Source organism: Amblyraja radiata, chromosome 17 (assembly GCF_010909765.2).
Source record: "Amblyraja radiata isolate CabotCenter1 chromosome 17, sAmbRad1.1.pri, whole genome shotgun sequence".
Taxonomy (NCBI): Eukaryota; Metazoa; Chordata; class Chondrichthyes; order Rajiformes; family Rajidae; genus Amblyraja; species Amblyraja radiata.
In genome coordinates, this window is record NC_045972.1 from 19,733,342 (window position 1) to 20,021,699 (window position 288,358).

Genomic DNA, 288,358 nt, shown 5'->3' on the forward strand with positions numbered 1-288,358 from the left:
GCCAAACCAACATTTTATAAAGCTGCAACATGACTTCCTAACTTGTATACTCCATACCCTGAACCATGAAGGTAAGCATAGCCCTCGCCTTCTGTAGCACTGTTTCTACTTGTGTGGCTATTCCAGGGAGCTATGGATTTGCACTCCGAGGTAGCTCTGCAAATCAATGCTATTAGAAAATCTTGCCATTAACTTTGTCTCCTTCAGCAGAACACAAAATGCTGGAGGAACTCTGTGGGTCAGGCAGAGTCTCAAGGGAATGGATAGATTATATTTTGTGTCAGGACCCTTCTTCAGATCTGAAGAAATATCATGACCTGAGATGCTGCCTGACCCAGAGATCTTCCAGCACTTTGTTTTATGCTCAAGATTCCAGCATCCACATTCTCTTGAGTCTCCACTTTCTCCTTACATTTGACATCCCTAAAGAGCAACGCCTCACACTTGCCCAGATTAAACTGCAGCTGCCATTTCTCAGTCGATGTCTATAACTGATCAATATCCTGCTGTATCCTTCGTCAATTTTCTTTAACGGGCACAACATTGTCTATTTATGTGTGGTTTGCAAACTTACTAACCAACCTAACGATATTTTTTGTCCCACTGAGCCACTGATTACTCCCGCACTTTGTGTCTATCTTTGGTATAAACCAGCATCTGCTGTTCTATATTTCTACATTTTCGTCCAAATCATTTATATTTATCACAAACAACAGAGGTCCCAACACTGATCTCTGTGTAACATCAATAGTCATAGACCTTCAGCCAGAATGACACTCTTCCACCACCACCCTCTGTCTTCCATAGGTAAGAAAGTTCTGAATCCAAACTACCAAGTTACTATGGATCCAATGCAATGGGTCGGAAGAAGGGTTTTGATCCAAAATGTCACCTATTCCTTTTCTCCAGAGATGCTGTCTGACCCATTAAGTTACTCCAGCATTTTGTGTCTATCCTTGATACATCTTAATCTTCTGGATCAACTTACCAGAGTAACATGGTATATTTTGGAAAATCAGCCAGTCCAGATCCACAGAATTCCTGAAGCATTAACAGAGGTTTAATATAGTAACTTTTCAGATCCCCTCAGCCAGCTTGTTCTTTGCACATTGCTGAGATACTCAGCCTGGGCCGACTGTGCTCTGGAGTTTGACTGTCTAAACCCACTCTCCCTCCAACCGCAGACCCAGTAGGGTCTCGACCCAAAAAGTCACCTCACCATATTCTCCAGAGGTGGTGCGGCGGTAGAGTCCCGGGTTTGATCCTGACTATGGGTGCTGTCTATACGGAGTTTGCACGTTCTCTCCGTGACCGCGTGGGTTTTCTCCGGGTGCTCCGGTTTCCACCCAGACTCCAAAGATGTACAGGTTTGTCGGTTAATTGGCTTGGTATGAATATAAAATCGTCCCTAGTGTGTGTAGGGTAGTGTTAATGTGCGGGGCTCACTGGCCAGTGAGGACTCAGTGGGCCGAAGGGCCTGTTTCCACACTGTATCTTTGAACTAAACTAAACTAAACTCCAAAGACGTACAGATTTGTCGGTTAATTGGCTTCGGTAAAGATTGTAAATTGTCCCTAGTGTGTGATGGTGTTAGTGTATGGGGATCACTGGTCGGCATGGACTAGCTGGGCCAAAGGGCCTGTATCTGTGCTGTATCTCTAAAACTAAAACTAAAAAGCTGGAGTAACTCAGCGGGACAGGCAACAGACAGGAGCAAAGGAATGGGTGACATTTCGGGTCGAGACCCTTCTTCAGTCGGAAACTAAAAAGATGCTGCCTGACCCGCTGAGTTACTCCAGCATTTGGTGTTCTACACAAGATTCCAGCATCTGTGTTTCCTTGTGCTACTGCATTACATTTCCTGCCCTTTATTCTCACTCCATGTTCATGTTTGGTTTATGATTGGCAACTCTACCGGCCTCTCCTTACCCAGTGTGCCATGTTAACTTGTCACGTGGACCCAGACCACCACAGACATAATCGTATTTATCAGCCCATTGTTGCCTTGTGAATTGTAAACTGTCCTTCGAACAGGTTCTGCAGTATTTTCTTGAGCAGGACCTTTTTTAAATCTCAGAAAAACATATATTTCTGTTTGACCACTTGGGAATCAGGAAGACAATTCCGACTGAAGAAGGGTCTCAACCCGAAATGTCACCCATTCCTTCGCTCCTGTCTGCTGCCTGTCCCGCTGAGTTACTCCAGCTTTTTTTGTCTATCTTCGATTTAAACCAGCATCTGCAGTTCTACACACCAGCAGAAAAAGTTTCTCCAGATCTATCCAATTAAAACTTTTTGGAGGTTTGCACCATTATTAATAGGACATTGAGGGACTGTAGAGGCTGCAAAGAAGATTTATGAGTCGCAGATAGTGGGACAGGGATTTAAGGCGGCTAAAAAGCATGGGTGATGCTTTCCTTTGTTAGTCGAGATTGAAATGTAATAGCGTGGAGATGTTGCAAAAACCGTATGCAAAACTACATAGACCACAACTCGAGCATCCTGCACAGTTTGGGTCACTAAGTTACAATAACGTTTTTGTGTAAGAAGGAACTGCACATGCTGATTTACATCGAAGATAGACACAAAATGCTGGAGTAACTCAGCGGGACAGGCAGCATCTCTGGAGAGAAGGAATGGGTGATGAGTCTGAAGAAGGGCCTCAACCCTAAACATCAACCATTCCTTCTCTCCCAAGATGCAGTCTGTCCCGCTGAGTTACTCCAGCATTTTGTGTCTATCTTCACAATAATGTTTTGATTGATTGATTCACAGGTACAGCATGGGTACAGGCCCTTCAGCCCACCGAGCCCATGCTGATCGTCATTCACCCATTCACACTAGTTTTACGTGAATGGGCGTATCCACTCTCTGCATACTGTAGGCAATTTACAGAGGTCAATTAATCTACAAATCCTCATGGCTTTGGGGTATGGAGCGCCCGGAGGAACCCCACGCAGTCACAGGGTGAATGCGCAAACTCTACACAGACAGCACCCGAGGTCAGGATCGAACTTGTGTCTCTGGCACTGCGAGGCAGCAGCTTACACCTACGACACTGATTCTCACAATGGGACTACACTGGAGAGGGTGCAAAGAAGATGTATATCAATGCAGCCAGCACTAGAAAATGTTAACGCTGAGGAAAGATGGGACAGGCTAAAGTTATTTTCCAATGTCTCTCTCCATGCAATATCTCTGAACTAAAAGTTTAGTTTAGTTTATTTATCGTCAAGTGCAGTGAAAAACATTTTTGTTGCGTGCTAACCAATCACTGGAAAGTCAAGTGTACAGATACATGATTAAAAGAATTATGTGAATACCATTTAGTGCAAGATAAAGTCCAGTAAACTCTGATCAAAGATAGTCCAAAGGTCTCCAATGAGGTAGATAGTAGCTCAGGACTGTTCTCTGGTTGTTGGTTGGATGGTTCAGTTGCCTGATAACAGTTGGGAAGAAACTGTCCCTGAATCTGCAGGTGTGCATTGTCACGCTTCTGCATATTTTGCCTGATGGGAGAGGAGTGCGACTTGTCTGTGATCATGCTGCTGGCCTGGCTGGGGCAGCATGAGGTGTAAATGGATTCAGTGGAAGACAGGTTGATTTGTGTGATGGTCTGGGCTAATCATCGAGTGATGCAGCGTGGAAACAGGCCCTTCGGCCCAACGCCCATACCGGCCAACATGTCCCAACTGCACTAGTCCCACCTGCAATCGTTTAGTGCATATCCCTCCAAACCTGTCCTATCCATGTACTGGTCTAACTGTCTAACCGGCCTCAACTACCTCCTCTGGCACTTTGGCCCAGACACCCACCACCCTTCACGGCTGCGTCCACAATTCTCTGCAATTTCTTGTGGTCTTGGATGGAGCATCACTCAGACCAGGCTGTGAAACATCCCGATAAAATGCTTCCTGCTGTGCATCTGCAGAGCTGACCAAATGGCCTGCCAGATTGCTGTATAGGGTGATGCTCCACACAGACATGCACAGGATGCAGTCGGCAGTGGGAGAGCTTTTCATCTCCCGCCCACCAGCCCATCTGACGTCTCATTTCCTTCTCACCAGCGGAGCTGGGGGACCTCCCAGGAGAGCAGCGGCTTGCACGGCCACATGGAGCGAGTCAGTGGAACGTCTTGGCAGCACCCGTGGAAATGGAAAGTCAAGCAGGACCGGCGTAATTAAAGGACGCGATCCACCCATCCCTCTGCTCAGGCTGCACAGACTTAGCTTGCTTCAGTCAGCTCCCTCTCAATCACACATTCTCAAACCATCGGGGGCAGATTCCCAGACACCATCCTCAGATCAATCCTTGTTAACAATGCGTAGTTCTTTAAGCTGTGACGTGGGAACACTTGCTGTAAGTAGAAACAAAGAACTGCTGATGCTGGTTTATACCAAAGATGGTCACAAAGTGCTGGAGTGACTCAGCGGCTCAGGCAGCATCTCTGGAGGAAAAGGATAGTTAACGTTTCAGGTCCGGACCCTTCTTCAGAATCTGAAGAATCTCAGGTCTGAAGAAGTGCCTCTGCTTTAAAAAATACCCAATGAATTGACCTCCACAGCTATCTCTGGCTGAGGAAATTCCTCCTCATCTTCTTTCTAAAGATAGGTCCTTTTATTCTGAGGATGTTCCCACTGGTCCTAGACTCTCCCAAAAGTGAAAACATCCTCTCTACATCCACTCTACCAAGACCTTTCACTATTCGGTAAGTTTGAATGAGATGCCCACTCATCCTTCTAAACGCCAGCGAATACAGGCCCAGAGCTGTCAAATGTTCATCCCATGTTAACCCAATCGTCTCCGGGATCATTTTGTGTAAACCTTCTCTGGACCCCTTCCAATGCGAGCATATCACTCCTTGGCTATGTGGCCAAACTGCTCACATAAGTCCAAATTAAACTGCATTTGCGTGGGTGTCGGGAGATGATATCAGAGAATCAACAGAGGCTTCCCCCCGGCAACCTCAGTCCACGTCACTGAAACAGACTTACCTGGTTACTGGCGTATGTCGGCCTTGCTCTAAAAATGGGCCGTCAAGTTTAGTTTCAGTTTTAGAAATACAGCATGTAAACAGGCCCTTCACCAACACCGACCATCGATTACCAGCTAACATTCGTTCTACATTATCCCACTTTCTCATCCACTCGCAACGCGCTAGGGGCAATGTTATAGAGGGCCAATTAGCCCGCACACCTTTGCGACGTGGCAGGAGACCGGAGCACCTGGGGGAGACCCACGTGGTCACAGGGAGTTATGTGCAAGCTCCACACAGACGGCAACCGAGGTCAGGATCGAATCCGTATCTCCGATGCAGTAAGGCAGCAGCTCTACCCGGTGCACCACTGTGCCACCCAAAGTGCCCACACAGTGAATGCGTTTTGTTAGTTGTGCATTGAAACATTCTCAAAGGAACATGAAAGCCACAATATAAGCACACGTCTCATGTTAACAATATAACCGGCAGGGTTTGGATGGAGAGGGTTGCCAGCTGAAGTCACTGTGCGTAAATGAGGCTTAAATGGATTATAGTTGGTTAGATACAGAAACTAGAATCCTGCTCTCCAATCACCACAAACTGCCAGTTATTCTATTATTCACATTGTAAACTTTATGAGGTAGTTGTGCTCAGATTAGAGCGTGTGACTGCACCCTGTGGGGATTGGTGCCTTATGGTTTTATTCCAATGATACACACTTCGAAGCACCATAAGATTATCCAACATAAAGATCATCCAACAAATGTTTCTTAATGCATTGTGCATCATTACAAGTGCCAAAATGACAATGAATCCACAATTTGTATTCCATTACTACCACAGTATTTTTGGATAGAGTGCATGTGGACAGGATGGTTCCATTGGTGGAATAGTCTAGGACCAGAGGCCAGAGCCTCAGAAAAAAAACATGGACCTTTAGAAAGGAGATGAGAAGGGACTTCTTTAGTCAGAGGGTGGTGAATCTGTGGAATTCATTGCCTCAGACGGCTATGGAGGCCAAGTCATTGGATATTTTTAAGGCAGTGATTGACAGATTCTTGATTAGTAATGGCATCAGGAGAATGGCATTGAGGGGGAAAGATAAATCAGCCATGATTGAATGGTGGAGTAGACTTGATGGGCCGAATGGCCTAATTCTGGTCCTATCACCTACGAACTATGAAATCAGCTCCTTACTGGACTGTAGTTGCAAAAGTGCTTGGGGCTGTTTTCTATTTCATAGTCGTTCAAGCAAGAATAGTTGAGGAATTGAGTATAAGGATCAGGAAGTCTTGTTGCAACTTTAGAATTCTTGGGCTCGGCCGCATATGGAACATTGTGTGCAGTTCTGGTCGCCCCATTACAGGAAGGATGTGGAGGCTTTGGAGAGAGTGCAGAAGAGGTTTCCCAGGATGGTGCCTAGATCGAGGGTGTTTGACAATAAGGAGAGATTGATGTGTTCTCTGTAGTGTCGAAGGTTGAGGGGAAACCTGAGAGAAGTATATAAAATGATGAGAGGTCTGAATAGGGTTGACAGAAAAAAATTTCCCCCACGGTGGAAAATTCAAAGACTACAAAGCATAGCACTAAGATCAGAGGGACAAAGTTTAAAGGAGATGTGTGGGGTGAATCTTTTGGAATGTGCTGCTAAGGGTGGTGATGAAAGCAGATATGATGATGATTTGAGGATTTTAGATAGGCATATGGATATGCAGGGAATGGAGGGAGGGGAAATTAACTTGGAATTACGTTTGCCATAGACGTTCCTGCTCTCTACTGTTCTACATTCTAGGTTCTATCAGAACCTTAATGTGATTATCTACTAATACGTCCGAGAATGAGAGGAATAGATTGGGTGGACACACAGAGTCTCTTGCCCAGAGTAGGGGAACCAGAGGGCTGAGGTTTTGGGTGATGGGGGGAAAGATTTTATAGAAATCTGAGCGGTAACCTTTTCACACAAAGGGCAGTGGGTGTATGGAACATTATTGCAATGTTTAAGAAGCAATTAGAACAGGATATGGGCCAAACGCAGGCAAGTGGAACTAGTGTAGATAGGAGATGTTGGTCGGTGTGGGGAAGTTGGGCCAAAGGGCCTGTTTCTACACTGTATGACTATAATTAGGGATTCCATAATCTAAACACGGCCCCAACAACCAATTTTTATTTGTTTGTGAGTGCATTTGTGACGTGCATCTGTCCTTGTATGTGTCTGTCAGTACATCTGTTCATCTGGGTCTCTCTATCTATGACTATCTTTGCAGTTGTGTACACATTCCCACACACAGCTTCAGCCAGAATCACAAGAGAACAGACGGAGACTGGAATTTCCATACGATTTACTGGAATCGGCTTATTCATAGCAAAGTGGCACCAATCCTGCTGGGATCAACTCACTCAAGCAAGCAGCACTGTACTTCCAACAATTTTTGGGAGACGCTTGAGACGCCTGTTCTTGGTTAAAAGAGGCATCAGCGAATGTTCTAAATAATGCAAGTCACTGCAAAAAAGGAAAACAGATTAGCCAACAATGTTTGAGTGATGGGTGAGGGAAACTGATCGATTGACTTGACTTTAGATGTTAGACTTCAGAGATACAGCGCGGAAATAGGCCCTTCAGCTCACTGTGTCCGCGCCGACCAGCGATCACCCCATACACTGGCACTATCCTACACACTAGGGACACTTTATAAATTTACAGGAGCCGATTAACCTAAAAATCTGTATGTCTTTGGAGTGTGGAAGGAAACCGGAGCACCCGGAGAAAACCCACGCAGTCACAGGGAGAACGTACCAACTCCGAACAGACAGCACCCGTAGTCAGGATCAAACCCGGGTCGCTGGCATGGATTGATATTTTTGATTGAAAGGTTTTTTTATTGATTGATGGATGCAGCATGGAAACAGGCCCTTCTGCCCACCAAGTCCATGCCGACCGTCAATCACCTGTTGACACTAGTTCTGTTATTTATCCTATGATTTATTCACATCCATTCCCTAGCTAAACAACAACTGCATGCATACCGACTACAGCTATTACCTCCTCTCCACTGTGGTGGTGGGTAAATGGAATGAGCTGCCAGAGGAGGTAGTTGAGACAAGTGCTATAACATTTAAAAGGCATTTGGACAGGTACATGGATAGGAAAGGTTGAGAGGGATATGGACCAAACCCGGGCAGGCGGGACTTCCGTAGTTGGGCATCTTTGATCGGCATTGGGCAAGGGCTGTATGACTCTCTGACACCACCCCTGCTTTCAGAGCACCTCAACCTGTTTCACCACATCCTTACGTATTTGATGCGCTCTCTGTTTGCCTGATAAAATGTTTTTTTTTCTGAGCAGTTCACTTTCTCAATGTTTTATTTCCTCCCGAGTTCATAAGTTACAGGAGTAGAATTAGGCCATTCGGCCCATCGAGTCCGCACCGCCATTCAATCATGGTTGATCTTTGCCGCTTAATCCCATTTTCCTGCCTTCTCCCCATAACCCTTGACACACGTCTCTGCCTTAAAAATATCTGCTGACTTGTTCTCCACAGCCCTCTGTGGCAATGAGTTCCCCATTTAACTACCCTCTGGCTAAAGAAGCTCCTCCTCACCTCCTTTCCAAAAGAGTGCCATTTAATCCTAAACCTATGACCTCTGGTCCTGGACTCTCCCACCCGGGGAAGCATCCTTTCCACATCCACTCTATCTATGCTTTTCATTATTCTGTAAGTTTCAATGAGGTGCCCCCTCTACATTCTAAACTCCAGCGATATGCTGTCAAACGCTCATCATATGCTAAGCCACTCATTCCTGGAATCATTCTTGTAAACCAGCTTTGGGTCATCTCCAGAGCCAGCACATCCTTCCTCAGATATTGGGCCCAAATTTACTCACAGTACTCCAAATGCGGCCTGACCAGCGCCTTATAGAGCCTCAGCATTACATCCCTGTTTTGTATTCCAGTCCTCTTGAAATAAATGCTAGCATTGAATTTGCCTTCCTTACTACCGAGTCCAAATGTCTCTTTGTGTCTTGTGCATAAATACTTCTAAAATAAAAATTTATTTGAGGAATTTGAGTTTCCATTAGAAGTAACGAGCAAAAGGTGCCAGAAATCCAGTGAAGGGCCAGAGATGAACAAAGAGCGCTAAAGGAAGGATTGTTGGCTCTGACCCAGGGGACTCCCAGGCCAGACCTGTGGGACCCAACAAAAATAAACAGCTCCAGCAAAACACTTCTGTCCTGTCTTAGGGGTTGGGGAAGAGTCACAGAGCCATGGAAGGAATGTACAAGGCTGCAGTGTTATTATTGGTCTCCATTCAATGCCATTATACATTGGGGGCCCTACAGCTCTGACAGTGGTCGTTGCACAAAGGTTTGGGCTGCGAACGTCCACCACTCTATAGGGTCTGACTGGCGTCTGCAATGATAAGGGAGAAAGAGAGAGAGGAAGAGAGATAGAGAGAGAAAGAGAAAGAAAGAGTAAAAGAGAGAAAAAAAGAGAGAAATGAGAAAATGAGTGAGATAGAGAGAAAGGACAAAGAAAGAAAGAGAATGAGAAAGAGAATGAGAAATAGAGAGAGAAAGAAAGAAAGAAAGAAAGAAAGAAAGAGTAAAAGAGAGAGAAAGAGAAAGAAAAGATAAAGAAAGAAAGAAAAGGGGCACAAAGAGAGAGTGAGAAATAGAGAGAGAGAATGAGAGAAAGAAAGAGAGAGAGGGGAAGAAAATAACCCCACAGAAATTCTCAACAGATGCATGAAAGCTTGTCAGCATTCCTGTAAGGTAAAGTGAGGTCACGCGGGCAGGAAGACAATATAAAGACTATTTGGGCTCCCTCAGCCAGATGTGTTTTAATAAGGCAGCTGCCCTCCAAGTTAATAAGGTCAGGTTCTGGCTCCAGAAAGACGAGCAAACAAGCGGGGCCTTGGCTGAAGTACAGTACTGACTTGGCACTGCTGCCTGGCTTCCTGAATTATTCCAGCTTCGGAGAGGAGAACGCTCCCCTTGCTCCATGCTTTTATTAGAAGTTTCCCTCATAGGCAAAAAAAAGGGGAATTAAAAGGAAAAAAAAAATCAAAACTCATGCTAATTTTAGCTCGGCAATTCATCCTCCGCATGTGTGGGAGGCTGAGATGGCAGCAAAATTCTACAAGGCCATTAATCCATGACTGATGTCTGTGTGTGTGTGTGTTTGTCAGTGTGTTTGTCAATGTATTTTTGTGATTGTGTGTTAGTGTGTGTGTCAGTGTGTGTGTGTGTGTTTGTGTCTGTGTGAGTTTGTGTGTGCCAGCTTGTGGATGTGTGTATATGTGTGTATGCATACATAACGCACACACACGCACATGCATACACACACATATATATAATATATATTACACACATATGTATATATACGCTGGGTTCGATCCCAACCTCAGGTCCTGTCTGTGCAGAGTTTGCACATTCTCCCTGTGACCATGCAGGTTTCCACCGAGTGCTCTAGTTTCATCCCACATCCCAAAGATGTACGGGCTTGTCATAAGTTCACAGGTCATAGGAGATGAATTAGGCCATTCGGCCCATCGAGTCTACTCTGCCATTCCATCATGGCTGATCTATCTTTCCCTCTTCCCCCGCCTTCTCCCCGTATCGCTTGATACCCTTACTAACCAAGAACCTGTTAATCTTCACCTTAAAAATACCTAATGACGGCCTCCACGGCCATCTGTGGAAATGATTTCCTCAGATTCACCACCCTCTGACTAACGAAATTCCTCCTCATCTCCTTTCTAAAGGTACGTCCTTTTATGCCGGGGCTCTACCCTCTGGTCCTAGGCTCTCCCACCAGCGGAAAATTGCCACTGGCATGCAATAGAGTGGATGCAAAAGTGGGATAACATAGAACTAGTGTGAACGGGTGATCGATGGTCGGTGTGGACTTGGCAGGCCGAACGGCCTGTTTCCATGCTTTATCTCCAAACTGAACTCCCCCACCCCCCCACCCACTTCACCAGCACCAAGACCAAATCCAACGGCGTGCATCAGGTTGATAAGAGCCGGGCTTTCGGGGAGGGAAAGGAGAGCAGCCGAGAAATCAATGAAACATTTTTCTGGCAAGGACGGCCTCTGAATGCTGGACGCGAGCCCAGCCCTGTACCGAATTTAAACAAACTCCTGTCGCAACCATCTGCTCGACTTAAATAAATCAAACAGTCTGTTGAGCGGGTGGGTGATCAAGTTTCCATCTGTGCAGCAGCCTGCCCGCCCGCCTGGAGCCTACACTTGCAATGAGCAGCCAAATGTCCTGGCAGCCTGCGATCCCTCTCCCCACTGCCTCCCGCCCCCTCCCTCTCTTCTCTCTCCAGGTCTCTCGGTCACTTCCTCAAATTCCTTCAGGAAAACCAAACACCCGCTGTGGAAGCTAGAAGCAGGCTGTTATTTTCACAGTTCACTGCAAATTGGGAGGGTGGGGGATGGAGCAAAATTACCTCCCACCCCATTCCTCCCCAGGTTCTTATTGCCAGTGGATGTTGGATGGGAGGGGGGGGGCGATTTGGGGGGGGGGGGGGGGTTATGAGTAGGATTGATGGTATGAAAACCTGTGTGGAATTTCAGGTCTGTTATTTATTGAAAATAAAATACAAGAGGGAAACTAATCAAAGTGACTAATGTTTAAATTCACAGTCATGCAGTGTGGAAACAGGCCCTTCGGCCCAAGTTGCCCACACTAACAAACATGTCCCATCTACACATCCCACTTGCTGTGTTGGGTCCATATCCCTCCAAATAAACCTGTCCTATCATTTAAAAAAATGCATTAACAGTTTTAAAAGGCCAACCTGGGTTTTTCAATGATTCAATTCAATGATTGAATGGTTCAATTATACTTTATTGTCACACGTACTGAGGTACAATGAAATTCTTAGTTTTTGCATACAATACGATAATATCATACAGCAGACGTCACCTAGGCAAGTACACAAAAAGTCGCCACGTTCCTGGCACCGATGATGTGGTTAACGTGTCACGGTGTGAAAAAAAAAACAGAAGCACGTCTGCTCTCACCCAACCACCCAATCCTTTTGGTGATGTTAGCCAATGCTAGCAAGCTGGGTAACTACCAGGTCTTGGAGATTCACAACTTCTACATGCAGCAGATGAACAAGCCAGCTTCCTTCGTTGAAGGTGAATATGAAGGCATGTCTCCCTTCTCCCCCTTCCCTCTCTCCTGCTTGCACACGATCTCCTCGTTGCCATGTTGAGGTTTAGTGTTAGCCCAAGGCTGCCATACAGTCATACAACACGGATACAGGCCATTTGGCCCAACTCCTCCATGCCAACCCAAACGTCCCCATCTAAGCTAGTCCCATCTGCCTCTGTTTGGCCCACATCCTTCCAAACCATTCCCATCCATGTACCTGTCCAAGTGGTGTTTAAATGTTGTTAAAGTACCTGCCTTGACTACCTGCTCGTTCCATACACCCACAACCCTATATGTGAAAAAGTTGCATCTCAGGTTCCTATTAAATCTTTCCCAGCTCTTCCATCTATTCCCGAAATCCCCAGCATACAATAGACAATGGATGTTGTCCTCGACAACATTCTGAATACACACTGATCCAAAGCTCAACTGCTACCTTGCCAGAGATGGTCTTACACACACCTTTATGTCACTTTTATACTGATAATGACTCAGGAGACCATGGTTCTGCACATCCCCTCCTTAGAACACGACAATGAAATGTTACATCAGCATAGGCCCATTAATGCAACACACAATATACAATAATTGATAAGATAATAATTTGAAATATTTGATAACCATACCATAATAGTGCTTTTAATGTCTTTTAATTTTTACTGTTTTTAGTCCTTCGTTTTACGGTTTTTAATGGTTTGTAATAACTTTTTGTCCATGAGTTCTCATGTACAGCACTTTGTGGCAACTGCGGTTGTTTAAAGTGCTTTATAAATAAAGTTTATTATTATTATTATTATTATTATTATAAACAAAAGTAGATGCAGTGAAAATACTGGAGTCCAGTAGCATCTGTGTTGAAGGACACAGGGTTTATCTTTCAGATCAATGACCACAACTCGATGAAAGATTGTTGAACCGAATCATCCACTTTTGTTTCTCTCCATGGATGCTGCCTGACCGGCTGAGTATCTTCAGTATTTTCTGTTTTTATTTCAGATTTCCAACATAGGATTTAGGAACAGGGCTATTGGCCCACAATAGCTGCCCCGAACATGATAAGCAAAATAAACTAATCTTATCTGCCTGCACATGATCCATATCCCTCCATATTCATGTGCCTATCCAAAAGTCTTTTAAGTGCTACGGTCATATCTGCCTTCACCACCACCTGCACTAGCACATTCCAGGCACCCATCACCTTCTGTGTAAAAGAAACTTGCCCTGTAAATCTTCTTTAAACTTGACCCCTTTCACTTTAAAGCTATGCCCTCCAGTCTTTGAGATTTCCACCCTGGGAAAAAAAGCTTCTGATATACATATCAGTCAGACATAAAATGCTGGTGGAACTCAGCGAGTCAGGCAGCATCTCTGGAGAAAAGGAATAGGTGCCATTTTGGGTCAGAACCCTTCTTCAGGAGTCTGAAGAAGGGTTCTGACCCAAAACATCACTTATTCCTTTTCTCCAGAGATGCTGCTTGACCTGCTGGGTTACACCAGCATTTTGTGTCTATCTTTAATGTAAACCGGCATCTGCAGTTCCTTCCTACTCTATATATTAGTCACACACACATATTATACATATATATATATATATGTATATGTATGTGTATGTATAGGAAGGAACTGCAGATGCTGGTTTAAATCGTAGACAGACACAAAAAGCTGGAGTAACTCAATGGGAATGTATATATTTGTATATATTTATATATTATATAGATATAAATATAGATGTATATATATATATACACATTTTATATATCTATATACTATTAAAAGTCTTGACTTGTTTGTCTGTCTGTCTGTGATCTCAGGAGCTATGGCAAAACGATACACAGTAGCGCTGAAATTTTTGCAGAATCTTACTCGGTGTTTTCCGTCGTCGGTCTTGTCAGGTTTCCTTCAGATTAGATGTTATATTTTCACATTATTGTTATTAAGGTTTAAAAAAGGCAACTTTAACAAGATTTTTACTGTTAAAATCCTTCCTGCCAGCTTCCAACAAACTTTGATACAAAATTGCAATACAGGAACACTGTGCTTCCAGCAACTTTTCACCTGAATGGGATATCACAGTCCTCCCACCAGACATTTGCAACAATGTTGCTATCATACAACACTTACTCCAGCTCCTGGCAGGACAGGAGGGGGAGGGTGAATTGGTATTGCAATTGGGGAAGTGCAATTGGAATTTTTTTTAAAGTCCAGTGCTGGGGGAGGCAGGGGAGTGCTGAAATCTCACGTTCGGCCTAAGGGTTGAGTTGGGGGAACCACGCCTCCCATGGGGGCTACGGGTTAGTGGTGCAATATTGCGTTGGGGAACGGGTTGCGTTGGGGGACCAGGCCTCCCGTGTGTCAGGGACCCAACGAGTACCAGTTGGTCTAGTATATATATAAATATGTGTATATGTGCGTGTACGAATGTGTATGTATGTATGTATCTGTATATATATATATGTTTATTTATTGTGTGTGTATGTATATATATATACACACGCACATATAAACACATAAACTTCCATCAAGTATCCCTTTTTGCTATTCTATTTTTCTTTCGCTGCCTGGAGAGTTTCCAGCATTCTCTGTTTATTCCAGACTTCCTGCAGTATGTTGCATTTACACCTCCATCCCTGAACTTAAACGCCAGCCAGAGATTTTCCTGCCTTCTCTCACCTTCCCACTAAGTGTCAACTCATCACCCATTCTCCCACAGAGCCTTCAGAGACTCCCCCCTCTGTGCTAACGGCAGCTTACAAACACGATAGCTGGCCGGACCAATAAAGAAAGATCAGTTCGCTGGCTCCAATGTCTTATTTTTAGTTTGATTGTCACGCTAATTTACACAGACTGCAACATGATACGGTGACGTTTACTTCCATGACCAGCTCAAAACAGGGCAGGCTCCAGACTGGAGCAGTTAATGTCTGGATGAGTAGTAGTCACCTGAGAGAGGCAAGAAAGAATTTTCCAAAGTACTTTTCCAAGATTAACCCTGCATTTCTATCTGGACTTCTGCCACGTGATTACATGACTCTCGGAGGCTAGAGTTTGGGTCTGATAGTCAAGCCTTCCTGGTGCGGGGCTGCCTTGATGGACCTCCTGCATAGCAGTTCATTGCTTTCATGTAATTACCCACGTGAACATTTTCCCGCTCATTCCCACAATGACAGCTTCAGTCGAGGTTTTGGAAAGGAGCGCAATTTATGAGGTGCATGACCATTAAAACTAAATGACCATTACGTAAAACAAAAAATTACCAGCAAGAATAGACTTTCTCAGGGCAAGAGGCTCTGTGTTTACCCAATCTATTCCACTCGTGATTTTGTACGCCTCTATAAGATCACCCCTCATCCGCCTGCGCTCCAAATAATAGAGTCCTAACCTGCTCAACCTCAGGCCCTCGAGCCCTGGCAAGATCCTCGTAAACCTTCTCTGCACCGTTTCTAGCAGGATTCTACCTGTTCTTCTAAAGGGCCTGTCCCACTTGGGCTTCATTTGCGCTTCACGCAGATGGCGAGCGAAGATTTTGTACATCCCAAAATCCTGGGGTGCCGCGCGCGACCGTGCGTCACTGCCTACGTCACCACGCGCACGTAATGCGCACCATGCACACATCACGTGCGTCATGACGCGTAAATGATGTCGCGTAAATTACGCGCAAATTACGCGCAAATGAAGCCCAGGTGGGACGTAATGTCTAGACACAAGGAATTGTTGATGCTGGAATCTTGCGAGGAACTCAAAGTGCTGAAGTAACTCAGCGGGGTTACTCTGGAGAACACGGACAGTTGAGTTGAGGGTATGTGCTCTGGAGACCTGCAGTCTGAAGAAGGGTCCTGCCCCCAGGACGTCGCCTGTCCATGTCCACCACAGATGCTGCTTGACCTGTTGAGTTTCTCCAGTGTTTTATGGTCTACTACTTAATGTCCAACTCATCTACTAACCTCAATCGTACACCAGGCAAGATTCCAGTCTTGCGGCCTTTCCAAGACAGTGCACAGTTGAATCATGGATACGTTTTAGTTTTAGTTTTAGAGATACAGCGCGGAAACAGGCTCTTTGGCCAACCGAGTCCACACCGACCAGCAATCCCCGCACACTAACATTATCCGACACACACTTGGGACAATTTACACTTATACCAAGCCAATTAACCTACAAACCTGTACGTCTGTGGAGTTTGGGAGGAAACTGAAGATGTCGGAGAAAACCCACATGGTCACGGGGAGAATGTACAAACTCCGTACAGGCAGCACCCGTAGTCGGGATCGAACCCGGGTCTCCGGCACTGCAAGGGCTGTAAGGCAGCAACTCTACCGCTGTGCCACCGTGCCGTCCTTGTTTTGGACTCTGCAGTCACGCTTCAACCCCAGATCCAAATTTGCTGTCAATTGAGCCAAGTTGACACTGGCCACTTCTGAAGAGGGGCTGACTGACCTTTTGTAAGACGAGGCTGAATACAGTACCACTGTAATAGCAAATAAAATGAGTGTACATGACCACATTGAAAAATCCCACAGCGGTTTCTCATAGCACAAGAAAGCAAAACGCTGTGGATGGAGACACAAGTAACTGCAGATGCTGGAATCTTCAGCATAACACAAAGTGCTGGAGGAACTCAACGAGTCAAGCAGTATCTGCGGAGGGAATGTTCAGGTGATGTTTTGGGTCGGGTCCCTTCTATTGTGGCCAGTCACTGTGGTCATGACGCGACTGGATTTTCAGTAAAAAACTCAATGGTTTACCAATGCCCTTGGGAAAGGAAGTTTTTCATCTTTGTCTACTTTAGTTTAGTTTACTTTAATTTAGTTTGGTTTAGTTTAGTTTTAGTGATACAGTGTAGAAACAGACCCTCGACCCACCGAGTCCTTGCCGACTAACAATTACCCCCCGTACAATTGTTCTATCCTCAACTCTAGTGACAATTGACAGTAGCCAATTAATCTACAGACCTGCACGTCTTCAGAATGAAGGAGGAAACCGGAGAAACCCAGGGAGAATGTGCAAACTCCATATTGACAGCGCCCGTAGTCAGGATCGAACCCGGGTCCCTAAGGCAGTAACTCTACCGCTGCATTACTGTGCCGCCCTATTGTTCCCAGCACTACTGCTGCTTCACAGGCTGGGAACTCCTTTATGTATTTAGTTCAGTCTTCTGACCCCCAGAGTTTCTCCAGCACTTTGTGGCAATCCTGAGATGCTGCATGTCTGAATCTCCCGGATGCCAAACGCTTCAACTCCCCTTCCCATTCCCATACTGACCTTTCTGTCCTGGGCCTCCTCCAGAGTCAACGTGAGGCCCAACACAAATTGGAGGAACAGCACCTCATATTTCGCTTGGGCAGTCTGCAACCCAGCAGTACGAATATTGATTTCTCTAATTTCAAACAACCCTTGCATTCCCTCTCTCTCTCTCCATCCAGCATTTTGTGTCTATCATCGGTGTAAACCAGCATCTGCAGTTCCTTCCTATACAGAATTCCAACGCAAGTTGATTGAGCTGAAAAGCTTCTCTATCTACAGATGCAGCTTGACGACCTGAGCATTTCCAGATTTCTGTATTTATTTCTAACCTCATGGCTGGGACCCGTCAAATTATTTGGAGATAAGTACTTGCTCCGTCTTTGTGGATCAAGAACACATGTTTGCTCTGAAACAAGTTAAACTCTCATTATACTGTGCCAATTGATGGGCTTCCAAATAGTTTTGTTATAATGAAGTAATTCAGTATGTTCTTAACTATGCAGCGTTAACCAAACTATTCTGGGATCCTAATTTCCACTGGTTCCTAATTTCCACAGGCTCCGGAATGTTGAATTATGGTGTCATTTCCCATAATTTTAGAGATACAGCAAGGAAACAGGCCCTTCGGCCCACCGGGTCCGTGCCGACCAGCGATCATCCACACACTAGTTCTATCCTACACACTATGGACAATTTTACAGAAGCCAATTCACCTACAAACCTGCGCGGTTTTGGAGTGTGGGAGGAAGGGAGACCGTACAAACTACAGCACCCGTATCAGGATTGAGCCCGGGTCACAGGCACTGCAAGGCAGCAATTCTACCGCTGCGCCACTAAACTAAACTAATGTAACATCATCTGACTCCGACCCAAAACATCACCTATCCATTCCCTCCCCGGTTGCTGCCCGAGTTCCTCCAGCTCTGTATGTTTTAACCTCTTCTGGACAGTTCATCTGAATAAAAGCTCTAGTCCTTGACTTTGTTTCCGCTAGGCCTGACCATTCCAAGCGAAGAACATTTGCAGCACCATCTGAATATTCTGAAACCAAATACTGAGGGGAAAAAATTGTCGTGCCAGGTTTAATAAACAAATTAATTTGCATGATCATCTAAAAGGTCACAAACCAAATAATTCAAAGAAGTGCAAATCTTCTTCACTTCTTCACCCCTACCCTCTTTCACTTCCAGTGCCAACCATTCCACTGATGGCTGCCTAGCCTTTCTGCTCGGCTCTTGAATGGAAACCTCTTGCCCCTGTCTCCTTCAAAGCTGCCCCTGGGCCAAACTTTTGGCCTCCTATGTTAATGCCTCCTAACATGGAGTGGTGTCAGGTCTTGTTTGAGGAAGCACCGCGATATTGACCCACGTTAGAGGCTCGACGTAAACGCGTGCTGTCGTCAGGCTTCAGACCTCATTAGCTGTGCCAGACCCACAGACCAAATCAAGAGAGAAAGTCGGCTCTGAACACCTGGTGGATCACTAACCCCCACCGCCAGCTGCCCAAACCCTTGTGGATCACTTGACATGTTCAAGCTCTATAATGGTATCACTGTTGCAATCAGTGTAATGTACTGGCACTCCCATCCAGACTGCTACCACCTGCTAGAAGCAAAAATAACTTGTATAGGGAGGGCAGCTATAGCATGGTCTCTGTGCTAGGTGTGTAGCTGATCGTTACAGCCATGCCTGCTTCTCTTGTATAACATTCAGCTCGGATGAAATAATGCGGGCAATGCAGACAATTACCCATCAAAAGGTGCAAGGCTGTATTTCCTGGGGATATATAAAGGTGGCACAGCCCTTATTTCCATGGGGCAACACAGTGGCGCAGTGGTAGAGTTGCTGCCTCACAGCGCCAGAGGCCCGGGTTTGATCCTGTCTATAGATGCTGTCTGTACTGAGTTTGTACGTTCTCCTCGTGACTGCGTGGATATTCACCGGGTGCTCCGGTTTCCTCCCACATTCCAAAGACGTACGGGTTTATGGGTTTAAGAAGGAACTGCAGAAGCTGGTAAATTGAAGGTAGACAAAAGTGCTGGAGAAACTCAGCGGGTGAGTCAGCATCTTTGGAGCTAAGGAAATAGGCAACGCTTTGGGGCCGAAACCCTTCTTCAGACTGAACTGCCCTCTGTAAATTGCCCCGATTGTGTGGGAAGTGTGTGAGAAAGTGGGATAACAATCTGGCAGTGAGTCACATGTGGAGACATTAGGGCAGGGGGACAGGGAGACAGAAGAGTCAGTTTGTACGCACACCTTAAACGGGGGAGAATCAGTAAAGGTAAGGTGGAGATTCCAGAGCTCAGGAGCCCCAGCATCAAGAGAAACTATTGAAAACAGTGAAGATCTACAAGGTGGATGTACTCGGAAGCACTAGACAGCAGCAGGTCGAGTGCAAGCCTTCCCTTCCTCCATCAACTCTTTACAATTGTTTAGGAAGGAGCTGCAGAGGCTGGTTTACACCAAAGGTAGATACAAAATCCTGGAGTAACTCAGCGAGGCAGGCAACATCTCTGGACAGAAGGAATGGGTGGTGTCTGAAGAAGGGTTTCGACCCGCAATGTCACCCAATCCTTCTCTCCAGAGATGCTGCCTGTCCCGCTGAGTTACTCCAGCCTTTTGTGCCTATTTTCTTTATAATTGTTTATTCGAATACAATTTAAACTATCTTTCCGGTATTGTTTCCGTACTTGGGATTCCCTGCCAAGTGTAAAATAATATTTTAGACATGAGGAACCGCAGATGCTGCTTTATAATCTGGAGTAACTCAGCGGGTCAGACAGCATCTCTGGAGGACATGAATAGGCAATGTTTCGGGTCGAGACCCTTTTCAAAATGTCGCCGATCCAGGACAGACACAAAGTGCTGGAGTAACTCAGCGGGTCAGGATCAGAGACGCTGTCTGACCCACTGAGTTACTCCAGCACTTTGTGTCTATCTTTGGTATAAACCAGCATCTGCAGTTTTTTGTTTCTACCTGAGTTAAGGCTTTGGGTAAAAGAATATACTTGTGGAACAAAACCTAAAATAGTTCAATTCTTGGAGCTTATTTAAAAGTTGCGTCATATATCAGCACCAAGTAGATTTACTCAGCTCTTTAATTACAAGGCAATTAGAAAGGACAGTGGGCTATTTTTTTCAATCGGTATGCACTTTGAATGAAATGGAAATGGAATTGGAATTCCTGCTCTCCGAGGAATAAAGTCCGAATGAAAGAAGCAAGTAATACAACAATAAGTCTAATCTCAGCACCTGGGTGGAATTCCTCTTGAATGTATTAAACAACGCTCAAGCCAGCTGAAGAACACATGGAGTACATTTGATCCAGAAAAGTTGGCTGCCAGTCAGATTGCAATCCAGAGTTGCTGGACACTAATTAGGCTTCCACTGTTTGTGGATGGGCTTGTTTCAGTCTGCTTATAGATGAACAAGTATGTGAAGGTTTTAACGGAAAACTCAGCCACTCTATTTGAGGGGATAGAAGTTGGCAAAATAATGAACGAGAGCAGCTTGAGAGGAAATAAAAGATTTGAAAGGCAAGTTCCTTGAGCATTAATTTTTGAATGGGGAAAAGTTAAATAGGAAATGCAGCAGATTGATTGTTTGGAAGTGGTGAGACACATTTCTCCAAGTATGGAAAGCGTTCGTTTGTGTTAGGAAATGCAATTAGAGAGGGAAGTGCTTGGTCACAGAGGTTTGGTGGACAATAAGGACAAGCGGACTTCTTCCCCGTTTTCTTTCCACTGTGGATCCCAGGGGAATTCCATGCAGGGGCGGAAGTAGTTTCCACAGGATGTTAGTTTTGTTTGACCGGAAGCAGATTTCCCCATTGGAAGCCACTGGGATTGACCCGATCACAGCCGTGTGGGAGAGGGTGTGGCTGGAGATGTTATGTTGCAGCTGCACACGACTAGGGAGAGGCCGCATTTGGAGCACAGGTCCACCACCGATTTCCCGGCACCCTTGTTTTCCAGAGCCTTTCTGGATTATCTGTTTTTTCGGACCAACGGAGGTCAGGTGATAAGGAAATGACAATACACCCCCGGCCCGCTAGCAACACCCATCCCATTTATCTAAAGCACCACGGAGTGCCAGAAACCTATAAAAACAGCAGCAGGAGAGAGGGGCTCGCTGGTGCATCTTGCCAGTCGGGAGTGGGGTCGGAAGCCTGGGCTCTAAACGGTTGAGGAGCCGGTGGGAGCCGGGGATGGGTCGGCAGATCATTCCATTCATATTCAGTTTACAAGCCCTCTATCACGACTCAGGGAATTTCAACTGAGTTCTTGTAATTTTATCGGGAATATAGGGATGGGATTGGGCGGGGGACTATCAGATGCCGGAAAATTGATGTCCAACGTGTATTGTGTTCAGTTTTGGTCACCAAGTTACAAGTATTAAGGTGGAAAGAGCACAAAGAAGATTTTTGGAAGACGTTCCCAGGACTTGAGGGCCTGAGCTATAGGGAGAGGTTTGGCAAGCTAGGACTTTATTCCCTGGAGCACATGAGGATGAGGGGTGATCTTATGGAGGTGTATAAGATCATGATGGGGAATAGATAGAGCAGATGCGCAGAATCTTTTACCCAGAGTAGGGGAAACAAGAACTAAGGGACATCGGTTTAAGGTGAGAGGAGAAAGATTTAATATGAACTGAGGGGAGGCTGTTTCACACAGAGAGTCCACAAGTTCAAAGAGCAGAATTATGCCATTTTGCCCATCATGTCTACTCCGCCATTCAATCACGGATGATTTATCTCTCCCTCTCAACCCCATCCTCCTGTCTTCTCCCCATAACCCTGACATCCCTTACTAATCAAAGATTTGTCAACCTCTGCTTTAAAAATCCCCAATGACTTGGTCTCCACAGCTATCTGTGGTAATGAATTCCACAAATTCACCATCTCCTGAATAATGAAATTCCTTCTCATCACCTTGATAAAAATATGTCCTTTTATTCTGGAGCTATGGCCTCTAGTCCTATACTCTCCCACCAGTGGAAACAACCTCTCCACATTCACTCCATCCAGGCCTTTCACTTTTCGGTAAGTTTCAATGAGTTCCCAATCGTGGATTCATTGGTGATCATTTTCCAATATTCTATAGATTCTGGATCAGATCCTGTGGATTGGAGGGTAGCTAATGTTATCCCACTTTTAAAGAAAGGAGGGAGAGAGAAAGCAGGGAATTATAGACCAGTTAGCCTGACACCAGTGGTGGGGAAGATGCTGGAGTTGATTATTAAAGATGTAATAGCGGGGCATTTGGATAGCAGTAACAGGATGAATTTACGAAGGAGAAATCATACTTGACTAATCTTCTGGAATTTTTTGATGATGTAACAAGTAAAAAGGACAAGGGAGAGCCAGTTGATGTAGTGTATCTGGACTTTCAGAAAGCCTTTGATAAGGTCCCACACAGGAAATTACTGGGCAAAATTAGAGCACATGGCATTGAGGGTAGGGTATTGACATGGATAGAAAATTGGTTGGCATACAGGAAACAAAGAGTAGGAATTAACGGGTCCCTTTCAGAATGGCAGGCAGTGACTATTGGGGTGCCGCAAGGCTCGTTGCTGGGAGCGCAGCTATTTACAATATACATTAATGATTTAGATGAAGGAATTAAAAGTAACATTAGCAAATTTGCAGATGACACAAAGCTGGGTGGCAGTGTGAACTGTGAGGAGGATGCTATGAGGAAGCAGGGTGACTTGGACAGGTTGGGAGAGTGGGCAGATGCATAGCAGATGCAATATAATGTGGATATATGTGAGGTTATCCACTTTGGTGGCAAGAACAGAAAGGCAGGTTATTACCTGAATGGTGTCAGGTTAGAAAAAGGGAAAGTACAATGAGACCTGGGTATCCTTGTACATGAGTCACTGAAAGTAAGAACCATGCAGGTACAGCAGGCAGTGAAGAAAGCTAATGGTATGTTCGCCTTCATAACGAGAAGAGTTGAGTATAGGAGCAAAGAGGTCCTTCTGCAGTTGTACAGGGCCCTAGGGAGACCACACCTGGAGTATTGTGTGCAGTTTTGGTCTCCTAATTTGAGGTAGGACATTCTTGCCATTGAGGGAGTGCAGCGTAGGTTCACGAGGTTAATTCCCAGGATGGAGGGACTGTCATATGATGAAAGAATGGAGCGACTGAGCTTGTATTCACTGGAATTTAGAAGGATGAGAGGATATCTTATTGAACCATATAAAGTTATTAAGGGATTTGACACGCTAGATGCAGGAAACATGTTCCCGGTGTTGGGAGAGTTCCAAACCAGGGGCCACAGTTTAAGAATAAGGGGTAGGCCATTTAGAACTGAGATGAGGAAAAACCTTTTCACCCTTGAGAGCTGTGCATTTGTGGAGTTCTCTGCCTCAGAAGGCAGTGGAGGCCGATTCACTGGATGCATTCAAAAGAGAGTTAGATAGAACTCTTAGGGCTAGCAGAATCAAGGGATATGGGGAGAAGGCAGGAACGAGGTACTGATTGAGGATGATCAACCATGATCACATTGAATGGCGGTGCTGGCTCGAAGGGCCAAATGGCCTACTCCTACACCTATTGTCTATGTATCTATGTCCCCTCTCTCATCTTTCTTATCTCCAGCGAGTGCAGGACCAGTGCCGTCAAACGCGCATGATAAGTTAACCCAATCATTGCTGGTCACACGACCTACCTTGTAACATCCTGTACTGAACCTGAATTCCACCAACTTGACTGTGTGGTCATTAAATAATCTAATCTAATCTAATCTATGAGTTCAACAGCATCAAAACATGTAACTTATTCTTAAGATATCACCTGCTATATTACTGATGATTAGTTTAGAGACCGGACTGTGGTATGTTCAAAAACAATAGGAGGGACACATTCCTGTGTGGCCAAAATATTAACCATCAAAAAAATGTATAAGTGGTATCTGATTCACATCTTCCCAGTATGATGTTTGACTTGATTTGCCCCCATTGCCTGGCTGCCCATAGAAATGACCCTTGGATTTTGCAGTGATTTTACTCTTAGAAAAGCAGGACAAAGAGTCACTCATGCAAACTGGCAAGACAGGGATTTGGAACGGAAGTTAGCAAGTTCCTTCCGTAAACACTGGCTTTCACTGGACAGAAGAAAGTGGTCACTTCTCCTCCTGTGACCTGCTCTAGATGTTTACCACAACAATCCAAAATTAATCCTTCAGCCCTGCACTCCCCTGCTGCGAGCACTCGGATCCATCTCTTCTTCACACATCTGAGCTCTTTTCCTTAAGGTGAGAGGGGCAAAGTTTAATGGAGATGGGGGTTTTTTTTCACACAGGGGGCATGGAGCGCGCTGTAGGGGTGGTGGTGGAGACGGGGGGCCTGTTTAGTGTTGAAGGGGCTTTTAGATAGTGACATGGGTATACAGGGATTGAAGGGATATTGATCTTGTGCAGGCAGATGAGGTTAGTTCATGTGTAGGAACGAACCGCAGATGTTGGTTTACACCGAAGATGGACACACAATGCTGGAGTAACTCAGCGGGTCAGGCAGCATCTTTTCACCAGGAAAGATGGAGAAAAGATGGAGTTACGCCAGCATCGTGCATCTATCTGAACAACTATTTTCACTGCGCGTCTGCATGTGACATTAAAGCAGCATTGAACCGCTGGAATATTTGCAAGGTACGCAGTTCCTCTTCTGTAGCCTGTGCTAGCCATGAGCATGCTGAGCGTGAAGGGAACTGGCTACACAGATTATTTATTTGGGTTCAGGCTACAATCCTAACCAAATAAGAAAGCAAGTCATCCATACCCTTTTCAAATTTTATAAGAAAAGGCGAATAACTCATTAGTACAAAAAACAGAAAATAAACCTCCATTCGTCAGTCCAATCTTGGGAATAGTGTCATGCTCAGAATCACAAAGGCCCCTGCCAATAAATTCCTCAAGCAGTTGGAATTCTGCGGTAAAGCTGACACCATCTTGTGAGCACAAGTATTTGAATGCTAGCCTTTACAAGCAGATTTTATGAGGGGGAACGCAACCCCCAGGGACCCACCCAAGTGTATGTAAAGTGACAGTGGCTGGCTACGTTCATGATCAAGAATCAATCTGATCGTTCCATGGGGAATTCTCCAGTACTGGCGAAGATGATTGGACCCACATCTGATCTCTGGTCTACTTTGGAGGTTTGCCGACCTCAGCAAGGACACCAAATCAGGACAATTCCTCCAAACTTATATTCAATCCTGACTGCTGGTGCTGTCTGTACGGTGTTTGTACGTTCTCCCCGTGACCGCGTGGGTTTGGCATCATGAGCTGAAGGGCCTGTTCCTATGCTGTACTGTTCTACGTTCTATTCAAGATAGCAAAGATGCCGTCCTTTAAAGCAGATGAGCATTCAAGGGTTCAAAGCCTGAAATTGCTTCCCCCCAAGCCCACCTGCCCTTGTTATGTATTTTCTCAATTACAATCTTAAGCAACGAGTTTTCGCTTGCAAATAATCAACATCATTTCATTATTTTTCCTTTTGGATTTCTGCCCTCCTTTCGTCCCCAGATTACACCCTCTGGTCCAACAAAGGATTAAAAGACAGAGCCATTACCACTGCACCCTTTGATATACCAATGACCTCGGAGTTAACACATATTTTACAGCACCCTTGTTAACAGAACAGCTGTATAAAAGCACTCATGCCCCTCACTAGAACATGGTTCCTGTACAATTTCCAAGCACAGCATTTTAAGGAAGGTCAACAGTACTAAGACGTGAGCCAACACATAATGACCCTTTCATTGGCTTCACACCTGGGGAGTCCATAGAAGAAAAATTATTCTCACGCCAATTCAGGAGAGACAGATGAAGCTGTGATAATACTTTTGCCCAACAACCCCCTTCAACAGCTAACTGGCCTTGACAAATGTTGTGCTATGGTTCTGGCACCTCCACTAGCTGAGGGAAACCACATTATTCCATGTTTTTTCCCTGTATAATTGCTTTTCGGTAATGGTTTTATTCAACACATGCAAGGATTTAACTTTGATCATGTAGGTTCAACTAGGAATTTTGACTGGTGAACCTTCTCATTCCCTCTCTCTGAACATTTCACTTCCCCAAGTCACTTTACTCCTGCAATGCAAGATACAAGATGTCGGAGCAGGAGAGAGTCTCTTGGCCCTTGGGCCTGTTCTACTATTCATTAAGAATAATTTTAGGCCTTGTTTCTCGATACCCTCGGCCTCTCCACAGGCCAAAAATCTCTCCCCCTCAGCCTTTGATTCATTCCCCTCAGCTCTCTGGGGTAGAGAATTCCAAAGATTCAGGATTCCTCATAGAACAGTACAGGGATGGCACGGTGGCTCAACGGTCGAGTGCCAGAGACCTGGGTTCGATCCTGACTATGGGTGGTGTCTGTACGCTGTTTGTACGTTCTCCCCGTAACATGCGTGGGTTTTCTCCGGGTGCTCTGGCTTCCTCCCACACTCCAAAGACGTTCAGGCTTGTAGGTTAATTGGCTTGGAAAAATTGTAATTTGTCCCTCGTGCGTATAGGATAGTGTTAGTGTGCAGGGATCGCTGGTTGGTGCGAACTCGGTGGGCCGAAGGGCCTGTTTCCACTCTGTATCTCCAAACTAAACTAAAAGCACAGCACAAGAACAGGCCCTTTGGCCCACAATGTCTGAATTGGCTCCTGTAGATTGTAAATTGTCCTCAGTGTACAGGGTGATCGCTGGTCGGCACGGACTCGGTGGGCCGACGGGCCTATTCCGCGTTGAATCTCCAAAGTCTAAACAGAGCACATACGATGATGGTACTTGCCCCACTGTAGCCCACCTTGGAGCAGCCTTGTGTGGAAAGCCAGAGAATGCTGTCATCTCATGCATGGCAATACGTTTTGCCTCCAACAGCAACACATGGAAATGCTAATAATTCAAATAGTTTCTTCTCTGCAAACCCTGCTGTTTTCTCTTCGCCACAACTTCCCTGTTATGTTGGCAACAGGCTGGCCTGTCAGGAACTGCATGGAGTTCCCAATAAATAAATTAAACCACAAAATGTGTTGGAAGGACTTCTCTCCTCCCCGGCCCTGCAGAAATAGCAGCCGTCGCCTGCAGTGAGGAGACGGCATAAAGCCCCGCGGCCGGCAGGAAACGCAAAACAGTCAGGGACTCTCTGCTCCGCAGGAGATGGCTGAGAGTGTGATCTAGTGCAGCCCTTCAAAACAATAACAAACAAAATAAGAACCTAAGGAAAAGAATTAGGAGGAAGCCATTCAGCCCCTCAAGACTGTTCCACCATTCAAAATGATCAGGACCGAGGTTGGGCAGCACGGTGGCGCAGCATTAGAGTGCCAGAGACCCAGGTTCGATCCTGACTACGGGTGCTGTATGGAGTTTATACGTTCTCCCTGTGGCCACATGGGTTTTCTCCGGGTGCTCCGGGTTCTTCCCACACTCCAAAAACGTACAAGTTTGTAGAATAATCGGTTTCGGTAGTATTGTAAATTGCCCTCAGTGTTTAGGATGGTGCTAGTGTATATGGGGTGTTCACTCGGACACGGTGGCCAAAAGGCCCCTTTCCACGCTGCATCTCTAAAGTTTAAGGTCTAAAGTTTCCCGCCCCATGTTCTCCAGAGACCTGCTGCATTGTGCCTGATATCATGACTTATCTTATGCCTCAATTTCATTTCCATGTCCTAGTCCCCTACACTAGGGCTTGATGGGTGAATTGGAAGTAGAATTTCCATATCGTTTGGTGGAGGTGGGGGGTACGGGATGTAAAAACTAGGGATCTTAAAGCAGGGAATCGTGGAGAAATTACTTTACCCAGAAGAATGTTTAAGAAAGAACTGCAGATGCTGGAAAAATCGATGGTAGACAAAAATGCTGGAGAAACTCAGCGGTTGAGGCAGCATCTATGGAGCGAAGGAATAGGCGACGTTTCAGGTCGAGACCTTTCTTCAGACTGATGTGGGGGGGGGGGGGACTGCCCTCTCCCCCACTCCAATACAATAAAACTTACTTATAATTGTGCTTATCTGAATTGTACGCAAAACAAAAAATGTCACCACATCCAGCTACATGTGACATTAAAGCACGATTGAGTCATTAACCTTGTCAGCTGAATGGTGTGTTCTCTGTCATAAATCCTCTATAACTGCTGATCTCCTTAACCCCTGGAACTACCTGCTGGGGGTTTATAGGCGCAAAAACAACTCCAGCAGGATTTTAAGCACAAGACCGCAGGAAATTGCAGAGAATTGTGGACATTGCTCAGGCCATCACACAAACCAACCTCCTTTCCATTCACTTCTTCTGCACTTCACGTTGCCGCGGCAAGAGTCTCACACTGACCGATCACTCCCTCTTTTCCCCTCTCCCATCAGGCAAGAGGTACATAAGTGTGAAAATGCACACCTTCAGATTCGGGGGCAGTTTCTTCACAGCTGTTATCAGGCAACCAAACCATCCTATCAACAACTAGAGAGTGGTCCTAGGCTACTAATTACCTCATTGTAGACCCTCGGACTATCTTTAATTGGTCTGTACACTCTGGGTGGCTCAATTGTAATCATGTATAGTTTTTCCACGGACTGGTTAGCACACAACAAAATGCTGGAGTATTCAAAAGGGAACTGCAGATGCTGGAATATCGAAGGTACACAAAATTGCTGGAGGAACTCAGCGGGTGCAGCAGCATCTATGGAGCGAAGGAAATGGGCGACGTTTCGGGCCGAAACCCTTCTTCAGACTGCTGGAGTAACTCAGCGGGCCAGGCAGCATCGCTGGAGAGAAGGAATGGATGATGTTTCGGGTCGAGACTCTTTTTCAGACCCTTCTGGTCTCGACTCAAATCATCACCCAGGAGGCCATTTGACCCATTGAATATTTGCCAGCTCAGTGCAGTCCTGTCCCCTGCTGTTTCCCAGTAACTTATTCTCTATCACATACCCATCAAGTGTCCTCTGATTCTCCTACCATTTATCTTCCTTCAGGGGAAATCAACAGCAACCAATTAACCTTTGAACCAGATGTACAAACAAAAAACTGCAGATGCTGGTTTGTACCAACGATATTGGAGTAACTTAGCGGGTCAGGCAGCAGGCTCTTTCAAACTCGCACAAGGGTTCTGACCCAAAACGTCACCCATTCTGTTTCTTCAGCGATGCTGCCTGTCCCGCTGAGTTACTCCAGCATTTTGTGTCTATCTTTCATTTAAACCAGCATCTGCAGTCCCTTCCTACACAAAAAGCTTTTCTCTGTACCTCAGTACACGTGACAATAAACAAAACTAATAACTAACTGTCATCTCCCTGAACATTTGGCAAGTGGAGTCTATAAACTAGTTCAAGCCTTTTTTAAGTTTCAATGGCTTTAGTGATACAGCATGGAAACAGGCCCTTCGGCCCAGTGAGTCCACGCTGACCAGTGATCACCCTGTGTACTAGCACTACACTATTCACTAGGGACAATTTACAATCTACAGAAGCCAATTAACCTACAAAGTTGTACGTCTTTGGAGTATGGGGGGAAACCGGAGTACCTGGAGAGAACCCACACGGTCACAGGGAGGACGTACAAACTCCATACAGACAGCACCCTTAGTCAGGATCAAACCCAAGTCTCTGGTGGTGTAATTCTGCAACTCTACCACTGCGCCACAGTGTCGCCCCATGGAAATCAAGCCATGTTGGACCTAGGCTCATCAGCGCCTGCTCCAAGTGTTAGGAATTGTGTAAAATAACTTACAACAGTTCATACAAAACATTCAAAGGCACATCCCAGGACTGTTATCAAACAAAGTTTGATGCCGCACATCATAACGAGACACATTTGTAGGGAGTTTCCTCATTAAAGGCTGGCACTCTCTCTCTCTCTTCCTTTCATGGCCGCATGACTTAATGGAACTTCCGGTCCCAATTTCATTTTCCTAATTCAGTTCAGTCATCTGACGGCTTCTGGAAATTGCCGAGAAATTCCGAATATACCCGGGGCATTGTGGAAAAGATTTATTTCCAACAATTTTCTGCTTCATTTTTTTGCCATCCCCTACTCCAAAAAACAAAATAATATATGCACTTTATCCAGCCAGTCACCACCTTGTCTTTTTCTTTAACAAAACTAGGATTGCTTTCTCTGGAACATCAGGGGTTGAGGGGAGGCCTTGCTGGATGTAGATAAAATTACGAGAAACAGAGATAAGATAGACAATCAGAACCCTTTCTCCAGGGTGGAAATGTCAAAGACCAGAGGGCATGCGGGTGTCAGAGGTTATGGGGAGAAGGCAGGAGAATGGGGTTAGGAGGAAGAGATATGATTGAATGGTGGAGTAGACTGGATGGGCCGATTCTGTGCTGCTCTATGTTCTATGTTCTTCACGGTCATGTAGATTTTATGCTTTGTGCGTTGTCCAAGTCTTTGCGCTCGTGATTGTACCGGTACCTCACTGTACTTATGTCTGTAATAACAAACTCGCCTTGACTTCTTAAAGCACAAAGGAGATGTGGTGGGTGCCTCAAAGTCGAGGAATGCCAGTTCGAATCTAACCTCTACTGCTATCAGTGCGGAGTTTGCACGTCCTCTTTGTGATCATGTTGGTCATGCCCGGATGCTCCAGTTTTCTCCCATATCCCAAAGACATGCTAGTTCAAAGATTGACACAAGGCGCTGGAGTAACACAGAGGGTCTGGCAGCATCGCTGAAGAAACAGAATGGGTGACATTTTGGGTCAGAACCCTTGTGCGAGTTTGAAAGAGCCTGCTGCCTGACCCGCTAAGTTACTCCAATATCGTTGGTACAAACCAGCATCTGCAGTTTTTTGTTTGTACATCTGGTTCAAAGGTTAATTGGTTGCTGTTGATTTCCCCTGAAGGAAGATAAATGGTAGGAGAATCAGAGGACACTTGATGGGTATGTGATAGAGAATAAGTTACTGGGAAACAGCAGGGGACAGGACTGCACTGAGCTGGCAAATATTCAATGGGTCAAATGGCCTCCTGTGTCATAATAAAATATGAAGGCACATGGCCAAAATATATTCATGAAGCTAAACTAAATATAGTACCTGAAAGGTCAGGTTTACAGTTTAGGTCTTTGAAAGAGTTTAGAGAAACAGCACGGAAACAGACCCTTTGGCCCACTGAGTCCGCGCTGACCAGCGATCACCCCTGTACACTAGCACTATCCTACACACTGGGGACAATTTATAATCTTTACCAAAGCCAATTAACCTACAAACCTGTACGTCTTTGGAGTGTGGGGAAACCAGAGCGCCCGGTGAAAACTCACGCCGTCACAGGGAGAACGTACAAACTCCATACAGACAGCACCTGTAGTTAGGATCGAACCCGGGTCCCTGGCGCTGTAAGGCAGCAATTCTACCGCTGCACCACTGTGCCATCCTGATCAATAGAAGCACAGCCACCAACACTGGATGTGGATCATGTGCAGGCAGATGAGATTAGCTTCATTGGCATCATGTTCGGCATAGACATTGTGGGCCGAAGGGCCTGCTCCTGTGCTGTACGGTTCCACATTCTACATTCACTGGAACATTGGACGTGGTTTGGGTGCATGACAGGAATCAGGAATCGTCATTTAAAAACAAATCCCAATTGTCTTCAGATCATGGAAGCTTTTAACATTAGACAGCTTTTCCCACATGTCAGCAGAGATAACAAGATTTGCTCTTTGGCTGTTAATATTAGAAACCTGTGTGATGAACCAATGTCAGCTGTACAGCAGTCTACAGCTGTGAATAGCCCCCCCCCCCCCCCCCCCCCCCCCAGCTGGGCTCCCTCCCAAGGGCTCAATTCTCCAAAGCTCTCAAAGCAGAATGTCTAATTCGCTACTGTAGATGACATTTAAAAAGCAGCAACTTTAGTGGGGATGGAGAGGTGGGGGGGAAGGGAAGGCAGCCAAACTGAGTGGCTGCACCCCGTCAGCGTGGAAACAGGCCCTAGGTATCACCTGGTCCAGGCCGACCTGTTCACAATAGTTCTATGTCAGCCCACTTTTTCACCCGCTCCCTACACGCTAGGGGCAATTTACAATTAACCTCCACACCCGCATGTCTTTGGGACGGGGGAGAGAAACCAGAGCCCCCAGAGAAAATCTTCATGGCCAGAAGAGAAAGCGATCATCTACCTTATGTACAACCTTCAGCGAAAGAGCGGGAGAGAACTGTGCCTACACACGAGCACTTACATACAAAAATGCCTCTGGTAAGTAAACACTTAGTAAATAGTTCTATGTTATCCCACTACCCACACATTAGGGACAATTTTGCAGAGGCCAATTGACATACAAACCAGCATGTCTTTGGGATGTCGGAGGAAACCGGAACAAACCCTCGAGGTCACATGGAGAACATGCAAACTCCACACAGATATCACCCCAAGTTCAGGCTTGAACCCGGGTCTCGGGTGCCATGAGACAGCAGCTGAACTACCGTGCGCCAGCTATGTCGGTGGTTTTATCTTACCATTAGGATTTATTGCCAAGGGATAGATGGTATGTGTGCAGTTTCTCTTGGATGGGATCCAGCTTGCTGTGAAATGGTGATACTCCTGGCAGTACCCAACCCCCAGGTTATTATGAAGCATTTTGCCAAGCAAAACTCCAGAAGGTGCATTCTACAGGGAATAGAATCAACTAGAGTTCCTCTCGCACTTTGTTCAAAAGTTCCAGCATCCACAAGTCTCTTGTGTCTCCATGGTGCTCTGCCAACTTTCCAAAAGATGCACAAAATACTCTTGAAACAGTCACTTTTGTGCAAAGTTGATTTTCACACAGTTAAAAGGCAGGAATCTTATTGAAATTTAGACAGTGTCTCGGTCAAACTGTTTTATTTTGTCTCATATCCGGTCTAGTTTTAAAGTAAGGTGGTAGCTTTTTTTAATGATTTAATCCTTTTAATTGTTATTTGCAATACCACAGAAGGCAATGTTAGTGTGGTACACTCTGTATCAATAGACAATAGGTGCAGGAGTAGGCCATTCGGCCCTTCGAGCCAGCACCGCCATTCAATGTGATCATGGTTGATCATCCACAATCAGTACCTCGTTCCTGCCTTCTCCCCACATCCCTTGACTCCGCTTTAAGAGCTCTATCTAACTCTATCTTGAAAGCATCCAGAGAATCGGCCTCCACTGCCTTCTGAGGCAGAGAATTCCACAGATTCACAACTCTCTGGGTGAAATTTTTTTCCCACATGTCTGTTCTAAATGGCGCACCCCTTATTCTTAAACTGTGGCCCCTGGTTCTGGACTCCCTCAACATCGGGAACATGTTTCCTCCCTCTAGCATGTCCAATCCCTTAATAATCTTATATGTTTCAATAAGATTCCCTCCCACCCTCCCTCTCTCCTCCTTCCTTTTTTCTCGCTCCCTCCCTCTCTCACTCCCTCCCTCCTTCTCCCTCTCTCCCTCCCCTCTCCATCCTCTCCCTCTCTCCACCCCTCCCAACCACCGTTCTGTAAAATTAAGGCCAATCCCAATGTAACTGCAATCCCACTGGTAACCTTTCACCACTAGGCTTATCCAGAATTCTACCACTGCCTGAAAAATAATCAAAGGCTCAACTTCCACCGAGAAAGAGAATTCAAAAGACTCATTGTTATACGAAAATTTTCCCGAACAGTCTGTGACCCATAGCGCTGTGGCCATAGCGTTATGTGAAAAGCCCATAGCGCTATTTTAAAGCCCAAGCCGACAGCTCTTTGTTTAAATTCCCACACGTTAAACTGACAGCACTCTGTTTAAACCTGGAGCGGGACAGGCAGCGACTCGAGGGAAAGAATGGGTGACGTTTCTGGTCGGGACCCTTCTACAGACTCTCATCGGTGAGAGTACTTGTGAGTGTCTGAAGAAGGGTTACGACCCGAAATGTCACACATTCCTTCTCTCCTGAGTCGCTGCCTGTCCCGCTGAGTTGCTCCAGCTTTTTGTGTCTATCTTCAATTTCAGAGTTAAAAACACAGCATGCTAGATGAATGGTTGTGCGCATGTGCAGGGGAAAGGATGTGCTGGCCGTAGCAGTGCGCATGTGCAAGGCGGCCTGCTGTGCCGGCGGATGAGGAGCGAGCGGAGAGCGGAGACCCGGCGGCCCGGACACGGATACGGATGGCGGGCGGAGACGGAGAGTGACAGAGATAGAGAGGGGGACCGCTCAGAGTTGCTTGCCAAGCCGGGCAAAATGGGACGGCTGTTAGGTTGCCCGATGGCATTTTAGGTCGCCATTGGCAACCGGGCAACCGCTAATTTCGAGCCTTGGTTTGGGGGCCTGCAGATAACTCCAATTAAGGTATTTTTACCCTTACAATTCCTCAGTTCTATCCATACTGACTCTACATCTCCTGATTCTATGTCACCCCTCGCAAGGGACTGAATTTCATTCCTTACCAACAGGGCAACCCCACCCCCTCTACCCACCTGTCTGTCTTTTCGAAAGGATGTAAACCCCTGAAGATTCAGTTCCCAACCCTGGTCCACTTGCAGCCATGCCTCTGTCACGACATCAAACTTGCCAATCTCTAATTGAGCCTCGAGCTCATCCACTTTATTTCTTATACTTCGCGCATTCATATACAACACTTTAACTTTGGTATTCACCTCCCCTCTCCCACTATTGGCCCTGACCTTACTCTCTTATCCCTTCTCGAACTTTCCTTCCTATTAATTCGGGAGTCTTTTGTAACTTTTCCTGTACTCAATTCCCCTGTAACTTCATCTTTATACTCCCAATTTGTCAACCCCTCCCCCCTGCTATTTAGTTTAAACGCACATGTGTAGCACTAGCAAACCTGCCTGCCAGAACCAGTTAAGGTGTAACTCATCCCTTTTGTACAGGTCACCCCTACCCCAGAAGAGAACCCAGTGGTCTATAAATCTAAATCCCTGCTCCCTGCACTAGCCACACATTCAGATCCCCTATCTCCATGTTCCTTCCCTCACTAGCATGAGGTACTGGAAGCAATCCAGAGATAACCACCCTAGAAGTCCTGCTTTTCAGTCTTCCTCCTAACTCTCCAAACTCACGTTGCCGAACCTCCTTCCTCTTCTTCCCGACATCGTTTGTGCCCACATGCACAACTACTTCCGGCTGTTCACCTTACCTCTCGAGGATGTTCTGAAGTCGGTCTGAGACATCTTGAACCCCAACACCAGGGAGGCAACAGACCATCCTCGAGTCTCTCCTGCCGCCACAGAATCTCCTGTCCGCAGCTCGAACAATGGAGTCACCCACCACTATGGTTTTGCCCAACGTCGGTCTCGCCGGTCGAGTCGCATCGCTAGGATTGGAGCCACCTACCTGTCCGCCGCTCAGACTGATTCGATGTCACCCTTTGATCCTTAAATTTTAAGACTTTAGAGATACAGCGCGGAAACAGGCCCTTCGGCCAACCAGCGATTACCCCGGATACCAATACCATCCTACACACTAGGGACAATTTTTTTTAAACAAATTACCGCAGCCAATAAATCCAATAAACCCTCTATGTGGGAGCGAACTGGAGCACCCGGAGAAAACCCACGCAGTCACAGGGAGAATGTACAAACTCCGTACAGACAGCACCTGTAGTCAGGATTGAACCTGGGTCTCTGGCTCTGTAAGGCAGCAACTCTACCGCTGCGTCATTGTTCATCCCCATCATCTGGCCGTCTGAGTTATTCCCACAGAAGCATAATCACTGTACTTGATTAATGAGGTGAAACCTGTTTCATTTCCCAGTCCAGGCATCTCTTACCAGCTGAACTATAAAAACAAACCCTTTGAAGATTACAGTGGATGCTCAACATCCTCGAAATACCAACCAATATTTTTTTAGTGTGAATTTGTAGTGTGGAGGATTATATGGCAGTAGCTTCGATCCTTCAGTTGATCGGTGTATAATTTTTATTAAGGGTTTACTTGGATGAGATGGTGGGATAACATAGAACTAGTATGAACGGGTGATCGATGTTTGGCTTGGACCAGGTAGGCCAAAAGGCCTGTTTCCATGCAATATCTCAAGAGTCAAGTGTTTTGTTGTCATAGGCCCCAAACAGAACAATTATATTTTTACCTACAGCAGCACAACAGAGTATGCTAACATAGTACTCTGTAAACAATATAATAAGCAAAAACAGTTCAGTATATATACATGCTTTTTCACACACACACACACACAATTTATGTGTATTTGTACGCATATGCGTGCATATATATATATATATACACACACACACACACATATATATATACAGTCCTTACTTTAGCATATATATATGTATGTGTGTGTGTATATATATATATATAGACATTATTAGACAAACGCATATACATACACGCATATACATACGCACTATATATATGTGTGCGTGTGTATATGCGTATGTAAATATAAGTGCATATGTGTGTATATATGCGTGTATGTATATATATATGTAGATATGTATATATATATATGTGTGTGTGCGTGCATGCGTGTGCGTGCGTGTGCGTGTGTGCATTAGCGTGTGTGTGTGTGTGTGCATTAGCGTGTGTGTGTGTGTGCGTGTGTGTGCATTAGCGTGTGTGTGTGTATATATGCATAACCACCAAATTAGACACCTCCAAAATCCACAGCACTTCTCCAATTGCTCAGGTTGGATAGAGCACTGTCACTAACACCAAACAGGCCTGGTTACTTCTTGCTTCAGTGTTCCCATTAATCTCTGGAGTAGAATAGTGCCTTCATACAAGTTACAGCCAGTCTGATTTCACTGCACGTGCTCAGTTGCCTCTGTGTGATAGCATTTCACATGCACAAAGAGCAGATATTTTATTCACAGCCATCAGCTCCCACCCAAGCAGCCCAAAGTTTGAAGCCAACATCAATGTTGAACATAGACCTGTGCAGCACAGAAGAAGGTCCTTCGGCCCACAATGTCCATGCCGAACATGGTGTCAAGTTGAACTAAACTCCTCTGCCAACACACAATCCATATTCCTCCATTCCCTGCATATACATATACCTATTTAAAAGCCTCTGACATGTCAACATTATATCTGCCTTCACCACCACCCCTGGCAGCATGTTCAAGGTACCATTCACCATTCTGTGTAAAAATGTTTGTCCTGCACATCTCATTTAAATCTTTCCCCTCTCATCTTAAACCCACAACCTCTGGTTCTTGATTCTCCTACTCTGGGTAAAAGACTGTGCATTTACCTCGTCTAGTCCCCTCATGGTGTTTTACACCTCTATAACATCATTCCTCAGCTTCCTGCGCTCCAAGGAATAAAACCTTAGCCTGCACCAGGATCTCCCTCTAGAACAGGCCCTCAAGTCCTGGCAACATCCTTGTATATCGTCTCAGCACTTATCTTTATAGCATAATGACGTCCTTCCTTTAGCATAGAAACATAGAAAATAGGTGCGGGAGGAGGCCATTCGGCCCTTTGAGCCAGCACTGCCATTCATTGTGATCATGGCTGATCGTCCCCAATCGATAACCCGTAAACCCATCAATAACATGTTGATCAATGTGGAACACAGTGCAGTTTTGCAGCTTCACCAATGCCTTGTCCAGGTGCAACATCTGTATGTGGAATCCAGAAAGCAAATCAAGGGGTAAACATTCAGTGCATATTTAACCCAAGCTCACAAGGATAGAGAAACACACAACACAATAGACTGGTCACCCAAGGAGATGCAAACTCCTGGCCCAGCATCAGAAGCTTCGATGACGTGACCAAATAAAAATGGCAGTCTAAATATAGGCCCAGCTCAAGCCAACACAAGCCGTTCCTTTGATCTTTTCAGCAGATGTTTGATAATTTTAGATGGAACAAAAAATTGGACTCCAGCCCAGATGATAGGGGAACAGTCACGCAAGTGCACTTTCATCCTTAGCTTTCCCAGCCACAGAGTCATACAGCGTGGAAAAGGCCCCCTCGCCCAACTTGCCCACGCCAACCAAGATGCCCCATCTATACTAGTCCCACCTGCCTGCCTTTGGACCATGTCAAGAGTGTTTTTTTGTCCTATGTCCTGAATTGGAACAATAAATTTCTTGCTTGCAGCAGCACAACCAAAATGTAAGCTTAGTCCCGGGAAACATTTAGTGTAGGAAGGAACTGCAGATGCTGATTTAAACTAAAGATAGACACAAAATGCTGGACTCAGTGGGACAGACAGCATCTCTGGAGAGAAGGAATGGGTAACGTTTTGGGTTGAGGCCCTTCTTCAGACAGCATAACTTCTTTATCCTATCCCAGGAAGGTTCAGATTAGTCTAGGTTAGTTTATTGTCACGTGTACTGAGGTTCACATCTACGAGCCTTGTCACTAAAAGTCTCTTCAAGGTTATTGTGCCTATGTTCACCTCTTCCTTTATTTACCATCAGTGGCATTTTACAGTTGATCAGAGCATCCTTCGTGAATAAGCAGCTGGCTGCTCCACCAGTGTAGTTATCTCATCGACGCATATATAAATTCCTAACTCTGAAAATTCACAAGTTGTATGTGCTTGATTAGAGATATCTCTGCTGGTATAGCATCTGCCTCACAGCGCCAGAGGTCCAGCTTCAATGCTGGCCTCGAGTGCTGTCTGTGTGGAGTGCGCACGTTCTCCATGTGACTGCATGGGTTTCCACCCGGCGCTCCTGTTTCCTCCCACATACATAAGATGTGCGGGTTTGGAGGTTAATTGGTGTCTGTTTAAAAAAAAAAGTCCCTAAAGTGTAGGGAGTGGATGAGAAAGTTGGATAACATAGAACAAGTATGAATGAGTGATCAATGGTCAGTGTGGACTCAATGGGCCGAAGGGCCTGCTACTAAGCTGTATCTCTGCACAATTAAAAAATGGATACTTGGAGGGGTACACAACCTAAAACTGATCTGGATCCAAATGGATTAACCTGAGGTGATAGAAAGTTATCTGCACTGCATCTCTAAAGGTCACATCTGAAAATAGTCAAGGTGACCTCAGTGTGATTCAGAGGAATAGTTCTGTGCAAACCACTTGGCACAGCTCAGGTAGGGTGAAAGTGGGTAGAAGAGAACTGCAGATGCCGATTTATACCAAAGGTGGACACAAAGCGCTGCAGTCACTCTGCAGGTCAGGCAGCATCCCTGGAGAACATGGAGAGGTGACATTTCGGAATGATGCAACATTTTAAGGTAGGGTCAGGAAAGCTTCAATCTGCTGCAGAATGCTAGTTCAAGTCAAACCCAGCAAGGTCTTCCATGCCCTAACATATCTAATGAGCAAACACATCCATCAAAACAACAGGGCACAGGTCTGAAGAAGGGTCTCGACCCGAAACGTCACCCATTCCTTCTCTCCAGAGTTACTGCCTGTCCCGCTGAGTTACTCCAGCATTTTGTGTCCACCATCAAAACAACAGGATCATTTCCCAGTGGCATCGGAAAGAAGATTTTAAGTGCAGCCTTTAAAGCAGATGAATGAAAGAAGATTGAAAGTGCCCATCACCAGAAACAGTAACAGCTTCATCCCCTCTGTCATCAGCCTTCTGGACTGTCCTTACAGAAGATAGGGCATTGTCCAATTCACCTCTACCCTATTGCGGATATCGGACTTCATCTAATATTTGTCCAATATTGGATAGCGCGCAAAGCAAAGCTTTTCACCGTACCTTGGTACACGTGACAATAATAAACCTAAAAACAAACCTTGGCGCATGCCAACTTGCTTGACATAATTACAATGTAGGAGGCTCTTTGGCCAATCGAGTCCATGCCAACTCTCAATGGTTCAATGGTGCTTTAAATGTCCATGAGCAAACATAGAATGAAATTATTTTCTTACAGTCCAGTACAGTATTCTCATACACAAGCACAACCTCGATTAGCAAGTGTACAGAAATCATCCGTATTTGGCACTATTTTCACCACGTTTTGGCACTATTTTCAAAGTCATGTCTGCGATCTAGTCCTTTTGAGTGGTGCCCGATCCAGGCAAGCCCCATGCCGCTGCACGCCTCCACCCATCGCCTTCCTTAGATGTGATGTCCCTCTCCTCGCCCGATCACCTCTGTGCCCCGGGGGTGTCTCCCGCAGCTGATTTTGATTGACCAGACCCCGGTTCCCTCTCCTACCGGTTCCTTGCCTGCCACGTCCTACATCCTCACCGGCTTCATCCTCCCAGTCTCCGGGGGATGAGCAGGGGCAGCTGGGCAACCTGCTCACTGCAGGGCCAGGGTCCGCCGGGTCCACCGTTCGGCCGCGGGGGGGACGAGTATGGTGCGGCTCACCAATCTCATTCCGCACCACCCGATCTCAACTTTACTATCCTGACACCTCAGCCATCAACTACGGAAAGAATCCTTACAACAGCTAATTAACCGACCAACCACCAAGGATGTGGGAGGTAACGAGGGAGAGCAAGGTCAAAGGGAGAATGTGAAACATCCACAAGGTCACCACTACGGGTCAGGATCAAACCCAAATCACTGGAGTTGATGGAGCGACACTACTCGGTGCCACACTGGACCACCCAGGCAGGAATAGACCATATACCTCCTTCAATAAGATCACAGTTGATCTATTCTTAGCCTCCACTCCAATTTCTTCCTGGGTTCGATCCTGACTATGGACTGCTGTCTGTAAGGAGTTTGTACGTTCTCCTGGTGACCGCCTGGGTTTTTTCCAGATGCTCCGGTTTCCTCCAATGTTCCAAAGATGAGCAGGTTAATTACCATCTGCAAATAGTCTGGTATTGAACTAGTATATCGGTAGTAGCTGGTTAGCCCAGACTCAGTGGGCCGAAGGGCCTGTTTCCACGCTGTATCGCTAAACAAAACTGAGTGCTGGAGTAACTCAACGGGTCAGGCAGCATCTCCAGAGAACACAGAGAATATTTTTGGTTGAGACCCTTCCTCAGACCGACTGTGGGGATGGGTGGGAAGAAAGCTGGAAGAGAGGAGGGACAGGATAAAGCATGGCAGGTAATAAGTGAATACAGCCGAGGGGGGGGGGGGGGGAGTTTGATAGGCAGATAGATGGGCAAAGGCGAGGGGTGAACAGACAGAAGGTGCAAGACAAAAGCATCGAAGAGCTGCGAGTTCTTGGATTTGATACCTCAGCTAAAACGCAGCTCTCCCCCAGTACTTCTCCAGGGCCAGGAAGCGAGCGGGTAAGATCATCTCTGACCCCTCTCACCCTGGCCACAAACTCTTTGAATCACTTCCCTCTGGAAGGCGACTCCGGACTATCAAAGCTGCCACAGCCATACATAAAAACAGCCTTTTTCCACGAGTAGTAGCTCTACTCAATAACTAAAAATCTGTAGCCTCCTTTTGCACTGGTATTTTATTTAATTCACATGTTGAATTGATAATTATTAATGTTTAATGTTTTATGTATCATTCCTAACTGTCACTGTCTGTCATGTTGTCACTTGCGGGCGGAGCACCAAGGCAAATTCCTTGTATGTGAATACTTGGCCAATAAACTTATTCATTCATTTGCAAAGACTTAACCAGTAAGATCTCAGATCTGGGAACTGAACAAGGAACTACGGTTCGTGAGGTACAAGTGCAACCATAGAGCTACATCTGACACTCATTAATCATGTAAAATAAAGTCAGATACAGTTACTCAATATGTATCATTCACTTGTGAGCTTAATATACTCAAAATCACATGCCTTGCCAAAACGCTATCCTGGTGAACAGTGCCCGTGTACATATTATATTCCCCACGGTGATATCCTGCCATTATATATATCATAAATGTCTACCTTCTGAAAACAAATACTCGATATTAAGCAAAAAACTCTCCCAACGGCCTAACTGAAAACTGAAAAATTGTTTTTAATTTCCGCGCCACAAATAAATGTCAGCGTTGCAGAAATTACATTTTCATTCATTTTGCTTTAAGACGGCTGGATGCGGCTTTCAAACTCTTGAATGGATCACGGATCATTTACATTTGTTTGCGGGGTGCGCTGATCCGTGGTGAGATGGGGATGAGCAAAAATGGAGAGATTAACAGTGTGGGTAAAAGATTGCAAGAAGGAAACTGTAGTTCATGTAGAAAAATAATTAAAACCTGAACCAGTCTGTAATTGTTAATACTGATTTTGATTTTAGTTTAGTTTAGTTTAGAGTCACAGTGTTGAAGTATCCCTTCGGCCCACCGAGCCTGTGCCAACCGGCGATCTATGTACACTAACACTATCCTACACACTAGGGACAACTTTTTTTTTTTACAGAAGCCCATTAACCTACAAACCTGGAGTGTGGGTGGAAGGCGGAGCACCCGGAGATCGCCCACGTGGGTTTCTGGCGCTGTAAGGCAGCAACTCTACCGCTGCGCCACTGTGCCACCCGATTGTGTAGGAATTTACAGACAAACTGTTGATCAGAGAGTCATAGAGCATGGAAACAGGCCCTTCGGCCCAACTTGTCCATGCTGACCAAGATGCCCTATCCAAGTTAGTCCCATCTGCCTGCGTTTGGCCGATATCCCTCTAAACCTTTGATATCTGTATACCTGTCCTTTAAATGTTGTTATCAGCATCATTTGAATGAAGTTTTTACAATAATGGAAAGTACCTCATTTTCTAGAATAAAATCATCAAATACCCTGAATGGAAATAATAGTAACCAAAAAAACACTTAAATCCCTGTTTACATTTACAACTCCTTACCACACATGTATGTATATCACATGTAGGGATATCACAACACGCATGTATATTACAGCTGTCCCCAGAATGTGCATGGAAGCATAATTGAACCAAATATTTGAACGATTAATTTATTGTGCTGGCAATTTGCAAAGATAAGGTATGTTTTGAATCTAATGCTTGTGGTTTCTCATGCAGTTTTTCTTCTCCCTGTTCTCTTCACACCTCCTCTCCATCTACCACCCCACATCACAGTTGCTGACAGGCTTGGCACGTTACGTCATGTGAAAGCCAGGAGTTCCTGACGGCAATGGTTGAATGCAGACAGAGATTATCCCTGAGACTAAGTACGCTGCAAAAGCTCTCGCCCTCCATCACCCCGCCCGGCACACATTCCAAAAAAGTCCCCAAACTAATCTGGACAGATTCACTCCCGACTTCTATGAACTCCAGCCGAAAAGGTCCAGTTACAGAGAAGTACCACCACTGTCCTGTCGATCGCGTCTTTCCTGGGCCATTTTCCCCTGTGTGTTAGTGCGGCCACAGCCAGAACACTCTCCAGTGCAGAGACACAAAGAGCTGGAGTAACTCAGCGGGTCAGACAGCATCGCTGGAGAAAAGGAGTAGGTGACGTTTTGGGTCGAGATCCTTCTTCAGAGTCTCGACCCAAAACGTCACCTATTCCCTTTCTCCAGAGATGCTGTCTGACCCGCTGAGTTACTCCAGCTTTTTGTCTCTATCTTCGGTTTAAACCAGCGTTTGCAGTTCCTTCCTTCACCACTACAGTACAAATCCAGTTCCATGCATACACTGAAAACCACCATGAGGAGCAATTGGATGCATAAATTAAAATCAAATAAACAAAAGTATAATTCACCGATTCAAGCAATCCAGCCCATCCCTCCTTCATCTGTATCCCTCCCTGTCTTTACATCTCACTCCCTATTTCATCTTTTCATCTCCTTTTCATCTTTAGCACTTTGTCACAGGGAGAGGATGATTTCATATGAAGTACTTCTGAAGACACACCTGTTGGAAATGTTCAGTTTAGTTTACTGTCATGTGTGTCGAGGTACAGTGAAAAGCTTTTTGTTGCGTGCTAACCAGTCAGCGGAACGACTGTACATGATTACAATCGAGCCGTCCACAGTGGCAGCTAATCTGTGCACAGCAAGCTCCTACAGATAGCAATGTGATAATGACTGGATAATCCGGATACGTGGAGCCACTGGGCCTGTTCTCCATGGAGTAGAGAAGATTGAAAGCGGATCTCGTAATGGATTTAAAATCGGGAAAGGTCTGGACTTGAATTGCCAATGCATTGCGGGCTACAAATTAATTGCTGGTACATGGGATTAGTAATACATAGGACTCATGGTGAGCCAAAGGGCCTGTTGCTATGTGAACGACTCTATAGCTGGGATAAAAAATTTCCGAGCCTCCTTGTGAAGCACCAGCACCCACCTCAGCCACAGAATCCAAAAGGCAAATAAAGAGACAAAGTGCTGGAGTAACTCAGCGGGTCAGGCAGCATCTCTGGGGAACATGGATAGACGATATTTTGGAACTTTAGACTTTAAGACTTTAGACATACAGCGTGTAAACAGGCCATTCGGCCCATCGAGTCTGCGCCACCAGCAATCACCCCGTATACCAGCACTATCCTACACACTGTGGATAATTTACAATCTTTACCAAAGTCGATTAACCTGCAAACCTCTACGTCTTTCGTGTGTGGGAGGAAACCTGAGCACCCCGGAGAAAACTCCATATAGGCAGCACCCATAGTCAGGATCGCACCCGGGTCTCTGGCGCTATGATGCAGCAACTCTATCGCTGCGCCACTGTGCCGCACACAAAGGTGGGGACCCTTCTTCAGATTTGACCATGGACCAAAGACAAAATCTACTGAAACATCGACAGATCTCTGTGGATGATCGGTTGCTGAGAGGGATCAAATGCTTTGCTCTTGAAAAGTAAGCATGTACACAAAGGAACAAATGCTCTTTTTCAGTGCTGTTGCCATTCAAAGAGTCCATTGAGTATAGAAATTGGGAGGTACACAAAAAAGATGGAGAAACTCAGCGGGTGCAGCAGCATCTATGGAGCGAAGGAAATAGGCAATGTTTCAGGCCAAAACCCTTCTTCAGACTGATAGGGGGTGGCGGGGAGAAGGAAGGAAAAAGGAGGAGGAGGAGCCCGAGGGCTGAGGGATGGGAGGAGACAGCCCGAGGGCTGAGGAAGGGGAGGAGACAGCAAGGGCTAACAAAATTGGGAGAATTCAATGTTCAAGCCCGCAGGATGCAGACTCCCCAAGCGGAATATGAGGTGCTGTTCCTCCAATTTCCGGTGTTGCTCACTCTGGCCATGGAGGAGACCCAGGACAGAGAGGTCGGATTCGGAGTGGGAGGGGAAGTTGAAGTGAAGTGGAGTTGAAATTGGGAGGTCGTGTTACAGTTATATAAGACGTTGGCGAGGCCACGTTTTGAGTATTGTGTTCAGTTCTGGTCACCATGTTACAGGAAAGATGTTGTCAAGCTGGAAAGGATTGGGAAAAGATTTACCAGGATGTTGCCTGGAATTGAGGGACTGAGGAGGTGCAGGTTAAGGCTTTATTCCTTGAAGTGCAGGAGGATGATCTTATAGAGGGGTACAAAATCATGAGATTAGATCTGGTAAATGCCAAAGTAGGGGAAATCGAGAACCAGAGGACATAGGTTTAATGCGAGGGGGGAAAGATGTAATGGGAACCTGAGGAGTAACTTTTTTCACACAAAGGGCAGTGGGTGTATAGAACAAGCAGCCAGAAGAGGTAGTTGAGGCTATGTGCTATTGCAACATTTAAGAAACATTTAGGCAGGTACATGGATAGGATTGGTTTAGAGGGATATGTACCAAACGCAGGCAGGTGGTACTCGTGTAGATGGGACATGTTGGTCTGTGTGGGAAAATTAGGCCGAAGGGCCTGTTTCCGCACTGTATGATAGTTGATACATTTTTGGACACAAAGGGAGCCAAAGAGATGAGGGATGAGAACGTGGATAAGGTAGAGGAGTAGCCATGTACAGGGTTAGAATAAGCCTCCCTGCTCCATTCTCTTGTTTTGTACACTGGATCTATTCCATTGTGTGTACAGTTCAAGGCTTGAAACCACAACCTTCTGACTTGGGAGGTGAGTGAGCAGCCGACTTGGAGCCTCAGTTGGCACCTTCATAGAGAACAAATCAGTAGAACTCCTGCTGTTCTTCAGCTGTCTACCAAGTGCTGGAGAGGCAGGCTGACGCTGCCAGCCCCTGGCTTTGGGAGCAGCTGGAGGCAACCACGGAGCAAGCGTGTGTGTCAGGACCAGCAGCTGTGGAAACCCGTCCAACAAAGGAAAAGGATGGCAGCGGCCAACATCCTCAGCACATCTGGGAAATGAAGCAAGGAGAGGGCTCAGGACCAGAGCCAGAGGCACCGTACCAGCGGCATCTTCAATAAACATCTGCTGCATAGGCTCAACACTAAACCTTAACAGCACCAGGGACCCACATTTGATCCTGACTACGGGTGCTGTCTGTATGAAGTTTGTACGTTCACCCCGTGACCAGTGGGGGTTTTCCCCGGGTGCTCTGGTTTCATCCCACACTCCAAAGATGTACAGGTTTGTAGGTTAATTGGCTTCGGTAAAATTGTAAATTGTCCCTAGTGTGTGTAGGACCATGTGCGGATATCGCTGGTTGATGCAGACTCGATGGCCCAAAGGGGCTGTTTCCGCACTGTATCTCTTGAACTAAACCCAAAATAAAATCTATTTGACCAACCAATGATGTATCTTTCAATCGGTGTTTAATTGTCATATGTACCAGCAATGGAATAATTAAATTCAAGCTTGCTGCCACTTGACAGTCCCGTTAACACAGAGGAGGCCGTTTGGCCCATCGTGTCCATGCCAGTATCCAGCAGTGTAATCCCATCAATCCCACTCCCCCTCTTATTTCTCTACCGAGCTGCAACTTATATAGAGCCATTCGACACGGAAACAAGCCCTACAGCCCAATCTGCCCATGCTAACCAATATGCCCATCGACTATTCCCACCTTCCCACATTTGGCCCATATTCCTCGAAACATTTCCTATCCATGTACCTGTCCAAATGTCTTTTAAATGTTATAGCACCTGCCGCAACTACCTCCTGTGCCAGCTCATTCCATATACCCACCATTGTTTGTGTGGAAAAAGTTGCCGCTCAGGTTCCTATTAAATCTTCCCCCTCTCATCTCCAACCTATGTCCTCTGATTCTCGATTCCCCTACTCTGGGTTAAAGGCTCTGTGCATCCATGCTGTCAATTCTCCTCATCATTCTATGCGTCTCAGTATCACCCCTCAACCTCCTGCACTCCAAGGAATAAAGCCCTAGCCTGCCCAACCACTCTCCATAGCTCAGGTCCGAAGTGAAATTCTTACTTATAGCAGCACAACAGGCCTGTAAACACAATAGACATTGATAATAAACAAGAAAATCAATAAACTAATAACTTTAATACCAGGAGAAAAAAGCCCAAAGTCTTTAGTCTCATAGGTCATGGTTGAGGTGTGTGGTATTCAAGAGCCTGATGTTTATTGGGAAGAATCTACCCCAATGATAGGAGTGAAATGGCACAGGAGATAATTGAGGCGAGTATGAGAATAACATTTAAAAGACATCTCGACAGGTACATGGAGAGGAAAGGTTTAAATAGATAAGGGCAAAGGCTAGCAAATTGGACTAGGCTAGATGGAGCACCTTGGTTGGGATGGACAAGTTGGGCCGAAGGGCCTGTTTCAGTGCTGTCTGACGCTGTGACTTTACTTTCATTATTCCATTGTCGGTACCCATGACAATTAAACACTCTTGACTCATGGAACCATTGCAGGCCTGAGATACGTTAGTGACATGGACCGACCGGAGGTGCTAGGCTTGTTCTCAATGGAATAGAGGAGATTTGGAGTGGATTCTAAATCGGGAAAGGCCTGGACCGAGTTGATAAAGTGACGTTGTTCCCATTGGGAAGTAGAATGAAGATGGTCGGCAAAATCAACAAAAGTGAAACTAGGAAAAACCCTTTGAACACAGCAAGTGGTTGGAACCGACACTGCTAGGGGTCGCATTGGAGGCAGATTCAATCATGTGCATTCATGGTGATAGTGAGCTGGATTAGCATCAGAAAGAAAAGGATTTGCAGGGCTCTGGGGAGAGTCGGTGTGTACCTCATTGACCACACGGCCTCCTTCCATGCTGTTGATTCCGAGCACAACAATTCCGAATGATGCAGCAGGTACCAAGGGAAAACTGCACGGTTGAATTGCTGATTTTTAAATGAGAGGTTGAGCTGAAGCAATGGCCATTGAAGACAAAACAAAAGACCGCAGCTGCTTTCTCCTTTGTCCTGGACAATACTTGTTCACCTATCACCATGAAAGGATGTACCTTGCCCCACCCACAGCTTGCCCCACTTTGCAGGATGGCCACACACTGTCAATGGCAGCAATGCATCGAGGACTGCACGGTTGCAAATGTGCATGCATGGGACAGGCTCAAGGACAATAATGAGACAGGAGTCAGGTCCAGGATAAGAAACACCAATCAGATTTGCCACAACCTAAGATAGGAACAACTAAAGTGTTGGTTTTTGTCTGAAGAAGAGTCTCAACCCAAAACGTCACCTATCCCTTTTCTCCAGAGATGCTGCCTGTTCCGTTGAGTTACTCCGGCATTTTTGTGTCTATCTTCGGTGTAAACCAGTATCTGCTGTTCCTTCCTACACATTTCTTCGAAGTAGACATACCTTGAGGAGATTTCACAGTGGAGCAGACAAAATTGTGCCTCCCTGCTGAGCTAAGCTAGCCCGGAGTTTGGCACACTGCTCCGGTAATGTCCCCAGAGGCTCCCCGCAATGAGTTGGACCTTGTACAATTTAGCTCATGGTGCAGCCTCCTCCTGACAGTTTCCCTATTACTCCCAGAGCCAATTTTCCGTACTTATACAACCAGTAGCGAAGCCAACCTCTTTCAGAACAGATAGAAAATCCTGAACAGAACAGGGAGTTCTAGGAGCAGAATTAGACCATTCGGCCCATCAAGTCGACTCCGCCATTCAATCATGGCTGATCTATCTTTCCCTCTCCACCCCATTCTCCTGCCTTCTCCTAAAAAACCCTGACACCCTTACTAATCAAGAATCTGTCAATCTCCGCCTTAAACACATCCAATGATTTGGCATCCATAGCCGTCTGTGGCAAAGAATTCCACAGATTCACTACCCTCTGACTAAAGAAATTCCTCCTCATCACCTTTCTAAAAGTACGTCCCTTTATTCTGAAGCTATGACCTCTGGTCTTAGAAATAACTTGATTTTACCACCAAAGTTTTCTGTATTCAACCGCAGAAAGAAAAAATGAATGTTAAACCAAGTACTTGTTCCATAACAGCGTCAAATCCTCTTGCAGACCACAGTGGTGCAGCGGTAGAGTGGCTGCCTTACAGCGCATGCAGCGCCGGAGACCCGGGTCTGATCCCAACTATGGGTGCTGTCTGCACGGAGTTTGTATGTTCTCCCCGTGACTGCATGGATTTTCTCCGAGATCTTCGGTTTCTTCCCACACTCCAAAGACGTACAGGTATGTAGGTTAATTGGCTTGGTGTATGTGTATGTGTAAATTGTCCCTCGTGTGTGTGTAGGATGGAGTTAATGTCCGGGGATTGCTGGTCGGTGCGGACTCGGTGGGCCGAAGGGCCTGTTTCCGCGCTGTATCTTTAAACTAAACTAAACCTGTTAAATGAGGCACTGTCGGTTTTGGGCAAATCCCCCTTACGCGCCAGTGTTGTGGAATCGTGGGGAGGTGCGGGATATAGTCACGGAGGTGCGGGATATAGTCACGCCTCTCTCCTGCTGCAAACGGCTTCTTTTCCTCCAGTCACTGACAACGTTGCCCCTCGGCCCAAAAACACTCCACCCAAGCCAACCTTACCAGAGTTGGCAATAAAGCACACAGCAGCATTGAATCATGCACAGTGGCTAATATCTGCCTTCCAGTAACAAATATCAGCTTTCATGCAGGAGGAAAGTACAGCTCATCCAAGCTACTCCCTTCTCATCCTTGACAGACTGTTGGCTTGCTTCTCATAACATGTTGCACCCCTTTCACAGCACTAAATCTGTATAACAATGCTTGCACTCAATACCTCCCTGCCACAGTCAACAGTTAGTTCTAAAAGAGCAACTAAACTCACTAATATTGAAACAAAAGGCTAGCTTTCACATTTCCATCAGACTGTTTAGCATGTGCACTAATCTTGTTTGCAATACGGAACTAAATGTTTAGTCATTACTGCAACTTTGCACTTTTTCAACTTTTAATTGTGTATGTGCATGCGGATACAAGCGGAGAGGGAATGAGCAAATGTGTGCATAGACGTCCATTAACACAGAGTGGCACAGAGTGGTTGCAGCTTCAAGCGGCAGAGACCCTGGTTCAATCCTGATCTCAGGTGCTGTCTGTGTAAAGTTTGCACGTTCTCCCTGTGGGTTTCCTCCCACATCCCAAAGACGTAACTGGGAGTAAATTGAATAATGTGAGAAAAATGGAGGAAGCTCAGGTTGTATGTTGAGAAGGAATGAGGACAGGCCAATAAAAGATGGTTTAAAGACATTCAAGAACCTTTGTTCTCCATTGAATAGAACGTGAGAGCGGTGAGGTTTTTCTTGAACTTTATACAGCAGGACCCGGCGATCCGTGGCCATCTCCTGACACCAGGCCTGGTTCGCCCGCTGTGGAACCGGGAGAGGGAGTCTGCCGAGCACGGCTCCTCCTTGTCCCCAGAGACCGGGAACCGGAGGAGGCGGCGAAGGGAGTTGGCGACGGGCGCTGGACTGGGGAAAACCAGCTGCAGGAGGCGCCCATGGGGCACGAAGGTGGAAGATGGCCCGACAAGGAGAGGGACGATGAATGAATAAATGAATGATGGAATACTTTATTGTCACATGTGACAAGTCACAGTGAAATTCTTTGCTTGCATACCCAAGATATGCAAATAGCCGCCACATAGAGGGCGCTCGCAAAGCGACAAAGTACCCCCGCACCAGGTTCCCCTTTGTTCCCCCTTCCCCGCCCCCCATCCCTCACGTCGGTCCCCCACGCCAGGCCCGCCATTGTTTTTTCCTCGCGGGTTGACCAGATGGAGGTGCTGATGGCTGCAACGGGCCTTCATGGCCAGATGCAGTTGGGACCGTGAGATGGCACCAAAATATGGCGACCATTGCATATGGACTCAGTAGGCTGTTTCGATGCATTATTTACTGAACTCAACCCTACAGTATGCAAAATAAAAATGTCACTGAACCTTGGTACATGTGATAACAAAGGAACCAATAAATATATGTTAGCCAACAGCTTCATCACTGCATTCAATTCTGCTCCCCATATTACAGGACAGAGGAGACTGCAGTGGAGAGGGTGCAGAGAAAGTTTATGCGGGTGTTGTCGAGAGTGGCAATTGTTGCCGTGGGAAAATTGAATGAGATGGATATGTTTTCTTTAGATAAGTGGAGGCAAAGGAGAGGCTTAACTGAGGTGTTTAATATTATATGTGGCCTAGAATGGATAAATAGCAAAAACATCCCTCTCTTTGCAGAGAAGTCAAAGACCTAGAGATATAGATTGAAATTGACAGCCAAATGATCACAGGGAAGATGAGGAAAAATACCTTTGCCTCCTCTGAAGCAGAAACATGCACCATAAGTGGGAGACAAGAGACTGCAGATGCGGGAATTTTGAGCAAAGCACTAAATGCTGGAGGAACTCTGGGGGCCAGGCAGAATACAGGGAAGGAATGGACAGCCGATGTTTTGGGTCAGGACCCTTCTTCAGTCTTAAAACTCAGAGTCAAGAAGGGTCCCGACCTGGATTGTCACCTGTCCATACCCTTCCTTGATGCTGCCTGACCTACTCAATTCCTCCAGCACCTTGACATTTAACACACAAATACCTGGATGTGCACTTGCAGAGTTGTGACCTGCAGGATTTTGAACCTATAGCTGGAAGCTAGGATTACGTTGGGTATCTATTTTCCAACTGGTACAGACAACAAAGCAAACAGCCCCCTTCTATAGTTATACATCTTCGAATATTCAGTGACATGGGCTATCAAGATCATGCCAGAAAATGATGATGGTTTCACAATGAAATCAAAAAATACCAAATCAGCAGTGGAATAAATCCCCACAAAGTTTGTTTAGTTTAGTTTAGAGTTTAGAGATTCAGTGCAGAAACAGACCCTTCAGCCCACCGAGTCCGCACCTACCACCCTTTGTACTAGCACTATCCTACATACTACGGACAATTTACCATTTTAACCAAAATCAAATTAACCTACAAACCTACACGTCTTTGGAGTGTGGGAGAAAACTGAAGCACCTGGGGAAAACCCATGTGGTCACGGGGAGAACGTACAAATTCTGTTCAGACAGCACTCGCAGTCAGGATCAAACCCAGATCTCTGGTGTTGTAGGGCAGTAATACCATTACACCCCTGTGCTACCCTTACTGTGCCACCGTGCTGCCCTTAAATAAAACGATTATTAACAGTGGAACAATAAAACTTTCAAGACAAGATCCGTACCTAACCTATAGAGTGGCTAGGGCCTAGGGAATAAGGATTGGATGTGGAACAGATGGTTCCAGTAATGGGAGAATCTAGAACCAGAGGGCCCAGCCTTAGAATAAAAGGATGTGCCTTTAGAATAATGAGGAGGAATTTCTCTACCCAGAGGGTGGCGAATCTGAAATCATTGCCACAGACAGCTGTGGAGGCAAACACGTTGGGTAATTTTAGAGTGGAGATTGAAAGGTTCTTGAATAGTCAGCGTGCCAAAGGTAACGGGAAGTGGGCAGGAGAATGGGGTTTAGAAGGAAAAACGGATCAGCAATGATTGAATGGTGGCGCAGACTCGATGGGCTGAATGGCCTATTTCTGCTCCTATGTCTTATCTATCACAGGAGATGGGCTAAGGAAGGTAATAGGAGTTTAAGTGAAGATCAGCAATAAGATAGATGACTTGAGGGGCTGAAAGGCTCATTCATGGCCCGTGGCTAAAGTCCCTGCAAAAGGAGTTAAATAATCGTGGCGTATTGACTACCTAAAGACTTTCCCAAGTGGCTTCTGATATTTACACAGGCCGTGAACATTCCACACCTGTAACTTCATCCCCTCTGGGTTCCATGGTCCACAGGGCAGTTGCCCGTCATCGCCACTCTCAGCACCGCTAGCACCATAATTGGTTCCCCATCTGCGAAGGCAACCTCTAACGCAGGAGTGTAAAAGGGAGAAAAAAAATCATATCTGGGATTGATTACAAAGCAGCAGTAAACATCAAGTTACATCATAAAACATGACTGAATCTGAAGTCAGGGTCTCCAACGTGAAACTATTTTTGTGCATCACGTTGATAATGCGCACTGCCAGGAGAAACTCGAGAGCAAGGGGATCAGTGCCCAACCTATCGTGTCCAGTCGATCCCGAGACGTTTCTATCAATTTTCCTGCCATAATTACAACAATAGTTTTAAGGTTGAGGTTTGTGAATCACCAAATGACATTATCGTGGAGGGAAGTTATCTCCATGCCTGTAGTGTTGATGTCAGGATTTTCCAGAGTGGCCGTTTCCAAAGTTTGACTGTAGTTAACGCATTTACGGCAAGTTTGCATGGGCGTTAAATAGAAACATCACCCACAGACGATTCAGACCCAGTTTAGAACCCCTATGTCCTTCAAGGGTGTTGAAACCTTGGTTTAGTTTAGTTGGGAGATACAGCGTAGAAACAGGCCCTTCGGCTCATCGAGTCCATGCCGACCAGCGATCACCTGCACACTAGATCTATCCTACACGCGAGCGACAATTTACACTGTTACCCCAGCGTTTTGTGTCTATCTTCAGAGTCCTTTCAATATTTGTTCCTTTTTCTTCCTTTTTTCAAAATGGCATTTTTGAAAAAATGTAACACCTCCTGATTGAATAAAAAGCTTGCATCTCTGGGGTAGGACTTGAACCCACCGCCTTCTGACTGGGTGCAAGAATGTTATCAATCAGCAAGGCTACCACCTAGAAATGAGTTATTACAACACTTTCCCCAAGCCCAAAAGAGAGCTCACCCATGGACGAGTCCCAGCCTTGTAACATGCTCATGATCTAATTATTCCCTTATATAACAAATCAAGTAAGATATTCAGAAACCAAAGTTGTTTCTGGTGGAACGTCTAACTATAAGTGCCCCTTAATTAGCCCAGTTTATGTCAAAGTTAACACTAAAATTATTTTGTGAATTAGTTAATCTGTATCAACCATAATAATGAAGGCAATATATTTTGTTACTTCATCACTGCTGACAGCTCAGTGACCAACTGTGGCTTAATGTAGCACAGCTCAAAATACACTCTCCAGACATAACACAAGTTTGGAAGAACAGAAACTATTAATTGTGCTCTGGATGTTTTTTTATAGATATCAATGCTGTAATCCTATCACCAACATATGCTCCCTCCGAGTATGACATCTCCACTTGGAGTGCAAGATTGCAGGACTCACTTGGAAACAAAACCTCCAACACATTCTTCACTGCACTACACTTAACCCTCAGTGACACCAGCTACGACTATCCAACCGTTCTAAGGAAACGGTGGAATTCCTGCAAACCATAAGCATTTTGGAAAAAACAACAGGATTACAAGACACAAAGTATTGGAGTATTTCTTAAACAAGTGCTGAAGTAATTCAATGGGTCAGGCAGCATCTTTTTAGAACATGGACAGGTCCCGACCCGAATCCATGTTCTCTGGAGATGCGGCCTGACCCACCAAATTATTCCCAGCACTTTGTGTCTTTTTTTAATAGGTTTATTTCGTTTATTGGCACGTGTACTGCGGTATAGTGAAAAGCTTGTTGGTTGTGTGCTATCCAGTCAGCAAAAAGACTATACATGATTACAATCAAACCATCCACATTGTACAGATACAGGATAAAGGGATTAACATAGAGTGCAAGATAAAGTCCAATAAAGTCCAAGTAAAGATAATCTGAGGGTCTCCAATGAGATAGAAGGTAGGTCAGGACCGCTCCCTAGTTGGTGATAGGATGGTTCAGTTACCCGATAGTAGCTGGGACAAAACTGTCCCTGAATCTGGATGTGTGTGTTTTCACGCTGCTCTACCTCTTGCCTGATGGGAGATGGGAGAAGAGGTAGTGACCTGGATGAAACTGGTCCTTGATTATGCTGGTGGCCTTGCCGAGGCAGCATGAAGTGCAGATGGAGTCAATGGAAGGGAGGTTGGTTCGTGTGATGGCCTGGGCTGCGTCCACAATTCTCTGCAATTTCTTGCCGTCTTGGATGGAGCTGTTTCCACCAGCCACATTTGGCCCATATCCCTCTCAACTATTCCTATCATGTACCTGCTCAAATGTCTCGTACAGCAACGGCCTCAACTACCTTCTCTGGCAGCTTGTTCCGTAATCACACCAGGTGCCCCTCAGGTTCCAATTTCCACTCACACCTTAAATCTATGTCCTTTGGTCCTTGATTCCCTACGCTGGGTTAAAGACTGTGTGCATTGACCCAATCTATTCCCCTCATGAATTTATACCCCTATATCTGCCATGATCATACTGAATGGCGGGACAGGTTCGAGGGGCCGAGTGGTCTACTGCGGCTCCAAACATTCTTATGTTCTATATGCGATCTCTCTCTCACGCAGAGGAACCTGACAGGATGCAATGGATGCCGCTTTACTTCACTTGGAAAGGCTGCCCAAGGAAATAAGCACAACTATAATTCTGCAACCTTGCAAATTCCCGCTGATGTGAAAGTACCGGCTCAAGCATTTGCGCTGAAACATCTCAGCGTCTCACGAGACATGCACATACCATTCAAGGTGCTGGGGAGGTGTAATGATAGGTGTAAGCACTAGAGGGTGCAGTTATGCAATGTTATGACAGACCACAACTCAGAAGAAAATGGCAAATGCACGCTTCCTTGTAATAATTAACTCAGCAAAGCCTGCAATTGGACAATCACCCTAAATTACTGATGTCTACTTATAATTGTCCACAGCTGTTTCCCTTCTCCAAGGGTTGGATTCAGTAATGTGGGTGACAAAAAGTAACATCTGGATTTTCCGTTTCAGGCCTGCAGCCAAGTGCTTTAGGGACTCCTGGTTTCGGCAGTACAGCATGAATGACACACACTAATACTGCATGTACCAGATATTTCTCATACAAGGGCATTAATGTTTACTCTTCCCTCTTGCCCATATAGCAGGAGCACGCCCACTCTGTCCACGCTTGTTAATTGTCCCCCTTCCTTGCCATCTCTATTTCTGCTCAGAAAAGGTAGGCTCCTTCAGAAGAAGCCGTTTGCAGACACACAGAAGGCTTGGCGTGCAACTGCACCATGTGCACCGCTACTCAGCTGTATTGAGCAACGACTGAAGTTTGACTCTCTGTGGTCCGTCTGAAACTTGTTGATCTCCCAGCATAGCGAGATGTCCATCAGGGAATGTTGCCGACTGGCCCAGTCCAAACTGCACAGTATGTGCTAAGGGACGAGCTGAAGCTCAGTGCAGCCAACACCAACGCTCTGTGAGGGAGGATCACAGTCCAGGGTCCTTCCGCTGCTGGACATTGAGGAGCAGAGTCCAGTGGGGACACCCCTCTAACAAGCGGAGAGATACCACCCAGACAGGGCCACGCGATGTTTTCTTTAAAGATAGATGCAAACAATACTGAGCAGGACACTATTGGATGAATAGCTACTGAGAATTTACGAAGAGTTTTTCCAGATTTAGTTTGTATATTTTGTTTATATTATTCGGAATAAAGTTTATTTTTGAACTTAAAAAGTTCAATAACTGAAGTTCAATCCTATTCTGCTCTCTGCTACCGGTTATCAGTATACAGAGCAGTGCTTTGGGACAGAAAGAAAACAGGGAACTCCTCCGAGCTTTCCATTTACAGTAGTTCTCCAGCAACACGAGTTGGAAGGATGTCAGATATAAATGGGAACCACATTCAATGGCCATGGACTCCACACTGGCTAAAGTACAAACATAAACAGGGGCGGCAAGGAGTTGCTGCCTTACAGTGCCAGAGAAACAGGTTCGATCCTGACCACGGGTGCTGTCTGTACGGAGTTTGTACGTTCACCCCGTGACCGCGTGGGTTTTTCCCGGTTGCTCTAGTTTCCTCCCACACGCCAACGATCTACAAGTTTGTAGTTTAATTGGCTTCAGTAAAGATTATAAATTGTTCCTAGTGCGTAGGATAGTGCAATTGTACAGGGATCACTTGTCAGCGCAAACTAAACGTGCAGGCACCAGTGAAAGGTCTATATCATTCGAACGCCACTTGTTTAAATGAAATGGATGCCTTTTTAAAAGCAATCAGGCATGCCCAGTTGATGTTGGCATTTGGTTTGCGGGTATTACAAAGGGAGAGATGAGGCCTTAATTTACGCTTCCATTCCATCAAGATATGGCCAGGAATTTAAATTGAAACACTCTTACAGAGATACCTTCCACAGACACATCAATGCATGCCTTTAATAAGAATTATTTTTTTTTAGGGCGAATGGAATTTGACCTACCCATCCCTATCGCCAACACTGGAGTGCAGACAATTTATCTGGCACTGAACGTTATTCCCTTCATCATGTATCTGTACAGTGGACAGCTTGATTGTAATCATGTATAGTCTTTCTGCTGACTGGAATAGCATGCTCCTGCACACATGACAATAAACTGAACTCAACTCAACACCCTGACTTACGCAATAATCGACCTACGTAAACAATTCCTTAACTTAGTCCCTAGTGCAATCAACGCAATTTGTAATTTCCACCATCACTCAAGTTTACATTGGAATCAAGCCGGCAATGGCAAATGGTGCTTACCCAGAACGCCAAGCACTGCAGAAAGTGCCCTGGACACAGCTGAGACAGTTAATACTCTCAGTGAGTTATTTCAGGCAGGGGAAGGGGATGGTGATTCCGACTTACGTAAAACCTGACTTACGCAAGGGTTCGTAACGCAACCCTTACATAAATTAGGGAGTGTCTGTACTGGAGTTCATTCTGGTCATCACACCTTAGGCAGGACCATGAGCTTGCAGGGTAGGTGCGGAGAATAGTGTAGGAAGGAACTGCAGATGCTGGTTTACACCGAAGATAGTGACAAAATGTAGGAGTAACTCAGCGGGACAGGCAGCATCTCTGGATATAGATGGGTCTGAAGAAGGGTCTCGACTTGAAATATCACCCATTCCTTCTATACAGAGATGCTGCCTGTCCCGCTGAGTAACTTCAGTATTTTGTGTCTACCTTACGTGCGGAGAAGATGTCTCCTCGAGTGATTAGAGCCTAGAACTACTTTAGCACCAGTTCAAAATAAGAGGTCATTTACTTAACGCCGAGATGATAGGAAATATTTTCTCCAAGGCCCACGAGTCCTCAAGAGGCACTAGAAGCTGAATGTTTCTATGCCAGAAGTAGATAGATTCTTAATAAACGAGCGGACGAGAGTCAAGGTGGATACAGGGCAACATGAAACTGAGGTTATAATCTGAACAGACATGATCTTCTTGTCAGTGGGAGCAGCCAACTCCTACTCCGGTTCATAATTCAAATATGAATTCATATATAGGATGCCCTGACCTTCGAGAGAATGCAGCACAGGTTTTTATTTTTTTTAAAAGCTTACACATACCTTACACTTCCCAGAATATAAGTGTCATGATTTAATCGAGAGAATTTGAAACATTAGGATGACTCAACATGCTCTTCTGATGGGAAAGCATCAAGGGCACGAGCACACGGTCTAAATGTTAACAATAGGCCTTTGGAAAGGAATCTAGGAAATATAAAACAAGCGGAAATTTGCAACTCCGCAAAAATCTCTTGATTTCAAGATCAACATAAAAGGATGCTGAAGAAGGGTTTCGGCCCGAAACGTCGCCTATTTCCTTCGCTCCATAGATGCTGCTGCACCCGCTGAGTTTCCCCAGCAATTGTGTGTACCTTCGATATTCCAGCATCTGCAGTTCCCTTTTGAACATAAAAGGATGCTGTTGGGCAAGGATATAAGCGGTACAACGTGCTGGAGTAACTCAGTGGATCAGGCAGCATCTCTGGAGAACATAGACAGATGATGTTACGAGCTGATCAGCCTGACCCAAAACGTCACCTAACCACGTTCTCTATAGATGCCGTCTGACCTGCGACATTATCCAGCACTTTGTGCCTTATTTTTTTGTAAGCCATCATCTGCAGTTCCTTTTTTCTACGTGTAAACAGAGATTTGTATTGTGTGCAATTTTGGTCTCCTAATTTGAGGAAGGACATTATTGCTATTAAGGGAGTGCAGGAGTAGGCCATTCACCACGATAATTCCCAGGAGGGCGGGACTGACATATGATGAAAGAATGGGTCGATTGGGCTTGTATTTGCTGGAATTTAGAAGGATGAGAGGGAATCTTATGGAAGTATAAAAAATTCTTAGAGGATTGGACAGGGTAAATTTTCCCAGTGTTGGGGGTCCAGAACCAGGGCTCATAGTTTAAGAATAAGGGGCAGGCCATTTAGGACTGAGATGAGGAACAAACTTTTCACCCAGAGAGTTGTGAATCTGTGGAATTATCTGCCACTGAAGGCAGTGGAGGCTAATTCACCGGATGTTTTCAAGAGAAAGTTAGATTTAGCTCTCAGGGCTAACTAAATCAAGGGAGATGGGGAAAAAGCCAGGACGGGGTACTGATTTTGGATGATCAGCCATGATCATATTGAATCACGGTGCTGGCTCGAGGGACTGAATGGCCTACTCCTGCACCTATTTTCTATGTTTCTATTTGGAGCTAGGCGGGTAAATAGCATTGAAGTTCAGATCAGCAAATATCTAATTAAGAGATCAGCAAGGTTTGGGAGAAGGAAGAATCACACCTGTTCCCACATAGTTCAAAGTCATATGTAATGCTGGAACTGTTTGAATTCTGGCCTTTTCCTTTATTTTGTTTAGTTCCATAACTGGAGAAACTTCAATTGCCTTGGTGTTAAACACTGCACTTTCAGGGAAGATACCAAGAAAATTGTCTCCCTATCGTAAACTGCGAGTGAAATGTAGTAAAAATCCTCACACACACACACACACAATGCTGTTTGCTCAATGCACTCTGGAGATTACATGTAAAAGGTGGTTCTCCCAGCAGGAACAGCAATGTCGACTGTCACAGCCATCAAGCGGTGTTATGTACTTATGAAGTTGGTGGTAGCTGCAGAAATAGGGAAAACATTTCCAAGCTTAACTCTCTGTGAAAGGTGAATAAATATTTATGCCATATGCTGCTCTACTGTGTAAGTTGAAACATGGTTTGCAAAAAACTCACTGTGGGGAAGATGCAATTGCAGCGAGCGGCAGCATTTAACCAGAACAGTTTGCTGGACCCAGACTGATAGCACCAAAGGTTAAGCAACACTCTGCACTGCTGGAGGGGGCAACAGTTGGAGGCTCCTTCATAGGTCCACACCTAATAAGAAAGGAAAGTGCATTCTTCCACTTACGAGAGCCACAACCTCTGCAGCAAGAGTGTTTAATAAACAAGATGCTTGCCAGGTACTTTGGAGCACTGAAGCAAATCCTCTCAAGTCAGTATGCTGAAGTGTGAAAATCTCGCTCACACGTAATAATAATAATAATGGATGGGATTTATATAGCGCCTTTCTAGAATTTATAAACAGATATGTGATAGCAGCAGCATTAGACCATTCGGCCATTCTAGTCTACTCCACCATTCAATCATGGCTGATCTATCTCTCACTCCGGGTTTTCTCCAGGAGCTCCGGTTTCCTCCCACACTCCAAAGACGTACCGGTTTGTGGGTTAATTAGCTTAGTAAAATTGAAAATTGTCCCTACTGCGTGTTGGACAGTGTTAGTGTGCGGGGATCGCTGGTCGGCATGAACCCGGTGGGCTGAAGGGCCTGTTTCCATGCTGTATCTCTAAACTAAACTAAACATGACACCATTTACTGAGCTTCAATTATGCCAAAATCACTGTAAAACACATAATTGTCAACCTCACTACACCTCACTCTGAGGCAATGACTTCCAATGCAACACTTATTTCACCAGCGAGTTGGCCTGGACCACCCATATCAAAGTAGTGGCCAAGAAAGCACACTAATACCTCTACTTCCTTAAAAGGCTTCGGAAGTTCAGCATGTCCCCAACAACTCTCACCAACTTCTGCATATGCGCCATAGAAAGCATTCTATCGCATTGCATCGCAGCATGCACAATTTCTCCGCAGTTCAGGTGGATTCAGGTGTCAAGATCACCCACTCCCTGCTTCACTATGCAGCAGCCCCAGTGATAACACTGTATGACTTGGTCTCAGTCAGAATGAGACAGCAAGCTTCTGTACCCCTCCAAGTGACAAGGTGGGATCCACACGCTGACAGCAACAAGAACTATTCTGTGAATGGCATCAGTGATAAAGTAATTTGCAGCAAAGTGAAAAGGTTCTTGCAAGATATCAGTGGTTTTAATGCAGTAATTTCCATGCAGAGATTCCATACTTAACTCCAAACATCAATATGCCTTGCAAATATATATTTCCTCATTACAAAGTGTTATGTATCGCCCGGAACAATAACAACAATGGAGTAAGTAATTGTTCGCAATGTCTATTTTCATTTTACATGACATTAGTTTCATTGACTGGAGAGAAATATACTGATAATCAAGACTAGCAGATCATCGATAAACCCTTTGCCAGCACCTACTACTTGAACACCATATCTGAATAAACCAGGAAGAGCAAGTCCCTGGTGTTAAAGAAGCAAGATCTTGGATAACGTCACAACACTCCAACCAAGGTGATCATCTCTTCATTATTTCCACTGAGAATGCTTCATGCACACCTCCACTGTGGTCCCTCTGTTTTTTTTGTGAAGGGAATGGGAACAATTTTGCCAGTTCCTTGCCTCTGCTCAAGGTTTGATTTGGGCGCAGTCTAGTTACTAACAGAACCCTTGGGTGATAGTGTCCATTCAATCAAGCTTCATTTGAGCAGAATTGAAATGGTATTTTTTTAAAATGCCCACTCACCAACGTTATGGAGGAATCACCCACCCTAACTTTAATTGATCCAAATATAGATATTTTCCAATGGACTGAAATACAGTGGAGTGGCATGGTACACATATGCCCAACCCACTGCTTAATCCATGTACCACAAGTCATGCATGTGATTTAGTTACAAAATGATATGAGAAATGAGATGCAGTTTGGCACTCATTTAAAGGGTCAAAGACAACAAGGCAACAACAAGGTGACCTGTTTGAAAACATCCTGGTAATTTGTTACAGCACATTGGATCATGTTATGGGACTGTCAAATGTCAAGCACACAGCCATAGGGCAGACTAGGAAAGGACAACAGATCACCCTCAGTCACAATGATGGGCCTTTACAATACAGTACTTGCATGGTCCCATGGTCACCAATACTAAGAGTAGTATTCAGATTTCAGTAAGGCAGATGGAATGGGGTATTTAAGTACAGGGAGCTGGGAGTATAACAGTTGGGAGGTCTAGCTACATCTATACGGGAAATTGGTGAGATCACATTGCGGGCAATTTTGTTTTCCTTGTCAATTGCATCAGAGGCAATTCAGAGAAAGCTCTCAGGGTCTATTCTTGTGAGAAAGTGATTGAGCTGAAGGCATTGGACAGGATCATCGTTTAGTCATTGGAAATCTGAAGAACGAGGGATGATCTTATTGAAACATGCAAGATGTTAAGGCACCTTGAAGGAGTAGTTGTCAAGAGGAAGGTTTCCCTTAGGGGAACATTGAGAACAAGGGAGCATTGTTTCTGAATATTGGGTCTCCGGTTTAAGATAGAGAGGGATTTGTTCTCTTGTAGTGTAGTGATCATATGGAATTCCCACACCAGAGGAGGTGTGAAAGTGAAGTCATTGAATACATTTGGTGGTCTTCAGAGATGTTTAGAAGATCTTAACAGGAGAGGCAAGGGGGTTGACTCGTTCACTTCCACAGTAAGTAAGTGGAATAAGATCAACCATTATCTTATTGCAAGCTAGATAACGGCCAGATGACCTTCACATCAATGCATATTATACAATTCCCAGCTTTCATGGTGAGATCTCAACCTGGTCTCCACATCGTATCTGACCTTCTGCCCTTGTTCCTAATGTTCTCGTTGACATCGATCAATATGAAACATTTCCCAGCTATCATGGAGAGATCTCAACCTGGTCTCCACGTTTGTACCTCTGGACTTCTGGTTCACGGCTGCACCTGCAGGGGCCATCGCACATCAACAAGCCACACATCTTACCTTAGAGTTCTGGGATGGAGATAGAGAATCCACTCGGCTCCCTTGTTTGGCGGAGTTCCCGGCCAAGACCATAGCCCAGCAATCCTCACACGTGCCGATCGTCAACTGTTTGCCATCGTCCACCAGCAGAGCGTCGGGCACCCGCGGGGCATAGATGAACACGGGCAGCCGGGTCACCGTCACCGCCTTCAGACCCAGGTAGCGCCTCCTCTCCTGTCTACAGAAGAAGCAGACGAAGGAGTCCACCTTGTAGTGGCGGGACCACGGGCTGCTCGGATGCTGAGAGTTCTTCCCCTGCCACCACTGCTCCAGGAGGTCGTGACAACACAGCAGGCAGGTGGGCACCGGTCCCGACGACTCCGCCCGGGCTGGCCGACGCCGGGCGGCTAGGAAGGGGAAGAAAGGTTCTCGTTCGCCCTGGCGAGTGGGAGGATCGACGCTGAGCTGGAACTCCCGGCCCGCTTCCAGCTCCGTCCCGCACAGCAGGCAGGCGGCGGCGGGCAGGTGAGCCGTCCTTGGCGGCCGGCGGCACACCGCGCTGGCCCGGGCGTTGGTCTGGAGATACCTCCCGAGGAAGGACTGCACCGAGGAGATGGCTTCCTCCCTCTCCGAGCCGGACCACATCTCGTCCAACACCCTGCGGCACCGCTTGCAGCAAGACACCTCTCCCTCCTGGCTCATGGCCTTGGCGTTGGGCGGGCAGGGAAGGAGGTCGATGAATGGGAAGTACATGGGGTCTCTGGCGCCCCGGCTCCTGGAGCAGATGGATGTGGCCTCCTGCCCGCAGTCCTGGCCGCAGAGATAGCAGCCTCCTCGCTCCCCTTGCCCGCCGGGGACATCCCCCTTCAGTGGCACCACGTACAGGCGCTGCAACACGGGCACCTTGGCCAACTCGAAGCCTTGCCACTGCTGCATGAGGGAGACGTGGCAGAAGGAGCAGACCCAGGTGCTGCCGCCGGGGCTGAGGGGTCTGGCGCCGGGCGGCGGGTAGTGGAGCCACAGGAATGGGAAGAAGGGCCGCTCCGTGCTGCCCTCCTGCTTGTGGACGTGAACCAGGTGCTGGCGTCCCTGGGGCAGCCCGACGCCGCAGATGAAGCAAGCCCAGTGCCCCTTGCCCATCGCCCCGCTCCCTCGCCCCTCCAGCTGCCCGGGGCGTCCGTTCTCCCTGGCACCGGCCGCCTGCCTCTCGTCCTCCGAGGACCAGCCGTCGCTGCCGTCGCTGCCCCCGGGGGACAAGCTGAGCCGTGGCCCGGGGCTGGGGTCGGGGCGGCGGGACGGGAGGGCTTCTTGCTCGGGCTCCGAGAGCTCTTGGTCGGACAGGGAGGAGAGGTCGGAGTCGCGGCCGGTGGTGGGGGCAGCGGGGCTGGGGTTCCACTCGCGGGACGTCCCGCGGCCGTCGCACTGGTGCGGTCGCTTGAGCCAATACATGCGCTTGTCCACCGGCGTGCGGCACCGCTCGAACGACTGCCACTGCTCGGACAAGAAGCAGCGGCACACGGAGCACGACAACACGCAGCCGTCGGCGCTCACCTCCCGGGCTCCGGGAGCCGGCTCCTGCTGCAAGAGGAACGGGAAGTAAGGCAAGCGAGCCGAGCCGGGGCAGCACTTGGTCCGCACTTGTAGCCTCTGCTCCCGCCCGGGGCTCATGCGGCCCCCGCAGATGAAGCAGTGCAAGCGGCCTGGGCTGAGTTCCCCGCCGCTGATCGCTGCCATCAGCCGCTGCTTCCTGGAGATGGGAACAGCCGCTTCTTTGTCACTCATGTTGGCTGGGAGTAATGGAGTGTCCGCCTCTCCCCGCCACGCTCCCTCCCCTTCCCTGCCCAGTCCCCTCCCCTCCCAGCCCCGGCCCCGTCTCCTCGCCCGCCCGGTCCCTCCCTCCCCCGTCTCTCCTCCCACTCCCCTCCCCTCTCTTCCCCGGCCTCTGTCCCTCCCTCCCCCGTCTCCCCTCCCTCCTACTGCCCTGAATTGTCCACTCCTCTCACTTCGCAGCTTCTGTCCGGAATTCCCTCCCTCCCCCGTCTCCTCTCCCACCTACTCCCTTGAATCGTCCCCTCCCCGTCTCTCCTTTCCCCTCCCTTCTCCCCCCTCGCTCCCCGCCCTTCTAGTCCAGTCCAGCCGCACTCTCGCCGTTCCCCCGGGCGGCCGGGACAAACTTTGTGGAGATCTCGGCGCCCGGCCGGCTGCCTAGCGCCATCTCCCAGGGAACATCTTCACGGTGCTACAACGCATCTCCTGCTTCCCCCACCTCTGAAAACTTCCAGAGTCCCACACACACATATATACCCAACCCGGTCACACCGAGGGCAGCGACGAGCAACTACCTGCCCACCATCAAACAAGCGAAAACATACAGCCCACGTTACTGACTGTATCTTCGTTGAAAAGTCCCGTAAACCAGCTTGCTGAAAGAAATGCGCTTTAACGGGGAATTGGATATGCCCTGTTATCAACATCCTTAATGCCGAAGTTATGAGTATTTCAGTTTTCTCCACTAAATACAACTTCAAAAGCGAATTAAATATTGTCCTCATTAAATGTAATCTCGGGATTATATACCCGCAATTAATTCAATTCCTCTTAAATGGATACACGAGGAACCACAGATGCTGGAATCTTGACCAACACATGTGTGGGAAAGAACTGCAGATGATTTACACCGAAGATAGACACACAATGCTGGATTAACTCAGCGGGACAGGCAGCATCTCTGGGGAGAAGGAACGGGCGACGTTTGGGGACGAGACGCTTCTTCAGACAAAACACAACGTGCTGGAAGAACTCAGCTGGTCAGGCAGCATCAATGGAGGGAATGGACAGACGACGTTTCAGAGTCTGAAGAAGGGCTGCGAAATGCAATGGTCCCGCCTGCCTATTCCATCCACGGATGCTGCCTGACCAGTTGAGTTCCTCCAGCACTTTGAGCCTTGGATCTTAAAGGAATTATCTGTTCTGCCAGACCCTGCCTGTTAAATCAGGAAAAGCCCCCGGTTTCCCTCCGATTTATGTTAAAACAGCAGTCAGTTGATTATAGAGTCACAAGAGCGTGAAGATGCAGGAATCTGGAGCAACACACATCTGTTGGGAGGTGGGAAGTGGATGGGATGTGAGGTGGGGAGGGGGTGAGGGATGAGGGGGGTAGGAAAGAAGAGTAGAGGGGAGGAGGTGGGGTGGGCGGAGAGGAGGGGGAGGGGAGAGGAGAAGGAGTGGAGGCAGGAAGGGAAGAGGAGAGGAAGGGAGGGAAGTGAGTGGGGGAGGGAGGGAGGAGAGAGGAATGGGAGAGTGGGTCTAAGCGGATCTAACAGCATCTCTGGAGATAGAAGGAAGCTTCGACCAGAAACGTCGACAATTCCTCCATCCTCCAGATGCTGCTCGACCCGCCGAGGTGCTTCAGCAGACTGCGTGTTGTCCCAGTAAATTACAACGAGAATGTTTGAAGAATGAAAGACGTCGCTGTCAACGTACAGGCGCATTGTCCGTAAGGTTGGAATCAATGCGTAAGGTATCCGTTCGTGCAACATCGGTCCATTAAAAAAAAGCTTCATCCACTTTTTTAAAGACAGTTCTAACATTCACTGATCATCGACCAGATTTCTATCAGATCGTAAAAGCACAGACAAAGTAAGTAGAAACAAACTCAACAAGACAATTCGTTCTGCTCGCTCCAATGTATTATTTATTTTTACACTTTGTTAACCCTCCAGCACCGAATTCCGATGTTAATTTTTAAAACTCTGATTGAATGAAAGATGCCATGGAAACAGGCCCTTCGGCCCACCTAGTCCACGCTGGCCATCGATCACTCACTCACACTAGTTCTGTGTTATCCCACTTTCTCATCCACTCCCTACACACTGTGGGTAATTTACAGTTAACCTACAAACCCGCACGTCTTTAGGACGTGGAAGGAAACCGGAGCACCCGAAGAAACCCACAGGGTCACAGGGAGAACATGCAAACTCCACTTGGACAACTCCAGAGGGCAGGGTTGAACCCACTGAGCCACTGTATTCACACACGTGAAAATTACTGTAATTAATTGCAGCACTGAGAAATGTTTGCAAACTTCAGCCAACTTTACAAAAAAACTAGTTTTCTAGCAATCACCCCCTTCAATCTCCAGCACTCCAGCGAAAACCATTCAAGTCTGTTCCATCTCTCCGCATATCTAATACCACGACCCCCTCCCCCAAACCAGACAGCGTTAGGATTAGTTGTGTAAATTGGAACTGGAGATGCTGGTTTATACCGAAGATAGACATAAAATGTAGCCCTGCGGGTCAGGCAGCATCCTTGGGGAAAAGGAATAGGCGACGTTTCGTGTTAGAACCCTTCTTCAAACTGAACGACGGATAAGACTAGAAAAAGGCAGAGCCGGCAACAGATGACCTCAAGAAGGGTGGAGTAGATGGGGAAGATGTGTTTTCAAGGGAGGCGCTTGAGAATATTGGCTTTGAAGCCAGTGGACACCATTCTCCCTTGCAAGAATGCCGAATACTATTTTATATACAACTGATGATGAGGCAGAGTGGTGCAACTGGTAGAACTGCAGCTTCACAGTTTAGTTTAGTGTAGAGATACAGCATGGAAACAGGCCCTTCGGCTCACCGAGTCCAACCAGCGATCACCAACCAGCAATCCACACACACTAACACTATCCTACGCACACTAGGGATAATTTTACAACTTTTCTCAAAGGCAACTAACCCACAAACCCATACGAATGTGGACTGTGGGTGGAAACCAGAGCACCCAGAGAAAGCCCAAGCAGGTCACAGGGAGAACGTGCAAACTCCGTTCAGACAGCACCCATGGTCAGGGTCGAACCTGGGTCTCTGGTGCTGTAAGGCAGCAACTCTACCGATGCCCTTACCTTGTGGTCAATTCTGGCCTCTTGTGCTGTCCATGTGGAGTTTGTATGTTCTCCCTGTGGCCATGTGGATTCCCCTCAGGAGCACCGGTTTCCTCCCATATGCCATAGAGTCTCACAGCATGGGGACAGGCCCGTTCGACCCAACTTGCCCACACCATCCAACATGCCCCATCTACCAGTTGAACTGCTACCGTACAGCACCAGAGACTATCATCTTCTATTCTGATTTTGAGTGCTGTCTGTGTGGAGTGTGCATGTTCTCCCTGTGACAGCATGGGTATCCTCTGGGTGCTCTGGTTTCCTCCCATATCCTAAAGACATACGTAGGTTAATTGGCCTTAATAACATTTTCCCTATTGTAAAAGTGGGATAACATACAACTAGTGGGCTCGGTGGGTCAAATGGCTATATCTCGAAGACATTGGGTATTTGTTTAAAGCGGAGATTGGCAGGTTCCTGATTAGTAGGGATGTAAAAGGTAAGGGGGAGTAGGCAGGAGAATGGGGTTAGGAGGGAAAGATAGATCAGCCGTGATTGAATGGCAGTGTAGACTCGATGGGCTGAATGGCCTAATTCGGCTCCTATGACTTATGAACTTATGAATGTATCAACAATAATTTATCTGAATGAGATTACAGGCTCAAAGCTCTGGATTGTCCGCATTGCTTTGTTGCTATATTTAGAACATAGAACATAGACAGTTGTACATCAGAAGAGCTTGCCCTTTGCTCCACAGTGTCTGTACCAAACATGATACCAAACTCTTACCTGTCTGCACATACCCCCTCCTTTCGAGAAGTTTCTTAAATGCCACAATTGATTCTGCCTCCATCACCATCTCCGGCAGCAGGTTTCAGGCACCCACCGGACTCTGTGTTAAAAACTTTGCTCTTTGCACCTTAAACCTCTGCCCTCTAGTATTTGATATTTTCATCTTGGGAAACTTGATTTTTCCATAATCCAAAAATCCCCCACAATAAATGGAGTTACAGGATTTGTTAATGATTAAAAATAGCAGTAAAAGTTAACCATATTTTCAAAGATATTTAAGTGCGTTTAAAAGATTTCCATTTTTTAAATGCAACTGCAAGTGTTAAAAGATAAAGACATGCAAAATAAATATTTTTTGAAGTGTTTAATGAAATACTTCCCTCACCGTCCAAATAGCTGGATAAATGTTTTCTTTGCAATCCTCCAGTTTGTTTTAATAATCTGCCCTTTAAAGTCTGTCTAGCAACAATATACAACTGAAATTCTTGAAATGCTTTCACTGTTTACCATGCTGTAAGATGCTTATCTGGCCTTGACGTTTCACACATGGGACTGCCGAGTGGATCTTTGCTGCCGAGTCAATGGATTATCTTTGCTCTGGAGAATTTAAACGTTCATGATTCCAGCTGGTACATGTATCTGCATCGCCATAAGATAAAAATAGGACTCCTTTCCTACGTAATTGTTAAGGGCCTGTCCCACTTGGGCGACCTAATCCGCGAGTTCTCGCGGGTTTGCCCTCGACTCATACTCGCAGCATGGTCGACACGAGGTCGTAGGAGGTCTTCGTAACTCTCCTTCATGCTCGAGAGTGGTCTCTGCGTACTCGAGGCCTCAGCTAGGTCACTGCGTTTTTTTCAATATGTTAAAAAATGCCCGCGAATAAAAAAAGGTCGCCATGGAAAAAATCGATACTTTTTTTACTCATTGGTTTAGTCGTAGTAGGTCGTAGATAGTCAGCATGTTAGTCATAGGTAATCGCGGGTAGACGAAGGTAGTCGTAGATAGTCTTCATCATAGTCGAAGGGAGGTTGAAGGAGATCGAAGGAAATCGTCTTCACTCTCCATTATTCGGTGTCCAATTTCCCCGAAGTTAGTCGTAGCTAGTCGAAGCTGGTGTTCAACATGGTCGAAGGAGGTCTTCAACGTCATTTTTTCAAACTCTTCTAAACTCGCCAATTAGGCCGCCCAAGTGGGACAGCCTCTTCAGCGTGCCTTATTGTCCCAATTCTTTGTAAGGGAAGAATTCAACTGACCGCTGTGAGGGAGGGGGGAGGGGGGAAGAACAAAGGGGGACCTGGCATGGGAGGAGAGGGGGGGATTTGTAATTTTGTAAGTGTTCTTTATGGGCGACTATTTGCAAACCTCGGGTATGCAAGCAAAGTATTTCACTGTGACTGGTCACATGTGACAATAAAGTATTCAATTCAATTCAATTAATGCTAGAGCTTTGAGGGCATTTCCCACTTGGCGATCTTTGATCGACGTATCAGGTCACCGAAAATGTTGCGGCGTGATGACGTATGACGCGTGGTGTTTTTTCAAGTGTCGCAACATTTTTTTTGTCGCCGCTGGATTTTGAAATGGTGAAAATCTTTTGGCGACACTAATATGTCGCCGGCAGTCGCCGAAAAAATCGGCAAGTGGGACAGGCCCTTAAATCCCTCTGTCCCTGGCTCGAACAATTTACTTATTGCATCTATTGCTTGGTCTCACTTACAACATGTTATTGTGCTTTTCCTGCCGTTCCCTCTGGTTTTATGGAGAAATAGAATGGAGGTGAGCAGGAATTTCTTTAGCCAGAAGGTGGTGAATGTATAGAATTAATATCCATAGACAATGTGGCACAGTGGCACAGCGGTAGAGGTGCTGCCTTATAGCGCTAGAGACCCGAGTTCGAACCTGACTATGGGTGCTGTCTTTATGAAGTTGGTACGTTCTCCCTGTGACCACGTGAGATTTCTCCCCGGTTTCTTCCCACACTCCAAAGACATACAGGTTTGTAGGTCAATTGGCTTCAGTAAAAATTGCAAATTGTCCCAAATGTGTAGCATAGAGTTAGTGCATGGGGTGATCAGTGGTCACCGCGGAGTCGTTGGAACAAAGGGCCTATTTCCGCGCTGTATCTCTAAACTCAACTAAACTAAAAGTCAGTGGTGTGACGGAGCGCTCCCCATTTGCTTGTTTGAAATCCAACAATCCCCAAGAAGCTCGACTTTATCTCAGACAAAGCAGCCTGCTTGGTCAGTACCAATGCACCGTGCTAAACATTATTTCCATCCACCATTATTATAACGTGGCTGCAGTATTATGCATCAACAAAATACACATGCTCATCGCCAATTTTATCCACTCCATCATTTGTGGCTCTGACATTAGCTGCCTAGGCCCTAAGCTCTGGAATTCACCCCCTAGTGCTCTCTGCCTTTGGAAACACAAGAGGCAGTAGATGCTGGATCTGCCTGTCTGATCTGTTTGAGGAAGGGTCCCGACCCTTAAAGTCGCATCCATTCCCTCCACAGATGCCATCTGATGCGTTCCTCTAGCAGTCTGGGTTTTATTTGCTCTTTGCCTTTCTTTATTAATTCCTTTGCGACACTTGTTAAAACCTTTCACTTTGACCAAGCACGTTAACATTTACCGATATCTCCACATCAGTTTTTTGTTTGGCTTCTCTCCTGGTAAACTCCTTGAGGCTTGGTTCCGCGTTAAAGAAACTATAGAAAAACTCGCAGTTGTTGCAGAACAGCAATGACATACGTTGGAAAAGCAAAGCCTTTAGAAGGCGAGATCCAAAATATTAATGCTCACATAATCTAAATATACAAGAACCAGATGGAGCGCTTATTCGTATCTTGGCTCCTCTAACATAGATTGTCAGCATCAGTGATTGTACTCAGATCTAGCAACCATAATGGTTGGCCATTGCTCAGCTTCCTATTGCCCTGGGAACAGAAGAACAACGAAGACTACATTGAAGTTCTGGGAAAATCCCGGTTGGACTTTGCCTCAAATCCTCCAGGCAGGTTGTTTATTGGCACATTGAGGTTAAACGTTAGTTTTCATTTATCAGTTGAACTCTCGAGGGATGGCGTGTGAGGCAAGAGGACATTGCGTTTGTGGGTCGATGTGTCCTGATCGACGTGTCGCTGGAGTTTAGTTTAGTTTTAGGTTCAATGGTTCTTTTATCGTCAGGCAGCCAAGGTTCTGTGAAATTCTCGTTTTGCACACAGATCAGTAAGATTATGGCCATACACAAGTACAATCCCCGATTTAGTACCAAATGCAAAGAAACGGCCCATTGAGTCCATCGGCAAGAGTCGCCAGGTTTTGGTGTTATTTGCAAAGTCCCAGCTGCATTTGGCCATAAAGACCAGTTGCAGCCATCGTCTCCATCCGGATCGCCCGTGAACCATTGTCCCTCTCTCGCCTGGCCTTCAATCTTTGTGCCCAGGGGGCGCCTCCTGCAGACGACCTTCAGGGCGCAGAAGGTAAGACCTCCGGTTCGCCTTATTGGCCCTTTGTCCGCCGCCACTGACTCTCTCCACCTTCCAGTTCCCGGTTATCTGGGATGAGCAGGAGACGAGCCTCGGACGAGATTTCCACTCCAGGTGGATTGTTTTCTCTGGGTTTTTTTGGAGACTGAGAGATCTACAAACATGAAACATGAGAGCTGGGCAAGAGATGGGTCCATTTATAACCTGAGGACCTATCACAGTGATGTGGGCGGGGTATGGGTACAAAGAAATCAGCCAGGGCCACAATCCGCACCATTAGACAATTTGAAAAGTTGCCATAAGGTTGCTGTTGACTGGCAAAGCCCACATTGGCAATGCCAGCTACAGCTGGTGCCCACCGTGGGCAGAGGATGCATTTAAGAAAAATGTCATTCATAAATGACAAAAATAAATGGTTCAATGTTCTCCTTCCTCACATACAACTTTAGGATGCTGCATAAAGTCATGCAGAAATAATGCAGCAAAATCAGGTCCGGATGTTCCACTTGGAGAGTGTGTGGCTGAAAGTAAATGGTCAGGTTTGTAAAAATTGTGTGTGTGTGTGTGTGTGTGTGTGTGTGTGTGTGTGTGTGTGTGTGTGTGTTTGCAATATGTGCTTGGTGTGAACGAGAGCTTGTGTGTGTGTATGTGTATGTGTGCCTGTGAGTGTGAGTGTGTGTGTGAGATCATGCATCTGCGTGTGTGTGAATGTGGCTTAATGTGAGTGACTGCTTATGTGAGTGTGAATGTGTGTGTATGTGCAATTATGCATCTGTTTGTGTGTGTGTGAATGTCAATGTGAGTGACCGTGTGTGTATTTATGTGTGTGTGTGTGTGCGTATGTCTGAATGTGAATGTGTCCATGTGTGTGTATGTATGTGTGTCAGTGTGTGTGTGTGGCTGTGAGTGTCTGTGTGTGTCTGTATGTCTGAATGTGAATGTGTGTGTGTGTGTGTGTGTCAGTGTGTGTGTGTGTCTGTGAGTGTCTGTGTGTGTCTGTGTGTCTGAATGTGAATGTGTGTGTGTCAGGGTGTGTGTCTGTATGTCTGAATGTGAATGTGGGTCAATGTGTGTTTGTGTGTGTGTGTGTGTGTGTCAGTGTGTGTGTGTCTGTGTGTGTGTGAAACTATGTGTGTCAATGTGTGTGTGTGTGACTGTGTGTATATGTGTGAGTGTGTGTGTGTATATGTGTGAGTGTGTGTGTCAATGTGTGTGTGTGTGTGTGTCTGTGTGTGACTATGTGTGTCAGTGTGTACGTGTGCGTGTGCAACATTGTGAGAGACATTCCGATCAGCATATGGAGGGAGGGTTATGCACCATTGCTGGCAGAGGGGATTAGTTTAATTTGGCATCATATTCAGCACAGACATCATGGGCCGATGGGCCTGCCCTTGTGCGGCACTGCTGTATGTTCTATGTATTAATTTTCATGATGTGATTTCCCATTTGGGGTTCACAGGGTAGAACCTCTCACTTAGTAATTACTTAAATTATAGCAAATATCAACGCCTCCAATCATGACCTCCTTCTCTATTTTACCACCCCTGCATTAGGTTCCGAACGCCCTTTAAGCTCTCAACGCCATGCGAGGAATCCATTTCAGACCCCTAAGTGGCCTAGAGTTTGAATCATAGGATTTTGTGCCAATTACAGTTTGTGCAAACAGGTCCAGGCCTTCTAACACAATGCTTGGCTTGCAGTCTAATTTATAAGCCAGTGATTTACTTTGCAAACTGTGAAAAGCCTCAAATCAAATAAAAGACGTGGTGCAAAAAAAGATAGAGAACAATAAACAAAGATGAACTCCAGGGGAAAGTTTTACCTAAGTGGGAAACCGTGCAACAAAGCAGGCGATGAATGGTTTAAGGGGAAAGGAGATTATTGTTGCTCCACACTAATAACTCTCCTGACCCTGGCTCTTCACTGGACTGAGGTAATGAGAGGGAACAAGCATGTAAATATTTCTTGAAGCCGCTTTTCTGCACTCATCAAGGGGGTTGGTCCGGCCACGAAGCACCAACGATGCCTGGAACATTTCAATTAGCAAATAATAAAATGCTCTTTGTTATTTCACAGCACACAGAGGACTGTTGTAGTGTTGCAGCCTTAGCTCAGATTTGTTTACTCCCACTGACTTCCGTGGCAAATGTTTGTGAGGCCCAAGACTCACGATAAAAAACATTTGACAAGCGATTGCTTGCCTTGGAATCACTGTGAGGGTAAATTCACTCGGTTAATTCCCGGAATAAAGGGGTTGTGCCTTCAACCTAAGAACATAAGAGATAATATAGGACATTCAGCCGCTCGAGCCATTCGTGCCATGAACAGATCATTGATTGAACGGCCACAGTCCTTTAGGGTAGAGAATTCCAAAGATTCACCAAACTCTGGTTTGCATGTTTTTCTGAACGACCAGCCCCTTATTTTGAGAATCTTTGAGTAGTCTTCATCTATGGCACAGTGACGCAGCAGTAGATTTGCTGCCTCACAGTGCCAGAGACCCAGGTTTGATCCTGACTACTGTCTGTACGGGACATAGAATATAAGAACATGGAGGTCATGGTGAAGATGTCTAATAGGAGGAAGAGGGTCAGGGAGGGTCTGAGGAACATTTTCATTCACGGTGACTGGAAAATACTGGGACAGTAGTGGAGGGAGATATTCTCACGATATTTAACAACTATTAGGGTGAAGCCTTGAATTGCCAGGGCATTGAAAGCTGGTAAGCAGGATTAGTGCAGATGGCTATGGGGGTTCAATATGGACAGAGTAGATTGAAACGCCTGTTTCTGTGCAGTAACATTATCGGTTTATGACTCTATGAAACATATAAGATTTGAGAGGCATTCACAGGGTAGATGCCATGGGTGTTTATTTTAACTGGGAGAGCCTAGAACCAGAGGCAAAGTCTCAGGGTGTCGGATCAACAATTTAGGACTGAGTTGAGGAGAACTTTCTTTACAGAATTTTATAAAAGTCTGGAATTCTCTATCTCAGTGACGCTCGGACATTGGATATATTCATAAATTCAACTGGAGAACTTTTTGGATGGCGATTGACAGATTTGGGCATCGACTGGGAACGTTGAATAAGGCAAGGAATCAGTCAACATAGTGAGTTACAGAGCAGGCTTGACGGGTCAGTTAGTCCACAGCTAACTCTGTTTCTCACATCCTTCCTATTGATTGCAAGGTAGCAAATCTTTGCAATAATACTTTTAATTGTGCCAATTGTAACATCATCAGCATGCCCCTTCTAACTGAAGAATCATCCTTTCCTGACTTAGATATATAACCTCTATTCATTCCCTATCTCACTCTTGGAAAGCACTCCCTAAGAGCAAGGTGAGGGTTCCATTAGTGCAGTGGTTCAAGATGTTGGCTCATCATCGCCCTCTCAAGGTTTGCTCATGATAAACAAAGATGCCAGAGATACCTACTTCCCCAGAAAGAATTAAAGTAATTCCCTCAAGGGGGGGGGGGGGGGGGGGGTCATTCCCCACTTGTCAGCACCATGTCCCACACTCCATTGCAAGAGTTGCATTCTGTCTGTCCCACACTTGCCCAAGAAGAATAACGAAGGTCATACCTCATGAGCTTCCTCATCAATACAAACCTTACAAACGCTTAAAAAAGAGGCAGCACAGGGCGGCAGAGTGGCACAGCAGTAGAGTTGCTGCAATACATCGTCAAAGACCCAGGTTCAATCCTGACTATGAGGCAAAGGAGGCTTTTTGGGACATTTTACAAGGTAACTAACAATCTGAACTCCCTTTTGGAAAACCAGGCCAGTATTACGAGCAATCTGGGCTCCATCAAATCCCAGTTCCAATCAGCATATGAACCTGGACATTCTCGTACGTGGCAATGAAATTTAGTAGATTTTTTGGTGGTGCCATTATACAGTCCCTGCTGGAGAAGCCTCCTGAGCAGAAAGATCATCTATCCATGTTCTCCAGAGTTGTTGCCTGACCCGCTGAGGTACTCCAGCCCTTTGTGTAAACCAACATCAGCAGTTTGTTGTTTATACATTTCAGCATAGTATCAGTTATCCCAAGCTCCAAGCAAGATAGGCAATTAAAATAAATCCAACTCCCAATCCTCCACAGGGTTGAAGAATGGAAAACTGTGGGAGAGAAAGAGAGAGGGAGGGAGAAATAAGGTGCAAGATGATTTTACTGATTTAAGTTCCGGTTTATTATTGTCACATGTACTGAGGTACAGTGAGAAGCGTTGTGATGCATGCTATCCAAACAGATCAGATATGCCATACATAAATATAATCAGGTCAAACTCAAGTACAACAGATAGAACAACGGGGAAGATACAGAGTGCAGAATCTCGTTCTCAGGATTGCAGCACATCAGTTCCAGAGACAAAGTCCAACGTCTACAATGGGGTAGAGGTGAATCGGACAGTACCCTAGTTTATGACAGGACCGTTCAGAAGCCAGATAGCAGAGGGGTTGAAGCCGTTTCTGAGTCTGGTGGTCCGTGCTTTTATGCTTCTGTACCTTCTACCGGACAGGAGCAGGGAGAAGAAGGATTAACCTGGGGTGGGACAAGACTTTGTTATGTTTGCTGGTTTCCTGAGGCAGTGTGAAGTGTAGATGGAGTCGATGGTAATAGTGGGATGAAGTGTTGGGAGGAGAACGTGGGGACAGATGAAATACATTTGGAGACACTTGGGTAGTTCTGCAGTGTTTTTGCAAGGATATCAGGCACATTTATCCAATCCTCATCTGCCACACATTAAACTCTAAACATTGCTGGGATAAGTTATGTCTGCAACAGAACATTTTTCTCAAGTTTTCAAACAGTTTAGCATTTACAAGAAACTTCCTCCCACTGGCTAAAATGATAATAAATTAGTTCGGCTGTCATGTCATAATAGAGGCCCAAAGCATAAATAACCGTTCAAGCATCTCTGGAAGAGCTGCAAATCTGTTCTTTGTTTCCTTCATCTAAAATTAGTGCATTACAATTCTGTTTTGCATCTACAAGATAACTTGCATTTGTAAAGCATTACTAATGTCATAAAACTTTCTAAGCCATTTTATTGGAAAGTTTTCAAAAATTATCTGACACCAAACCAGATAGGGAGCAACGGAAGACAACTTTCACTGGTACCGATTTAGGAATCCTGGCTGGTCCATATATTGCGTCCAGGCTTGGTACAGCAATTCCAATGTACAGGAACACAAGAGGTTGCAGAGAGTGGTGGATGCAGCCCGGTCCATAATGGGCAGAGTCCCCCGCACCTACAAACCCATCCACAAGAGGCGCTGCTTCAGGAAGGCAGCATCTATCATCAAGGATTCCCAGCATCAGCGTCATGCCCTCTTCTCACTGCTAAAATCGGGCAGGGAGTACACAAAGCTGAAGTCCCACACCACCAGATTCAGGAACCGCACCTTCCTGACAAAGGTGGTGACAGTTCACAAAGTAACTCAACATGTTCTTGAAGACTCGTCACCAGCATTGGACAGCATTGAAGAAGACCCTTCAGCCCACCATGTCCATGCTGACCATCAGGTACCTATCCTTATTAATCCCATTACTTGCACTCAGTTTGTAGTCTTCTAACGCTTGGCAAATTTAGTACTTGTCTTGGCACCTTTTAACTGCTAAGAGAGTTTGTACCTCCCTCCATCACCCATTCAGGCACATTGGATGATCAGCCATGATCAGATTGAATGGCGGTGCAGGCTCGAAGGGCCAAATGGCCTACTCCTGCACCTATTTTCTATGTTTCTATGTTTCTAGTAATGGGAGGTCTGACCAGGCTGGGTGTCTCACTGACATGATACACTGAGCAAACTTCTCCCTCCTAAATTTTCATTGATTTAATCCTAATATCTTCTATTGCCATTGAGGAGCAGATGATATTTGATGCCGATCGCCTGAAGCACCCCTAGAACAGCTTGTTGCTTCAGATGTGCCGAACACCAAACACAACCTCTGGCTGCATACCTTTAGACTTCAGAGGTACAGTGTGGAAACAGGCCCTTCGGCCCACCGAGTCCGCACTATCCTACACACTGGGGACTATTTACAATTTTACCAAAGCCAATTAACCTACAAACCTGTACATCCTTGAAATGTGGGAGGAAACCGGTGCAGCCAGAAAAAACCCACGCGGTCACAGGGAGAACGTAAAACTTCGTACAGTGAGGATTGAACCCGGGTCTCTGACACTGCAAGGCAGCAACTCTACCACTGCACCACCGTATGCATGAAGATGAATAACTTTGTATTGCTCGTACTGAGTGGCAAAATACAATGGCCTTGCAGACTTAGAATAGAAATCTTTGCTTTTTCAGCTGTCAGAGTTGGACGAATTCAGAGATTAACTTACTATCAAGAAATGTTCACACGTAAAGACCCGAAACACACAGCCTCATACAAGTCATGGATGGATTCAGACGTCTTGAGATTACTCACGCTCACATGCGTTTATATGCGCACACAACCTTCTTCCTCAATTCTTGCTCTGAACTAAAGCATGGATTAACGAAAATGGTTTTCAATAATATTAAACATTTTGCCATAAAATTTAGGTGGAGAGAGAGAGTGAGAGAGAGAGGAAATCCTACTATAAAGTTAAAAATATTTGCACGGAATGTGTGTATGTTTTTTTTATTTGAAGCCTTATTGCTCTTCTGGGAGTTCTTGACAGGCATTCCTGCTCTTGGCAGCCAGGCACAAATCAGTTTTCAGCCTTTCTCTTCCTGTGCCGACCTACTGGAGTCGAGTGTTGTTCTTGGCGCCCAGCCATCGAGAAATGAAGTCCCAAAGCACCAGCGAAGGCCTGTTGCCCCAACACCTTCCAGTGCCCTCCCCTGAAGGGGAAGTGGGATAAGGAACATACCGATCTACAGAGAATTGCTGCCTCTCTCCTGGTTATAAAAGATGCGTGACTGGATTCTGATTGTGGGGGAATCAGGGCCCAATCTCTTCCAGCCTTAAGTGCTGGCACACACGCGGTTTAATTACCATCCCTCAGCTTGTAAAACAAAAGCCCAGGGAAAGAGTTTTGTCTTTCGTCTCCAGGATTCAATGTGCATGAGTGTGCTGGCTTCCAACTGGATTCCCCAAACAGTCGGTTCCCCCGGAGCTAACGTCTAAAAAAACAAAAAAAAAGTGCTGGAAACATTAGTAAGTCAGGCAGCATCTGTGGAAAGAGAAACACAGATCAGATTCCTTGCCAGAGTTGAGATGGACTCTGACCAGAAACATTAATTTTGTTTCTCTTTCCACAGATGCTGCCTGGCCTGCTGAGTGTTTCCAGCATTTTCTGCTTTTATTTCAGATTTCCAGCATCTGCAGTATTTTTTTTAACATTTCTTGATACTCTTTCAGTGGGGTCCAGCGCAAGTGAACTGGAGGACTCAGTCTTTCCTTTGGGCACTTTGCTGCAAGTCTTTGCTGAGAGGGAGAGGTTGGGGTGGGGGAGTAACACAGGTCTGATGGGTCGGTGACTTTGCAATGAGGCATTGCGTTAAAATGTAAAACTGCACTCCATTATCAATAGCCTTGTGACAAAACACCCTAAAGCCCTGGTCGTTATAGCTGGAGACTTAAATCAAGCCAACTTCAGGGGCGTCCTACCAAAGTACTACCAGCATGCCTCTTATCCTACCAGGGGCCAAAGCACCTCAATTACTGCTAAACATCAATTAAAAAATGCCTACTGCTCAGTCCCTCAACCACATTTTTGGAAATCTGATTACCTGCAGTAGCTGTGCTTCTGTCCCCTGCCTACAAACGACAATTGAAACAGGAGGATCTGGTACAGAGAGTTGTGAAACACTGATGACATCTTACACGACTGCTTTGAGTTGGTGGTCGGGTCCATATTCAGGGATTCCACAGCTAACCTGAATGAGTACGCCGCTGCCGTGACTGACTTCATCAGCGAGTGCGTGGAAGACTGTGTGCCGACGAAGTCAATCTGAGTGTTCCCCAACCGGAAACCATGGATGAACCGTGAGAACCATTCACAGGTTAAGGCCAGGTCTGCTGCATACAAGGCAAATGATCCCGAGCAGTACAAGAAGGCCCGCCATGATCTCCGCAAAGCCATCAAGGATGCCAAGAAACAATAGTGGGCCAAACCTGAGTCCCAGTATAATCACTCAGACACACCGAGAATGTGGTAAATTCTGAATAGATTACGGGCTGCAAAACAAGGTCAGGCAACATCATTGGTGATAGTGCAACCCTACCTGATGAACTGAATGCTTTCTATGCTCGCTTCGAGCAGAAGGCCAACAGGGCAGTGACGTCTGGCCCTTCAGACGCCAGTGTGCCTCTCCCCAGGGTGACTGTAGCAGAGGTTAGATTGGCCTTCCTGAGGATAAACCCAGGAAAAGCAACTGGACCAGAGAGAGTTCCTGGCCGCGTCCTTAGTAGTTGCGCAGACCAGCTGGCGGAAGTATTTGCGGACATCTTTAATCTCTCCCTACTCCGTTCTGAGGTACCCACCTGTTTCAAGAAGACCACCATCGTCCCAGTGTGGAAGAAAAGCAAGACCTCATGCCTAAACAACTACTGTCCAATGACTTTGACATCCATCATCATGAAATGTTTAGAGAGGCTATTTACGGAACGCATTAAATCCAGTCGACCCAGCGGCCTTGACTCACTGCGGTTCGCCTACCGCCATAACAGGTCCACAGATGATGCCATTGCCCTGGCCCTACACTCATCCGGAGAACACCTGGAGAAGAGAGACACCTGCGTCAGTCTCCTAATCATAGACCACAGCTCTGCCTTTAATATCATTATACCATCAACACTTATCACCAAACTCACGGGACTTGGTGTCAGCACTCATCTCTGCAACTGGATCCTCGACTTCCTGACCCACAGACCCCAATCAGTGAGGATAGGGGACAAATCATCCTCTACTACAATAATCCTCAACACTGGTGCTCCACAAGGATGCGTTCTCAGCCCTCTTCTTTACTCCTTGTACACCCTCGACTGGGCAGCCATGAACAAATCTAATTCAATGTTCAAATTCGCAGACGACACCACCATAGTGGGCCGGATGTCAAATAATGATGAGACGGAGTGCAGGAAGGAGATCGAGAACCTTGTGTCCTGGTGTTGAGACAATAACCTTTCTCTCAATGTCAGCAACACAAAGGAGATGGTGATCGACTTCAGGAAGTGAAGCGGTACACACACCTCAGTTTGCATTGACGGTGTCAAAGTAGAGATGGTTGAAAACTTCAAATTCCTAAGAGTCAATATCACCAACGAAAGCTTTTTCACTGGACCTCAGTACACGTGATAATAAACTAAACTGAACTGTAAATTGGCCTTAACAAGTGTCAAGAGTGTTTAATTGTCACTTGCACTGGGAATGGATCAGTTACATTCTTAGTGCTACAACCTGACATCCACTGTGGCTTTTTCTCAGCTGCTGTTCAATGTTCAATGGTATTTTATTGTAACATGTGCAAAACACAGTGAAATTATTTTTTCAAATTGCCAGTTTTCACAGGGCGGGGCGGGGGGGGGGACAGGACACACAGTGGCGCAGCGGTAGGTTTGGTGCCTTACAGCACCAGACACCTGGGTTCGATCCTGACCAAGGACCCTGCCTGAATGCAGTTTGTATGTTCTCTGACCACGTGGGTTTTCTGAAAGATGTCTGGTTTCCTTGCACACTCCAAAGGCATACAGGTTTGTAGGGTAATTGTAAATTGTCCTTACTGTGTGTAGGATAGTGTTAGTGTGCTGGGATCGCTGGTCGGCGTGGACTCGCTGGGCCGAAGGGCCTGTTTCCGTGCTGTATGTCTAAACTAAACTGAACTAAACTAAACTAAATTAAACTAAACTAAATTAAACTAAGTATCAAATTCTCAAATGTTATATTAATTTCTGCTAATGCTCCCCTCCCCTCCCGGTTTACCCTCTTCCTCCACCCTTGCCGTTAACCAGTTCACACTTCACCACATTGCATCCCTCTCGAGATCACACCTTCCCTAGCTAAATACAGGCCTACCTGGGCATCTCCCTGCCTGAGGTCATTTGCTGAGCGGGTTGGGAGAAGTCTGAAGAAGGATACCGACCTTAAATTACACACATTCATGTGTAGGAAGGAACTGCAGATACTCGACGTCTGAACAAGGGTCTCGACCCGAAACGTCACCCATTTCTTTTCTCCAGGGATGCTGCCTGTTCCTCTGAGTTACTCCAGTACTTTGTGTCTGACACCTATTCATGTTCTTCAGTGGTGCTGACCCCGCTGAGTTACTTTGTGTACTTCTTAACAAAGAATAACCTTTGCTTTCAATGTCTCAGTGTTGCTCTTCTATTTTGTTGACTGTCAGAAGCTGGAACTAAGAGCAGCTGTCTGTCAAAAATGATAATTTAAGTGCATGAAGCGGAAGGAGCATACATGGTTGCTGGCAGTGCGTTGTAGATGAGGAAGAAACAAACTGCTGGAGGAACTCAGCGAGTCAGGCAGTATCTGTGGAGGGAAATGGACACATGATCTTTACAGTCAGGACGTTTCGTCAGATATGATGAGGTTGGGTTTTGGTCATGCTAAGCGCCTAACAATTTGCTGGTGCTTAGAAACGTAAAGCTCTATTTCTTCCACCTTCTTCTTCTTATTGAGTCCACATACAAGATTAGAAGTTGTTCAGCCAGAGCTGAACACACTTCTCGGCATCTGCACAATGGTGTCTGTCTTGTGCTTCTTGTGCGTGGTGGTGGAAAGATTGGTGGAAACAGGGCCGCGACGTGAACGCTCTTTCCTTGACCCCTATTTCTTCCATGACTCTCGTGTTATCGACTTTCCCTCAATTGGGAATTTGGTTTTAGTTTTTGTAAGTTATATAATACATTCCAGTGCAGTACAAGGGCCCAAAGACACTACCAGGACAAATGATAGAATCTACATCAACCTCTCCCAATAAAGACAATGAGTGGAGGATAGTTAGAATATAATAATGTGCAAGTAAGAATTTCATTCTTCTGTTTCAGTACATAGGACAGTAAAATACTCTTCACTCTTGACTCATGAAACCATCAATGTTAGTTCCTTGTAACAGTGTGTTCATGAAACTTGATTGCTTGTAGAACTGCCTGATCATTTACATCCAGGTAGAGAATAGAGGGGTCACTACATACTGTATTTAAAAGTGATTCACACAATGCTGTTCGTGGTTAATTGGCCACAAGGCTTCCTACAACTATGGCGACACTTGTAAAGTACATCATTGGTTTTAAAGCACGCTGGGATATCCTGAAAGGAACGGGAAAGGCGCATTGTAAATTGAAATCTTCCATCCATTATTACAACGTAGATTCGGGACTATGGACATATTGAAAGTGTTTTTAATACTCTCATTTTACCAACTAAAGAAAGCTAAATATACTTCTCAAGCATCCTCATTACAGTAGGCCATGGTGATATATTGTCATATAATGAAAGTGAACAGAAAGTTCAAGTAGACGGATGTAAATGAAGAAAAACATGTTTTTTTTAATGGAATAATTAATCAAAGTCTTACTTAAAGGAACATACACAACACACACGGTTCATTGTTAGTGTCAGAGCGGGACCCTAATTGGCACATTTTCTCTGCACCGATCACAAATCTTTCAGTTTTGTAAATTCAGCTTAAAATAAACACTCCATCTTTCTTGCATGGTTGAGTGAACTTCATGGAAACATACTTTAGAAAGAGATTTATAATTCATCTGCTGTTGTCAAATGTTTACATTCAGGTCGGAAGATCTGTGTATTTAAATATTATTTGATTGATATGAGCTGGAGCAAGGTTTATGTACAAAAGTGTGCGTTTCTGTAATTTGTTCAGAAAACCATTTAAATAGGGAAGTATGTACAAAATTCCATCACTTTTCTTGTTATAATAGAGATTTACATTGATATGGTGCCCCAGTATATTCCCTTAACATCTCAAGGAAGGTGTGTAGGAAAGAACTGCAGATGCCGGTTTAAATCGAAGGTAGACACAAAATGCCGGAGTAACTCAGCGGGACAGGCAACATCGGTGGAGAGAAGAAATGGGTTACCTTTTTGGGTCAAGATCCTGAAGAAGAATCTCGATCTCAAGGAATGTGTTTAGCTTAGATATACAGCATGTAAACAGGCCCTTTGGCCCACTGAGTCTGCGATGACCAATGATCACCTGTACACTAGTTCTATACTGCACGTTAGGGACAATTTACAGAAGCCAATTAACCTACAAACCTGCACGTCTTAGGGAAGTGGGAAGAAAGCGGAGCACATGGAGAAAACCCACGTGGTCACAGGGAGAACGTACAAACTCAGCACAGACAGACACGGAACCCTGGTGCTGTGAGGCAGCAGCTCGACCGCTGCGCCACTGTTCTGAGTTCTGAGATACGGTTATGGAAACAGTCACTGTACCTCTGTACATGTGACAATAAAGAATCATTGAAGCTGCTGTATGAAACCATTGTGGAGTTTAGCCCCATTGCTGGCCTTGCAAAATATTATGAATTGTACCAATAGGAGTTTTGACATAACACTGATGTTTACACTGGAATACTGCACTGCAGTAGGCCTGCATGTTTCCCATAGGGGCTGCAATGGCCTTTTGATATAAGCATGTCTTTGCCGACCTATGCACAGAGAAGGCCCAGGAATCTTCAAAGACCCAGGCCCACCACATCATTGACAAGCCACATGGGGCAGCTGTAGAGATGTGGGAAATTGCAAGGGGTGGTTATACCTTTATTTAAGAAGGGCTGCAATCATAAGCTAGGGAAATACAGGCTGGCAAGAAACAAGGAACTGCAGATGCTGGCTTACAAAAAAAAGGCACAAAGTGCTGGTGTAAGTCAGCCAGTTATGCAGCAGCTCTGGAGACCATGGTTAAGTGTAGTACAGGAGAGCAGCAGAAATCACAGAGGGAGAGCAGTGAGAAAGTGGAGCAGTCATCAGGAGGCCATAGAGCCATAGAGTCACCCAGCATGGAAAAAAGCCCTTCAGCCCACCTTATCCATGCTGACCAAGATGCCTCATCCAAATTACTCCTTTCTCCCTGCTTTTCGCCTGTATCCCTCTAAACCTTTCCTATCCATGTGCCTGTCCAAATGTAAATTAAATTGATTGGACATGATTTGGAAAGGCACACACCTGCCTAAATAAGGTCCCACAGTTGACAGTGCATGTCAGAGCAAAAACCAAGCCATGAAGACGAAGGAATTGTCCGTAGATCTCCGAGACAGGATTGTGTTGAGACACAGATCTGGGGAAGGGTATAAAACAATTTCTGCAGCATTGCAGGTCCTGAAAAGCACAGTGGCCTCTGTCATTCTTAAATGGAAGAACTTTGGAACCACCAGGACTCTTCATAGAGCTGGCTGCCCGGCCAAACTGAGCAATCGGGGGAGAAGAGCCTTGGTCAGGGAGGTAACCAAGAATCCGATGGTCACTTTGACAGAGCACCAGAGTTCCTCTGTGGAGATGGGAGAACCTTCCAGAAGGTCAACTATATCTGCAGCACTCCACCAATCAAGCCTTTATGGTAGAGTGGCCGGACGGAAGCCACTCAGTAAAAGACACATGACAGCCCGCTTGGAGTTTGCCAAAAGACATGAGAAACAAGATTCTCTGGTCTGATGAAACCAAGATTGAACTCTGAGATTGGTCTGAAAGCCAAGCATCACGTCTGTAGGAAACAGGCACCGCTCATCACCTGGCCAAAACCATACCTACGGTGAAGCATGGTGGTGGCAGCATCATGCTGTGGGGATGTTTTTCTGTGGCAGGAACTGGGAGACTAGTCAGGATCGAGGGAAAGCTGAATGGAGCAAAGTACAGAGAGGTCCTTGATGAAAACCCGCTCCAGAGCATTCAGGCCCTCAGACTGGGGCGGAGGTTCACCTTCCATCAGGACAACGACCCTAAGCATACACCCAAGACAACGCAGGAGTGGCTTCATGACAAGTCTGTGAATGTCCTTGAGTGGCCCAGCCAGAGCCTGGACTTGAACCCGATCGAACATCTCTGGAGGGACCTGAAAATAGCTGTGCATCGACGCTCCCCATCCAACCTGATATAGCTTGAGAGGATCTGCAGAGAAGAATGGGAGAAATTACCAAAATACAGGTGTGTGAAGCTTGTAGCGTCATACCCAAGAAGACTTGAGGCTGCAATCGCTGACAATGGTGCCTCAACAAATTACTGAGTAAAGGGAATGAATGCTTGTGTAAATGTGACATTTCAGCTATTTATTTTCAATTACTTTGCAAAATTTTCTAAACACCTGTTTTTGCTTTTTTATTATGGGGTATTGTGTGTAAATTGATGATTTAAAAAAAGAAAGAATTGAATCCATTTTACAATAAGGCTGTAACGTAACAAAATGTGAATAAAGTGCAGGGGTCTGAATACTTCCGAATGCACTGTATACACACACTGAAATTTTTTTCTAGTTCATTATATTGTTTACAGATTATTCTATTGTGCTTAAGAAGGAACTGCAGATGCTGGAAAATCAAAGGTAGACAAAAGTGCTGGAGAAACTCAGCGGGTGCAGCAGCATCTATGGAGCGAAGGAAATAGGCAAAGTTTCGGGCCGAAACCCAACTGGAGTTTGTCCAGCACTTTTGTCTAAATTCTATTGTGCTGCTGCAAGTAAGAATTTCATTCTGCTGTCTGGGATATAAAAGAAAATAACACTCTTGATGTCACCTTGGAATGTAGTAAGCAGAAGAGAGAAGCAGATATGACCATTGATCAGTTATGTCTGCGTTAGTTGCACAAGTGTTGTAAAGGTCGCCCATAATGGTGTCTAACTGTATAGTGACCTGTATGTTGCACAGAACAATTCTTAGAATTTGTAGCGGCCTCAAAATCAAAAACTCTTATTGCACATTACTTTGTTATTATCACTCTCATACCCTGCTGGTTCTGTTCTGTATGTGTTGACTGATCCACTCGACCAGCCTATTTGGCCACGAAGAGTTGAGTGGGTGGGTGATCTTCGGTCCCAAGCAATTAATTGTGTGCTTGGAACATATTTTACTTCCATTTTCTGCACCGTACACTCACTAAATGGAATGTTTCGTTTCTTGAAGTTCACGTAAGCCATTTACAATCAGCAACACAGTTCAGGTCTGCTGTTTTTGGATTGCCCAAGCGGTTGCAATGTGTTTGATTGCAGATTTGAATGGGTTCACAGCAAGTATGTAGACTGTATACTCAGCAGCCACAGAGGACTTGAAGATTTCCTTCCTTAAGTACTACTGAAATTACTGGCATGACTTTGACAAATTCATATAGCATAAACAGTCAATGAAGTGATTGTCTGCCTCCATTTATTAAGTTGCTGTTATAATAAAATACAGATGTCAATACTGTTGGGCATAATTATGGCCCACATTGGCAACTCTCATCAAACTAACTTGCAAGCATTTAAACCAAACAATTTTTAGATTCATTAATTATTGTCGTCCTTCATCTGTTTCATGTTATCATTTTGATGGTGAAACTAAAAGGAGTGCTGTCTTCATTTCAAGCCTTGAACGAACGCTTACAATGCATTGTATTTTAACACTGGCATCTATCAGATCCACCAGCCCGTTACTGCCAGCCTTCATTTATGGGTACGGAACAGGGTGGACATCAGTCCACACATATTGGAACACTTCAAACATGCAATAGAATCAAAGGACGTACCGTTAGAAAGGAGATGAGCAGAAATGTATTTGGTCAGAGGGTGGTGTATCTGTGGAATTCATTGCCACAGAAGGCTGTGGAGGCCAAGTCATTGAGTATTTTTAAGGTGGAGATTGTTGATTAGTACGGGTGTCGGGGGTTATGGGGAGAAGACGGGAGAATGGGGTTGAAAGGGGAAGATAGATCAGCCATGATCGAATGGTGGAGTAGACTTGATGGGCCGAATGGCCTAATTCTGCTCCGATAACTTCTGAACATGAACGAGGAGGCAGGCATGAAATGAGTACCCAAACATTTGATGAGTCTATCAATGCACGGTGGAATAAGATTCAAGAGAGTTTATTGTCATGTGTCCCTGGTAGGACAATGAAATTCTTGCACAACAGAACATTGACTACAAAACAGATCAGTGTGTCCATATACCATTATATAAATATATACACACACATGAATAAATAAACTGATAAAGTGCAAATAACAGATAATGGGCTATTAATGTTCAGAGTTTTGTCCGAGCCAAGTTTAATAGCCTGATGGCTGTGGGGAAGTAGCTATTCCTGAACCTGGTCATTGCAGTCTTCAGGCTCCTGTACCTTCTACCTGAAGGTAGCAGGGAGATGAGTGTGTGGCCAGGATGGTGTGGGTCCTTGATGATACTTCCAGCCTTTTTGAGGCAGCGACTGTGGTAGATCTCCTCGATGGAAGGGAGATCAGTGTCGATGATGGACTGGGCAGTGTTTACTACTTTTTGTAGTCTTTTCCTCTCCAGGGCGCTCAAGTTGCCGAACCAAGCCACGATGCAACTGGTCAGCATGCTCTCTACTGTGCACCTGTAGAAATTAGAGAGAGTTAGAAGTTAGAAGTTAGAGAGAAGTTAGAGAGAGAATAAAGGACTCCAGAGAGGTATTGAGCACCAACGAGCAATTGGATTCCAGTCCATCCATCATGCCATTTCTAAACACAACAAACACAACAATATTGTGCTTGGAAAGAAAGAATTTCATTTCTCTAATACCTAGCCCAACTTCATGCCATATTAAAGAAAGACAGACACAAAATGCTGGAGTAACTCAGCGGGTCAGGCAGCTTCTCTGGAGAGAAGGCATGGGTGTTGTTTCGGGTCGAGACCTTCAGACTGAGAGTCAGGGAAGCGGGAAACTGCAGATATAGAAGGATACAAAGAGAATATACACCAGATATAGAAGGATATTGAATGATGCACCACACCCTGCCCCCCATGTCTAGCAGCGGAAGAACCCTAGACTGTGGTCCTCCCCCACCGAGTTGGCTGCACCGAGGTTCAGTGCGTCCCTCAGCACATACTCCTGCAGTCTGCAGTGGGCCATTCGGCAACATTCCCCGACAGACATCTCGCTCCGCTGGGTGGTGAACAGCGTTCGGGCAGACCAAAGAGCGTCTTTCACCGAGTTGATGACCTTCCAGCAGCACTTGAATGTGTCCCTGGGAACAGTCCATATATCACAGAGTCCTCTGTGATGGAGCTGTTCGGAATAAACCGTGACAGGGACCCCTGCAGACCTCTCCAGACTCTCTTTGCAAATCCACACTCTGCAAAAAGGTGGGCAAACGTTTCATAGAAACATAGAAACATAGAAAATAGGTGCAGGAGGAGGCCATTCTGCCCTTCGAGCCAGCACCGCCATTTATTTTGATCATGGCTGATCTTTCCCTATCAATAACCCGTGCCTGCCTTCTCCCCATATCCCTTGACTCCACTAGCCCCTAGATCTCTATCTAACTCTCTCTTAAATCCATCCAGTGACTTGGCCTCTGTGGCAGGGAATGACATAAATTCACAACTCTCTGGGTGAAAACGTTTTTTTCTCACCTCAGTCTTAAATGACCTCCTCTTTATTCTAAGAGTGTGGCCCCTGGTTCTGGACTTGCCCAACATTGGGAACATTTTTCCTGCATCTAGCTTGTCCAGTCCTTGTATAATTTTATACGTTTCTATAAGATACCCCCTCATCCTTCTAGTGAATACAAGCCTAGTCTTTTCAATCTTTCCTCATATGACAGTCCCGCCATCCCAGGGATCAATCTTGTGAACCTACACTGCACTGCCTCAATCACAAGGATGTCCTTCCTCAAATTAGGAGACCAAAACTGTACACAATACTCTAGATGTGGTCTCACCAGAGCCCTATACAACTGCAGAAGAACCTCTTTACTCCTTTTGGAGAGCATGTACGTGTGCAATATCCTGTCGTAGATCTTCTCCTGGTCCAAGCTGACTAGGCAGGCAACCTGTTTCCGCGCTGTACCTCTAAAATTGAAAGTCTAAAGGTGAATGCAAGTTGCTGTGGGCTGAAATGATGTCCAATTAAGGAGTTGCTGATGCAATTCGCAACAAGTGGGTAAAACCGTCCATCTTAGTGATGCGACTGCACTGTAAAATTAAGTTACTTTTACCCCAATTTAGCTTTTATAGTTTAGGAAGGAATGTTTTAAAAAATAATTGCTTATAATGATGTGCGTTAAAGATTTCTGACTTGCAAATCACAAATTAGCCATGGTAAGCAAAGCTGGATATTTGCATATACAAGACACGCTGATGAGAAGCTTGCAGGAACAACCATCTGCGAGGAACATCAAAAGGAGCAATATCTATTCAAGGCTTTTATATGCAAAAGCCTGGCATTTTGAAACCTTCAAAGGACACCAAGTGATGATAGCGCAATTCAGGACCGGCTTCCAAGTTCGCAAGACAAAAGCTCCCATAACCGATTGATGAAGATAAAAGTGTGGAGAAGATATTGACCTCCGTCGGGCATTCTCAGCAAAATGATCAGAGCTGTTGGAGAGTGGCGTGAGGATAATGTCCCTCATTCATGTCAACGTGCAGGATCAGTAAGTATTCAGGACCTTGTCACTTCTATTGTGATATTAAAATCTTCTTGTTACATAAGGTGAACGTTAAGAGGTGATTCAATACATTTTTTAAAACATAAAACATGATGTTTAAGAAGGAACTGCAGATGCTGGAAAATCGAAGGTAGACAAAAATGCTGGAGAAACTCAGCGGGTGCAGCAGCATCTATGGAGCGAAGGAAATAGGCGACGTTTTGGGCCGAAACCCTTCTTCAGGTGTTTAGTTTGTTATTAAATGAGATTTGTAGGATGGCGCAGTGGCATGGCAATAGAGTTGCTGCCTTACAGCACCAGAGAATCAGGTTCGATCCTGACTACGGGTGCTGTCTGTATGAAGTTTGTACTTTCTCCCTGTGACTGCTTGGGTTTTCCTCCTGCACTCCACAGACGTACAGGTTTTTACATTAATTGGATTTGGTTAAAAATTGTACATTATCCCTAGTTTGTAGGATAGTGCTAGTGTACTGGGTGATCGCTGGTCAGCACGGACTCGGTGGGCCAAAGGGCCTATTTCTGCGCTGCATCTCAAGTCTAAAGACCAGGGAACAAACTTTTTTACTGGTCAGTCGAAAGCTGTAACTTGGAAGGAATGAAAAATAGTGGGAATTTATTCCTCAACAAGAGTCTGTGGGATCATGGAATCTCTTGCCAAAGGGAAGAGCAAAGTATGGAAAGCCCATTGAACCTGTTCCGTCATTTAATAATTTCTTCAGCTTGTGCTGAATTTATGGCATCCACTAAAAACTCTGCATAATGGTTATCTCATCTCTGTCCCAAATAATATTACATAGTTCTTTAACCTGTTCCTTTTTGCCTCACTAACTTAAAAAGATCTTTGACAGCACAGTGGCGCAACAGGTAGAACCACAGCGTCACAGCGCCACAGACTCAGGTTTAATCCTGACTTTAGGACCTGTCTGTGTGGAGTTTGCACGTTCTCCCTGTGAGTTTCCTCTGGGTGCTCTGGTTTCCTGCCACACCCCTAAAGATGTGTGGATTTGTAGGTTAATTGGCTCTGTAAATGACCTCTCATGTAGAGAACTAGATGAGAAAGTGGGATATCATAGAATTAGTGTGAACGGGTGATCGATGGTCGGCATGGACTTGGTGGGTCGAAGTGCCTGTTTGTACGTTGTGTCACTAATCTCTAAATTAAAGTAAACTAAACTAAAGCCGTGTACGGTGTTGCAGGGGAGAGAAGGCAAGTGGAATGATTTCAAATACCGCAAGCAGAAACAAGCTCGATAAGGTGCCCTGTGAACAACTATGGTGAAATAGCTCGACTCTCTGTGAGAAACATGAACATCACAGTTCACCCAATGCTACATTAACACTTCAACTCATACAGCACAGATACAGGACCTTCATCCTTTAGACTTTAGAGATGTAGCATGACCCACGGGGTTACAGGGACAACGTACAAACTCCATAGAGACAGCACCCATAGTCAGGATTGAACCCAGGTCTCTAGCGTTACAAGGCAGCAGCTGTGCCACTGGGCTGCCCGAAAGTGCTATAGTCCTACATAGATCCTATAGTCTGACATCCCAGTAAGTATCCATTATATTCAATGTAGAGATACAGCATGGAATCATCTACTCTCTACAAATTAAGGGCAATTTACAAGAGGCCAATTAACCCACACAGCTTCTGAAACCCACGTGTCATAGGGAGAACATGCAAACTCCACACAGACAGCACCCGAGTTTAGGATCGAACCGGGGTCTCTGGATCTGTGTGCTAGCAGTTCTGTCAGCTGCGTCATTGTGCCATGCGTTATCTACACCAATCCTACTTTTATCCTTGCAACATCCCCTCACCACTGAACCGATTCTACCACTCACCTACATGCTATGGGCAATATACATTGGCTAATTAACCTCCCAGACCAGTACATCTGTGGAGTGTGGGAGAAAACCAGAGCACCCGGGAGAAACGCATGCAGCCACAAGGAGAATGTGCAAACTCTGCAGCAGAAGCAAGGATTGAACTGGGATCTCTGGAGCTATGAGGCCACAGCTCTGACTGCTGCTCCACTATGCTTCACTCTTTTTGCAGCATTTTCTGCTTTACTTCAGATTTCCAAAATTTGCAGGATTTATAAATTTTCATTTCTCTATAATTGGACAAACATAATGTCATAGGAACTTTCATACATTGAGTACTAGTATTGTGACATGTTTTGTCTACTTTTCAAGGCTATTTCCTGATGGCTCAACCAGTGATAAAAGTGAGCACATCTATTTCCTTCAATTCGCAAAAATAATCCTTTGTCAGCAGTTAAAATCATTCCAGTGTCTGAATAGGAACTGATCACATTCTTCCAAAGACCAGCAATTTGACTAGCAATGTACAGTAACTCATATTTCGCCTGGCAATGATAGTTGCTCGTTTCTAAGCTAAAAACACTGAATCAAGCACTTGAATCAACTACATTTTATTTTACCAAAAGCACGTCACAAATCACACACTGTACCTATCCCACCGCGGGTTCGATCCTTGCGCCTCCTTGTCCAAGCCCTCTAGGCCTCGCTCAGACAGTGGCACTCCAGAAGGGTACGCGGTCCTGAACGCTCTTCCAGAAGATCGACGCTGAGCCTCGTGGTCGCGGACCTTTATAGATCCCGGGACCTCGAGGGCCGAACCACATGGGGGTGGTCTCTCCTTCTTCTTCATCTTCTTCTTCTTCTTCTTCTTCTTCTTCTTCTTCTTCTTCTTCTTCTTCTTCTACTTCTTCTTCTTCTTCTTCTTGCGTATGGCGTGCACAGCCCAAAGCTGTAGGACAACTTGTTCTAATTGATCTTATTTGATTGTGCACGCCAGGTTGATTGCATTGGTTGAAACAGGGCGGACCACGTGAAGGTTGCAATCTTCCACCCCGGGGTGGTCTCTTAATCACCCAATTACAGATATCGATTAACCCCATATATAACGGGCATTTCCCGAACCCAATGATACAACAGTTCAATACATTGTATTCACAGCAGACTTTGAGATGAGGTCAACTTGGAAACATTTACCCTGATTAACAGAGAACTCAGACAAGGCTCAACATCTCATCCAATCAACACTAGCAAAGTCAGACTCTACAACACTATTTACAAGGTGTATATCTGGTTTGCAGCCATCCAATCCATTCTATGCATTTTGCACCAGATTGACAGAGTTTGCAGGGCTTCCCATTCTTTGCTAGCAAATTGTATCTAAGTTCCAGACACTGTCCCAGCTCTGCAGAGAGTAATTCCAATTTGCCCAAATCTCCCAGCAACCCTGAAACTTAACCCCATTTTGAAGTCCTAGCTGGTCCAATTCCTTCCTTTTATCATAATGATAACCCATCATTAATGATACCTAAAGTGGCTCAATAATTAGCTAACCAGATATACATAAGTGTGCTTTACATTTCCCATCTATCAGTAACACAAGATGATGTTGTTTCTTCTCAGAATCTTGTCCAGCATCCCGAGTTTTCATGGGCATAACTTCACAAGTTCTGTCTGAGGAGTCTTCACCTCCCGAGTTTTTGTGGCCGCGAATTCCCTCCATCCGTGTTCCTGTCCAGTCTTCCATCACCTTTCACAGTCGAACCTAAACCTTAGAAAATCCTAAGAAGCTTGGGACAAAGCAAGTTACCATCATACACTCATGCTTTCCCCATACATTCGCAATTCCTATTTCACTTGAATCTATCCCTATTCTATTATCTATTGAACCTATTATTTTGTACTATTTCCCTATTCCTATGTGTTCCCTGACATACTCTTTATTATTCTAGGATCGACACTAAATATCCTTCTTCATCCTCACACGATGTTACTATGTATATCTGATGACAGGTGATCATATAATTCTCAGCTGGGTTCACCTACAGGCGTGACTTTAATTTGAAGCAAACCATGATAAAAGTTCCAATTTAACCAAATTCAGTCTCAGCCTTCAATTTACTATTCAAATTGTAATGCCCATTTCCTCTTCTCATTCCACAGCATTGTAGCCGATAATACAATTCCCTTCCAATTCCTGTGGAATTCCCAGCTGTTCAAATTTAAACAATCAATTTATTTTACTATTACTTTCATCCTAAGTCCAATCAATATGCCAAATCCAGGGACAATTTCTTTCCACCTTGATAATATAAGCCTCTTTACCATCAAGGGTTAAACAATTCAAATCCATCGGGTAAACACTCATCAGCTCAGCTATTCCCAATATAATCCAAGTTTCCCCCTACAATTAACCAAGTCTGTCCTCCATTTTCTCTTAATTATGTATGCACTCTTCACTATGATAACCAGTTACTATGCTAATTCTCCATTATGTTAGTTCTCTACTCTATTAGCTATTACTATATTAGCTTTTTACTATGTTGGCTTTGTTCTCTGTCTAGGGGTTCTTGCTTTTATTCTATTGGCTTCATTCGTTGTCCAGGGGTTCTCGCTTTTACAGTTATCAACTAGTGGATAATTTCTTAATCCGGTCTCTCAAAGGGATGTCCTGTTGCTCACAGTTCCTCTTTTGACCATGTCCAATTATATTCCATTTTCAATTCCCATTTTAAGTTCCAAGTTTAATTCCAATTTTCATCCCAATTTTAATTCAACTCTCATATTAGCTAAGTAATTCCATATTACCAGATCTTCCCAAGTTCCATCCTTCTTGATGCACTTTGAACAATCCTTTCCATCTTTGTCCGCCTTTCTGAGGATGAGATAATAACAATGTCAGTTAATACTCAATCTCCAATTAGTCCTAAATCAGATTCCACAAGTCTATTCCAAATCTTGAAAATGTTTGAAGTCCCTTCAATTCATCACTACACAATTTCAAGACCGAATCCAAAATTCTACTTCCTTTCTACTGATGGTGTCGGTTACTAGGGAGTGGAGATACTGAGGAGCATGTCGCTCTGCCTGCTGGCCTTCCCAAAAGTCTTAAAGGGGCAGGACGGTATAAATTCTTCTTGCTGGTCACCATTTTCTGGGGACCTACATTATCTTTCGCTGTCTTCTTCCCGATCTTAGGGTTCTGTGCATTCATTTACCTCACTCCCCAGACAGTCTCTTGTTGACATACTGTCCTGCAGGCATAAAACTCAGCAACACATTAGTTCAATATTTTCTTTTCCCCACTCCCATTTCTCCTGCACGGTAAGCTTGTTTCTTCTCACCCTAGTGCCATTTCCATTCCTCAGTTGTTATCTCTCCTCACGCTAGCTACTATATTTCCTTGTCGTACTTTCTCCTTTAGTGGCAGTTCTCTGAGAGTCAGATTCGATTTATCTTTCCTTGTTTGGAAGGGGTGATGTTCCTGTTTAATGTTCCTGTTCTTAGGCTAGGCGAGGAAGCCTTTTAATTTTATCAGATGGTATTGCTGCTAACTGGCAGGTCAGTGCCACCAAAATGGGTTGGACTGTTTTTTTTTTTTGTTTTTTTTTTTTTAATCAAAAATATTTATCCAAATATTAAAATAGTATTGACACTACAATAAAACAAAACACCACCATAATACAAGACGAACAAATATGCTAAGCAACTGCTAAACAATTATATTGCAATCCTTGTCAAGGATACATTCAACCCCCCTCGGTGCCCAGCAGTCCCGGAACTCCCTCAGGGTGCCCGTAGACAGGGCGTATTCCCTTTCCATCCGCACCCGGGCACGGACGTATACCCCGGAAAAGGGGCAGGCAGCCGGCTCGGGTAGAGCCCTCCAACGTCTGGTGCCTTGACTCACGGATGGCCAGCTTGGCCAGGCCCAGGAGCAACCCAACCAGGACATCTTCAGCCCTACCCTCTCCCCTACGGACAGGGTGTCCAAAGATGAGGATGGTGGGTGAAAAATGCAGCCAGAAGGCAAGGAGCAGCCCCTTTAGGTATTGAAACAGTGGCTGCAGCCTCACACACTCCATGTACACGTGGTACACAGACTCTTCCAGCCCGCAACAGTGGCAGGCGGCTGGCAAGTCTGTGAACCGCGAGAGAAACAGGTTGCAGGGAACACCTCGATGCAGTACCCTCCACCCCAGGTCCCCAATGTAGAGGGGGAGAATGGGTTGGACTGTTGGAATGTCCCTTCCCCCTGATCCCCCTGCCGGTGTCCCCGTCCTCTACCTTCAGGGTCACAGGAGCCTCGGTGCCCTCTTGGAATCCATGGGTTTCCATGACCCTGTTGCATCCTCCTCTGCCCCCTTCATTCCTGATGATATTTTCTCATGGGTCATGACCGATTCCAGTGCCCAAGTCCTCCTCACCGAGGATCCAGCATCTAGCCGCTTCGTGCTGTAAATTATCTATGCCATTTTTCAAAGTGCACCTTTTCAATTTGCACTCCCAGTAGCGATCCGGTCGAAGGCCAGACCTGTCTTTTAATACCCCGCCCATTCGGATACCAAGTCTAACCGTGGGCCACTCCTCGCCCAATGATGCGCGTTTGGCTCTTGTTAAAGGCAGCTGCAGTCTGCCCTACTACGACCAGTTTTAGGCTCTAACCAAGGACTGGGCCTCTAACCCAACCCTTGGGTTAGAGGACTGGGCCTCTAACCCCAGCCTGGTTTTATGGGCCTCCAACCCAAAGGCGTGCTAACCACTCCCCCGTGTTTGCTAGACTCTGTTCAAATGATCTCGATTAGACCCTGTCCCAAGCCCGCAATCCGCTCCAACTCATGAAGTGCCAAAATTCAATGCAAAAACCGCACAGTAGGCCCAATTTCTGCACTCGCTATCGAAACAGCTCAACACCCTTGATCGTAAATGTGTTTGGGGATCTTTTGAGATCCCGGATGAGCCCTCAATGATAATTGCTTGTTTCTAAGCTTCCCCCCAGTCCAGTTTCAGTAAAAACACTGAATCAATCACTTGAATCAACTACATTTTATTTTGCCAAAAGCGCGTCACAGATCACACACTGTAACTATCCCACCGCGGGATCGATCTTCGCATCTGCCTGTTCAAGCCCTCTAGGCCTCGCTCAGACAGAGGCACTCCAGAAGGTTACGCGGTCCTGAGCGCTCTTCCAGAAGATCGACGCTGAGCCTCGTGATCGCGGACTTTTATAGGTCCCGGGACCTCGAGGGCTGAACCACATGGGGTGGTCTCTTAATCACCCAATTACAGATATAGATTAACGCCATACTTAACAGGCATTTCCCTAACCCAATGATACAACAGTTCAATACATTGTATTCACAACGGACTTCGAGCTGAAGTCAACTTGGAAACATTTACCCTGATTAACAGAAAACTCAGACAAGGTTCAACCCCTCATCCAATCAACACTTAGCAAAGTCAGACTCTGCAACATTATTTACAACTATTTACAAGGTGTTGGTTTGCAGCCACCCAATCCATTCTATGCATTTTGCCCCAGATTGACAGGGTTTGCAGGGCTTCCCATTCTTTGCTTGCAAATTGTATCTAAGCTCCAGACACTCTGGCACCTCTCCGCAGCCTGTCCCAGCTCTGCAGAGAGTAATTCCAATTTGACCAAATCTCCCAGCAACCCTGAAACTTAACCCCATTTTGAAGTCCTAGCTGGTCCAATTTAGCCAGGATTAACAGCAGCGTACAACCCCGTGGTATGAACATTTATTTCACTATTTTCAAGTAATTCCTGTATTCCCTCTCTCTCTCTCCCCACCCCTCCTCCACCCTAGTCGTCCTACCAGTTCCACTGTTTGCATCCTTGTTTCCCTCTTGGTATCACACCACCCCCAGCCAACAATGGGCCATTGTGGGCTCCACCCTTTCTGCGGTCATCTGTTGCCGGCCTTGATTTGTTCTGGCCTTTTCCTCCTTTTTTCAGAGAGAAGAGGAAGTAGAAGTTGGCCTTATTTGAGATTTTACTTCTAATCCAGGGACATCAGGGTTAAAATCCTCTGCTTGCTGGACAGACTCCAAAAAGCTGTTACCACAACTGGAGAATTCAGACTCTTCGGCACTCTGAGCCTCGGTGAGTCTTGACCTCTTTGTTCCGCGACTGAACCTTTCATTCCTGTCATCTCCCCTTTGAAAAAGAAAAGCCACCACAGCAAAATCAGGAGCCCCTGAAGCTGAGCCAATTACAGTTTTTATCATCGTTCGACAACACTGCTTCACCGAGCGGAAATCTCCCTTTAAAAAACCGAGCACAACTAACTCCCTGCACAGTCGCTCGAGTTATCGGGAAACTGCCTTATCTACACAATACAGTTGTTTGGGAACGCTACTTGATGGGCAAGTGTGGTTGGGATGAGATAATTGCACTGCATGCCAGCTTAACTCCTGAGTTTAGTGTTGAGTAGTCTGATGGGCGCTTGGATATCGTCACAGAGAGTATTATCACCCAAGGCATGAACGTATTTTGGAGATTATGTTAAATAAACCCTTTACAATTCAGCACCACTGCACAGTCCCTTTCAGCGGCCCTGCCAAAACTGCTACTTTTGGCAATGTCCTCCGGGACATAGGCTGGGAGCCAACAATTTTTTTTTAGGACAACAGCAAGAAAAATAAATAAGGAATAGAACATTCGAGCTGATGTTCCTGACTCCAAGCCAATGTGAGTGCATTCATTTCAGGTGCTGGGTCTTTGCAGACGAGGAGGGGGGGTCGCAGAGATCCGTTGGTAACAGCCGGAGCCAAGGGGGGGGGGAGAGAATAGGAAAAACAGATGTTGCTTTGTAACATGTGGCAAAACTATTCAACAAGCTGGGAGAAGGCCATTGGGAGGGGAGATGGTCAAGTGATAGCGGAGGGAGGGGGAGTACTCTTCAAATAAATTCCAGCATTCCACTGTGTAATAACCAGACCGTAAAAGTAGGTGCTGGAAATCCCTGTGTTGTGACTTTACAAGAGCAAGAAGTTTAGTTCAGAGATACAGCGTGGAAACAGGCCCTTCGGCCCACCGAGTCCGCGCCGACCCGTACATTAGTTCTATCCTACACACGAGGGACAATTTACCAAGCCCATTAACCTACAAACCTGCACATCTTTGGAATGTGGGAGGAAACCGGAGCACCCGGAGAAAACCCATGCGGTCACAGGGAGAACGTACAAACTCCGTCCAGACTGCACCTGTAGTCAGGATCAAACACTGTGTCTTTGACACTGCAATGCAGCCATTCTACCGCTGCACAACTTGTGTCATTATAGAACATAGCACATAGAAAGGTACAGAACAGGAACAGGCCATTCAGCCCATAATGTCTGTGCCGAACATGATGCCAAATGAAACCAATCTCATCTGCCTGCATATGAAGCATACGCCTCCATTCCCTGCACATCCATGCAGGTGCTGTAAGGCAGCAACTCTACTGCTGGGCCACCATGTTGCCCTGATCAGGGATAGGAAAGGTTTAGTGGGATGTGGGCTAAATTGAACTAGATGAGATGGGGCATCTTAGTCAGCATGGGTGAGATGGGATGAAGGGCCTGTTTCCGTGCTGTATGATTTTACGTCTCAATGACCCTTTAGCAATCTGATCATTTGAAGGCAGTGAAGAGATCGCGAGTCTGCTGCTGAGATGGATCTGTGCACTATCAGGTCCAATGTTGCTGACTGCCCATTGCTCTCAGGTGTGGCTGCTGGGGAAAGCAACATGAGAGGTGACCTAGATGGGAGGCGAATGGGTGCTTGTGGTAATAGTACAGGGGTGTGTGGAGAGACCTCTGTAGAAGATTCTCTGCCTTTGATTACCCGTTAAGTGTCTCCAGTCTTTATTTATTCAGGACATTCCTAAGGGCGGAAGATCCAGTCCCCAGGACAGCACTTTTCCCACAGACCCTTTTGGCCTTGAATCAGTGAGCTCCCTGTGCTCAGTGCCAACTCTTAGAGACCGATCACTTACACGGTGGTGTTTTCCTATTCGGAATTTGTGTCGCCTTGGGTTGTGAAGGGACCCCTCGGTTGACTCCATGGTGGGGGGAGGGGAATGGGGGCCTGCAGCATTATAAGGGCAGAGTCACTATATACCCCACCAACAAGCCGGGAAAAAAGTGATGACCAGCTGAGTAGCATCCCCTTGGTTTCCAGAAACACCCACCACCCTCTGTATAAAAACCTGCCCCACACATCTTCTTTCAACTTTGCCTTTATCACTTCAAAGCCTTAACCTCGGCATTATTTGTCTTTTAAGCTGTTGCATTGGTGTCGTATTGATGGATTTTTCACAACAAAAACAAAAATAGGGGGTTTCATAAAAGGGGGTTTCAATGTCATGGAGAGTCATGCCACTGTTATTTTTATATGTTTAAGAAGGAGCCAAAAGCAGGCAGGGAACATTTTGCAATGTTTAATTCATGAACACTTGGTTTGTTTGGAATTACACGGAACCCCACTGGGACTCAGCTTTGTGAATGATCCATGGTGGTCCATTGTACAGATCTCTGTTACAAAGAGATAGTCATGGAAATAAATTGAGGATCTTCAGTTGGGCTGCGAGTTGTTGGTTTGGGAATGTGGGGGTGAGGGGAGGATACAGCACCAGTTCCCACTCTATCAAACAACTCCTAACTGCTGTGTGAACAGTATCGGACTGGTTTCGCCTTGCTCATAGACGCATAGAGTGTGGAAACAGACCATTCAGCCCAACTTGCCTACACCGACCAACATGTCCCATCTACACTAGTCCCACCTGCCTGCGTTTAGCCCATATCCCTCTAAACCTGTCCTAGCCATGTACCTGTCTAAATGGTTGTGATGGCTACAAAATTGTTACAGCACACACATTCTTTCTCCATGGCTCTCAAATGATCTCCTTTTAGGTGTCTACTGTCCAGTGCCGTTCATAAGATCATCAGACAGTGAAGTAAAATGAGACCATTCGGTCCATTGAGTCTGCTCCACCATTCGATCGTGGCAGATCTATCTTACCCTCTCAACCCCAGTCTCCTGCTTTCTCCCCATAACCTTTGACACCCTTACTAATAAAGAACGCCAGCAAGTATGAGGCCCAGATCAATCAGATGCTCCTCATACATTAACCCAATCATCCCCAGGATCATTCTTGTAAACCTTCTCTGAACCCTCTTCAGCACCAGCACAGATATAAGGGCCACAAGGGCTCCCAATATTTCAGATCCATGACTGGTCACAGGCAATTTTGAGACATTCAGCATCTCCCACATCACTGTTCCCGTTGAAGATCTGGAGTTGATGCCAGGTGTGGGTTGACAGGTACTCTTGACCTTACAGCCGCACCATTGACTCAAGCAATGGTCCTTGTTGGCAGTTCACTTCATAATAATAATAATAATAATACATATTATTTATGGGCGCCTTTCAAGAGTCTCAAGGACACCTTACAAAAATTTAGCAGGTAGAGGAAAAATATGTAAGGGGAATGAAATAAATAGTAGAGACATGACTAGTACACAAAGTAAAGACAGAATTCAATACAAAACACAATATGAGGCAATTAATGCACAGATGAAAAGGGAGGGGGACGTGGGGCTAAGGATAGGCAGAGGTGAAGAGATGGGTCTTGAGGCGGGACTGGAAGATGGTGAGGGACACGGAATTGCGGATCAGTTGGGGGAGGGAGTTCCAGAGCCTGGGAGCTGCCCTGGAGAAGGCTCTGTCCCCAAAACTGCGGAGGTTGGACGTGGATGGAGAGGAGACCGGCTGATGTGGATCTGAGGGACCGTGAGGGTTGGTAGGGGGAGAGGAGGTCAGTGAGATATGGGGGGGCCAGATGGTGGAGGGCTTTGTAGGTGAGGATCAGGATTTTGTAGTTGATCCGGTGGAAGATGGGAAGCCAGTGAAGTTGTTTGAGGACTGGAGTGATGTGATGCCAGGGTTTGGTGTGGGTGATGAGTCGGGCGGCTGCGTTCTGGACCAGTTGGAGTCGGTTGATGTAGGTGGAGCTGATGCCAAGGAGAAGTGAGTTGCAGTAGTCCAGTCGGGAGGAGATGAAGGCATGGATGAGTCTTTCAGCAGCGGGAGGTGTGAGAGAGGGTCTGAGTTTGGCGATGTTGCGGAGATGAAAGAAGGAGGTTTTAATGACATGGCGGATGTGAGGCTCAAGGGAGAGGGTGGAATCAAAGATCACGCCAAGGTTGCGGGCCTGGGGAGATGGGGAGACAGTGGTGCCGTCGATGGTGAGAGTGGGGTTATTGATTTTGTTGAGTGTGGCTTTGGAGCCTATGAGGAGGAGCCTATTTCATCCTTTGTGAAATCTAATGAGAAGAACAGCGCATCGCAGAAACAGGCCCTTTGGCCCACGATGTCTGTGCTAACCTCAATGGTTTAACAACATTTTATTTCCCTTTCCATTAAGTATAATAGGTTGTAACAGCATTGTCAGAGGAAGAACTGCTGCAGCGGTCCCAGAAGGTGGCTCACTGCCAAGGACAATCATGGATTGGCAACAAACGCCAGTAAAGTCTCTATTAATTACAAATAATGAATTTATTAAAAGTCAGGAGGTGACAGTCATTGAAGCACCCTTGGTGAATTAATCTACCTGTACTAACTCAACCAGTTCTCTTACACACACACTAATTCTTCAACTAATCACTTCAATTAGCCAGAATTCTAAGGTTAATCGTAACTTTAAGCAGAGCAGAAATAGCAACTTTGTCCCATTGAACAGTTTTCTTCACAAGTGAAATATAGTGTCCGCTTGCGGTGATAGATTCCCATCGTCTCCGATGGCGATCATTTTTAACTTGCTATTAATAGATTCGATGGCCAGCTTTTCCAGAACTGTGCAGATCAGTTCAGGAATGGCTGGTCAAATTCTTTAGACATCTAAGAAAGAATTTAAAGCCACAAGATTAAGAAAAGTGCATTAAGAACATTCTAGCCGCCTTCAGGGAGAGGACGGTTTCACTCTACCAGAGTCTGAGTGACCAGTTTTGTGTTGACAGTTGTACAAAAGAGCAGTCTTCATTCATGCTTTAGGTCAGTGCAACTTGAAATTGGTGATGAGGCTGGACTACCAGTATTAATACCAGCACTAGACTACCACTCGTAAACTAGAGACCCGGAGCTTCACATTCAATTCCCTTTCAATTTAGTTGACTCATTAAATAAATGTGGATTCAATACCAAAAAAGGATTGTTGTTAAAAACGCACTCATCTCACCAATGCCTTAAGGAAAGGGAATCGGCCTTTCTTAGACAGGCCGGTCTTTATGTGATTTGCAGGAAGGAACTGCAGATGCTGGTTTAAACCGAAGATAGACACAAAATGTTGGAGTAACTCAGCGGGACAGGTAGCATCTCTGGAGAGAAGGACTAGGCGACGTTTTGGGTCAAGACCCTTCGTCTGAGGAATCACCCGTACACTAGCATTATCCTACGCACTAGGGACAATTTACATTTACAGAAGCCAATTAACCTACAAACATATACGTCTTTGGAGTGTGGGAGAAAACTGGAGCACCTGGAGAAAACCCACGTGGTCACAGGAAGAATGTACAAACTCCATACAGGCAGTACCTGTGGTCAGGATGGCCCAGGTCTCCAGAGCTTTATCTACTTGTGATGATAACTTCAGTAAAACACTGTATATTCAAGGACCTTTTCAGACTATCTCAGTAAATATCTGTACAATATTGTTCCAATGCAGTGGGCAGTTAGGCACATGGCATGATCCTTAAAGTGGCCTTGAAGTGGCAATCATTGTTCACAATCAGCAGTATTTTGTAGTGACTTGGTGGTTTGGAATCAGAACTGGCTTACCCATTGAAGGAAGCGGATAGTGGCGGAAGGGTAGTGGTGGTTAGTAGTGGAGAATAATGCCTCCAGGTTATTCTGGCCGGAGGTCTGTGACCAGTGAAGATGTGCGGGGATGTGCACTAGGACACATTGAGCGGCACGGTGGCGCAGCGGTAGAGTTGCTGCCTTACAGCACCAGAGACCCAGGTTCAATCCTGACTATGGGTGCTGTCTGCACAGAGTTCTTCCTTTAACCATGTGGGTTTCTCCGAGTTCCCCAGTTTCCTCCCACACCCCAAAGACTCGCAGGTTTGTAGATTAATTGGCTTCTGTAAATTGTAAAATTGTCCCTAGTGTGCAGGATAGTGCCACTGTACGGGAAAATTACTGAGCGGCGTGGTCCTGTTTAAGCTCTGTACCTCACAAGTCTAAAGTCTAAAGACCTCTATGGTTTGTGATATATATATTGTTTGTAAATGACTTGGACTTAAATGGAGATGGGTTGGTTAGTAAGGTTGCAGACGCCACCAAAATTGGTGGAGTGCGGACTGTGAGGAAGGCTGTCAAAGGATACAGTGGGATTTAGATCTGTTACAGATATAGGCGGAGAAATAGCAGCTGGAGTTTAATCCGAGTAAGTGTGAGGCGTTTCGCTTTGGGTGGTCGAATTTAAGGAGAAAGTATACAATTACTGGCAAGACTCTTAACAGCATTAATGTACAGAAGGATAGTGGGTCCAAGACCATAGCTCCCTGAAAGTGGCAACACAAGTAGATAAAGTGGTAATAAAGGTGTATGGTATGCTTGCCTTCGTCGGTTTTGGTATGGTGTACAAGAGAAAGGAGGTCATGTTGCAGGCTTATAAAGCTTTGTTTTGGTTGCTTTTGGAGCCCTGTGTGCAGTTCTGGTCACCCCATTTCAGCAATGATGTGGAGGCTTTGGAGAAGGTGCAGAAGAGATTTGTCAGAATGCTGCCAGGATTAGAGGATACAATCATAATTATAATAATCATAAGCATACTTTATTAGCCAAGTGTGTTTTGCAACATATCAGGAATTTCATTTGCCATACAGTCATACCAATAAAAAAAGCAACAAGGCACACAAAATACATTTTAACATAAACATCCACCACAGTGACTCCTCCACATTCTTCACTGTGATGGAAGACGAAAAAAAAAGTTCAATCTCTTCCCTTCTTTGTTCTTCTGCGGTCGTGGGCCTCGAGCCTTCCATTGACGGGACGATCTTGGCTCCTGTAGCCGGCGGGACGGGCCCTCCGCATCGGGGGGATCTCAGCTCCCACGCGCCGGGCGATCGAACCCCGGGTCGGGGCTAGTCGAATCTCCTGCGACTTTGGAGCTTCCCGACATCAGTCTCTAACCCTAGACTGCGAGCTCCTCGTTGTTGAAACCCGCAGGTTGGAGCGTCGATCCCAGGCAAGGGATCGCAGGCTCCGATGGTAAGTCCACGGCCCAGCGGTGGGGCTCAAAGTCAGTCTCGAGCAAGGCCGCCAGCTCCATGATGTTAGGCCGCAGAGCGACCGGAGATACGATCCGGAAAACAATCGCACCTCCGGCAAGGTAACAGATTGAAAAAAAGTTTCCCCTACCCCCCACATAAAACAAACTAGAGAACTTTAACACAAATTTTAAAATACACTAAAAATAACAAAGAAGACGAGAAGACAGACAGACCGTTGGCGAGGCTGCCATTGCTGACCGGTGCCACCCAGTAATATTAGCTGTAAGGAGAGATTGGACAAACTTTGATTATTTTCTCCAGATGTCGGAGGTTGTGGGGAGACCTGATAGAAGTATATAAAATGATGAGAGGCATAGACAGGGTAGACAAGGCGGAAATGTCAAAGACTAGAGGGCATAGCTTTGATGTCAGAGGCAGAGAGCCTACAATAGAAGCGAGGCATGTTTTTTACACAGAGAATGGTGGGTGCCCGGAATGCACTGCCAGGGGTGGTGGTGGAAGCATAGTGATATATGCTAGTGGTGTTTAAAAGATTTTTAGATAGGCACATGGATATGGAAGGAATGGAGGGATATGGATCATGTGTAGGCAGAGGAGAGTATGTTGGGGATTATGTTCGGCACCGACATTGTGGGCCGAAAGGCCTGTTCATGTACTAAACTGTTCTATGTTCAATGGTCTATATTCTAGAACACCTAGAAAACGGAGCTGTGAACCAGCTCGATTAGTACCTCTATGTAAAATCTGATTGAGGCACAATGTAGATCTATGCCGCCATCTATTGATGGTAGAGAAAAGTCATGATCGCAAAGATGACGCATGACAGCATTCTGTTTACTGTCGCTATAGCAACCAGGAGCACGAATACTCCAGCTAGGTTTGCCTTCCTATCCAGGCACAGCTGCTGTGAAAACCAAAGAGGAAGTTGCCATTTCTGCACAAATGAATTCGCTATCAAGGTAAGGGCCAGGGGCCGCTGAATCAATGCTTAAAGACTGTGCCGACTCTGATTTGGTCTATACCTTTTCATATCTCTAGTTTCTCTCTCGCCTGACACTCAATCTGAAGAAGGGTCTCGACCCGAAACGTCACCTATTCCTTTTTTCTCTAGAGATCCTGCCTGTTACCGCTGAGTTACTCCAGCATTCTGTGTCTATCTTCGGTGCAAACCAGCATCTGCAGTTCCTCTTTACTCTTAAAAATGCTGGCTTGGAATTGTGAAAGAGAAAAATGAGATGAAAGTTAAAATATGCCTGTCTCAACCATTGACAGAACAGCATTACCTCCACAGTCTCCATGCCGAACCTAAAGTGTGCGATTTAAGCAGAATTTACTTTAAAATCCTATGTCTCAGGACAAGTTGTGCGCAATGTCGAGCATGATATAGTCTTGAGATGATGCTCAGGCACCACTGTGAGTTTTAGAGGCAGAGTCTCACAGCGTGGAAACAGGCCCTTTGGCCCAACTTGCCCACACCAGCCAACATGTCCCTTCTACACTAGTCCTAACTGCCTGCGTTCTAATATCCATATCCCTCTAAACATGTCCTATCCATGTTACCTCTCTAACTGTTTCGTCAACTACCTCCTCCTGCAGCTTATTCTGTACGCCCACCAACCTTTGTGTGATTGGAGTTAAAACTTGGTTTTAATCCATTACCTTCTCCCTTGACATTGCCAAACGGGTTCAATGTTTCTGGATAATGGAATATTCATCATACGCTCAGACAAGAGCTGCTCCAAAAGATCTTAAGGAGCTTGACACCATCTGAGGTATTACAGAGTTAAATGCAAAACAGTTTATTGGCTATCTGTAAATTATTGATATGCCTGGCACGTAACTTGCTCGTGCTTTCCGTATCTTTTTTATTTTTGACAATTATTTAGTGGCATCACTTGGTGTTGGAGAGAGAAAGTGAATGAGCAAAGAAAATAAATACTGTGCGAGCATGGATCTGAGCTATAGAAACAAAGAGCTGCAGATGCTGGCTCAGACACAAAAGGACACAAAGTGGTGGAGTAACTCAGCAGGTCAGGCAGCATCTCTGGAGAACAAGGATAGGTCACATTTCGGGTCAAGGTTTGGAGGTTAATTGGCCCCTGTAATTTGCCCTTCGTGTGCAGGGAGTGGATGAAAAAATGGGACAACATAGAACTGGTGTGAGTGGGTGATCACTGGTCGATATGGACTAGGTGGGCCAAAGGGACTGTTATCATGCTGTATCTCTAAACTAAACTAAATTGAACTAGAATGATAAGGAGCAAAGTATTAGACCAAGCTGTGCTTTTTTTGTGATGGTACGTGTTGGTACACAATAGCAAAACTGCTCAAATTTGAAAACTAGATAGATGAACAGCAGCCATTAGTGTTGCGTGAACTATTAAATGCTTAATGGCAACTTTTTGTCTATAGAAAAGACACGGGAAGCAAGTTAATTTATTTATAAAACCTTAGTTTTCTTCACAAAATTCTGCAGGATTATTATTCACGCTAACACTATTTCTCCAACATAAAAAAATTCCCCGAATAATATTGATATTAGTGCAACATGCAAAATGTGCCAGGGTCTTGAGAAGAGACAGCTATTCATGCAGAGAAACAAGACTTACCTTGAGACTGTGCTACTGTGGAGTCATCTGTGGAGGGAATGGATAGATGACATTTTGGATCTGGACCCTTCATCAGACTGTTAGTGCTAATGTATTAGAACACAGTTGTGTTCTTCCAACACTTTATGGCCAAGTTAAGACTAGCAATTTTTTTTAATTTAGACTTGAAAGATACAAGGTGGCACCTAAATTGTGACAGTACTTGTGTATGGATTCAGTGTCTACTATCTTACACATTTATACTTGGTATGATTGTACCGAATGCATAGTGGAATTGTTACTGCACTGTATGCAAAAAATAAATTCTACACACTTATGTACATGTGATCATTAGGTGCCATTGAACCATTTAATCAGTGAACCATGTTATATTTTGAGCAATGACTGGCTATTGACCTAAATGTCCATAGACTTGGTGGCTGTCTTCACTTGTTGTTCACCTGCCCACTATCCTGGACTGGATCCCTGATGGTCAAATTAATCACATCACCAAATATAACCTAGAAAATCTTAAAATATTTGAAAACACAGCCAAACACTAAAAGCAGTGAAACATGTTAAACGGAAATTAACTAAGAAGTGTGTTTATTATTCTTGCTGGATTTTGGCATTGCTGACAAAGCCAGCATTTAGTGTCCATCCGTTATTGCTTTAGACTTTAGACATTGGAGATACACCGGGGAACGAGGCCTTTTGGACCACCGAGTCCGTGCCGATCAGTGATCACCCCGTACACTAGCAATATCGTATACACTAGGGACAATTTATAATTTTACAATAACCTATTAACCTACAAACCTGTATGTCTTTGGAGTGCGGGAGGAAACTGGAGCACCCGGAGAAAACTCAGGTGGTCATGGGAAGAACGTACAAACTCCGTACAGACAGCACCCGTAGTCAGGATCGAACCCGGGTCTCCGGCCCTGTAAGGCAGCAACTCTACCACTGCACCACTGTGCCACCCTGTGCTTCTCTTGAGAAAGCGTTGGTGAGCCACCTTCTTGAACTGCTGCAGTCCGATGAAGGTGCTTCCAAAATGCTATTGGGAAGAGAGTTCCAAGATGTTGTCTCCAGTGACAATAAAGGACCAGCAATATGTTTCTCGATCAGGATGGTGTGGAGCGTGGAGGTAGTGGTATACTTGCTGGTTTTGTTCATCTTGGGGATACAGGACCCTCACAGTTGTTCCTTTCCATTTCAATGAATAGGTTTGTTGTTCCTACACTACATTTATCATGGATGTTTTAGCTGACAGGTTCCCCATTGTGAGTGATAGGTAATCTATAAAAATCCACACTCCTCCACAAGGCTTCCAGTGTTTGGGTATAGCTTGTACATTGTACATATTTATTCAGTAAGCGGCATGGTGGCATAAGTTGCTACCTTACAGAGATCCAGGTTCGATCCTGACTACTGGTGCTGTTTATACGGAATTTGTAAGTTCTCCCTGTGATCGTGTGGGTTTTCTCTGGCTGCTCCAGTTTCTTCCCACACTCCAAAGATATACTGGTTTGTAGGTTAATTGGTTTGGTAAAATTGTAAATTGTCCCCAGTGTGTAGGATAGTGCTAGTATATATGGATCGCTGGTCGGCACAGACTCGATGGGCCAAAGGGCCTATTTCTGCGTTGTATCTCTAAACAAAACTAAACAGCGTCAATCAGCATTGCAGAAGTTCAAGGCATAAGTTATGGACTCAAACCTCTGCAATCATGGCGTTAAATAGCAGCGGTTCTCAAAATTGCCTGACATTTGTGTGGAATATTCAAGTTATTTAAGAGATGCTAATTCAAGAATAAATACTGGCCTGGACATTAGAACCCACTGGTGTAGTAGCAAAACAAGGTATGCTTGTTAACAAAAAGGCGCATTTGACAGACGCAGAGCTGTGCAACAAAATAGCTTCAGGATATAGTCACAGATAATTTGGTATGTAATTCTGGCTCAAGCAATGAGGCCATGTGAAAGGTAACTGAGTAATGTGAAATTAACCAGAAAGTGACCAGGGGCGGCACAGTGGCGCAGCGGTAGAGTTGCTGCCTTACAGCGCCAGAAACCCGGATTCGATCCTGACTACGGGTGCTTGTCTGTACGGACTCGGTACGTTCTCCCATTGACCTGGGTGGGTTTTCTCCGGGATCTTCGGTTACCTCCCACGCTCCAAAGAAGTACAGGTTTGTAGGTTAATTGGCTTGATATAAATGTGTAAATGTAAAAATTGTCCCTAGCATGTGTAGGGTAGTGTTAAAGTGTGGGGATCGCTGGTCGGTGCAGACGCTGTGGGCCGAAGGGCCTGTTTCTGCACTGCATCTCTAAACTAAACTAGACTGATGGATTGTCCTCATCTGAAATTTACACCAGTGAAGGGAGATGGGGAGTATTGTAAAGTTAAAAACAAATCAATGCTTTTTTTTGGAGACACAAGTGACTATGGATGATGGAGTCATGAACAAAAAACAAACTGCTGGGGGAACTCAGTAGGTCAGAGAGCATCTGTGAAGGGAAATGGACAAGTGAACTTTGGGTCAGAAAGAAGGATCCATTCTCCTCCACAGATGCTGCCTGACATACTGAGGAAACGCCTCGACCCGAAACGTCACCAATTCTTTTCCTCCAAAGATGCAGTCTGACCCGCTGTGTTAGTCCAGGTTCTTGTGTCTACTTCCCAAGTCGTCGGTCCATTTCCCTCCACAGATGCTGCCTGACCTCCCGAATCATCTGTCCATTTCCCTCCACAGATGCTGCCTGACCTGCTGAGTCATTTGTCCCCTTTCCCTCCACAGATGCTGCCTGACCTGCTGAGTACCTCCAATAGTTTGTATTTTGCTCAATGTCTTTTTGGCCTGGCTTAAGCACTGAAATGACCAGATCTGGCCCAATATTATTCTCCTTACAATGTTTGAGTTTGGCTGGTTTTCTATCATGCATAGTTGATTCAGGAGTCAAATCAAGAGTGTTTTATTGTAATTTGTCCCAAAGCAGAACAATGATATTCTTACTTGCAGCAGCACAACAGATACGTAAACATAATAATCTGTAAAACCCATAATAAATAACTAAAACAAGTTCAGTATATATATTTTAAAAAACACAGACAAACGAAGAGACAATAATAGTGCAAAGTCAAAAATATTGTTCCTGAGTCTATGTAGTTTGGAGCCTATTTGGAGGCTGTAGTGTTTAATAGCTTGATAGTTGTGGGGAAGAAATTGTTCCTGAACCTGGACGTAACCCTTTTCAGGTCCTGTACCTTCTCCCGATGGCAGGAGTGAAATGATAGTTGATTCCTTCCTTTGCTTAGATATCTCACAGTGACATCTGAAATAGTTGCTATCCTCATTTAATTAAATGTTTGTTTTACCAAGGGATGCTCAAGTCAAGATCATGGAGGGTACAGTGGCCAATGCAGAGAAGTATCTCGGCCAGTTCTGCATGTTATTGTCTTCTTACACCCGCAAGACGGCCAGACTGAGAAACAAGGTCGACCTTCTGATAAGACACATCATGGACTTTGCAAACACCGAGAACCCAGAGATGCGAAGTTGCCTTAAAGACTTTGGAGAGGAGTTGTCCAAAGTTCAGGACTATCGACAGGCGCAGGTAAAAGACTTCATGCAGGAACTGTGTTTAAGGGGATAGTCAACAGCTACCAATTTGCAGTCCTGACCTCCCATCTACCTCATTGGAGACCTTGGAACTATCTTTAATCAGCTGACTTCAATATTATATTTTGCACTAAATGTTGTATCCATTTATCCTTCATCTAGCCGCTGTGGAAGGTTTGGTTGTAATCATGTTTAGTCTTTACTTTGATTGGATAGCACACAAATAAAAGCTTTTTACAGTACATCAGTACACGTGACAATAATAACCTCAAAATAAACTAAAAAATAAATTAAAAAAAATAATTGGCAGGGCAAAGAACTTTGGTTATGTTTATCATGTTTTGGATGAGGGTTTGAAATGCCATAGCCTACGAGACTATGGATTAAGAGAGATTCTAGACTGGACAGTTCTTCATCAGCCAGTGTGGAATTAATGGCTGGATGGTTCCCCCTGTGTCATAAGATCTAGAAATACACAACACGACAAATATGAAGATTAGGTATAAGGTCCATGAAGAATTCTACCTACGATGGAGAACTAATTGCACATTGAGGACCTTCTGTGCATGTGGGTTCAGTCAATGGCTGCCCACTCTTGTGGCAAAATAAAATGCTGGAAAGTCCCAACATCTGACATGCCGCTTCTTCCCATTGAAATGACAAAAGATGAAACCCTTCCTTTATAATTAGAGAGCCGGTGTATGTTATGCTGGACAGTGAAGTGCACAGAACCACAACTGATACATTGGTCATGAGGTTGAGCGTCGCAGTCACCTTGTCACCTGGTGCAGCCCTGCTGCAGTAGCGGGGCTAAAGGTTGTCCCACAGAATGTTACACCTTTCTGTGATGCATACCTTGGAAATATTGTTCATCAGACAACTCCTCGTACAATCTCATGCCTCTGAAGATCCTTTCTGCATAGCGTCTTCACAGGTGGGAAATGCCGAACCTACTTCCCTGCTGGCACTGCCAGCCATATTGCCTCTGAGGTACCCAGAGCTTAAGGAACTCGGCATCCAAGTCCAAGAAAATAAAATCTAGAAAAAAGTCCTAGACTTAGTCCTAGTCCGAGAAATATAAACATCCCATCAACTATAGCACACTCCATGTTATTTGCAAGCATAGAGCCCCAGGTTCATAGGTTATTGGAGCAGAATTAGCCCATTTGCCCCATCAGGTCTACTCTTCCATTCAATCATGGTTGATCTATCTTTCCCTCTCAATCCCGTTCTCCTGACTTCTCCCCAAAATCCCTAACTAACCCCATACTAATCAAGAATCTGTCAATCTCTGCCTTAAACATGTCCATTGACTTGGCCTCCACAGCAGTCTGCGGCAATGAATTCCACAGATTCACCACCATCTGACTAAAGAAATTCCTCCTCATCTCCTTTCTAAAGGTACATCCTTTTATTCTGAGGCAAAGGCCTTTGGTCCTAGACATTTCTAAGGCTGCCCATCAAGAGGTCCACATATCATCATCACCTCCCTTTAAACTCTTAGAAAGGCAAGAATCTAGCGTGTAATAGTTCTCATTCCATTCATTTTAGATTTATCACTTAGTTAATTTTTTGTATTTTCAATTAGGTTGTTTGCAACAGTTTCTTTGCCAGACTTGTCACTTTTATAATTCCTTCTTTGTCTTTTGTTCTGAATAATTTTAGGTGGAAAGATTGGATGTCAAGGTTATTGGACCACTAAAGGCTTATGGACCTCTGACAAAATCCAAACGGGTATCATGTTTCTTCACTTATGTTATTGTAGCATTATCTAAGTAGATGTTGAGTTAAAGAAAATTCTCCAAAACTTTTACTAAAAAGCTGCTTTTAAGGAATAAATTGCATTTTTCTCACCATTAATGTAGAAGAATACCTAAAGATACTTCCCATTACTTTGAAGTGGATGTTTTTGAAGGGGAGGCTGGACAAGCATACAATAGAAATGACACATTGGGCTGATTGGTCTGTTTTTGAGTCATTGATGAGCGAGAGGTTATGTCAAGGGGGAAAGAGATGTTAAAGCTGGAAAGAGCACAGACAAGATTTATGTTGCCAGGACTTGAGACCTTGAGCTATAGGGAGAGGTTGGGCAGGCTACGACTTTATTCCTTAGAGAGCAGGAGAATGAGGGGTAATCTTATGGAGGTGTATGTAAGATCACTTCTTCTTCTTGCGTATGGCGTGCACAGCCTAAAGCTGTAGATCAAGTGGCATGAAACACTACATCTATTTGTTTGTGCACATCGGGTTGATTGCATTAGTCGAAACAGGGTGGACCACGTGAAGGTTGCAATCTCCCACCCCTGTAGGATCATGAGAGAGATGGGCAGGGTAAATGCATAGAGTATTTTGCTCAGTGTAGGGTAATCAAGAACCAAGGGACATAGGTTTAAAGTGAGAGGGGAAATATTTAATAGGAACCTGAGGGGCAACTTTTTCACACAGAGGGTAGTGGGTATATGCAAGGAGCTGCCAGAGTACGTAGTTGAGGCAGGTACTATAACTACATTTAAATGGTATTTGGACAGGTACATGGATAGGAAAGGTTTAGAGGGATACGGGCCAAATACTGGTAAGTGGGACTTGTGTCGCTGGGACATCTTGGTCAGCTTGGGCAAGTTGGGCCGATGGGCCCGTTTCCATGCTGCATAACTATGATTCTAAATGGAGAAACCAAAGGCAACGAGTCAGAAAGAATTGCAGATGCTGGAATGTAGAACACAAAGCACTGGAGAAACTCGGCAGATCAGGCAGCATCTCTGAAGGACGTGGATGGGAGACATTATGGGTCGGGACCCTTCTTCAGCCTGATCCGCTTAGTTTCTCCAGCACTTTGTGTGCTAACCAAAGGCAAGAATTGCATTAGTGAAGGTTGCAGTGGAAATTCTGGTTGAAGAAAGCACACCTCAGAAGCTCCAACATAGAAAGTCAATTCAACAGAGCAGAAGATGGATGCAGAGAAATGAAGCATGTCTTCACAGCACGCTGGCCAGATCAAATATTTCATCAAGGGTTGGGTTTCCAACAGATAGGGCTCTGACAACCCAAAAGCTTTATACCAAAGAATAAGTGCCCCTGTTGCAAAATGAAAGATAAATTAACTAATTATAATACTAGATGGAAAGAGTTTATACATTTTAAGTGTTGAAAAACATTTTTTTTTCTTTGCTTTTTCATCTAAATCAGACAGATATTAAAAAAGTTAACAGCGTCAGAAAACGTGAAATGAGGGAGCTGGAAGTTCTGCAAAAGGTGAAACAAAGAAATCCATCGGACAGGCAAGGAATTGTATCCTTTTGAGGGTTGACAAAGTGTAACGATAAATGTCAAATTTCAAATGTCAAAACTTGTCAAAAGCAAGGTTGAACGCCAAGAACTAGAGGGCAGAGCTTCACGTTCAGAGGGGGGATGTTTAAAGGAGATGTGCGGGGGTAAGTTTGTTACGGGGAGAAGGCAGGAGAATGGGGTTAGGAGAGAGATATAGATCAGCCATGATTGAATGGCAGAGTAGACTTGATGGGCCGAAAGGCCTAAATCTACTCCTATTCCTTATGACTTTGCATGCAGAAGCGGGTAGATTAAGTTGGCATCATGCTCGGCACAGATATTGTGGGCCGAAGGTCCCGTTCCTGTCTTGTACAGATCTATCTATAATCTTCATTCATCCACCTTCTGAAACAACAGTAGTATTCTTGCTCCACTTTACTACACTCTGGGGCGATCGATGTTCTAAATGATCTCAGGTAGCATCAGCTGTTCCAAGTTCCACAGTAGCCTTCCAGCAATGTACCACTGAAAACCATATCTTTCCTCATTCTCATCTCTCCTCCCTCTGCCATCTTATTGACTCAAATTTGGCAAGTGTGGTGATCATCTGATTAATGGTTTCTTGATTTATTTAATGTATTTTTCCATTTGTGTCGACAGGATTGAGGTCATCATTTAAAAAAAAGATTACGGTGGCGCAGAGGTAGAGTTGCTGCCTTACAGTCAGATACCCAGGTTACTAAATTTGTACACGCTCTCCGTGACCTTGTGGGTTTTCTCCAGGTGCTCCTGTTTCCTCCCACACTCTAAAAACATACAGGCTTGTAGTATAATTGGCTTCGGTAACAGTGTAAATTGTCCCTGGTGGGCGCGGATTCGGTGGGCCGAAGGGCCTGTTTCCCTGCTGTACCACTAAACTAAACAAAAAATGATTGAAAAAAGGATTCAAAACCATCTATCAAATGACATCTCCACACAAATTTAGAACTACATATTAGTGCAAGGGGTCTCAATTAACCAATTCATTCCTTCTCTCCAGAGATGCTGGCTGACCCACTGAGTTACTCCAGCATTTTGTGTCTATGCTCAATTTTAACATCCTTACATGGTCTCATCCCTTCCCTGTAGCTGGAATCTCCTACAACCGGGCAATATTCCAAGAATCCATACTCCTGCAATTCCAGAGCACCCATGAATTAAATCATCAGAAGCCCTCCAGCAGCTGTTCTCCTTGTCCCTGGAATTCCTCCATGAAAGCGCTGTTTATTCCTTGTCCTTAACACTCCCCTTAAATCCCTCCTCCTAGCCATGTTTTTTTTGTCATCTGCCATAACATCTCAGTGTAAATGTTATATTGCTAGCATTCTAGTGAAGTGCTTTGGGACATTTTCCAACATTATAAAGTTATTTTGTTGATACAACTCTTTTGCTGTGTCCACTGATTTTACGTTGGACCATAAAACAGTTAAATGTCGTTTATGGAAGGTCATAAGGCCATTCTGCCCATCAAAAATCTTCTCCGCCATTCTATCATGGCTGATCTATCTCTCCCTCCTAACCCCATTCTCCTGCCTTCTCCCATAACCCCATAATTTTGTTTAGTTTAGTCCAGAGATACAGTGCAGATACAGGCCCTTCAGCCCACCAAGTCCGTGCCAACCAGCAATCCCTGCACACTAACACTATCCTACACACTAGGGACAATTTATAATTTTTACCAAACCAATTAGCCTACAAACCTGACGTCTTTGGAGTGTGGGAGGCAACGAGAGCTCCAGGAAAAAACCCACGCAGGTCACGGAGAGAAGGTACAAAATCCATCATACAGTAGCTGTAGTCAGGATCGAACCTGGGTTGCATGGCGCTGTAAGGCAGCAACTCTACCACTGCTCCACCATGCCGCCCCTTATTCCATCTTTATTAATAAATCTGCAATAGAGATATTATTATAAATGCATGGAAATAATAGAGACTGATAACATTTGCTGGAGCACATTTGCAAATATATTGCACCAATCTGTTAGATTCACAGTGAGCACATTTGCCGTGACTCTAACAATATAATGAGCAATTTAGCGTGCAAAATTAAGCATCATTTGTCAAATTATGAGCCATTGCGAGCATAACAGAAACAGATGGTGCTTCTGGGAGAGGAGCCCATTTCTAGTTGAGTAGGTGATAGTAAGTTTTTTTCTCAATTATTTATTTTGTCTGTGCCCTCACTTTACTGACCATTTCAAAGTTAAACTCATTGTCAGTGGGACAGAAGTAACATTTAGGCCAGGCCAATGAAGTCACCAGGCCAATGAAGTCACCATATGAAAGCAGCAGTTAACCTGTGCAAAGTCCAGAGAAGGTTCACGAGAGTTTAGCCAGGACTCAGGGGGATGTGGAAGGGAGTGGGGGGGGGGAGGGAGGAGCTATAGGAAGTGGATGGGCAAGCTGGGACTATATTCCTTTGAGTGCAGAAGGATGAGGGATGATCTTATAGAGGTGTATTAGACAATAAGAGGAATTGATAGTGTGAATGCACGAGGTCTTTTACTCAGGGTAGGGGAATCAAGAACCAGAAGACATAGGTTTAAAGTGAGAGGGGAAAATTTGAATAGGAACCTGAGAGACCTTTTTCACTGACTCAGGAGGTGGGTATGTGGAACGAGTTGTCAGTTGAGGTAGTTGAGCATTTAAAAGCAACTTGGAAGATACATGGATAGGAAAAGTTTATAGCGATATGGGCTAAAGGCGGGAAAATGGGACTAGCTTAGATGGGGCAACTTGGTTGGCATTGACCAGTTGGGCCAAAGGGCCTGTTTCCATGCTGTATGACTCTGGTTTTATAACTCATTGGCTTTTTTTAAATCTACATCTTCCCAATGACTTCATTTTGTTCACTGCTTTTATTTCAATATGTTTTAACCAAATAAATCTATGATGGGATTATAATACGCTCAAGATTCCTCTAGGCCTCAGGAATACTAAATCAATAACATAAGTGGTCCTCTACCATATCCATACAAGGCTGCAAGACCTTTCAATCCCCTGCATGAAACATTGTTTAAGACTCCTTTCCAAAAATTGGCAAGGTTCACTGAGAATTCCTGCGGGAGACATTTCCAACCATGGGGCAGGTCTGAAACCTTCACAAGGATTAGAATTTCAGATTATTACAAACATACCTCATCAACGTCTAATAAAAGTCACATGGAAACTTTACCAATAAAGGGAGCATGTTCCAGTCCAGGAACTAATAAAAAGCTATAGCTGATAATGTTTAATACCCGAGCCAAGTACACAACCAGTCTCCCAGTACTTGCTGATATATCAGCATAGATTTCTCCTCTTAAGTCCTGATCGTGTTACTGATCGAGACCCCATCTGAAAACACTTGACATCACCTGACAAACCAGATAATATTTTCCCAGTGAGTTTTAGTTTAGTTTAGTTTAGTTTAGTTTAGTTTAGTTTAGTTTAGTTTAGTTTAGTTTAGAGATACAACCCGGAAACAGGCCCTTCAGTTCTCAAGTGATCCCCGTACACTAGCACTATCCTACACATTAGGGACAATTTACAATTTTTACCAAAGTCAATTACAAACCAATAGGTCTTTGGAGTGTGGAAAGAAACCGGATCACCCGGGGAAAGCCCACGCGATTATGGGGAGAACGTACAAACTCCGCACAGAGAGCATCCATAGTTAGGATCAAACCCGGGACTCTAGAGCTGTAAGGCAGCAACTTTAATGCTCTGCCAACCGAGTTATTGAACCAAATGCAACAAAATTATTTCCCACTCTGTACTGAGTCAAGCAATGTCAACAGGGTTAAACTGGTATTGCTATAGACTCATAGCCATACGCCATACATCACTATAGCAGGCCCTATACATCACGGTAGCAGGCCCTATGGCCCATCTTGTTCATACTGACCAAGCAGGCTTTCTGGGCTAGTCCCATTTGCCTGTATTTAGTCCATATCATATCATCCTAAACCCTTTCTGTCAATATATCTGTCCAAATAATTTATGAAATTCAGAATTCTTTCCATTTCTATAGCTTCCTCTGGGTAGGTTATTCCATTTGCAGTGAATAAGTTGCCCCTGAGGTCACTCTCAACCTCTCCCCTCTTACCTTCAATTCATGCCTCTTTAGAGTTAGAATCCTCTCCACTGGGAAAAGATGGTGAACTCTGCAGAACTCATTGCTACAGATGTGGAGGCCAAGTGATTGGGTATTTTTACAGTGGAGATTGACAGGTTCTTCATTAGTACGGGTGTCAAAGGTTACAGGGAGAAGGCAGGAGAATGTGATTGAGAGGGAAAGATAGATCAGCCATGATTGATTGGCGGAGTACATTTAATGGGCCGAAAGGCCTACTTCTGCTCCTATGACTAATAAACTTATATTTCCATGTCAGTGTAGATTGTGGGAAGCTACTAGAGGTGTTCAGTGCTCAGTTTTGAGATACAGCATGGAAACAGGCTCTTCGGCCCACCATGCCGACCATCGTTCACTCTAGTTCTATGTTCCCCCATTTATGCATCCACTCCCCATGCACTGGGGAGTTCCCAAGCACTAGGTGCCTTAGTTCATGTTGGTGGAAGGGATGGTGGATTTGGGAGGAAATGTACAAGGGAATCAAACATTCTACATTTTGTGTATACATCAGTGTTTTTGAAAGTTAAAATATAAATGAAATTGAGCATTGCTCTATAATATTTCTGTTTTCTTCCTTAATCAATGTTCCTAGTCATTGGTATGTGTGCATCTTTCAAATCCATATCTCAAAAGTAAGGCTTCTGAAACAGCATGGAAACAGATGTCCTTTAATGATTCACTGATCCCGTTATTGATGTAATTTGCCATATTGGAGTTTGGAACTGATTGCATTACTGGATGCAAGTGTAAACAAGCAACTCAATATCGATCGGAAGTCATTGGGGAGAAATTAACCTTTAATTACTGGATGGAAATGGTGGGAGATGAATCTCTTCACCAGTTGATATTGCACCAAATATTGTCCCTTTTAGCACCAGAGACCAAAGGTTAATTTTTCCCCTTCTCTATCTTAACTTCACTGAATAACTAACCAACACAATTGCTGCCCAAACTAGTGTTGATCTGAGCAAGTGATAAAGGTCCTAGGTTGTTGAAGCCTGATGAGCCCTAAATTAACTGACTTAATGTGGATGGATGTTATGATTATTGCATTAGTCTCAAAATGGTGAAAGACAGCTACAAATCCCATTGATAATCATAATCTGGTCACAGGAAAAGGACATTGTCCTGGCCTGAAACATCACCTATCCACGGTCTCCAGAGATGTGGAAATTAGGAACTGCAGATGTTGGTTTACTCTAAAAGACATAAAGTGCTGGAGTAACTCAGCGGGTCAGTCAGCATCTCTGGAGAATGCTGGCTAGGTGACGTTTCGGATCGGGACCCTTCTTCAGACCCCTGTCTGATCGGTGAAACCTCACCTTTCCATGCTCTCCAGAGAAGCTGCTTGTCCCGTTGAGTTCTAACCCACTATCTGGAGATGCTTGTTTCAACATTGTGCAGTCACAACCTTGTATAAGGAACCATTATTTTTACTATTATTATTTACTACTGTCTGAAGAGGGGTCCCAACATGAAATATTGCCTTCCCTTCCCTCCACAGATGCTGCATGGCCTGCTCAGATTCTACAACACTTTGTGTTCTGCTCATTATTTTTAAAGGGTTGAGAGGTCGGCCAGGATTTATCCAGGACAAGACGATTCTCAGGCCTACCAATTTTGACTATTCAGCCCCACATCCAAGGAACGATCACTGAGAGAGTGTCGCAATAGCGTTGCATTGATCCTGGTCCATGTAATCAGTGGAAGCCAGTGATGATTAAGGGCACATTGGGAGATTTTTCCACTATGTATAGTGAGCCATGCACTACCATGAAGCTGTCTTAGAAATACTACTGGAGCATTGTCAATATCTGACACAATGTGCTGGAGTAACTCAGCGGAGTCAGGCAGCATCTCTGGAGAATGCTGGGTGCAGTAGGTGACCTCGTGGGTCGGGACTTGGTGGAGGTCTGAGGAAGGGTCTCGACTCAAAACCTCACCTATCCATGCTGCTTGACCCATTGAGTTACTCCAGCACTTTGTGTCTTTTTTTTTGTAATCCAGCATCTGCAGTTCCTTGTGCCTCCATTGTCAATGTCTCATTGGATTATCACGTAGCAACCAGCTCTGCCCTTCCTTTCAAGCAGAATCATTCCATTCTCCAGCACATGTTGTCTCCCGTAATGCTAAGCATTAGTTGATTTCTGAAAATGTTTTCCTGGAGTGTTCCTTTGAAAAATGACAAGGTAAATAACACATCGATTTTCTGATTAATTGCTGTAGTCTGCCTTGGTGGAGGTAAGTGATTGACTCTCTTCAGCAAGTGTGTGGTGTGATCTACACTCACCCTGGCTTATCCCTCAATGCTCGGGGTGGGAAAGAAGAGGTTATGGGAGGTAAACGGCCTGTCCCACGAGCATGCGACTCCATGAGGCAAGCGCGACCTAAAGGGCCGGTCCCACCAGCATGCGCCTGCATGCAGCAAGCGCGACCAAACCAGAAGCGGGGGCCGCACGGAGGTCGAGTGAGTGACATGAAGTTCGAGCGAAGTCCGCGGGAGGTTCGTGCGTGACGTATGGCGTTGAGGCGGCTGCGGGCCGGCAGGCCGTTGCCGCGTGGAATTTTTGAACACGGTCAGTTTTTCGGAGCCGCGCGCGATGTCGGGACCAGCTCTGCACAACTCCATACGGCTCCGGCGATCGAAGTGGGACCGGCCCCGCGAGGCCGTACGGCTCAAGCGACCACGTTAGGTCACGCTTGCCACATGGAGTCGCATGCTTGTGGGACAGGCATTTAAGTCGTGCACTGAGAGGAAGTGTGCCTTTCTTGCAGGATATAGAAGCACACATTTCCCTTTCTCCTGTGCCCCTCCCATAGAAGATCTTGGAGGGGGTAGTTTCTTTCAAGTCCAACCACGCTAGTCCGTCCAGAATGCTTCTTGAAAACTCACTGAGAAAAGTTCATGCTTAAACAAAACACACAGAGTACTGGAGTAACTCAGCTCATCAGGCAGCATCCCTGGAGTACATGGAGCAGTGGCATTTCAGGTCAGGACCCTTCTTCAGTCCATGGTTAATGATTTCCCCTCCACTCCTTCACAGTTAAATCCAGGGTAATAATTCAAACGAGAGAAAAGATGGGTGCAGACTCAAAATGTCACCTGTCCATGTTCTCCTAGGATGCTGCTTGACCCGTTGAGTTACTCCAGCACTTTGTGTCCTTTTGTGTAAATCAGCATTTGCAACAGTACCTTGTTTCTACCTTTTGATTCATCCAGAGATGTTGCCTGACCTGCTGAGTTGCTCCAGCTTTTACTGGATGTTTTACTCATCATTCCAGCATCTGCAGTTCCTTGTGTTTCCCTACACACTCGGGGCAATTTACAGAAATCAATTAACCCACAATCCCGCACATCTTCAGGAGGTAGGGGGAAACCGGGGCACCCGGAGGAAACCCACGTGGTCACAATCTCCACACAGTGTGCAAACCTAACACAGGCAGCACCTGAGGTCAGGATCGAACCCGGGTCTCCGGCGCTGTGAGGCAGCAACTCTACCGGCTGTGCCACCGTGCTGCCATGCCAAATCAAGCCAAGTCGATAGTCATTGACGCTGTGACACGTTCAAATCAGGGCCTCAGTATTTTAGAATCAGGTATCTATAGTTTATAGTCTGAAGAAGGGTTTCGGCCCGAAACGTCGCCTATTTCCTTCGCTCCATAGATGCTGCTGCACCCGCTGAGTTTCCCCAGCAATTTTGTGTACCATCGATATTCCAGCATCTGCAGTTCATTTTTGAACACATCTATAGTTTATTGTCCAGTCACTCCCCCATTCATGAACATGAGAGAGATATACTCTTTATCTACCACACCTCCTCTGGCCAGAATGTCTATTTCATGCTGTGATTCGCTGGAAATAGTTTCAAAATCTAAATTGAACAATCTACCCTGACAGAGAATAGAGAGTAGGATATTGTATCCTGGACTGCAAGACATGCATGTGTGTTGCTCCTGTTAAGAAATATAAAGGCTGCGCTGTTTAGATGCAGAGGAATGTGCGTTTCATTTTGCATGCCACCCTTTTCTTGCGGCCGGAACTGCTGTCTACGTTTTAGACAATGGTGAATCTGTGGGTCATTTAATGCCTCCACCTTAACGAGTCTGACTGAACAAGACGATTGATTTTCCACCCTAGGCTGAGGCCAATGTGCAGAAGGCTTCGGTCGACGTTAATCACACTACGCAACAGCTGGAGGAGATCATTTTCAAGTTTCAGAAGGAGAAACTGAAGGACCTCAAGGTACAAGGAGAGGAATCAAGCTCTTCATTGATATGCTAGTTTCCAGCCTTTCGTGAGGGCTTTTCTTTGCCTCACTAATCCCAGGCTCAAAGGTCTTTGTGGGCACCTCATCTGACCAATACTGGCCACGGTGCTTCAGAACACAATCATTAGGTATTAGCAGCACCACTTTCCTAAATGACTTTAATAAATAAACACTTTTAATGACTCATTTCACCCTACTACTGTACTCACTTCCGTACACTCATCTCCCAGCCTTGCCCCTCATTTCCCTTTTATGCCATCTCTCTCCTCTCACCCTGCCCTATTCCACATAATCCCTCCCTCCAGCTTCATATTTCACTCCTCTTTTCTCCTTATCTGAGACTCTTTTGTCTCCTTTTCACCCCGAGCCTTTGTCATTAACTCCACCCATCCGCCAATGAACCTCACCCCTCACAGGCATTGTCCCCATCTCTCTTTTCCAGCTCTCTCCCTCTCCTACTCTTTACCAATCTGAAGAAGAAGGATCCCGACCCGAAACATAATCTGTCCATTTCCTCCACAGAATGATGCTCCTCCAGCACTTTGTGTTTTGACCCTAAAAGCCCTGTCCCACGGTACGAGTTCATTACAAGAGTTCTCCCGCGTTTGCCCTGATTCGAACTCGGAGATTTACGGTAATGGCCACTCGTCGGTACTCGGGGCTCTCGTGGACATTTTTCATCATGTTGAAAAATCTTCACGAGTCTTCCCGTGCTTACCTGCCGTTAGCGAGTCTTCCCGAGTACCTGCCGTTAACGCTAAGAGACGTCCCCAAGCTCCGACGTACGTGCTACGTTCATTCTCCGTGCTTACCACGAGTTTGATTTTTTTTTTAACTCATGAGAGCTCTTGGAATGAACTCGTACTGTGGGACAGGGCTTTTAATATCTTTCTCTCTTTTCTAGTCTCAGTCCTCTCCTTTCTTTGCGAGCTGTGCTCAGGTTTCTCTGGAACGAGAATTGCATTTCTCAATTCTTCATCAAAACAGGGGTCCTGAGAATACTCTGAGCAGAGATAAGGGATTCAACCAAGCCTACAGCTTGATCACCACATCAAATATCTATTGCCAGCACGCAAATTAATTTATTTTTATTTTTCTCGTAGGATATCTTCTTAAACTTTGTGACAATTGAGATGACATTCCACGCCAAAGCTCTCGAGGTGTACACAAATGCCTTCCAATGTTTGCATGACTTTGACGAAGGGAAAGACCTGGAGGTACAAATGGGACTAACCTGATTTCACTTCCTGTACATAGTGTGCAACCAATCTAGGCTTGGATATGTTGTATTCAAAATAAAACGATAAACGAAAGCACAAAACATTTTTGAGCAGACAGCTGTGGAGGCCAGGTCAATGGATATTTTTAAGGCGGAGATTGACACATCCTTGATTAGTGCGGGTGTCTGGGGTTATGGGGAGAAGGCAGGAGAATGGAGTTGAGAGGGAAAGATAGATCAGCCATGATTGAATGGTGGAGTAGACTTGATGGGCCGAATGGCATAATTCTGCTCCAAGAACACATGAACTTATGGCATCCCATCTACCTCATCGGAGACCTTTGAACTAGCTTTAATTGGACTTTATTGGACTTTATCTTAAACTAAATGTTCTTCCCTTTATCCTGTATTTGTACACGGTGGATAATTTGATTGTAATCATGTATAGACTTTTTGCTAACTGGATAGCATGCAACCAAATAGTTTTTCACTGTACCTGTCCACGTGACAATAATAACTACTCTAAATACAATGGACATTGCTACAAACTCTGGTTTACACCAGAATGAACAACATGATTCCCCCCCCAACCCGGCCCCCCCCCCCCCCAACCCCCCCTCCCCAACCTGCCCCCCCCTCAACCCCCTCCCCAACCCCTCCCTTCCCATCTTTTCATGTAAGATCCCAATTTTTCTTACCTTTTGATTGGTGGATTTTCTTTTCTACAGGCATTTAAGTCAAAGATCTGCATTACTGACCTGGAGAATAATGCACGTCCAGCAAAGACTCACGGCCCCTTGGGCACCCAGCACTCCATGCGCCATCAGGTAATGCACAATACGCAAACCACCGTTGCAGTGGACAAAGGGATAGTACAAGCTAGGCCAGCCATTTATATATCAAAAGACTGGGGAATTGGAGAGGCAGGTAAATGTTACTTGGACACACTCTGAGTCCATCATGTGTGATAAACTCAGAGCAGTGTAACTTCCTCAGTGAGGAATGTAGGGAATCCGCTGTGGTGGATGTTTATGTTGACTTTTATGTAGTTGTGTGTCTTGTTATTTTTTTTCCGTATGGCTGTAGTGTAATTTGCATATCACTGTACGTGACAATAAAATACCTTCGAAACCTTTGAACTCCGTGGGTCAATGAGGCAGGAAATTGCCAACACACACTATGACTATAGACGGGGGCAAATGGGACTAGCTTAGATGGGGCATCTTGGTCAGCATGCACAAGTTGGGCCGAAGGGCCTTTTTCTGTGCCGAATGGCTCATTGAGGCATTGGCACAGCAGTAGAGTTGCTGCCTTACAGCACCAGAGACCCACGTTCAATCCTGACCACATGTACTCTCTGCAAGGCGTTTGTACGTTCTCCCTGTGACCCGCGTGGGTTTTCTTGCCAGTTCCTGTTAAATCTTTCCACCCTCACGTTAAACCCATGTCCCCTAGTTCTTGATTTTCTTTCTCCTGGTAAAATTCTGTACGTTTACTTTATCGATTCCCTCATGATCTTATACACCTCCATAAGATTACCCTTTAGCTTCATGCACTCCAAGGAATAAAGTCCTATCACAAATAGACCCTATGGCTCAACCTCTCCCTATAGCTCAGGTCCTCGAATCCTTACACCGACCTTGTAAATCTTCTCTACACCCTTTCAAGCTTAACGCCATCTTTCCTATAACAGCATGGCCAATAGTGAACACAATACTCTAAATACTCTTTAGTTCTACAATTGATTTGCAACCTTGTGCTCCGGATACTCTGGACACCCTCAAGCAATCTTTGTCTTTGATTTCAGGGACAGGTTACAGAGGATGAGCAGGATGAGGAGGAAGATGAAGAGGAGGAGGAGGAGGAGGAGGAAGTTGAAGAGTTGCAGGAAGTCAGTGATGAAGATTACAATCAATACTCGAAGATTAAAAAATGATATATTTGATCACTGACAGTTCCTCCTGTTCCCTTCCTGTGAATGCCCTGGATAAAACAACAGTGTTTACTTTCTCATTTGGAAACACTTTGCTTTGTATTACTCTCTCTCCATCAAACTCCAATATTTCAGGGTCAGCTAGGAACCTACCAAGGAATTTGCATTCATATTTTGCTTTGTGATACTGTTTTTTAAATTATTGTTTCTGCGAGTGAGATGAGTGAGTTGACAGCAAACCAAACCATTTGCGATGTGTGATTTGATACGTAACCAAACCATTTCATAAAGTGAAAATCTAAAAAAAACTGCAGATGATGTAAATCTGAAATAAAAACAGAACCAGTTGGAAACACTCAGCGACCTAAGATAAAGTCCAGTCAAATCTGATTAAAGATAGTCTGAGGGTCTTCAATGAGGTGGTTAGCAGCTCAGGACTGCTCTCTTGTTGCTGGTAGAATGGTTCAGTTGCCTGATGATAGCTGGGAAGAAACTGTCCCTGAATCTGGAGGTGTGCATTTTCACACTTCTGTATCTCTTGCCTGATGGGAGAGGGGAGAAGAGTAAGTGACCAGAGTGAGGCTCATTCTTCATTATGCTAGTGGCCTTGTCAAGGCACCATGAAGTAAATGGGCCCCCACAGCCTTCTGCACTTAATTTTCAGTTCAGGAAATTTCAGAGAATCAACAACGTCTTGCTTGTATGTCATGGTTCCAGTAGCGAAAACCTTACCCCACACACTTTTTTATTCCTGTTGCTGATTATTTATTCATCTATTTACAGACCGACCTTTTGTTATCCTTCATATGCATTTACCACTCTCTGTCACCCATTCAGTCGTTTAATCTCTCCATCACCAACCAATTGAAGACAATCCCTGTTATTCCCTCCTCCCCTCCGTTCCCAGCTCTGATGGAAGGTCATTAACCTGAAACATTATTGCGGCTCCTCTCACTCAGATGCTGCCTGGTCCGTTGAACATTTCCAATATTATTTATTTTATTTCAGGTAAGCAGCATCTGCAGTTGTTTGCTTTTTATTGAAAAAGATGGAACTGAACAGATCCCTCAGGCAATTGTCTTGTGTTTAATAAAAGTGTTGTTTGGTTCAAATATTTGTGTGTTTACCCATTGATCATTAGTTGGCTTCTAGACATTTTCTCATATTTTTCCCTGTTCTAGGAATGCTCTCTTATCCTTTATCAGATGGGCGGCAATGTATCGCAGTGGTAGAGTTGCAGCCTTATAGCACCAGAGACCTGGGTTTGATCCTGACTACAGGTGCTGTCTGTACCGCGTTTGTATGTACTTCCTGTGACCCCATGGGTTTCCTCCGAGTACTCCTGTTACCTTCCATCCTCCAAAGACGTACAGGTTTGTAAGTTAATTGGCTTTAGTTTTAAAAAAAAAGTAAAATTGTTCAAAGTGCATAGGATAGTGTTAGTGTAAAGGGTGATTGCTGGTCGGTTCGGACTCGATGGGCTGAAGGGCCTGTTTCCACACTGTACCTCTAAAGTCTAAAGATGCATCTTCTAACTCAACAGTAAGAAGACACTGGGTTAGTGTCACGTAGGATCTTACAGCATGGAAACAGGCCCTTTGACCCAGCAAGTCCACGCTGACCATCAAACACCCATTGATCCCAGTAATACACTAATCATAGGTTCCGCCCGACCCGCTGAGTTGCTACACTAATTCCTTTATTCTCCCCACATTCCTACTAACTTCCCTGGATTCCGCCACATACTTACACCTCGGAGCAGCAGCCATTTATCCCACTGATCTGCACTTCCTTCAGATGTGGGGGGAAACCCACGGAGTCTTAGGATTGTCCCCACTATCATCAAGTTACGAACATGTAACAAATGACTCCTGTGTAGTGAATCCCAGAAGATTTACTTTCATTTATATGGCCAACTGTGTTGGTTAAAAACTGGTAACACAACAAACTGCAATTTTTTCATTTAGTTTAGTTTAGTTTAGCTTAGATTGGGATACAGAGCGGAAACTGGCCCTTCGGCCCACCAAGTCCATGCCAACCAGCGATTACTCGTACACTAGTTCCATCCTACACACCAGGGACAATTTACAGAAGCCAATTATCCTACAAACCTGCACGTCTTTAGAATGTGGGAGGAAAGCGGACCACCCGGAGAAAATCCACACGTTCAAAGGGAGAACGTACAAACTCTGTACAGCATCCATAGACAGGATCGAACCTGAATCCTCGGGTGCTGTAAGGCAGCAACTCTGCTGCTGCGCCAATGTGCTGAAATGTTGGTTATCGACTATGGCATTCCATCTCCCCAGTGCTAAACATCCTGGGCCTCCTGCATTGCATTCTCCATCTGCAATGAGATGGATGAAAGGCAAAGAAAGAGATGCATGCAAACAGAGCAACCATACTAATAATAATAATGGATGGGATTTATATAGCGCCTTTCTAATACTCAAGGCGCTTTACATCGCATTATTCATTCACTCCTCAGTCACACTCGGTGGTGGTAAGCTACTTCTGTAGCCACAGCTGCCCTGGGGCAGACTGACGGAAGCGTGGCTGCCAATCTGCGCCTACGGCCCCTCCGACCACCACCAATCACTCACACACATTCACACACAGGCAAATGTGGGTGAAGTGCCTTGCCCAAGGACACAACAACAGTATGCACTCCAAGCGGGATTCGAACCGGCTACCTTCCGGTCGCCAGCCGAACACTTAGCCCATTGTGCCATCTGTCGTCCCAAATACTGACAGGCCTAGTCCATCCAAGTCAGTGCTCCATCAGATGCACCAGAATAGAGTTGCTGGTGTTCACCCGGTAACCCAACTCAGAGATACCAATTGGTTTAGTGGTTAGATGGAGCCTAGTTAGTTAGTAGTTAGTTAGTTAGTTAGTTAGTAGAGTAGTTGGTCAGACAAGGAGAAAGGGGTAGATTTAATGAAGCAAGAACCAACTTTCTCTGTCACCAAAGTGGAAGGACAACAGTGTTAAAATGACTTGTAGTTAATGTAAGCAGTTGGCAAGTGGTTTTATTTGGAAGATTCAGAGAACCTTTGGGCTTGAGCCAGTTAGAACATGGATGAAACAATACACAACTTCTCCAGGGGGTATTGGTGAAGGAGTGGACTGGAGCTGGTTGCACTGGCATTCACTTCTACTAATGCATGCGGTTTGGGAGCCTTCTTTTTGTTACAGAGGGTTAGAAGGGTCATGCAGTATTTCTCCCCCATACATGTCAGGCCTAGCCTTGTGTTTCAACACCATTTATATTGGAGCTGTCTAAAGTGGGCTCTTGATTAACCATTGGCTGGAAGAGTTGCTGCCTCACAGTGCCAGACTCCAAGTTTTGATCCTGATCTTAGATGCTGTCTGTGTGGAGTTTGCGCGTCCCCCCTGTGACCGCGTGGGTTTCTTCCCACATCCCAAAGACATGTGGGTTTGTAGTTTAATTGCCCCGAATGTGTAGGGGCTGGATGAGAAAGTGGGATAACATAGAACTATTTGTGAACGGGTGATCGATTGTTCGCATGGACTTGATGGGCCAAAGAGCCTGTTTCCATGTGGTATCTTTCAATCAAACTCATGCATTAACTATGCAATGCTTCGGAGGATGTCAATGTAAAAAGCCTGCACTCCCCGTCTTAACATCAGCCTCCAGAGAGCATCCAGAAAATGCAATAAGAACACATTAACTACGTAGGAGAGCAGTAATAATGCACTAACCACAGTCAGACTCCTGTACAAGTACATTAAAAAGTGATTATACCTTTCAAGCTTATGGGAGCTTATTTTCACAGCAGTGCTCTATCCCCGAGAGTACTGTACAAATATCTGCAAACCTCTTTAAATAGTAACATGTGGTTTTGAATGGTTAAAAGAAACTTGGGAGTGCTTGAAATTCGGAATAGTTACCAGTGTGACATAACTTTCAAACAAGCACCACTGCATTTTCTAATAAACAATAGTCAAGGAAGGTGCTATGTAATCGATTTGATTCATTTTGATGTGTGTGCGTTATCCTCATCTTGACATTGACCGTGAGAGTGGCTACTATCTGGTACCCTGAATAATTAAACTCAATTGTACTTGTTTTAGAATGGTTTTGGAATTAATATGTTTGCCAGTTTTTTTCTGGGTACAGCTGCATCTCTTTGGAGGGTTTAATAAACAGGCTAAGTTGCTTATTTATTCATTTGCAAGAGCACAAATTGGTCATCATGAAATACACTGGTGCAGTTGGGAGTGAGTCACCTACTCAAACCATTACCGTCCCTGTACATTCCAAATCCCTGCCCACAGGCCTGTTGGGCAGGGATTTCCAGAGATTAGCCCCAGTTAATAAGTAATAAGAGTAATAGGGAATTGTAAATACATGTTCACCAAAAAACAAAGGGCTTTTATGTAAGCCCTTTCACCCATATGCTTCCCTGCTTTACATTTCACTCCTTTTCTGCCTCTTGTCTCATTTTCATCTCTAGTCATTGTCCACCCACCTGCCATCAACCCCCCCCCCCCCCCCCACCAGCCCACTTTTCCAGCTTTCTCTTCCCTACTACAATCAGTCCGAAGAAGGATTCCAACACAAAGTGTCACTTATCCACGTCTTCCGGAGATGCTGCCCGCTGAGTTATTCCAGCACTTTGTGTTTTTTGGTAAACCAGCATCTGCAGTTCTTCATGTCTCCATCTAACACCCAGCCCTTGTCTCACCTCACCCTCTCACCTCTTTATACCGGTCATCTTCCCTCCACACTCTTGGGACTGATGCCGGCTCTCGAGCTGCAATGGAGTCCGACGAAGGGTCCCAGCATGAAACATTGCCTATCCCTGTCCTCCAGAGATTCTGTTCTGACCCATCCTGTCAGCGGAAAGCCTACACATGATTGCAATCAAACCGTGCACAGTGTACAGGTACAGGATAAAAGGTATAATGTTTAGTGCAAGATAGAGTCCAGTAAAGTCAGATTGAAGGTAGTCCAAGGGTCTCCAGTGAGGTAGACAGTAGGCCAGGACCACTCTCTAGTTGTTGATAGGATGGTTCAGTTGCCTGATAACAGCTGAGAAGAAACTGTCCCTGAATCTGGAGGTGTGAGTTTTCACACTTCTGTACTTCTTGCCCGATGCCAGAGGGGAGAAGAGGGAGTGTCTGGGGCGAGAGTCGTCCTTGATTACACTGGTGGTCTTGCCGTGGCAGCGTAAAGTGTTGATGGAGTCAATGGTAGGGAGGTTGGTTTGTTTGATGGTCTGGGCTGCGTTTTAAAGAGTAGTAAGCTCCCACCACAGTATGGCAGACAATTTAAAAAAGGACCTTCAAAGGGGTGACATTTCCAGCTGGACTTGTCCTTTAAAGAGGAAGAGCTGTGTGTCTGAGAGGGCCTGCAGAAGAGTTTGGTAAGTTTCTTCAGTGTATTTGACTGCTCACTGCAGCCAGGGTGCACGTGTGATGGAGGCGGGCAGTGGTCCTGCAGAGAGGGACGGGAGATTCTTCCAAAATGTTTGTGGAAAATTCAACAGTGGTTGGATGGTGACTGACATGTGAAGGAGTTAAACATTTTCCCTCACAAGCTATTGGGCAGCACAGTGGTAGAGTTGCTGTCTTACCGGCAGACAGATGGCACGACAGATGGCACAATGGGCTAAGTGTTCGGCTGGCAACCGGAAGGTAGCCGGTTCGAATCCCGCAGTGCATACTGTCGTTGTGTCCTTGGGCAAGACACTTCACCCACCTTTGCCTGTGTGTGAATGTGTGTGATTGGTGGTGGTCGGAGGGGCCGTAGGCGCAGATTGGCAGCCACGCTTCCGTCAGTCTGCCCCAGGGCAGCTGTGGCTACAGAAGTAGCTTACCACCACCGAGTGTGACTGAGGAGTGAATGAATAATGCGATGTAAAGCGCCTTGAGTATTAGAAAGGCGCTATATAAATCCCATCCATTATTACCGCACCAGAGACTCGGGTTCGATTCTGACCACGGGAGCTGTCTGTACAAAGTTTGCACGTTCTGTCCGTGACCTGCGTGGGTTTTACCTGGATGCTCCAGTTTCTCCCACGTTCCAAAGTTGTACAGGTTTGTAGGGCTAATTGGCTTCGGTAAAGATTGTTAATTGTTCCTAGTGTGTAAGATAGTGTTAGTGTGCAAGGATCGCTGGTCAGCACCGACTGGGTGGGCCAAAGGGCCTGTTTCCGCGCTGTATCTCTAAATTAAACTCAACTAAAACCTTTCAGATGAACATATAGATCTGAGTATGGCAGTGTTTTTTCAAAAATTCACTGAGATTTTCTGAGTTGGGAGGATAATGTACAAATATAATGATGAACTGGTATTCTATTTAGCCTGTCTCTGCAAAGCCACAAAGTGCAAACCGTGTTGTAAAGTGCTCCAAATGATCACATCTGGAGCCTGTTTAAGGCATGTTGCTTCATGGTGTGGGACGTTTCAATCGAATGGTAGCTGCTTATAAATTAGTGGCTTCTACTGCTTGGAAGAGGTTTGAGTTTTCAAGGGCACACTAGGGAAGTCGTGATTTTATGTAAAAACAAGGTAATGCAGAAGAGATGCTGGTTTACATATAAACATGTAAAATTATAAAAGGACTGAACAAGCTAGATGCAGGAAAAATGTTCCCAATGTTGGGCGAGTCCAGAACCAGGGGCCACAGTCTTAGAATAAAGGGGAGGTCATTTAAGACTGAGGTGAGAAAAAACTTTTTCACCCAGAGAGTTGTGAATTTATGGAATTCCCTGCCACAGAGGGCAGTGGAGGCCAAGTCACTGGATGGATTTAAGAGAGTTAGATAGAGCTCTAGGGGCTAGTGGAGTCAAGGGATATGGGGAGAAGGCAGGCACGGGTTATTGATAGGGGACGATCAGCCATGATCACAATGAATGGCGGTGCTGGCTCAAAGGGCTGAATGGCCTCCTCCTGCACCTAGTTTCTATGTTTACCAAGGAAAGACACAAAGTGCTGGAGTAACTCAAGGGTTATGTGGGAAATTATCTGGACGCTTCCAATTATCCTTCACCCTTGTGCTGACCTAATGCCCTGGGAGTCGATCACCTTGTTCCATATGTGACCAATAATCATGGGCTATACAGTAGGTTGCATCTGGAATGAGCACGTTTCATTAACGCTATGCACCAAAGTAACTCCCGCATTAGATAGCCATTCTTGTTAACCTTGTACGTAGGTGCAATCATGCACAGAACTATATCCCACCAACCCCACCTCTCAATCCTCTTCTCCATACCGCACACCCGAGTGTCACCACTGTCCTGCTACCTGATACCGCCATCAATTCCCAATCACACCTTTCACAGATCTTTAGCCACAAAGATCTTTAGCCACAGTGGGGAACTTTGGTGCCGCTGTGGGGATGTTTGTGTTGTGGACTACTGTGTTCTGTGTTTTTGTGCGTTTTTAAAAAATTATTTGTATGACTGTAAGGGAAATAGCATTTTGTTGTCTCTTAATTGAAGACAATGACAATAAATTGAATCAAATCAAAAATCAAATCAATCAAAAACCTTGTCCACCAGTTTCCTGAGGTCTGACACACAAGCCATCCTTCCAGGAACCAGTTCCTGCTGTCCTTCATTCAACCAATTTCCTAATGACCTTCCATTGAGTGGTAGGAGCCTAACACCTATTTCCCTGGGGTTCACATGATGACCATGTGAACCCCAGGATTCCTCTGGATTTCTCCCCCCCTTCCTCCCATCTCCTCACCCATATCTCCAGCCTTCTCCTGACCCTATTTGATGGCAGAGTATTTAAGGAGATCTTTTTAATTGGATCAGAATGAGTTAATTCCACATGGAACCATCCCTGAGAGAAATGTTCTCAACAGAAGGGACCATGATATCATTTGCAAACTATTTACTGGGAAATGTGTGATCTGTTTATATGTAATCAGTGTCATATGTTGGCAAAATTAATAGCAGGCATTATGATGTGTGGCTTGGTTCTCATGTAAAGCAATCCATTTGGCGCAAGGGTTTGTCAGTGTATTGTGTTGGATGCAGAGTTCAGTTTGTACATGATTTGAGAAACAATTATGTTCCATTAATGAACAAGTTGAGGTTTTAAGGGGACATTTTCCACACTGCATCAAAGAGGGATGATTTGCAGATTCCTGTCTATTACTGATCCAAGCAGTGATTGTTTGTACTAGAAAGAATAAACATGCTTCTCTTTAGAGACACCAAGGAACCTCAAATGCTGGAATTGTGAACAAAACACAAAGTGCTGGAGTAACTCAGCGGGCCAGGCAGCATCCGTGGAAGGAATGGATAGATGGACGTTTCGGGTTGGGACTAATTGTGGTAGGGGGTAGAAAGCTAGAAAGGTGAGGTGGGAGCGGGACAAAGCCTGGCAAGTGATAGATGGAAGATAGACGCAAAGTGCTGGAGTAACTCAGCAGGTCAGGCAGCATCTCTGGAGAAAAAGGATGGGTGATGTTTTGGACTGATTGTAGGATTTCCTTGTCATGTACACTCCTTCCTCTAGCTTCACTATTCACAACTCATCACTCCTTTTGTCTCACACTTTCTGTCTTTTCATCTCTGGCCTTTGTCCACCATCTCCCCCATCAATAGCCCTCCTCACCTGCAACAACCTGTTGTCCTGCCCCTCCTCTCTTCGACCTTTCACCCCCCCCCCACCCGCACACAGACAGTCTTAAGAAGAATCCTGACCCAAAACGTCACCTATCCATGTTCTCCAGAGATGCTGCCTGACCTGCTGAGTTACTCTAGCACTTTGTGTCTTTATTTGTAAACCAGCAACTTCAGTTCCTTGTACCCTACAAAGACAAGGACAAAGGACATTTATAGTCACATACACCATTTCTGGTGCAGTCAAATTTGAGTTGTCATTTGCAGCACACCAATAAAAGTAAGACACCACATTAAAGAAGAATTTAACATAAAACATAAAAACATCCCCCCACAAAGGTTCCCACTGTGAGGATAGTCAACAAAATCCAATCCACTCCTCTTGTTCACCCCGTGGTCGGGGCCTATTTGAGGCCTCCACAGTCGCCGCAATGGCGGCCCGATGTTTCAGGCCCTCTCGCCGGATGATGGAGCTCTGGCATCGGGAGAACACTCTTCAGCGGCTTGGAGTGTCTGGAACGGCCGCTTGCTGCCAGAAGTCCGAAGACCACAGACCGCGCTGGTTGGAGCTCCGACACTGGCGATCTCGGCGAGAGATCCCAGGTTCCGTGGTGTTTAATGCCAGCGCCGCCGCGGCTGGATGCTCCGCAACCACAGCTCCGCGATGTTGGAGTCGGCGGTCTCAGCACTCCGGCGCTTACCACACGGCGACCCGGGTAAGGCATCGCCCGCTCCGCGATGGTGCTTCAGCGCTGCGCCACCACCGAAGCTGAAGTTATGGCCGGTCCCGGCAGGAAACGCCGCTCCAGTCCCGTTGGTAGGCTGCGAGGAAGGGGCGAAGATGCGGCTCGGAGAAAAGCCGCATCTCCGATCAGGTAGGGACTGAGAAATACAGTTTCCCCTTTCCCCCCCACCCCCCACATAAAAAAGATTAGCCCTCCAAACGAAACTTTTTAACATACTAAAAGGACGGACAGCTGCAGGCTGGGCAGCCATACTCGACGGCGCACCCAAGCATGCCAAGTCAAGTGATCCTCAACTTCCTCATCCACAAACACAGTCTGTCCGTATGGGTGGAAATGTGTCATCCTCGATAACAATCAGCACAGGAGCACCTCAAGGCTGCGTGCTCAGCCCCCTGCTTTACTCACTCTATACTCATGACTGCGTAGCCGGACATAGTACAAACTCCATCATCAAGTTGACACCACTGTTGTGAGACGAATCACTGATGGTGACGAGTCAGAGTATAGAAGTGAGATCGACCGATTGACCAAATGGTGCCAGCACAATAACCTGGTTCTCAACACCAGCAAAACCAAGGAACTGATTGTGGACTTTGGAAGGGGTAGGATAGAGACCCACAATCCCATTTATATCAAATATTATATGGTGGAAAGGGTCAAGAACTTCAAATTCCTGGGCGTGCATATTTCCGAAGATTTTTCCTGGTTCCAGCAAACTGATGCAATTATAAAGAAAGCACATCAGCACCTCTACTTCCTGAGAAGATTACGGAGAGTCGGTATGTCAAAGAGGATTCTCTCGAACTTCTGCAGGTGCACAGTAGAGAGCATGCTGACTGGTTGCATCGTGGCTTGGTTCAGCAACTTGAGCGTCCAGGAGCGGAAAAGAATGCAGAAAGTTGTGACCACTGCCCAGTCCATCATCAGCTCTGACCCCCCCCCCGCCATCAGGTAGAAGGTACAGGAGCCTGAAATCTGGCACATCCAGGTTCATGAACAGCTTCTTCCCCACAGCCATCAGGCTATTAAACTCGCCATCAAACAAACTCTGAACTATAACAGCCTATTGCACTTTATCTGTTTATTTATGTGTATATATATATGGTCTATGCTATATATATGGTATATGATAAGGTATATTTGTATATATATGGTCTGTGCTATATAGACACACTGAACTGTTCTGTATTTTTGCTTACAATATTCTGTTGTGCTGCAGCAAGCAAGAATTCCATTGTCCTATCTGGGACACATGACAATAGACTCTCTTGACTATTGACTCTAGACTCTTGAACTGTGGGACAACATCGTTAAATCTAAAGCATTTATTTGAGTATAAATACAAAAGTGTAAAATCTGCTACGTATTTAAACAAACAACATTTAAAAACAAGTTTACAAAAGATGTTCAATAGTGAAATACTGTGATTCAAATCTAGTTATGGATCAATGTGATAGGACACATCCAACTATCAACACAGGAGTGGGAATACAAAATACAAAGCATTTTCAATAATGTTGTCACACATTACCTAAGGTTGGTGAGTGGCACAGCAGTACAGCTGGTGCCTCACAGCACTAGATACCTGGGTTCAAACCTGCTCTCTGGTGCCGTCTGTATATTCTGACTGGATTTCATTTTATGCTCTGGTTTCCCACCACATCTCAAAAATGTGATGATTGGTAGTTAACTGGCTACCATGCCGCAGTGGTAGAGTTGCTGCCTTACTGCGCCAGAGACTCGGGTTCGATCCTGGTTATGGGTGCGGTCTATATGGAATTTGTACGTTCTCCCCGTGACCTGTGTTGGTTTTCTTACACACCCCAAAGACGTCAAGATTAATTGGCTTCGGTAAAACTTTAAATGTGTGCAGGATAGTGCTAGTGTATCGGAATTGCTGGTTTGCGCGGACTCGGTGGGCCAAAGAGCCTGTTTCCGCGCTGTATCTCTAAACTAAACTAAGCTACTGAATGTTGCACCCAGTATGTAGGTGAGTGGATAGAATCCGAGGAAAATTGGTTGGAATGTGTGGAGAATAAAATGGGTGTTAATATCTGGAATTGCAAATGTATCGTGAAACTGTAGGGCATCTAACAGCCTAGCGTTGGTCATCAACAGGGGAGATTATTCAGAAACGTAATCAAATCTGCTTGTGGAGATGAGAAGCCTTCACCAGGAAATTGGTCTTTGAGAAGACCACCACCTATGGGCAGTAAAGACACAAAGTGCTAGAGTAACTCAGCGGTCAGGTAGCATCTCTGGAGAACATGGACAGGTGATGTTTCGGTGCTCTGAAGTAAGGTCACGACCTGAAACGTCATCTATCCATGTTCTCTAGAGATGCTGCCTGATCAGCCGAGTTACTCCAGCACTCTGTGTATTTTTTGATAAACTAGTACCCGCAGTTCCTCGCGTCTTCAATGAGCATGAAGCAAACTTGTAAATGCCGTCTTCAAAAGAAGCAGAACCAGATGGGAAACTCGAGTCTCCACTTCAGTCAGCAATCTGTCTGCTTTTAATTTCCCTTTTTTCTTAGCACCATCTTAACTGTGTCCGTGCTGTTTCCATCTGTGAAGTGCCAGGTTTTCTACTGTGGCTTCACCATCCACTGTCATCTGGTAATGAACATTGGATCTGATACATCCGTGTATAAAAGTCACACTTGTGTGGGTGCTGCAAGAACTGAAATCGACCCGTCCATACAGCAATCCTCGACAGAGGAGACGTTCTAGATGAGAAATCTTTCATCAACTAATGTCTTTGTGGCCAAATTTCTCCTTGAAATTGCCTCCCTTACTGTTTCCAGAATCTAATTTTACAAGAAAAAAAAAATTCATATTGGGTTAAATAGGATAATTAATATCAATTTAGTTTAGTTTAGCGCAGAAACAGATTCTTCGGCCTACCCACTCCAGACCGACCAGCGATCACTCCGTACACTAGCATTGTCCTACACACTAAAGACAATTTACAGAAGCTAATTAACCTACAAACCTGTACGTCTTTGGAGTGTTGGAGGAAACCGGAGCATCCGGAGAAACCCACGCGATCAGGGTCTCGAAGCCGGGTCTCTGGCGCTGTAAGGCAGGATCTCTACCGTGCCACTGTGCTGCCCTGACCCAATCAAACAAATACTATTTACAAAAAAATTGGATTTCTACAGCAGCTTTCATGTATCAAAGTACCTTACAGCCATGGAAGGTAGACAAAAGTGCTGGAGAAACTCAGCGGGTGAGGCAGCATCTATGGAGAGAAGGAGTAGGTGACATTTCAGGTGTAGTCACTGGTGTAACTGGCAGTTTGTGTCCAGCGTTCTTTCATAGTTATCAGAAGCCAAATGGCCTGATTGGTGAAGGCTCAGTGGGTCAAATGACCTGATTGGTATCGACACAATGGGTCAAATGGCCTTTTTCCATGCTGTTGACTCTGTAACGTTAAGGTCACGGACAATATAATCTCAACATTTAGGCCAGGGGTGAGTTCTGGAAGTATATTTTCAGACGGAGATTAAACAGGCTTCCAACTCGGTTGGAGTTAGCATCCTGATGCAGCGGTAGAGATGCTCCCTTACAGCGCCAGAGACCCCGGTTCGATCCTGACTATGGGTACTGTTTGCACGGAGTTTGCATGTTCTCCCCATGACAGCGTGGGTTCCTTGGGTTATCCGGTTTTCTCCCACGCTCCAAAGACGAACAAGTTTGTATATTAATTGGCTTCAGTAAAATTATCCCTAGTGTGTGGGGTGGAACAAGTGTATGGGGATCATCGGTCAGGGTGAACACAGTGGGCCGAACGGCCTGTTTTTGCTCTGTATCTCTAAACTAAATTAAACTAAACTTGTTATTCTTTCGGTAACCACTTTACCTTTTGTAAAAGGTAGGTGATGATTGCTGCCAGAACAAAGTCCTGTGTTCCCAGGTCTACTACGGAGAAGAGCAGAGCATCAAACAGCAGCAGCACCAACTCATGGCCGTAGTAAAGAACATTGCTAAAGAGCATCCGCTCATCTGAAAACAAAAACAGTACAAAATGGTTGAATCATAAACCTTCCGCATCATGCCTCTTCCCTGGAGCATTAGCAGCTGAGAAAACAGAATATGAAAGGCTGAATAAACAAAGGCTGACATGACTGTAAACTGGGTCAGACACAGACTCCAGCGCAGAACAGGGCAGAGTCCACAGACAGCTTAACCAGCTCACACACACACACGCATTGCATCCTCTGCCATAGGTTCCAGAGACAACTAGAGTCGGTCAATGTTTCTGACAGAAAGGCCTAACTATCAGGCAAATATATGCCCTCAAATATTAGGGTGGCCCAGTGGTAGAATTGCTGCCTTACAGTGCCAGAGACCTGGTTACGATCCTGACTACGGGTGCTGTCTGCATGGAGTTTGTATGTTCTCCCTGTGACCACATGGGCTTTCTCTGCGTGCTCTGGTTTCCTCCCAAATTCCAAGGACTGGCAGGTTTGTAGGCTATTGGCTTCGGTAAATTGCCCCAGAGTGTAGGATAGAACTAGTGCATAGTCAGCATGGACTCGGTGGACTGCATCTCTAAAGTGAACTATACTATATCAAATTATATCTAAGAATGAACTGCAGATGCTGATTTAGGCCGAAGATAGACACAAAAAGCTGGAGTAAGTCAGCGGGATGGGCAGCATCTCTGGAGAGAAGGAATGGGTGATGTTTCGGGTAGAGACCGGATTTTTTTCCCGAATTGGACTTGGGTTTTTATCCGTTTTTTTGCCTCCCCCAGGAGATCACGCGGTTCTTGGGGTGGAGAGGGGAGATAGCGGTATAAAGGGGAGGGTAGTGTCTTGTGTTCTGTGTCTTGTGTCTACTGTTTGTGGGTAAGGGTGTCTGTTTAGTGTTCAGCCATGAGTGAATGGCGGTGCGGGCTCGACGGACCTGGTGGTCTACTCTCGCACCTACTTTCTATGATTCTATGATTCTATGAGACCCTTCTTCAGCCTGGTTAGGGATAAGGGAAGCGAGATATATACTGTAGACGGTGTTGTGGAGAGATAAAGAACAATGAATAAAAGATATGCAAAAAAGTAACAATGATAAAGGAAACATGCAATTGTAGGGTGAAAATGAGAAGCCAGTGTGACTTGGGTGGGGGAGGAATAGAGAGTGAGGGAATGCCGGGGCTACCTGAAGTGAGGGAAATCAATATTCATACCACTGTAAGCTGCCCAAGCGAAATATGAGATGCTGTTCCTCCAATTTGTGTTTAGCCTCACTCTGATAATGGAGGAGACTGAGGACAGAAAGGTCTGTGTAGGAATGGGAAGGAGAATTAAAGTGTCCAGCAACCAGGAGACCAGGTTGGTTCACGGGGAGCAAACGTGGTCCGCGAAACGATCGCCCAGTCTGCGTTTGGTCTCGCCGATGTACAAGAGTCCACATCTTTTTGAACAACGGATACAGTAGATGAGGTTGGAGGAGGTGCAAGTGAACCTCTGCCTAACCTGAAAGGACTGTCGGGGTCCCTGGACAGTCGAGGGAGGAGGTATAGTGACAGGTGTTGCACGTTGTGCGATTGCAGGGGAAGGTATCTCGGGGAGGGGGTGGTTTGGGTTGGAAGGGATGAGTTAACCAGGGAGTTGCGGAGGGAACGGTAGTGGGTCAGGTAGCATCTGTGGTAGGAATGGATAGGGAACGTTTCGGGTCGGACAAGTTCTTCAACCCAACCCAAAATATCTCCGAATCATACCCTCCACAGATGCTGCCTGGTCTACTGAGTTACTCCAGCACTTTGTGTTTTGGTCAAAAGGTTGTTCAGTGTGAGATTTTAAACAGTGTTTTAAAGGAAGAGAGGTTCATGATAAAGAGTGGCAGGACACATGCTAGCTCTCCTATCTTGCCTGTAATTTGGTCTAAGCCCCTTAATTGGTCATCAGTGACCTCAAGAAAGTTCCCCACTACTTTCATGTATTGTTGCAGAGAGTCATTGAGTTGTACAAGACAGAAATGGGCCCTCCAGCCCTGCTTATCCATGCCAAACATTTTATCCAGCTACACAAATCCCATTTGCCCGCATGAGGACAATATTCTTCCATGCCTTCTCTATTTGTCGACCCATATACAAATTAATAACGGGTTTAGGTTTAGTTGTTAAAATTGTTACTTTTGCCGAGATACAGTGGAATGCTTTGTTTTGCATGTTATCCAATTAATTTGGACAATTCTTTACAATAAGTACAATCAAGCCAAACAAGTTCAATATGCAGAGCGGAAGGAAAGATACAGAGTGCCGAATATGGCTCTCAACATTGCAGTAACCGTTTCTGATTCCACCACCTCCTCTGCCACTCTGTTTCATATATCAACCATTCTCTGTGTAAAAAACACACCACACAGTTTCAGTTTAAAACTCCTTTCTCTTACTTTAAACCCATGCCCTCTTGTTTTCGATATCCCTACTCTAGGAAAACGATTTTGGCTCTCTACCCTGCTAATGCATCGTATATCCTTCTGCTAGGTTACTTCATGCGCCTTCACAACTGATGTGCATTCCTTGACTGAATGCTTATCTTTCCTGCAAAAACGATATTTTAGAAAATCTGATGGAAAACATGCAAGGCTTTTGGAAGGAGAAAATAAAAATTCATCAACTTCATAAAGCCGCCAGGATTTATGATTCAAGGATATTAAACACAGGCCACAGTTTACATCAGTTACAACTTCCATTTATTTCATTTGGACTCTATAAGGAAAGATTTAGAAGGATATAAGCCAGGTGCAGGCTAGTGGGACCAGCTTAGTTATTCAACTTGGGCAGCATGGATGAGTTGGACCGAACGGCCCGTTTCCATGCTGTTCGCTCTGGTGACACTATCATACATGGATATAAAAAGTTGCAAAACATCCAGGGAAAATTGTCAAACGGAAGTTAGCCCTGAGTTACATCTGTAACTTCTGAGCAGGTGGTTAAGACTTTCATCAAAGAGATAGATTGTGATGACAATTTTGAAGCAAAAGAGACATGGAGAGATGAGTGAAAAAGGGAGGGGAGGAGGGTAAGATGATGGAGGGATATGAAAAAGTGGAAGTGAATTTTAAAACCTAGGTACTGCCTAACCAGAACTCAATGTAAGCCAGCAAGACCACAGAGAAAGGTTGAATAAGACGGTGTGGGTAATGCCCCTGTCCCACTTAGGAAACCTGAACGGAAACCTCTGGAGACTTTGCGCCCCGCCCAAGGTTCCTGTGCAGTTCCCGGAGGTTTTTGTCAGTCTCCCTACCTGCTTCCACTACCTGCAACCTCCGGCAACCACCTGCAACCTCCGGGAATCGTACGGAAACCTTGAGTGGGGCGCAAAGTCTCCAGAGGTTTCCGTTCAGGTTTCCTAAGTGGGACAGGGGCATTAGGATACAGTTTCTAGATCTTTCCACTTCCATCCCACTCTAGTAAGAACTGGTGAAAGGCCATATCAAAAAATACATTTAATAATGATTAAAATTCAATTGTAAACCTATATCAAATTATGGTGAATATCTTGATGCAAGTTCAAAGAGGCTTCAGAAATTACTCTGAAAATTGAAAGAATGGAACACAGCTTTAAACTGGAGAAGCCTTAATTTGACATCCATGTTTCCCATTGAGTGGATTTACAAAGTTCCAACATTCATACATAGTCCTATCTATTCCAGTCCATTCCGGAAAAATGGATGTGAAATCAACTCAGCTCTTTATAAATTACATGTTAACATTTCACACCAGGAGAGAAAACTCGTCATGCTTGAGATAACTACATTCCAGTTTTGGCTGGGTCACTGTTGCAGGGAGAACATCCAATGGCCTTGGACCATAATAAACAACAACTACACGATGGAACTTTCTGAGCCAAATTCCAAATACTGCCTTGACCAAAGCCAACAAAAATATCACAGTGCGGCTGCATTCCCAGAGCAGAGTCTACACCTCAGTTTTGCTGTCTATTTGCAACTGAGAATGTCTGATGATGCAGTTTGGTTTGGAGATTTAGTTTAGTTTAGAGATACAGCATGGAAACAGGCCCTTTGGCCCGCCGTCCACGCTAAACATTGATCATGCTAGTTCTAAGTTCCTCATCCAATCCTGACATAATAGACAATAGACAATAGGTGCAGGAGTAGGCCATTTGGCCCTTCGAGCCAGCACCGCCATTCAATGTGATCACGGCTGATCATCCCCAAACAGTACCCCGTTCCTGCCTTCTACCCATATCCCCTGACTCCGCTATTTTTAAGAGCCCTATCTAGCTCTCTCTTGAAAGCATCCGGAGAACCTGCCTCCACCGTCCTCTGAGGCAGAGAATTCCACAGGCTCACCACTCTCTGTGAGAAAAAGTGTTTCCTCGTCTCCGTCCTAAATGGCTTACTCCTTATTCTTAAACTGTGGCCCCTGGTTCTGGACTCCCCCAACATCAGGAACATGTTTCCCGCCTCTAGCATGTCCAAACCCTTAACAATCTTATATGTTTCAATGAGATCCCCTCTCAACCTTCTAAACTCCAGAGTGTACAAGCCCAGCTGCTCCATTCTCTCAGCATATGACAGTCCCGCCATCCTGGGAATTAACCTTGTAAACCTACGCTGCACTCCCTCAAGAGCAAGAATGTCCTTCCTCAAATTAGGGGACCAAAACTGCACATAATACACAATACACACACAAGGGACAATTTACAGACGCCAATTAACCCGCAAACTCGCAAGTCTTTGAGAGGTGGGAGGAACCCAGAGCATCTGGAGGAAACCCACACAGTTACAGGGAGAACGTATGAACTCCACGCAGACAGCACCCAACATCAGGATTGCACCCAAGGTCGGGATCGACCTAGGTCTCTGGCCCTGTGAGGCAGCAACTCCATCAGCTGTGTCACTGTGCTGCCCAAAGCTGTAGTTTAGAGATGCAGCATGGAGTCCACACTGACCATCAATCACCCGTTCACACTTATTCTATGTTATTTTACTTTCTCATCTACTCCCTACACACCAGGGTAATTTTACAGAGGCCACTTAACCTACAAACCCCCATGTCTTTGGGATGTAGGAGGAAACCCACGCGGTCACAGGGAGAATGAGCAAACTACACATAGACAGCATCCGAGGTCGGGATCAGTCCTGGGTCTCTGGCACTGTGAGAAGGAAACGCTACCAGCTGCGCACCTGCGTTGCCCTGCAACACATAGTGTCATAGTCATACAGCTTGGAAACAGGTCTTTCGGCCCAACTAGTCCATGCCAACCAACATGCCCCGTCTACACAAGTCCTACCTGCCTGCATTTGGCCCATATCCCTCTAAACCTATCCTATCCATGTACCTGTCCAAATATTTTTTAAACGTTGTGATAGTACCTGACTCAGCTACTTCTTCTGGGAGCTCGTTTCATATACCTACCACCCTTTGTGTAAAAAAGTTGCCCCTCGGGTTCCTATTAAATCTTTCCTACATCACCTTCAACCCATACCCTCTGGTCCTTGATTCACCTACTCTGGGTAAAAGACCCTGTGCATTTATACACCTCTATAAGATCACCCCTCATCCCCTGTGCTCCAAGGAATACAGTCCCTGCCTGCTCAACCTCTCCCTGTAGCTCAGGCCCTCGAGTCCTGGCAACATCCTCATCAATGTCCTCTTCACCCTTTCCAGGTGCAGGTTAAAAGGATGACGAAGGTAAAGATTAAAAAGATGAGGAACCAACGGAGGAGAATGCAAAGCTTGGTTTAGTTCAAATGATGATGAAGGATGAGACAAAGAACTAAAGTACATTAGGGGGGGTTGGATAAACAACACAGAGTGCAGGATATGTCCGACTGATGTAAAGACCAGCCCATGTGGCACGGACTGCAAAATATTGGCAAACCCGCTGCTCTTACCATTATAGAAGAAGCTCCTGTCATCTGATCGCTGAAACTCAAAGTCCAAGATTCGCTCCAGGAAAAGCTTTTCCCTCACAACGTAGTCCATGTCTTTGTAAGCCTGTGTGGAGAACAGTGCGTAATGTGGTATAGGAAGGGGACAAATGGCAGAGAAACAGTTAATGTTAGGTGGTAAAGGGATAGAGGGTCAGCCATGCAGTGGCGATAATACCTTTAGTTCAGTTTAGTTTAGCTTTAGCAATACAGCGTGAAAACAGGCCCTTCGGCCCACCGAGTCTGCGCCGACCATCAATCTCCCCATACACTAGTTTTATCCTAGACACTGGGGACAATTTACAGAGGCCTTCAAACCTGCACGGCTCTAGAGTGTGGAAGAAAACCGGAGTATCCAGAGAAAACCACACAGTCACAGGGAGAATGTACAAACTACACACAGACAGCACCCATAGTCAGGATCGAACCCAGGATTCTGGTGCTGTAAGGAGGCAGCTCTATGGATGTGCCACTGTGCCACCCTTAATTATTTTAATTTATGAATCTTTTTTTAGAATTATTTTTTGAGATTTTTAGAGATACAGCATTGAAATAGGCCCTTCGGCTTACTGAGTCCGCACCAACAATCGATCACCCGTACACTAGTTCTATGTTATCCCACTTTCTCACTCTCTACACACTTGGGGTAATTTACAGAGGGCCAATTAACCTACAAACCTGAACATCTTTGGGATTTGGGAGGGAGCCAGAACGCCCGGAGAAACCCCACATGGTCACAGGGAGAATATGCAAACTGCACACAGACTGTGCGGAGGCACAGTGGTGCAGCGGTAAAGTTACTGCTTTACAGCACCAGAGACCCAGGTTCGATCCTGACTACGGGTGCTGTCGGTATGGAGTTTGTACGTTCTCCCTGTGATCGCATGAATATTTTCCAGGTGCTCTGTTTTCCTCCAGCACTCCAAAGACAAGCGAGTTTGTACGCTAATTGGCTTCTGTAAATTATGCCTAGTGCCTATAACGAACATATGGGTGATCGCTGGTTGGCGCAGATTTGGTGGGCTGATGGCCCTGTATTTCTAAACTAAACTATAGATAGACACAAAATGCTGGAGCAATTCAGCGGAACAGGCAGCATCTCTGGAGAGAAGGAATGGATGACGTTTTGGGTCGAGACCCTTCTTCAGACTGAGAGGCTTCTTCCGTCTGAAGAAGGGTCTCGACCCGAAACGTCACCCATTCCTTTTCTCCAGAGATGCTGCCTTTCCTGCTGAGTTACTCCAGCATTTTGTATCTACCCTCAGTTTAAACCAGCATCTGCAGTTCCTTCCTAAACTAAACTATAAACAGCTCTCGATCTGTCACATCACATGGATGAAAAAACAAGTGGATCAAGGTAGCACTCAATAAAATCAACACTCTAAATACATTTGGGAACAATGCACAGAGTTCTGTACATATTTAGAGGGCCAACAAGTACTTTCATGGTGGGTGATGAGTGTGAGGTGAGTGCAAGCACATTTTGTGAATCTGCTTGATCATTTAGTTTGAGTTTTTTTAGTTTAAAGATATGGCACAGAGATAGGCCCATCAGCCCAAGGATTGCTGGTCGGTGCAGACTGGATGGGCCGAAGGGCCTGCTCCACGCTGTGTCTTTAAAACTAAAACCAAAGGCAGCACCGGAGGTCAGGGTGGAACCAGACTATCTGGCGCTGTGTGGCAGCTGCTTTATCAGCTGCACTACAGTGCCTCCCTATTTTGCATGAATAGTCAGGACAGCACATAGTCCTGGTCCCCAATCTCTGGTAAGTGGGATTAAGAAAACAGAAAATGTGCTTTGTCACCATTATTAATAGCAGATATCACCTAGCAGAAATCACAACGGGATAAAGTATGTTCTGAGGGAAGGCGGGGGATGATAGCAGCGCCTTCATCCATGGCTCATCAATAACTTCAAACCACTGTGAGCAGGATGCAGCAAAGTCGAGGAGTTCAGAAAAAGAAATAACTTAAAACTGACAGTGGACAATGGACACAGAAACAGGCATGTGTGTTTTAGTGACTTAATGTTGGAGTGTAATGTACTTGCATGCGCACACATGGTGTTTGTGTGTGTACACATGTTGAGCAAGTTCTGTGTGTGAGCATAAGCCTGTCAGCGTGCATGTGTGTAAATCTCTCGTCTGCACTGCTTCTTTCCTAAACAAATCCAATGATCCTGGTAGTTAAAAACAAGCTTCTATTTTTATTGTCAAAGTTCAACTGCAAATTACATCAGGGTCATGGATGCTGTCATGCAGAATATTAAAAACACATTTCTCATCAATCATCTGACCACCGGTCACTCCTCTCACAGTATTTCTCTCTCCAACAGCTTATTGTGGACAAAGACAGGCTGTGAGTGAAAGTGCCAAAGTGGAGCAAAGCCAGTTTCACTGAGCTGAGATAAGGTTGAGCAACAGCAGACTGGGAACAGCTACTTGAAGGCAAATCAGTGCCAGTGCAGTGCGAGAAGTTAAGTTTAGTTTAGTTTAGAGATACAGCGCGGAAACAGGCCCGTAGGCCCACCGCGGTCCGCGCCGACCATCGATCCCCGCACATTAACACTATCCTACACCCACTAGGGACAATGTTTACATTTACCAAGCCAATTAACCTACAAACCTGTATGTGAAACCGAAGATCTCAGAGAAAACCTGCGCAGGTCACGGGGAGAACGTACAAACTCTGTACAGACAGCATCTGTAGTCGGGATCGAACCTAGGTCTCCAGCGCTGTAAGCAGCAACTCTACCGCTGCGCCACCGCGACCGGTGAAATAAAAGAGTGAAGATTCCAAATAAAAGGTATCCATCACAAGAAAATATCCGCGTCCAAATCTGAAGCCCAGCGATGTTGAGGAACACAGAGGGGAGGATAAGACAAACAAAGGATACAGAGAGCTCAATACCACAAATAAGTCAACTGAAGTGTGGAAAGTATAGGGACAAAAGTATAAGGAATTTGGGAAGGCGAAGAGAGTGCAAGAGAAAGTACTAGCTGGTAAAATCAAAGAAGTAATTTAAAGTTATTTAAAGCGTGGTTTAGAATCACAGCATGGAAACAGGCCCTTCGGCCCATCCAAGTCCTTGCAACCAACGATCATCCTGTATTTTCCCATCCAGATAGGATTTTATTCCACGGAGTGGAGGAGGCTGAAGGGTGATGCACAGAGACTTTTTCCCAGAACTAGAAGGCAGTGGTTTAAGGTGGGTTTCCTCTGGGTGCTCCGGTTTCCTCCCACATCCCAAAGATGTACAGGTTGATTGGACTGTGTTAACCAGAATAAGCAAGAACGAGTCTCCAGTCACTCCCTCTTCTCCTCTCTCCCATCAGGCAAGAAGTACAGAAATGTGAAAACACACACCTCCAGATTCTTCCCAGTTGTTATCAGGCAACTGAACCATCCCGTCAACAACTAGAGTGGTCCTGAGCTTGTATCTACCTCATTGAAGACCCTCGGACTATCTCCAATCAGACTTTACCTTGCATTAAACATTATTCCCTTTTTCCTGTATCTGTACACAGTGGATAGCTTGATTGTAATCATGTATAGTCTTTCAGCTGACTAGTTAGCACGCAACAAAGGCTTTTCACTGTACTTTGGTACACGTGACAATAAAGTAAACTCAACTTAATTACCCTTGATGTGTAGGGAGTGGATGAGAAAATGGGATAACATAGAACTAGTGTGAGTGGGTGATCGATGGCCGACGTGGGCTCAATGGGCTGAAGAGCCTGCTTCTGTGCTGTGTTTCTAAACACTTCAAAAATATTTTTTTCTCAGTGACATTTGACATCCAATGCAGTGACCCATTTCAGCAGGGAAAGTATATTTAGTGCTGGTCTTGGAGGTCTGAGCATGGGATTCATTTTGGTACACTCAGGGGAAGACTGGGAAGTTTTAAAATTTGATACTCGGGAGTTTGTTACAGTTGGGATGGTTGACAATGGGCCAAATTACAATTTGATTGCCTCTCATCGTAACAAGCACTGGATTTCCTCGGTGAATGTTGAAGTGTGTGAACACACAATTTTCCACTTGGTGCCCTGAGGATGAGTTTCTGCCTGAGATTGACCCCATTCATTGTTCGTATTTTACTTCAAAGGATCATTTTTAACACTGGCAACCACCACAAAAACACCATACAGCAACAACTTGCAGTTAACAAAATGGAAAGTGTCAACTCACGTGTTCAAGGAAGGATGAAAGGAACTTGTTCATCGTGAAGTATGCCTTTAAGTTCTGCTGCATAGTGGGTGAATCTACATGTCCACCATGATTCCTTCTTGCCACCTTTAAAGGTAAATATGAATAGAGTGGCCGAAGGGCTCAGTTCGAAGGTCACATGAAATATGTTTGGGGAGTCTATAGCGTAAGCTGCCCACCTCCCACCTACCTCATTGGAGACCTTTGAACTATCTTGAATCAGACTTCAATACCTTGCAGTACACATTATCCTTTACCTGCGCACTGTGGCTGACTTAATGTGATCATGTATAGTCATAGAGTCTTACAGCATGGAAACAGGCCCTTCAGCCCATCCCTGCCCACTCCGGGCAACATGTCCCATCTACACTAGTCCCACCTGACTGTGTTTGGCCTATATCCCTCTAAGCCTGTCTTTTATTTGACTGGATAGCACACAAACAAATGCTTTTCACTGTAGCTTGACAATAATAAACTGAACCAAACTAAAAACTGTTGAACGCACAAATAAAAAACACTTGCCCACAAATTTAGCCCAGCCAATAACATTAAGCTTGATATATAATCACTTCTGCACATTGTACTTTGCATATAAATTCACCTTGAACTTCCTAAGACAGAGTACAAAGTGGTAACACAACAATGAAATACATTAAAGGACACAAAGTGCTTGAGTAAGTCAGCAGGTCAGGCAGCATCTCTGGAGAACATGGATAGGTGATGCTTTGGGTCGGGACCCTTTTTTAGATTGATTGGGGGGGGGGGGGGAGGAGCTGGGAGAGAGGTGGGCCAAAGCATTGGAATACATTGTGTGTTTGCATCAGGGATGATGTTCCATTCTATATTCCTGTTGGATGGAATTCTAATCTCAGTAATCATAGTATTCCAAACCCTTACCTTTGCACAGCACAAATTTCTCTTCATCTCTTCCTTCACCTCCATGCAGCCTTTCAATTCCTCTCTCCTCTGCCACGCTTCCCTTTAGCCCTCATTATCACCACACTAAACTGTACAAACTCATCATGCTGCCATTGCAGGAACAATTTATTGCATTGGCACACCTCATCTTGACTGGGAAGGTTGCAAGAAGCAACAATATATCCTGCTTAGATTGTGCCTCCAACAACCCAGTAGTCTGAAGATGGGTCCCGACCCGAAATGTCACCTGTGCATTCCCTCCACAGATGCTGCCCGATCCACTGATCCACTGAGACCCTCCAGCACTTTGTGTTTAGCTCAAGATTCCAGCATCAGCAGTTTCTAATGCCTTCGTTCATCAGGCACGGACCGGGTGTAGATCAGAGAGGTTTGGATGAAGGTGTGGGATTGAAGGCGTATTTCAATGGAGGAGAGCAAGGGGGAAAGTGGAAGTGATTCAGGAGGAAATTCCAACACTCATGGTGCAGGCAGCTGAAAGAATGGCTGATAATACACAGCAATAGGCACAAAACACTAGGCCCAAAATATAAACAACTTCCTCAACAGGGGCAAAGGCAATTAAAAAAGAACTCTTACTCTAGGTTAATAGAAAATAACCTAATAGTTTATTAGAAAAGAAAAAACAAGTACCTCGGTCAGTGGTGATAGTATCCTGTCATATTGTTGTCTAACCTTGTTCGAAAGAAGCACCTCAAACGTTTGTACCTCCATGTTGGGCTCAAGACCTCGCATTGCACAAAGATTATCCTGTTGAAAAAAATTAAATTTTGCAAAATACTGTCAGGAAATTAACTCACAGCCCCCATCCCAAACCCATCTGGTTCCCACCTGCTGCTCGCCCGACCTTCCCAACATCATTCACTTTATCTCTTTTCCTCCTTGTGCTTGCTCAATAGCAACTCCTACTTGTGTACATATTTTTAGTTTAGTTTAGTTTAGAGATCAGTCTGGAAACAGGCCCTTCGGTCAACCGAGTCCGCAACGACCAGCGATCCACGCACATTAACACGACCCTACACACACTAGGGACATTCTTTTAAATATTTATATATTTATACCAAGCCAATTAACCTACAATCCAGTATGTCTTTGGAGGGTGGGAAGAAACCGAAGATCTCTGAGAAAACCCATGGAAGTCACAGGGCGAATGCACAAACTCCGTACACCCGTAGTCAGGATCGAACCCGGGACTCTGGGGCTGTAAGGCAGCAGCTCTACCACTGTGCCACTTTGCTGCCCTATTCCTGTTCCAGTTCCTGGGGCTACCAGTTTTTTTTGTACAGCAAGCAGAACAATCTCTGACTGAAAGGAGCAAATACCCAGAATATAGCAGGTCCAATTTTTGACACTTGAATGCACAAAGAGATTGTCTCTGCACAATTATCTTTACAACTGGCAGCAGAGCGGCACAGCTAGCATAGTTGCTGCCTCACAGTGCCCGAGATCAGGGTTCAATCCTGACTTTGGGTGCCGTCTGTGGGGAATTTGCTCATTCTCCCTGGATTTCCTCCGGGCTCTCCTCTTCCCCACCCACATCCCAAGGAAGTGTGTTTGTTGGTAAATTGGTTTCTGTGAATTACTTCGGGATGATTGGTCTACTAAATATGAGTCTTTGTCCTGTTACTGTGATCCTAAGGTACTTCCCTCTTAATCTGAAGGCAGTGGGTGCAAGGTTGAGTGGTAAATGGGATAGTCCAAAATAAACACCGTGGTTCAGTTGTTATTGATTAAAGGATACAGCATTGGAACAGGCTCTTCGGCCCGCCGAGTCCATGCCCACCATCGATCACCCATTCACACTAGGTCTATGTTATCCCACTGTCACATTCACTCCCGACACACTAGGGGCAATTTTGTAGAAGGCAATTAACCTGCAAACCCACACATCTGTGGGATTGTGGGAGGAAACCTGAGGAGTCCCACACGATCACGAGGAGAACATGCAAACCACACAGACAACGCCCGAGGTCAGGATCAAACCCTGGTCTCTGACTCAGTGAGGCAACAGCTCTAGCACCTGTGCCACCCCTTAGTTCTTTGTTCTTTCATTGCTTTCTTTCGTTGGTTTAGGTTTATTATTGTCACATGTACCGAGGTACAGTGAAAAGGCTTTATTGTGCATGCTACCCAAACAGATCAGATATACCATACTTAGATACAAAACCAGTTCCTCAAGTACATTAGATAGAGCAAAGGGGAAGATACAGAGAGCAAAATATAATTCTGAACTTTGTAGCGCATCAGTTCCATAGAAAAAATCCAATGTCCTCAAATGGTAGAATGGTTCTTGGGTGGGTGCAAATTCTACTTGCTTTTAAGTTACATCGACCCCAAAAGATGATTGTATCAGCCTATTACCTCTTCTTTCTTGAGGTTAAGATACATTGTCTCCATTCCAATATCAGCATGTCCATGCACCGATCGGCCATGGATGTAGAAACCGTAACACCTGTGCAGTAAGATGAAGACTGACACCTGTAGGTAATATACAAATAAATAAATGCTTTAAAGACGGAACATCAAAGGAAAAAAAGTGTTTGTATTTCTCTACCAGCTCCCAAAGCCTTTCTCCATCACGTCTCAGCTCATGCGACTTCGTTTGTGTGCTTGCAAATAACCCGAGTGTAAGGGGCTTATTTAGTAATACACAACACCCTGAAGAATCAAGAGGTTTTATTGTCACATGTACCAACAATGGAACAGTGCAATTCTTACTTGCAGCAGCATAATAAACTTGTAAACACATAGACAGCATATAAGGAAAGAAAATTCAAAAAATTAATAATCCCAATAGCAGTGCAAAACCCAAAGCCAAACTTGTTAGTGGCAATTCAGGATAGTCCATTGTTCATAATCGAGGTTAGTGTTCTGTAGTGTTCAAGAACTTCATGGTTGTTGGGAAGTTGCTACTTTGGAATCTGGTGACCAGGGTTTTAAGACTCCTGTACCTTCTTCCCAATGGGAGGAGTCAACCATCAGGCAATTAAAAACTACAACCGCCAAATTGGCTCAGAACTATATTGACTTTAGTTTAGTTTTAGGTCCCGGGGAGAACATACAGACAGCACCGCTAGTCAGAATCGAACCTGGGTCTCTGGCGTAAGGCAGCAACTCTCCCGCTGCTCCAACGTGCCGCCACTTGGGGGCAGACCTTGGGTATGCAAGCAAAGAATTTCACTGTGCCTTGTCACATGTGACAATAAAGTATTCCATTCCATAATTTTTGACTTTGCAGTATTATATATATATATATATATATATATATATATATATATATATATATATACATATATACACAATAATAACAATATATATACTGAACCTTTTTGGGCTTTTTATTATGGGTTTTACAGAGTACTACACTTACATATCTGTTGTGTGACTGCAAGTAAGAATTTCATTGTTCCTTTTCATATGTCAATAAAATTCTCTTGACTTGAAATGAGAGCGTGGCCAAGGTGGTTCAGACTTGATGGATCTTTGATGATGCTGGCTGCCATTTTGAGGCAGCACTTCCATGCTGTGCTTCAGATACCAAGGACACTCCCAGCAAAGGGTCTGTATCACCCAGTGACTGGACGGGCTCCTCTTTGGTGTTGTAACTGGGCTGTGTGCAGGATAACTGCAGAGAAACAACGTACTGGATACTCACATTGCTCAAGGAGCACAAATCGACAAACTGCTTTATCTTGTCCTCAACAAATCGTTCGCAGATCCCGACGAAGAAGAACGTCTATAAGTAGTCAGAACGTTTTTGGTTACCACTGACAAAGTTCCCTTAGATCTGAATAGATACAGCATTCTCATTTAAAAAATATCTACTTTAGACTTTAGAGATACATTGGAAATGACAATGGGTAGACTGATGGGACAAGGCTGATAAATCCCCAGGGCCTGATGGTCTGCATTAGAAAGTGGCTCTAGAAATCGTGGATGCATTGGTGATAATTTTCCAATTTTCTATACTCAGGATCAGTTCCTGTGGATTGGAGGGTAGCTAATGTTATCCCACTTTTTAAGAAAGGCGATAAAGAGAAAACAGGGAATTATAGACCAGTTAGCCTGACATCGGTGGTGGGGAAGATGTTTGAGTCAATTATAAAAGATGAAATAGCCGCACATTTGGATAGCAGTAACAGGATCGGTCCGAGTCAGCATGGATTTACGAAGGGGAATTCATGCTTGACTAATCTTCTGGAATTTTTTGAGGATGTGACTAGGAAAATAGACAAGGGAGAGTCAGTGGATGTTATGTACCTGGACTTTCAGAAAGCATTTGATATGTTCCCACATAGGAGATTAGTGGGCAAAATTAGGGCACATGGTATTGAGGGTAGAGTGCCGACATGGATAGAAAATTGGTTGGCAGACAGGAAACAAAGAGTAGGGATTAACTTTCAGAATGGCAGGCAGTGACTCTTGGGGTACCACAAGGCTTGGTGCTGGGACCGCAGCTATTTACAATATACATCGATGATTTGGATGAAGGGATTCAAAGTAACATTAGCAAATTTGCAGATGACACAAAGCTGGGTGGCAGTGTGAACTGTGAGGAGGATGCTATGAGAATGCAGGGTGACTTAGACAGGTTGGGGGATGGGCTGATGCATGGCAGATGATGTTTAATGTGGATAAATGTGAGGTTATCCAATTTAGTAGCAAAAAAAGGAAGGCAGATTATTATCTAAATGGCGTCGTTGGGAAAAGGGGAAGTACAATGGGATCTGGGGGTCCTTGTTCATCAGTCTATGAAAGTAAGCATGCAGGTACAGCAGGCAGTGAAGAAAGCGAATGGCATGTTGGCCTTTATAACAAGATGAGTATAGGAGCAAAGAGGTTCTTCTGCAGTTGTACAGAGCCCTAGTGAGACCACACCTGGAGTAATGTGTGCAGTTTTGGTCCCCTAATTTGAGGAAGGACATTCTTGCTATTGAGGGAGTGCAGCGTAGGTTTGCAAGGTTAATTCCTGGGATGGCGGGACTGTCATATGCTGAGAGAATGGAATGGCTGGGCTTGTACACTGGAGTTTAGAAGGAAGAGATCTTGTTGAAACATATAAGATTGTTAAGGGTTTGGTCACGCGAGAGGCAGGAAACATGTTACCGGTGTTGGGGGAGTCCAGAACCAGGGCCACAGATTAAGAATAAGGGGTAAGCCGTTTAGAATGGAGGCGAGGAAACACTTTTTCTCACAGAGTTGTGAGTGTGGAATTCTATGCCTCAGAGGGCAGTGGAGGTCAGTTCTCTGGATACTTTCAAGAGAGAGCTAGATAGGGCTCTTAAAGATAGCGGAGTCAGGGATATGGGGAGAAGGCAGGAACGGGGTACCGATTGGGGATGATCAGCCATGAAAGGCTGAATGGCCTACTCCTGCACCTATTGTCTATTGTCTATTGAAACAGGCCTTTCGGCCCACTGAGCATGCCAACCACCGATCACCCCATACACTAGTGCTATCCTACACAATAGGGATAACTGACAATATTTATCTGAGCCAATTAACCTTCAAACCAGCATGTCTTTGGTACGTGGGAGGAAACCGGAGCACCCGGAGAAAACCCACACGGTCACAGGGTGAATGTACAAACTCCATACAGACTGCACCGGTAGTTAGGATCGAACTTAGATCGCTGCCGCTGTGAGGCTGCAACTCTACTGCGGCGCCACTGTGCCGCACTATATCAGTGGAGGGAGGTGTTCCTTCTGCTCGTCCTGTAGAAGTCAAATTTGGCCATTGCTATGTGTGCCACTTTCTACGTTTCTTAACATATTTGCACCCTCACATATTGGCTTTGAATGAAAATTTGCTCTATGGCCTCCACCACAATGTAAACAGTGAAGCCATTGTGGTAGAACTAGCAGCCAAATTGATCAGTGGATTAGTTTCCCAGTCTAACAGATGTGCGATCCCTTTACCAGTATCACGTCATCAGTATGTCACCGAGAAATCAGTTTAACTTACCTGAGCCAAGCCCACAGCCAGCCACATTGATATGGATATCCCGTATCGGAGTATTGGGCTCCAAGGCGCCAGATTAACATCAGATCCAGGGTACAGATTCAAATTCAGGTCTCTTCTCGCAATGTTCTTTATGCCAATAACCTGAAATTTAAAAAAATCTGCATATAGTGACAATGCTACAGGTTCTCAGAGAAGAGCGATGGAGTAATTAACCCTGTCAATCGTTCATGATGACACTGCTCTAAGTTAGCATTTATACTTTAGACTTTAGAGACACAACGCGGAAATAGGCCTTTAAGCCCACCGAGTCCTTCATGCCCTTCGGACATGGACAGTTCTGGAGACAAAACATTCTTTGGATGGTCAAATGTTGAGCATAATCTAGTTGAGAATCAATACATTTTTAGAAACTAAAGGGATGAAGGGATATGGGAACCAGGCAAGAAAGTGGAAGAGACACAGCAATAGACATGATATTGGATGATGAACCATGATCAAGAGCACTGTGGCCTAATTCTACATCTATTTCTTATACTCTGTGCCACACATTCATAGAACAATGTAGTTCACTGTAGCAATGCTTTGAAAAAGCAATTCAATAAGTCCCACTAACTAGCCCTTTCTTCAAAGCCTTGGAAATTGTTGAGTGTTTATTCTTTGAGAGTTACTGACTCCGCCTTCACCATCCCTATAAGCAGAGCATTGCCATGCTTAACAACCCGCTGCATTAAAAAATAATCTCCTCATCTCCCTCCCAGACCTTCTGCCAATTATTTGAACAACTGTAATCCACATTTTTCAGGCGATATTTATTTATACAGTTAAGCACGGATTTGATTCTCTCCTTTCAGGGTTTCCTTAAAGCGGCGATTCTGTGGAGTCCACTGCTTCCTTCAGTGGCAACTTAGCTCTGAGCAAAAATGCATACACTTATAGAAATCAGAGCATTGGATCAATTCAGTTGTTCCTCAGAAAAGTTTAATCATTTCAAAAAGTTTTAAATCTTCCTTCAGTATTTTAGCAATCACAATGAGGGTGCAGCAATGATGCAGCTCAAAGGGCCACTGTCTCATAGTGCAGGATACTCAGATTCAATCCCAACCTCGGGTGCTGACTGTGCGGAGTTTGCATTCTCTGCCTGTGACCATGTGGGTTTCTTCCAGGTGCCCTGGTTTCCTCCCACATCCAAAAGGCATGCATGTTGGTAGGTTTGTTGGCCACTGTGAATTATTCCTTGTGTGTAGGTGAGCGGTAGAATCTGGGGTGGGAACTGATAATAATTTAGGGAGTGTAAAATGGGATGAGCGCAGGATTGGTGTAAAATTGTGCTTGATGGTCAGTTCGAGTTGGCGGAAGGGCCTGTTTTCATGCTGCATTTCTCTATGACACTGATTTTAAGAAGAGTTTTCAAATATCCTTGTGTATTGCACATGGGACGAGCTTAGATGGAGCACCTGTGAGGAGGATGCTAGGAGACTGCAAGGTGACTTGGATAGGCTGGGTGAGTGGGCAAATGTTTGGCAGATGCAATATAATGTGGATAAATGTGAGGTTATCCACTTTGGTGGCAAAAACAGGAAAGCAGACTATTATCTAAATGGTGGCCGACTAGGAAAAGGGGAGATGCAGCGAGACCTGGGTGTCATGGTACACCAGTCATTGAAAGTAGGCATGCAGGTGCAGCAGGCAGTGAAGAAAGCGAATGGTATGTTAGGTTTCATAGCAAAAGGATTTGAGTATAGGAGCAGGGAGGTCCTACTGCAGTTGTACAGGGTCTTGGTGAGACCACACCTGGAGTATTGCGTACAGTTTTGGTCTCCAAATCTGAGGAAGGACATTATAGCCATAGAGGGAGTGCAGAGAAGGTTCACCAGACTGATTCCTGGGATGTCAGGACTTTCATATGAAGAAATACTGGATAGACTTGGCTTATACTCGCTAGAATTTAGGAGATTGAGAGGGGATCTTATAGAAACGTACAAATTTCTTATGGGGTTGGACAGGCTAGATGCAGGAAGATTGTTCCCGATGTTGGGGAAGTCCAGGACAAGGGGTCACAGCTTAAGGAGTTAGATGTGGCCCTTGTGGCTAAAGGGATCAGGGGGTATGGAGAGAAGGCAGGTACGGGATACTGAGTTGGATGATCAGCCATGATCATATTGAATGGCGGTGCAGGCTCGAAGGGCCGAATGGCCTACTTCTGCACCTATTTTCTATGTATCTATGTACCTGGGTTAGCATGGACTAGTTGGGCCGAAAGGCCTGTTTCCATGCTGAGACTTTCTATGCCTCTACGAATCCATTGGGTATTTGTGACGATTAATTGGTTCTTGATTGGTAAGGACGACAAAGGTTACAGGGTTGAGAGGGAAAAATAGATCAGCCATGATTGAATGGCAGAGCAGCCTTGTTGGGCTGAATAGCCTAATCCTGCTCACATATTTTGTGGTCTAATAGGGAGAGAATATTCAATGGAATGCAATCCCTGCCTGCCTTTACTGGGTGTAAAGGTGCCTGGCCTTGACAGGGCAAAGGCTCTCACTCAGCTCTCACTCCTCACTGTTCAAAAGCTCGTCCACAGTCACTGGCACATTACAACATGAACAGTGGCTGATGGATGAAGGTGTTTAGCAGTGTCACAAGAGTGATCATTTAATGAGATGGAAAGCAGGTAAAAGCGTGTTTTTTTCCTTGAAATTCTATTGACATATTGTCAATTACATAAAAACATTACATTTTAAAGACATTTGGACAAGTAAATGGACTGGAAAGGTTTAGAGAGATACGGGCAAAATGCAAATAAATGGGACTAGCTTTGATGGGACACCTTGGTTGACGTGGGCAAGTTGGGCCGAAGAGCATGTTTACTTCGCCAGATGTAAAGTTGTAATAGAATATAATAGGGAGGTACAATGGAGCAGCTGCTAGAGCTGCAGCCTCTCAACCTTTGGTGCTGTCTGTGTGGAGTTTGCACGTTCTCCCTGTGACCACGTGAATTTCCTCCAGATGCTCCTGGTTCCTGCCGCATCCCAAGGACATGTGGGTTTGTAGGCTAATTGGCCTTTCTGAAATTGCCCCTCGAGTGGAGTGAGCAGTTGAGAAAGTGGGATAACATTGAACGAGTGTGAATGGGCAATCGACGGTCGGTGTGGACTTTTTCAATTCAACTTCCATGCTGCACGACTCAACACCATTTGGAATGCGGAGTCAGCAAAAAAAAAAAAAAAACTGCTGGAGGAATTGACTGGGTTGAACAGTATTTGAGGAGGCAACGGAGTGGCTGACATTTTGACATTCATAAATTCATAATTCGTAGGATTAGAATTAGGCCACCGAGCCTACTCCACAATTCAATCGTGGCTGATCTATCTTTCCCTCTCAATCCACATTCTCCTCCCCGTAGCCTTGGATGATCATCAGGACCATAACCTGTTCAGCGGAACTGCAGAGGCTTATGTATATTACTGTATACTGCAATTTGACCACGTTACAAGCAGTAAACCCAGTTCAAGGTGCACTGACAAGGAGAGGACTGGAATTATGTTTCATTAGATCTAATGATAGCGCAGGAGTAGAGTTGCTGCCTTCCAGCGCCAGAGACCTGGGTTCAATCTTGACTATGGGTGCTGTCTGTATGGAGTTTGTACGTTCTCCCCATGACCTGCGTGGCTTTTTTCTAGGTGCCTTTAGTTGCCTCCCACACTCCATAGGCGCACAGCTTTGTAGGCTAATTGGTAAAATTGTAAATTGTCCCTAATGTGTAGAATGGTGTCATTTTGCAGAGATCACTGGTCAGCGTAGGCGCTGTGGGTCTGTTTCCGCGCTGAATCTCTAAAATTAAACATGGGGTATCTCAGAACAGCTGCTATCAGGTATAGCCCCCCCCCCCCTGCATAGCACTGTCATCATGAGGAACTGTACTAATAATGTCAGACAGACAGCACTATATGTGAAACATTATCCTAGTTCAATCGGGGCAGCTCTCCTGAGAGACATTGTTGGATCAGACACAAAGGACCTTCATTCCTTCACTCTTCTGGGTCTGCAAGAGCTTTGTTTTTCAGTATTTCATTTGCCAGAGTTAACAAAATTCTTATGTTTTTTTATCCCCAAAGAAAAATGCTTGGAACAAAAAAAATTGTTATTAAATTTTACCCAGAGCAATAATTCACTATTTATTGCCTGTCTCTGTCTGCCCTGGGGAAGATTGTAACCAGCAACCACCTTGAACCACAGTTGCACAGCAGTTGCACATTAGTTGGTGCAACTAAGTGGCTGAATGGGTCAAGGCAGAGAGACTACCATCTCTCTTCAAGAAGGGTCCCGAACTGAAAGGTCACCTATCCATGTGGAAAGCAACTGCAGGTGCTGGTTTATACCAAAGGTAGACACAAAGTGCAGGAGTAACTCAGCGGGTCAGGCAGCATCTCTGGAGGACACGGATAGGCAACGTTTCAGGTGTGGACCCTTCTTCAGACTGATTTTAGTGGGAGGGGGTGGGGGTGGAAAAAGTTGGATTAGAGGTGGGGGGCAGGACAGAGGCAGACAAGTGATAGGTGGATACAGGTGAGGGCGAGTTTGTTTGGCAGGTTAAAAAAAAAAATGCAATGATACAGCCAGGAAACAGATCACCAGATCAGATGGTAGACAAAAATGCTGGAGAAACTCAGCGGGTGAGGCAGCATCTATGGAGCGAAGGAAATAGGCAACATTTCGGGTCGAAACCCTTCTTCAGATGTTTCGGCCCGAAACGTTGCCTATTTCCTTTGCTGCATAGATGCTGCCTCACCCGCTGAGTTCCTCCAGCATATTTGTCTACCTTTGATTTTCCAGCATCTGCAGTTCCTTCTTAAACACCCAGATCAGATGGGTGGACAAAGGCTAGAGATGAAACTAAACAAAAGGCTGTGAGATAAGAAGAGAAGAAGCAAGAAATGTGAAGCCAGAGGAAAGGCCATAGGGGGAAGTGGGTGGGGAGAAGGGGAAAGGGAGGCAGGATGCAGTCCATGATGGCCATTCTTATTACTTGCTTTTTAATCAGGATTTCATTTAATTAAAGAAACTTCAATTTTTTAGTCGTTATGGTTGGGTCTGAAATTCTGTTCACGTACCTTCATTACCACTACATTACCAAATCTTAGTTTAGTTTACTTTAGAGATACAGCGCGGAAACAGGCCCTTCAGCCCACCGGGTCCGCACCGACCAGCGATCCCCGCACATTAACACCATCCCAGACCCACTATGGAGCAACGATGATCAAGGAAAACTGGAGCCCACAATGATCCACTGTTATGAGTTACATAGAAACATAGAAAATAGGTGCAGGAGTAGGCCATTCGGCCCTTCGAGCCTGCACCGCCATTCAATATGATCATGGCTGATCATCCAACTCAGTATCCTGTACCTGTCTTCTCTCCATACCCCCTGATCCCTTTAGCCACAAGGTCCACATCTAACTCCCTCTTAAATATGAACTGGCCTCAACTACCTTCTGTGGCAGAGAATTCCAGAGATTCACCACTCTCTGTGTGAAAAATGTTTTCCTCGTCTCAGTCCTAAAAGATTTCCCCCTTATCCTTAAACTGTGACCCCTTGTTCTGGACTTCCCCAACATCGGGACAATCTTCCTGCATCTAGCCTGTCCAACCCCTTAAGAATTTTGTAAGTTTCTATAAGATCCCCCCTCAATCTTCTATATTCTAGCGAGTACAAGCCGAGTATATCCAGTCTTTCTTCAACATTTTGTATCTCAATGCATCATTGTGGGCTCCACCTTTCCTTGAGTAACGTTGCTTTTTGCATATCTTTCAATCATTTGTCCTATGTACCTTCTATATCTCTCGTTTCCCTTTCTCCTGACCCTCAGTCTAAAGAAGGGTCACGACCCGAAACGTCACCTATTCCTTTTCTCTAGAGGTGCTGCCTGACCCGCTGTGTTACTCCAGCTTTTCGTGTCTATCTATCTTCGGTTGAAACCAGCATCTGCAGTTCGTTCCTGCACATTTCAAACATAACGTTGGGGGCTTCAAAGGTACTCTACTTTAGGGATTGAAGAAATGTCGTGAAAATCAGCAGTAATACCAGAACGAGCTAAAGAAAGAAATGTGGGCTTCAAGGAAGCTGCTCAAAATTTTCCAACACACTGTCCTGGTGAGTTGTTTCTGGAACAAATGATGCGTTCCTTCCTGCTCATTTGATACAAGACAGAGCTTTGAGTTCAGCTACACTGAAAGGAATTTGCTTTGTTCTTTGAATAGTGGCCAGAGGAATTTGGCATATGTAAGGTCACTAATCCCTCAACCACACTCAGTCAAGGGGAATTTTGTGTTCTCTAGTTTTCATTCTGCCCAAGCCAGACAACAAACTAACTTCATGCCAACCTGAAGAAGTAGAGGGATATTTATTTCCCCGAGTGAAAATAGTCAAAGAACACCAACAAGGACATTATAAGCATAGATCCATGTTTTATGCCCCTTTTATGTGGGAAGACACTGCTGGTGCTGCTTTCCACCGAAGACTGACACAAAATGCTGGAGTAACTCAGCGGGTCAAGCAGCAGCTCCGGTGAAAAGGAATAGGTAATGTTTCAAGTCGAGACTCTTTGTCCCTGATTTCATTCACCTCCTAATTTGAGGTGAAAAAAGTCACCATGAGTCTGAAGAAATGTCTCGAACCGAAACGTCACCCATTCCTTCAATCCAGAGATGCTGTCTGTCCCGCTGAGTTACTCCAGTATTTTGTGTCTATCTTTGGTGTAAACCGGCAACTGCAGTTCCTTCCTACACCATCTCTAACCCTGTAGGTTTGTGTCTTGTCATGGGGATAATGAAGACAAGATAGACTTTGTGTTCCTGGTCAAACTCTACTGGCCTGGACAAATGCACATAAACCAAATCCACTGGTTCCACGTTATATCGCGCTAATCACATCCTCGAATAAGTGGATTTGTCAAAAATGATCTTTCGTTCACAAACCCATGGCTGCTCAATCCTATTATTCTTCGCAGGCTGTTCAGTTATTACATTCCTCCTTTATAGATTCCAGCATTCTTCCTATCAGAGTCAGCTATTTCCTGTTTCCTCTCTCCTTTTCTTAAATAAAGGGTTTATCATACAATGGGCAGCACAGTGGTGCAGCGTAGAGTTGCTGCCTCACAGCACTAGAGTCCCATGATTGATTTTGACTATGGGTGCTGTCTATACAGAGTTTATACGTTCTCCCTGTGACCTCGTGGGTTTTCTCCGGGTGATCCGGTCAGCACGGACCCGGTGGGCCAAACGGCCTGTGTCCACGCTGTATCTGTATCTCCAACATCTAAATCTATAAATCTAAAGAAATAAACCCCTAAATCTGTGGTATTTGGGAAGGATTAACAAGAGCCTTCCCTGTCTGTAAAACCTTTTCTTTCATAACTCTGGTTTGTCGATCCACAGATTTTATTAGCTTGCAAGTTTATCAACTTTTCCAGCTCAAAATAACATTAATTCACCTTTACATATTACACAGAGACATCAACCAAAGGATTTCTTGTATTCCATTAAGAACAAGAGCCTTGCCTAGTAACTGTGATGGCATCAAGCTGACCAATTAGTAAATCAGATTGCTATCTGCAGACTATGTAGTTTCTTGTTTCTACACTCGCTAAATAACTTCTCTGGCTCCTGAACCTGGACATTACAGTTTCCAGGCTCCCATACTTTGTTCCCGATGGCAGGATTGAATAGAGGGCATGGTGAGGGTGGCGTGGGTCTCTGGTAATGCTGGCTGCCTGTTTGAGGCAGCGACTTTCTAGAGTTAGGAAACAAGCATTTCTGAAAATGCTTGTTTTCCAAATCCATGGCATTTAAAATAACATAGTGAGACCTGCCACGTCACAGCTCCAGAGACCCAGGTTCAATTCTGACTTCCATCATTTCTGTAAAGAGATTGTATATTCTCACTGTGACCACGTGGGTGCTCTGTTTTCCTCCCACATCCCAAGGACCATAAAGTGGTATGGGGCAAAATGTAATACAGACCTGAGAGGCAACCTTTTTACCCAGAGAGAGGTGGGTATAAGGAAAGAGCTGCCAAGGAAGGTAGTTGAGGTGGGTGCTAAAACAAAATGTAAAGGACATATGGACAGGTACATGTATAGGGAGGGTTTAGCAGGATATCGGCCAAATACGGGCAAATGGGACTAGCTTAAATTGGGCATCTTGATCGGCATGAACGAGATGGGCCGAAGGGCCTGATTCCATGCTGTATGACTCTCTGACTTGCAGGTTGGTTGGTATATTGGCTGCTCCAAATCCCTCTTGTGCATGGTGGAGTCTGGCTGGAATTGATGGGAATGTGGGAGAATCACAGGTAACAATTAGAATGGCCCTCTGCTGAAAATAAATATGGAGAAAAGGTTTTTTTAAATGTTTATACTATTTCAGTTTAATTCTCCACGCCAATCTGTGGCATTTTTCTGCTCCTGTTACTTACATTGTTCAGTCACAATCTTTATTTCCTTTCTCTAAAACATATTAAAAGTTATGAAAATCAAAATCTTATGTTTCTGGTTTGCTGCCCACTGGAGTATAAGATTTAGAGGGTTTGCTGCAGTTGTGTAGGTTCATGTTAAGACATAACACCACATTTATTTTCATACAAGGGATACCGAAGCCTCATGAGAGCTGTAATCATGGTTAGGCCAATTAATTCAGTTTAAGGTGTACATATATTTAAGGTGTATATATCCCTTAATATATAAGATACCCCTCCAGCTATTGGCCTGACCTAACATTGTTAAAATCCCTTTAATACATGATTGATTAATAGATTTGATTGATTGATCCATTGATCAATTGTCAGATATAGCATGGAAACAGGACCTTCGGCCCAACGAGTCAATGCCGACCATCATTCACCCACTCACAACAGTTCTATGTTTACCCACTTTCCCATCCACTCCCTACACACTTGGGTCAGTTTATAGAGGCCAATTAACCTACAAACCTCCACGTCTTTGGCATGTGGGAGAAAGCTGAAGAAAACCCACGCAGTCACAGGGATGACGTGCAAACTCTGCACAGGCAGCACCCAAGTTCAGGATCAAACAGGATCTTTGGCGCCATGGAGCAGCAGCTCCACCAGCTGCACCACTGTGCCGCCCAACAAAACTTACTGACTGCAGTGACCTTTGCAGCATGAGCAATGCATGGACAGTTGAAGCCACAAACAAACTACTGGAGGAACTCAGCAGGTAAGGCAGCATCCGTGGAGGCAAATGGTCAATGAGACCCTTCATATAGACCGCACACCTAAAACGTGACTGTCTATTTCCCTCCACAGCTGCTGCTTGACCTGCTGAGATCCTTCAGCAGTTTGCTTTTTGCTCCAGGTTCCAGTTTTTGCAGTCTCTTGCGTCTCGATACAAAGTTCACATTAAAGAGAGACACAAAATGCTGGAGTAACTTAGCAGGACAGGCTGCATCTCTGGAGAAAAGGAATGGGTGGCGTTTTGGGTCGAGACCCTTCTCTAGACTGAAGAAGGGTCTTGACACGAAATGTCACCCATTCTTTCTCTCCAGAGATGCTGCCTGTCAAGTTGAGTTACTCCAGCTTTTTGTGTCCAAAAATCTTCAGTTCCTTCCTACACATGAAGTTCACATTAATTCACTGATTCTGTGCTGACTGCGCCCATGGATGCTCCAACAGCACCCCCTATGGTGGAGCAGTGCATTGCTGCTGTCTCCATATCTAACTGCATGAATGTGGGTAACTTTAACAGTACATCACAGGAGCAGGCCCTTCAGCCCACAATACCTGTGCCAAATATCATATCATGATAACCGAATCTTGTTTGCCTGCACATGATCCATATCCCTCCATTCCCTGCATATCTATGTGCCTATCAAAGTCTCTTAAATGCCACTATCATGTCTGCCTCAACTACCACCCCCGACAGCGCGTTCCAGGCACCCACGACCCGCTGTATCATAAAACTTCCCGCACACATCTCCTTTAAACTTTGTCCTTTTCACCTTAAAGCTATGCCCTCTAGTCTCTGATATCACCACCCTGGGTAAAAGGTTCCAACTGTCTACCCTATCTTTGCCTCTCATAATTGATATACTTCTATCGTCTCCCCCTCAACCTGCAGCGTTCAAGAGAAAATAATCTAAATAACCAATAGGTCCTGCCTGTTTCACAGACAAGACTTTAGAGAAACAGCGTGGAAACAGGCCCTTCGGCTCACCGAGACTGCGCCGACTAGTCAAATAACTTTATAACTTTGTCCATGCCCTAAACGTGGTGACTTTTTGCGTACTTTGTGTATGGCATGCAAGACAAAGAATTTGACTGTGACATGTCACGTGTGATAATAAAGGATCATCCATTCAAATACGAGTGGAACCATAAATTCTGGACAGTGTCGAGATTTGACTGTGATGTTATTCAATGACAGGGCAGGCTTGAGCAGTCACGTTAATTATTCTTACTCCTGTTTCTCATGTTCTTAAAACATGAACATCCCTCCACAGAGTCTGCATTAAGGGTCACTGCGTCAAATGTGAAAAGATCACTTACCTCCAGCAGCAAAAGAATAAGAATAAGTTGCAGGATTGGATTTATCTTCCTCTTAGTCTGAATCTCATTCCACTCATTGGCTATGAAGTAGGTACGCCAGATGCTTACCGATGAGGGGCTTGGCTTGTTTTCTGCAGAAAAGATGTCATCAGTATCATCAGTCTAACTCTTGCCCACCTGACCCATCAGCCAATCCACCCAACCTCACCTGGATCCACCTATCACTGTCTGAAGAATGTCCAAGGATGCTACCTGTCCAAGGATGTCCAAGGATGCTACTTGTCCAAGGATGCTACCTGTCCTGCTGAGTTACTCCAGCACATTGTGTCCTTTCCATCTCTTGCCTCTGCCAGGAAGTCAGGTGACATCCACCTTTCAGTTCTTTCCAAAGAGCTTTATGTTCCCAATGATATTCCTTTCCTGAAACGCCGTCACTGTTGCAATGCAGGAATTACGCTGCCAACTTGTGCTCTACAAACTATCTACATGCTTTACCAAACAATGGCTGAGTTTAGTGGGGAGAAGGCAGGTAAATGTGGCAGAGGGGGAAAAATAGATCAGCCATCATCGAATGGTGGAACAGACTCAATGGGCCAAATGGCCTAATTCTGCTCCAAAGAGTTATGAACTCACCTGCTGGTTTAGCCAACTGTCTTCCCTTTGGCTTTTCCCAATCTATCAGGAAGATTGATACTGTCATCTGAACTATCATAATGTGAATTAATTGCAGTGCCTGAAAGAAAACCATGTTTCAGAACATTAGAGCAGACCAACTTTCAATTTCACCCCTTAGAAACTGGCACTTATATGGTATTATTACGTCAGGCTCGATCCTGACCTCGGGTGCTGTCTGTGTGGAGTTCCCATGTTTTCCCTGTGACTGTGTGGATTTGCTCTGGGTGCTCCAGATTTCTCAAAAATGTTTGGGAGGTTTGAAGGTTAAGTGGTCACTGTAAATTGCTCCTAGCATGCAGGAGTAAGTGGATGGGAAAGTGGGATAACCTAGAACTAACATGAACGGGAAGGTGTGATCTCAGGATTAACAATATGGAGAACTGTGGAGCTAGTAAAACGACTTGGGATGAGGATGGGGGCAACTTTAAATTCTCTAATTATGTAACTTCATTTTATACTCCCGTCCCCTCCTTCCTTGCCCCTTCCTCTTCCCCAATCGTTTTACCAGTTCCACAGCCCTCCTCATGGTTTCTCTTGAGATCACATTTTCCCTTGCCAACAATGGACCTACCAGGCAACACCCTGCCTAAGGGCATTTGTGACCGTCTCGAATTGATCCTGGTCTTTTCTTGCCTCCAACTCTTCACCTCCCTCCTCCGCCCCCTACCTCCAGTTTGAAGAAGGGTCCCGATCCAAAATGTCACCCATCATTTGCGGCTGGCCCTGATTGTTCCTGGTCTTTTTACGACTCCAGGACTTCATCCCCTCCCACCCCCACCCCCTCTACATCCAGTCTGGAGAAGGTTCCCAACCTGTAACGTCACCCATCCTTTTCCTCCAGGGATGCTGTCTGACCCGTTGAATTACTCTGGCTCTTTGTGTCTATCTTTGGTATAAACCAGCATCTGCAATTTTGTGGACATCATTCCAAAGGGTAAGTGGAAAGAACGTACAAAACCCAAGCAAGCATGGTGCATATGGTGTTGACCTGAAGTATCTGCTGAAAGAGGTTCGTTGGAGCCTTATGACCTTAACACCCACCTTCAGCGCAAAAGCACAAGACACATAGATGATGAAGCCGGTTTCAATCTCACTACCAGCAGGTGGCAGTGTAATCTCAACTGTGGACTGCTGGCCCTGTGGAGACACATGCAAGAATTGTTGTCAGCCAATGTAGTCCTCACACCATGCTCTGCACAACTGGCTCCTATGCCTAACTGACCTGCTGAAGAAGTATAATTTCACCAAATCGATTGACCCATTAAACATAAGTATTTGATTAATCCATTTGCAATTATTCATTCGTGTTAAATTTATTTTGATTCAGTGCTGGAGAATTTGCCTAGTAATCCTAAGAGAATCACTGTCAAAATTGAACTAACATCACTGTGATCATTCCTCCAGGTGCTCCAGTTTTCTCCCACATCCCAAAGACATGCGGGTTTGTGGGATAATTGGCCTCTATAAATTGCCCCTAATCTGTAGGGAAAGTGGGATAACATAGAACTAGTGGTGAATGGGTGATTGATGGTCGGCACGGACTCAATGGGCCGAAGGGCCTGTATTTCTAAACTAAATTCTACATTAAACACTGGCTGCAGGCCTATAACTCGCAAACACCTGCGTTCCTTCCATTCTGGCCTCCTTTACACAGTATGGGCCGAACAATCCGAAGGCCCTAATTTCTCTATCCTCTCGATGGTCTCAGAAGTCTGGATTAAAGACCTGAAGCCAAATTCAATTCTAACTGTTGGAACTGGGGAACCTGACATCAATTAAGTAAATATGGAATAAAAAGCTAGTTTTGGTCAATGTGACGACAGCATCAATGCAAGAAGTCATTCCCCCTTGAAAATAGCTCAGCAAAGGCAATTTAATAATGAGGTAATAAATAGCAAACCTACCCATGACATCCAAGATTAAAGACAACTAGCTCAAATTTCCATCAATTGTCCTTGGAGTCATAGAATCCTGCAGTACAGAAACAAGCCCTTCAGCCCAACTCGCCCATGCCAAGGAAGATGCTCCATCTATCGTCTCACTTACCCATGTTTGGCCCAAAAACCTTTCAAGTCCATGAAACCGTCCAAGTCTCTTTTGAATATTGTTATAGTACCTGCTTCAACTACCTTCGCTGGCAGTTCCATCACCCTCAATGTGAAAATGTTGCCCCTCTGGTTCCTATGAAATATTTCCCCCCTCACCTAAACACAAGTCCCACACACTGTTTCTGTTCATTTTCTTTTTTTTAATTTCAAAAATAAACTTTAATCAAAATAAATAAAATATGCAAAACAAAAATAGTGCAAAAACTCTTCAGGCATTCTCAGTCTCTAGACATTCCACAGTGTCATACTCGGTGGTGTTCAGCCATGATCACTGTAAATGGCGATGTTGGCTCGAAGGTCCAAATGGCCTACTCCTGCACCTATTGTCTATTGTTCCCACATTTCTCTAAACAAAGCACCCTTGCCCCTCATGTGCCCCCCGGGGTGATATCCCTTCCCTTGTTTGAGGGATGTTCCCACCGGACCCTGCCCCTCAATGTCCAGCAGTGGAAGGACCCTCGAATCTCCCCCACAGAGCCTTGACGTTGGCTGCACCGAGCTTCAGTGTGTCCCTCAGCACATACCCCTGCAGTCTGGAGAGGGCCAGTCGGCAACATTCCCTGATGGACATCTCACTCTGCTGGGAATCACCAACTGGGCAGACCAAAGAGAGTCTTTTACAGAGCTGATGATCTTCCAGCAGCACTTGATGCCCATCTCCAAGTGTGTCCTCAGTTTTGTTCGTTTTCAACTTACGAACACTTTGGGTTACTAGCCGTTCACTGGAACAGAATTCTGTCATAACTCAAAGACTATTTTAGGACAGTTATGATACTTCAATGTTACTTTTTTTTAAAGCTGTGAAGCATTTACACATTTAAGCTTTTCAGATTTAAGCTTTTCAGCTTGAAGCATTTCCTGAGGCTCTATATAAATGCAGAAATGTTTCCATCTGGTGTCACACCAGTGAGAGAGTTTATCCATCAGGCTGTAATCAGGCAATAACCCTTACCTTGTAAGCAATAAGCCAGTAAACACCGGTACCATACGTAACAAGGAAGAAGGTGTTCGACAGGGCTCCAGCAAAGTAGGCAAGATATTTCACAATAGTCTGCGCAAAATAAGAGAGATAGTGATGGTCAAACATTGATCTATGCAACAATGACTATTGGAAGAATGGCTGAAACATTGCTTTGAAAATGAATCAATTTTACTCTGTTTCGTAGACTTTAGACTTTACTTTAGAGCTACAGCGTGGAACCAGGCCTTTGGCCCACTGAGTCCCTAGTGTGTAAGATATAACCAGTGCACAGGTGATCGTCGGTCTGTGTGGACTTGATGGGCCGAAAGGCCTGTTTCCACAATGTATCTCCAAATTAAACTAATCAAGGACGAGTCGCACCCTAGCCACTCTCTCTTCTCCCCTTCCCATCAGGCAAAAAGGTATAGAAGTGCGAAAACGCACACGACCAGATTCGGGGACAGTTTCTTCCCAGCTGCTATCAGGCAACTGAATCATCCTACCACAACCGGAGAGCAGTCCTGAACTACTATCTACATCTTTTATGACGCTCGGACTATCCTTGATCAGACTTTGCTGGATTTACCTTGCACTAAATGTTATTCCCTTATCATGTATCTATCCACTGTAAATGGATCGAATGTAATCATGTATTGTCTCTCTGCTGACTGGTTAGCACGCAACAAAAAGCTTTTCAATGTTCCTCAGTACACGTGACAACAAACTAAACTGCCGAGTTCAAGGCTGCAGGGTGCATGGACATGGAATGGTGTGACAGTACTAGGCTGAGGACATGCGAGGCGTTTGTCTCCCTCTACTTCACCGTCTTCATCCAACACCCTGTGCCTGCCCTTACCACAACATCGATGAACTCTAGTCCGCTCCTCCGTCTCCAGCTGCTGGTCTCCAGCATGGCAGTGAACACAGCCAAAGAACCCAGGACCCCCAGAGCGATCTGTAGAGGAATCACAATCAGTGGGTCAGAGGCAAGGAGGGCACTTGACAGAGAATGGAGAAAATACTTCAAGGAAGCTTATGCAATATCACTGACAGTAAACGTGTACATGGGTTTTAATGTTGCAATTCACATTATCAATGCATCAACGCTATTTAAGGAGATGCTGAGCAGTGGAAATGGGGCAAGACAATTTCCCAAAAGGTCTCATCCCACTTACGTCAATAATTTCCGGAAGAAGGGTCCCGACCCGAAACGTCACCTACGCATGTCCTCCAGAGATGCTGAATTACTCCAACACTTTGTGTCTTTTTGTGTTATAAACCAATGCCTGCAGTTCCTTTTTTCTACTCAATACAATTTCTGTCGCTCATTCCCCAACCATCCGGTGTGCTCCAGTCGAGGCCTGAATTTTTTTATACTGCTTTGTTTTATGATGGTTGTGGGGATCACTGACACGGCCAGTTTTTATTGCACGCAACAAAAAAGCTTTTAACTGTACATTGGTACACGTGACAATAAATTAAACTCAACTAGGGCGGCACAGTAGAGCAGTGGTAGAGTCGCTGCCTTACAGCACCAGTAGACCCGGGTTTGATCCTGACTACGGGTGCTCGTATGTACGGAGTTTGTCCGTTCTCCCCGTGAACGTGTGCGTTCCCTCTGAGATCTTCGGTTTCCTCCCAGACTCCAAAGACGTGCAGGTTTGTAGGTTAATGGGCTTGGTATGAATGTAAATTGGCCCTAGTGTGTGTAGGATAGTGTTAATGTGCGGAGAATGCTGGTCGGTACGGACTCGGTGGGCTGAGGGGCCTGTTTCCGCGCTGTATCTCCAAACTAAACTTAACAAAACTATTGGCCACCCTTTCATTGGTGACCCACATTCCTGAACCACTGCAGTCCTTCCGATGGAGGATGAGGGTCTGGCCACTGGGCCAGGATTATGATGAAGGAACAACGATATATTTCCAAATCAGGAATGTGAGCGGCTTAAGGGAAGTTAGTGTCTGCTACCTATTAGTTTAGTTTAGTTTAGTGTATTGTCAGGTGTACCAAGGTACAGTTAAATGCGTGCTATCCAGTCAGGGGAAAGACTATACATGATTACAATCAAGCCGTCAACAGTGTACAGATACGCGATAAAGGGAATAATGTTTAATGCAAGAAACAGTCCACTCTAGATGTGGGGGGAAATTTTCTACTGATTAGTTGCAGGTTACAGTTGTTATTGACAGACCAAATATCAGGACTGCTGAGGAACCTGTTTAAACCTGCCAGATTAAAGAGTTTTCTTCCAGTAGTAATTGCATGTTGCACAAGGCTGCGAAAAATTGCAAAATGACTCTTGACAAGGTTTAGTTTAGTTTAGTCTAGTTTATTGTCACATGTACCGAGGTACAGCAAAAAGCTTTTTGGTGCATGCTATGCAGTCTGCGGAGAGACTATACATGATTACAGTTGATCCGTCCACAGTGTACAGATACAGGATAAAGGAAAATATGTATAGTGCAAGATTAAGTCCAGTAAAGTCCAGTTAAAGATAGTCTGAGGGTCTCCAATGATGTAGATGGTAGCTCAGGACCACTCTCTAGTTTTTGATAGGATGGTACAGTTGCCTGATGACAACTGGGAGGAAACTGTCCCTGAATCTGGAGGTGTGCGTTTTCACACTCCTGGACCTCTTGCCTGATGGAAGCGGGGAGAAGAGGGTGTGAGCGCTTGTCTTGCAGAACGGTAGAGGTTGTGGGTTTGGGAACAGCCGAGACAAGTAACCCTTTGAGTAAATCATCCACAATGAAGATATGATCTGCCGTTGGCAGGGAAATAAGCCCTTATGTTGGCAGTTCAAGCCAGCTCCAGTAGAACTCCAATAATATGGCATGCCCAGGACTTTGCTGCTGGACCTGCAGAGTTTCCAGACAATCGGAGGTTATTTATATTAACCCCCCAAAGGGGTATTCTATGAGCTACCTTCTCCGAACAGCTGTTTAATTGCCCACCGCCATTTATGGAATGTAACAGGATCTTTGATCTGATCTATTGGTTGTGTGATCATTTAGCTCCATCCTTTAGTATGAAAGTAATCCTCTGCTGTAGCTTTGCCAGTTTAGGTACAGAAGGCTGTGGTGGTCAAGTCAATGGAGAGTTTTAAGGTGGAGATTGATAGATTCTCAATTAGTACAGGTTCCAGGGGTTATGGGGAGAAGGCAGGAGAATGGGGTTGAGAGGGAAAGATAGATCAGCCATGAATGAATGGGCCGATGGGCCTAATGGCCTAATTCTGTTCCTAGACCTTATGAACTTCTCTGGTGCTGCTCCCTCAATGAACCAGGGTTGATCCCCTGGTATGATGGTGAGGAATGGGGCAGGACATGAGGTGACAGATTGGGGTACTGTTATATGTCTGTTGCCATCCACAGAGGCTCATGAATGCCCAGCTTTGAGCTGCCAGACCTATCCGACTCTACCCACTTTAGCACAACTGTGGGGCTTAGAGTATAGAGACGCAGCGTGGAAACAGGCCCTTCGTCCCACTGAGTCCGTGCCAGCCTTCGATCACCCATACACCATCTCTACGTTGTCTCACTTTCGCATCCTTCACACTCGGGGCCAATTTACAGAAGCCAATTAATCTACAAAGCTGCACGCCTTTGGAATGCGGAGCCCCCAGAGAAAACCCACGCGGTCACATGCAAACTCTTCACAGAGAGCACTAGTCAGGATCAAACCTGACTCACTGGCGCTGTGAGGCAGCAACACTACCGCTGCCCCACCGTGCCGCCATGTAAGGTGTCTCTGGGATAAGACAGAGATTGTGGTTCTGCATTGACATGTGGCGATCAGTGTCAGTGTGAGTGTCAATGGCTGCCCTCAGAATAAGGTAGCCCCCCTGGTTCAAAATATGTATAAAATGCATTTTTCTCAGAACTCATTAACTATCTCTGACAATGACAAACCGTGCCGCCCTACACAGTATGATGCATACTACATGCCCGACACGCCACACGGGATGGTGGAGGGAGACCTTGGTGTGAAGATGGGCCTGCCTTTGCAGCCAGGAGACCATTTCATCTCAATGGAAACCCTGCAGTGAGCATTGGAAACTGTGCGGGATCCAAGCTGGCCAGTAATCTGCTCATTGTAAACAACTTATTGACTCTGTTATCATTGTCCACATTTAGTTAATATCAAGTCCACAAAATAAACCTTTATCCCTCTTGTTGACAGAGAATATCAGAGGAACAAAACCACACTGTTGACATGAACAGCAAAAGCCAGAGACAATATCTGAAACCGATAACGTTGAGCATACATTCACCAAACATTCAAGGCTGGGACATTATTTTTAGGCTTGAATGACTGTTTACAGACATTACCCAAACCCTCAGCCACCTTCAACAGGCTCGGGCAGTGTTGACCCCCTGGGTTAATTGACAACATTTTGTTATAATAGTCCACGCACTAGATTGTTATTAATCGAATCCTTCTGATGAGATGTTTGAACCACAACCATCCTCTATGACTAAGGATTGTTTGCAACACAATATGAACCTTGTTCAGATTACTGTGCAGAAAGCCTTTAAAAGAACCCCATTAAATAGACCAAATCAGACAGATCAACATTGTGTACTGGCCTCCATAAATTCTTATCCCGTCTGTAACTCTGTAACAAGTGGTGGCATAATTTTGCTTTAGTTTTTTTTTTTTTTTAAAGATACAGCGTGGAAATAGTGCCTTCGGCCCACCGAGGCCACACCAACCAACAATCGCCTGTACTCTAAGTCTATACTCTCCCACTTTTGCGTCCTACACACTAGTGGCTATTTTTAGAAGCCAACTATCCTACAAACCTGCACATCTTTGAAACGTGGGAGGAATCCGGAGCAACCGGAGAAGACCCATGCGGTCACAGGGAGTACGTACAAACTCCACACAGACAGCATCCTTAGTCAAGATCAAACCTGGGACTCTAGCGCTGTGAGGCGGTAACTCTACCACTGCACCACTGTGTTCTCAAATTACCCGATTGTAGGTCTCGGTGGCAATGTCAACATATATTGTCCATCCCTAATGGCTCTAAACTAAGAAGCCAGTCAACAGTCCCCCACACTGGATCAGAGGGTCACACATGGAATGGCAGATAACCTCCCCCACAGAACATCAGTGAACCAGGCAGATGTCCGCACAATTCACTAGTTTCATAGTCAGCATTACTGAGACCAACATTATTTTAATTGCAACTTTATTTGAATACTTGAATTTAAGTTTCCTGGCTATTATAGTCTTGGACATACAGCGTGAAAACAGGTCCTTCGGCCCAACTTGCCCACGCCGACCAACAGGACCCATCTACACTACTACTACCAGCCTGCTTTTGGTTCATATCCCCCTAAACATTTGTTCATAAGTGATAGGAGCAGAATTAGGCCATTCAGCCCATCAAGTCTACTCTGCCATTCAATCATGGCTGATCTATCTCTCCCTTTCCCCCTCAACCCCATTCTCCTGCCTTCTCCCCATAGGATAGGATAAGTAAACCTATCCTAACCGTGTATCTGTCCAAATGTTTCTGAAACATTGTGATAGCACCTGCCTCAACTAGCTCCTCTGGCGGCATGTTCCATAAACTCATCACCCTTTGTGTGAAAATGTTTAGTCCCACAGGTTCCTATTACATGTTTCCCCCGTTTAATTTAAACCTATGTCCTCTGGTTCACAATTTCCCTGCTCTGGGTAGAAGACTCTGTACATTTACCCTCTCTATTCCTCTCATGATCATATATACCGCAAATGGATCGCCCCTCAGCCTCCAGCCCTCCAAGGAACAAAGACCTGGCCTGCTGAACACTGCCTATAGCTCAGTCCCTCGAGTCCTTGCAAAATCCGTGTAAAATCTTTTCTTCACCCTTTCCAGCTGTTGTAGTGGGGTTTGAACTCATGTCCTTGGGTCAGTGATCTTGAAATTTGGCTGCTAATCAAGTGCCTAATCATCGCACCTCCATGCTACCTTGATTAACACTGTCCAATATCAATGCTGACCAACTTAACATGGGACTCAAGGGCAGGGTTTATTTGGAGCCACTAGGAACCGCAGATGCTGGAATCCCGAGTAAAACAGAAAGTGCTGGAGTAACTCAGCAGGTGAGGCAGCATCTGTGGAAGGACTGGATTGTTGAGGACCTCACACTTTAAACAGTTTTATGATATTCCTCAATCCAACCCGTGCATCGAATTACATTAAGTGCTGGAGCAACTCAGCGGATCAGGCATCATCTCTGGAGAATGTGGTTAGGTGACGTTTCGATGTGTCTGACCCACTGAGTTACTCCAGTACTTTGCGTGTCTTATTTTGTAAACCAGCATCTGCAGTTTCTTGTTTCCCTTTCCAATGACATTACTGTGCCAGTCAATGAAATGGAGACAGGGTGGGACTTGAAGCTGAGCTGGCTGTTTTACAGAAAGCAAAGTCCGTTTACTCAACACAGTCTATTTAAACAACAAATAGCCTACGGACTCAAAAAATATGAACTCATGCAAAGAGATAAAATCACGATGATTTAGCCCGATTTCTGTGTACCTGACCCGAGACCGACTAGACCCAACTACATGCAAGTGCTAAAACATTTGTGTTTGAGCCAAGCTGTGCAGTGCTGGTCTGGTTCAGTCCTTTATCCAGGATAAATGGGCAGCACAGTGATGCAAGCGGTAGAGTTAGTGCAAGCGGTAGAGTAGACCCGGATACAATCCTGACTATGGATGCTGTCTGTACGGAGTTTGTACGTTCTCCCCGTGATCACGTGGGTTTTTTCCGGGTGTTCCAGTTTCCTCCCACCCTCCAAAGACGTACAGGTTTGTAAGTCAATTGGCTGCGGTGAAAAATGAAAATTGTCGCTAGTGTGTAGGATAGTGCTAGTGTACAGGAATCACTGGTCGGCACAGGCTCGGTAGGCTGAGGGCCTGTTTCCGCACTGTATCTCTAACCTAAAATAAACTAAAGATAACGATAGGATGATCAACCTAGAATAACTGAATGTGTCTTTTATTCTTGACCAACAACATGTGTATGTGTAGCATAATAAATCATCTTTTCCCACTATTCTGCCAGTGCCTTAAAGTCCGGGTATTATACGCACTCAGATTTGGGTTGGACTCCAATTGGGTTGGGTTGGGCGCCAAGTCTGAAGAGGAGTCCTGACTCGAAACATCACCTATCCATGTGCTCCAGAGATGCTGCCTGGCCCACTGAATTACTCCAGCACTGTGTGTCCTCGGTTGAGTTTCTTCATTAAGCTTAGTTTAGTTTAGAGATACATCTGGGAAACAGGCCCCTCACTAGCTCTATCCTACACAACAGGGACAATTTACAGAAGCTAATTAACCTACAAACCTGCACGTCTTTGGAATGTGGGAGAAAAACAGAGCACCTGGGGAAGACCCACGTAGTCACGGGGTGAACATACAAACTCCGTGCAGACAGCACCCCTAGTCAGAATCAAACGCGGGTCTCTGGCACTGTAAGGCAGCAACTCTACCGCTGGACTACTGTGCCGCCCATATACTTTATACATATTAGACCTCAAAGTTACCCAGCAGAATTCACTGAGTGGATAAAAGTTACATAATAGAAACTATGTGCACAAACTCAATACCATTTGTTCTCATTACAGTCTCTGGAGGCAGGGCTGTAGTCGTTCAGAGCACGCCTGTCTGATTGAATTAACAAGCTTTAACCTTGTGTGCGCATTTGGGGAAAAGATTTTCTTTAAACTCCTGAAGTTATCCAGTTTTTTTGGCTTATTGCTACAAAATGAAAGGGTTGAAGTTGCTCATTTCTACTGTTTTCATACTTGACCTATTGAGGTCTGAACCATATAAATGAGGTATCCAGAGACATGTTCAAGTCCCAAACTTTAGCAGGGAAATTTTAATTTAATTCACAGGTCTGGACCGAAGAGCTAAAGATAGACACAAAGTGCTGGAGTAACTCAGTGGGTCAGGACCTCTGGAGAACATGGATAGGTGACTTTTCAGGTCAGGACCCTTCTTCAGACTGAAATTATGGGGCGGTTGAAGAGCTGGAGGCGAGAAAAGACCAGGAACAATCAGGACGGTCAACAAATGACCTCAGGCAAGGAGGTGCCCATTGTTGGCTAGGGAAGGTGTGATCTCAAGAGAGATACAATGTGGTGAACTGTGGAACTGGTTAAATGACTAGGGTGGAGGAAGAGAGTAGGAGGGGGAGGGAAGTATTTAAAATTAGAGGATTCAACATTCATACTGCTGAGTTATAAGCTACCCGTGAGAAATATGAGGTGCTGTTCCTCCACTTTGTGTGTGGCCCCACACTGGCAATGGAGGAGGCCCAGGACAGAAAGATCAGTATGGGAATGGGAAGGGGAGTTGAAATGGTTGGCAACCAGGAGATCCTGTAGGCCTCGGCAGACTGAGCGTACTCAGGAGCTGCTATGAAATATAATATGAAGGCAGGATAGGAATGGTGACCCTATAATTACTGGGGCTTTGGTGTAAAACCCATTGGTTCACTGATGTCCTTCAGGATAGGAATTCTGCTGACCTTACCTGTTCCGTCCTAATCAGTAGTCCACTTCCATCGTATCGTGACTCACCACCCGATGAAATAAACCCATCACTCATTCAAGGGCGTTCAGGGACAGACTATAAATACTGGCCTTGCAAGTCTCACATACATCCAGGAACAAAGTGGGGGGGGAGAAAACAAACACTCCACAGTAAGCACCATACTCCGATGTATTTTGCTCGTTGCAAGAAACCTCAAAACCAATCATAGCTGAACAAGCTTCCAAATCATTTTTCAAATGATTTATATCACTGATATAACAAAGCGACGTCGCTTATGAGGGATGGTGCGATCGTAAAGGCTGGAAGTGATTCCAATTATTATTTTCTCAGTGCTGTTAATGGACAGGACGAGGTCGTAATGCGTTTTTTTTTCTTTTTACTTACATCTGTGTCTCTCTTATGCGCTGCCTGGTTCATTTCATACTGAACACCAAATGTCACCTGGAGAGAGTGGGGGGGGGGGGGGAAGAAATGCAATAAATAATCAGAGAGGGCGCTTTTTAACTCCTATTTAATTATGTAACCACGGCAACATCCATCACAGAGGCCATACTTTCCGAACAGCAATTGTCAAGGACAGCACTGTAGTTAAAGAGATATTTTGCCTCAAGTGGTCTCCGTCAGCACGTTTGATTTATTGAAAGCTTATTGAGCTGCTTTCCAATCAGTTTATTAATCTCACCGAGAGACATGGATAGGATTTGGGCAAGTTAAGTTTCTGCTTTAAAGGCAGCTCAACCTTCTTCCCCACTGCTCTCCCACAAATGAAGAGGAAGCTTGAAATGAAGATCACTGAGGCTAAAGGGTCTTTTAATGCTGTTAGATTATACAACATTCAATGTAAAACCCATATCCATTTTTCTCTCTCACTGATTGCTAATCATTTAACCATCATTAACATATCCTTAATCTTGCAAAGCAACTGTGTTGAATGTCTTAAAGGGCAGCACAGTGGCACAGCTGGTAGAGCTGCTGTCTGCCAGTGCCAGAGACCCGGGTTCGATCCTGAACTCAGGTGCTGGTTGTGTGGAGTTTGCACATTCTCCCTGTGACTGCGTGTTTTTTTTTGCTGATGCCAACTAATCTGCTATCTCAGATAAATTATTTGGCTAAAAACAATTCACTCTGCATTGAAACAATGATTTGATCGGAAATCCTTCCCCAATAACAGCTAAGGGGAGTTTCTACCTGAGCTTGTTCTTGGAGATCTTGTGCCTGCGCATATCGTACAGTCAGTAAAAACGGTGGCTCACTGGTTGGGCTGCTGGTCGGCAGGTAGGTCCTGTAATGAGATAAAGGATTCAGTTTCATCACAGGCACTTGATAAAATCCCATTGAGGCACCTGGTATGTCAGAGCCTATTTTAAACTCAACAAACTCCTCCAGGGGTCACAATAAAACTCCCAATACATCACTGACCAAAACAGATAGAATGAACCTTCAAAGCCTTCAAAGTTCCAGTCTCCAAATTGTTGAAGTGATGCAGAGGGGCTAAGAAATGAGCAAGATTGAGAGCTGGAGAGACAAGGCATTTCAGGTGCTAGAAACACAAAGTGCTGGAGTAACTCAACAGCCCAGGTGGCATCAGTGGAGGGAATGGATAACTGACATTTTGGGTCGGGTCACTTCTTCAGTCTGCCTGAGGTAATCCAGCACTTTGAAGATTGCATACACTAGGAGCAATTTACAGTGGCCAATTAACCTAGACTGTGCAGGTCTTAGGGATATGGTGGAAACTGGAGAACCTGGGGGAAACTTGCATGGTCAGAGGGAGAGGGCACAAACTCTACATAGCAGCACACAAGGTTGAGATGGGTGGGTGCACTGGAACAGGTAGCTCTATAGCTGCATCAGTGTGTGGTCCAGTGACCCACTGTGCAGATCCAGTGACCCACTCTGCAGATCCAGTGATCCACTGTTTAGATCCAGTGATCCACTGTGTAGATCCAGTAATCCACTGTGCAGATCCAGTAATCCACCGTGCAGATCCAGTGGCCCACTGTGCAGAGTCGCCGATCGCATCCAATGATAGGATGGGAAAGAATAGTAATAGGAAGGAACTGCAGATGCTGGTTTACACCAAAGACAGACACAACGTGCTGGAGTGACTCAGCGGGTCAGGGAGCATGTCTGGAGAAAAAGTACAGCTGATGTTTCGGGTCGGAACCCTTCTTCAGTCTGCGATGGTTCTTCAGTCTGAACAAGCTGACCTGACCCGAAACATTACTTATCCTTTTCCTCCAGAGATGCTGTCTGACCTGCTGACTTACTCCAGCACTTTGTGTCTATCTTTGGGAAAGAATTGAGAATGATTAGTTATTGAAACTTAAGTCAGTGGCAAAGAGCGAGACTTAGGAACAAACACACCCTTAGCCTCTGACAGAATAGGACAGACATAAGGGCCTGCATGCGTCTAGTGCGACCAAATGTGGTCGCTTGAGGCGGACGGCCTCGTGGGGCCGGTCCCAATTAGAACCGCGGAGGCGTATGGAGTTGTGCGGGGCTGGTCCCGACATCGCGCGGGGCTCCAAAAATCTTGCGCTGTCCGAAAATCCTGATGGGACTGCTGGTGGGACAGGCCCTTAAGTTAAAGGAAAAGCGAGCATTTGAATATCTGAAGGTCCCGTACTGGAATCTCTAACAGACTTCCTCTCACCTTAGGACCAGGTCTTTAGCATAACTGACGTAGCTCGGTGGGTTACTGAGACTGCCCTTCCTCCCTGTCAGTCCATCAACCAAAAAGAATCTCCTTACTGCTCCAGCTCCTGCAAATATAAATAATAGCATTTAACAAATGTCTCCATCCCAAACAGCTCTACAGCTATTGAAATACTTCTGTAGTCAATCGTGTAGAAAATGTTCAGTCACTTTGCACAACGTAAGTTCCCATTAAGTGCAATATTGTTTTATTGTACAATTTGAACGTTATTAATAATATTGTTGTTATGTGGCAATAAACCCATATAATTTTATAATATTGATTGATGAGAGCATCTTACTGCCATTTGTTTTCAAAATAGTTCAGGTGATTTGGTCATAGGGAATAGGAGTAGAATTAGGCGATTTGGCCCATCAAGTCTACTCCGCCATTCAATCATGGCTGATCTATCTCTCCCTTCCAACCCCATTCTCCTGCCTTCTCCCCATAACCTCTGACAGCTGTACTAATCAAGAAACTATCTTTCTCGACCTTAAAAATATCCACTGTCTTGGAACTCCATGCCCTTCTGTGGCAAAGAGTTCCACAGTTTCACCACCCTCTGACTAAATAAAAATTTCCTCATCTCCTTCCTAAAAGAACGTCCTTTAATTCTGAGGCTATGACCTCTAGTCCTACACTCTCCCACTAATGGAAACATTCTCTCCACATCCACACTATCCAAGCCTTTCACTATTCTGTATGTTTCAATGAGGTCCCCCCTCATTCTTCTAAACTCCAGTGAGTACAGGCCCAGTGACGACAAACGCTCATCATAGGTTAGCCTACACATTCCTGGGATCATTCTTGTAAATCTCCTCTGTACCCTCTCCAGAGCCAGCACACCCTTCCTCAAATAAGGTGCCCAAAATTGCTCACAATATTCCAAATGCGGCCTTATAGAGCCTCAATATTAAATCTCTGTTTTTGTATACGCCCTCATGAAATAAATGCTAGCATTGAGTTTGCTTTCTTTGCTACTGATTCGACTTGCAGATGAACTTTATGGGATTCCTGCACCAGCACTTCCAAGTCCCTTTGCACCTCTGATTTCTGGATTCTCTCCCCATTTAGAAAATAGTCTTCGCCTTTATTCCTACTACCAAAATACATGACTTTGCTACACTATTTTCCATCTGCCACTTCTCTGCCCACTCTCCCAACCTGTCCAAGTCCTTCTGCAGAGTCCCTGCTTTCTCCTCACTACCTGCCCCTCCACCTATTTTCGCATCATCCACAAACTTTGCCACAAAGCCTTCAATCCCCTCGTCCAAATCATTATTATACAACGTGAAGAGTAGCGGCACTAGCACCGACCCTTACGGAACGCCACTCGTCACTGGCAGCCAACCAGAAAAAGTTCCCTTTATTGCCACTCTTTGTTTTCTAACATCCAGCCAACCTGCTATCCATGCTATTATCTGCCCTTTGATATCGCGGGCTCCCATCTTCCTAAGCAGCCTAACATGTGGCATCTTATCAAAGGCTTTCTGAAAATCTAAGTAAACATCATCTACCGACTCTCCTTAGTCTGTCCTGCTATTTACTTCTTCAAAGAATTCCAACTAATTTGTCAAGCAAGACCTCCCCTTCCCAACGCCATGCTGACTTCGGCCTATTTCATCGTGAGCTTCACGATAAAATAAAACCTCATCCTTTATAAAGGACTCTAAAATCTTACCAACCACCGGTCAGACTTAGTTCCCACTATTCTGCCTTGCTCCCTTTTTGTGCATCGGGGTAATATTGGCAATCAGTGCCTGAGTTTAATATCTCAAATGAAAGCCAGCAGCTCTCAAAGAGCACAGGGCAGCACAGTGGCGCAGCGCTAGAGTTGCTGCCTTACAGAGGTGCTGTCTGTACGGTGTTATCTCTGTGACCACATGGCTTTTGTCCGGATGCTCCTGTTTCCTTCCACACTCCAAAACCTACAGGTTTGTAGGTTAATTGTCTTCGGTAAAATTTGTAAAATTGGTTCTAGTGCATAGGATATTGTTAGTGTACGGGGTGGTTGTTGGTCGGCACGGTTTTCGTTGGGTCAAAGGGCCAATTTCCACAATTTAAAATCTTAAGTCTAAAGCAGCAATCAGTTGATTCTGCCCGACAACAGAAGCCCAGGGTTTTGGGCTGAAGTCTCTGGAGTGAAGTTCAGAGAAAACTGACAGCACAGTGGGATACTTGGCCCACCATTCACACACCAATCAATAAACAGTTAGTGAGTCTAATCTATGTAGAGCAGTGAACTGAAAGGGCACAAATTTGCAGGATTTGTGGGCCTGTGCTAGAACGAGAGGTTGAGCAGGCTAGGACTTTATTCCTTGGAGCACAGGAGGATGAGGGGTGATCTTATAGACGTGTACAACATCATGAGAGGAAAAGATAGGGCAAATGCCCAGAGTCTTTTACCTAGAGTTGGGGAATCAAGTACATCGTCAATCCATCTCCTGCACCAAAGATAGACACACATTGCTTGAGTAACTCAGCGGGTCAGGCAGCATCTCTGGCGAAAAAGAGGTGATGTTTTGGCAGGGCCGGATTTAGATGAAGAGAGGCCCTAAGCTGTTCCACTTGTGAGGCCCCTCCCCTCCGCGTTGGTTTTCAGCGCTGGCGGCGAGGCAGCGACCGGACAGCCATGGCGGCCAAATCTCCCACAATTCAAAGCGAGGGAGAAAGTGCCCAGCGCCAGCCAGTTGCCGTTGTAGTGCGCACACGCAGGGCGGCCGATGATGTGCTGGCCGTGGTTGTGCGCATGTGCAGGGGGGAGGACGTGCAGGCCGCAGCAATGTGCATGTGCAAGGCGGCCTGCCGTGCCGGCGGATGAGGAGCGAGCGGAGCCCGGCGGCCCGGACACGAATAGCGGGGGGAGATGGAGATAGAGAGGGGGGCCTGCCCAGAGTTGAACAGTAGGTGTCCTGCCTTAGCCGGAGGCCCCCCTAGAACTCGAGGCCCTAAGCTTAAGCTTGTCTAGCTTATAGGTAAATCCGGCCCTGTATTTTGGGTTGGAACCCTTCTTCAGACTGCTTGCAAAAAGGTAGTCTGAAGAATGGTTGTGACCCGAAATGTCATCTTTTCTTCTTCAGAAAGGAACTAATGTTGAACGTATAAAAAATAATAGTTCAGTTACAAATGGCGTGTTACATCTAATTCTGTTCATTTTTGTAAAGGTGTGGAGGGTTCCAGAGAGGAAACAGAAACGATTATAAGAATGGTTCCAGAATGGAGGAATGTAAGCTACAAGGTTAGACTGGAGAAGCTCAGATCCTTTAGAAAGGAGATGAGGAGGAATTTCTTTAGTCAGAGATGGTGAATCTGTGGAAATCACTGTCTCCTGTGCTGTGGAGGCCAAGTCAATGGATATTTTTAAGGTGAAGATGACAGATTCTTGATTTGTAAGAGTGTCAGGGATTATGGAGAGAAGGCAAGAGAATGGGGTTGAGAGGGAAAGATAGATCACCCATGATTGAATGGCAGAGTAGACTTGCTGGGCCAAATGGCCTAAATCTGCTCCTAGAACTTATGAACAATAAACTGAGAATGTTTTGATGGACAGGGGCTCTGTCAGTGCCATGGCCATTTTATGCATCTATTTCATCGCAGTGACTTACCCAAGCCATTCCTGTCTAGATTTAGGCTGCGTACTGGGACAGGCCACACCTTTGACTGTCCTTGGTTATCCTTGTAGTGGAGAAAGAGCTCATAAAGCACTGGCTCTGGGAATCGCTGGAGAAGGTCAGAGACTCGTATTGTGCACTGAAATAAAAGAATGAGCAATCACACACTGAATGTTAGCATTCATAGCAAAAGGATTTGAGTATAGGAGCAGGGAGGTTCTACTGCAGTTGTACAGGGTCTTGGTGAGACCATACCTGGAGTATTGCGTACAGTATTGGTCTCCTAATCTGAGGAAGGACATTCTTGCCATAGAGGGAGTACAGAGAAGGTTCACCAGACTGATTCCTGGGATGTCAGGACTTTCATATGAAAGAAGACTGGATAGACTCGGCTTGTACTCGCTAGAATTTAGAAGATTGAGGGGGGATCTTATAGAAACTTACAAAATTCTTAAGGGGTTGGACAGACTAGATGCATGAAGATTGTTCCCGATGTTGGAGAAGTCCAGAACAAGGGGTCACAGTTTAAGGATAAAGGGGAAATCTTTTAGGACTGAGATGAGAAAAACATTTTTTACACGGTGAATCTCTGGAATTCTCTGCCACAGAATGTAGTTGAGGCCAGTTCATTGGCTATATTTAAGAGGGAGTTAGATGTGGCCCTTGTGGCTAAAGGGATCAGGGGGTATGGAGAGAAAGCAGGTATCGGATACTGAGTTGGATGATCTGCCATGATCATATTGAATGGCGGTGCAGGTTCGAAGGGCCGAATGGCCTACTCCTGCACCTATTTTCTATGTTTCTATGAAGGGACTTGGTCTCCCAAACCTGGCTCCAATTGTTCAAAAAAGTGTCTCAGCAATTAGAAGCAGTCGACCCTGTGTAAAGTTGGCTTCTAAACCTTTTAAATGGAAGAAAAACATCTTAAAGCAAAAACTTCCCAATTTTGTGATTTTTGTTTTGGAGTCACCTGACTTGACATTAGTGCCCAAAAATGGGTGTCATCTTTCAAGTCATTTACGGGCAGCAGGCATGACTTCAACAATAAAACAACGAGGGAGGATATTATATTTTAGATTTTAGAGTCTCTTGCCCAGAGTAGGTGAATCGAGGAACACAGGACAAAGGTTTAAGTTGAGGGGAAAAGATTTATTAGGAATCTGAGGGGTAACTTTTTCGCACAAAGGGTGGTGGGTGTATGGAGCAAGCTGCCAGAGGAGGTAGTTGAGGCTGAGACGATCCCAACATTTAAAAATCAGTTAGACATGTACATGGATAGGACAGGTTTGGAGGGATATGGATCAAATGTGGGCAGGTGGGACTAGTGTAGCTGGGACATGTTGGCCATTGTGGGCAAGTTGGGCTAAAGGGCCTGTTTCCACACTGTATCACTCTATGACTCTTTATGACTCTATATCTTCATTCATTTCTTAAGACTCAAGATAAACAAACGTAGTCCAAGTCGTGCTGCACCTGTTCTCGACAACACTCACCGACTGGGCATAGAATGAGCCAAATTTGTACGCCGCGTCGAGCAATGTTTGCGTGTCGGGACAGAGCTGGTGGAAAACATAAACGTGTGTTAAGACAGAGCAAACCATTTCAAGTGTGATCGTAAGATATAGGAGCAGAATTCATCCATTTGACCCATTGAGTCTGCTCCACCATTAGATCACGGCTGATTTATTTTTCTCCTGATTTATTTCTCAGACCCGCTCTCAACTCCTGTGCATTTGACAGCACTGGGCCAGTACTCGCTGCAGTTTAGAAGGATGAGGGGAGACCTCATTGAAACTTACCAAATAGTGCAAGGCCTGTATAGATAGAGTGGATGCAAAGAGGATGTTTCCACTAGTGGGAGAGTGTTGGGTAAGAGGGCAGTCTCAGAATAAAAGGATGTACCTTTAGAAAGCAGATGAGGAGGAATTTCTTTAGCCAGAGGCAATGATTCTGTGGAATACATTGCCACAGACAGCCAAGTCATTGGGTATATTTAAGGTGGAGATTGACAGATTCTTGATTAGTAAGGGTGTCAAGGATTATGGGGAGAAGGCAGGAGAAAGGGGTTGAGAGGGAAAGATAGATCGGCCATGAGTGATTGGCGGAGTAGACTCGATGGGCCTAATGGTCTAATTCCGCTCTCATGACAAATGAACTTATTAACTCCTGCCCGTCACTCTAAAACTTGACACCCATGAGGGATGTAGCCACTTTGTCCGGCCAGAACGAACCCAGTGATCCGTGGCAATGGCCCAGCATTGTGCCTGTCATATTGGAGAAGCCATCAACATTTGCTGTCATGACTTTGTGATGTGTCAACACCACATGGAACATGAACAAACACACAGTGAAGTCCATGAGGTAATGATTTGCTGCTGCTTAATGTGCGATCTGATGTTTATTTTTGTGGCTTAGCTGGCATTTGGACCTGACAGTTGTATCTGGGACAGCGCTGTGGCACAGCTGGTAGAGCCGCTGATTCACAGCACCAGAGAACCAGGTTCGATCCTGATGTTGGGAGCTGTCTGTATGGAGTTTGCACTTTCTTTCTGTGACCGCATGGGTTTCCTCCAGGTGTCCCGGTTTCCTCCCACATGCCAAAGACATGCAGGTCTGTGAGTTAACTGGCCTGGAAAATTGCCCCCAGTGCGTAGGGAGTGGATGCAAAAGTGGGATAACTGAACTAGTGTGAATGTGGGATCAATGGTTGGCGAGGACTGGGCGGGCCGAAGAACCTGTTTCCATACCATATCTCTCTAAATCTAAAAAACATTGTTGCAAGGATTGATACTCCTAACCTATTCAAGACTTAAAGCAGAATCAGGCCATTCTGCCCGCTGAATCTGTACTGACCATCAAACACCCATTTATACTAATCCTACATTCATTATCTCTCCATAAATTCACTTTGCACTACTGGGCAACTGTTCCAATGTTAGCAGAGGCAGTTGACACTGAATGAGTGAACTGTATTGGTTTTGTCATCCGTGTTGAAAATCACTTAAAATATTATGCATGTTAAAATATAAAGCCCAATTAATGGAAGTGCAAGAGACTTTGTTAATGCTTTTTTATACCCATGATTAACATTGAAAGACTTTTCTTGACATGATAAAACTTTTTGTTTTTAAAACGATGTGAATTCTCTGTGAAAGTAACAAATTGAGAAAATTAGAGATTTTAAGATCTTTTTTTTAATTTTGTTTATGACAACTCCGATTTAACCGTGAGTAATGTGCATTTTCCAATTTGAGTACCCGCATCCTCTCAGGGTCATTAAAGACTGACCTTCATGATGATGTTCCATGAAGTAAGATAATAACATCTAAATGCCATCATTGGAACGCTGAGTTTGATAACTGTACTGTTCCAGTTTTAAAAGCATCTTACTGCTTCATGAAGAAGCAACACAAAAGATGATACTGTGCAACTTCTCACCTGTAAAGTACCTCCTCTGACATCTTCCCAACCCAGAAAATTGCCACGAGCGTCATATTTCACAATTTTTAAGACGATCTATAGGCGAGCAAATAGAATAAAATTGGAGCAGAACACACAACAAACCAGATACATCATTTCAGCAATGACCCCTCCAGTTTTACTTTTACTTTACTTTAGTGATGCAGCTCGGAAACAGGCCCTTCGGCCCACCGGGCCTACGCCGACCAGCAATCACCCCATACGCTGGCACGATCCTACACACTAGGGACAATTCACAGAAGACAATTAACCTACCAACCTGTACGTCTTTGGAGTGTGGGAGGAAACCGGATCACTCAGAAAAAGCATACGTGGTCACAGGGAGAACGTACAAACTCGTTGGACAGCACCCGTAGTCAGGATCGAACCCGGGTCTCTGCTGCTGTGAGGCAACAACTCCACCACTGCTCCACTGTGCCACCTCACAGACTAGAAAGACAAGTTCCACTGATAAAGGATAAATCCTCTGGTCCAGATGAGATTTATCGTGGGGTGCTAACAAACAGAAGGGGAAAAAGCATGGAGCACCTGATCATTAAAAGCTCTAGAGATCCAAGGGTTTCCCTGAGTTCTGGAAAACTGCAAACTTACATTCTTATTCAAAAATGGGAAAATGGATCAGGGATGAACCCTGTAACTACAAATGAGGCTGTTTAACCTTGGTGGCAAAGGAATTCTAAATACAGTAATCAGAAGCAGAATTTGCGGCAGTTTGGTTGAGGGGATGGGCATTTGCAGAGATTTGGTGGAGGGGAAGTGGAAGTGAATAGATTGATCTACCACCGGTCAGCATTGTTCCAATGGGCAGAATAAGCTCCTGCATTAGAACTGATCCAGTCATGACCTGAAACATCACCTATCCATGTTCTCCAGAGGTGTTCCCTGACCCGCTGAGTTACTCCAGCACTTTGTGTCATAAGTTCATAAGTTCTAGCAGCAGAATTAGGCCATTCGGCCCATCAAGTCTACTCCACCAATCAAACATGGCTGATCTATTTTCCCTCTCAACCCCATTCTCCTACCTTCTCCCCATAACCCCTGACAACCTTACAATTTAATTTTTAATCGTTTACTAATTACTAATTTTTAATCCTTTTGTGCAAACCAGCATCTGCAGTTCCTTCCTGCCATAATAATTTGAGTTGTGAGAGACTTCATGGACAGTTGAGAGTGATGATAAGTTAGCACAGCCCATGAGACTTAAGGCAATGGGAGCCTAGTAATGGTTATCAAGCCTTGTGGTTAATTTACCCTCTTGAAATCACTCCAGAACATCTGCTTTACCACAATTAACTTTATGGCCCAGTTTTTTTAACCTAATTGGATATGTGTGTGTGGGTAGATAACAGCTGTTAATTCAGAGTACGTGTCAGTGTGTCCTTCTAACTTTGATTTGTACTCAGAGATTAATGCTTGGGATGGGATGTTGTTTATTATGGCGGCATTGGAAAATAATTTGTAATTAACCCAAGGCATTCTGAAATTGGAAAAAGGGATCAGAAGTCAAGTGCTTTTTACTTACTTCCACATCTAACTCCGGATAGCATCAAGATCGACTCCCTAATCACCCCCTCTCCTTTCTATCTGCCATCCCTTTCCCCAAAGCCACTATCCCAACCGTCGACTATTGAAAACTGCTTTCAATGGTCTATCAGTCTCTTGAGACCCCCTGAGCTAATGCAGTTAAACAGTTAAACACAGTAGGAAGATTTATCCTACAATATGGTCGGCCTGTTCTCGGTTATCTTTATCCTGTATCTGTACACTGTAGATGGTTTGACTGTAATCATGTACAGGCTTTTCTTTGACTGGATGGCAGGCAATAAAAAGCTTTTCATACTACCTCGGTACACATGACAATAATATACCAAACTAAAGTAAATTGGTAGGAAGGAACTGCAGATGTTGGTTTAAATTTTAATTAAGTACATTAGACCTGTTTGCACATTGTATCTCTGAACTAAACCTGCTGAATGTTTTAAGCATTTGGGATTTTCTATTTCAGTCCTCAGCCATGATCCAAGAATATTCAGATTCCTGCAGAGAAAGTGTTAGGTTGCAAACCCTTTGTCAGAGTTCCATAGCAAGTTTAATTGACAAGTAATTTCCAACTACATTAATAGCACAAAAGTCACAGCAGGTTGGGAGCGAGATACCATTTTCACACGGCTAATGGTGGAGAGGCAGAAATCATAAGGCAGTGTAAGATGATTTACAATTCATCACCCTGCCTCAATTTGCATAATTACCATTTATTGTCTATTTAATTGTTTGTTTAAATATATTTACTGAATTTTTTTTGTCGTTTATTATGGGTTTTACAGAGTGCCTTGTTTACATATCTGTGTGCTGCTGGTGTACCTACAAAGTACACTGACCAGTGAGCACCTCGTAACCGCAGGTACGAAAATGTACTCTATCTAACTGGCTGGAACAATAGTGATGGCACAGTGGTGCAGATGGTAGAGCTGCTGCCTCACAGTGCAAGAGACCTGGGTTCGATCCTGACCTCGGCTGCCGTCTGTGCGAAGTTTGCACGCTCTCCGTGCGTGCCGGTTTCCTCCCACATCCTGAAGACGTGCGGGTTTGTAAGTCAAATGGCCTTTGTAAAATTGCCGCTTGTGTACAGTGAGAGGATGCGAATGTGGGATAACATTGAACTGGTATGAACGAGTGAACGATGGGCAGCGCAGTCTCGGTAGGCCGGATAGCCTGTTTCCGTGCTGTATTTCTGAACTCTAAACTAGATGGCTGATTTCATAATCCCCCCTACCAGCTAGTTTAAGCCATGAATCAAAACATGCCAAACGATAAGTGCACACGCACCTGTGAATCCTTCTGGAAAGAAAGCCCTTTGGGGGCTGTTTGCCCCAGAGATGCTGCGATATTCGTGTCCACGTAGAAGAGTTTCGGGAGGTAGTTAGTCCTTCAGCAAAATAAGGGAAGACAAAAAGCACAAGTTAAACAATTGAAGACAAGATAAGCAGCCATTAAAAGAAAGATGGGCATCAGTTTCGAACAAAAGAAATAATAGCTGCCAAACTTATATCACAACCGACGTCACAAATAATAGACTCGCTCCATATCAAGAAAGGTGTGCAAAAATACTTTAAATAGTTTCTAGGTACCTGGAAGGCAGTTTCCTTGTTTTCACACTCCCAGTGAGGGAGCTTGAAAGCACAAAATCAGAATTAGCAATTTGTGCCTTTTGGTGATCTCAGGAGATCTGTTGGCATTTCACTACAATTAGATACTGTTGAAGTGTTGACACATGAGACTGCAGATGCTGGAATGTTGAGCAAAACACAAAGTGCTGGAGGAACTCAGAAGATCAGGCAGCATCTGTGGAGGGAATGGGCAGACAGCGTTTTGGTTTGAGACCCTTCTTCAGACAGTTGGAGTTGAGGGGAGAAAGCTGGTAAACAGAGGTAGGATTGGGACAAAGCCAAGCAAATGATAGGGGGATACAGGTGAAGAAGGGGTGATTGGCTGATTAGTGGAGACAGTGACAAAGGCTAGAGGTGAAATGGAGACAAAGGGATGTCAGATAAGGAAGGGAGAGAAGGAATGAAATGTGAAGTCAGAGGGAGGGATTAGGGTGGAAGGGGACAGAAGAGAGGAGAAAGAGGGGGAAATGGGGGACTTGGAGAAAGGAGGGATGGGAGATGAGTTGAAGGAGGGGAGAGAAAAATGGTGACAGAGCTGGTGGGAGAAATGTGGGAGGGAGTGGAATGGGAGGTTTAGTTTAGTTTAGAGATATTGCATGGGAACTGGCTCTTCAGCCCACCGAGTCCAAGCCGATCACCGATCATCTGTTCAGACTAGTTCTATGTTATCCCAGTTTCTCATCCACTCCCATACACACAGTGATTACTAGTTCTATCCCACACACTAGGGACAATTTACAGAAGCCAATTAACCTACAAACCCGCGTGTCTTTGGAATGTGGGAGGAATCCAGAGCACCCGGAGAAAACCCACTGTCAGGCTGACTGCCGTCACAGGGAGAACGTGCAATCTCCACACAGATAGCAGGTGAGGTCAGGATCCAACCCAGGTCTCTGGTGCTGTGAGACAGCAGCTCTACCAGTTGCACCACTGTACCCCCAAACAGTTTGAAATTGGGGCATTTAATGTCAATGATCACAATCGCTTCATCAGAGCCTTGAATTTGTCTGTATTCACAACATGAGGAGAGGAATTCCTTTAGTCAGAGGATGGTGCATCTGCGGAATTCATTGGCACCGACAGCCGTGGAGGCCGTCATTAATTTGAAAGCAGAGATTGATACTTGATTAGTAAGGATGTCAAAAGTTATGTGGAGAAGGCAGGAAAATGGGGTTGAGAGGGTAATATACATCAGCCATGATTGAATGGTGAAGTGGGCTCGATGGGTTAAATGGCCTAATTCTGCTCCGCTGTCTCATGTTCTTGTTGAGAATTACTCCCTGGGCTAGACACTGAGTCAGCAAGATTGCTTGTACTGCAGTCAGTCATCATTCAAAGCCACAATACGTGCACATCTAGTCTTCCTGTGTACTCAGCAAAGGTAGGACAGCTCTCTCAGTGCCCCAGGTGCCCTCTACACACCAGATCACACAGACAAGGGTGTGCTCAGATTTGAAGACTGAGATAAGGATGAGTCAGCCTGAGAGAGACAATCTTATCTTGTGCAAGGTGGTTCCTTGCCCCAATCACTATCTTATGATTCATCCCAGCTCTCAGCTGCTGTCATGCCACACTCTGTAAAATGAAATGAAGTCTGACATCGTAATTCTGAATTTCACTCCCTCTTCTCCCCTCTCCCTTCACCCAAGAGATATAGAAGTGTGAAAACGCACACCTTCAGGGACAGTTTTTTTCCGAGCTGTTATCAGGCAACTGAACCATCGTATCAACAACTAGAGAGTGGTCCTGACCTACCATCTACCTCATTGGAGACCCTCAGATTAACATTTATTGGACTTTACTGGACTTTATCTTGGAGTAACCGTTATTCCTTTTATCCTGTACCTGTACACTGTGAACGGCTCAATTGTAATCATGTTTGGTCTTTCCGCTGACTGGATAGCACACAACAAAAAAGCTTTTTCACTGTACCTCATTTGTCAAGAGTTACTTTGCAAATGTTAGCTGCCGTATGCAGCATGCAATTACTAATGGAAGAAAACTCTAACCTGGCAAGTTTAAACAGGTTCCACAGTGGCACTGATATTTGGTTTCTCAATAGCTACAGTAACCTGTAATTAGTCATTAGCAAACCCATTCCCCCCACACCCAGAGTCTGCATATTTGTACTGGCAGCAAATACTCTCCCTAGTAGTTTTCCTACACTTGCTCTGGGTTTTCCGTACAAGCTACCTTTGCTAATCTTAGTGGTATTGGGCAACTGTGTATACGCCAACGATAATTTATTAGCTACCATTTAAACAACCTATTCGGGGCTGGATCGATGGAGAAGTAGCACTGGAGAATATCTGTACTCCCTATTCCCCCCTCACTCATCAGGCAAGACGTTTGAAAACACACACCTCCAGATTCGGGGACAGTTTCTTCCCAGCTGTTATCGGGCACCTGGACTATCCTATCAGCATCTAGGGAGCGGTGCTGACCTACCATCTACCTCATTGGAGCCTCCCCCTCCCCCTCCCCCCCCTCCCCCTCCCCCTCCCCCTCCCCCTCCCCCCCCCCCCCCCCCCCCCCCCGGACTATAATGAATCAGACTTTTCTTGCACTAAACGGTATTCACTTTATCGTGCATCTGTACATTGTGGACGTCTTGATTGTAATCATGTCTAGTCTTTCCACTGACTGGATAGCACGCAACAACAAAGCTTTTCACTGTACCTCGATGCACTTGGCAATAAACTAAACTAAACTAAAACTAAATAATTCCAGTGGCCTTGCCGTTAACACTGCATCTCAAAGAGCACTTTGAGAGCACAACAGGCCAGAGTCAGGGCTCCATCTGTCAAATTATATCGTTCACAAGACTCCATCTAGCTGCTTCATTGTCAGAAAATGTTAGATCGTAATCGTAAACAACGAAGAACAAAGACGCTGGAACAAAAAGGCCAGTCAGAGGAACCGGGGGTCCCTCAAGGTCGGCTGTGGGAGGCTCCCCTGGAGCACAAAGGCTGAAGGTGTCCGGGTGACGGCTGCAAGGGACCCTTCTGGTGCCAAATCCTGGCGACTCTTGCATATGGACTAAGTGGGCTGTTTCTGTACATTCTGTGCTTAATGGGGATTGTACTTATGTATGGCATTAATCTTACTGAACTGTATGTAAAAAGGGTATTTCACTGTACCTTGGTACATGTCTAATAAAGAACCATTGAACCATTGTATTAGCAGGACTGGACCCTTTACAGACACATCATGTACTTATCAACCTTCCTGTCATCACTTCAATATTTACTTAACAAATTTGAATTGGCAGAAAGGGAATAGACATCCTTGGGCTAGGCATATGTAATTCAACAGTTTATTTCTAGTGTTTATCTGAGGAGCCAGAAAAGGGCTGGATTCAAGCCAAATCCTGTCACTGCAATATAAATACGGATTTGCATTTAAATGGCACCTTTCATGTACTTTTGACGTTGTCTTTATGTGTTGTACAGTCAATGAAGTACATTTGAAGAGTCACAACTTAGAAACTTAGCACAGAAGGCTCCCAAAATACAGCATGGAAACAAACCCAGCTCCCACAAACTTGCCCACGCCGACCAAGATGTCCCAACGTCACTCGTCCCACCTGCCAGTAATTGGCCCATATCCCTCTAAACGAGTCCTATCAATGCACCTGTCCAAATGTCTTTTAAATGCTGTTATACAGTAGTACCTGCCTCAGCGACCTCCTCTGGCAGCTTGTTCCATATACCCACCGCCCTCTGTGTGATATTACTAAACTTTTGTGTTCATTCATAGATGCGACCACCATTGATGCCATTCATTAATGGCATTTATGGCCAAACCAAAGGGTGTTGTGGGTAACTCAAGGACTAGTTAGGAGTAACATTTAGGCCAGACAAGGTAACTAGGGCAGATTATCGGGCCAAGTTATATTTTATTTCCCACATGCAATTGGGGACTTGGAGGCCTGAGCTCTCAGGAGAGTTTGGGTAAGCCAGGACTTTGTTCCTTGCAGTGCAAGAGAATGAGGTGTGATCTTTAATAGGTGTAGATCATGATGGGAATAGGTTGGGTAGATTAGCCAGAGTAGAGAAATCAAGAAGCAGAGGGCACAGGTTCAAGGTGAGAGAGGATAGACTTAGTAGAGACTTGAGGGATAATGTTTTCACACAGAGGGTAGTGGGTATATGGAATGAGCTGCCAGAGGAGGTAGTTGAGGCAGGTACTATAACAACATTTAAAATACATTTGGACAGGTACATGGAAAGGATAGGTTTGGGCCAAATACGGCCAGGTGGGACTAGTGTAGATCATCTAGGGCATCTTGGTCGGCATGGTCAAGTTTGGCGGAAGGGTTTGTTTCCATGCTTCTCCAATCTCCTACACTGCAGCAATATTAGGCAATCCTGCTCCATTTCTCCTCAAATATTAAGATATAATAAACTATTAGACTCACATGGCAGGCACGTTTCGGTACAGAATGAGGGCTTCACCGCTGACCAAACCGTTTACATCGAGCAGCACCAAGTTAGTGAGAAGCTGGCATGCTGTCTGATTACTGTACTGCGTGTTCTGAAAACAAAAGAGAGATCTTACAAGGTTGTTTCCACTTACAGTAGAACTTCAAGCTGCAGAGGGCATTTGGCCTTCCTTGGATGCTGAGGGGTCAGCTCAGACCAAACCAACACTGGACCCCATGATGTAGACTTCCTGACACCAGTCCTCACACAGTAGTTTAATTTTAGTTTATTTTAGAGATACAGCGTGGAAACAGGACCTTTGGCCCACCGAGTCTGTGCCGGCCATCGATCACCCTGTACATTAGCACTACCCTACACACAAGGGATAATTTACAATCTTTACCGTAGCCAATTAACCTACAAACCAGTGTGTTTTGGAATGTGGGAGGAAACCGGATCACCCAGAGAAAACCCACATGGTCACAGGGAGAACGTACAAACTCCGTACAGACAGCATCTATGGTCAGGATCGAACCCAGGTCTCTGGTGCTGTAACACTGTGTGGTTTTTGACATTTACTCAGCGTCAGTAGTTTATAGCAATGAGACACCGTTGTTTTCAAATGAGTAAAGGAGAAGTTGTGCTTTAAATATAACTTCAATCCAAAAAACGCATGCGACTCGATACCACAGACTGAATAAATGTTAACCGTTACAGGAAGTGCTGTGGGTTCAGCTTGAAGGTCACTCATTGAGATATATCACTCATTGTTACTGTGGTCAGCTTCAATGTCCACGGGTGTCTGCAGATCATACTGACTGAATTAATGCTCAGATTTCTGGATCAGCAGTTGAAATTATTCATTTAGAAGTAAAAGGCGTTGAATTTATATGGTTTCCCTCATACCTTCCTCAGCCCTGAACAGTGTCCTATCCATAATTATAATTCAATATGCAATCTCCTAATCCAGCCCATGCTTTTCCTAACCTGGGTCAGTTAACAATACACCAATTTAGTAAATAGTAAATGTTTGCTCCACACTGACTTGTCATGAGAACAAGGTGCTCAAACAGGTGGGGAGCCCCATAAGCCTCTGGTCCCCAGAAGACTTGGGCAGGAGGAATGTATTGCAGAAGCTAAATCATGAAGCAGTTTTGCTCAAAGTCACAGAAAAGTTGACCAATGGAGAATAAACTCATGAAAAACTCAGGGCTCAGACTCCTCAGTCATGAGATGACCTAAAGAATAAAACCAGTGAAATGGATCGCCTGAGGGATCACCAAGGAAAGCAGCTCAAATCCAATTAATACCGGATGACACCAGCGGTAAACACACCCCCATAGAAACCACGGCTCTGGGAGTTATAACTTACTGCACATGCCAGGTAGCTTGCTTGAAGGTGCATTTCATACCAGATGGAATCTGGCATTGATCCCGAACTGGCCTGAAAGAAAATATCATCGAGATTCAATCTTGCTTCATACATAATGCAGTGTAATTCCACCCGTCCCGAACAGCTCCATCTAAGACCGCAGAAAATTGTGGACGCAGCCCAGAGATCACACAAACCAACCTCCCTTCCATTGTGTTGGAAGGAACTACAGATGTTGGTTTAATCTGAAGATGGACACAATAAGCTAGAGTAACCCAGAGGGTCTGACACCGTGAAGAGTCTGAAGAAAGGTCTAAACCCAAAACATCGCCTGTTCCTTTCCCCCAGAGATGCTGTCTGACCCACTGAGTTACTCCACCATTTTGTCCCTTTTATTGACTCAATTTACACCTCACGCTGCCTCGGCAAGGCCACCACCATAATCGCACCCCGGCCACTCCCTCTTCTCCCCTTTCCCATCAGGCAAGAGGTACAGAAGTGTAAAAACGCACACGTCCAGATGCAGTGCAAGTTTCTTCCCGGCTGTTATCAGGCAACTGAACCATCCCACCAACAACTAGAGAACAGTTCTGTACTACTATCTACGTCATTGGAGATCCTCGGATTATCTTTGATTGGACATTACTGGTCTTTATTTTATACTAAACGTTATTCACATTATTCTCTTTATCATGTATTTGTACACGGTGAGTCATGCAATGTCTTTCTGCTGTCTCATTAGCACACAACAAAAGCTTTTCACTGTACCTCAGAACATGTGACAATAAACTAAACTGAAGACTAGACTAAAGACTTGGAGACACTATATGGCATTCACTGAACTGTCCTGCCTGGTGCCACACCCAGGAACCTCAGCCAGGAACCCATTATCCATGTGTGGGGAGCGAGCAACATAGTTTAGTTTAGTTTAGAGATACAGCCTGGGAACAAGCCCTACAGCCCACCGAGTCCACGCCAACCAATGATCGCCTGTACACTAGTTCTATCCTACACACTAGGGGCAATTTACAAAAGCCAATTAACCAACAAACCCGCAAATCTTTGGAATTTGGGAGGAAAGCGGAGCACCCGGAAAAAACCCATGCAGCCGCAGGGAGCACATGCAAACTCCAGACAGACAGCACCTGCAGTCGGAATCAAACGCGGGTCTCTATTGTTGTAAGGCAGCAACTCTACCGCTGCGCCACTGGGCTGTCCTCAAAGATCATGAGGGATATGGGTGAAGCAAATGCAGATTGATTTTTTCCCAGGGCAGAGGATTCGAAAAGCCAGAGGGCATAGGATTTAGGTAAGAGGGAGGGGCGGGGGAGTTTTAAGAGAGACCTTGGGGAAACTTTTTCACTCGGAGGGTAGTCTATATCAGGAATGAGCTGTCTGAGGAAATTGTGGAAGCTGATATAATTACACCGTTCAAAAGACATTTGAACAGCTATATTGATAGGTAGAGGGCTATGGGCTAATTGCAGTCAAATGGGAGTAGCACAGAATGCCAACTTGGCCAGCATGGACAATGTGGGCCAAATGGCCTTTTTCCATGCTGTATTGCTCTATGACACTAAAGAGTGGGGGCTATTCAGTTACAATAGGGGGGGGGGGGGCATCTCAACTAAGCCCAAATACTATTTCCACCTGATCTCAACACATTTGTATCTGCTCACCTTTTGGTGATCAGACACTGGTGGCGAGGGCAAAATCCAGCACAGGGAAGAGAACAAAGTTGGAGGCCGTTGTATATTCTACCCAAATTCCTTCAAGGTCAACAGGAACTGCACTGGTTATCCAGCTCTGTTAGTGCCAGTGCTCGCCTCTACACCCCACCCAAAACAGGACAGGCTTTAAAAGCTGCTTTGTCCTAAAGAGATAAATAAATACTCACCGGTATTCTTGTGTTTTCAAAGCAAAGTCCTCCTCTCTGAAATGAGAATCACAGAATATTGCACCGTAATAAACTCAGGAGAGATGTTTCCAATCATTCAGCAGTTGCTTGGGACAAAGGCCACTAAATCCAACCAGTTCCTCAATTCAAGCAAACAATTCCAATCAGATTTACCCGTCCTTTACCCAAGACCTATCATCCATCCATCACAACTAGCATCGCTAACCTCTCGGCAGTGTACCTCACACTTACTTGTTTCTCTTTACAAGAACGTTTAATTTCTAATGTTCTTACTCTTAATCTTCTCCCTTTTTCCCTCTTAGTCATAGAGTAATACATAGACTAACTTATCTATGTCAACGAAGATGCCCATCTAAGCTAGTCCCATTTGCCAACATTAGACCCAGGTTGCACATGATCTTTCCTATCTATTTACCTATTCAAATGTCTTTTAAATGTTGTCATTGTACCTGCCTCACTTTCTCGGGCATTTTCCTCTATACGCACATCAGTCTCTGCGTGAAGAAGTTGCCCCTCAGGGCCCTTTTAAACATTTCCCATCTTATCTTAAACCAATGCCCTCCAGTTTTTGATCGCCTTTCCCTGGGACAAAGACTGGGTCTCCACCATTCTAGGCAACAAAGACCCAGCCTATATCCCCTCTCCTCAAGCCCACCAGTCTTGGTAACATCTAATCCTTCTCTGCACTCTTTCCAGCTTAATGATATCCTCACTAGACAAGCGGAACTGCACATATTAACGTCATTTTTGACACTTCCATGACTGGGACGGATCTGCTTTAATCTATCTTGTTTTGTCCTCTTACAATTAAAAAAATGTTAATATTCATAAGATCATAAAACCATAGGACACAGGAGCAGAATTAAGCCATTCAGTCCATCACGTATGCTCTACCATTCAATCATGGCTGATCTATTTTTCCCTCTCAACCCCATTCTCCATCCTTCTCCCCGTAATCTTTGATGCCCCTACTGATCAAGAACTTATCAAACTCCAATTTAAAAAACACATAATGACTTGGCCTCCTCAGCCGTCTGGGGCAACAATGTCTGCAGATTCATCACCCAGTTTAATGGAAATAAATCAATGTTGACAGTAAAAACAGAAACTGGTGGAGACACTCAGATGGTCAGGCTGCATCTGTGGAGAGTGAAACAGCTAACATTTCAGATCAAAGACTCTTTCAAGTTTTGGGCTCACAGTTCATTTTACTGGAGAAGTCTGCTGAAATAAAATACATAAATCTGTACAAAATATTGGTGAGGCCACATTTAGGGTATTGTGCTCAGTTTTGGTCAGCCTGTGATACAGAAGATGCCATTAAGCTGGAAAGGGTGTAGAGATGATTTACAAGGGTGTTGCCAGGAGTCGCGGGCCTGAGCTATAGGGTGAGGTTGAGCAGGCGAGGGCTTTATTCCATGGAGCAGAGGAGGATGAGGGGTGATCTTATACAGGTGTGTAACATCATGAGAGGTAAAGATAGAGTAAATGCACAGAATCATTTACCCAGAGTAGGTGAATCGAGAACCAGAGGACATAGGTTTAAGGTGAAAGGGGATAGATTTGATAGCCTTTCCTTCGCTCCATAGATGCTGCTGCACCCGCTGAGTTTCTCCAGCATTTTTGTGTACCTTCGATTTTCCAGCATCTGCAGTTCCTTCTTGAAGATTTGATAGGAACCTGAGGGGCAACTTTTTTACACAAAGGGTATATGTAACGAGCTGCCAGAGACAGGTACAATCACAACATTTGAGAAATTCCTCCAGCACATAGATAGTACAAGATTAGAGGGATATGGGCCAAATGCAGGCAAATGTGATTAGTGTAGAAGGGGCATGTCGGTTGCTGTGCTCAAATTGGGCTGAAGGACCTGTTTCCACACTGTATCTATCACTCCATAACAAAGAGTCTTTGACCTGAATAGTATACTCTATCTCTTTCCACAGATGCTGCCTGACCTGCTGGGTGTTTCTGTTTTGTTTCAGATTTCCAGCGTCTGCAGATATTTTTTCATTTGATTTTCGATTTGAAACTCTTTGTAATTCCTGACAGGTTTCAAGCATTCAGCAATGTTTGCCAGAACTCTAACACGAACACAAACTCTACTCAGCCTGCTCCAGTGCTCCCCAAACCAATAAGTTGCTCACCAAGTTGTTAGATGGACACGTACAACTGTTGGTGGTCCAAATGAAAGTTTCATGGCAGGGGATACACCTGCAGAGAGAGAGAAAACACACTGATGACCAGGACTGATCCAAGCTTTAGTAGTAAACAACATAGAGACAATAGACTGCAGATGTTGGTTTACCAAAAGAGAAAGCAAAACGTGCTGGGGTAACTCAGTGGGTCAGGCAGCATCTCAGTGAAGTGTTACTCCTACACTTTGTCACTTTGGTAGTAAACAACACAAGTAGACAATAGTGGGAGGCACGGTGGTGCAGCTGTAAAGTTGCTCCCTTACAACACCAGAGACCCGGCTTCTATCCTGACCATGGGAGCTGTCGGTGTGGGATTTGTACGTTCCGTCTGTGACCGCATGGGCTTCCTCCAAGCGCTCCGGTTTCCACCCACATCCCAAAGACGTACAGGTTTGTAGGTTAATTGGCTTCAGTAAATTGTCCCTAGAGTGTGGGATAGAACTCTTCGCCGCAGACTTGGTGGGCCAAAGGATGCAGCTAATTCCACGCTGTATCTCTAAAACTAAAACCATACAGATAATACACACACGAGCCATGAAATGGGCCAAACTGCATGGTCGGACAGTGAACACCAAGCTCATGTTTGATGAGCCAAATGGCCTCCTTCTGCACTGGACTGGTTCCAAGGACCCAGACAAGTTTAGCTGTGAACAACCTTATTATTCATGCACAGAGCAGGACTTACATGTTCCCCAAGGCGTTGGGCACAGTCTGGTTGGTACATGCTTCACAGCTCGCTGTCCTCAAAGGCAAATTCTCCACTGCAAAATAGAAGATTGTGATTTCTCTCTGAGAATAAATTACATTTTGTCTAAAGTGCTTTAGATCGCACTTAGGCCCAACACGATACTGAGGAGGAATGAGGAGAAAATAAAAGCCATGGGGCAGCTATTGCTTCTACTAGTGGGAGAGTCTAGGACCAGAGAGCATAGTCTCAGAATAAAAATACGTACTTTTCGAATGGGGATGAAGGGGAATTTCTTCAGCCAGAGGGTGGTGTAACCGTGGAATTCATTACCACAGATGGCTGTGAAAGCCAAGTCAATGGGTGTTTTTTAATAGGAATGATAGGTTTTTGATTAGTACCGTGGCAAAGGTTACGGGGAGAAGGCAGGAGAATGGGGTTGAGAATAGATCAGCCATGATTGAATGGCCGAGCAGACGCGAAGGGCCGAAAGTGTCTTTTTTTGTGAACCAGCATCTAGTTCCATGTTATATAAACCTGCGAGGAAGTCTTACCTTGGACAAGCGAGCCTCCACATTGCTTGCAGTTTGGACATTTCAAACATAGCCTCCCATCCACCGACACAACTTGATTCTGTACAGCCAGCAAAATTAACATTGTTAGCACTTTGCATTTCAGGCAATAGAAGCCAACAGCACAGGAGGAATGATGATCATGAGTTTCAATAGCAATGCCAAGGCAAAGGACAACAGGTCTTGAAGGCCAAGATAAGTCTACGTTGACTGAATAACATGTAACAAAAAACTTTTCACTGTACCTCGGTACATGTGACAATAATAAACGAGACTAAACTACATTATTAAGAACTTTGAAATGTTAGGCTACAATCTCTGGCCAATAACCTCAGGCTTACTCTACACAGGCACAATCATACCCAAGTAGAAGCGTGTAAGCAGAGTAATTTACACAATGGACGTGACTCTTGTGTACTGCCTCGGTGTAAACTATTATTCTTACACCAATATATTTGGGTATGACTGTGCTTTTGTAGAGTAAGATTTTAATGAATTATATGCAAAAGAAAATTCCACTGTACCTAGATACAGGAGACAATAAAGTACTATTGAACCAATGATAGGAATTTTCTGCTCAAGGGGGCGTGGAACGCATCGCCTGGGATGGAGGTGGAGGCAGATACAATAGTGTTGTTTAAGAGGGGTTTGGATAGGCACATGGAAGTGAAGGGAATATAAGGATATGGATCATGTACAGGCAGATGAGATCAGTTGGTCTTGGCATCATGTTCGACACAAACATTGTGGGCCAAAGGGTGCATTTTGTGCCGTACTGTTCTGTGTTCTCTGCAAGTATTCCTGGATTATTGGTGTTGGCCTGGGGTTAGGACGCCACATAACAGCTTGGTGGCTACAGCCGAGTGCTTGTGTGGGCATTTAATCTGGAATGTTGGAATGAGTATTATTTTAAGTATCGGTGCATTTCACTTTGCCACCAAAAACAAAGAATCAGACGTTTCCAGCCCAGAATGGTGGCACCGTGGCGCAGCTGGTAGAACTTCTACCTCACAGCGCCATGCACCTGGGTTTGATCCAGATCTCGGGTGCTGTCTGTGTGGAGTTTGCATGTTCTCTCTGTGACTGCATTGTTTTACTCCTGGCGCTCCAGTTTCCTCCCACATCCCCAAGATACGCAGGTTTGTTTATTAATTGACCTCTAAAAATTGCCCCTAGCGGGTCGGGAATGGATGCGAAAGAGGGATTACATCAAACAAGTTGAAAGGGTGATGGAAGGTCAGCATGTAGTTGGTGGGCCGAAGGGCCTGTTTCCATGCTGTATCTTTCAATCAATTAAGGGGGCAATTTGGCCCGTTGTGTATATCCTCACTAGAAATGGACACTTCCTAGATCTAGGTCCATAGACCTTCAGGTATCAGTATTTCATGTGTTCATCAAGGTAGTTTTTATTAAAAGTGAAGTTTCTCCTCCTCTGCCCTGTAAGGCAGTGATGTTTAGTGGACTTCTTTCTGGGATATTGTAAGTGCATCAGATTTACCGGACAGTTAAAGCCCATTTAATCTCAACAAGTGAGTGGAGAACGTAGAATATAGATCATAGAACAGGACAACACAGGAACAGAGCCCTTCAGACTACAATGCTTGTGCTGAAAATGATGCCTAACTGAACTGATCTAATCTGTATAGGAAGTAACTGCAGATGCTGGTTTACACCTAAGATAGACACAAAATGCTGGAGTAACTGGGCGGGTCAGGCAACATCTCTGGAGAAGATGAATGGGTGACGTTTTCGTTCAGGACCCTTCTTCAGACTGAGAGGCAGGGGAGAGGGAAACTAGAGGTATGAAAAGGTTCCAAACAAATCAGAGCCGGCAGCGATGACCAAGGAAAGGTAGAGCCCACTATGGTCCATTGTTGGCTGTGGAAGAGGTGATAATGAACAGATATATGGATGCCAACAATGTAACTAGCAGGATGACTCGGGTAGGGGAGGGGTGGAGAGCGAGGAAATGTGATCCCTATACCTCTATTCCCTGCACTTCTATCTAAAATCCTTTTAAATGCCACTATCGTGTCTGCCTCCACCACTAACCTCGGTAATGCATTCCAGGCTCCCCATCACCCTCCGTGTAAAGAGCTTGTCCCGCACATCTCCATTAACCTTTCCCCCTCTCACTGTATAGCTATGCCCTCTAGAAGACCCATTGTCCTGTGGCCACTTACGTCTTGGTTGCACAGACTGCACTCTGCTATGGGTGATCCAGTGTCAACCATGGTGTAACCAACTTTACAGATGCAACGGAGTCCTGCAGTAAAGATAAGCAGTTATCAGCGAATTACATCCACTTTTGAGCAGTCTGTGACCGCATTTCCATTAGAAACTGATAGAGCTGCTGCCTTACAGCACCAGAGACCCGGGTTCGATCCTGACATCGGCTGCTGTCTGTGTGGAGTTTGCACGTTCTCCCTGTGATTTCATCGGGTACTCCAGTTTTCTCCCACATTCCAAAGACATGCGGACTTATAGATTAAATTGGCCCTCTGCAAATTGTCTGTAGGGAGTGGATAGGAATGCGGGATAACATACAGCAAGAGTGAACAGGGTGGTCGGTGTGGGCTGAAAGCTGTTTCCATTCTGTATGTCGAAAATTAAACTACAAATAAAAACTAAAGAAAAGTACTAACTAAGCATCATTTTATCAGATTATTCATATTTCCAGCAATCCCTACATCCATCCATTCTAGACCCCCAAAGACCACATTGCTCTGGAACTGAAAACCAATTGTCAGTGAACAGTGAATGATGATCCCATCTCTATTAAACACTTATTCACACTCTAGTCAACTGTCTACCAGTTCTATGAAGGTGAGTCAGGGACTGGAAGGAGACTACAGGGCAACCAGCTACATTATCAGGCCCAGAAAAGTAGTCGCAAAGGTCGGTTCTGTCCCAACACACAATAAGCGATCCAAGTCCAAGTTCAAGTTCAAGTTACATTTATTGTCACATGCACCAATTGGTACAGTGAGATTTGAATTACCATGCAGCCATACGAATAAAAAAGAACACAATACACGATAGAGTTTAACATAAACATCCCCACACAGCGGAATCAACGTTCCCACTGTGAGGGAAGGCAATAATGTTGTCAAGAAAAGTTCAATCAAAGATCCTGTAAGAAATCTGGAAACTTTCCTCTATGCCAGTGTTATATCACAGACCAGAGGACTTAGCTTTAAGGTGAGAGGGGCAAAGTCTAAATGAGATGTGTTGGGCAAGTTTTTCTTTACACAGAGAGTGATGGGTGACTGGACTAGCTGCCAGGGGCAGTGGTGGAGGAGGAGCCATCTTGGTGAACGGCTGCTAGCCAGCAGCCGTCCGTTTTAAATTCGTTTTTTTAATAGTTTTTAGTGAGTCCTGTTTTTTGTTTGTAGGGGATATGTTCTTTTTAATGTGGGGGGTAGGTGTAAACTTTATTTCTAGGTCCCTACCTGGTCGGTGTGGCAGCCTTTTCTCTGGGCTGCCCGTCGACCCGTCCTCGTGGCCTACCAGCGGGCTTGGAGCGCTGTTTCCTGGCGGGGACCGCCCAGCACCTCGGCCTCGGCGGCGGCACAGCGTTGAAGCGCTGGAGCGGAGCGGAGTGGAGCGGGCGACGCCTTGCCTGGATCGCCGCGCTGGAGCGACGCGCTGGACCGCCGAGAGCAACATCTCCGGGCTGCGGGTCTGCGGAGCGGAGAGGCGGCAGTGCGGAGAGGCGGCGCCGACTTTTTCATCGGGAGCCTGGGAGCTCCAAACCGGCGCGGCCTTGTCGGCTTCGGCAGCCGCGGGCTCCAACCAGGAAGCGGCTGTTCCAGGTGGCCCAGCCGCCGAAAGGACTCTCCCGACGCCGGGGCAAGACCACCCGGTGAGAACGGCCAGGGACATCGGGCCTCCGTAGAGGCAATTGCGGTGGCCTCAATAGGCCTGACTTTGGGGTGAACATGGGGTGGGGACTGGACATTGTGCCTTCCCCCACAGTGGTATCCATTGTGGGGGGATGATTTTTTTGTCTAATTTGTAGTCCTGTAGGTCTGTGTCCAAGATGGCTGCCGTGAAGAGAGAGTGGACGCTGGCGCGCTTTGGCTGCCGCTGCTCCCTCTTCACATTGTGTTTTTGATTTTCTGTTTTTGGATTGAATTCTGTTTTTAATTTGTGTCTCTGTGATGTCTTTATTACTTGTTATATTCCGATTATATGTTATTCCGATTACTATGTAAGGTGTCCTTGAGATGTCTGAAAGGCGCCCATTAAATAAAATTTATTATTATTATTATTATACGATGATTGAGGCTTTTAGATAGGCACATGGATATGCAATGAATGAAGGGAGCAAGCAGAGATGATTAGTTTTACTTGGCATCATGTTTGGCAGACATTGTAGGTTGAAGGGCTGCACTGTTCTACGTTCTATGATCTTTAGTTTTAGTTTTAGAGATACTGCGTGGAAACAGGCCCTTCGGCCCACTAGTGATCACCCTTACACTAGTTCTATCCTACACACTAAGGACAGAACAGGTGAGGGCGGCTGCACATGCCAGCTATGTATCTCACACAAACATCTATAGGCACTTAATTAATATTGCCCACTATGACCTCCATGCCTGTGCAAGGGATCCCGTCCGGGGGCTTGTGATGCCAGCAGACCCACCAACATATCATGTGTCCGGGGCCTTAGATCCAGCAACAATTTCACCATGATAATGTTGTAATTTACTAACATGGTTGAAGAGTCAAGAGTCTTTAATTGTCATAAGTGCCAACAACAGAATAACACAATTCTTTCTTGCTGCAACACAATAGGTCTGCAAACACAGTACTCATAGAAAACATAGTTAGTTTAGTTTAATTTAGTTTAGTTTAGTTTAGAGATACACTGTGGAAACAGACCTTTGGCCCGCCAAGTCTACGTCGACTAACGATCACCCTGTACACTAGCACTACCCCACACTAGGGACAATTTACAATCTTTACCAAAACCAATTAACCAACAAACCTGTACGTCTTTGGAGTGTGGAAGGAAACCGGATCACCCGGAGAAAACTCAAGCGGTCACGGGGAGAACATACAAGCTCCGTACAGACAGCACCAGTCAGGATCGAACCCGGGTCTCTGGCGCTGTAAGGCAGGCAGCAGCTCTACCACGACGCCACTGTGCCGGTAATAAACAAAAAAATTCAATAAATTCCAAATCCCAATGGTTATGCGGGAAGCCTTAAGTCCTTAGAGCAACCTAGACAGTTGATAGTTGAGGTTAGTGTTCAAGAGCCTGATGGTTTTTGGGAAGAATCTGGAGTGTCACAGTTTTCAGATTCTTGTTCCTTCGTCCCGATGGCAGGAGTGAAATGAGAGCAAGGCCAGTTGGCATGGATCCTTGATGATGCTGGCTGCCTTTTTGATGCTGTGCCTCCTATAGATCCCTTTGGTGGGGTGGTCAGTACCTATGATGGACTGGGCAGTGTCCACTACCTTTTGTAATCTCCTTCGTTCCTGGGCATCAGAGTTACTGAATCAGGCTGTGATGTCATTATGTTCCCTCCAATACTCCTGTTCAAAATTGTCTGCAGACTGTAAATTGTGGATTGGCTGCTGATTAATCTTGCCTAAGACAAACTATTCAAACGTACAATCTTACGGTATCATTTTCATCTCAAGTTACCTCTGTTTTGTGGACAGTAATAAACACGAGAGAAAAAAAGATCAATTCCTTTCACTGCAGTTTTTTTTTAACTGGATAGCTTTGAGGCACAAAGCTAATAATGCAGGGGAATAAATGTTTAAGTGGCGAAGGAATGAAGAAATGGCAAACACTAATCTAGTCAAATGGAGTTCTTTCTAAACTATATTTTAATCATTGCCCTCTCACCCCTCACTTTCCTAATTCCACTCTGAGTTTATGAGCTCGAGGTCATTCATTTAAAAGCCTGTGCCATCATTATGAATAAATTGATCATTTGAGTTCCTCAGTCTCTCTTCACAACCCAATGAACCAAGTCTGTACTGACTTATTACTTGCACTGTACTGCTGGAATTCTAATCTCAGTGAATTGGAGGCAGCCCACTCGACCTTCACAGCCGTTTCTTACCTGAAGGAGACATGCTCCGCATAGACAGAGCATTCAGAGATTTCTATATAAGTGCTGAGTTACTGCAGCACCTTTGTGTCTTTGTTTTAGTTTAGTTTAATTTATCTTAGAGATACAGTATAGAAACAGGCCCTTCGGCCCACCAAGTCCACACCAACAAGCGATCACCCGTACACTAATTCTATCCTACACACTGGGGACAATTTACAGAAGCCAATTATAAACCTGCACATGTGGTAGGGAACCAGAGAACCCAGAGGAAACCCACGTAGTTACAGGGAGAACGTACGAACTCTGTTCAGACAGCACCCATAGTCAGAATCGAACCCGCGTCTCATAATGCTGTATCTCTAAAGTCTAAACACAGCCTCATGAGTTTCAGCCCAGTAGGGTTCATAAGTGATTTTTGATGGAAACAACCTCAGAGATCCAACTCCAAAGCAGATATACAATTTTACAGAACTTAATTACTTTAAACTTTACTTTAAACTTTAGAGATATAGTGAGAAAAGACGGCCATCGACCCACCAAGTCCATGCCAACCAGCGATCACCCCGGACACTAGCACCATCCTATACACTTGGGCCAATTTACAATTTTTACCGAAGCCAATTAACTTACAAACCTGTTCGTCTTTGGAGTGCGGAAGGAAACCAGAGCACTCGAAGAAAAACCCACTCAGTCACAGGGAGAACGTACAAACTCCGTACAGACAGCACACATAGTCAGGATCGAACCTGGGTCTCTGGTGCTGTAAGGCAGTAACTCTACCGCTACACCACTGTGCCATCCAAATTAGAGATACGGTAAATCATTTGTTGGTCACTAGTCCCAACAAATGCCTGTATAAATTACCTTGAGATCTAACTCCGGTAAATTCAATCCTACTGACATTGTGGAACACAGTGTGAGCGAGGAGAACAGCTTTGACTATAGCTCAGCGTTCAACACCATCAGTCCTTCCTAACTCACCATCAAACTCAGTGGACCAGATCTCTACTCCTTCCTATGAAACTGGATTCTTGACCATGACCCTACGGATGAACACCTGGCCATCATCTCCCACACCGTTTCCGATCTCATCGCCTCTGGTGATCTCCCATCCACAGCCTCCAACCTTATCGTTCTCCAGACCCAAATCTCCTTCCTAAAATCCACAAACAGGACTGCCCTGGCAGACACATCATCGAGGCCTTCTCCTGTCTCACAGAACTAATCTCCAAATACCTTGATTCTAATCTATCCTCCGCTTTGTCCAGTCCCTTCTCACATACTGTGAGTTCAGTCCTCTGCTCTATCCTCTCTATACCATGACTGTGTAGCCAGACACAGCTCCGACGCCATCTTTAAATTTGACAATAACTCCATCATTAAACAAGTAACGGGTAACGATGTGTCAGAGTACAGGAGGTAGATCGATAGTATGGCTGAGTGGTGCCAGAACAACCCACTTGCACCCAACGTTAGCAAGACCAAGGAGCTGATTGCTGACTTCAGGAGAAGGAGAATCGAGAACCAGAGGACATTAGTTTAAGGTAAGGGGGGAAAGATTTAATTGGAACCTGAATGGCAGTTCTACCGTTTTTTCACAGGGTGGTGGTTATATGGAGCGAGCTCCCGGAGGAGGTAGTTGAGGCAAGAACTATTGCATCATTTAAGAAACATTTAGACAGCTACATGGATAGGACAGGTTTAGAGGGATATGGGCCTGAAGCAGGCAGGTGAGACTAGTGTAGATGGGACATGTTGGTCGGCGTGGGTAAGTTGGGCCGAATGGGCCTGTTTCCACACTGTATGAGTCTATGACTCTATAAGCAAAAGCTGAAGGAACGCGTGGCAATGGTTTCAAGTTCTTGGATTTATACATCTCTGGTGACCTCTCCTAGGTCAACATCTAATGATGAAGGGGTAAGCACATCAGTGATAAGCGAGCCGCTCCTATTCATCAACACCCCATTCCTATGTCACCCCACCCAGTCTGTCACACCTCCACCTCCCCCATCTACGCTCACTCCCTCACACTCCACTTCTCCACACTGCTCTTCCACCATTCCCCAACTCCCTATCACTCCCCCATCTCCTCCTTCACTCCCCCATCTCCTCCTTCACTCCTCTTCGCTCCCTCAACCCCCACTTCACTCCTCCAACTCCTCTTCAACTTCCTCCCCTCTCCTTCACTTCCCTGAATCCTCCTCCACATTCATCACTTGGCCATTTCCCCAACTCTTCCTCCATTCATCATCCTCCCCACCTCCCCACAATGTTGGTTCAGGGCAGGGGATGCGTATAACACTGCCATATACACCCGCTGTTAAACCCACAAAGAGCCAGGAGGCCGCAGTTAAAAGGAGCATCTGGGCCTTTTCAGCCATGCTCTCGTTTCCCTCAGGAATCCACTCTGCTCCACCGTGTAACTGACATAAGCTTCCTCACAGAAACAATGTCCAGCTGCTCAAAGCCTTGCCCTTGCTCGTTTACAGCGGAACAAGCAGATTTAGTCCAGAACAATCTGATTCTTTGCTCCTTTAAATGGTGCACGTTGAAAACTGTACAGAACTAAGGCAAATTCAATCATCACAAAGTTCGTCCAGTGGAATCCTGCACATATTAAATATTATATGATTCAAAAGCTAAGCAAAGCTTGAGGGGAAAAGCTTTTACAGACATAAAATGCTGGAGTAACTGAGTGGGACCGGGGAAAACGTTTAAATGCACTTAAAATATCCAGGTGTGGAGTTCATACATATACTTTCAGAAAGAATGCAAAATATCCCTTTCAGATAATGGCTGAAATGAGACAAATTTAATTTATCTGTACAGAATGATAACTTTCCTGTTATTGCTTACAGCAGCACAAACAACCCGACACAGTGGTGGACTAACAACATGATTTTTGCCACTGGTTCATTTAGGGACAAAAGCAACAGTAGCAGGCCATTCAGCTTCTTAAGGAGTGGGAAATTGCAAACTTCACGTGGTCCGCCGTGTTTCAACGAATGCAATCAACCTGGCGTGCACAATCAAATAAGATCAAATAGAACAAGTTGTCCTACAACTTTAGGCTGTGCACGCCATACGCAAGAAGAAGAAGTCTCTTGTGACATTCCTACTACCCACCCCCAAACCCCTTGATATCTTTTTAACTAGTACTCATCTCTGCTTCCACAACTAGGTGTATAATCGGGCAGCATTCCATCATTTATTAATTGAAAATACTAATCCCAAACTTCTGCATTATTTATCAGAGCAAAAACATGGTTTTGTAATTATATTCTGTCAGGGTATCAAGCTTCAAGATGTAACCTCTCGTTTCAAAGGCACATTTATTCTCAAACTGACATTCGGTTTCCTAAATGTAAAAGGTTATTAAACTATAATGAACAAGCAGCCATTTATATTGCAGAGTTCGATACATTTTTTTTCTGCTCAACAACCCAAAATAGAAATCATAAATAGTCAAACAGGCAAATGTTGAAAATCAAAACCTGCAGATGCTGGAAATCAAAAGTAAAACATAGTCACTCGGTAGGTCAGGTTATATCTGTGGGGACAGAAATCGAGTTTCAATAGACAATAGGTGCAGGAGTAGGCCATTTGGCCCTTCAAGCCAGCACCGCCATTCACTGTGATCATGGCTGATCATCCACAATCAGTACTCCGTTCCAGCCTTCTCCCCATATCCCTTGACTCCGCTATCTTTAAGAGCTCTATCTAACTCTTTAAGAGCTCTATCTGGGTCTCTATCACTGGGTCCCTTCATCAAACTTTCATCTCAGACCTGAAACAATAACTCTAATTTAGTTTAGCGATACACATAGAAACCGACCTTTAGCCCACAGAATCCACACCATCGATCGATCATCCATTCACACTATGTGTATGTTATTCCATTTTCTCATCTACTCCCTACACACTAGGGACAATTGCTAAAGAGGCCAATTAACCTACAAACCCACATGTCTTTGGGATGTGGGAGGAGACCAGAGCACCCGGAGGAAACCCACGTGGTCACAGGGAGAACATGCAAACTCCACACTGACAGCACCTGAGGTCAGAATCGAACCTGGGTCTCTGGTGCTGTGAGGCAGCGGCTCTACCAGCTGTGCCACTGTGCCACCACACCCTTTCCTCAGGCACTGGCAGACATGCTGAATGCTTTCTGCACCTCGTGTTTTTGTTTTAGTTTTCCAGCAATTTTGGGGGAAGAAAGGGGGAGGTTGTTCCAGATTCAAGGCAACATTTGTATGATTTAACCCCTGAATCACTATAACTCTTGCACTAACCTCACTGGCTTACTCGCTGGTTTGGATTCCCCACCAGGGAAGTACCTTCTCCCAAACCATACTTGAATCATCATAGAGATACAGACACAAGGAACTGCAGATGCTTGTTTACAAAAATACATAAAGTACTCAGTTACTCAGTGGATCAGACAGCATTCCTGGAGAACATGGATAGGTGACGTTTCAGGTCAGAACCCTTACTTCTCATCATTTTTGAGTTGTGCCGAACATGATGCCACGACCAATTGATCTCATCTGCTTGTACATGATCCATATCCCTCTATTCCCCACACTTCCATGTCCCTATCTAAAAGCCTCTTAAACGCCACCGTCATATATTTAACACTTCAAATCGGGGAGGCCTCTTACACTGAAGGAAACTCAACTCAAACCTGTCCCAAATTAGTTTAGGATTAATTTTTCGGCTGCTCTGTGCAACATGAGGACAGGCAGCCAAGACAGGGACACATCACTGCTGTCAAAACAAGGAACTGCAGATGCTGGGGTTTTCTTTTTTTTTATTTTTTTTTTTAGCGATTCAAGATAGCTTAATTGTCATCTATACTGAAAACAGAATTATGAAATTAGTACTTGCAGCAGCATGACAGACCTGTAAACGCAATAGATAATACATAATAAACAAAATAAAATCATTACATTAATAACACCCATAACTAATGCAAATATAAACCTGTAGATCTTAGTACAACCAAAGAGACTCCTTAGTTCATGATGGTTTTATGTATTGTTCAGCAGCCCAATTGTTGTTGGGAAGAAGCTACTGTTGAACCTGGTGGTCATGGTTTTGGAGGAATCTAAAACGATGCTGGGGTTTTCAAAAGAAAACCAAGTGCTGGAGTAACTTAAGTGATTGATCAGCAAATCAGTGCTGAAACATCACTTAGAGTGACCAGAGGTCGGGCATACGTGTTGTTGGCAGCACAGGAAGATGAGGCGTGATCTTATAGAAGGGTACAAAATCATGAGAGGAATAGATCGGGTAAACGCACAGAGTATTTTACCCAGAGTACGGGAATCGAGAACCTGAGGACATAGGTTTGAGATGAAGGGGAAGGAGGAGATTTAATGGGAACCTGAAGGGTTACATTTTTACAAAAAGTTCCAGAAACGTCACGATGACTCTATGCTGGGGTAATTCTGCGGCTCAGACGGCATCTTTGCATGATTAAGCTGCGGGAGGAGATAGTTGAGGCAGGTACTATCACAACGTTTAAGTAGCATTAAGGCAAATACGTGTGCAGGGTAGGCTTAGAGGGATATATCTGGGCAAACGCAGGTAGGTGGGACCACTGTAGATGGGGCAAGTTGGGCCTGTTTCTGCTCTGTGTGATTCTGAGAAGTGTATAAGCAAGGCCGGAATCTTACCATCGGCGCTCCGCCTGAGATGCGGGGGGCACGCTGAACACTTCAAGGCTGAGACGTCGTAGTAGTGTGAGCTGGGGCAGGACTGGGGCTGGGCGAAGGGGAGCGACAGGTCTGCACTCTGCCCCGCACACAGCGCGGCCAAGGCGAGGATCAGCGCGCCCAGCATCGTGCAGTGAGTGCGGCAGCAGACCGTCTCCAGAAGCTCCCTCTGTGTACACGGCGTGGCTATGGTTTCCAAACTCCGTGTCAGATTACACCTTCCTGCACAATCCCCTCTTCCCCGGCATCGTCCTCTCGTAGAGTCACACAGCAGCGAAACAGAGCAACTCCCAGCGGCACAGTGGAATGAGCAGGCAGAGAAAGTGGCAGGGGCAGGTAGAATCAGCACATTTAAAACACACACTTGCACACGTACATGAATAGGGTCTCTACCCAAAACAAGAAGGGTCCATACCCGAAACGTCACCCATCCCTTTTCTCCAGAGATGCTGCCTGGCCTGCTGAGTTACTCCAGCACTTTGTGTCTTTTTTTGTGTATTAACCAGCTTCAGTTCTTTATTTCTACATGAATAGGAAATACAGTGAGTGATATAGGCTAGGTGCAAGCAAGTGGCATTAGTTCATTTATACAAATTAGTAATGGGAGCTCAGTTGACATGCATGAGTTGGGCTGAAGGGCCAGTTTCTGTGCTGTATAGATCTATGTTTTTGCAGAGCCTCTAGGATGTTGATCCTAGCGAAAGGCAGAACACCCCTGCTCAATCTTTAGTACTCTCCCCAAAGTTGGGCTGAAGGGCCTGCTTCCACGCTGCATCAATCTATGACTCTAAACTGGGGTAACTCAGTGGCTCAGGCAGCATGTATGGAGGACATGGATAGGCAAATGTTTCGGATCAAGACCCTTCTTCAGTCTGATTGGAGTAGGGAGGGAAAGCTGGAAAATAGTTCAAGAATATGCTTCTGTTTTTTAGTTTAGTTTGTTGTCACGTATACCAAGGTACAGTGAAAAGCTTTTGTTGCATGCTCACCAGTCAGCGGAAAGACAATACGTGATTACTGACGAGCCATTCACAGTGTACAGATACATGATAAGGGAATAACTTTCAGTGAAAAGTAAAGCCAATAAAGTCTGATCAAAGATAGTCTGAAGGTCCCCGATGAGGGAGATAGTAGTTCAGGACTGCACTCCTGTTGCGGTAAGATGGTTCATTTGCCTGATAACAGCTGGGAAGAAACTACCCCTGAATCTGGTGGTGTACATTTTCACACTTCTATACCTTTTGCCTGATGGGAAAGGGAAGAAAAGGGAGTGGCCAGGATGCGACTCGTCCTTGATTATGCTGCTGGCCTTGTGAGGCAATGTGAGGTATAAATGGAGTCAATGGAAAGGAGGTTGGTTTGTGTGATGGGGCTGAGTCCCCAATTTGCTGCAATTTCTTGCAGTATTGGATGGACTTGGCGGCCTGCCTTAAAAATATTCAATTACTCTGCTCCTTTTGTACCAATGTCTCAAAGCCCCTGGAACAAAAAACATCTCCTCAGTCTAAAACGGCCAACTGCTTATGTATTTAACAGGCATCCGTCGTTCCAAATGTGTCCTTAAGAGGAAACATCCTCTCCACATCGACCCTCTTAAGACCTTATATATTTGACGGGTTCCAGAAATTTCATTGTTTACCTGCGGCAAAGATTCTTCCATCGTTAGCTTCATATTTTATCACTTCCCATAATGTATAAACCATTCCTCAATTTAAGATGTAGAAAGAAGGAACCGCAGATGCTGGTTTACAAAAAAAAGACACAACATGCTGGAGTAACTCAGACGGCCAGGGAGCATCTCTGGATAATGTGAATAGGGTCTGAAGAAGGGTCTGGACCTGATACACTTATCCATGCACTCCAGGGATGCTGCCTGACTCACTCCAGCACTTTGTGTCCTCAATTGAAGATACTTTGTTCTTGATGGGGCTGTTTATCTAGCGGAGGTCCTCATGGTTTGGTGATTGGAATAGTTTCATGGTTTGGTGATAAGGCATGCATACATCTTTTGCAACCAATACATGTGTACACGTGTGAAGATCACCCACCTATCTTCATTCATCCGTGGAGATCGTTGTCCTGAGTGTCGGCAGCATTAAGTAAAACACCTGTTAATGGTGATGATCGATGTGTTCCATCAGGTTAGGTCAGCACAGTAGCGCAACGGTAGAGTTGATGCCCCACAGCGCAAGAGACCCAGGTTCGATCCTGATTACTGGTGCTGTGTGTACAGAGTATGTACGTTCACCTCCAACGTGACCCCACCACTCGCCACATCTTCCCGTCTCCCTCCCTGTCTGCTTTCCACAAAGACCGCTCCCTCCGTAACTCCCTGGTCAATTCTTCCCTTCCCAACCGCACCACCCCTTCCCCGGGCACTTTCTCTTGCAACCGCAAGAGATGTTGCACTTGTCGCTTTACCTCCCCCCTCGACTCCATTCAAGGACTCAAGCAGTCATTCCAGGTGCGACAGACGTTCACCTGCACCTCCTCCAACCTCATCTATTGCATCCGCTGCTCTAGATGTCAGCTGATCTATATCGGTGAGACCAAGAGTAGGCTTCGTCATCGTTTCGCCGAACACCTCCGCTGGGTCCGCGTTAACCAACCTGATCTCCTTGTGGCTCAGCACTTCAACTCCCCTTCCCATTCTGAATCCGAACTTTCTGTCCTGGGCCTCCTCCATGGCCAGAGTGAGCACCACCGGAAATTGGAGGAGCAGCATCTCATATTCCGCTTGGGCAGTTTGCACCCCAGCGGCATGAACATTGACCTCCAATTTCCGGTAGCCCTTGTTGTCTCCTCCCCTTCTCAGCTCTCCCTCAGCCCTCTGGCTCCTCCTTTCATCTGCAGTTCCTTCTTAAACATGTACATTCACATTGTGAGCGTGTGGTTTTATAAATGTATAAATTGTTCCTATTGTGTAGGGTAGTACTAGTGTAACAGGAATCGCTAGTCGGCGTGGATACAATGTGCCGAAGGGTCTGTTTCTACGCTGCATCTCTAAACTAAAATAAACTAAAGGTTAATTTTTCATGTTTCTAGCATTCACTGATGCCAAGTCTAGAGCTAAGTACTTTTGCTAAAGTACTTTTGCGAAGACATTGGTAATCCCAAATATTTGGGTAACTTACAACCCAACCGTATGAACATTGAATTCTCCAATCCTCCAATAACCTATAGCAACCTCTCCCCTTTCTCACCTACATCCCCCTTTCTTCCCTCCGCTCTTTCTCAGTGCCCTGGACTTGCACCTATGTACCCCCCCCCCCCTCCCTCCCCCTACTCCGACATTCCTTCCTCTGGCTTCACAATTCGCAACTATTTAATTATTCTGCCTCACACCTTCTGTCTTAATCTCTTGACTTTGCTCAAACATCTGCTGATGAGAAAATTTGCCTGGCCTGTGTCTGCCCATTATCTGCCATGCTTGGTCCTGCCCCTCCTCTCTTCCAGCTTCCTCCCCCCACAACAATCAGTCCCGACCCCAAACATCAACGCTACACGTTCTCTAGAGATGCTGCATGAACTACTGAGTTACTTCAGAACTTTGTGTCCCTTTGTTTAAACCAGCATTTGCATTTCCTTGTTTCTACACTGATTATAGAAACAAAATACTGGAGTAACTCAGGGAGTCAGGCACCAACTCTGGAGAAAAGAATTAGGTTTCGACCGGAAGCGTCACCCTTTTCTTCCGAGATGCTGCCTGACCCACTGAGATATTCGAAAATGTTGTGTCTATCTTCAGTGTAATCTAGCATCTGCAGTTCTTTTTGGGTAGGAAGGAACTGCAGATGCTGGTTTAAACCCAAGATAGACACAAAATGCTGGAGTAACTCAGAGGTACATGCAGCATCTCTGGATAGACAGAATGGGTGATGTTTCGGGTCAAGACCATTCTCCAGTCTGAAGAAGGGTCTCGACCCGAAACGTCACCCATTTGTTCTCTCCAGAGATGCTGCCTGTCCCGCTGAGTTACTCCAGCATTTTGTATCTATCTGCAGTTCCTTCTTATACATTCTCCACTGTACTTGGCATGGGCACAGAATACCGTGGTCCCTTTCGGTGCAAGTGGTGCTGATTGTTCTCCAATATTCAGGCTGAGTCAGGCTACTACACTCCCGCCCCTCCCCCCCTCCCGGCTGACCTGAAAGATACACCTTTTTAGATCATATTCAGCATCTGCATTTTAGAGATCACTGATTACTTACTGACCACACAGGATAAAACAGCCAGAGCTGCAATGTTATTTCCAAATAAGCGGTTCCTTTAAGTGGGGCTGGTAAATAAATCATCCAGGTCACATAATGGTTGGATAGCAACTAACACTCTTTAAGAGAGCGAGAGCGAGAGCGAGAGGGCTAAGAATGCTGAACATTGAAACAACCCTCCAATGCCGAACACGCCTGTTGCAAATCATGTTGCCAGGACACACACAGAAGATGCGTCATGCATTAACCTAGATTTCCCAAGGAAGCTGAGTGCTGTGAATCCTTTAAAGATGTCACAAACATTCTACTTAAGCTGGAAATATGAACGTTGCAAAGAACACTGAGTGAAACGTGCACATTTATTGAGCAGAACATATGCCAAATTGAACATCTCACTAACGCAAGGGTTCCCAACATTTCACCTGCCCAGGGGATAAATTTGTTGATTCTGGATTTGTACATATTATTTCTCATTGACTGACTGTGTTTGGTTCTGGTATATCCATATCTGTTCATCATTAATTGTTCATAAATACGTGAAAAAGCATTGTTATGTGCTATTAAAGTTACCAGGGGTAAATGGGACAAAAAAGGTTGGGAACCCCTGCACTAAAGGTTCAATGGTAGGGTAATACGGCAGGATTACCTAGGAAGGAACTGCAGATGCTGGTTTACACCGGAGATAGACGGAGTAACTCAACTCAGCACACTGAAATTATTTTCTAACAAACTGGCCAGAAGAGTATTGCCTTACATAAGCACACCCCGATTAACAAAGTGTAAAGAAATAGTCCACTGATCCCGCATGCAAGAGGCGCCAGGTTTTGGCTCCCTTTTCAAAGTCCAGTCCACGCTCTAGTTTTTATGAGCAGCGCTCGATCCAGCCAAGTCCCAGGCTGCCGTGTGGGTTTCCCTGTGAACTGACGTCCCTCTCCTCACCCATCCATCTTCATGCCCCGGGGCCGCCTCCCGCAGCCGACCTGAAGGCGCAAAAGGCAAGACGTGAAGGCTTACCTCAGTGCTCCATCAACATCTCTGCGAGGATCCTACATCAAAAATATCACTTGTTATGGCAGTGAAAGCCATTCAGCCCATCAAGTCTCTGTCAGCTTACAAGAGGGCAATCTCATTGATCCCATTTCTCCATTCTTTCCTCATGGCCCTGTAAATTATTCTTTCTCATATGTGGATAGCACAGTGGTGCAGCAGGAGAATTGCTGCCTTACAATGCCAGAGACCCGGGTTAGATCCTGAATATGGGTGGGTGCTGTCTGTAGGGAGTTTGTATGTTCTCCCAGTGACCGCGTGGGTTAACCCCAGGTGCTCCAGTGTATCCCACACTCCAAAGACATGCAGATCTGTAGGTTAATTGGCTTTGGTAAAGATTGTAATTTGTCCCTAGTGTGTTATATAATTATAGTGTACGGGAGTTCACTGGTCAACGTGGACTCGGTGGGCCAAAGGACCTGTTACCACGCTGCGTCTCTAAACTAAACTAAACTAAACTAAACTAAACTAAACTAAACTAAAATGCCTTCCCAATTCTCGTTTGATGCTCCTGATAAGTTGTTTTTGCTACCCTTGTGTGCCTGAAGATATCTACACTTTGCAATGCTTTTTTTTCTGTGAAAGTCCACCTCAGTATGTTGTATCGGAACCTCTAAAGAGTAAAAAACTAGTTTTTCATATTTTTAGATTTATAGTGGATATCATTTTAATAACATGTTTACAATTGAACAGGTGTTGATTTTATACTTTTATATAGGAGGGTATATTGATGGGACAAAATTGTGCATAAATGTAGTTTAATTTTAATTGACATGCATGGATAGGGATGGATAGGAAAAGTTTAGGGATATGGGCCGATCCTGGTCAGATGGGATTGGTGTAGATGGGGTTTCTTGGTTGGCATGGGCAAGTTGGGCCGAAGGGTCTACTTCCGTGCCGTATGTCTCTTTGACTATGCATATCAGCACATTGTCTACTATAGAAAGGACCAAATCTTTGTATAACTACTCCTCACATCCCACTAACATCATTTGTTCAAAGTGTTGAATCTACATCCTCTAGTTCTTGAACAGTATCCCTCTACCTCCCCTATCTTCATAGAATCTGTCAATCTGTGCCTTAAAAATACCGTGTTTAAGAAGGAACTGCAGATGCTGGAAAATCGAAGGTACACAAAAATGCTGGAGAAACTCAGCGGGTGCAGCAGCATCTATGGAGCGAAGGAAATGGGCAACGTTTCGGGCCGAAACCTTTCAAGGGTTTCGGCCCGAAACGTTGCCCATTTCCTTCGCTCCATAGATGCTGCTGCACCCGCTGAGTTTCGCCAGCATTTTTGTGTACATTAAAAATGCCCATTGACTTGGACTCCACAGTCATCTGTGGCAATGGATTCCACAGATTCACCACAGATCTGACTAAAGAAATTCCACCTCATCTCCTTTCTAAAGGTACGACCCAGCAGGCCCTGGTGGTCAGAGACATCGAAATTTGTTTTTCTTTAATAGATTGGGCTCAATCTGCAGCTGGATCTATGAAGGCTTTGGAATCAAGTTGGACTTGTGCAAGATTGTTGAAACACAGCTAACCACTTTATGTAAGGAGATTGTAACAGAGCCCAAAATAATCTGCATTTGTGTAGTTTTAGTTAAGGTCGTATCGGATCCCTCCCAACTTGTTTGACAGAGTGCTAGATCATTAAATGGATTCAGAAACAGGGAACTTAATCCCTTAACAGCTAATCTAGCCCTCAGCAGTATCAATTATAGCCTTCTGTTTGGCTGTCTGTACACAAGCGAAGCAGTCACTTAAGCAGAACACTCCATGTTAATGGCCGGCCATGTGACATCTGGGGGAATCAGGTTCCAAGGGTCAGGTTAGCGCGAAAGGTTATCGAGGGAAAAATATCTGTGTTGGTTTTAGACATTCTGGCAGGACAGAGTGGGGGTTGGGGTGGGGCGGGGAGGGGAGAGGAGAGAAGGCTCGGGCAAAGGTTGCAATGAATGTACGTGTGCTGATCATACAGATTACTGTCCTCTTACGTGTGTGTTTAATAAACACGGCTGGCATTTCATCCCTAGGTTCCAACAGTCTTTACATCCATTCCTGAAGGTGAGATGAGTACAAAAGGCTTTGGAAGGCTTTGAAAAGAAGGATGAGAATTATAAAGAAGATAGACACAACGTGCTGGAGTAATTCGGCGGGTTAGGCAACATCTCTGGAGTAAAGGATGGGTGACGTTTGCGGTCAGGGTCCTTCTTCTACATATGAGAATTATAAAAATGGGTGTTGACTGACCAAGATCTAATGTGGGTCAACTATGGGTGTCGGTGAACAGAATCCCAGGAAATATCTTTTGTAAAACCACCAAAATGGATGGGCATTTTTAATTTATCATAAAATGCTGACTACAAAGATGCTTCAATGTTCCTACCTGGCAACAGCTGAGTCTAAAAAAGGGCCTTAACCTGAAACGTCATCCATTCCTTCTCTCCAGAGATGCTGCCTGTCCCGCTGAGTTCCTCCTGCTTTTTGTGTCTAACAGCTGGTTCAATGGTACATTATTGTCACGTGTATCTAGGCACTGTGAAATTCTTCTTTTGCATACAGTTTAGCGTTAGTTTTAGAGATACAATGTGGAAACAGGTACTTCGGCCCACCGAGTCCACGGCAAGCAGCGATCCCCATACACTAGCACTCTCCTACACACGAGGGACAATTTACAATTACCAAAGCCAAATTAACCAATACACCTGCACGTCTTTTGAGTGTGGGAGGAAAGTGGAGCACCCGGGGAAAGCCCACGTGGTCACGGGGAGAACACATAAACTCGGTACATACAGCACCCGTAGTCAGGATGGAACCCGGGTCTCTGGCGCTGTAAGGCAGCAACTCTACCGCTGCGCCACCATGCCAGCTCCTTTTGATATGTGATTCAGCAAGACTCTGGGTAATACCAACCAAAGGTGCAGCATGAATCATTGATGGGATAATCTAGAATCTGAATCTAGACGCGCACTCAAAATGTGAAGATACTGCCATATGCACAGAAGGAACAACTTCCATTTGCTGTAAGACAAGGTTTCAGATGGGGAAACATCATATTTTAAACAAATGAGAGAAAAAAAATAATTGAACAGCAAAAATAACAAAAATGAAATAGTGAAATAGTGGTGTGGGATAATATTTAACCTTGTATATACAATAGTACTTGCACATATTTGCCAACAGAAGGTTAGAAGTTATTGGAGTCTGGAAATGTATTTGTTAGTCGTCGCCTACCTCCAGTCTTATTAGAACAGTACATCTTACACATTCAGCTACTCTGCAGCTGTGTCGCTCACAGCTCTTCCTCGAGTCGTAACAAGCACCAAGCTGAGACTGCAGCTCCCCACGACAAAATATGTGTAGAAAATTGATTTTTAAAAATCCTGACAAGGAACTAACTACTTCATCCACAACTGCAAATTTCTTGTCAGAGGGTGATGAATCTGTGGAATTCGTTGCCATAGAAAGCCATGGAGGCCGTCAATTGATAGTTTTAAGGCAGAGATTGCCAGATTCCTGATTAGGAAGGGTGTTATTTGGAGAAAACAGGAGCATGGGGTTGAGAATGAAAAATAGGTCAGTCCTGATAATGGGAACTTGTAATGTAAAACAAGGAAATGCAGAACAGTTAAACAAATAATTTGGTTCTGTCTTCACTAAGGAAGACACAAACAATCTCCCGGAAATACTAGGGGACCGAGGAGCTAGTGGGAGAGAGGAACTGAAGGGAATCCACATTAGTCAGAAAATGGTGTTAGGTAAACTGTTGTCACTGAAGGCAGATAAATCCCCAGAGTACTCAAGGAGGTGGCCCAAGAAATTGTGGATGCATTGGTGATCATTTTCCAATGTTCTCTCAACTCTGGATCAGTTCCTGAGGACTGGAGGGTAGCCAATGTAACTACACTTTTTAAGAAAGAAGGGAGAGAGAAAATGCGGAATTATAGACCAGTTAGCCCTACATCAGTAGTGGGAAAGATGCTGGAGTTGATTATTGAAGATGTTACAGCAGCGCATTTGGAAAGCAGTGACAGGATCGGTCAAAGTCAGCATGGAGGCAGGAAATCCGATGTTGGGGGAGTCCAGAACTGGGGGCCACAGTTTAGGAATAAGGGGTAGGCCATTTTGAACGGAGATGAGGAAAAACATTTTCACCCAGAGAGTTGTGAATCTGCGGAATTCTCTGCCTCAGAAGGCAGAGGAGGCCAATTATCTGGATGCTTTCAAGAGTTAGATAGAGCTCTTAAGGATAGCAGAGTCAAGGGATATGGGGAGAAGGCAGGAACGGGGTACTGATTGTGGATGATAAGCCATGATCACCGTGAATGGCGGTGCTGGCCCGAAAGGCCTAATGTCCTACTCCTGCACCTATCGTCTATTATGCAGCACACCCTTGATATTGCACTGAACCTACAGTCTGCAATGATAGTGTGAAATAAAACTTGAACAGGGTTGGGACCTCTATGGTTCATAATATATATATAAATGACTTGGATGAAAATGCCCATGGGTTTGTTATTAAGTTTGCATACTAAATTTAAATGTTGGTGGAGTTGCGGACAGTGAAGAGGGCTGTCAAAAGTAGACAGATACAGATATTGTAGATGAGGTTTAATCCCGGTAAGTCTGAAGTGTAATACTTTGGGTGGTCAAATGTAAGGAGAAAGTATACAGTTAATGGCAGGAATCTTAGCAGCATTATTGTACAGAGGGATATTGGGGTTCAAGTCCATAGCCTCCTGAAAATAGCAACACAAGTAATACGTGAGAAAGAGGGCATGTGGTATGGTCAAGGCGTTGAGTATGACAATTAGGAAGTTACATTGCAGCTTCATAGAACATTGGTTGGGCCACATGTGGAGTCTTGCTTGTACGCTTTCAAAGCAGTGCAGAAGCGATTTATTAAGGTGCTGACTGGATTCATCATCATCATCATCATCACATCACATTTATCTATATAGCACATTTAAAAAACAACTCTCGTTGGCCAAAGTGCTTTACATTTGTTATAAGAATAGTATAAACAAACAAACTACATACATATATACATATAGCCCTCGCTCAGAGGACGTCAAGAAAGGCTTGGGAGTATAGATAAGTTTTTAGTCTTGACTTAAAGGAGTCGATGGAGGGGGCAGTTCTGATGGGAAGGGGGATGCTGTTCCACAGTCTAGGAGCTGCAACTGCAAAGGCGCGGTCGCCCCTGAGCTTATGCCTAGACGGCGGGATGTTCAGTAACCCAAGTCGGCCGATCTGAGGGACCTGGAGGTGGTGGTGGAGTGGAGAGTATTAGCTATTAGTAGAGGTTTGACATATTTGGATCACTTTCTCTGAAGCATTGGTGGCTGAGATAAGACCTGTAAAATAAAATTACGCGAGGAATTGCTAGATTACATAGTTAGAATCTTTATCCCAGATTGGAATAGTCAAACTCTAGAGGACAGATTTAAGATGAGAGGAGTAAAGTTTCTAGGAGTTGTGCAGGGCAAGAGTTTTTACAGAGATTGGTAGGTGCCTGGAATATGCTGTCAAGGGTGTTGGTGAAAGCAGATACGATAATGGCCCTTTAGGAAGGTTTTAGATAGGCACATGAATATGTAGAGAGTGGAAGGAGATGGATCATGTGCAGGCGGAAGGGTCTTGTTAAATTCAGCAGCATGTTCATCATGGACATTGTGGGCCGAAGGGCCAGTTCCTGTGCTGTGTTGTTCTATGCTCTATGCTCCATCAGACTGACTGATTGAAACCTATGCAGCTATATATTAGTCTACAAATATTATAATGTACAGAGTAGGCAGACATATTTTATAAATGTGTATGTTGGAGAAGTGATGTATCTTTATGTCTCCCATGCTAAATTTCCTCTGCCAGGGGTATTGGTGGAGGCAGATATGATAGTGGTGTTTAAAAGGATTTCAAATAGACACATGAACATGCAAGGGATAGTGGGATATGAATCATGTGCAGACAGATTAGACCAGTTTAACTTGAAATCATGTTCAGCACAAACATTGTGGGCCAACAGGCCCATTCCTGTGCTGTTCTATGTTCTTAACAGATTGACTGTCATTCCTTTAGAATAACGGATGTCTTCACTTTTACTTAAAGGCAATACGTAGTATTAAATTTAAAAAACTCATAGCTTGAAGTGCAATACAGAATTTTATTGACATCAAAGTACAAAAATAAAAAGCAATATTTTCACAAAGCAAGATTACCAAATTGAAAATACAGTAGTACCATTTTGAAAACAGTTAACTTGGCCTAGATTGGTCACTGGGCAGGTTCTATTCTGTAATCAAACAACATTGACCATTACATAAGATGTCATTGGCAGAACAAAATATCTGACCACAAACTAAACATTACAAAGGTTAAGACAAAAATCATTCCCTTCAAATTGACACAAGATGACAAAACTTTTTTGCAGCATTTTAAAGTACATTTTGATAACAGTTTATCACTCCCTAAAATGGAACAACATGCAGACACGTGGACAAACAAATAGCAGTCATTTGAATCAGATGTTAATCAGACATGTACTACATAAACTGAAGAGATCATGTAGAAAGAATGGGAAATCTATATTCCACTAAAATACTTTGGCAGATCTGGTAGAACTGAAAACCAACTGTGTTTAATTTTGCACAGTTCACTATTGCACCAGTGAAAGTCATGATAGAATCTCAACATCTGAAAAAAATGTCTTAATGTATGTTCGCACTGACAGCCAAATAGCAAATACATGTGAAAAGTATCTTGAATTAATCAAACGCGTGTAAGTTTACATGCAGTTTCAATGAACTTATTTATAATATTTATGATACTGATGCATTTGAAAACAAAATAACGTATGAAAATAGCTCAAGAACAAAAAATAATATGTGTGGGCTGAACATTGCAGGAAACCATTGGAAGATAGTCATCTAATAATTCTCCCTGAAGATCCTAATGCAAGTACACCACCGATTTTCTGGCAACTGCTGGTCCGGCCCCATTTTAATCTGGACAAACTCCCCCCCGCCCCCGGAAGTTCCCCTAAAATGTGGCGCCTGGGCCGGGTGAGGAGGCTGATCGCAACCTCATCGGGACATCCGCCCTGATCGGCGGGTGGCAGCCGGGGCTCTGGAACTCTGGCCCAGCCAGAGCCGGAAGATCCGTTCCCATAGCCGACTTCCACAGCCGACTTTGCAGGCCAGTATTTCGGCCCCCCAAGGCTATGCCCTGTGTTGGGCCTGCAAAATGGATAATCCAGAAGGGTTCTGGAGCCAAGGGTGCCGGAAAATCGGTAGTGGACAAAGAATTCGAGTCTGTGCAAAATGACTCACTTGCAATTTCTTGGCACTGACAATTCACCAGGTTTATTTTTGCCAAAACAGCAAACCCTATTTAATTATAGACATCCCAACAGAATAAAAGCCTAGATAAGGAATACTATCTGCACAGAGGGATGCTGATATAGTCAATTTAGTAATATTCATAATAAATCCTAAGGTTCGCTCCATCAGAATATGATAACAACCGCCGACTCTGCCATTATATATTGGGGTAGAATTTTTAAATTATATGTCAAAAAAGATTGCATTTTTCAAGTCACGCACATAATCAATGAGAAAGATAAATCTGACAGAAATTGTGTATTCCATATAACATGCTGATGTTTAATTTGTAAAAATAGATTCAATTCTTTACGAACATGAAAAAATACAGACATTTACCACTAAAGCGTTGCATCACAATTTACATTTTAAATTCCCAGTTAATTTCATAAATGGGTGGTTAAGATAATGTATATTTTCTAATCTTACTTTCACTGGGTATTTTTAATCTGTTGTCTGTGTTTATTTTAGACAGTCTTCGCTTCCTCTCCATTTACAGACTTCGGAGTGAACTCTGTGGTCGTTACGTACATCCTACTTCACTGGCTCGGAAATATAATTCAGAATAAGAGCTGTCACTCTATTTCCCATTCCTCAGATGCCCTTTGTTATCTTCCTTTCTGCTCCACAACAGCCTGGGAGCAGCTGAAAGCGAGTCAGAGATGACAGGAGAGAAAAGTTTTCTTCCGTGGTATCATACACTAGAGCCATGCACACGAAAATAGCATTCCACCATTGTGTGTGACCAGCACTCCCTTTTCATACATATGCATCATCTGCTGCTGTCCACCACAGGGAATATATTTCATCGAGAAAGTTTTAAATTGCTGGGAATTAACATCTCAGATGATCTGTCTTGGTCCCAGCACAAAGATGCAATCATGAAAAGACCACACCAGCGCCTCTACTTTCTTTTAAGTTGAAAGAGATTTGGCATTTCAATACTTTGTCAAACAAGATGCGCACAAACAATGGCTGCACCATCATCCCCTGGTACAGCAATCCCAGTGCAGAGACACAAGAGGCTGCAGGCAGTGGTGGTCCATCAGGGGAACATCCCTCCCCATCGTCACAAACATCAACACGCGGCACTGCCTCAAGAAGGCGGCGTCTATCATCGAGGACCCCCACCATCGGACCATGCCCTCTTCTCGCTGCTACCATCAAGGAGCAGAAGCCTCAAGTCCCACACCACCAAGTTCAGGAACAGCTACTTTCCTGCATCGACCTGCACAACCTCTTGCACTCCCATGGCCATCTTTTTCTAATTGTGATTTTGCACTAATGTAATGTTTTGCATACTTTTTCATTTCGGTTTCTTGCATAATTTATGCATAACTTATGTTTGGTGTGCTGTATGTGAAGCAAGATTTTCATTGTTCCTGTATCCCATTGTTTATAACCCCAACCTGCCTTTGAAAAGTGAAGGGGTTGAAGAGATATAATTTTTACTATTTTCTTCAGGATTTACAGGGAACCTTTTCCCGTTATCCAGTTGCTCAAGGACAGGGGACACATATGTCAAGGAATGGGCATAAGATCAATTGGAATTTAGGAAAAATATTTATTTGAAGCACAGAGATCATGATCCAGAACTCACTGCTGTTAAGATGATGGAAAAAGAGTCAGTCAGAGAACGGGTACATGAGATAACATAATCTGCAGGATTACAGGGAAAGTGGTGGGAAGTGAGACGGGGAAGATGGATCAATCAGAAATGGCATGGATTCGACTGATCTAATGATCTCCTCCAGATGTCAACCTGAAATGTCACCTCTCCATGTTGTCCAGAGATGCTACCTGACCCGCTGAGTTACTTCAGCACTTTGTGTCATGCTAGACTTATATTCTTAGGTTGGGCTTGCGATATAACTGAATGAGGTTTGAAGTCCATAAATTGCCTATTATTGTGTTGAAGGATTCAGTTCAATGGTACACAACCTATTCTGAATAAGTGGCATTCATTATTTAAATCATCTGCAAACAAGTGAAGCTAACAGTTTTTATAGGTTTGTTAAAGTAATGCATTGAAATAAAATATGTTTTCTTTTAAAATTTGAATCCAGGTTGGTATTGTTTCTCGAATTTCTCCTCCCCATCAATGTACTGATTAAGGTTGAAGTGCACATTCAATTATTTGAAGTGCAGTTCTGGTCACCCCATTACAGGAAAGATGTGAAGGCTTTAGAGAGGGTGCTGAGGTTTACCACAATGCTGCATGGATTAGAAGGTTTCAGCTGCAGGGAAGAGGTTGGATAGATTTGGACTGTTTTCTCTGGATCGTCGAAGGGTAGGTATATAAAATGATGAGAGGCATAGATAGGGTAGACAATCAGTGCCTTTTCCCCTGGGTGGAAACGTCCACACTAGGGGGCATAGCTATAAGGTGAGAGGGGAAAAGTTTAATGGAGATGTATGAGGTGAGTTTTTTTACACAGAGAGTAGTTGGGGGCCTAGAAAGGATTGCTGGGGTGGTGGTGGAGCATAGCCGGGGTGGTGATGATACGATAGCAGCATTTAAGAGGCATTTCGATAGGCACATGGAAGTGCAAGGAATAGTGGGATGTGGGTCATGTACAGGCAGATGAGATCAGTTTAATGGCATAATGTTTGACACAAGGGTCCGTTCCAGTGCTGTTCTGTTCTATGTCCAAATGCAGATAACATTGAACGACAGTATACCGTTAAATGGAGGGCAAGCAAAGCAAGAAAGTATTCAATCATGAACGGTTTAGTTCTTATCCAACATAACTCTCCAGCAACGTAACTAAACGGTGACCTTCATGCCCCTAGCTCAGGTCAATAGATCAGATGTGGGATTTTTCTGATCCATGTGGCTTATTCATTCACTACATTAATTAAACAAGGTGTTAATGGCATATAAATAATACATAATGATTGTCCAACCAAAAGAACTGTAGCTTTAAAATGTGGAGTTACAGCGTAATACTGTCAAAATCACCAATCCTTCTGATTGTGGCTGTGTTAAACAAGCCAGGTTTTTCTATAGTGCCAACTAGTAGTCACCTGTTGCTGATGGGAATGAATAGCAGGAATGAAATGACACTGAGATAACTGAGATTGTGGACCAAATTTCCCCTTAAGCCAGGAAGAAAGTAGAAAGAAGGACACAAAGTGCTGGATTAACTCAGCAGGTCAGGCAGCATCTCTGGAGAACATGGGTAGGTGACGTTTGAGTTGGGACCTTTCTTCAGCAAGTAGAAAGACTGGAGAATAGACAACTCAGTAGTTCCAGAAATTATTAATATTCCCATTCAATCACTGCTATGTAATTAAGACTTGATTGTTACAAAAGTTGAGGTCGGTTAAGATCGGCCTAGGCTCTCACTTAGAGTCATAGAGTCATCCAGCATTGAAACAGGCCCTTCGACCCAACTTGCCCACGCCAACCAACATGCCCATTTATACTAGTCCCACCTGTCTGCGTGTGGCTCATTTCCCACTAAACCTATCCTATCTATGTACCTGTCTAAATGTTTCTTAAATGTTGTGATAGAACCTGCATTTCTGTAGAGAATCCCACAATCAAGGAGATGTGTTGGATGTGGGTCAGTTCAGGTGATTAATAGCCAACAGCTGAAGTAGTGTTGGGCCTTCCCATGTCAGCGCTGCTTGGTGCAAGAAGATTTCATTTGTCAATGCCCTTGATCTTTATTTAGTGTTTTATCCAGAATCAGATCAGTAACATGTTTGAGATTATTATCTTTACAATGATGATTGGGTTGGCCTTAACTTTGTGTGAGCAGACTTTTAACTGGGTGGATGGCAAGTTTTAGCTGAGTAGGCCGGATATCAGTGCATTATCTCAGGATAGAGAGTTTAGGACTGAGAAGAGAGCATGTGGTAAAGCTCCTTCCCAGATGCTCAGGCATTCATGTTTAAGGCTAAGACTGATGGATTTTTGAACTAAAAAGATTAGGAAATATTACAATGAAGCAGGAGAACGGACAAATATCCGCCTTACTGAATGAAGAGCAGGGTTGAGGTGTTATGGTGGCCATTCCTGCTCCCATTCCTACAATGAATAGTATTAGCTTCTATGAGCCCTGTTTGCACCCCATTTCTAGTAATGGTATATTCTAAGGTTCATAGAAACCATAGAATATGGCTCATACATTGAATTGTCCTCTTCTTCAAACATTGCAACAGTCACCAAGATGTTTAATGACTACTTCTGAGTTTTGGCATTTTTATAGCCTTCCACATGAAACTAGAGTTCAAACTAATTGTTACGAAGTCACACAATTAGAAATCAGTCTGCACCACTGCAAAGAAACAACAATCTTGACTGCTCTTTTTTACTGGACTCCATCTTGCACTAAAAGCTATTCCCTTTATACTGTATCTGTACACTGTGGACGGCTTAATTATAATCACGTATAGTCATTTCACAGACTGGATAGCACGCAACAAAAGACTTTTCACTGTACCTCGGTACATGTGACAATAATAAACTAAACTACTGTAGAAATAGACACAAAGTGCTGGAGTAACTCAGCGGGTCAGGCGGCATCTCTGGAGAAAAAGGAATGGGTGACGTTTCCGGTCGGGACCCTTCCTCAGAGTCTGAGGAAGGGTCCAGACCCGAAACATAATCCATCTTTTTCTCCAGAAATTCTGCCTGACCTGCTCAGTTACTCCAGCATTTTATATCCATCTTTGGTATGAACCAACAAGTGCAGTTTGTTGTTTTTACTATCTACAGTAGAGGCTGTTCTCAGGAAGGGTGAACAGTGGGGAGGGTAGAATAGTAGGATGAGGAAATTCAAATGTAGTGTGTGGCCTAAGTGTGTGCTCATATATTTGCAGGTTTCTTCATACACCAGTAACAATGTGAAAGAACCAGCAGGTTTCCCCTAACTTTGCTTGCTTTCAAAATTATTTATGGGAATGTTATTTAGTCAGAAAATACCACAAAATTGGCACACCAGTATATTGAGTTGGATGGTTTACTTTGTACAGGCCATTAAAGAAAAGAGATCCATCTAATCTTAAAAACATTTCAAGATTCAAACAGTCTAAAAAAAATATTTCACAATGCAAATAAAGCCACAACAATAATCTTCAAATTAACAATAATCTGTAGCAATACAACAATGTTGTCTCTGCAGATTAATACCAGTGGATGCATGGGGTTAGAAGTATTTCAGTCTATCAAATACATTCCAGATACAATCTGTATATTTCCTTCCTCGTTTAATGAAATGAATATTTGTTTGTTTTTTAGAAAACCACTTTAAAAATAACAGATTAAGTGAAACAACTTTGTGGAATTTAGTCCACTTGTTCTGTGCTGACATAATCCTTGAAATAAATTACTGTAAAAATATTTTTTTAATATCGATTCATAGAAAAGAATGTACAAATTAGGAAAAGGCCATTTGTTGCATCCATTCACTGCTGGCTGTGGAGTTTGGACCAACCCATAATTTTTTTTCAAAACGTCTGAAAATGTTCTCATCCAGATCATTTTTTAAAAAGTATTATTTCAAAATTGTTATCCTTTCTGTGTGTGTGTGTGTGTGTGTGTGTGTGTGTGTGTGTGTGTGTGTGTGTGTGTGTGTGTGTGTGTGTGTGTGTGTGTGTGTGTGTGTGTGTGCCATTCAGATCAAGCCAACATACCACATGTTAACAGTTCACCCTCCCCCCACCCACTGTTAATTGAACTGTTCAATTAAGTTCGATTTTATCCCACTTTCTCATCCACTCCCTGCATACTAGGGGCAATTTTCAGTAGCCAATTAACCTAGAAACCTGCATTGGCAATGTTCAGTAGCCAATTAACCTACAAACCTGCATGTCTTCAGGATGTTTGAGGAAACTGGAGCACCCGGTGGAAACTCACATGGTCACAGGGAGGACATGCAAACTCCACAGAGACAGCACTCGAGGTCAGGATTGAACCCGGGTCTCTGGCACTGTAAGGCAGCAGCTCTGCCAGCTGCATCACTGTAATTATAACATTAAAAAAATACTTCTCCTTATAAGTATAGCTGAGTACATACTTTATCAATTCATAATGATAGAGGAGTCTCCTGGTGCTTATTGAAAACTTGACATCCTCACCATCCTCCTGATCTACACAGTATCTATTTCTGTTCTATTCTGATCTTTCAGAGTTCATTGAATTTTAGAAACTCAAATCTCCTGGTGACCAGCTAATGCTTGACCACACCATAAGCATGCTGTGCTTGGCATAATGCATTAGATTCCATGTGATGTGCATGCTGCTTAACAAAAGAAGCTAGGCAGAAGTACCGAGTAGAATTTTTAATAATGGCTCCACAGATGTAAAGGCTTTGAGTTATTGCTGCTGCTTATTTTGGCGTGTCTGGCCTGAGTCTATGTTCATGTGATGCTGCAGCTAAGCAATATTTCCTTGCACCTGACCATACTTGTGCATTTGACAATAACTACGAGCTGACTTGATTCCCATCACCCATCCTTTTTCCTCCAGAGATGCTCCCTGACCCTCTGTTACTCCAGCACCTTTGTGTCTATCTTTGACTTTAGACACAAAATGGAGTAACTCAGTGGGTCAGGCAGTGCCTCTGGAGAAAAGGAATAGGTGACGTTTCAGGTCGAGACCCTTCTCCAGACTGTGTGTGAGGTGAGAGGGGAACTAATCTTAAATCAGAGAAGGTGGAGTTGTTCTGTTTGTTTAAAGCGATGACCATTTAAGATTTATTAGAGCGGCAGCAAATTGTGTTTTATATAGAGGTACGCGGATGGAAGGACAGGTGGCAAAGAGCTTTAAAATGTTGGGCAGAAGATTCAAGGGAATATTAGGAAAAAAACATGAAGCAGATGATAATGATCTGAAACTCTCTGCCTGAAATGGTGGTGGAAACACAATCAATCAGCAACTTCAAATAGGAAATGAATATTCACTTGAGGGAATAATTTGCAGAGATGTGGGAAAGGAACATATTAAAACCCTCTACTGGGAACCAAAAGGCCTCTCGTGTGTCATAATTTTAATTCCATAAGCTCTGACTTGTCAAAAAGAAGGGTAAGATAGACATTAGTCACATTCAATATGGAACATGCAACAATGCAGGAACATGCTCTTCAGCCCACACTAATCATGGCGAAAGTCTACACCAAGCAAATCTTCTTTGTCTCCTGAATGACAACTCAGACAAGAACTGAGGCCAAAACTGGGAGGATGCTGACTAAACCTTGTAGCTCAACCACAGGGAAACTACTTTAATTTTAAAGGTATATTTCATTCACAAAAATAATAGCGTATATTTAAAGGGGCACACTGTACATTTGCTAAACAGATACAATTTGATCCACCTTCAAATTACATTGTGTGGCTCACATCCATGGATGTTGTAGCACCAAATGTAAAATCAGCAATACGCTATGTTAGTGTTGAAACTAAACAAATCCTGAAGCTAAAGTCTATCTTTGCTTCATGGTTTAAACAAGGGCTTCAAAGTTTACAAGAGCAAATGAATTTAATCTAAATATAGAGATTATTATCTATTGGTCAAAGTGCATAGAGTTCATTTCTCTTGTCCATCACTCAGACATACCTTCACAATACTCTAAAACTTTTCCATAAAATAATTATCTGTGATAGTTTTTTTCAATTTTTTTCAAATATATTATATATCCTTTGCAGAATATTTTTTATAAAGGGAGCAATGCTTCGTTAGAGCCTTTGGTTGATTTAGAATGATCAGAACCATTAGAACCATTTAGTTTAGTTTAGAGATACAGCATGGAAACACACCCCACACCGCACTGACCATTGATCACCCGGTCACACTTTTTTAAATATTATCCCACTTTCGTATCCAACACTAGGGGCAATTTACAGAAACCGATTAACCTACAAACCCCCACGTCTTTTGGATATGGAGGGAAACCTGCACACCTGGAGAAAACCCACATCATCACATGGAGAGCGTGCAAACTACGCACTGGCAGCACCTGGAGTCAGGATTGAACCCAGGTCACCGGTGCTGTGAGAAAGCAGCTCTACCAGCTGCTACTGTGCTGCCCATTGGAACCAGTAGAACCATTAAAACCATTGGAAAAATATAGGAAGGAACTGCAGGTGCTGGTTTATACCAAAGATAAGACACAAAATGCTGGAGTAACTCAGTGGGTTAGACAGCATCTTTGGAGAAAAATAATAAGTGATGTTTTTGGGTTGAGTCCCTTCTTCAGACTGATAGTCAGAGGAGAGGGAAACTCGAGGTATGAAAAAGGTTCAGAACAAATCAGAGCCAGCACCAATGATTATGGAAAGGTGGATACATGAACTATATGAACCATTGGAACCATTAGAAGCATTAGAACCATCAGAAGCATTAGAACCTTTGAGCAAGTGCTGGTCAGGTTGATGCTTCACTCTGTTTATAATTTAAACTTAAGCTCCCCTCCCTCATAACTTACTCTTTACACTTTGTCCAAAAATACATCACTAGTGTCCCACTCCCTTCCCACTAATCTCCCAGTGACTATAATATGCAACTTGCCAAGGTTGTCAGCACCCTTATCAGTCATGCGAGATTATTCTGGTCACCCTGTGAGGGCTGCCAGACCATGTAACCTTCCCTTGGGAAGGGGGTATGTCAAAGGATGCCTGCATTCATTTGTTCTAAGTGGCATGTAGACTTGCAACGTGTTTGCAGAAGTGGTGAAAAGGTTATCACGTTTCACAGACACTTTTTTTCTCTAAAGATGATGGAAGCTTTAGAGATTAGCTAGAACGATCTCTGGTAAAGTAGTCAATCAAACAATGCCATTTCACAATTCTGACACACAATTCCACCCTCAGAACTAAAATTCAACTCAACTTATTGCTTGTATTGTCTGTGACCAACTTTCCCTGACACACAAACACAGACTGGAAGGTGTTAAGGAGAATTTCCAGTTCTCACGGTGGTCCCACGGTAGAATTTACCTTCAAACAGAAACCGAAACCTTGTAGCAGACGGGGAGGACTGGGCGAGACTGTCAAATACTGTACCACCATCCCTGATGCTGTAAATAAACTCCCCCCCCCCCCTTCTTGGCTCAAATGAAGTGAATCCAGCCGTTCTCCCAGTCCTTGGGTGGCGAAATTTTGACCTTGTGGCTTAGTACATGATAGTCGTGGCCTTTGTTGTTGTCCCAGAACTCTTGACCTGCTACCGAGTAGCGGATAGCGAACTGGAGAGTGCCGCCCGTGTCCAGGAAAAGTGGGGTGACCAGTTTGAAGGAGAAGGTGTCGGTCTGGCCGTCGACAGAGTGCGCGTTGTGGCTGGCTCCAATGTCCACGTATGATGTCCACTGGTTGAGGGTGTATCTGACCAACACCTGCTTCTCGTAGGAGATGTTGGAGACCCTGACGAGCCCCAGGATACTGAAGTTGTCGGTGGAGATGGTCTCCAAGCAAACCTTGTCCGTCCTTACCCTCTCCAGGAAGCCGGGGCAACTGGCCGGGTCGATGAACATGGGTTCCAGGGTGTGTGCCGTGTTGTCCAGCAGGAAGTCCATCATGTTGGCGGGCAGCATTCGCTCGGGTCGTTCTTTCCTCAGCCTGGCCATGACCCGGTGAGGGATCTGGGGCATGTCGGCGTCGCAGAAGTGCCTGATGGTGGTCAGCTCCAGACCCAAGGAGTCTGCGAAGCGGACGCTCTTCCTGCTGGCGCGGCAGACGCTGGCTTTCTCTAGGGAAGTGCCGCTCCGATCGGCGGGAGCCGGCAACGACTTGGCCCTCCTGCGCTGACCTGGGCTGGGAAAGCCGCCGCAGTTGCTGGAGCATTCTCGGCTCCTCTCTTGATGCTGACACACGGGGTGACAATCGTTCCCTCCTTCCAGACCGGCGCCGGCACATTCCTCGCCCAAACTGCCGTACAGCTCGGCCATGCAGCTGAAGTTCCGCGGCATGCACAGGCTCGAATGCACCGCTGGCTTCTCCATCAGTGTCAGGCAAGTCGTTTCTCCGCTGGAACTGGGTTTCTCCGCTGGAACTAGCTCAATAGTGGGAACAAAAAAGACCCCACTAAAACCACATTATCTTTTTCCTCGTACGTCTGGACAGCCCCGGCTCCCGCGGTAGCACGGCAGAACCTGCCCCTATATAAAGGGGAGGGAAATACATTAAACAACCGAGGGAACGATTCAGGCTCAAAGTGCAGTGACGCGGATGACAATCAAGGCTTCGCAACAGCCCGGCCGACGAGGACTCCCAGTCGCGGAACAGGAGGGAGGAAGCGAGAAAGAATGGGGGGAGGGAGGGGGGGAGGGGGTTCCTCTTCAAAATTTAAAGCGCTAAGCGTTGCAGCATATAAATCAAACAGAGATCCACTTACAGCCTCGCTAGCATCACAAATGGTCAGCGACACTGAAGCATCAAAGGAGGGAAGGGATATCACCCCATGAGTGGCAATGGTTCCGGATATAATGATATTTCTGTGACCACGACGAGACGTCGCTAATGTGTAGCCTCCGAGAACGTCAGAAGATTTATTGCGCAGTTCTATGCATGATTTGTGTATATTTTTCATTCCGAATAAAGTTTATTTTGATTTTTTTTTAATTAAAAAAAAGAACGGCAAAAGACTGGGTGTCAACACCAAAATGAATGTCTGGAAACATGATATTTCGACCTGGACACGGGTCATGGGAACGGGAGGGAGATGGTAATGGCAGAGGTTGTCATGGCTGAATTGGGTGGAACAGGATCAGATTGGAACTGGGTGGGGAGTGTGAGGGGTGCAGGGTGAATCTTATTTGAGCTCGGGGTAGTGGAGAGGAACGGGAGTTGTGGGCGTTTATTTACTAATGTCACCTGTGCCGAGGTACAATGATTGAAAAGCTTTGCATGCTATCCAAACAGATCATAGAGTCTACAGCGTGGAAACCGGCTCTTCGGCCCAACTTGCCCACACCGACCAATATGTTCTCATCCACACTAGTCACACCTACACGCACTTGGCCCATAACCTTCTAAACCTATCCTATCCATGTATCTGTCCAATTGTCCCTCAAATGTTATAATGGTACCTGCCTCAACTACCTCCACCGCCAACTCATGCCATACACCCACCACACCGGATTTACAATACATGAATGCAATCGTCAAACTCAAGTACAACAGATAGAGCAAAGGGAAAGTTACAGTGCAGAATATTGTTCTCAGCATTGTAGCACACCTGTTCCAAGGCCAGTTCACACCATGGTGTAGAGGTGAATTAGACAATACCCTAACTTATGGAAGGGCCGTTCAGAAGCCTAATAACAAGAGGGGATGAAGCTGTTCCTGTTACAAATGGAATCATTCATCTTGGAGGCACATCTTGCTGAAGTTGGCACGCTGAGCTAAATGCAAAGCGCTGGAGGAACTCAGCAGGTCAGGCAACATCTATGGAGGAAACAAACAGATAAATGTTGTCTGGTCTTGGATGTATCTTGGTTGAAAACAAGTAGAAGGATGAAGCAGGTTGGAAAGAGAAAGAGTTAATGCTTCAAGTCAATGAGCTTTCATCAGAACTAGGACTCCCCCTGCCCTTGGGGAACAAAGGCTGAAGGTGGCCGGGCGAGGAGAGGGACAATGATTCACTGGCGATCCGGAATTGGAGCTACTGCTGGGACTTTGGAAATGGTGCCAAAACCTGACGACACTTGCATATAGACTCAGTGGGTTGTTTGAATGCATTCTGTACTTAATCAGGGATTGTACTTATTTATGTATGGCAATACTCTTACTGATCTGTATGCAATAAAATATTCACTGTACTTGGTACATGTAGAAAAACCATTGATGTGTTAAATCTGTTTCTCCATGCGCAGATGCTGACTGTCTTGCTGAGCATTTCCAACATTTTAATTCATACCATTATAAAGAGAGCGCTAGAAGGCTACGGGGGGGGGGGGGGGGGGGGGTGGGGGGGGGGGGGGGGGGGGGGGGGGGGGGGGGGGGGGGGGGGGGTCATGGATAGAATAAGTGAGTGGGCAAAGATCCAGCAAGTGGAGTATGATGTGAGTTGGCAGGAATAATTTAAATTAAAAAAAACTAAGCCTGCTATCTAAATGATCATAGAATAATGTTTGTGCCAAACATGATGCCGTTAAACTTATTGTATCTGACTGTACATAATCCATATCTCTCCATTCTTGCTCTATGTGCCTACCTGAAAGTTTAAACACCACTATCATATCTGCCTCCACCACCAACCCTGGCATTGCATTCCAGGCCCCCAAAACACTGTGTAAAAAAACTTACCCCGCACATCTCCATTAAACTTTCCCCCTCTCACCTTATAGCTGTGTCCTTTAGTGTTGGATATTTCCACCCTGGTTTAGAATTATTATTGCCACCTGTAGCAAGGTAGAGTAAAAAGCTTTGTTTTGCATGCTATCCATAAATACAATCTAGCCAAAGACGAGAGAACGCTGAGCTGCGAGGTGCCTTGATGCAAAGACAAGTGTACAGGCCCAGCGTGGAATTAGGAAATCTAATCAATGTTATTATTACTTGGGAACTGACCACAGTGGTTATGGTTTGGTTACATAGGGAGCACCTCATGTTACAAAGGGAACTGGTTGGATGAATTTACTAGTTCCATTGCCAACATCAAAGCCATTCTAGCCTGGTATCTCCCATTTTCAGTGTTCAGATTTTATGCTCTGACATTTCAGTTTAAATTCAGCTCCTCTACTTAGCATCCAAACTTAGTGTCTGTTGTACACCAAGTTTTATCATTCAGCTAACACCACCTCTATGTGTCACTCACTAGTCTACCATATTTCCAAACACTTGCACTCGGTCAGCCAAGGTCTGTTATATCTCCCAGTTACTAACCATTTTAACTTCCTTCCAAATTTGCGTACTGTCCGCTCTGTCTTTGGCCTGCTCCATTGCCAGAGTGAGGCCACACACAAACTCTTGGTTGCTTACCACCCAATTGTATGAAGATTGAATTTTCCAATTTCAAGTAATATCCCCCACCTCCTCTCTTGCCTATGCTTCACAAAGCACATTCCTCCCCCCCCCCCCCCCCCCCCCCTCCCATCACCCTTACTGTTCTCCTTCATACGATTTGGTCGCATCCCTGGGTCCATCACCATTCCCCCCTCTTTCCCCTTGCCCAGTCCCATCCACCTATATCCCTCACTCAATTTCACATGTCACTCAATTTCTGACACCTTTTGTCCCCTTCTCAATTCTAGCCGTGGTGACTTACTCCACCCATCAGCCAATCAAACTCAACTGTAACACTCCTCACTTGCCAGACTTTGTCCCGCTCCCATCTCTTTTCCAGCTTTCTCCTCCTCCCCCCGCCCCCTGCAATCGGTCTGATGAAGGGCGAACATCGGATCAAGCAACATCTCTGGAGGAAATGGACAGGCGAGGTATCGGTACGGGGTCCTTCTTCAGACCGATCAGAGGGAGGTATGATGAAGTATACTAAAGGCGGTGTCCAGTTTCTGATCAGTCTGAACAAGGGTCCCGAACCGAAACGTTGTGTCCATTCCCTCCACAAATGCTGCCTGACCCGCTGAGATGTTCTAACACTCTGTTTTAAATGTAGATAGTTATGCTTTTATTTATCTTTGACCCAGACAAATTAATTTGCACGTCTAATATATCAATGTTTAGGATTTAATAATCAACGAGTATTACAACTGATGGGGAAAGAGATCTGTAGATTTAGATGTGGCTCATTCGTGGCAAGATATTGATTTCCTCTGAAATTTCCTCTGGTGTGTAAAATCCAGATTAAATCGCGATTTTCATGTGCTGCCCTGCCCTATAAAATACGCGGTGTCATCTTCGTGATGGCAGCAATATAGATGTTGTTTATTTGATCTTTTACTACCGGGCTCATTTCTAATTAAGTCGTGTCACAACCTTTTTTTTGTGTGCGTGTTAACCCGCGGCAGCGAGTGGGACCGTGCGTCGTCATATTCGCAGGCAATATGATGCACCGAGGCGAGCGAGAGACTGCTACGTGCGCACACGCACGCACTGATATCTCAATCTTTGCTCCTCTTCACATTTCCTGGCGGAGTCAGTTGCAGAAGAACCAATGAGCGGATAAATGCACAACTCTGTACGTGCGCCTGGCCCACACCACAAAGATGAACCAATACATTCGTATTTATATACTTTGCCACAGGGATGCCCCAGACTGTCAATGGCAATCGCTGGCGAGATACATTTTGTTTTGAAGAGCAGTTTGCGTTTATATAATGAGGGAGAACCCCTATATAGGTTACGTAAGCAATGTGATCCCCTCCACTCGTCATTTTCAGTAAAGGCTTCAAATAAGCGGCAAATGTTGTCAGTTACAAAATTCTGAAGTCATACGTGTCCGAAACGTCTCTCCAGAGATGCTGCCTGTCCCGCTGAGTTTCTCCAGTCCTTTGTGTATTTTTCCTTGTACACCAGCATCTACAGTTCATTCCTACACGCTGTCAGTTACAATGTGCATCTATTTTTCGCTCAATAACTTACAAATAGCTGCAATTGCAACCTGTGAAATTGCGGTTTAAAAATACAATCGCACGTTTGAATTTACGCATCCCTGGGAGAGTTATTAAATGCAGAAGCAGCTGACCTCCTGTTAGTTACGTCAGTTTTTGTCGACAAGCTGTAAATGCCACTTTTATTGTAAATGGAGATTTTCAACCATACTCCAAACTCCTCTGCCGGCGGTAGAGCCACATTACAATGGTGCCCATACTCGCGTAGACACGCGAATGGACATCGTGAGATTTATTGAAGGGTGAATAGACACAAAATGCTGGAGTAACTATGTGGGTTACTGAGACCAGATGGTATGTAGCATGCCTAGAGAAAACCCTTCTACAGACTAAAATATAGAGAAGACAGGAAAAAAAACAGATGACTTCAGAAGGCGTCTAGTCCAAAAATATTGCCAAGAACAGCAGGGAACAGATTTACACAGGACCGTTGGACTTTTTATAAAATCAACTGACAATAGATGGTCCCTTTTAGTTTAATACCTTACCTGGAGGCCAGAACTCTGACCTTGCAGTACAGTACTGCACTTAATGTCTGTCTCGATCTTTATGTGGATATCTTCGGTGTTGGACTTGAAGCCACAAGCTTCTGATTCCAAGGAAGTTACTCACCGAACCGCAGTCATTTTGGGCCTATAACTTGAGTCGTGTCAACTGGCCAGATCTACTTCATAGATATGGATATAAGGCGTGAGAATGTTAGTTGAAGACCAATCAACCATCGTCGCTACAGCAGAAGCAATATTTAATCCGAGCTCATAATTAATAATACCATTCCGCAAATGCAGAAGTTTAAAAATCAACCGTTTCCAGTTTTGTCTATCTATAAATGCACTAGATAATAAATAATAACAAGAAAATGGCATTCGTGGATGACGCTTATTGAATGGTTCCTTTGAATTGACGACTTCTATGAAAGGCAATTAATAATTAAATAATTGTCCCTTCCAACCCTACTGGGGAATGGGGAAACGTTCCTAGCGAAAACTAGACTGGCGAGTTCAATGAAAGGTTTGATGCTTTTATTCCGACCTATGCTGCCTATTTGCCAACAACTACTTCCCTTTTCTTTTGATTACAATGGGGGCTTTCTGCGATTGAGTGTTTTACGTTGCGATGCCGTTCACAATCTAGAGATCCCTGCTGGAAGATATCTGGGATCAGTCAGAGAAATAGTACATTAGTGTAGGAAAGAACTGCAGATGCTGGTTTAAATCGAAGGTAGACAAAGTGCTGGAGTAACTCAGCGGGACAGGCAGCATCGCTGGAGCGAAGGAATGGATGAAGTTTCGGGTCGAGACCCATCTTTCCAGAGATGCTGCCTGTCCCGCTGAGATACTCCAGCATTTTGTGTCTACCTTCAAACAGCACAATAGGTTAAGTATTTGTGGAAGGAACCTTCCTATTCAGTCACGTGCACCCGAAGACAAAAAAAGGTGGAGGGATTTGGCAAGCATCCGGATATCTAGTATTTCCATGGAGACCTGAATGTCACAACAGTGCAACTATTGTGCAATTGATTTCCCGACACGTACATTGTTCAGTTCCCGTCACGTAACCTCCAAAAGAGCTGAAGTATAATACGGCAAAAATTCAAAGTAACCATATAACAATTACAGCACGGAAACAGGCCATCTCGGCCCTACAAGTCCGTGCCGAACAACTTTTTTCCCTTAGTCCCACCTGCCTGCACTCATACCATAACCCTCCATTCCCTTCTCATCCATATGCCTATCCAATTTATTTTTAAATGATACCAACGAACCTGCCGCCACCACTTCCACTGGAAGCTCATTCCACACCGCTACCACTCTCTGAGTAAAGAAGTTCCCCCTCATGTTACCCCTAAACTTCTGTCCCTTAATTCTGAAGTCATGTCCTCTTGTTTGAAGTAGCAAACAGGACTAACATTTTCAATGCAAACGATAAAATGTTGCAATTAAATATCAGATTTGGAGAGGAAGGAAAAGGATTCCAAATTCTTCCCCATTCAGGAAATTATACCGGTTATTGAAATGTACAATTTGGTATTAGATTAGATAATGTCGTTGCCCAAGTACAGTGCAGTGAATTGAGCAATAAGAAATATAATCGGAAATTGCAACAGCAATTCATGTACAGTGCCCTCCATTATGTTTGGGACAAAGACCTATATGTATTTATTTGCCCCTGCACTCCACAATTTGAGATTTGTGATAGAAAAAAAAATCGTATGTGGTTAAAGTGCACATTGTCAGATTTTAATTAAGGCCATTTTTATACATTTTGGTTTCACCATGTAGAAATTGCAGCAGTGTGCATACATTGTAACCAGACCATCCTATTTTTGCAGTTGACCAGTGGTTTGCATCTTGCAGTGTAGCCTCTGTATTTCTGTTCATGAAGTCTTCTGCGGTTAGTGGTCATTGACAATTCCACACCTGACGAGTGTTTCTGATCTGTCGGACAGGTGTTTGGGAATTTTTCTTTATTATAGAGAGAATTCTTCTGTCATCAGCTGTGGAGGTCTTCCTTGGCCTGCCAGTCCCTTTGTGATTAGTAATTTCACCAGTGCTCTTTTTTCTTAATGATGTTCCAAGCAGTTGATTTTGGTAAGCCTAAGGTTTGGCTGATGTCTCCAACAGTTTTATTCTTGTTTCTCAGTCTCATAATGGCTTCTTTGACTTTCATCGGCACAACTTTGGTCCTCATGTTGATAAACAGTAATAAAATTTTCCAAAGGTGATGGAAAGCTTGGAGGAAAGACTAGATGCTGAGAGCTCTCTTATTCCTGCATGAAAGATCAATTAAACACACCTGAGCAATTACAAACACCTGTGAAGCCATGCGTCCCAAACATTATGGTGCCCTGAAATGGGGGGACTATGTATAAACACCGCTGCAATTTCTACACGGTGAAGCCAAATGTATAAAAATACCCTTTAATAAAATCTGCCAATGCGTGATTTTTTTCTATTACAAATCTGAAAGTGTGGAATACAGATGCAAATAAATAAAAGATGGATCTTTGTCCCAAACATTATGGATGGCACCGTAGTTTTTGCAAGCGATTTCAACTAAAAACCGCCAGTGTTCTTTTTATTTTCACCCTCAAACTCTTATGTTGTAGTTGGAAAAAAATAGAACTGTTGTACTATTCACAACAATTTTGCTGCTTGATGCCATCGTTCTATTAAAAGCAAAGGTTTGGTCGTGTGTTTTTATATAAAGATATTGTTCAGTTCCATGATGAGTAATCGAATAAGCTAACATTTAAAAATTGCTACAGTAATCCATACATCACACAAACCATTATCATAGAGGCAAATTGATAATATAGACATAGAAAATAGGTGCAGGAAGAGGTCATTTGGCCCTTCGGGCCAGCACCGCCATTCATTGTGATTATGGCTGATCATCCACAATCAGTAACCCGTGCCTGCCTTCTCCACATATCCCTTGATTCTGCTAGTCCCTAGAACTCTATCTAACTCTTTTAAATTCATCCAGTGAATTATTTTTGGCCTCTACTGCCTACTGTGGCAGAGAATTCCACAAATTCGCAACTCTCTGGGTGAAAAAGTTTCTCATCTCAGCTTTAAATGGCCTGCCCCTTTATCCTTAGACTGTGACCCCTGGTTCTGGACTCCCCCAACATTGGGAATATTTTTCCTGCATCTAGCTTGTCCAGTCCTTTCATAATTTTATATATTTCGAAGATCCCCTCTCGTCCTTCTAAATTCCAGTGAATACAAGCACAGTCTTTCCAACCTTTCCTCATATGACAGTCCCGCCATCCCGGGAATTAACCTCGTGAACCTATGCTGCACTGCCTCAATAGCAAGGATGTCCTTCCTGAAATTAAGAGACCAAAACTGCACACAATACTCCAAATGTGGTTTCACCAGGATATCTGTACAACTCCAGAAGGACCTCTTTATTCCTGTACTCAAATCCTCTCGTTATGAAGGCCAACATAACCTGAAATAATTGCAATAATTGAAATAAATATTATAGACATTGAGGCCACGAACAAGATTCTGAGCTGTATTACTAACAGCCAACATAAGTGACCATTTTTCTCTTGGCTTTCTGCACCCATTTTACACAGATTGGCCAAATATGCTTTCTGTGTTACAGTGCTCTACGATATACTTCCATTGACCAAAGCCAAATAGCAAGGGATGAATATCAGGGAGAATGAAAAACAGGTCTAATTAAAAGTGGTGACATTTTGAAACTGAAGTCATCCACACCAATTGCATCAGTACTTTGAAAAGAACCAAGCTATTTCAACAGGATTTTTTTGTGGGTGGGGGCGGGGCAGAGCAAGAAAATCAATTACGTAATGAACTGTTTGTTCTGCTTTTCATCGCTTTGGCCATATGCACCAGAATGACTTGTTCCTATCAATAAACAATCAAAAGACAAATATTTTACAGATTAAGTCAACATTTCAACTGCATGTCACTGAACAGGGGCAGCAGATATAAACCAGATAACAAAATTAAAAATCTTCCTGCATCATTTTCATGTTATCATTTTCATGTTAACCTACACAGAGCAATATCAGTTTATCAACATTGCCTCAGCTTGATAATGGGCTGTGTGATGCAAGAATCACTGTGTTGCAGTTATGTTTTAAATATGAGCTAGCCCATCCAATTACTTATCACTGCTCCAAATAATATCTTTATTATATACAATAAACTGTCTTCAATTATATAGTCACACAAGCACTCACCTTGAAACTTCGCCATGAAACATCCACGCAGTGAATACTAGTTAGTGAAAACATCACATTAACTCATAAACAATAGGTACATACAAGTTGGAGTTGGTTTCAAGAGGACTCATCGTGCTGGTGAGGCGTGACATTTTGGCCATGTCAGTTTGATGCTTCATTACACAAGAGCAAACCATTTTCAATTAGTTTCAAATAACAGAACTTTTAATTTCTACATGTGCTAGTGAAATTAAAGAGTGTATATTAATGTATCAGAAAATTACAATTACAGATGTTGGTATGAGCAATAACTAACATTAACATTTATAGCATGCTTGAGTAATTGAATGTTGCATCCAATTTTCTGATATGCAACAGAAAAACTACAAGAACCTCCAGTAAAGTGATCAAATCACAGAATATTCATGGAATTTCATGCCAAACCTATGAGCGCCACACCATTTACATGTGATGATAATTTTATTTTATTACTCTTTAGTTCTCAACTTCTGAAAGTGTATTTGGTTTTCAGTTCGGGTGGCATGTAAATATTGAAACTCAAGGCATCACAACAGGGCAGCACGGTGACAGAGTTGCTGCTTTACAGGGCCAGAGACCCGGGTGCGATCCCGACTATGGGTGCTGTCTGTCGGGAGTTTGTACGTTCTTCCCGTAACCGCGTGGGTTTCCTCTGAGATCTTCGGTTTCTTCCCACACTTCAAAGACATACAGGTTTGTAGGTTAATTGACTTGGTATGAATATAAAATTGTCCCTGGAGTGTGTAAGATAGTGTTAGCATGTGTGGATCACTGGTCGGTGCGGACTTGGTGGGCCAAACTGTTTCCGTAGTGTATCTCTAAAAACGATGTAGGAAGAGCTAAGTGGATCAGGGGATCACTTACAGTCCTTGTTCGTAAGGGAATGAACATCAGAAAATGGAGGAGCTCAACGAATACTCCACATACACAATTAATCTGATCTTAAAACTGTACAATGATTAATGAAGCAATATTTTATCTTCCAGGTCGGAAATTTTCAGAAAATGTCAGAAACAGGTAACTAAATGCCACAAAATGATACTTGTTCTCCTTCACCTTTTTGACTTGTGTATGCTCGCCAAGATAAACTAATGGCTTCTCACTAAAGAAGACACAAACAATCTCCTGGAAATACTAGCAGACCAAGGATCTAGTGGGAGGGAGGAACAGAAGGGAGATAAATCCCCTGGGCCTGATGGTCTGCAGCCCAGAGTACTCAAGGAGGTGGCCTTAGAAATCGTGGATGCATTGATGATCATTTTTCAATGTTCTCTCGACACCAATATAACTCCACTTTTTAAGAGGGAGAGAAAACGGGGAATTATAGACCAATTAGCCTTACATCGGTAGTGGGGAAGATGCTGGAGTTGATTATTAAATATGTTATAGTAGCGCATTTGGAAAGCAGTGACGAGATCGGTCAAAGTCAGCATGGATTTATGATGGGGAAATCATGCATGACTAATCTTTTGGAATTTTTTGAGGATGCAACAAGTAGAATGGATAAGGGAGAGTCAGTGGATGTGGTGTATCTGAACTTTCCAAAAGCCTTTGACAAGGTCCCACTCAAGAGATTAGTGTGCAAAATTACAGCACATGGTATTGGGGGTAGGGTATTGACATGGATAGAAATCTAATAAAGATCTGAAAATAATTGCAATTTAATAATCATGCAGTTATCGCACAAACAATGATTGGTGTAACTCATTTATTGGTGTGTAAAAACAAAGCTGCAGCTTGATAAAGGGTTAGTCAGTTGACAGCTGAAATAAAGCAAAAGGATACTTGGGGAAAGATTGAGATGATTCTAGTGTGATGGTAGATGTATATTTTTTTCTGGTAAAGGGGTCAAGGGGAGTAATTGATCAAATTCTCATTTACGCTCAGTTTAAAGTAAATGTCATTTCATAAGAATGAAGGCTTCTTTAAGGAACTAAAGCTACTTTAGTAAACCAAATAATAATGATGGTTGTAGCTTGAGAGGAACAAATCTGGGCAACATGGCAAAACTTGTAATGCATTGCCATTGAACTCATTAATTACATTTATTTGTGCTTGCTGCATTCTAATCATACCCACAAGACGAAAACAAGGACACTAAATTTGATCACTGTCTGGATGCAACCAACCCCAATCATTCAAGTACAAAAGAGATAAATGTCCAATGAACGTAAATGAAAAATATTTGCCACAAGTGGTTCATATCACAATACTCAAGATTGGAGGCAATGTAACACTGCTGAGGGACCAGGCGATGTTGTTCTAAATGCAAAGAACAAATTTCAATGTCCCAGAAAATCCAGCTCTGTATCCATTCAATGGAAAGAACATAAAACAACCTATGGGTGTATAGCACTGCAGTAGGCCATTTGACTTAACAAGTCTATGCCAATAAACATACGCTACACAGGATTCACAACTCTACAATGCTGCTCATGTTGAATTTTTTCAATGCAGCTGTATAGCATTCACATTCTCAACACTCACTTAAAAATCTTAAACTGCAGGCTAATATATTTAATCCTCATAGTTAGTTGGACAGCAGTCAATGATTGGTCTTTGAACTCTTAAGAAAAATCCACCATTTTTATCTTTGCACAGTACGGCAAATTACTCACTGACCCTGAGAGTAGTACTAATTTCAAACATTGGACCCAATGTTATTCAGCCCCATCCCCTCTATATTGTCCCTCAAAATGAACTAGCCAACAGCATCTGATTTCATATTTTCTTATGATAAAGACCATTCTGCTCATCGCGTGTATGCTGGATCACAGCAATTGTTTCCCTGTGATCTCTTTCTCTCTCCCAACCATCTATAGTGGAGGCAATTTGCTAGTCAATTAACCCACCAGACATTACATCTGAGAATGTGGGAGGAAACTACTGCAACCGGGACAAACACACAGACAGCACTGATGGACAAAATCTGCATTGAGTCAACCACCCAACAAACCCCCAACAAACATTACAGTTGGAAGCAATCCTCAACATTGTGATCACCTGGGATCTACTCTGACTTCATAAACCACGTTACTCGTAAGAAAAACTGTTTCAGATTCAATCAACTCACTACATTGGAGATGTACGTATAAGTAAGCAATATTTCAACTTTCGCAAAATGGTATGCCAATTAAAGGCAGTAAAAATATTTCTCAAGAAATGTAAAAAACAGCCGATGCTGGAATTTGGAAAGAGAAACAAATGCCATTCAGCAGATCAGGCAGCATCTATGGAAAGAGAAAGTTAATATTGTAAATCAAGGATTAGCAGAACTGATCAAATATTCCAATGAAACATTAGATGTATAGGGGGGTTGCACGTAAGGTTACTGGGACATAAGGCTTGACGCACGGAGCCACTCAATCCATCTGGAAGATATCCGTAACTTCCGGTATATGTTATTAATGCAAGAAACGCATACTTTCCTACCTGTTAAAAACCGCCAAAATGTTGAATTTTTGCGCTGTAAAAAATTGTGGAAGTCAGGGTAAGCATGAGAGACATGTACCCAACTTCAGAATTTCAAAAGTGAAGCGAAATGAAGGTAAAGAGAAGCGAGAACTGAAGGGACAACAACAGCTAAAGTGCTTGGCGAACATTGGCCGTGCAGATACCGGAATTGAAAATATTGGGAATTATCGCGTTTGCTCACTGCATTTCATCAACAGTAAGGCATTATATGTGTTCAAGAAGGAACTGCAGATGCTGGAAGTTCGAAGGTACACAAAAATGCTGGAGAAACTCAGCGGGTGCAGCAGCATCTATGGAGCGAAGGAAATAGGCGACGTTTCGGGCCGAAACCCTTCTTCAGACTGATGGGGGGTGGGGGGGGGAGAAGGAAGGAAAAAGGGAGGAGGAGGAGCCCGAGGGCGGGGGGGATGGGACGAGACAGCTCGAGGGTTAAGGAAGGGGAGGAGACAGCAAGGGCTAGCAAAACTGGGAGAATTCAACGTTCATGCCATCCGGACGTAGGCAACCCAGGCGGAATATGAGGTGCTGTTCCTCCAATTTCCGGTGTTGCTCACTCTGGCAATGGAGGAGACCTAGGACAGAGAGGTCGGATTGGGAATGGGAGGGGGAGTTGAAGTGCTGAGCCACCGGGAGTTCAGGTAGGTTATTGCAGACTGAGCGGAGGTGTTCGGTGAAACGATCGCCCAACCTCCGCTTAGTCTCCCCGATGTAAATCAGCTGACATCTAGAGCAGCGGATGCAGTAGATGAGGTTGGAGGATATACAGGTGAACCTTTGTCGCACCTGGAACGACTGCATGAGTCCTTGAATGGAGTCGAGGGGGGAGGTGAAGGGACAGGTGTTGCATTTCTTGCGGTTGCAACGGAAAGTGCCCGGGGAGGGGGTGGTACGGGAGGGAAGGGAAGAATTGACAAGGGAGATGCGGAAGGCAGACATAGGGGGAGATGGGAAGATGTGACGAGTGGTGGGGTCACGTTGGAGGTGGCGGAGGATTATTTGTTGTATTTGCCGGCTGGTGGGGTGAAAGGTGAGGACTAGGGGGACTCTGCCCTTGTTGCGGGTGTGAGGATGGGGAGAGAGCAGTGTTGCGGGGTATGGATGAGACCCTGGTGCGAGCCTCATCTATGGTGGCGGAGGGGAATCCACGTTCTCTGAAGAACGAGGACATTTCCGATGCCCTGGTGTGGAACGTCTTATCCTGGGAGCAGATGCGGCGTAGGCGGAGGAATTGGGAGTAGGGGATGGAGTCTTTACAGGGGGCAGGGTGGGAAGACGCGTAGCCCAGATAGCCATGTGAGTCAGTTGGTTTGTAGTGTATGTCGGTCAGAAGTCTGTCCCCTGCGATGGAGATGGTGAGGTCAAGGAATGGGAGGGAAGTGTCGGAAATGGTCCAGGTGTATTGGAGTACCGGATGGAAGTTGGTGGTGAAGTGGATGAAGTCAGTCAGTTGTGTGTGGGTGCAGGAGGTGGCCCCAAAGCAGTCGTCAATGTAACGGAGGTAGAGGTCGGGGATGGGACCCTGGTACGTATTGAACAAGGATTGTTCAATGTACCCGACAAAGAGGCAGGCATAGCTGGGGCCCATGCGTGTGCCCATAGCTACGCCTTGCGTTTGGAGGAAATGGGAGGAGTCAAAAGTAAAGTTGTTGAGGGTGAGGACCAACTCCGCTAGGCGGAGGAGAGTGTCAGTGGCTGGGTATAGGTTGCTCCTCTGGTCGAGGAAGAACCGGAGGCTTTGAGGCCATCCTGGTGGGGGATGGAGGTGTAGAGTGACTGGACATCCATGGTGAAGATGAGGGGGTGAGGGCCTAGAGAGTGGAATGCGCGGAGGTGGCGGAGAGTGTCAGGTGTCTAGAACATAGGTGGGAAGGGATTTGACCAAGGGGGATAGGATGGAGTCAAGGTATGTGGAGATGAGTTCGGTGGGGCACGAACAAGCAGAGACAATGGGTCTGCCGGGAGAGCCGGGTTTGTGGATTTTGGGGAGAAGGTAAAAACGGGCCGTGCGGGGCTGGGGAACGATGAGGTTGGAAGCTTGGTCGGGCAGGGCGTGGGAATTGATGAAGTCGGTGATGGTGCTAGATATGGTGGCCTGGTGCTCGTCAGTGGGGTCATGGTCCAAGGGTAAGTAGGAGGAGGTGTCCGAGAGTTGGCGCGTGGCCTCAGCTTTGTAGAGATCGACGCGCCAGACTACCACGGCACCTCCCTTGTCGGCTGGTTTGATGACCCAATCTGGGTTTTTGCGGCGTGATTCAATGGCAGTGCGTTCAGGGGGGGGGAGAGATTAGAGTGAGACAGGGGAGTGGAGAAGTTGAGGCGGTTGACGTCACGGCGGCAGTTCTGGATAAAGAGTTCCAGAGCCGGGACTTTACGAGAGGGGTTCCACGAGGAGGGGATGCGTTGGAGACGGGAAAAAGGGTCATCATTGGGGGGCGAGGACTCCTTCCCATGGAAGTGCGCTGTGAGGCGGAGGCGACGGTAGAAGCGCTCCAAGTCATGGTGGGCGCGGAACTCATTGAGATGGAGACGGAGGGGGACAAAGGTAAGACCTCTGCTGAGGACAGACCGTTCGGTGTGGGAGAGGGGGAGGTCGGGGGGGATGGTGAACACCCGGCAGGGATGGGAGTTGGGGCCAGAGGAAGGCAGGTGGGTGGACTGGGGACAGGGCGATGTGTAGGGGGTTCTTGATGTGTTCTTGATTCCTTTGGTATCTAAAAAGTCTCAGAAGTGATAAATCTGGCTGTAAATTTAGTTTCACAGGCATTTTCTTTTTGTATATAAAAACCGACTTGAGAACCATGGGTGATTTAAAAATTTTACAGCCAGATTTATCAATTCTGAAATTTTTTAGATGCCAAAGGAATCAAGAAAAAACACAAATCATGCCTTACTGTTGATGAAATGCAGTGAGCAAACGGTCAATGTTCGTCAAGCACTTTGGCTGTTGTCCCTTCAGTTCTCGCTTCTATCTACCGTAATTTCTCCTCACTTTTGGAATTCTGAAGTAGGCTAAATGTCTCTCACACTTATCCCGATTCCCATAAATATTTACAGCGCAAAAATTGACAATTTTGGCGGGTTTTAACGGGCCCGCTACATTGGAAACTATGGTAAGTGCTTACCTGCAGTTCATCGCGTGTACTCCATTTGGCGTAGCGTAGCAACAGTACGGGTCATGGGTCATGACCCGACTGCCGTGAAACCTCCCTAAACTTATTCCAATGAAACTTATTAGATGCCGGATATGCGTGCTATCCCATAAGTCGAAAGAGCCTGGGGACCTGCAGGTAATGTGCGTGGACACGTGTCACTGCGGGACGAGGGAGAAGAGAATCCGGGAGAACATGAGGGACATAATGTTTAGTGGACATCTTAATGGGTTGTATGGAAAAGTACGAAGAAGCCTCATGGAACATAAATGTGGGATGGTTCAGTAGGGCTGAATTACTTTGTTTTGTGATACAGACACAAATTTGTATGTCAAAGTGCTGGTTAAAAAGTTTGTCTATAATGCATTTCAGGGACATTTAATGATGAACATAGTTCCGCTGTTTAGTATTAGTTTACTGGAGGATTTATTCACTCAGAATTAAAGCTAGATTTCATTGCAAGGTGTTGCTCCTTCATACTAGCAGAATGAAGGAAATGGTTACAATTCACTCTACTGCAAATTCTGATAGCATTAAACATGTCCACCAAACCACCATGCAGGCTACGATCCTTTGATGTAACTTTATTCCATGCATGTGGATTACAAGGAAGTTCCCATGCATGAACAAATTTGTTTTCATGGTTACCCCGTATGTTTTATGGATATTTTGTGTATAAACGATCAGATGTATGTGCAACGGCAGGTCAAATTCATGACCCTGGATAACACATCAGGAATAAATACAGACATACCGTATGAAAGAGGTCTTCAGTTACATTCAATTATCTGTGGTGTCTGTAACACTGACATTTAACAACTTCAGTCATTAAGAATACATTGATAAAAGCAAGGGAAAATCTACTTCAAATTGGTCTAAACAAAAGCATGGGCTAGCAAATTCAAGTAATTTCTCACTGAAGCAATGTGTTTAAAACAATTCAGTGAGCAAGAAGTTAAAATAACATAGTTTAAACCTGTACGTGCTCACTATAGCCAATATTGGTTTAAAAAACCAGGTGAGGTTTCAAAACCTGGAAACAAGCTACAATGTAACCTCCAACATGAAAGGAAAACGAATTTACGGTGTTCCAGGTCTGACTGAGCGAGGTATATACTCTGAATGCTACATTACACCAGGAGAACATTAGTCACAAGAAAGCAAAATTAATATCAACTAGGAAGTTCTTCATAATGGAATGAATACTTGACCCAGACAGCATAAGGTGGAGCGATCATTGACATTCTGTAAAAGCAGTTTATACTTGCGACAGGAGTGATAAGTCTGAACAAATGAAATTATTTTCTATTTCAATGCAACCTACCTTTGTTGGTGAAATACGAACAGCCAGATTGCTGCTACATAGGGATATGACACACTTTTGCATATAATATTCAAATGTCCTACCAAGTGATTAATTTCAAATGTTAAGATTCTTGTTATTTTTATATTTTATTTTTACAAAGCCATAAAACGGCTTTGTAAAAAATCTTTTGTATAAATAGTAATTAAATTTAAAGAAATTATCACCTGAAGATAGAGGAATGATTTTAATTATCTATTTTTAAATTTGTTTGATGTTCTCGCTGATGATCAGTGCTCTGTTCAAATAATTTGTGCTGGGATTAAATACACAGATAGAAAATTGAACCACTATCTGTTCAAGGGAGAAAAAAATGCAGGAGAAACTCAGCAGGTGAAGGAAATAGGCAAAGTTTCGGGTCAAAACCCTTCTTCAGATTTCGATCTGAAACTTTGCCTATTTCCTTCGCTCCATAGATGCTGCCTCACCTGCTGAGTTTCTCCAGCATTTTTGACTACCTTCGATTTTCCAGCATCTGCAGTTCCTTCTTAAACACTATCTGTTCAATATTCTTTTTGTATCTCCCTTTAATCACTCAACAAGCAACATTTTCGTGAAAATAGTACAAAATTCAAAATATGTCCAACTCAAGTGTACACATGCCCAAGATATTTTCAAAAATTAAGCCTTGTCACTCACTACAAATATCAACACAAATTAAGTAGAAGTATAAACTGCAAAAATGAAATTTTCAATTGGGAAGGAAAGTCATTTAAAAAAACATGTATTATGAAGCTGTTATATATAAATAATTCCCAAACACTGGAGATGGAAGTTAGCATCGTAAAAATGCTCAGATCCAAAACCAGCTACCCCGTCCTTGTTTTCGACCATCAGGCGTTCAATTAAAAAGAGGGTTTGGGTATTGGGTTTCAAAAGGTGCGTCCAATCCCAATTAACAACTCATTGATATGTAAGAAGGAAGTGCAGACGCTCGTTTAAACCGAAAATACACAAAAAGCTGGAGTAACTCAGCAGGACAGGCAGCATATCTGGAGAGGAATGGGTGACGCTTTGGGTCGAGACCCTTCTTCAATCACCAATTCCTTCTCTCCAGAGATGCTGCCTGTCCTGCTGAGTTACTCCAGCTTTTTGTGTCCAAAAACACATTGATGGTGTATTATGATTATGTGCGCAAAGGAATGAATTTAAACAATAACTACAGGTTCTCCCTGGGAGATGACAAGGCTCTGTTTCAAAGAAGTTTGCAACCCAATCAATTTGCAAATTGGAAATGTAACCGCTTGGCAATATTTTTAAAAACATAGGCCAACCAAAGGCAATGTGCAGTTTAACTCAACCCAATTTCTCTATGAAATGCAATTTACTGACTCAGTCTCTAGTCTGCAAAGAGCACACAATCTCTGATGTTCCTTACAATTTGATGCAACATTCAAGTCACTACCACAATTTTCAATGCATGTCATTAAACACAAACCCACCTACTTCTCCAAACCGAAAAAGGAATATTTTAAACGTCAACTAACCCCCAATCGAATAATTTTCTGAGTTTTCTGCCTTGTTTTGCCACCTGATAGAAAGAATGTGAACAGATTGGGTGACAAAATCAACCAATGTACTGTCATAACCACTGAAAATGACAGAGCAATCTCTATTTGCATAGTATTTTCTACTTGTATATCAAATTATCACCGTACAAACCTGTAAGCACTTGCAGCTGTGGCAGTTTCCTAACTCCATTATGTTCTTATTCCTTTACCTGAATGGAGTAATTAGAACTCCATTATGTTCTAATGTTTTTGCCGCACATATACGACGAAAGATGTTCAGTCATTTTGAATTTACTGCCGACTAACATTCATTAAAAAAAATGCAAGCAGCTATTCAAAATATCACAAAATTATTTATAGATCAACAATATGCCACAAGTGCAATACAAAAAGTTTCTCTTCTGATTGATGATTCAGACAGAAGCATTCAACAGATTATGCCTCAACTCAAAGTACAGTCAAATTTAGACAATGCTGTCTAAAGCTTACTGGCAACAATTTGACTGTACTTTGCAGTCACTTTGATTGCAAAAAGTACAGTCAAACTGCTAGCATTATGCATTAGATTCTATTAGAGTTTAACTATTTCTTGTGTTATAGACCAGAACTTTGGATTTGTTGTTTATTATGTTACTTGTAGGATAAATTGATGGACCGTATACATCCCAGTCTTCTTGCTCCCTGTAGTTTACCTGACTCTTCCACCTGAGACAATGGAAAAGAACTGGGAAAGTATGACAGGAAATGTAAACCTCCATAGGGCGCTTTATACAGGCTAAAGTAATAATTACAATTATTTTTGTTCCAAAGCACAGATTAATCACAGTTTAAAACTACCAAATAGCAAGAACATGCAGAGATCATCATATCCCGCTGATGTTAAGGTTGTACGTTTTTGGAATTTCTTCGTACTCTTCCAAATGCAGTTGGAACATGACTAGTGTGTGATAAGACAGGAAACATGCAATGTACATAGGTTTCTTTAATATTACTAAAGGATTTCTGCAATTAAAATATGATGTGCTGTTTGACAAGAATAAGAACAAACTAGAAAGCACTAAGGTACAGTAATTTGTTGTTGTAATACTAAAATCTAAGCAATAAAGAAAATTGTCAGTTAAAAGACAAATATTGTGGCCCTGACATGGTTGGTATACGAATATATAAATTAAATATACATTCCTTTCTACTTTAAGCCCTCCTCCTCCTCCAAAACATTAGTTTTAGACAGTGTACATCAGCCAAGGTTTGACAAGACAGAAAAGTTGCCCATTTCAATGTTTAGATACAATAAATAAAATGTATTGTATCCACCATATTAATTTCCATCAAACATGTTTAACCGTAAAAGTATTTCACAAGCCCAATAAAATGTCTAATGGATTTGCAATGTCTGTTGTTTTCCCAAAGTTAAATAAGTGTTTGCTTAGGGTGGTACAGTTCCCTAGTTTGACTGTTGTTCTTCATGCAGACCAAACTCATCTGGAAGCTGGGTCAATAGTTGAAATGGGGAAAGGGGAGAAAGGGTGAAGTTACTGTTGTCACAACCACCATACAAAGACTTCCATCAAGTACATGCCAGATGTACACATCACTGAGATTCACTTGATGTATTTGCCAAATATTCCAGCAAACTTCATCATCTAAACATATTCAACAATAGCTGGGTAGTGCTAGACTTCCAATACCAACAGAATGATAGTACAGGTATATCAAAAGGAAGATAAATACCTCTAAAATCTTCCTGCCCACCAACTGTTTACAAACAGAATCAGAGTGTGCCCACCTGTCCATAATCAATGGTCGAAGGTTCCCAAAGAGCATTGTTCCTACAGCGCTGGGCTTAAAAATAAAATCAAGCAAAATTTATGGTAACAAGTCATAATTAAAGCTATTTGTTACCAAGAAGCACTTTTCCTTACTCTGTAATAAAATTCTTCCCCACCTTCACTTTGAGTTCCAAATACAAGCCAGGATGTTATTTTATTTCCAGGGTGTTTTCAAAATGAAAGATTAACTCAAGTTCTTATCTATAATTTCCAGAAAAAAATTATAAAACAAAAAACTGAAACAAGATGTACACCAACACACCACACCTTTACTGCACACATGCCCCAGATACACCGTCTCACTGTGAAATCATACACAAAACATTTTTCTTTCTTCAGTTTTTACATACACAAAATTAGAAATATGGATTTACAAAAAAATACATTGAAGCTTTTACCTTGAATCTAAAAAAGTTGACAAAAAAGTTTAAAAAATGACCATTTTCAGTGGCTTACAGTAAAAAAATTAGATGACACGCTTTCTAACCTGCCTCGTTAATGCATAGAAGTGGAGGAAACCTGCAAAACAATTAGTCATTGTCCACTGGCTGGTGATTTTAAAGAGTTATTTGGAGCAGGCACTTTCCTAAACTGCAACGGTTGCACTCTACCAGATAACATCCAAAGAGCTCCCACGTGTTGCAAAGAAAAAACAAACTCGGTGTGGTTAAAAAAATAGGTCTCGTTTAAAAAGTCGATCTGGAAAAAAATGTAATCAATTCTTGTTTAAAAAATAGGCTTAGTCTCTGGAAAGCAGTGAGAATGGGCACCACAGTTAAGTTCTTGACAGCACTGCGGAGGTCAATTTGGCTACCTTACCCAGAGGTGGGAGAAAAGGTTGCTCTTTGCCCGGGAGGGAGAGTGAGGGTCTGGTGTTGCTTGCAGAAGCTGTTAGCTGAAGTACCTGCCCCTTTTGACGGCGCTGGCTGCCTGCGGCTTGCTGTACTGCAGGTCGATGTCAGAGGCGGAGACGGGCTGCAGGTCAGCCCACGGGTCCTGCAGCATGGAAGCTTTGTAGTACAGCTCCACGGGCGCCGGCGATTTCCTCTCCAGGATGTAGCCGCTCCCGCCGAAAGGTGTCGACGCCCTGGGCGAGCCCGGGTAACGTCGGTAATGGCCCGAACCGGGGGAAGGCTGCTGAGACGATGCTTGACCCGGGGAGTGAGGGTGATATGGCGGCGAGGAGTAGTGGCTTCTGTGCCGGGGTGTGAAGCTTTGCGGCTGCTGGTGGCCGGGTGACGGGCTTTTGTAGCGGTGCTGTTGGTGGAAGGGCGACAGGCCTTGCTGTTGCTGAGGGGACTTGGCGAAGGGCCGCTGCCGGATTCCGTAAGGCGGGGTGCCGGCATTAGTCGGGAGCCCCCAGGGATATGTCCCTCCGCCGCCTGCGGCCTGCACCGCGCCGGGGAACGAGCCCGGGACCATACCCGGGCCTACAGGCGGCGGGCTGCGGAAGCCCTGCCTCATCGGGCGGAACATATCTCCCCCACCCCCTCCTCCAACCCCCGCCTTCCTTCCTCCTTCCTTCACTCACTCACAACACCGGCTCGCCTCCCGCTGTATCGGTAGATCTGAGGCTTACACAGGGCCGCGTCGAAGATTCCCGACGCCTGTGAAGCCGTCGTCGTCCTCCTCCCCGTTCTTCCGGCCGTTCTCCGCTCGTCATTTCCGCTCGTCTCGATGGATGGCGACCGCCCGCTGACGTCGCGCGTTCCCGCGTCCGACCAGCGCGTCCCGTTGCCATGGCGACCGCTGACTGGTTGCCATGCCCTTGTTCTGAGCTGTTGAAGGTGTTGTGTGTGTTCAACGTTCAAAGAAAGCAAAGCCAATATTTATTTTTATGTGATCAAGCAAATGTGTTTCTGGGCAGGCAAGTAACGGAACTTTTTAACTGTGGGGCCAACTTTATTTTTGTATCAACATTTTCCATAGTGAAAGTGAGGAGGTTAGGGATTTATTCAGTCATTTCAGTTGCCTCTCCTGCAGATCTGTCCAATTGACCCATCAAATCAAACTTTGCCCGGTCCTAGCTCAAAATCTATCCTTTTTTCCCCCTCGCAGTTTATTTTGGCCATTCATTATAGGACATCTTTCGTAACACCATCGAAGCCATTACTTCCGGCACTAATTGATCGAGAGATACAGCATGGAAATAGACCTTTGGCCCACTCTTCCATGCTGAACATCAATCACCTGTTCACACCAGTTCTTTGTTATCTAAGATTCTCATTTACTCCATACACACTAGGGACAATTGACCTATAAACTTGAACATCTTTGGGATGTGAGAGGAATCCCACACATTCACAGGGAGAACATGCCGACTCCACTTAGACACCACCCGAGGTCAGGATCGAACCTTGATCTCTGGTGTTGTGAGACAGCGGCTCCCACCAGCTGCGACATTGTGCCACCCTTTAAATCTATTCTTCAATGTCTAACCTAAAGCTGAACTCCAAATTGAGATACAATGGTGTCCTATGTTTATGTGATTTAACCACTTGCCCTTAACCTCTGAACTATTATCAGACCTCCATGTTCCATTTTCTCTTCCAAGTCCTTGAAATTAATACTGAGTTACAGGTACATGCCATTTTTCCGCTGTTTGACCTCAAAATTTCTCCTCTTCCTTGGAGCTTGACTGCCACTTTGATACACCAACATTCTCGTCCTCGTCCAATATCTGTCCTGCATTTTGAAGCTCAATGGAACTTTCCTTCTTAGCTACTTTAGGTTAACCAGCACATCTCTTCTTGCTCTCAAAATGTCCTTTCTAACTTTGCTTAGGATCATGTTTTGCTCTTTCTCACATATGTAACACGATCTAGCTCACAGCCCCACTCTTCAGATGTCTGCTGCCCTGAATCTAAAAATTTCCAGGTGATAAATATATTAGTGTAGATTCTGTGATATTAGTTACGATATATCAGCTGATGCACTATTTTTACATAAACAATATTATTTACTATATAATACAGTAAACCCTCATTATTATGAACTTCTTTATAACATATTTTGGTTATGGTGGACTCTTTCAGAACACAGGGTGCTGATAACATTGTGAAGGTTATTGAAATTGACAAGGCATAGAAATTGACAAGCCATTGCTTCCATTGACACTTAACTCTATTAAACAATGTAACAAACAGCCTTTAGTATATTTAGCTGGTAGTAACAAAAATACTTTCTAGCTGTTACAAAGAACATTGTACTCTCAGCAGGTTAGACTGGTTAGTGCCTTTGGAAGGAGCATAGAGTTAACATTTAAGATTGATGTCCTTTCACCCTGAACTTCAGGCGGGCAGTTGATCGTGGGAATCTCAGAGCTGGACAGGGTTTCCACACTGCCACCCAAAACCTCCCATTTTGCTCCCAATCTCTGTTTATGGGAATCAGCAGCAAGGACAGTGGTTAATACTGTTCCTCAGCTGTCCTGGACAAGATGGTGTCGAGCAACCTTCTAGGGCTGCTGCGCTCTGTGTGGTGAGAGAGGCCCCACTGGGCTCAATTATGGCGTTCCAGTATTCTGACCCGGGCAGTGATGTCAATGGGGGGAAACCTTTACTCGGTTATAGCGGACAATCGGCAATAACATACATCATTCCCCCCTCCCCCTCCTATGGTTTTTTATAATGAGGGTTTACTGTATTTTGTTGGCACAGTGGTGCAGCCTCACAATGGCAGATGCTGTCCATATGGTGTTTTCATGTTTTCCCTGTGACAACATGGGCATTCTCCTACATCCTAAAGACGTGCAGGTGGGTAGATTAATAGTTCACCATAGATTGCCCCTCATGTATAGGTGAGTACTTGAATCTGGAGAATTAACAAAATGTAGGGAAAATTAGATTAATAGGATACAAAGTCCTAGAGTATCTCAGCTGATCAAGCAGCATCCATGGAGGCCATGGATAGGTGACATTTCGTGAGAAGATCCTTCTTCAGACTGATTGTAGAAGAAAAGGGATGAGGCAGGACCTGTGTGGCAGGTAACAGGCAAAAGGGGGTATGGTTTGAAAGGCAACTGCTTGGAACAAAGGCCAAAGATATGAAATGAAGGAAGATGTGGGACAGGTTTGAAGGGTTGAGAAAACCCTACTCCCTCCTATGTGCTGACCTACTAATGACCCTGAAGGTCCCGCCACTCTCTTTTTCTAGCTTTCTTCTCCCCCCTTCCCCTACAATCAGTCTGACCCTAAACAACATCTATCCATTTTCTACAGGGATGCGGCCTGACCTGACTCCAGCACTTTGTGTCCTTTTGTGTATTAACCAGCATCTGCAGTTCTTTATTTCTGCAGAATGAGATTACTGAAGGGTTAGTGTGGTTGATGCAGACTCGGTGGGCTGAGGACATCAGTGCTGTATTTCTCCATCATTCTACCATGTAATATATTATTCGGTTAAGACAACATCTAAAAATAGATTCCTTGTATATGTTTGCATTTGAAAAAATTTGATCCTATGTAATTTGCACCAGGAAGAATGAAGGTGGAATACTGGTGTGATTGAACTATCCTTATTATGTATGACTGCATCAAATACTTGCCACTGTTTCGGATGGCATCTTTCTTTATACATGAAGTAAGTGATCTAATAGTAACTGTATGTGAAGCAATGTCATCAAATATTAACTGTGATGCCTTATTTAATATTTAATGATCTTGCTTTAACTTGAACTTAGTGAGGCATTAACTTCATGCTTCCATTCCTCCGCCAGATAAATAGTTGGAGCTTGCCCTGTTAAAAACCGTAGCTGGAAAATGGACTTCCAGGTCGAGGAAGTGGTTGACGATAATAAAAATGTATTTTGTGAATCTCCTGGAGATGACAGTAATGATAGTAGTGACAATGATGCAGCAATGAGCCCCACCCATTTTCTACATTCGTGGGAATCAGAAAGAAAACTCATTGATGTTCTGATCACACTTAGTGAGGAAGGCTATGAAGATGATAAGTCGATGGACCCGTTCGTCCCTTGTGGTGGATGGGATGATGCAGTAAGTGGTTTAATCTTCTTTACACAGAATTTTCTGTTAAGCATGTGATACAATTATCATACTTAATTGATATCAAAAAGATCACCAAGTTTTCTGTATATTTCTAATTTATAAATTTTTGGGGGAATACACTATATTAAATTGAAGACTGAGTGGAATGCCCTATATTTTAAAAGAATGTTTACCATTGTCACTGAAACAAATAAAGATACTGGCAGGGTATATGGTGAAAGGTTGTTTTATTTTAATTTGGTAAGCTTCTCAACTGGCAACCAAAATAATAGACACAGAGGTCTGTTGAACAACAGTGACCACTTTTTTCAAACCAGCCCCCATCTGGAACTCATGCAGCACTAAATTCACTCTAATACCATCAATCTTAGAATAGGATCAAGATTTCAAAATACAATTACTCTGCAAGTCTCATTCATTTGATATCTTAGGGCCTTTTTTGAAAATAATTCTTGAAGCTTTATTGTTTATCCATCAAAACTTCAATGTTGCTCATTTAAGATAATTTGCAAATAACCAGAGGAGGGAAACAGCTTCAAGAAAATCTAGTGCATCTAAACTCACAGCTAAATCTCATCATTGTGCACATCTGGTAACAGATTATTGTCAGAATTCAAAACTCTGCCAGATCTAGCCATAGAACACTTTAGACTTTACTTTAGACTTTAGAGAAACAGCATGGAAACAGGCCCTTCAGCCCACACCGACCAGTGACCATCCTGCACACTAGTACTATCCTACACACTAGGGACAATTTGCAATTTTTTCACCAAACCAATTAACCTACAAACCAGTGTGTTTTTGGAGTATGGGAGGAAACCATAGCACCTGGGGAAAACCCATGTGGTCACAGGGAGAACGTGTAAACTCCGTACAAACAGCAGCGGTAGTCAGGATCGAAGTCAGGTCTCTGGTGCTATGTCGCAATGTTACAACATTTTGAGATTTTAAAAATCAAGTCTGCAATTTATCCCACCAGATAAAGCATAAAAAGTTTAATTTGACACCTAATTCACTTTCATATCTTCAGTATTAAAAAGGTTATGGCCATTTTCATACTCGGTAATTAGCATCTTGTTCCCTATTGCTTTTCCATTGACTTAACACAAAAGCTGTGATCGAGGACAGTCAAAAGCCCATAAATTTCTTAAAAATTAAGAGAACTGAATGAAATTTTCAGTTATTATAGATTGAAGCATTCTGAAACAAATATAAAACATCTTACTTGGATGACCCAAAATTAAAGCATATAATTAGTTAATTACCTAATTGTAGCTAATTACAAAATTGACTGGACGGAAATAGTAATAAACACCCAGACTGCCTTGAAAATTCAAAAATGTGATATTCTCAAGATCAGAACTTTAATATTATTTTATTATATGCTGTAAGTCCGTAACAGATAGGTAAATAAATTACAATTTCTAGCAATAGACCAAGTCTTTATGGAGAAGATCAGTTGCTAGCTGGTACATTGGCATATCATAATCAGTAGCATCATCATACTCCTCAGATTGTAACCAATAAACAACTCTGTACACCTTGTTTTTCCTCAACTTTTCAATTTTGGCATTGTAAACTACAAGTTTTTGCTCTTCAAAACACACATGACATGCCTTTCTGCCCACTACTTTCCCATTAAGAATGTCCTGTAGATTCCATTTCTTAAGAAAAGGATAATTTAAAAAAATAGCCTAAGTATCCAAATAACAAACTAATCATATTCACACAAGAATTCACTATATAACATGATTTTTAAATCTCACTCTCATGAATGTATATGCCAGATGGAAGGAATTCAGTTTAATTCCCATAAATTACTCTAGAAACATCCACTCAATATAATCAAAATTATTATTTTTTGCACAATACATGTGGCTAAAACTGTTGTGTATATTTAATATAAAAACATTGACTATGGATAGACAATAACACAAAATATAGACGATTTAGATGCTCTTATGACATGATTGTCCAAAAAAAAGTGGATTTTAATCATCTTGCGAGCGGGTGTTTCTGGAACTCGATCGATTGGAATGTTGCATTTGCGGTGAATTTGAACCCCATATCGGCAGGAAAGACACTGCCGGCTCGTATGGGGCCAAAATAACATTTTCGCAACGTAAAATTAGATTAAAGCCATCCCAAGAAGCAAGATTATATGCAAAATAATCGACTTACCCTTTGTTTTGTCCCATTCTTGCGATCTGTCACGTTGTAGGAGTTGAGAGCGTTAGAATTCGCTTTTTATTTTAATCCAATTATTAAATTGTCTAGCCATTTAAAAAAAAAAACGGGAACAGAAGTCCGATCGATCTTTCTTCAGCAGCCCAAGGAAATCCGCCTCCGTCAAGCAGTACAAAACCTGGATTTTAATCTCAAGTTTTATAACATCGCTACTATAAGGCAGCAGCTTTACCGCTGTGCTGCCCACTTGGCCAATTTGAATTCATTCTAGTGGGAGTTCATTAACTTGACATTCAAATGTAGGATTTGTCTGGTCTAGGAAAATCTCACCTCTTCACCAATGAAGCAGAGTCATTGGGAAACCTCAGCTAAAAGAGTGCCTGCAAGATTAACTCAAGCCAAAGGGATCTATCAAATAATAATTGAGAACAAATAATTGACATTGCAAACAAACACTTGTAATGTTAGATCTTAAAATGAAAAGCATAGATTTCCATGGCTTATTAGAAAATAGACATAGTTTGTTTCAAAACACAGCAATGCTTAAATTGTGCCAGACACCGCCGGACTACACATTTACCCATCTGACTTAGCAAAGGAATAACACTCTTTCTACATCAGGGGTTCCCAACCTTTTTCGTTCCCTTTACCTCTGGCAACTTTAATAGCACATAACGATGTTATTTCACTTACTTTTGAACAACTAATGATGAACAGATACCAGTATATCAGAACCAAACACAGTCAGTCAAGGAGAAAAAATATGTACGAATCAAGGATCAACAAATTTACCCCCTGGAGATAAATTTACCCCAGGTTGGGAACCCTTGTTCTACATTGTAACTTATTAAACTACTGTCACTTATAATTCTTAAAACAGCTAATGTAACTTTAAAGGTTTATTTTCCCAGGTGCATTGCTGGAGAACAGACAACCTCCATTCCTTCATTCCCATGATGAAAAAAACAAATAAATCAAGAAATGACAGTCACTGTGCGGTCTGTGCAGAGATGGTACCCATCGTCGCAAGGAAAACTGGCCAAGATATTGAACATTCTAAATCATTTAGTAACACATTTGTGTATAACGTCGAAGAGGAGGATTTCAGCTCTATCCCAGCGAAAACTCCAGCGAGCCAGATGTATACATTCAGCTCTACAGTTTCACAGGTGCAAGCAAGTAAGGCAAGCAAAGAAATTCATACTGAAGACAAGACAGAAACTGAAATTAATCCACATAAAGAAAAAGAGTATGAAATGATCCTGGGCACCATTCAACAGATGCCCTTTAGAAAACATTTCTCCCTACTTCCACCTGTAAAAATTGTCAATGACAGTGAAATGTCGGCTCCGAGTGTCAAACCTGGGACAAATTTTAGTTGGGGAACACAAAATGGCAACCCAAATATGAAAATTGTGAGTGAAGCATTGGAGAACAGTGGCAGCATTGCCACCAAATACTGCCTCAGGACCCATCATTGCAATATGGCTATGCTACAGGTCAGCGACATAGAAAAGACTGCAATATCTCCTCCTATTGGAATTACAAGAATCATGAATCATTGGTGCTGGCGATACCCCTTAATGCAAGACAACCATAATCTGTTCATCAATGGTGTGCCAGCCTCCAAACTAAAGGGATACCACAGAGTGGGCCTACAGCCTATGAAAATAACAAAACATCACACAAATAACACAAAGCAAGATATCCCTGGGAAATCTGCTTTCAGTCACAGTGGTTCAACTGATAAAAGGCAAAAAGTCACAGGGCATAATATTCTCCCTATGCTCCCACAACCAGGTCCACCACCACCTTCCAGACCTAGAATAGCAGTCTCTGTATTGCCCCAGAGACTTTTATAGTCTTAAATTTACATCTCCTAGCTCTTCCATTCTCCTAGGCCCCACACCTGCCGAGACCCATTGTATCGCCCATCCTCTTCCCTGGACCCCAATGCATTACATAGACTTTAGGGTCTGTTGTGATGTCATAAGAAATCATTAGGTTCTGGCAAGAAATTAGCAATAATGACACATATAATCTGAGAAATGTTTACTGGAGAGTAGCAAGAGTGTATTCGAGTCAGATAGAAACTTTCTCTCTCCCTCTCCATGTTACAAATATTCCTGTAAATCATTCTGTATAAATGAATCCAATTATTTTAAAGACCTAGATGATGTTTTACTTCAATTGTTATACTTCACATCAATACTTAGTCTTAAATTATGATCTTGATAATGCATATGGTTTTGTGTCACAATTTTATTTCAGCTTGATAGAAACAAGAACAGAGGAAAGAATTTTCAGAAGTTCACAATTTTGCGTGCCTGATACAAATTCCTCTCATCTCATTAATAATTCAAATTGCCCTTCCGCAGATGCTCTGTTCCCCAAAACAGACCAGTCTTCCATTAAGAGCTGGAAGACAACATGATACGCATAGGGTGGCACAGTGGCACAACAGTAAAGTTGCTGCCTTACTGCGCCAGAGACCCAGGTTCGATCCCGACTTTGGGTACTGGCTGTACGTAGATTGTACGTTCTCCCTGTGACCGCATGGGTTTCCCCCAGGTGTTCCGGTTTCCTCCCACATCCCAAAAAACGTGCAATTTTTAAGGGTTAAATTGTCCCTGATGTGTAGGATAGAATTAGTGGCAGTTGTGGTGATTGTTGATCAGCGTGGACCCGGTGGGCCTGTTTCCACACTCCATATCTCTCTAAACCTGTTAGTTACCCAAAGTCTTGATGCAAAGCAGATTCACCACATGGAATTGGGGTAACAAAATTGGAAGGACCGCTTAAAGAAGGCTGGTATTTCTCAAACACAAGGATTATAGGATGAAGTAACTCAGATTAATGGAATATTGAGTGTTGATAAAAGGCCTGAGAGGAGTTGAGATGGAAATGTTTTCCTGGGAATTTTATCCAATGGGGCAGAATCGCAATAGTTAGCAACCATAAAAGGACTATCAGGAAGCATTTCGTCATAAAATCCCAAACTCTCAAAAAGGTTGCTCATGCTAATTCAATTGAGAATTACAATGCTGAGGATCACACAATAGCTGTTATAGATATTAATGCTTCAAGAAGTTGGCAGAATTAAGATATACAATACAATTCAATTTATTGTCATTTGGACCCCTTGAGGTCCAAACGAAATGCCGTTTCTGCAGCCATACATTACAAACTAATAGACCCAAGACACAACATAGTTTACATAAACATCCATCACATTGCTGTGATGGAAGGCCAAAAAAACTTATCTCTCCCCTGCACTCCCCCCCCCCCCCCCCCCCGATGTCAGAGTCAAAGTCAAAGCCCCCGGCGGGCGATGGCGATTGTCCCGTGGCCATTAAAGCCACGCCGGGTGATGCAAGGTCGCACACCGGGTTCTTGGTGTTAGAGCCCCCAGCGTGCGCTCGCAGAGACCCGCAGCCATTCCAAGCCGCGCGGGGCGGTGATGTAAGGCCCCGCTCCAGGAGCTCTTCAACCCCGCAACTCGGGCGGGAGAAGTCGCCGTTGCGGAAGCCCCGAAAAGCGGTCTCCCTCCAGGGACCCGCGGGCTCCCGGTGCCGCCGCCCGCCAGACCCGCAGTTGCAGCCTCCGAATCTCCGGGGGTCGGGCCGCAGCAGCGTCCACCACAGCTCCACCCGCTCTGGACTCGGCCAGCTCCGCGACGGTGAGGTGAGTAGTCGGCACCACAGCCCCCGGTCTTCCTGTTGGAGGCCGCTCCTCGTTGCAGCCCCAACGACAACGGAGACCCGACAGAGAAAAGGTCGTGTCTCCCATGCAGGGAGATTTAAAAGTTACCCCCTCACCCCCACCCCCCCCCCCACACACACATACCCCAACAAAAAATAACAAAAACTACATAAAAACATAGACATAAAATAATTAAAACGCAGACGGACTGCAGAGGCCGCTGCTGACGAGAGTCGCGCCGCCCAATACATGTTAGCTATAATTTAATTAATACTGGCATAAGCTGTATGGCAGCTGTGCTTCTATATTCCTACATGGGTTATAGCAGAGAGGCTCGAGGTGAAGGGTGGGATGATGGGGATGTCTGGCTAATGATCAATTAGAACCCAACAAATATAATGCATGCTCACTCAGGAACCTGGATTGGCATTGATATTATCTATTTTGGTGGTAAATGAGAAATCCATGACGAACAGCAAATTAAATATGGGAAAAATGCTTGAAATTTGAAATAAAAAAGGAAAATATTGGAAATACTCAGCATGTCAAGCCGCATCTGTGGAAAGAGAACCATTAAGAGATGCTAGATATAAGTAACTGTAGATGGTGGTATCCCAAAAAAAGGCACAAAGTGCTGGAATAACTCAGCGGGTCATACAGCACGGATGTATGTATGGGGAACCACATTTACTGAAGAACAAGGACATCTTGGATGTCCTAGAATGGAAAGCTTCATCTTGGTAGCAGAGACGGAGAAATTGAGAGTAGAGGATAGCATTTTAGCAAGAGGCAAGTGGGAGGTATAGTAGACCAGGCAATTATGGGAGTCAATAGGTTTATAGTAGATGTCAGTCAATAGTCTATCTCTTGTGATGGAGACAGAGAGATTAGAAAAAAGGGGAAATGTCAGAGAGATTGAGAAGGGGGAGAGAGGCGTCAGAGATAGGTCAAGAAAGGGGAGATAGGTATCAGAGATAGCATCCTGATAAAGATGCTGCCTGACCTACTGAATGTTTCTAGCATTTTCTGTTTTTGTTCCATGGTGTATTGATTCCTTAAAAAAACACCTATAATGATCTAACCATCTTGGTCGTGGTGGTCTTCCCTTTTTCGGTTCAGCGGCCAAATATCACAGAACTCTCAGATGGGAAGCCAGGAATAAAATAGCAAGATTTTACAGACTGAAATAAAGACTAAAATGAGGTAGAAGCTTATCAAATTAATATTTCATAACATTAACAGTTAAAATATTTTGAAATGAATTGGAAGTGCAATCTAAACAGCCAAAATTAATGTAGAAACAATGAACTGCAGATGCTGGTTTATACCAAAGATAGACACAAACTGCTGGAGTTACTCAGCGGGTCAGGCTGAGTAACTCCAGCCAGGAGTAAAAGGATGGGGTGGGGGGGGGGGGGGGGGTCGGGGATCTGTACGTGAGAAAAGACCAGGACCAATCAAGGCTTGCCACAAATTACCTCAGGCAGGGTTATTAATATTTAAATTAATTATTTATTTTGGACAGAAAATATGGCTAGCACAGCAATTAAAAACTGACTTTGGCCTTAAAAAAAGTATAACATTTTCAGTCTATCCCACAGAGGGACTAGTATATAAGTAACTTAATTTCTCATTAATGGCTGATCTTCCTTTTTTGCAGTGTCTCCAGAGTAGAATTTAAAGGTAGCAACATTTAGATTACCATCCTGAACTGCGTATGTGCAGAAACACCAAATCTGCTGACAAATTTCAGTATAAAATCACTATCAATGATAATAGTTTCGCTCTCACAATACCTGGGCAGCGCATTATATTTCCAATATGTAATTTCCGAATATTATGTCCTCCTTAATCGAATGTATTATTATGCAAGCATTGTCTGTAGCTCTATCCTGTTAACACTAGATGGAGCGTCATGAGCATTGTTGCTTCCAGTTTTCCTATTTGGCTTGGTCTCCTTCATTTAATGCTCTGTTAAAGGTATCCATAACCATCATAAGATACCATTGTTTTTTGCGTTCTACATTTTACCGTTCCCAAAAAGAAACAACTTCTTCTAAACTTTTGGTTATCTATCCTAACATCTTACACGGATAAGTGTCAATTTTTGTATTTATAACGTCTAAGTCTTGAGATGTTTTGTTGTTATGTATACATAAATGAAAATTATTCTTATAAGCTTCTGACTCCCAGCTATTGTATCACTAAGATACTGATAAGACCTGATCAAAAATCATGTCAAATGCTTACTACAAAAGTAACTTAAATTGCAAATGCAATGAAGGTAATATAGAGATTTAAATCTAAAAGTTCTCCCTCTCAAATCCTCACCAATATTCCTCCAGTGGTTCACATTTTCTCACAGCGACTCAGAACGACATAGGTTTTTACAGATTAAGTTGACACAGTGTGAATACCATAAATGGTCTCCAAATAAACAGAAGTCTGCTTGGATTTCCACACTTAAAAGTCGGTAAGGCCTCTTGGAGTACAGAGATCTAAATGTTCAGTACATCGAGGATTGGGTTCATTTGCAAATATCCACTGCTATTGAGCAGCCTAGTAACAAAGGGTTTTGAAGCTAACAAAATAGCAGATTAAGTTATTGACCTTACCCTTAACACCTTTTCCTGTCTCCATGGACACTGCTTGACCTGCTGAGTATTTCCGGTTTCCGTTTTTATTTTCACGTGAAGTTTTGTGTGAATGATTATCTGGGTCAGGCAAATATTGCCTGGTGAATCCATACTCTTGAGGGCATTTGTCACCTCAAGAGGTTGGCGAGAGGGAGAGAACCACTCATGCAGAAATACTCTGGCTGACTGCATAATGTTTTTCATAGACTAATCCCCACTTTTTAGTACAAGTGCAAATCTCAATGAGAGGAGCAGGCATACCGAGGACCAAGGTGAAAAAAGTTGATTAGAATCCAGTTGTGGGATTTTCTATTCCTTTATTTCATTAACACATAATCTGTTCCCAAGACCAACCTCAAAAAACAAGCTTTGTTCTAAATAGCCAGATACTTCACAGCAAAATTGGTTTAGGTTCTTCTGATTAATTATTCAGAGTTGAACTGCACAGAAACAGGCCCTTCAGCCCATCATGTTCATGCCAACTTATCTGTCTATCTACACCAAATCTCATTTGTCAGCATTAGGATGGTATCCTGCTATGCCTTACCTAATTAGGTGTCTGCCTAAGTCATGCAGATGTGAGAAAATGCCAAATCTAGTTACCTCTCTGAAAAAACACTTTCAGATAGCAAGTCACTGAATTCAATTATATAAAATAGCAATCTTCCCTCGACACTTTAATAGATGGATGCCAACAAACCAAACCACAACACACTGTTCATATTGGAGAAACTGATCTTTATTTTGTGCAACTTTGCAAAATTCTAACCAGCATCGGTGTTTGACACAAAATATCCACTAACATCAGACACCAGCAAGTAATTTTAATGTGCAAAATTTCAGCTAACTGAGGTACAACAAATTTTGTGACATTTTAACATTACTCAAGCATCAACTGAAAATAAATTCTCATCCACAATATTGAAAAGAAAAGTCACATTCAGATCTTCATTATTACATGCATTTACACATTGACTATACAGAAGATAACAATTCTTTAGATGTCTTCAAAGAAATAGATGTGATATAAATATGCGAGTCAATGCTGTATTCAGTAGCAGTTTATCACTGCAACATCTCAGTCACATAAACCCTTTTGTGCAGTATTCTACAAAGGCTAATTCAGGCAGAAGTCGTGAACCATGAAGTTTATTTTGTCCATATTTTCTTTGTGCCAATGTTGCTCTTTCACTTCCAGGAGGTGTCAGTAGGTTTCCACAACCCCAACAAGGTGGCTATTCCCATGTGCAAGCCTTAGCATTTGAAGATTCACCACCCATCCCGTTCTTATCTAACATTGCCATTCCATATCAGGGCTGCAAACAACAGCCAAACAATGCCAGAGTTATAATGTTAATTCATTTCAGACTGACAGAATGGTTGGTTTGACTTTGCAATATACCAACATTCTCTATTCACCAGAGGTATCTGGAGAACAGTGAAATGGCTCAATGTCCCTTCACAAGTGGAAAGAGATTGTGTATGGGACTGATACAGAAGCTATTACAAGTTGAATTTTCAATGGTTTCTTGCCATTAATAAGTTAGAAGCTAAATTTCAAGCAGCATGCTACTTATCAACCTGAAATAAATATCACAGTGACTGTCAATTTCATTCGGATAGCTCACTTTGGTTATGTCCATTTACAAAAAAGGGGCTTTCAAGCAAGCAATCCTACATTCTATCTAATGAAATAGCAGGACACTTAGTGTGCAAGGTGTAAAATGAACTGCATCATTTATTCTTAACCATTTAAGAAATGCTGTTACTATTTACTCATCCAGCATGAAATGTCTCTTTAGTAAGAGTACATGTACATACCGGAAAATAATAAACATGCCATAATCTCTCACTTTCTTCATTAATTAAACAAAGCATAGGAATGATCTATTTAATAAAGGGTGAACGTTAGTGAGGTCAGCAGTCTAGGCTACAATGTTAAGTTACAGTCCATGGTTTGCTCCTCAAATCAAATAACGCAGAGGTCCTAATAAGTGAAACGGTAAAATTAATCCAAGTACTTTGTGTTGAAATGCCTGCTAATCATGCCAAGATTTCTATGGCAATAAAGACCAATAATTCGATCAAAGTGGCAAACTCTATTCATAAACTTCAGGCCGCACCAGGAAATAAATCACAGCCATTTACTGGATTGTGGGGAAAATGGGCAGTTGATCTGGCAACATCATTTTAAGCTACATTGTAAACAAAAAATAATACTGGCGGTTATAGTTTTAACACTGGCACTGAGTGAATAAAATAGGTTAAGACAATGAATCATTAATGTCATAGTAACAATGTACTACACATTAGAAGCATATGAACAAACTACTCTTTTACAATCAGTGTTAAATAGGTCCAATAATTGCAGCATAATCCTATACCAATGAGTAGATGCAAAAAGAGGTCTTGTAATTTGACCTGGGTATTAGAACTTATGTCAATTAATTTTTTTTAAATATACCAAATGCAGGGTGATCCTTGAAACACAAATACACATAGGACAACCTAGCTGATGTGTACACTTAAGCCGTGCAAAATAACCAACTCTGGGCTGGAAGAAGAGATGGTCATTTTGGGTGCAACATGGTTTTGGGCCTAAATGTGCACACTGTGCTCATGAAACAAATAGCACACGTACCAACCATATGCACTTTCAGGATGCTAGTGAAATGTAATATTCAGAAAGAGAAAAACAACAGTATATGTGAAAGATAGAAAGCCACTGTTGAAAAGGCTAAATGCTGTTAAAAATATAAAAAATAATATGGATTCCTGGTCTAGGTTACTACTCATATTTTGTCTCAAAGCAGGCTTTTCTCCAGTAGATTGATACAGAAAGGCAAGCCCAGACTTGCCCCAGGTTGCTGTGTATTCAGACAATGACCGATGACTTTGAAATGCATCTACCAATTGATGAGAGAGAGAAGCCCAGACTAGTCCCAGTGAGGGGTATTGAGACAATGTCCGATGCCTTTGAGGTGTGCAGTGACTGATGACTTTGATATGCGACTGCCTTGTACCAAATGGCCGATCCCTTTGATGTGTTCAAGAAGGAACTGCAGATGCTGGAAAATCGAAGGTACACAAAAAAGCTGGAGAAACTCAGCGGGTGCAGCAGCATCTATGGAGCGTAGGAAAGAGGCAACGTTTCGGGCCAAAACCCTTCTTCAGACCGTCTAAAGAAGGGTTTCGGCCCGAAACGTTGCCTATTTCCTTCGCTCCATAGATGCTGCTGCACCCGCTGAGTTTCTCCAGCTTTTTTGTGATGCCTTTGATGTAACTGCCTTGTACCAACTGACAGGATGCCTTTGATGCAACTGATGACAAGAGACAAACTCACACATCCTTTGGTAATGTGTATTGACTGTACCTCTGACCATGACTAACATCTTTGGAATGTGCTTAGGTGACAAAAAAACAGTATAAAATACCATGTAATTCTTTGTTCATGGAAGTGGAGAGAGGAGTCAAGTGTATATGTTGCTTACTTGGTTGGTGTATCCTCGCTACTAACATCGGCCGATAATTAGTAAACTTTGAATTGGTCTACCTAACCGTTTTGTGAGTTGTCTGTTTAATAAGAAGTGACCCTTTTCACCGTAACATTTGTCGTCAACGAAACCAAGTTGTAGCCTCCAAAACTCAAGTGACATTTCAACTTGAAATATGCATTTTGACTGCAATCCACTGACCTGACCACTGCTTACCGATTCTTCTACCTGGGAAGAAAAGTGCCTGATTCTATCACAGCATTATGAAAGGGCTATTCGCACCATGCCTAGTCCCTGTGCCTCTACCCCAGCACAACGGAACACACCGCATCCCATTCCTGCCATAAATATAGCTTCAAAATGCCCCTTTGAAAAGTTTCCAATGCCTCATGGCTTTTAACTGTCTTCAAAGTCCAAGCTGCAAGTTATTTACGAATAGTGTTTACACTATTTAAGGCATGACAACCAAATACAGACAACCATAGCTCTGAGAAACATGTCTCAGAACAATTTACATTTACAAATGCATCCCTGACTTCATGATCTTTATTGATTCTTTGTTAACTCTGTTCAACCAATAAGACCATCCTCGGTGTTCTTCCTTCATACCTGCAGAAGTATGTAATTCGAAAAAGCACAGGAACTTATCAGCTCCGCTCTGAGGACTTGTTCTTACTAACTGTGCCTAAAGTCCGTACTGAACTGGGGAAAAGGGCATTTAGTTATGCTGCTCCCTTCGCATGGAACCAGTTGCAGAATGAACTGAAACTTAAGGAGCTGGTTTCTATAAACAGATTTAAATCCCTTCTTAATGATGTTGAAGCGGGCTCTTGTCTGTACATGCTTTGTTTGATGATGTTCTGACTGTGACTCTATTTATATGTTCTCTGTTGTTTTTAAATTATTGTCTGTAACTGTGGAACTGTGCTGCTGCCTGTCTTGGCCAGGACTCTCTTGTAAAAGAGATTTTTAATCTCAATGAGACTTCTCCTGGTTAAATAAAGGTTAAATAAAATACAAGCTTTTTTATGGCAATTCTTTTCACGGATTCACCAATTCTGATAAAACATCGTAGCGATTTTTAGCGTAGCCACCAATTCAGGCCGAGGCTGGTTTCCAGAAGTGCTTCTGGTTGCACTCAAGCTCCAAGTTTATTGGTAGCACCAGAAAATGTCAATTTTCAAAGGGTTTTAAATGGAAAAGGAGTAGAATACAGAAATGGAAGTTTAACCATTTTCCTGGGAATCCGGCAAAAAAGATTCAGTCGTGAGATATAGCAAGCAAAAAGGTTTCCAATAAAATTAGTTTAACTGTATGTTCCAAAATAGGCGTCAGAAATATCCAGTGACACAATTATATACATTATTCAGTCCAGGTTTGAATGGAACTCATGACATTAAGGGGGTACCATACATGATATACACTGCAAGCCTTGATTTTGAAGCCCAAGATCTCCCTAGAACCCGACATCTATTTGCCCCACCAATGCCCGGGTATTTGGGTGGCATTAACTTGCAAGTAACCAGCCCTGGACCTGCACCAGAGAGTAAGTAATTCTTTAAGAAAGGCTGATTAGATATACCAAGTATAATCATGTACTCAGAGTTATGCTTTACACAGAGATTGCAGGTGAAGAAAATGAACTATATTTTGATTAATTAGAACTTAATTTAATAGATTTGAATGCACTATTAATGGATGGATCCTCATCTGAGATTTCTTATGTCAGGTAGAATGGTCACACATAGTTCAATAATATTCTCGATTGCCTCATGTACATCAGCTACATTTTCATGATATGCAAGAAAATCTTGTTCATTTTATTCTGCTAAAAATAGCACACGTAACTGAGCAGAGAATAACTTCATATTTTCATGACCATGAGACTAATTTTCTGTAAATAAAAGAGCTGAAGCTGCTGTGCGCAGATTTAGTCATTAATGACAGGAAAGCAAAGAGTGACTACACTGGAGATTCTACATTGCAGGAATAGAAGGACAAGGTTCACTAGTAAACATCCTGAGGACAGGTATTCCTTTTTATTTAAAGCAATGATCTAGACTTTAATGTAATTGCGCACAACGCGCACTATAATCTGACTGCATGAAGTGCATTAGTTCTATTGCAATGATGCACATTCAATGAAAAAAAAAAAAGATGTAAATGCTGGAAATCTGAAATAAAAATACAAAATGCTAGAAACAGCATGGCAGGCAGCGTGTTGAAAAATGCTGTTTGACTGGACAGAAGGCTCAAATATGATGTGTAGGAAGGACTTGCTAATGCTGGTTTATACCAAAGATAGACACAAGTGCTGGAGCAAGTCAGTGAGACAGGCAGCATCTCTGGAGGAAAGGAAGAGGTGACATTTCGGGACGGAACACTTCTTCAGACTAAAGGTAGGTGGGTGGGGGGGGGGGGGGGGGGGGGGGGGGAAGAGAAACTGGAGGCAAGAAAAGGTAATCCAGCAGTATAAACGTTGATTTCTCTAATTTCAAGTAACCCCTGCAATCCCTTCCATCCCAGTCATCCTACTAGTTCCACTGTTCGAATCCCTGTATCCCTTCATTATCACCTCTTCCCAGGCTAACAATGGGCCACTATGGCCTCCACCCTTCCCTAATCTTGTTACCAGCCCTGATTTGTTCTGGCCTTTTCCTACCTCGTTCACCCCCCCTGACTTTCAGTCTGAAGAAGGATTCCGAACCGAAACACCACCTGTTCCTTTTCTCCAGTGATACTGCCTGACCCGCTGAGTTGCTGCAGCATTTTGCATCTATCTTAGGCTCAAAACATAACTTGTGCTGCCAAATTGAATGCTGTGCTTTAGTTTAGTTTAGTGATCCCAGCATGGAAACAAGCCCTTTGGCCCATCGAGTCTGCACTGACCAGCGATCCCCGCACATTAACACTATCCTACACACACTAGGGACAATTTACATTTATACCAAGTCAATTAACCTACAAACCTTTACGTCTTTGGAGTGTGGGAGGAAACCCAAGATCTCAGAGAAAACGTACAAACTCCATACAGATAGCACCCGTAGTCGGGATCGAACCCCAGTCTCTGGCATTGTAATCGCTGTAAGGCAGCAACTCTACCGTGCGCCAATGTGCTGCTTTCTTACTCAAAAGCCTTTTCATGTGGGCTGGGAAGATTCACATATGTAAGTTACCCCTTAGACAAATATGCCAGGCGTTCCATGAAACTCTAAACCAGAATGTAGTCCGGTACAAAGAGAATAAAGAAGTGTCACACAATGTACCAAGTTGATATATACAAGAGTAGGAACAGGGGAAATTATGTTTTTCATCTGATTCTGTAATTGCCCTGTGCGATACGGACGTCTTATGGTGTGTCCAATTAAGGCACTGAGAGGAAAGCTAAACAGGCAAATTGGATGAGAGATGGAAGTAATGTTTGCATAATGAATGAAAAATTAGTTATGTTTCATCAGAAGCCTAAAACATTAGGAGACAGTAGATGTGTCATTGAAGAGGAAATATGTAGAGGCCCCAAGAGGAAGAAAGATCCCAATACCCACATTAATTTAATTATCTTTGTTGTTTTTGATTTCCAGTCCTATTTAAATTGATATCCCCGAAAGACTTTCAAAACAAGACACACGGTTAAATTGTAGTTCAACTTAACACAAAACTTTGGTACTTCAAAGCCCCAAAGCTGAAATCCATGCCCCGTCACCTTTTTACCTCAATTGGTGCTTTTAGCAGCATTTTCAAAGAAGGAAACCAGTTCATCACATGTTTGTGTCTCAACTGAACTGAAATGGCACTCCATCGGGTTCCACGCCATGTCAGCCAAGAGAAAGTCATCCATTACCGTCTGTGTTTCATTGCTAGTGAAAAAAAGACTGCCAAGGTTTTCAGAGGAACTACTGGCTGTCTGCGTTTCAACACAGTTTAACTGAACATGGCTTTCAGTGGTACTACTGAAATTATTTCTACTGTACATGTTGTTTGTTTGGGTTTCCGTTCCAGACGATTCTGCATTTAGGGAGAAACTGGGCTGTTTCAAAATGCCATCCAGAGGTAGATGTGGACTGCTGTCCAATAAGAAAGTGAAGTCGGTTTGAGTCTGTGTGTCAAACATTTCTTGTCCTAAATAGCTGGACTGTCCCCTGCTGTTGTATACCTGGGCAGGATGGTCTGAAAACAAAAAGTCAGTCTGAGTTTCAATATCCAAAGATTCCAATGCAGACTCTGTCTGTAAATTGCCAAACTCATTTTCTTCAGTCTGCGTCTGTATGTTGCTTGCAGATAAAAATTCTTCAATGTCAAAGTCAATACCCGCATTCTGCGACTGGCTGCCTGTCATACTCTCTGCAGAAACATTGCTGGCATCAGATAAAAGACCCCGGTGTTCTAACGAATGGTCCGCTATGCTTTCTGATAGGATATTTTCTAAGTCATTAAAAAGGTTAATTGTCTGAGTTTGATTGTCTGTCATTGAGTTCTGTTGAAGTAAAGTGGATTGAATGGGAAAATCAACAGCTGACTTAGAGTTCTGTAAAAGAGCATCATTGTTATAGGATAGTCTTTGGTCCATTCCCATTGCTTCCCGGGCAAAAGTAGTTTGAGTTTGCCTGCAGACACTGCAAGACGTAACTAAAGAATGATCAAAAATCGCTTTGTGATTATTTGCGTTAATTAGTGTTTGAACCGTAGGGTCTTTCTCTTGACCAGACTTGACCAAAGTCTGAGTTTTCCTGGATACATTACATAATGGGAAACAGGACTGACCAAAAGGATCTGTCTGAGCACTTATCGACGTGGTGATTTTGGTGTCTGGTTCAAACGTTTGTGTTTGGACACTTACAGGGAGCAACACTTGAGCACCAAAACTCAAAACAGTTTGTGCACAGGCAGACACAGTGCTCTCTGGGGCACAATAAATGTTTAGAGATTCCAGTGCTGTGCTCTGTGCAAGGTACGATATATCTGTCTGAACGTTCATGGAAATGTATTTGTTCTTTTGACCCAGGTCTCCGAGTGTTTGTAATCCATGATTACTGGCAAAAGGTGAATCCATGTTAACTTGCACTGCAGTGCTGATGGGTTTGACCATCATGATGCTGGGCATCTTGGAGGTGGGCAGGCCACCCTTAAAATTCAATGCTTTTGTCTCCACGGTTGGTATCAGAGTTCCCACCGATTTAGGCAGAACATGCATTGTATTCACAACAGATCCTTGATTGTCAACAGCAACAACAATGGACTTGACAGAATTATCCATGGACATGCCTGAAGATAAAAGAACTGGTAAAGGTGTTAAGTGCATAATAGGAAGCTTGACAAGTGCAGCTTTGGGCTTTGGCAACAACAATTTCTGAATTTGTTTTACAGGAGCCGGAAGCTGTTTATTGCTGATATCTCCACGGGAGTGTTCAGTGTAGGTTCCCTTGTTTATCTCCACCGTCTCTTGCACTGACTGGGTTTCCTGCTTTTTTGCAATGTTGTTCAAGTGATTCTGATTTAACCATTCACTTTTCCTCTTCTTGCGTGGTGGTTCCCTAGACAGTAGACAGACAAGTTAGCTCATTACAACCCATAGATGAAAACATGAGAGCTCTTTTGCAAAAAACTCCTGTAATCTTTTATTTTTGGATAAGGTCAATTTTATATCAAGGAATCCATTTACAATTATTGTGCCAATCACCCATCCAGCAGTGAAATTAAATGGAACAACACAGGCTGCCACACAGGGTTTCTTTTAAACACTGACACATTCACACACAAGTACTTTGCCAACTGTGAAGCATTCAGGGCACAACCATAGTTGACTATTTATAATCATGGACTCCAAGGTCAATTATGTTGTCCACAGAATTTGGGAAAGAAAAATTACTTGCTGCTCATCTCTTTCCCGTCACTTATCTTTAGCCATCCATTCATCTCCATCATTGTATCTTTTTGTAACAAATGGGCATCTAGTATCAATGCCAAACAGATAAAAGCAGACTGGCTAAGATTCTTTTCATTCATTTATCATAAATGGAAAGGAGAAACATTACAACTGATACTAGACTTAAAACAATAAAACAAAAGTTAATAAAAATGGGAAGAATGGAATTAGAATAAAATTCTGACATGGAACCAGCGTAGACACAGATACTCGTTTAAGCACAACTTGAATGCAATTTACCCAAGTTAAATTTCCTGTGATTCTGTTATTCATTTTTTAAAACACCATAATTGCTTACTACCTTTACTAACTCAGTGGAAAAGCAAAATGTAATGCCATTTAAATTTAGATTATAGACTCATTATTACAAGGGAACAGATTCAAGAGTCTGACTAGTCGAACAGAAAAAGGCTCACTTGTCTGTTTAGTTGCAAATCAGTTTTATTGGCAAGAGAGGACAAAAACAATACTCGTCTCAGTATGCGCGGGGTCCAGTTTTACAGCAGCACACTTCTCTTACTCTGCCTCCGTCCGCGGCGTTGATCGGGACTCAGCCCGTCGGTGAACCCCTCTCGTACATGAATACATCAGATTTATTGACAAGAGAGAGAACAAAAAGAATACTTGTCTTGATATGCGCGGTGTCCGTTTTACAGCAGCACACGTCTCTCTCTCTCTCTGCCCCCGTCCGTGGCGGTGATCGAGACTCAGCACGTCGGTGAACCCCTCGCGTACATAAACTTGAACTAACTTCTGGCTTAATGTTAAGAAATCAGGTGTTGAAGTAACCGCTGGTAAGTCCTGGCCAATAGCGCTGCTCCCAAATTCAAACTATAATCAATGGCAGGGGACTGCATCCCCCCCCCCCCCCCAATCAATCACAGCACTGCACACTTGGCGCATAAAGGAAATACACACAGCGCTGCTGGGTTGGCGCGCTTAGCGCATGAGAATTTAAAGAAAGAGTTGTCAGGCGCATCGCTATGGGTTCTAAATATAGTGCTACCTGCCACAGCATAATTGACAACATAATCTAACAATTGGTCCCGAGGTCGAAGTGCCAGAGTCAATATTAGCAACAGATGGAAGGATTCAACGCAAGACTGGTGCCACAGGATATCAAACTAACAACTATCACCAGACAAATGGTTTACTGACTGGAAGCTAAAACCATCCCCATGGCTGGGTAAATCTAAACGTAGCACACTCCACCAGGACACATGCAGTTTTAGCAACTACTGTGTGTCAGGTATTGCTAGGCATGGACATCTTTCAGGAGTTATAGAATAGGGCTAGCAGTCAGATAGTACAATGGGGAACCAGTTTTCAAAACAAAACATAATATAACATTAATTGATACATCCGTGGATTGTCACCTTGCCATGGTGGAGAAGTTTGTGTGGAACTGAGATCCTGAGGGCAATGCCGTCTGGACCTATGCTACTGGTATGGCCACCCATAGCGGTACGGTCGAGGGGGAGGTCTCTGACAAGGGGCAATCCAACCAAGACCTCAACGGTGGAACAGGCGGAGGACGATGGCTGACCTTAGTGGAGTGTCACAATGGCTGGGAAGGCGGATGAAGGCTGCAGCATAAAAGGGTCTCCGGTCGTCTTGGACTCCATGCCACTGGATCCTGACCCAGATCCGTTAAGGACCGTGGGGTGGCTGTCTGTGCACCAGTCCCCCCACGTTAAATAAAGTCACGCACAGGCATCTTCCATATAGGGAATAGCACCCTGGAGACACCCATGGTCAGCCACGACCGAAGGGGGCCTTAGATGATACATTTAAAGGCATTAAAACCTCCCATTGGGCAAGGGGCATTTTGATTCTGCACCACTGTAACAAGGTAGGGGAAGATAACACATTAATGTTTATGTTAACCACCCCTTAGTGGAACCCCCAGGATGAGATCACTCTGGCTGTGATCAATTGGATAGTAAGGAAATATGGAAATTGTGTTCAGCCAGGATTTGAAGAGGGTCGAGAATCAGTTACTGTCTGTGTCCAGTCTTTGTGCTGAGACCAGAAATAACATAGGATGTTTAGCATCTAATCTCCTCTCAAGGGCGGTACTGAGGTGCAGTGTTGCCTCACAGCGCCAGGGACCCGGGTTCAATCCTGACTGCAGGTGCTGTCTGTACATGGTTTGTATGTTTCCCCTATGACCACAAGGGCGTTCTCCGGTTTCCTCCCACACTTCAAAGACGTACAGGTTTGTAAGTTAATTGGCTTTAATAAGTTGTAGAACTGTCCCTAGTATGTAAGATAGTGCTAATATATGGGGTGGTTGCTGGTCGACGTGGACCTAGCGGGTTGAAGGGCCTGCTTTCACGCTGTATCTCTAATGTAAAGTCTAGAGTGTTCCTGAGTTCAGTGTTGCAACATGCAGAAACTAAAGTCAGGAATGAGCTGACTACTTATAGCCAACTGCAGTTCAGTTTAATTTGGGCCTGGACTACTCTACATAACACTGAAGACCAGAGTGATCCAAGACTTTTATTTTCCTTACAGTTTTTAATAGGAAACAATCAACTTCTAACAATTTCATGATCAAGTTCTTTGATTTGTGAGACCTGCTTCTTCGTGACACAATCTGTATTAAAATTTCACATCATCAACCAAAGGAAAGAAGTTGCAGTGGGAAAAGATCTGCATTTGTTTGGCTCTTCCTGAAATGATTCTCAGTCATGTGTGAATTATACAGCTCTTCAATAAGTCCAAAGTGATTAAACAGGTTTCCACAGATGTCATTGTTTTCACCGAGGCAACTTGAAATCTGCTACTTGGCAGCCAGATCAACACGGCTCTATTTTAAGAACATAAGAAATAGCAGCAGCAAGCTACATACATAGCCTTAAGTTTACATTGCCAGAAATAAGACAGCAGCTAATGCTCTATCCTGTTCACAATCTAAAGTTCCCCAAATCCCTTAAGCCCCAAAAAACCCCAATCACAACCTTGAATTCATTCAATAACTGAGCATTCATAAATTTATGAATGTGAATGAAGAATCTTAACGGTGTAAAGAAATTTCAGCTCATCGTTATAACAGATTTTATTTTTATCTCCACAGACTATCAAGGCATAGAAACTACATAATTAACACTGCAAAATCTGCTGCCATTTCCCCTTCCACAAGGCACAAATTTTAAATTCATGAATTGTTTCTCAAAAGAATAAATGTATTTTAATAAAGGAATTCATTCCTTAATCAAGAGTGCCAAACACATGCCCTTAAATAAGGAAAATTGAATGAAATTGATTCAGAAGAACTTATGCTAAAGATGGTCCACAAACTCCCTTAATCCACACTGCACTTATTAAACCGGCGACAAAGCCAATCTGCATTGTGGTTCACTCCTCTGACCCAAATGTTTGGAAATAATTGAAGCATGAGTGATGACAGTTTTATTAGGGAAGAGAGAAAAGAAATAGATTTAATATGGGAGAGTGTGAGGTGCTGTACTTTGGGTGGTCAAATGTAATGGGAAACTATTCAGTTAATGAATGGCAGGACCCTTGGGAGCATTGAGAGGGATCACAGGTCCAAGTCCAGAGCAAAAGTAGCAACACAAGTAGATAAGAGTGGTAAAGAAAGTGTATCGTTGCCTTTATTGGTTAGGGAATTGAGTTCCAGATTCAGGAAGGCAAATTGCTCCTTTATAAAACTTTAGGTTAGACTACATTTGGAGTATTGTGTGCAGTACTACTTGCCCCATCACATAAAGTATCTGGAGGCTTTGCAGGGGTACAAAAGAGATTTACCAGAATGCTGCCTGTAGTAGAATATATTAGTTATAGGGCGAGGTTGGACAAATTAGGATTTTTTTCTCTGGAGATTTGGAGATTGACGGGAGAGTAAATAGAAGTATATAAAAATAGAGGTATAAAAGGTAGACAGTCAATTATTAGAGGGCATAGCTTTGATGTAAAAAATTGAAGGGGAACATTTTAAAGGAGGCGTGCAGGGCACGTTATTTTTAAACACCGAAATTGGTAATGGCATATTATTGTCAAGTATACTGAGATAGAGTGAAAAGCTTTGTCTGCATGTTATCCAGTCAGATCATATTATGAATTAGTACAATCATACACAAGTCCAACAGGTAAAACAAAAATACCAGAGGAAAATACCAAAGATATCAAAAGAAAAATGTTCCACATTTCTTAGAAGAATAACATAAGGAGAAATCTTCTCAAAATTTTGCGAGACCGGAGGAGGCAACATCAACAATATTTTCTTAAGTAATTTTTGGTAATACAGCGTTGTGAAAATACATCAATAGCCTACACACGTACCTAGAGTCAGCATATCCAGCACACCAGGCTAACTGCTTTGCCTCCAGCTGTTTATCAGAAAATCATCTTATTACCAGCTTCATGCTGCCTTCAAGATATGGTACAATAATTGCCTGCATTTTCCAGTCAACAGCAAAATAATGGAACACCCTTTAGTGGCCGTTTGGCTTAACTTAGTATGTAATAAATTATGGCATTTGCCTTTAAATTTTGTCTGCCTGTAATTATGTGGGTGGGATTTATTACGTAGTCGGAGGCGTTGCTGCTCGGGTTCTTGCGCAGAGGCTTGTAGTTTTTTTAGTTTAGTTCAGAAGAAGCATGGAGGGATGGCAAAGCTTTCGACCATGTCAGGGCTTTCTACCATTTCGGAGCCACATGCCGGAGTTTGACTTCGAGTAAGATTAAAATGTACTTAAACAAGAAGAAGTTTGGATGAATATTTCACTGTTTTGCTTCGACAATAAAGAAAATATTTATCAAGAGACTGTGTTTTGAAGATATATCTTTGGACAGCTTTCAATGGCTCTGGAGAGCTCCCATGCGTAACAACGCTATCTCCTTACCCCCCTTGTCTTCAACATAGTGGCTAGAGGGAAATATTCCTTGAACCATATAACAATCTGCTACTATACACCCCACAATGATTAATTTGGATGGCTGGCATAGACTTCAGTTCAGCCTTCAACACGATAGTCCCCACCAGACTGGCCGAGAAGCTACTGGAATTGGGGTTCAACACCCCCCTGTGTGCCTGGGTCCTGGACTTTCTCTCCACCAGGCCCCAGGTAGTCAAGATGGGGGGAAATACATCGAAGTCCCTCACCCTGAACACAGGATCCCCCCAGGGTTGCGTCCTCAGCCCCCTTCTGTAATCCCTGTACACACATGACTGTGTGGCTAGGTTCAGCTCCAACTCGATAATCAAGTTTGCTGATGACACTGTGGTGATGGGCCTGACCTCAGACATGGGCTGTTCCCAAATCTGGTAGAAGTTGGTAAGAGTTGCTGGGGATATGCCGAACCACATAGGAACCACTAAGGAAGTAGAGGCATTGGTATGCTTTCTTGGCCATTGCTTCGACGTGGCTAGTCCAGGACAAATTGCTGCCGATATTTATTCGGGACAGAAGTTGCTGTCAGTGTTAGAGTAATGGCCCGAATGCTAACTGCTTGGCCATCAATAAAACTATTGGATCTCAGCCAATATAAACAAGTTACAGAACTGAGTTTGTTTATCAGCAATGAGAATACACATCATTAGATCGGTATGTGCAGGGAAGAACTGCAGATGCTGGTTTAAATCGAAGGTAGACACAAAATGCTGGAGTAGCTCAGGGAGACAGGCAGGAATGGGTGACGTTTCGGGTCGAGACCCTTCTTCAGATTAGATTGGTATGGTTCTAACGTGATGCTTAAACATATTCAAGAAGAAATACA

General features: G+C 44.4%; 7 protein-coding genes across 12 annotated transcripts in view; 2 read left to right on the forward strand and 5 right to left on the reverse strand.

Annotated features, from left to right (window-relative positions):
* Positions 1–65,172, reverse strand: part of gse1 (Gse1 coiled-coil protein) — a 507,238-nt gene extending 442,066 nt beyond the window's left edge. For all 3 annotated transcript variants that reach the window (XM_033035828.1, XM_033035827.1, XM_033035826.1), the window contains exon 1: positions 63,388–65,172. In XM_033035828.1, the coding sequence (XP_032891719.1) occupies positions 63,388–65,148 (1,761 nt within the window). In that variant the 5' untranslated portion in view covers positions 65,149–65,172. The remainder of the gene's footprint in view (positions 1–63,387) is intronic.
* A 41,892-nt stretch (positions 65,173–107,064) lies between these two features.
* Positions 107,065–128,399, forward strand: cibar2 (CBY1 interacting BAR domain containing 2). Of its 2 annotated transcripts, XM_033035829.1 has the most exons (10): positions 107,065–107,193; positions 112,208–112,442; positions 114,113–114,181; positions 115,634–115,735; positions 120,460–120,465; positions 122,094–122,108; positions 124,006–124,110; positions 125,239–125,352; positions 126,083–126,181; positions 127,162–128,399. In XM_033035829.1, exons 1-10 carry the CDS (start codon positions 107,177–107,179, stop codon positions 127,288–127,290), a joined length of 891 nt encoding a protein of 296 aa, XP_032891720.1. In that variant the 5' UTR covers positions 107,065–107,176; the 3' UTR covers positions 127,291–128,399. The 2 variants fall into 2 exon arrangements, with proteins under 2 accessions (XP_032891720.1, XP_032891722.1); XM_033035831.1 differs by lacking the exon at positions 122,094–122,108.
* Positions 128,400–137,953: 9,554 nt separating this feature from the next.
* Positions 137,954–216,666, reverse strand: LOC116982565 (meckelin-like). Of its 3 annotated transcripts, none has more exons than XM_033035832.1 (28): positions 216,400–216,666; positions 206,831–206,913; positions 204,630–204,708; positions 204,076–204,151; positions 203,340–203,406; positions 201,172–201,207; positions 199,275–199,346; positions 197,899–198,014; positions 193,138–193,237; positions 190,270–190,347; positions 188,325–188,390; positions 186,826–186,970; positions 183,179–183,287; positions 181,711–181,804; positions 180,907–180,963; positions 172,822–172,920; positions 171,957–172,055; positions 169,938–170,033; positions 168,855–168,954; positions 168,222–168,352; positions 157,661–157,801; positions 155,352–155,432; positions 154,058–154,174; positions 152,330–152,446; positions 150,743–150,847; positions 146,516–146,618; positions 140,508–140,650; positions 137,954–139,452 (listed from the first exon to the last, which is right to left on the reverse strand). In XM_033035832.1, the coding sequence occupies exons 1-28, from the start codon at positions 216,563–216,565 to the stop codon at positions 139,372–139,374; spliced, it is 2,757 nt and encodes a 918-aa protein (XP_032891723.1). In that variant the 5' UTR covers positions 216,566–216,666; the 3' UTR covers positions 137,954–139,371. The 3 variants fall into 3 exon arrangements, with proteins under 3 accessions (XP_032891723.1, XP_032891724.1, XP_032891725.1); XM_033035833.1 differs by lacking the exon at positions 216,400–216,666 and adding an exon at positions 211,703–211,860 and having other exon boundaries at positions 138,489–139,452; XM_033035834.1 differs by lacking the exon at positions 216,400–216,666 and adding an exon at positions 210,114–210,157 and having other exon boundaries at positions 138,489–139,452.
* Positions 216,667–236,319: 19,653 nt separating this feature from the next.
* Positions 236,320–239,409, reverse strand: LOC116982566 (protein phosphatase 1 regulatory subunit 3E-like). Its single transcript, XM_033035835.1, has one exon. The coding sequence runs from the start codon at positions 239,024–239,026 to the stop codon at positions 238,139–238,141; it is 888 nt and encodes a 295-aa protein (XP_032891726.1). The 5' UTR covers positions 239,027–239,409; the 3' UTR covers positions 236,320–238,138.
* Positions 239,410–258,803: 19,394 nt separating this feature from the next.
* LOC116982567 (M-phase specific PLK1 interacting protein) lies at positions 258,804–261,335 on the reverse strand. Its single transcript, XM_033035836.1, has one exon. It carries the CDS (start codon positions 261,139–261,141, stop codon positions 260,557–260,559), a length of 585 nt encoding a protein of 194 aa, XP_032891727.1. The 5' UTR covers positions 261,142–261,335; the 3' UTR covers positions 258,804–260,556.
* A 2,791-nt stretch (positions 261,336–264,126) lies between these two features.
* Positions 264,127–269,419, forward strand: LOC116982568. Its single transcript, XM_033035837.1, has 2 exons — positions 264,127–264,662; positions 267,773–269,419. The coding sequence occupies exons 1-2, from the start codon at positions 264,426–264,428 to the stop codon at positions 268,721–268,723; spliced, it is 1,188 nt and encodes a 395-aa protein (XP_032891728.1). The 5' UTR covers positions 264,127–264,425; the 3' UTR covers positions 268,724–269,419.
* A 4,497-nt stretch (positions 269,420–273,916) lies between these two features.
* atmin (ATM interactor) overlaps positions 273,917–288,358 on the reverse strand; it is a 19,568-nt gene continuing 5,126 nt past the window's right edge. Inside the window, exons 4-5 of the mRNA XM_033035838.1 lie at positions 280,405–282,224; positions 273,917–275,394 (exon numbers count right to left, since the gene is read on the reverse strand). Of these exons, the coding sequence (XP_032891729.1) occupies positions 280,406–282,224 (1,819 nt within the window). The 3' untranslated portion in view covers positions 273,917–275,394; position 280,405. The remainder of the gene's footprint in view (positions 275,395–280,404; positions 282,225–288,358) is intronic.

Coding starts and splice junctions, on each gene's coding strand:
- LOC116982566 (XM_033035835.1), bottom strand. CDS start 239,026: ATGGAGAAGCCAGCGGTGCATTCGAGCCTGTGCATGCCGCGGAACTTC.
- LOC116982565 (XM_033035832.1), bottom strand. CDS start 216,565: ATGCTGGGCGCGCTGATCCTCGCCTTGGCCGCGCTGTGTGCGGGGCAG. Junction 193,238..197,898: donor TACCGAAACGTGCCTGCCAT/GTGAGTCTAATA, acceptor ATTTTGCTGAAG/GACTAACTACCTCCCGAAAC. Junction 152,447..154,057: donor TTAACCTCAAGAAAGAAGAG/GTAATAGGCTGA, acceptor TTTTTTCAACAG/GATAATCTTTGTGCAATGCG.
- LOC116982568 (XM_033035837.1), top strand. CDS start 264,426: ATGGACTTCCAGGTCGAGGAAGTGGTTGACGATAATAAAAATGTATTT. Junction 264,663..267,772: donor GTGGTGGATGGGATGATGCA/GTAAGTGGTTTA, acceptor TTATTTTCCCAG/GTGCATTGCTGGAGAACAGA.
- LOC116982567 (XM_033035836.1), bottom strand. CDS start 261,141: ATGTTCCGCCCGATGAGGCAGGGCTTCCGCAGCCCGCCGCCTGTAGGC.
- cibar2 (XM_033035829.1), top strand. Junction 112,443..114,112: donor AGGACTATCGACAGGCGCAG/GTAAAAGACTTC, acceptor GAATAATTTTAG/GTGGAAAGATTGGATGTCAA. Junction 125,353..126,082: donor ACGAAGGGAAAGACCTGGAG/GTACAAATGGGA, acceptor TCTTTTCTACAG/GCATTTAAGTCAAAGATCTG.